The sequence below is a fragment of the Perna viridis genome, chromosome 7, assembly GCF_037379345.1.
Source record: "Perna viridis isolate PV_CMFRI_1.1 ecotype Kerala chromosome 7, ASM3737934v1, whole genome shotgun sequence".
Taxonomy (NCBI): Eukaryota; Metazoa; Mollusca; class Bivalvia; order Mytilida; family Mytilidae; genus Perna; species Perna viridis.
The window spans coordinates 25,113,545-25,360,734 of record NC_142451.1 but is presented as its reverse complement, the minus strand read 5'-3'; the positions used below and the strand labels follow the sequence as shown (position 1 = coordinate 25,360,734).

Genomic DNA, 247,190 nt, shown 5'->3' with positions numbered 1-247,190 from the left:
CCAACACCCGGACACTCTTCGGGAGATGAAGGGAGGTGATGCCTTTGGTTAGCTTCCATAGACACCCGAAAGCTAATTCAAAATCCGTTACTGCTATTTTCTGTATTAAGGGACTTATAATTTATTTGCGGGGTGGGGCTCATCATTTCTGAGGGGGTCATTTTATTCATATTGCTATACAGGAGGATCTTTTTTTTCTGTAGAAAATGAAAAAAGGCGTCCCTTTAAATTCTTTCTGTGTAGTTACAGATACATTGTCAAGGAGTAATCAAGGGAACCAAGGTTATAGGATAATCAAAAGAATGTAATCCAGAGACAAAGACCCGACATTGAAAACAGACATACACAACAAAGAGCATAAAGTAACTAAAATCATACATACAAAGTAACAAGAGCAAATGAGCAACTCGGACTCCACTAAAAACTGGGAGCATGGACCAGGTGCACTGGTAGAGTAAGCGTCCTCTGCTTTTCTAGAAACACCCGCCGAATTGCTCATAAAAAGTCAAGTCCGGGTAGACAAACGAGGAAAGGAAAACTATGACCTGTTGAATAAATCAGTTTTCATGGTGCAGATGGATACACCATGACGATCCACGAGTTCATGATGACGACCATAGAACTTCTGTAGTGATGACTTCAATCTTGTAGCAACATAACCCTTGTTCCAGAAGCCTATTTGTTAGAGTTCTAGTGCGGTACAAAAAGTCTGCGTAGTTTCGGCAAGCTCTGGCATAACGTATGAGTTGTGATATGAACACACCATACGCAGGTGCTGAAGGGATGTTGCCACAGATGAAAGGAAAGTTGACAATTCTGAATGAAAAGTCATCATGTTTGTCGTAAAGTTTGGTCAATAGTTTTCCTTTACCATCAATTTCTAAGCGTAGTTCAAGATAAGAGGCTGATTTCACAGTGTCTGTAGTATCCTTCACCTCAAGTTCTTTTGGGTAGATGCGATGTATCAAATCCACGAAATTAGGATTGTTTAAAGATAATACGTCATCTATATAGCGGAAACTGGGATTGAAGGATCTAGTCAAACGATATTCTTTCTTTCTGATCAGATCAGTTATAAAGTCAGCCACATAAGAGTGAAGGAATAGGTCAGCAAGTAAAGGAGCACAATTTGTTCCCATTGGAATGCCGACCGTTTGTTGAAAAACACATCCACCACACTGGACAAATATGTTGTCGATTAAAAATTCCAGCATTTTGTAAACATCTTCCTCTGTATATTTGGAAGATGATTTTGAATTAGTTCTTACAAAGTATGAGGAATCTCTACCAAGAACTATATATTTGTATCTAGATTTACCATCTTTTTGGGAAAAACAACGATGTATAATGTTTTTAAGTTGGGATTTTAACTGAGTATGGGGAATAGAAGTATACAGTGTTGAAAAATCATAGGTTTTAATGCTATTATATTCAGATAATAGTCTTGAACTAATTGTTTCCAAAAGATCTTTCGATTTTTTCAGGATCCACATTGAATTAATAACAATACGGGAGTAACAAGTGTTGTGGTAGGACTGCAAACCTCTTTGACAGTTGTGAGTATAGAATTTAAAAGTTTTTGAAAGAGGTTTGGTGGTACATTTTGCAGATCCAGCTATGAAACTTGTTTGTATGGATTCTTGTGGAGTTTAGGAATCCAGTACATATATGGTAAATCACAATCATCGTCCTTGGTAGAGAGACCAAAAGAGGATAGCACAGATTTATGGTTTTCCACAATCTCTTCTTTGGAGAGTATGGTAGCAGTATAGGTCTTATCACTGCTATTATTTTCTATGTCTACCTCTTATAATAAACATTGGATGTAAAACGTTTTGCAGACAAAACAATGTTGTTTTGGGCTTTGTCTGCTGGTACGACAACATATTTGTGATGTATAGTAGACAATGTTTTTGCTACATCGGGGTCTTTAAAAACTGATGTAGCCTTGGCACTCATTGACCTACTTAAAACTTTCATTCGTTTTAAAATTAAAGACCTCACGGCCTTTAACCACTCTGACAGAGAATCAATGTCTTCTTATTCTCGTTTTATCCATTTTCTTGCATAGTCCTCGACGGCATCCATAAGAACTTTAAAGTTATAATTCCAATTTATGGAGCGTGGTTCCCGGTACTTGGGACCTGTAGAAAGGATATTACGAAGAGATTCGTTTTCGATGATGGTTAAATCTCCCGTAACGACGTGACCAGAAGGACCATATTTGAATGGAGAGGTTTTGCAAGAACAGTCAGGTGGTTTAGCCTTGAAGTCCTCAATCTCGAGGTTCTGCAATAGCCCTTTATAATTGAAAATTTTGGATGCAATTGGTGAAGTATAGGAATATGAAATAATTGGTATGGATTTGTCTTTGAAATATGGGAGAATTTTGTTGGTAACGTTTTTGTGATGGAGTATGTTAGCCAAATTAATTGCATCTATACCTTTGTTGACAAACGGTAGTGGAAGAAATGATCGTTTTTCTTCATCTTGACTTTTCACACAAACTGGTTTAAAGAGTCTTTGGAAACCAATATCCAAAATGATGGCAACAAGTCTGTATAATGATGAGGTGGGGTCAGAAACAGGAGTGTCATGACCTGTTTTGTAAAGGGAGTGTAGTAGAGTGAGAGGTATAGAATAAAGTTTGGTTCTAATGTGATGAAGTCCAAGAGGTTTTTGTATGAAAAGGAGACCATCTATGGAGACATCATGTAACTTAGGTGACGTATAGTGGCGATGGCCATGACTCCTTTCCCGTCTTGGAGTTTTGTCAAATAAATTCATCACATTTATGCTATTGTTATATTGGCTTGAAAGGTTTCCTATACTTTTGATGTTGTCATTGCATCCGTAAGGTATTGCAGTACCTAGTCTGCGTATCCAGTACTCCTCTCTTTCCCTACGATAGTTTTTACTTAGAACGGGACTGTTCGTAGGATGGTAAATTTTTTCTAAAATACGAACTTTCATGGAGAGGATTGAATGATCTTGTTGATTAAAGTGTTGATAAACTGTCGGGAATTTGGTGGTGTTAATTCCCGAACGATGACCGCACATTCTTTTGTTTAATCGTTCTTGCGTTTCTCCGACATATACTAAACGACATAAGTTGCATTCTAATCCATATATTAAGTTTGTTGATTTGCAACCTAAGTCATCGTGACTTGTTGTATGGAAGGTTTTGTTTGTAAGGGAACTGGAGAAGTAAGGGTCGGTTATAAGAATGTTGCATGTTTTGCAGTTTTTAATACCACATTTTGATATGGTACAATGTGGTTCGTCATCCTCTTGTAGTCAATTTAAAGTGATGGAACATGGTTTGATAATTTTGAAATAGTCAGAATTTTTGTACTGGAATATATGGTCTGCAGACTGAACGTGTGATTGGGTACTTTTAGTTGAATTGGTCGGGGCACTTTCCATATCAGATGTGAGTGTGCTAAGATTGCCTCTGGGGACACCACATACTTACAAGACAACAGAGTGTCCGATCTGCTGTCAGGTTCAGACCTTTTTATACTGGGCGACGTCCGAGCCAGTTTTTCTTTCATTCCTCTTGTTAAAACCATTAATTAAAAAAAATGTATTACTGGGTTGATGATACCCTCGGGGACAAAATCCACCAGCAGAGGTATCGACCCAGTGGTGTGAAAGAGTAATCAAGGGAACCAAGATTATAGCGGTAATCAAAAGAATGTAATCCAGGGACAAAGACCCGACATGGAAAACAGACATACACAACAAAGAACATACAGTAACTAAAATCATACATACAAAGTAACAAAAGCAAATGAGCAACTCGGACTCCACTAAAAACTGGGAGCATGGACCAGATGCACCGGTAGAGTAAGCGTCCTCTGCTTTTCTAGAAACACCCGCCGAGTTGCTCATAAAAAGTCAAGTCCATGTAGACAAACGAGGAAAGGAAAACTATGAAAAGGAAAACTCAAGGTTTGGCCAAAGAGCAGGTACCTGGTGATGGAATTACAGTAAGAATCATGATGGATAAAAAAAATTACAGATGAAAGTGACGAAGAAAATCAGAAATATAAAGACGAAGATGATATTGATGCATAGGCGTTAATTTCCCCCTTTTGACGGGAGTTTACAGATATTTGATGAAAAATTTAAAAGTCTCGCGCTTTCGTGCTCGTGTCAAACTTGGAGATTTAGCCATATCTGTGAACAAAATTTCCGTGTCTACTTAAATTTTCAGTAAAATCATATGAGTTGCTTCAATTCTTGTCAAATCGTAAAGTCACTTCGCAAATGACAATTGTGATGATGAAGATGATGACGAAGATGATGACGAAGAAACCTATGTGACAGATCATTCAGAGAGGAAAACATGGACCTGGAATTGTGTTATTTAAATATATTGCAATAATTAAATATTATTGAATCAAGGAGAGTACATATTTCATGTAATGGATATTTACAACAAAATAGGGGTTTTTCATTTTGTAGAAGGATTAGAGTATTAGAGTAAAGGATTTGTTTTCTTTATCGACTTTAGAGATCGGGATACATATTTTTTCTATAATTGTCAGAGCCCCGTGCTTGTCTGGATGTTAAAAGAATAGACCTGCAGCAGCGCTAAGCTTGTTGTAAAATGCGCGACCAAAAAGTGATCAGAACCAAATAATGCTAGATTGCCCGACCCTACAAACCTCTCCCTATTTCCAGTGGCAATCAAAATTTGTCGACCCCATTATCCTTAATCCTGTCCCATCCCATTTTTCATTTCATCATCAGAATATGTTCATTTTATCATCGATTTCATGTTCATCGCTTGAATATAGCTGAAATATTGCTGCTCGGGCGTTAAACCTAGACAATCAATCAATCAATCCCCCACCTTCCCCACCGCCGGTAAAAATTTGGAAAGTACCTATAAAAAAATCCTCTTTTAAACATTCTTATGAACAGATAATTCAGAGCATTTGAATATTAATTTACATAATCGAAGGTAATTTATTTAATTACGATTGAAAAATAAGGATGTTACCATCTCAGCAGATGGGCATGGCACAATCCAGTCGGAACTACTCGGCCATTTACGCTACACTAAAAAATAACCTCGGATACAAATAGGAGAATTTCTTCTTCAAAAAAAAATGCCGGAAATGTAGTCTAAATACGCGACTCAATGTAGTTCTATTCAACAGATGGCGCTAAAAATTTTGTTAGATATCCCTAGAAATAAAGAACAATAACTCTGTCAAAAATTTTGGTGCGAAGCGAGAAGCTAGGAAAAAAGTAATGGTAAAAATTTCAACCAGTAAAATTATAATTTTAGAATCGGGTCGGTCAAATTCCGAACAAACTCTTTCACCTGGTGCCTCCGAGGGTTTTTTTTATGCAACTAGAAAGTGTTCAGATTTGGCACAATCGGAAAGGCATATGGTAGTTCCGAATGGCTTCCGGTCAATCCAATCACCTAAAAATATATCTGTGATTGCGGGAAAAGATTTTCCGACTGAACGAATACAGACGAAGACTGTCTTGACAGTCAACAAACTTTTTTTTTGTTTTAGAAGCAATAGAATACTAGTGCCGGTCTCATATTAGCTAACAATTGTCTGCATTCCTATGTTATGTGTGTACTTTGTATGTCTGTTTGCTATGTCATGTATGTTCTTTTGGTAACAATCCAACTGTTTGGATTTTATTCCAATTATAATTCTGATTCTGGTTCTGATTCTGATTTTATTAAGATGATACCATGTTGTGTTTTTTTTTTAAATTCAAGTTGGCTATTTACATGCCTTCGACCGGCCCTATATTTCCCATAAAATCCCTATCTTTTTGACAATGCCCTGTAATCCATATGATTTTGTTTGAAATAACCCTTTTCCCTATATTTATCCCTATTGATTAATATTAATTGGTTGAAAATTTCAAAAAAGTTGTGTTTTTTCTCCTTGATTTAATGGTAAAACATGTTTTCTAAATGTATATATGACATGTTATTTACTTCTACAAATTGAAGACAATTATAGTTTTATTTTTTTCTCAGAATCTACTTTCTTTTTATCATTTAATCTAATACACAACACTCAAGTCTTTGTACATGTTACGAAGACAGCTTTGGCAGTTTACAGATCTGTGGTTACATTACTGAAGACTTCAAGATGTTCCAATTTTGCCTTGGGTTCCCAGTAGGCGTAGTACATTCATTTACAAGACATAATTTAAGTATCTCTCCGTCTAAGAATCAGACAAAATGTGTATAAGGTGTGGCACATGAAGAAAAAAAAAGATTTTATTGCATTAACCACTTGTTTATACCCGATAACCTCCAGAAATAACCATCAAAGTGTTTGTAAAATTTGCCTTTTTAAGATATTAATTGGTCGAATTTAGTTGAAATGCACCATGGAAAAATGGCGGGAAAATTTTTCCGCATTTTTTCCTTATATAAGCAGTCAAAAATATCTACGTCACAAATGCTTCAGGATAAATTTAAATAGCTTTTTAATTGCTTTCTAGATGTATTGATAATATTTGTGGCGAAAAAGAAGAAATATGATGTGCCACCCATTGTCTGATTCTTGTGCAGAATAGTACTTGAATGTGCATGCTTGATATGATGTCATTTGGTAAGAATTTTCTGTTATAAATTGTCAAGACCCGTGTGGGTCTGGGTGTCAAAAGAATAGTCCCGCAGCAGCGCTAAGCTTGTTGTAAAAGGCGACTAAATAGTGTTCAGAACCCTGGCCGGGGGCAGGATTGTGTGTCCAAGGTATTGGAGTGGGGTACCCCTGGCATGTTACATGCTGGGGTCGTCAGGCCATAATAAGGTAAACCTGAGCGCAAACCATAGTGGTGAAATGTGTTGGGAGAGACACCACGTTCCTCGCACGTTAAAGATCCCTTCTGTGGTATTCTAGCGGAGTAAGACCATTGCGCTCCACCACAGTAGGCTAGATTTTCCTACCCTACCCACATCTCCCTATTTCCAATGGCAATAAAAAAATTGTCGACCCCATCATCCTTGTGTTCCATTCCCATTTTCCAATTCATCACCAGTTCATGTTCATTTTATCACCCATTTCATATTCATCGCCTGAATATAGCTGAAATATTGCCGCTTGGGCGTTAAACCCCAACAAACAATCGGATTCAGAAATAAGGAGCCCCCCCTTTTTGGCCGGTATAAAATGAAAAGACCCTAATAAATAAAAATCCTCTTTTAAATGATCTTTTGAACAGATAATTCAGAGAATTTTAAATATTAATTTAAATAATCGAAGGTAATTTATTTACGATTGAAAAATAAGGATTTTTCCATCTCAGCTGATAGGCATGCCACAATCGGAAGGGCATATTGTAGTTCCGAATGACTTCCGATCAACTTAGTTCCTTCGTTATCCAATCAAATTACCTAAAAAAGAATTCTGTGTGATTGCGGGAAAAGATTTTCCGACTTAACGAGTACGGAGGAAGATTGTCATGACAGTCAACACACGCACGCTTTCTTTATTTTGGGAGCAATATGTACAGCAGTAGTGCCGGTCTCATATCTGCTAACAATTGTCTTCATTCTTATGTTATGTATGTACTTTATATATCTGTTTGATATGTCTTGTATGCTCTTTAGCAATCGGAACACCTCAGCCTTTCTAGTTACACAAAAGAAAAAAACTTCGGAGGCACTAGGCTGATGGATCTGTCCGCAATTTGACCGATCAGATTCTAATATTATAGTGAGACTGGTTGAATTTTTTACTATTTTTTTCTTAGCTCCTCGCGTCGCTCCAGAATTTTTTGGAAGAGTTGTTGTTCTTTATTTTAAGTGCTATCCAACAAAATATTTTAGCGCCACCTGGTGGAACTACTTTGATTCGCGTATGCCTATAATTTCTGCAAATTTTTTTAGGAGAAATTCTCCTTTCTGCACCCGAGGTTATTTTTTAGTGTAGCGGAAATGGCCGAATAGTTCCGATTGTGTGTGGTTTTTTTTTTGGTAACAATCCAACTGTTTGGATTTTATTCCAATTATAATTCTGATTCTGGTTCTGATTCTGATTTTATTAAGTTGATAGCATGTTGTGTTTTTTTTTAATTCAAATTTGCTATTTACATGCCTTCGACCGCCCCTATATTTCCCATAAAATCCCTATCTTTTTTGGCAATGCCCTGTAATCCATATGATTTTGTTTAAAATAGCCCTTTTCCCTATATTCATCCCTATTAATTGAAATTAATTGGTTGAAAATTTCAAAAAGTTGTGTTTTTTCTCCCCGATTGAATAGATGGTTGATTGATTGTTGGAGTTTAACGCCCGATCAGCAATATTTCAGTTATATTCTGGCGATGAACATGAAAGGAATGATAAAACGAACATGAAATGATGATGAAATGAAAAAAAGGATGGAACACAAGGATAATAGGGTCGACAAATTTTGATATCCACAAGATAAAAGGAAGGGATGGCTAGGGTCGGGCAATTTAGCCTCCTGTGGCGGAGCGCAAAGGTTCCTACTCCTATCGAATACCACAGCAGGGTTCTTAAACGTGCGAGGAACGTGGCATCTTTCCCAACACGGTGCACCACTATGGTTTGCGGTCAGGTTTTCCGTATTATATAGTTTTATTTTTTTCTCAGAATCTAATTTCTCTGTATCATTTCATCTAAAACACAACACTCAAGTCTTTGTACATTTTACCAAGAGAAGTTTGGCAGCTTGTTTACAGATCTGTGGTTACTAAAGACTTCAAGATGTTCCAAATCTGCCTTGGTTTCTCATTTGGTGTAGTACAGTCATTTACAAGACATGATTTAAGTGTGTATGCTTGATATGATGTCATATGGTAAGAATTTCCATTATAATGAGATGAACATGATGAATAGGTATGTATTTCTAGAGTATAAATTTAGTGCAAAATCAGAAAAATCACCCATAATATCCATGTATTTTATCAAATTTGCCCTATAATGCCTTTTTTTGCGAGAAATTTAGTCTTATTATAAAAGCCCTATTTTTTAACCAAATCCTACTTGAAGGCCTGCATTTAGCATTTATGGTGAAAACTCGGTATGTTATATGAGGCGTTAATTTTCTTGACCGGTGTGAAATAACGTCATTTGTTGATTATCACATAAAAACTACTGAGTTAAGTATTTTAACGAATCGATAAATATATGGTTAGTGTTAATAGATATGTAGGAATACAGCTAGTTGTAATTCCATTGTCGCGTAATGTATGCCACATTTGTGTCACTACGTAGAAACACTGTCAAATACGACGCCGGAGCAGAATCATTCGACATTGCTCATAGTTATGGAAAAAATTATCAGGGTTTGCACTTATAAAAACCCTAAAATCGCCTGTTGGTAATTGTGGGCTATACCTAGTTTATAACATTACGTACAAGGCAACAGTAGACATTGTCATTTAAAATGAGTGACTATAACATAAGATGTAACGAAATAACAGACGACAAACGAGGAAAGCCGATTATGCAATTAAACCAAGGTGCACAAAGACAGTGCGGTCAGTTTGAGCACCAAAGACTGCTAGTAGAAGACAGGAGAAGGCATATGGACCAAGAACGTCGACAACAGCCAAGAACGCGTGACAGTCTAGAAGCGGGTTGTGTTTTACAGCCTTTGCCAATGAGAACATATGGAAATATGACCAAATATCCCTGTAGCGTTAGCAGACAGCAGACAGCACACTGTAACGAGACAATGTTCCACGAATTACCAAAGAGAACGTCGGAAGAGAGTCACAGAATTGTCGACGACAAGACTCGACAGACAATGGTTCATAGTTTAGACAGGCTACAACAAGGTCGACATAGGTCTTCATTTGAAACTGGTGAGTATGCAGATGAAAGAATGCAGCACATCATTGCACAACAAGAATGTCAACAGAACAGCTCACAACAAAATTTTCAGAGATTATCACAAAAAGATCAAAGCTTCAGTGAAAGATATGCCGACGAGGATACACGACATCGGTCAGCGTCTCAACACTTACAAGTACCCCAATGCAGACAACAACAGCAAAGATGTCAAAGGTCATCAAAAGAAAACTATAGCATGGAAGCATATGTTAGTGGTAAGGATAAGCATAGAATACAATATCAAGATCATACTCAAAATACAGACAAATTCTTGGAACTCCGGGGCCAAAATACATCTTCTGAAAATCAAGCATTCGGAACTTCCGACAACGACACAGCCTCTGCAAAATCAAGAAGTAAGGAAAGTTCAATAACAAGTCACCAACAGACTGTTCGCTCGGGTTTCTCAGAAGACAGATTTTCTCACCAATATGTTGGAAACTCTCCAATGGGAAAATATTTTTTAGAAGCTTTAGAAAGACAACGCAGATTCGTGGTAAAGACAATGGAAACATCGATGGCTCATATATCAGTGGATCTCAAGGTATTACTGATGTTATTTTTAACTTCAGTGAAAAATGCATGCATTTGTCGATCATCACAATCTTTCGAAAGAACATAGTTATTATAATTATTTATTTTGTGTTTACAACTATTTACAAAACAAAGAATGAACGAAGATATTAATAAATGAATATGGGGCACATATATTACATGAAAAAATACATCGGTTAATTATAATTCTTAACCATGAATCCCCCAGGAAAATAAGCAATATCCAACATAACACAGCACACTACATGTATCAGTGTTCAGTTTCCAAATATTTTCTTGTAGAAATTATCAGATTTTGTTACAAAGAACGATGGTGAGATTCGACGATTAATAGCTTCGTACTCCGAGCTAGATCATCAGTACAGTCAGATAGTATACGAATTAATGATGAGACTTAGTACCTATGATGGAAAAATAGCTGAAGCCAGGAACATCACAAGACAACACAAAGAACTCGCGTCTAAACTGGTTACTGATCAGTGCAACACAAAAACAGCCACCGACGACGAACTGATGAAGAATAACACAGAGGTATATTGGATTCGTTTATGCACACTAAGTACAGGTATTTCTCCGTGTTGAAGGCCTTACGGTCATTCTTTTATTTTCATTGTCAGAATTAAACCGCTATGGTTGTTATTACATGCACATTTTCTCTGCTTTATTATCTGGTATCATGTTATAATGTATGACTAGGTCTAATATATTGGTACAAAAGATTTTTATTTTTGCGTGGACTTTTAATAAATTTAAATTCTATAAAGTTGGGAAAAGTATAGGTCGTCCAAATTTCTTTAAACTTGGATAACCCACTCATCTTTACAATACATAGGGTTTTTTTTATTTCAGTACATCTTGAAGCTCTGTAAATTAAACGATGATATAGAAGCGCTAATAACAAATTTCAAGAAAGAGTTTGCGGCATCAGATGAGAGACGCAGGATCTACATGGAGAGTACACGCTTTAGGATCCACACCTCTTCTACTTACGTCAAGAATGCCATACAAGTCTGGAAAACGTCCACTTTAAAGGCACTAGGAAGAACGAACAAAAAAGTCACCTCCCAACTTTTGGAAGAAAAGGTGGAATGGAAGAAAGATCTTGTAAGTTTACATATAAAACAAAAAAAATAATAAGAGGTGATACAGGTGTATATTTCCAGAGACGAGGCAAATGACAAATGGTGGTTTAACCCAACATCTCAATCGGAAATGCCTGTACCAAGTCAGGACCATTGTGGTGGTTTCCAACTTGATATTGCCATTTGTTATACAGATGTTCCATTTTACCACCTGTATTCCTTTTTATTATTGCTTAGACTTTATCAATAATTCTGTAATTTTGTTATCACCCTATGTCCAAAAAGTCGACAAAAATGAGCAAAGTGTAGCCTGGACGCACCCTTTTTAAATGATTTTCTTGGTCCACTTGAACTTAAGAGTAGTAATTAGTTACACAAACAGAGTAAGAGCCTATTGATTTACAAACTGTCTGCACATTATTCCCGAGACAGCTGGGGCCCCCACAGAATAAGCCAAAATTTGTGCATACTTTCCACAAACGACAACCAGTTAAATAGTGATGGTGCTACGAACTTTAAAAAATGTTTCTCTATCACTTTGTAATCATGTATTTATTTCCACAGTGGTTTACCCCCATTTTACTGCGATTTGTTTTACAAACACGTGCCTTGGTACTTCTTCTTACGCATGGTATACTGAAGTACTAAAACCATTGAGCGTTTTTGTTTCAGGAGTTGCTTAAGCAACACAACAAAGACGAAATGGACAAGATGGAACAGAAAATCAAGATACTGGAAGAAGATACCAAGAAAAAAATCAACAGTATCGCCAAGAGCATGGACGAATTAGAGAGAAGGGTTATATCAGATGCGTCAGGGAGTGAAAACTTCAGGAAGGTGCTAGATATTTCAAAAAGCATTCAATGCCGATATATTAACTCTTTTTTGTATCCATCGCCCTAACTTTATGTTAATCATGCTATCAGATATTTGTACAAAAAAAACGATAAAACTAAACTTTAACTGATAAAAAAGATTTAAAAAATTGAAGTCCGAGTTGCTCATTTACTTTCCTTGTTTTGTACGTATTGTATTGTTTTGGTTATTTTATGTTCTTTGTGTGTGTCTGTTTTTCCTGTCTGGTCTTTGTCCTTGGCTTACATTCTTTTGATTTATGGTTTCACTAACCACTTCTATCGTTTTCATTACTTCACATGTTAAAAAAGTAATTTTCAAAGTTTCACTGTGAATTCCCAAGACAAATGACATTGCATACCAATGCGAAGCTGGGAAAATAAGGCTTTCAAATCATTATGCTAATGGTGCGATGATTGTAGAAATTCTTCACAATATTTACTTGAATAAATAATACTGAAAATCCACATTTTTACCTTTTCTGCAACTGACAGCATGGAGGCAAATTACTCACATATGTAAACACTATTCATACACTTTTGTAGTAAATTTCATATATGGTTTTAAAGTACAAATTCTCAGCTTCATTTTGACTACTTTTAATCAGAATACACACAAATAATGCACTTACAATGCACAGATCTAGGTTCAGTGTGTTTTTGGTACTACATAAGGGGGGCGTGGCCATTTGACCCGGAAGTGGTTAGTGAGACCTCTACTAGAATATTGGTTCCCTTGATCCTCCTTTCATAAGTTCTAAATTTCTCTTTTGTGTATGTGGTGTCTTCTCCGTTGTCTTAATTTTCGAGTTTGAGCAAAAAAATGAAATGTGAAAGGTGCAAACTTTTAAAGGTATCCTTATTTTTTTGGTACAGATAGTTAGAAGCTATACGTCTACCAGTAAAAGTCTAACAGACCAGCTGAGTGGCGAAATAAAGGGTATAGAGTCAGACTTGTACCAACGTTTGAAACAAAGTGATGCCGGGATATGTAAACTCAAACTCGACTTTGAATCCATGTATAATTCTAAGATGGAGGACAAGAAAGTGAAAAATGATATAATTGATAAACAGGTCAAATATTTGTCCCGTCAGGTGAAAATACTTCTGTTTCATGTGAAGAAAAATGCAAAATGAATAATGTTGATATTGTTTGTAACACCAGGCCAGGGGCGGATCCAGGATTTCAGGTTGAGACGTAAATAGAGCTAGAAGCCAAGTAAAGCAAGACCATTTTTATTGGGGGTGGTGTGGGGGTCGACATTGTGAAAAATCAAGATTTCACGCAAAAAATCCAAATTATTAGGAGAGAGGCGAACGCCTGGCATGCCCTTCTTTGGATCCGCATCCTGAAATTGCGAATAATAGAAACGAATTTATATCCCACCATTTAAACACTTTTTAAATCAAATACATTTTAAAATACTTATTTTTTTCTTTCATGTTTAGTATATGGTCGTAACTGGATGAATTTGAATCATTGTACATAAATTTATATTGACAATAAAATACATGTAGTTATATTTTGTTATCAGACTAATAATTAGCCTAATAACTGGTCACATTATGATATCATAATTTAACAAATATAGGTAGGATAAGACTTTGTGAAGGTTGAAAGCTGAGTAAACAAGCAAATTATGATGAAGTGGCCCAAAGATTATAGTTAATTGTTAGTAAAGCTTCCGTTAAAATACCGGATAAAGTGCATACCATTTCACATTCAGGTTATCACTATCCATGGGACCTAAAATCTATAATTCTCCACTATGATCGGGCTTTCTAACCTGCAATTATTCAATTCTATATCGATTTTGTACTTTATTCTCGACAAAATATCTCGACAACCAACATGTAAGTCACTTTTATTCAGCTTTTTAAATTTTGTTTACCGATTGTTTCTTACTTGTATATAGCCACTTCTACTAAACATTTCATTGGAGTCGATGATCATGTAAAATTGACACATTTTTTTTTCTATCTAGGATAATGGTCAAATGAAGTCTTATTTTTTAGCAACGCTTAATTTACTTCAAAACCACTGTAAAGTATTTCCATGAGATGTTGGAACAATTTTATTTTCGGCAAGGATTTTGGATACCGATATATATGTCACCATCTTAGTTTCGGGTTAATAAACTAGTATGAAGATATAGCCAGTAATTCGGCTGTCTAGTAATTCTTAGCATGTAATTCGGTTATCCAGAAATTCTCGGCCAACAAATTATTTGGGGATTCCTTGGACAACCCCATACACTTGTAACAAAGTCCCGATAGGTGTATTGTTTTTTTTTTTAATGAATGCGTACATGGTGTTTTTCTAACGAGAAAAGCCCATAGTTATAAGACTTGATTCTAACAACCTGGCAGAACACCAGAAGCAGACAGAAAGTATATCAAAGACATGTGTACAACAAAACATCGCACAAAGGATATTGTTAAATTGTCTATAATTCCAATACTACAACAGGTATTATATGCACTTTCTATTAATCACTATAGTAATTAGATACATGGTAATGCATTTATTTGTTTGGAAACATATTCATTTGGAACCTATATTGTGAAATTTCGTAAAAATACTTTACATGTAAAAGCATATAACAATAATTATTTCAATATTTGCATGAATCTTAACAAGATATTCAAAGCATTAATCGTGGGTATTCATAGTGTTTTAGTGCTTTAGCGTTTTACTAATGTCTTTTGTTACGTTTGAAAGCAGGGTCTACTTTATAACTAGAGTCACTCTTCAGACGTTGAAAGAGAAATGGCATTCTTGATCCACCAGCCTGTCCCCCTGAGGCTGCTATATTACCAGCTGACCTATTTCCTGGTCCAATCAGTTTATTTTGTATTTTTGAAAGAAGAAGATTAGGGTTAGAAATATTTCCTTCAGCTTGTTTTAAAACGTTCTTTGCTACGTCTTTATGTTGATCGCTTGAATTCTTTTTATCCTCTTCGTGACCAGACTCATTTTTATATTCGTGAGTTAGATCTTGTGATACATCAGAAGGATCATTATCACCTAAATCAGACAATAATTCGTTGGTGCTCGGCAGAAACTGCTCCAAGTTGATCTGTCTTTGGATTTGTTCCGTTTCGACATCAGTTTCCTCATCATCATATCCGCTTGTTTCCTCCCCCTCGTTTAGGATAGCTTCTAGTTCATTTCTTTCTGCATTCGTTAAAGGGATTGAGATGTTCATGTTTTTGTGACATCTGTGAAGCGATTTCCCTCCAAGAAGTAATTCATTATCGCCGCAATCGAACACCAGTAGATCCCGAATATCTGCAGGATCAGCGAGCAGGTTTTCCATATTTTCTGTCTTCTTGATTCTCAAAGAAGCGTCCTCTGAGCTGAGAAGTTGATATCTTTTCTCATGGATGTTGTCAAATTGTCTCCAAAGCGCTTTCCTCTGCAATAACTTGCTACACGTGTTCTGTTGGAGATCCCGAGCTTGTAGTTCTAGTTCAAGAAGCTGCTCCCTTTCGTCTTCAATTTCTTTCTTGATTTCTAGATTCTGAATTGTTATTTCTACTTTTTCACGGTCTTCCTCGGTTAAAACTTGTGGGGCAAAACGCAATATTCCTTTGAATCTAGACATGACTAAATTATCTAATTCCTGAATGTTTTTGGAATACGGCCTTTTTTCTTCTCTGGCACTTCTAATATCATCTTTGAACCCTTCCCATTCTCTGTCGCGCTCCATGATTTTTTCTTCAAGTCTCCTCTCGAGGGAGACAATGTCATCCTTTTTCTTGGCCAAATCTTCTCTGATGAATTCAAGTAACTTTTTTTCGTTTTCAACATCACTGTCTTGTAAATTCTTGCCTTCTTCAGAAAGCTTTCTTTGGACATCTAACGTCTGTAGCTGTGCTCTAACTAGTTTTTCCTCTTCCAACAACTTAATTTTTTCCTGTAGAAGATTAGTGTATTCGTCATCTATTTTATGTCGCTCCTGTTGTACATTGTTTGCTTTCTCCGTGAGTTCCACAAAATTTTGCGACAAAGTGTTAAATTCAGAACCAAGTTTTTCTACCCGCGTTTGTATACGATCGGCACGGTCCTGCTCACCATGAACATCGGTTGAAATCTTTGAACCCTCGTTCTGAAGGAGCTGAAGTTGACATTTGATATCTTGTAATGACTCCTCAATGGCCTCCGGTCTGGTGTGATCAGAGGCCTCGGACGACATACTTCTTGACGATCTTGACGTTGTCGCAGGAACCCGTAGCTATAACGACCAGTTACGTCAATGAACAATAAGATGAAGTTCATAAACCTTCCATGCAAGTCAACGTACATCATACGAACGTCTTGTAAACTAAACATATCTTATAGTATAAATCCCGTCTCGTCCGCAAAATACCATTGTGTCAAATGGTAGATTTACATCGACAAGATTGGCGTCGTCTGCCTGTTATTTTGTCGTATAATGGTATCACTTCGTTGTCGTCTTCGTTGGCATCCCTTAACTTTAACTTCGGTATGTTTACGATAACTTGAGTAAAAGTATCTGAACTTTTTGAAATCTAAACACATTGTTCCTATAAAGGGCCTTTAGTTTTTGGATTGTTTTTTGCCGTACCCGATTATAAAATTAGAGTCTTAAAGAGGGGAAATATGTGTTATCATTAGTATTGATAGAAAAAGTTATGTGTTAATCCGATTTTGATGATTCTGGTGTCAATGTGTTTCTTTGAAAATTCTGTTTTATGAGGTTTTTGCTACCACACTCTCCAAAGAAGAGATAGTGGAAAACCATATATCTGCACTATCTTCTTTTGGTCTCTCTACAAAAGACGATGATTGTGATCTACCGTCTATGTACTGGATTCTTAAACTCAAGAATCCATACATTCAACGCTAGATAGCTGTATCTGCAAAATGTACCACTAAACCTCTTTCAAAACTTTTAACTTCTATACTCACAGCTGTCAAAGAGGAACTCCAGTCCTACCACGACACTTGTTACTCCCATAGTTGTATTGATTCAATGTGGATCCTGAAAAATTTGAAAGACCTTCTGGAAACCCTCAAATCAAGATTATTACATTTGTATGGTGGATGCGGTTTTCAACAAACGGTCGGCATTCCAATGGGAACAAATAGTGCTCCTTTATCTGCTGACATATTTCTTCACTCTTATGAGGCTGGCTTCATAGCTGATCTGATCCACAAGAAGGAAAATCCTTTAATCTCAGCTTCCGCTATATAGATGACGTATTCTCGTTAAACAATCCTAGTTTCAGGAATTTTATACATTGCATCTACCCCCAAAGAACTTGAGATACTACAAACATTGTGAATTCAGCCTCATATCTTGACCTACACTTAGAGATCGATGGTAGAGGAAAACTAATGACCAAACTTAACAACATACACGATGACTTTTCATTCCGTACTGTAAACTTTCCTTTCATCTGTGGCAACATCTCTGCAGTGCCTGAGTATGGAGTTTTCATATCACAACTGATACGTTATGCTAGAGCTTGCCGTAACTACGCAGACTTTTTGTATTGCTAGACTTCTTACAATTAAGCTTCTTGAACAAGGGTTATGTTGCTACAAAATTGAAGTCATCATTACAGAATTTTTATGGTCGTCATCATGAACTCGTGGGTCGTTACGGTGTATCCATTGCACCACGAAAATCGATTTGTTCTTTGTGTAATATACAAGTCAAGCTGCATATTTGATCACTGTGGTCGGACTAGTACAAAGCAGGGTGTGTTCGATTGGTCAATCATTCTCGTCCTGAAATTCTTGATATACATGTATCTGCCATAGAACGTTAAACCATAATCAATCAATCATTCGAAAGGTAAAATCTTCACAGGAAGAAATGTTGTCAAATTTTTTGGGCCCAAATATGGAAGTTTCTGTTTCCATGGCAACCAAAAAAGTTTTTAAGATGATAAATTATCTGACTAGTAAAATGTATCAAATTTTGGCCAAATGTTTGACATGACATTTCCAAAAGTATCTATAAATAGTATATTCTGGGCCGTCTTTGCTTTTATTATGATGTGAGGTATAAGTCTAAACCGTCATTATATAAGGAGGCCCTAAATTATTTATGGACCTCCACAATTCGATTTCAAGACCTCCGCAATTATTTCCTCCATAATTCGATTTCAGGAGCTCCTGAAACATTTCTGGACCTCCACTATTCGATTTTAGAATCTCCAGAATGATTTCAAGACTTCAATAAATAATTATTTTATTTCAGGAGCTCTTCAAATATTTCTGGAAACATTAATGATTCATGTAATTTCTTATGTTTGAACTATATGTATTCATGGTATGTACATCGAAACTTTGTAGTAAGCAAATTTACAATCATAATCAAATTTAATTCATGCCTTGTATCTTTTTTTAACTTTAAGGATACGGGAAAGTCGTACCAGTAAAACCATGTCATCCTTTTTTGCATTTTATACTTTTAACTTAAAAGTTATGTCTTTTTTATTAGTGTCTGATGAAAATCGAACAGATTGGAAAAATTATGAGTGCACTGGAATTGGTTGCGGCGTGAAATTTTCCTTGATCAGTTAATTCTTACTAATTTAAATTGGAAGCCCGGGTTATAATTTTCGTTCCACAAGGTTCTCTCAAATATAAATTTTTGGCTATCATAAGGTTATTAACATATAAGTCATGATATTGACCGGGGAACCAGCTAGATTACTATTCTCTTAAACTCAGTTTTTTGTTGTTTTTTTTCATTAAAAATTATTTGTAAACGGCTTATTTTAAAGAATTCCGGAAAACGGGCATCTCATTGACCGACATGGGTTTGTACTTATTAGCTTCTTCCTCAATATCTCACGTGCGCTTAATGTGAAGTCTGTTTTTCTACGGAATAACTTTGCAATGTATGGGTTGTGGTGGAATATTTAGCTAGTTTTTTAGTTTTTTTCTAGTGATGAACTAACCCTTTTGTGCATTTAACAACATACTGACAACTCCTGTAACACAAAAGTGTGGTGTGGATTTCAATTTAACAAGCATTTTAATCCTCAAACGTTAATAAGATTGAGACTCATTTCCATGACAACTGAAATTTTGTTTACGGTTTAGGAACCGGAAGAAGCAGACAACAAAATCTGCCAAATGTGGTGGATGTAAAAGTGGTCGGCGAAGAAAAAAGATGACACCGGACGGAGAACAAGAGGAGAAAGAAGTAGAAGTTTTGCTTCCAAATACTACAATAGTTACACACTGTGTTTTTAAAAATGACACATCAAGATTGATTCGTTGTTACGAAGATGATGAAGATCCTTACAAAGAAACTGTTGCTGAATTAATAAATCAGAGAGGAGAGGATGGAAAGTCCCCCCTTGATTTAGCTGCCACACTTGGCAGGGTTGATATTTCTAGAGAGCTTGTTCAAAGAGGAGCGGATGTTTTATCTTTGAATTGTCAAGGTAAATATAATACATGTGTATCTCTGACTGAGTCTGGGCTGAAACATTGAAACATTGTTATCAAATGCATCAAAATATATGTCATTCTCAACAGAGGATTTATATATATATGACCAACAAAAGCATGAACACTAAACATGTACATGTGTAAACAACTGCCAAGAAAACATATTTTGAGTATGAAACCAGACCTAAAATTAAAACTAAAGAGATAAGAAACTTATTAATTAGCCAGATATCAATAACATTAACATACGGCAGAGCACGAGATTCCCTGACCTTTCCACTTATTTATTAAAGTACTTTTCCCCCTTTTGATGAAATAAATTGTAGCAGATGCCCAGAAGACATAAAAATGGGAAACTGATGATTTTATTCAATTATCCTTAAACTCCAAAAGCCCCGTGCAGGTCTGGGTGTCGAAAGAATAGGCCTGCAGCAGCACTAAGCTTGTCGTAAAAGGCGACTAAATAGTGCTCAGAACCCTAGCCAAGGGGCTAGGGCACTCTGCCCACAGAACAATTGGGTTGTGTGCCCCAGTTGGTGGAATGGGGTACCCCTGGTGTGTTACATGCTGTTGTTGACAGGCTATGATATGGAAAACTTGACCGCAAGCCACAGTGGTGAACTGTGTTGGGAAAGGTGCCACGTTCCTCGCACGTTAAAGAACCCTACTGTGGTATTCTCCAGGAGTAGCAGCCATAGGGCTCCGCCACAGGAGACTAAATTACCCGACCTACCTAACTCTCCTTATTTCCAGTGGCAATCAAAATTTATCAACCCCATTATCCTTGTGTCCCATCCCATTTTTCATTTTCATCATCATTTCATGTTCATTTTATCATCCATTTCATGTTCATTGTCAGAATATAGCTGAAATACTGCTGCTTGGACATAAAACCCCAACAATCAATCAATCAATCATTAAACACAAAAAGGCTGTGATAGGTTAATGTGAAAATTATGAATTTAATTTTGAATTTTAGTCTTTTACGTAAAAATATGGGGATACATGTAGGTAACTTGTTTTCAATATTTCTTTTTTGTTTGTTTTGGTAGAAAGAAAAATGTGGTACTGTAGAATGGGTGCTGAAGGTTTTATTTCAATATTTGCAATACTTTTTTAGTTCTGATCATTTAAAGTCAAGTTTTCTTTGTTGATAAAGTAAGTGCAAGATCTCATTTCCAGCTGCACGTTAATGTGAGATTTCAGTTAGTTGCAAATCTCTTTAATTACATGTCTGTGATGAAACTCATAATATTTTTGTTCCTATAATGCAGTTTTCAGTGCAAGCTAGCACTGATTTGCTTGAACAAATTGTATGAATTGGAATATTTACCCTTATAATATATACATGTATTTCCATGAAAATATTGGTATCTGAAATTGTAATGATGCAAATAAGAAAAACATGTGTCTGTACAAATATCTTTTATACTGCAATCTTTTATTTGATCAACAAAAATGCATTGACAGTATATTTGTTGATGATACATTTTGTATATGGTCACTTTCAAACTGACAGTATACATTTTGTACATGTATAACACTTTGGCTCTGGTGTTCCACCTACTTTCTTAACCTTGCATGAACCAGATGTTTATCTCATCAGGTTTTACAGAAAAACTTCCATAAATTATTGTCAACTCTTTTTTCTGTTTTTATGAATTCCAATTTTTACATTTTTCAATTTGGGACTTTATTCATGTAAAGAGTTATATTCTGCATTTGACAATAACTTAAAAAATTCTTCTAGCTATTTCTTTGAAATTATGGTGAATATTGTATTTTTATGATCTTTTCAAGTAACATGGACTTTTTTCATAGGAATGTTGTGATTTCCCTACTGGTCTATCAATTACATGTATGCCAGATTGATACAAGCTGTCACAGTGTCATGTTTTTAGATCAATACATGCTCCTTGGAGGAGATTCTGAACTGAGCTGGGAATTCTAAATGCATTATTATGTTTGGAAAGTGAGTGAGGAATTAGACATTTTTGCTCTGAAAATGTTCAGAAAGTTAGGACTTACATGTATATGTAAGGGAGAAGTATAATTCAACTCACAAAGTTACACCTCCACCACCGTGGTTCAACCCTAAAGCCAGCTACAAACCATTTCAGCTAAAGAATTAAGTCAATTAACTGGCTTTTTAAATCTCACTTGCCACGACAACGCAGGTAGGCTGTCCTGCCACTCTTCCCCACCTGAAGAGTCTATGTACCATGAATGACTTTAAAAAACTCACTAGCCACACAAACCCTGTCTTTTTTGTCAGGCATCAAATGTAAAGGGATGATTTTCATTAGGAAATTATACCTTCACTACCAAGGATCGAACCCTAGACTTTTAGGTGACAAGCAACCGACAAACTGATTTGGCTAAAGAATTAATCCTTTAGTCAAGTCAATTAGCTGGCTATTTAAATCTCACTACCTGGTGTACTACAATGCAGGTAGGCCGTCTCGCCACACTTCCCCTACCTGACAGTCATATAATTTTTTTCACTTGGAAAATATTTAGAAAGTTGGATGAAGAATTTTTTCACTCAGAAAATGGTTGGATAATTGTGGGACATGTCTTTTTGTTGGAGATTGTAGTGCAAATGAGCAGTGTTCTAAACCAGCGTCAGTCAATCATAAATTTTCATTTTAAGTTTAAAGACGAGCTAAAATGGGATTGACGTATAATGCATGAGACTATTATTTGTTACACAAACACATCTTGAACATGTACATGTATATTAATACACTACTATCAACACAAATTTTGATTTCTCCACTCTTCACTGTGGAGATATTTTAAATGGAGTCGCAGTTCTCCACTCTCCACAGTGGAGTCACCATTTCAAAAATTGTCTAAAATTTACTTCTCCTGTCTTTATGCAAAGTTATATTTAATGGTTCCAGCAGCTTAATAACATTTCAGTAAAGGACAGAACAAAAAATATTAAAAACTATTGAAATTGAGCAATTTTATTCTGGTTTTTACTTCGGTGGAGTCACGGTGGAGGACATGAGTGACTCCATTGTGAAGAGTGGAGAATTAAAACTGGTTGACAGTAGTATATATTGTTTTCCTATAAAAGGTTACTGTGCAATGCACCATGCTGCTGCATGGGGAAAGGTTGGTGTTCTGAAAGTCCTTGTAGAAGCTCAAGCAGATTTACAACAAAGAAACAAAAATGGAGAAAGACCTAGAGAAACAGCTCTTAGATATGGCCAGTCAGAATGTGTAGACTTCTTGGACTGGGCAGGTTTGTAGGTTTAGCATCAACTTGATGATACATTGACATTGTATGTAAATTAGGCCAAAAAATATTAGTCTTGTTTCCTGCTACCAGGAAGAAAAAAATTGGTAGATACATGTAGGTAGGGTAATTATTTTAAGAAATTTTATATTGTGTTAATGGGGAACAGTTAAGACTTAAACAGTGCTTGAGTCAAATTGGCCATAAGTTGTTTAAGGTAGGTAGGGTAGCAAGAAATATACTTTTTTTTGTAATGTATAATAAATTTACCCTTCTTTTACCTTCATATCAGTCTGTCTGTCCATCTGTCATCGCCAATCTTGTCAACACTATTTGTCTTCAACTTCTTGGTTAATATTTATAAAACTTTCTGCAATAATGGATTGGAAGTACATAACACATATGTGCATTGTTGGTCAGTTCTCAGGAGGGACATTTGAATATGAATAAAATGCTGTTACTAAAAATAGAACAAAGGAGTCAGACAGTAGTTTTTCACATATATTTCCAAAACGGTTAGGTTTAGCAAAATTATTTTGTATAGCTGAAATGACCCTTATTATAAGGCCTTCAAAAGTCTTCAGGAAGCAAAGTTGTCAGGTGACTCCTTGTAAGAGTTACTGCCCTTGAAAGTTGAAGAATGACAGGGTTTTTTTTTACAGTTTTCAGCCAATATCTTGAAAACTATAATAGATAGAAAGAAACTTTGTATCACTGAAATGATCCTTATGATAGTCCTTCCAAAGTCTTCTTGAGTCAAAATTGTTCGACAACTCCTTGTTAAATTTATTGCCGTTGAAAGACAAACTTTAACCAGGTGGGAGATTCAGGCTCCTGGGAGCCTCTTGTGAATTCTTTAGATTAGTTAACTGTTAAGAATAGAATTATATATCACAAGTGCCTATTGATCTTTAAATGTTTAAATGGGTTAGCTCCATCATATTTAGCAGATAAAATAAAATTTGTTTCTGAATTATATCCATACCATTCTAGAAATGCCATAGATAGACACACTTTTGTTTACTCTGGTCCAACTCATTGGAATACCAACCCAAAATGAAATAAGAAGTGCAAAATGAGTAAGTCTTTTCTAAGCAGAAATTAAAAATTCCTAATGAAACAACAGACAAAAAAAAATCAACTTTAGTTGTACATGTACTATAATGTAAAATGATAATTTTGCTTGCATGCATTTATGTATTATTTACTAATACTCATTTTGTGGCATAGAAATTAACCTTGTATCTTTTGTAAGTTTTGTGGCACTAGGGCCTGGACCTTCAACTTTTTATATTGTGGACATGATATTCCTCAGGTGGACCATTGATTAAAAACTTGGAAATGTCCATCACCTTTGCTGCTTGAAAGTGTAACTAATATCCAGCTGAACTAATATCTTTTAGAAGCTAAAGTTGACCTACTGACCACCATTAAAACGGCACAAGAAACATTAGCCGACCCAGAAAAGGTCCAGGGGAGGTTCTCAAAAGATGACAAAGTGAGTATTCAGCTGTTAGAATGGATTGGTAGACATTAAATATTTTACAGAATGACTTTTTCTTTAATGGATTTGTTTTTACAATAGAACTTATTTTTTTACAGGAATATTCAAATAATAATGACACATATTAGATTCCATCCAAGAACCTTTTTTAAAGAATGCTATTAGATATTCACTGAATAATCTTTGGTTTTAAAGATGTAACAAAATAAAATTGTACCTACACAAAATCATAGCCATTGTATTATGTTTTATGTAGATAACATTTAGTATATGAATAATCATGATTCATACATATGATCACACATTTGTTTTCAGTAGCTACTGGTATTAGATTTTGCTAGTTTAAGTCCTTAGGCTTGGGCCAAAATTAATAATTAGTTTGTTTGCCACATCCAAACCAACCTGTCAACCCCGCCCTCCCACCCCAGTCTCTTCAAGACTTGTTTTGATCTGATTGATTGGAGTTACGACATAAACAACAAACACTTATTGAAACTCTTACAGTATTACTGTAATACACATCTTTATATTAATCTTTTGAAAATCAAAGTTTAGACTTGGTATGATTTGGAAAAAGACAAATATATCTGCCTGCATACTGACCCCATTTTTTTTTTTCATTGTACTCTGGCTATGGCAAACATAACTTTTTTTAAAGTCTGTCTTTATAATTGTCATGCCCAATCACTTTTTCAGCAAACTGCAAGTTACAGGGTAGGTGATTCAGTTACTCAAATGGACCAGTTCAGAAATTCAATTTCCATAAAATTATAATTCTTGCAATTTTCAGTGTTCTAAATAATTAATTTTGACCTTATACCAGTAATTTTCATTTTGAATATTAACATTCCCATGGATGCATTTCTAGAAAAGGTTTATTTTATGATTTCATTTAATAAACCTTTTCTTGCTACATTTTATAGCTGCCAGTAGTTAATAAGCATACTTGATATATATACTTCTGTAAGGAAAATTATTTTGTTTGACCCCAAGCCCTGCCTTGCGGAAATATATGTCACACATCCTCATTACCTATGCAGCAGTTAAAAATAAAAGGTCTATAAGGATCCCTCTGCTGTGTTGAAAGTTCATGTTTCTTTGTTAAAAGTTTTGAATAGTTTGTCATGTTTGTTTGTGAATGGGCAAATTATGGGACCACAGTAGTTTTAGAAATATTGATTAGGGTCATTAGATAAATGGTACCATGGCACATAGGGCTATTGGTTTAAACAGTTTTTGTTCCATGAGCATTCTTTACTGAAAATGTATACATATGATCCATACAATTTATTTCTAAAATCTAAATGGTTTTTCATTGTTATTATTTATAATTATCATATGTATCGAAGGTATTAATACTATTTCTTTAAATGCATGTTTATGGGGAATTTTCTTGGAAAAATACCTCAATTCCTTTGGAGTATTAATATTATACCACAAACTTAAAAGTTATTTGATATTACAAGATAAACTATGCAAATTACTTGTTGGTATATGTTTTTATTGCTGCTAAAATATGAAACAGTCAAATTTTTGTTCAGATGAAGAGCATTCTGTAATTGATATTATTTATTCAATGTTTAATATTTTAGTTTGTAAAATTTAGAATATTATCACAAATACCTGTAAAGAGAAGGCAGAGTGGGTTGAAAGAACTACTGATGCTACAACTAAGGATTTCATTATGCAGAAATTGGCTCTAGAGGAAGTTATCAATCCCATTATGCAAAAACTCAATGAACCACGTAAGTTTTTATTCATCAAATGCTGACTACAAAAATGTACTAACCCACTTCAAATGGTATTTGATGGTTTTTGGAAGAATTAAGTAGTGTGTATAGTCCTTTTCACTTTATATGAAAAGTTATTAAGTTTTTCAATTTCACTTTTGGTTGTGGGTTGAATTTATAGCAATAAGTGTGAATACTTTGTCTACATGCAAGTTTGTTTTTTTAAATTAAGATCCCCTTTTTTTTGTAACACTGAATGTACATGTATATATTCTTATCACTGTTCATAACAGTTCAACCTCAATTATCAGATAATTAACACTATTTATACTTTCCATAATTAATCATTTAGTATATTTCATGCATAAACCTGCAGTATACCTCATAAACTTTTTTTTGTTGAGAAATATTCTATTAAGGAGGTAGACTTTTCACCAATTTCACCAAAGCCTGTCAAGTTTTCATTTGAAACAGAATGAAATCAGTCCAAGTTACTTTGATGCTTACATAAGATTGATGTGAAATGCTGAATACAAATGTTCCAATGATTTGTAAGAGTTGTGTCTCTTACCTTTGGTCTACCTTCTTAAGGTCTATGTAATATCAATTTTATAGAACATAGCTTCCTCTCTTGTGGTAAGTTACCTGTTTCAGGAATTAATATTTGTTAAAAAAATTGTTTCCTTTGTTTATGCAAGGATTTTTATAGTTTACCATAAAAATCCTTGGTTTATGGCACATGGTTTATGGTGTATATGGAAAATGTGTACGGTCTTTGATTCTATAGAAATAATTTGAGTTATCCCACTTGAAGAAATATGCAACAAATTAGATTACATAGTCATTCAGGCCTTATATACTGGTTATTAAATAGAATCTTGTTAAGGTTAATTGTTAAAGCTTTAACCAATCTACAGACCAAGTAAAAATGATAAAGTAGTATTGACTTGTACTTTTAAAAGTTCATAGTCAGTAATTTAAGAAACTTAGAATAGTTGATCATTTCAAGTTTTTTTTTTAATCTGATAGTCTAGTCTAGAAAATAGGAATTTCACTGGTCGTGATTTAGTTTAAATTGAGAATTTCATGCAACCAATTTCAGTTAACACATATTTTTTTTCCAGTTTTTGGTGTAGAAACTTTAATTTTATCAGTGATAATAGAGATATCACTTTAAAGGTATTTAATTCCCCCGTTGTACTAAGGGTGACATGTTTTTTCTAGGATAGCATATGGAAACTCAGGCATACATGTATGGTGAAACCTGTCTAAATCAAACTCTGAATAAACCAAAAACCTGTCTAATAAGACTCTTTTTGAAGTCTTTTTTATCAGTTTAAATAAATTTTGAACCAGGATAAACTGTATACCTGTCTGAACCATACAAGAGTAATCAAGAGAACCAAGATGTAAATGGAAGTCAAAAATAATGTAATACAAGGATAAAGACAAACAAACTCATACAGCAAAGAACGTAAAATAACAAAAGTTAATGAGCAACTCTGACTCCATTAAAAATTTGTAGTGTGGACTAGGTGCACCAGTAGGGTAAGCGTCCTCTGTTTTTCTAGAAACACCTGCAGAGTTGCTCATAAAAAGACAAGTCAAGGATAAACAACAAGAGGAAATAATGGAAAGGGTTTGGTTTAGACAGGTACTGTGTATAATGATGTTTTGGGGCCAGCTGCATTCTTCCCTGTGGTATGAGGATTTCCTCATCATTCATTGAAGACCAATGGGTGACCTTAGGCTGATATTTCTATCGTTTAGAAATATGATTTTCTGTTTAATTATTGATCTTTAATATCAATTTAATGTTGCAGTATAACTTTGTTATTTTTTTAAAATTATGTTTATATTTCAATGTAATTTTTTATGGCAGTTGAAGCTGTAAGTAAAGTGTGATTCTGGGTGTGAATACTTCATGTGTGTAAACTTGACTTCACACTGTAACATCTACTGCTTATAAGTGTAAACAGAAGAACTTAAACAAGTCAAATTATTTTAAAAAATGCATTGTGACAATTCTAATATAATGCTTTTCATGTGAAAATGAGGCCAAATGAAAGTAAAAAAAAAAATTATTATATATGTCACTCACTGTGTATTGTTGCTAGCCAAAATTAACATATGATATTCCATACATGCAATATACAGGACTTATTTCCCAATCATAGAGTTATCTCCTCTTATAGCTGGTGTCTTATGGTAAAAGTTTTTGAGGTTTTCTTTTTTTAAATTTCATTTTAATGTTCATCATACAGACATGTGAAGTTATTTTATTTTGTGTCTTTTAAAATATGACAGGTTTTGTAGCTTTACATGTGTATAATTTATATTAACTGCAGTCCATTCACCCACACATGGTACTATAGTACTTTGAGGAATCTCAAAAATTGCTGAGTACAATATATGTCCTAACGAAGGATTTTTTGGGTTTTTTTTCCGTGCCTTTTACATGCAAAGCTCCATCATGCTTAGTTACCCTCTTAGTGTAATTAGCATCTTAAAATGAAGTGTGTGTATACAAACTGGAGATATGCACCTCTAATTTAAAAAAAATTACAAATACTTTCTTACATTTTAGTCATGTTGAACTTTGTCATTTTTGTCACTTTCTTACCATAAAAATCTGAAATTTAAGGTATTACTAATATTATTGAAACTGTTGATATACATATAATATTAAAGATTTACAATTCCTATTATGAGAAAATTTTGTATGAATTTTTTCCTGTTTAAAATTTAGCAGAATGGGAGCATCTACAAAGCAAATATTTCAGTTTTAGTTTTGAACTGGGTTACATTTTATATGACCACCAAAAACATGTTCAGTCATATAATGGTATCACCCTGTCGGTGTTGTCATTGGTGTTGTCATTATGGTCACTGCATCCTTTTACTTGACTTTATTTACTTAAACTTAAGTAGAACTTATTCAATATTTTTGAAATGTTAACACATTGTTGCTAGGAACATGGCAGAGAGCCCTATAGATTTTGGAGGTTTTTGCCACACTCCATTTGGAAATAAGGGGCTAATTAAAGGGAAAAATTGGTGTATTATTAGAATTGAAGGAAAAGCTTATTGAAGTTGATTGGATTTTTATGATTGAGATGTCAATCTATCCTTTTGAAAATCTGTTATGACTGTTTTGGAGTTTAAAGGGTACAAAATTCTGCCGCACCTAAAAAAATGACTTTTTAAGTTTGGTCCGAGTTCTAAATAATTTATTATTGGATTCCTTATGAAAATATCTGCATGTGTTTTTTAGGCAGATTGCAGATATCTCTTCATTTTTGAGTAAAAAGGGGTCAAAGGTACCACACCCAAAGAAATAGAAATAATACTTTTTTTTTGTCTACTTTTGATAATTTTTAATTAATTTTGTGCTATGTTGTGTCCAAATCAGTTGTTGTATCCATAATGAACTATAAGTCCATATGCTTAATTGTGTCAAAAACTAATATTGCGTCCACACTTGCCCCAACTATTCAGTGTTCAACCACTGTGGTTGTATCATGCCGTGCTCCATGAAGCTCTTTAAACAGTGAATTTTCTTCTTTGTGATTAGTGTTTTTGTCATACCACCTCAATACAAGATACCCTAAGTTTCTGCCTAAGGATGAAAGACACACCCTATTAGGGGAGACTACTCTATAATCTGCAACATTGTATTAAGTAGGACAAATTAAAGTACATATGTGGTAAACGCAGTAAAATTTGGACATAGATACTAATAGAATGTTAGGTGAAAATTTTTATTCTTTAACATAATATTTGAAATTAAATTAAAAATATACTATCAAAACTCTGTTAAAGGATATTTTCTGTGAAATGACTTTGTATTGACAGGCCCATTTTTTGGCCCCTGCATGACTGGAAATTAGAAATTTGATATGGAGAACTTGTTTTCTGTTACCAAAATGTATGGCTTAGCATATTCAACCTTATTCATAAGCATATCATCTTTCCATGATTGATAATATGATATCCAAAATTTGGAAATCTGTGATTTCTATCATATATGCCAAATATTTGGCACTTCTTGGTACGCCAAATTGATAGGAGCCAACATGAGTTAAGATATCCCTGGGTTATGTTGGCACAGACCTTTAAAAATAACAAAAGTAGCATTGAAAATAGGTATTTTTCCCCATTTTGATGTTTTGGCAGATTTTTGCTTCCATAAAACTGACATTTGATGTTATTGTGAAAATTTAAAACCATTTTAAAACAATTCAATCATCCTTTAAACAGTGCATATTGCATTTTTTTGTCATTTACTGCTAAAATTTGTTTTTTCTTAAAATAGAGGGGAGGGAGCAAATATGGCCCTTTTCGTACCTTATCCTTTATTAAGGTTACATTCATCCCCAAAAAAGAATAGAAAATTGAGGTGTTCTTTTTTAGATTTGTCTTGAGTGATTGGTCTTTGTAGACTTCTGTTATCTAAGATACTCTTCTCTGTTGTTTTTAGTTGGTTGTTTGTTTTAGTGACTTTTTAAACTGTTTAATCAGATTTGAAGATGACTCGATTTTCAATTTACCTGTTTTCATGCTGTTTGATGTAGCTGTTCTACTTAGTTTTGTGTAGTGTTTCACAAGCACACATCAGTCTTTTATTCAGAGAATGTTGTAGTACACTTTCAATTATAGTTTGGTCATACATTTTAAAATATTAAGAAAAAATGCTAATGTACTGTTTCGTATGATTGTCATAGACAAAGAAATGTACAATATAATCATTATGAAAACCATAAATTGTTCCATTCAGTCACAAATGAACTATTTTCTCATAAACTACATATTACATAGCTGAAGAGAAACGTATATACAATAATGTATAACAATTATATGCATGTGTGACTGCATGTAGGATCTGACAATTTTCCATTCTACTTTCTGTTATGACTTTCTCAGAATCCTCGAGGTTTTTCCTTTGAAGAATGCTTTCAAAATCATGAAAGATGAAATCTGATTGGCTGATGAGAAAGGTCATCAGAACAGAAAGTAATATAAATGGGGTGTTATTAGATCCAATATGCAGTGACTGAATGGAACAATTGATAGGTCTAATTTTAATTAGATTCAGAAATGTATTTTTAAACAAACTGATACAGAAGTTCAAGTATGAATTCATTTAATTTACATTCTTTTCTTATGACTATTGGCAGTAAGAAATGAGTACTTTGAAATATTTTCTTTTTATCTTTTATTTCAGCCTCAGAAAGGGGCGAAAAAAGGTAAATGATGATGTTGGAGGATGCTACAACCACGTGGGTATCATTCAAAGGATGACATTATTATCTGTGATACAACATTTGTACATATAATTTTCTGTTAATAAAAATATTTGTTTATTTTTAATCATAAATATTAGTTATTCAAAGTTTCTGTATCTATGACTAGCTCACCACATTGTATATGTTGGAGAGAATTTCTCATCTAAGATCAGAAGTATGAAATACTTTGGTAGACAGAGACAAATAGGCAATTATAAAAACTGAAAATTTGTCAACACATATATACATATTTGTTTTAATGTAATTGCTTTTTAACTCTCTGCAAATATCATATTGAAAAAAAAAATAAGAACTTGATGCATGCATGAGTAATATTTTGATCAATGAATACTATAATTTCTTAGTGATCAATTGATTTTTGGCAATATTATTAAAATAGTAACAGCAAGTCCAAAGGCCGATTCCTATATATATGTACCACCCAATTCCCGTAAAAATGGTGGACTGTCAATTGTTTTCTTGGACTACTATAATAGTGGATGCTGTTTTTTAATATGATGTTCAGGTGTAAAATTGAAATGGGACCAACATAAAGGAGAAAAGTCAGGTGTTAAAAACTACTATTTAAAATCTAAGTTTTTTTCAAGTTTATGAGTGCATTAGTACTAAGACTATATTGAGCCTTCCTGTTAGCCTAAGTGTATAATCAACTACCAGAAAGATTGACTGATAATTCTGATACATTTCATGTTCCCAGAAAGAACCAATTATCATGATTATTGAAAAATGCTGACCACCTTATCCCACAACAAATTGTATGTGTTTATCTTCAGATAAAATCTCATATGTAAATGGGATTGTTTTTATCTCCTGTTTCAACTTAAAAGCTATTAAATAGCATTACATTCATGTGTTTAGCTACATTTTTCCTTATTTTTTTTTATTTTATTTAAATGAAATACTCAGAACTATTTTAAATCCAGCATGACACAAATCGTTTATATATTATGTAATAGCAGCATGCTCCCCAACGGAGCCTATTTTGTATTCTTGGTCAATTTAGTTCCTAGTGTTACACAAGCTAAGTGGATGGAATGCTGTGTGCAATTCTTTAAAATATACATTGTAAGAAAATCTGTTCTAGATTAGATCACTAGTTTTTGTGTAGCACAGCTGTGGAATGTGCACTCCCGCCCTTCTTTTCCTCCGTACGTTCGGAGGGATCAACCGGAATCCTTAGATCTACTTGAGTTTCCGATTTTTTAAGAACGGAGTGTACACTTGATAGTTACTCAAAACACGTAACTTTGTTTTTTAAAGGTTTTCATTTATTGGTAGTATCAAAGCCCGGAAACAATGTACATAGAGTGCACAGCTAGGGGCTTGATCCCATACTGCAACCCTACTAGTTACTGGTAGGGCTGCGTAGTCGGTAGTAGGGACAAGCCCCTGTGCATAGGGATCAAAGAGATCATGCTTAAGTAATTCAGCAAAAAAAAAGTTTTTCCTAGCCTCCAAAATGAACTGGGACTACCTCTTCAGCTCTGAGTAAGGTTGAATAAAAAAAGACGACAAAAAAACCCAAAAAACAACTACAATCAGAAGACACTCACTGATTACATTTTATTCTTCCATTAACGTGTAAAGCATATTATTGTAACATGAGTAAGTTCTTAAAAGTTAAAAAAAAATACGAAAAACGACAAAAGTATATTCTGCTTACATTCTACCCGTCCGAACTTGTGTTCTCGAAAAAGATTTAAATTCTTCCGAAAAAAATGTACACGTGCTAGAGGCTGAAGAAATTCACATTGAATGTCTACATCAGCATGATTAAGAAATTCAACTCTTGCGGAAAACAGGATAATAATAAAGATGTTTTACTGAAGTAAAGAACACAAGAAAAACGATACTTCACGGTGTCTGCAAAACCGTACGGTGAGGGGTCAAAGTTCGATTAAGCTTTAGCAGACGGTAGTGTTTTATCAGCACTGCTACCTAATTCATGCCTTCCTCTAACTTACTAAAAGTTGCAGAGAGCTACGTCATCAAAAAATTTTAAACGTGTCAAGTAGTCTGCGAGTGAAATCTTTCCGCCATTTTGAAGCACTACTGCTAGCTCGCTCCTGCCCTTAAATCTCAGGAGAAGAGATTGGCTAGTTGCTCGAAAAAGGGACAAGCAGACGGACAAGGGAAAGGAAAAGGTTTAACTGTGTAAAGAGTGCAGGGATAGCGGTTTGCGATGGTTTAAATAGAAGAAAACTCGAATTGTTCGTTCCTGATAACCGTGGGAAAACGGACCGGACTATGCAAATATCTTTCCAGTTCTTTAGTTCATCCGCTTATTCAAATCGTAAGCGTAATTCATTGATATTTTCATCCACCATGGAACTAGTTTTGGTGTCTTTTTTATTTATTATTCCCTCTGTATTTGGAGCCGTGGTGCCATTTCCGTCTGGTAAGTTTAACGTTTTACATTAGCAGAGACCTATATATATATATATGGGGTATGTATTTTCTTTTCTTTTCTCCAAATATGGGGTATGTATTTTGTTTCCTTTTCTCCAAAAAAAAATTATTTTAGCTACCTATGTTCAAAGTCATAAGCTAAAAACTTTAGATTTTCATTTTATTGATGTGGGTAAATAGGTCAAGATCTGGAAGAGCGTTGACCTATTTTATAATAGATTTTTTTGCATGAGCGCTCACGTGCGTTTTGGTGATGTGGCATTTCTGATATTTTTTTCACAGTGGACATGTGTGCTCCGCTTATACTGATTATGTGATTTACTGGTGTGTGTGTGTGGCTTAAATTTTATGTTTCTTTTCTAGTTTAATAAAGCAGACTTTCGTATAGTTTTTTTCCCGCAAAATGAAACGCGTGAATTGTACATTCAAAATCTATTTCTCGTCATTAGGACTGTTAGGTCCGATGAGCTACCTATACCCAGGAATTATTTGAAAATGAAAGTGAAAAATTTTTCAGTCTTGAAGACTTCAACAGGTCCCAACATCTCGTTAACTAAGACTTTCATAGTCCGTGTTCTACGGAAGTGGCCTGCACAGGATCCTTTAAATTTGCATTTTTTTTTTAAATTTTGTGAAAAAAGGAACATTAGGGGACGTAAATTTGATTTGGGGAAAGGCGATTGGAAGAATTTTAAAATATGAATTTTTTTTCTCTACGAATCATTCTGATCCGAGCATAATGCTTTTACATTAAGGAAAAGAAAATGATTCGATGTATGTGGAAAATAAATACTTAAACGTTAATAGGGCGAAGAGAAATATTTGGTCACCCTGAGTGCTCTAATATTTCGGTCTAATTAACGCAGTTAAAAAGACTGATAAATGATCAAGAACGAGACGATCCCATGGTTTGTGACAATCCCATTAATATTATTTGTGTTTCACTGCAACGCTTGTGTAATACATCTTGCTGCGATTATTTTTCAAGTATCTATAAACCTGTCGTGGTTAGTCAAAATGCCACGTTACGTCTACAGTAAATTTAGCGGGTTCTCACGATTCAATACACGTATATCATTGTTAACAAGATACACATGCGGTTCTAAAATTTTTCTAATAACTGCTGAGTCAGCTTTTAGATCTTGGTGTTAGATGTCACCACTGAGTGTGTGGTTATACGTGGAACAAATTTGAAACATCATTTGTGTTAACATTTTTTCTTGGTTCTGATATGACTAAACGATCGGCGATAGCTGTGACGTATCAAGTTCTGAACGATGATATGTAATTGAACACTAATTGATCTGCCTTTGTGAATTACTGTTCGAAACTTTTAATTCTGATGGATTTAAAATTGATCATTTTATAGTAATTCGAATCAGATGAAAAAAAAGTTTCTTCAAATAAATAACGCACCAGAAGAAGTTTTGCGCTGAAATTGTCGAAATATGAAACCATCTTCTTCTTCTTTACAATCCTTAACACCCCCGTTCACGATCAAGCCGGCATATATTACCCAACTTATCTCGATCATTTCTATTTCTTGACAGTGTGATGGAGGTGATTGTTTGAGTATTATGTGACAAAGTTTACTTGTTATGACCGAATTATGAAAACACTCGCGAGAAATTAGGTTTAACTACAAAATACACAGATGAAAAAAAAGGAAAAAGGGACACATGGTATTCTCAGTACGTTGGTAGATTAATTTGCACGCGAGACTTCCAACAAAGTTTTCCTAAGTTGTGTTTTACCACGAAAATAATTGTACCCGATTCTACCCCTTAAAATCAATAAACGGAAACTGGGTACTTCTGTCCTCAAACTTCATCGAAAAATTATATATCATATGCCTCAGTCTGATTAAAATCAACCCCTCCGATTATTACATTATCTGTTTCCCCGAACATAAAAATAAAAAAAACGCAAGGTCGAATTTTAATTAGACTGTTATTTGCCTTAAATGACTTTTGTTGTACAGATGAAATGAATGAAAACTTTTCGACGAACGCTGATTTTTTTTTCAATCGAAAAAAACATACATTACAAACTATGAAAATTACATAAGCTGCAATGAAAAATTGCAATGTTATAAAACAAGGAATATATATATTAGGAATGAGGAGTGAGAGAGTAAAACATAATTTTCTGGCTTCAAGACATTAGTTCGAGTAAAAAAACACGGATCTATATAAATATACTGCACAAAATTTCACGAAACTTATCATTTAGCTAGCTGTAAAAATTACATGGACATTTTTATCCCTCGTATTGTAAGGATTATGCCCCTTTTAACTAAACGTACATCAATGCAGCACTTTCCGAACTACTGAAAAGGACACAATATATAGGAAATAAAGTTTCCTGCAATACACTTTTGAAATATTTTTTTCGGTGAAACTTCTCCCAATTGAAGTCTTCTGAAACTTCTCTCATACAGTAAAAGCTTGAGGAAATTAAATTGTTTAATTTGCATCCGTTTTGAAATTTCCAACCTTAAGAAGGCTTCTTTTCAATCTTGAGGCGTGGGGTATGTGAGAATGCACACTCAGTTTTTCATTCATCATTCCTTCCAGAAGCAAAATAGGGAAAACGCATCTATCTGTCCATGTGTGAAACCTTTTATAAGTTTTATAGCTGGTATAGAGTTAAGTATATTTGACCGCATTTTGGTCAGAACCTTAATATTCTGTGTCAAAATCACAATTATAATTCAAAGCTGTATCACCCTTGTATGCTATGTCCATATTTGACCCAATTGTTCAGTATTCGATCTTTACGCGGGCGTATCAGGCTGTGCCCCACTAAGCATTTCCTTCTGTAGAATTAGATATTAGAATTTCTCACACTTATAAAAAGTTTCTGAAATAGCCCCCACTTGTGGTTCTAATTCAGAGGAAGTTGATCCAGGCCCTTTCCAACTGGAAAATAATTAACGAATAGAATTCAGAGGAAGTTGATCCAGGCCCTTTCCAACTGGAAAATAATTAACGAATAAAATGCACGTTAGGTCCTCTTCTAATTGACTGTTCTAATTTTACAATGAATCGACTCATACTGTGGTTCTTAGTTAATTCTGTGTGAATTCTGGAGGGTTCAACAACTTAGTTCATTTATCTACGTGTAATCAGATAGAAATGTAGCACGTACGATATAAGAATGTAATGAATGACCTGTTATTTAGTTTTGAATTTACATTAAGAAACGTTCAATTTTCATATTTAATCGTAATCAAAATTCAAAGCTGTGTCAAGTTTAAATGTTGTGTCCATACTTGACCCAACTGTTCAGGGTTCGACCTCAAGATGGTCATGCGACGCATTTTATTAAAGCCGAGTTATAGTTTTGAGATATTTAATACATATTGCAAACTACAGAATATTTTGTAAATTCATTAAACACATCATTAATTTGCAATTGCAACTTCAGAGATGCCATGGGATAACTTAACCAAGAAGTGATGTTTAAAATCCCTTTTCATTGTCGACAGTGAAGTTCACTATTTTCGACCGCAAAACACATCGTGTTGTCATCACCGTCGTCGTTGTCGTAAACATTTGTTGTCCAGACAAATAGTAGAGGGAATCTCCATGGAATTATATACCACGAAAGAAAGGATTGGGTCGTTTTTTTTAGTTACAAAGGGGACAGAAATAGGCTTTTTACTAATGTCCGTGCAATAACTTAAGTAAAAGTATGGATACCTTTAGTTTTTGTACCACACGATGCAATAGCATTGTTTTGTTTTCCTTTTGTTTTTCTTTTTTTCTTTTGTTTTTTGTTTTTGTTTTTTTGTATTTGTTTTTGTTTTGTTTTGTTTTTGTTTTTGTTTTTGTTTGTTTGGGTTTTTTTTTGGGGGGGGGTGGGGGTAGGTGGATGGGTGGGTGGGTAAGAGGAAGATATAACAAGCACTCGTCCCGATTTCCAGCGTGATTTGAGATGCATTTAAAGTTAAATCAGCATGATTGTTCTTATGTAATTCGTCACATTTTTAAGTAATTATGTAGTCACTGTTGCCTACTTGAGTCATAATTATTTTTATGAAAAAAAACTTTAATATTAATTTAGTTTTGAAACTGTTTTTATACGCCTGCGGTCGTATTTGGTCATGATATTGTCGTCTTTGGTGTCGTTTTGTTGTTGATTTTTCTTCGTATCCGTGTCAGTTGTAGTGATTCCAATGTCATGAAATTTTAATATGTATAGTACTTGCTGCTAGAGAAAGTTTGCTATTTAAAATGGATCCCTAGCGTTCTGCAAAAAAGGGCCAAAATAGGTTCATTCCCATTTATCCAACTTTTGGACATTTCAGGTACTACAGGTAAAAAATAAAAGCTGGATAAATGAGATCAAAGGTAATTAAGAACAAAGGATTCTTAATTAGAACTTGGGGTAAGATGGCTATTGTAATATGACTACTCTTTAATAAAACCTGGATATTTTTCAGGATATTATTTTCTATAGTTTTTAATACATGAAGCCATTTTTGTTTAATTTTTTTTATTTTGTTTTCTCATTTTTTGGGATACTTTTAATGCATGAAAGTAATAATTTTGTACGATGATATTAAGCTGTTTTTTATTTGTATATTCATTTTATGGTAAAGTTGTATATTTTTCATTTGTTCAGGAACTCCAATACTGTGATCCTGGTAAAGTTCCGTCTCATTTTTTATATTGACCACGTTTTGTATACTGTTTTTTTGCTCTAGGTTATTATACCTTGTTGAATTCGCAATTGATAAATTTTACTTTTCCTGTTTTTTTGTTTTTTTGTTTTTTGGGTTTTTTTTTGTTGGACCGCTGATTGTAACGCATAGGCAACACAATCATCTTGAAAGAGGTGAATGTTTTGGGCTTCAAAAGAACAAAAAAAAAATATTCCTATGTTTATTGTACAATATTAAGCATCATATCACATAATAACAATGACCCCATAAAGCATACTGTATCAATCGGATCTCTGTCAAAGCCTGTCTGTTCTGAAATTTCTTAATTATCAGGTATAAGTTTGGATGAGCTTGGATGAGTGGTTTGTTGACCTTTTTTATACCATCCTTCAAGGTGATTTGTGGTCCCGGGTCTCTCGGTCGAATGGTGGTTCCAACGGTCTGGTTCTCTGTCAAGCCAATGTTCTGTCACGTAGTCGTTGAAGCTGGTCACTTTTGTATCGTCTCTTTGATAGCCGTCTAGTGCATTGAACCATACGTCTTCTACTTGGTCTGATGGTACAAAAGGAAGTGCTGATGCTCGTCGTACATGTTGATAGAGGGTCGGGATATTCTCTTATATTGCTCTGTCAGGCCAAGAGTCTGTACCTTTTTCCATATATGTTGACAGAAGTGGAATTGTGAGGATGAGGTGTCGAAAGTTGTCAAAAGTATCTGTCCATCAACTTGCAAGTTGATGTTCTGTCTGGTGGCGGGTTGCTGTGTTAGTTCGAAATTGCGTTGGGTGGATGGATGTGATTCCTGTGAAAGTTGTCTGGTGTTGAATGTGCCTTGACAGTCTTTTTTGGTACATTTCCAGTAGATGAGTTCAGCGTCTCGTCCCTGTTTTCTGGTATTCACCATGTATCTGTAGCTAGGTATCTAACTGCTAGGTAGTGACCACGAGCATGTAGAATAAGCCTGACTTGCGCGTTTGCCATTTTGACTGATGAAAATTTTGACTGAGGGCCTATATATACCAAAATTGAAGGCTTAGGTATGCTTACTGAACACTGTTCTATAGGATGACACTTTGAGCACTTGAATATATTGGCTTGTATGCTTGGATGGCTGAATACGAAAATTAGGAAGTGTAACGAAAGCTTAGATTTGTTATGTGTGATTAATACACAGAATCATTAAAAATAATTGAAAGTGACAACTTTTCACATAAACTTTACTTTATCTAAAGATAATTAAATATTTAATTTGGCCCAATTCATTATTTTATAATAAATTAGTTATCTGATTTATAATATCAACTAATTCACTTTTTATAAAATATTATATAAATGCTTTACACTTTAATTTTCATCAAATACTTAGTTTTTATTCATTTTTTTCTTCTTTTAAAAATCTCAAAAAGTATGAAATTTTAAGCAATTTTAGCGTATTTTCATATTACATTGTATGTTGGAACAACATTCAGGAACTTATTTCTTGTCATTTTTTTTTTCTGACGACACCTATTAAGTGTTAAATAAACAATACCTTAATTAACCCCAAACTGAAGTTGGATAATTGGGAATAGGCAATTTTCAAAAGTTGGGTAAATGAGAAGACACCCCAAAATAAAGGGGTAAAATAGGTGTTACTATAAATCCTAGATTTACTTCTCTGTCAGTATAAGTTCAAGTTCTCAATCTGTTTTGACCATTTTTTTTAAAATTTGTTTTGTTTTGTTTGTTTTTGTTTTTTTTTTCATTTTTTTTAATGAAATTCTGTTTGAAGAATATTTAATAGAGTTTAATTAGCATTTAGCATTGTCAGTCTTTAGATTCCCAAATTGGGGCTACACTCTAAATAATAAACTTTCAAAATTTTTTTATCATTTCTCTTTCCTGCTTGCGTTTTTCAATCAGATTCCTGATATCACTCAGGTTTTCGAGTTATGAGGGGCCAAAGTGGTCCACGCAAAAAAAAAATGTATTCCTTATTTAAATCCTGCCCTTACCTGAACTTTAAATAAAAAGTATTATCAGCAAATTTCTCTATCATTTTCTATACTGATATAATGAGGTACAAAATGACCCATGAAAGCACCCTGCAGCAGAACTTATTTGTGGTTTTAAAAATTAAATTTCAAGATATTACGCAATGTTGTCCAAAAGAGTCCATAATGAGCTCTAAATTCAATCATGGAATTTTTGAATAAATATTCAGTAATTAGACTTTATGTACACAATATTTTAATTATAAATCTATAGGAGAGTTCTTCCTGATGTCATCACTTACCTGTGATTTGGTTTTGGTTGGCAAAAAATCCATTGAGTGGCATGGGGCATCAACTTTAAATCATCATAACTTTTTCATTTTTTAAGATAATTGAAAAATTCTTTTGGTTCCCATAATTGCAAATAAAATTCTTTTTATCCATGGAATTTTTAAATAAATATTCAGTAATTAGACTTTATGTGCATGATACTTTAATTATAAATTTATATGAAAATAGAGGTTTACAAATAAATATCATTACAAATTTATTTTTCAGGTATAAGATTTATAAATTTACAACAAAATTTATTTTATCTAAATGAAACATTTCACAGAACCAAAATTGGATGTAAAATAACGAAGTTTTGAAATTGGGATTCTAATCATGAATTTTTCAATTGTTTATTCATTTGTTTATTTGCCAACCAATTTGACACTTAATGATATGCAAATTAGTGAATAAGACATCACTAATGAGATTGGCGAACTCTCCTATACGCGAGTGCCTAATTTTTCAATATTCCAGTATAAAGTGCATTGTACATGTACACTGGGATACCCCAATTCCATTGATTAAAATGAAATTCTGCCAATCGAGTAACCGATCTGACCAGACAACGCTGATGTTGGTTAAATAAATAAAATTCGGACATGCTACTTTCCACTTCTGTATATTGAGGGGCCTGATGGGTTATTTTCGTTCTTCGTGATTGGCACATTTTTGCTATTGTGATCCATTTTTTTTCGTGATTGAGACATACAAATGTATATTTCTATCACATGATTTTTTTTCCATAGACCCTTTTGTGGTAAGTTGGTGAGCATGCTCAATATCCACTTCCACGAGGTAGGGCTTGGGTAGAACAAAAGAATTTTCCTTGATTGGGGATACTCTTTTTATATTTTCGTGACCCGTTATCATGGAAATTTATTTTCTGTTAATCGTGATTGACAAAAATCGTGATGAGACCCCCCCCTATATGACTATATAGAATCTATTTTTTAGTCTAAAAGAGAAATATTTATATGTGGAAATTTAAACACTTTTGTTTTTTTAAGGCAAATTATTTCAAAATGATGTTTATTTTATTTCAATTCCTATTCAAATAATTATTTGATTGAAATTGATTAAGAATTGAAATCATATAGAATTTTTTAGGTCACTAATGGAGGTAGACCTAGGTTAGGGGACACAACTCTTAAAAATCATTGGAACGTTTGTATTCAGCATTTACATCAGTCTTAAGTAAGCATCTTATTAACTTGGATTCATTTTATTCTGCTTCAATGAAAGCTTGAGAGGCTTTGGTGAAATTGTATATGATACAAACATATCACTGATTTCATGAGTTATGTCCCTTACCCTAGGTCTACCTCCTTAAAATTGATATACTGTAGGGTGAACTCCATCATTAGATTTTTGAAACTTGCTAATTTTTAATTGATAAATATTAGTATAAAAGTATTTTATATACCATTTTTTGTACAAGTTATTTTTCATTTGAATCAGTTCTAACTTAGAAAATTAAATCATTTATACACTTGAACAACTTTTATAAAATCAACAACAAACAAAACTGTCAAACAAAACTATCCATTATGTACTCCATTAAAGGCAGATTACAAAGCATCAGGGTGATACTGTTTTTTCTTCATTTTTTTTTAGATATCTTTAAATAATTAAATATTCCATATTAGGTTAATTTTGTTCATTGTGAACATTTATCTTTGTTATATTTTTATTTATTTTTTTTTTTCAGGGACCACTGATTTTCTTCAGGTATCTAAAATAGAGACTTTTGTATCGGGGACTGAAGATGGCATGTGTCCTGGCAGAGACAAGGCTTATCGTCTTACTAATACTGAGATGATTGATATGGAACTGAAGGAGACATTTCCAGGTATGTAAAAAAATCAACTATTACTACTCAGTAAAGTTGTATTTACATACTATTTTTTATATACATATAATGTACCAATGTCCACAATGTACATATGTATGAACATAAAGATCCTATTATCTTTAAGAAGAAGCACAAATTTAAGTGGATTTAATGATTTATTCAATGTAAAATATATGAAATGTAATACATATATTTATTTTTATAGAGGGTCTCCCAGAAACCTTTACTTTGATGGCAACATTCAAGCAGAACAAAGTTGATAAACCTGGTGGCAAGAAGAAGCTAAAAATTCCACTGTTGACCATGTATGGTCAGACTCAGAATGCAGATGTTAATGAGATACTTGGTCTTCACATTGGAGCTAGGACTTTATTTCTATTCAGTGATGAAAATGCCAAAAATTCCAAACCACTGAGGTTTAATTTAGAAACAAATGATGATAAGTAAGTAGATTAGTCAAAAATGGAAATATACTATCTGTCTATAGGTGAAAAGTAGTTGTCAGGGTAAGACGTAAACATTTAACCTAGTCCTACCGGGCAAGTTCATGAAAATTCTACTTGCCCAATTTGAAAATTAGATTGTCCTTGTAAATGAATGATAAAAAATACATAAAATTGGTTGTCCCATGGGCAAGTAAGATTTTTAAACTTCTATTTGTCGGAGTGTCATTTTCATTTGTCAATATGATCACCTTAAACATCATACCCTGGTTGTATAAAATTGTATTTGGAAAAAAATATTATACAGAAAAATAGAGCTCGTGTGACAAACTTTCACTAAAATTCCGCATAAATTTACTCTCCAAATTTTGTAGATCTTCTTTATCTAGAATCTAATTGAACAGCATTGCACAAATTCTGCGTGCAGATTGTTGTTGCTGGTTTTTAAATTGCAGAACTCATTTCAGTGTCCATGTCTAACAGAAATTAATTGGAACTGCACCCTGCCCTCAATGACCAGTGCCCCTCTGTCCCTTCTCAGTGGCTCTGTCCTTCTTCATATTAATTCAAAGTGCTCTGAAGAAATTTTGATAGTGTCTCCAAAGCCATCCATACAGGAAATAAACTTCTTTTTTCCTTTAAGTGCCATATACATACTAGGGGAATTAAAATGATTTAACAAATCTTAGGATATATGGTATGTCTAGCATATTTTCCATTATAGTGGCCTCCACCTGTACCCCTTTAATTTTAGATCCTAGCTAGAACACTGCATTTCTTATGACTAGACGATTGTAACTCAATTTCCAACCTAGATATTGATATTTTTCAGATGGCATCGTATAGCTATGGTCGTTAAAGGCAATGAGGTATCAGCTCATCTAGATTGCAATGACCCAACCACAAAAATTTTAAGTACAAACATTCCATCTTTATATGGTAAAGAGGGTTTGGTTCTTCTCGGCAGGGATTTCAATGACAACAAATATGAAGTAAGTAAAAAACACTAGCTCTATACATTAGTATATTGCTTAACAGCATTATATGTATATATAAGTAGTACTAAACATCATCACCAATTATACTACTAAGGAAACTGTCTACTGCTCAGAATTACTACTTTTAAGCTCACCTTGCCAAAGGTCATGTGAGCTATTGTCATCACTTGGCATCCGTAGTCATAGTCATGAAAAATTTTTCAAAACTCTTCTCCTTCGACACTCCTTGATCCAATTGGAACCAAACTTGGTTTGAATGTTCCTTGGGGTATCTTGCATGTGGGAATTTTTGATCTGTCAAAAACATGTTTGCTGTCACTAATAATACATGTAGAACACAGGGATCAGACAGTTTTTCACATATATTTTTAAAATTAGCCAAATTCTGACACAAAATGTAAAGTGTTCAGCATGATGAAATCTATCTGTGGTTAAATTTTCGCTTTAATCTGTGAAGTCATGCTGGAGTTATTGCCCTTTTTCGACATTTTTTTTGCTATTTTTAATGTTATTTCTTTAAATACTTTTCTATGAAAGAGAAGTCCTACCAAAGTTTTCTTGAGTCGAAATTGTTGAACAACTCCTTTTTAAATTTATTGTCCTTGAAAGGCAAAATTTAACCAGGTGAGATTAAGTGTAAACATGTTTTAGTCACTTGAAGAAATATTGTCAGAGTTGTAAACTCAGCAAAAGACTTACACAGGCAAATGTGCCACACATGAGAATCATATGGTTTGTATCATATGATTATCATATAAATCTAGCACCATATGATAATCATATGTTTCGGTATACATATGATTATCGCATGATTATCATATGTTTTTCACAAACATATGATTGTCATATGTTTTTAAGCCAAAATTACCATATGACTATCATATGAATCAAGCACCATATGATTATCATATGTGGCACATTTGGCTGTATAGGGATGACACATTGTTGAAAACTTTATAAAGTTAGAAAATCTTCTCTTTCACTAAAGTTATTGGTTGTATATTGTGTCTTATATGTTTCAGGGACTCATCCAAGACTTAGCCATTTTACCTGGAGATCAAGGTGTGAAAGTTTGTAGTGAATACTGTCCAGGATGTATGTTTGCACCTGGTAATGGAGTCAAGTCTGAACAACCTCCCATGCCTGTGTTCACAGATGATGGACAAGTTGTTATGATTGGTGGTGGAGATAAAGATGGTGGTCACCCACCTGTACTTGTTGACACCAATGGACAGCCCCTTGTTGATGAGTTAGGACAACCATTACCCATAATCAACCAAGGAGGTGCTGGATTAGGTTCTGGACAAGGAGGTGCAGTTCTTGTTGATGGAGGAAAGCAAGGAGGTGCAGTACTTGTTGATGGAGGAAAGCAAGGAGGTGGTGCCTTTGTTGATGGAGGAAAGCAAGGAGGTGGTGTCTTTGTTGATGGAGGAAAGCAAGGAGGTGCTATGTTTGTTGATGGAGGTAAACAAGGAGGTGCTATGTTAGTTGATGGAGATAAAGATGGTGGAGCTTTGGTTGATGGTGGATTACTTGTAGGAGGAGAGAAGAAGACTGGAGGACAGTTTGTTGTGGGTGAAAGAGTACATGACAAGGAGGGATATCTGGTTGGAAAGGATGGCACATTGGTAAATAGTGTTTCTTGCCTGTTATTAAGACATTGTTGGCAAAATAGGTTTTGGTATTTGAGTGTTATGTCTTAGTTACCAAACTGCTCTGTATTTACCCATTCCCTGTTTTAATACGATAAGTATAATGTCATTCCTGTATGTTTGAATCTTTTTTTTTACTAAAACTATAACATAACCCTGTAATTTGATTATTGTACTCAGCTGTACCATTGTTTATGCATTTTCATTGGGTGACTTCATACAAATTCATAAGAAAAATAGCAATGTTTAGCCTTTTTTAGAGTCAATATTTGTATGATATGATAAAATACAAATGTGTCTTATGTAGTTGTTACCCGGTAAGTGTCAGTCCCTGTAAGAACCAGGCAGTCCGTGAAACATGGTATGAAAAAACTTATCATTTTGATGATGTAGTATTTGCACCATCAGAATCAAGGAAAACAGATAAGATTTTCCATTTCATACTGGACCACTGAGTTACAATTTCATTGAAATGCACTGAAAAAGAACATTTCAAGGGCAGATAACTCTGTCAAAAAACTCATTTTACTAAGATTCTATTGAAAAATTTCTGCACAAAGCCACTAATGCAGAGATCAAATAATGGTCTTTTCAAATAGAGAAAGCGTCTATGAGTGATATTACTTTGTCGGTGGGGATTTGGCATGCATGTTTCTGATTTTTTTTCCATTTTGACTGATTCTTACATACACTTACACTTAATGATTATTTTAGTGACATTTCAATATGAGTATCTAATGAATATCTGGTTTTTTTTTAGTTGGTCGAGTATGATGCTGCTGCTGGTCTATCTTATGCCTACAGATATGTGAGTATATATTTTGATTTTAAACCAATTGGATATTGAATTGATTATTAATTGGCAAAAAAAGTGGGAAAAAATCTCCTGAGAAAACCATCCTAACAGTAAAAGGTTATAATGAAACAATAGTTAAAGGGCAAATTTACTATCACTAGTTTCTGGCTTACTTTTTTGCCGACATTTCAACTTATTTTTTACGATAAGAGGTAGTGTTTTAATCCAATAATACAAAGCACAAGCTATGAACAAGAACATCTTTTGTCAGGAGTTGTGATGGTACAAAAGGCTATTTTTGTATACATATCAGAGTTCGACAATTGCACTCTATATTTTCTACTTATAAATGTCTCTTCAAATATGATTTGCAATTTTAACATGATTTGGCTAAATTTTCTGGTTTTGCTTTGTTTTTATCTACAGTTTTATTGCAACATATGCATTAACAGCAATGAATCTTTGTTTTAAGGAAGGCATACTTGTATATACAATTGTTAAATTGTGCAATTTTCAAATTTATTTGAAACACTTAAGTTTTTAGGACTGATTTTGATATTTATATATGCGAAAAACAACTTTGAGGGAGGTTTATTTCAATAATGGGTTTAATTATTACATTTCGTCAGTAGCCAAATATTAAAACGTTATAAATACACATTATGTCCTGTCTTTTTTCATAGCCTAGTACATTTAATAAATTTATTATTAGGGTCCACCAGGTCCCCCAGGACCAAGAGGACCAGCTGGACCACCGGGACCCAAAGGAGAAAAAGTATGTAGCTCAGTATTAAATCGTTACATATAGCATTGCATAATTTGTCTGGTAAAGTGCATTAGATACATTATATACACTGGTAGTATTTTAAAGTATTCAAATCTACCACTATTAATTTTTTGTATATTTCAAAAATATAAACCATGAAATGAATAATTTACTTACAGATAAAGTAATGCTAAATTATGGTTAGGAAAAGAATGAAAACTTAATAATCAAAATATTTTTCTTTATTTATTCTTGAGAAATTTCATATTTCACATTTATGATATTATAGGGATTTTCTGGTAGAGATGGTGTTCCAGGATCAGGAGGTCTTCCAGGTGCTCCAGGACATGTGTTTGTCATACCTGTAAGTATAACATGAAGGTCAGTCATGTAATTCAAAGGGTTACCTTTAGCTTGATTGTATTAGGAATATTAAGAGATTTACATACACTCTATGTGGCCTTGAGTATGGTGATTATGAGTGGTCAGTTTGCTCTACATTCAAGGTCAACTCTACTTTTGTAATGAATATGGGTTAAGTTATCAGATAAAATTATAAGATGACCATCGGTTTGAGGTCAAGGTGCTCCAACTGATATCTGCCTTACTTATCAGTTTATTGATGCATTTGCTAGCTTTTCTTGAAGTAATGATAAGGCTTTAAACTGTTATCTAAGCACTTCTCTTAAGATAAGATAAAAAAGCTACAAATATTTTTTGTATACCTTAAGTTACATGTATATTTTGACTTACAAATTTGTATGTGAAGTAAATTGATTGATTATCATTTAATGTACTTTCTTCTTCTGATGTATTCTGTGAAGTAATGTAAACTCAGTGATACATTCAGGGGGGCAGACAGAATGTTTGCCCCCCCCCACCAAAAAAAAAATATGGGAGAAAATATATAATTTTTGTATGAAACCTATATCTGAAACCATGCCCTCTTTGTTTGATAAGACTAGGTCAATTCTAGCCCATATTAGTTTTGTTATAATCTGAAACAGGTAACAATCACATATTTTTTTCAATGAACTTGAAGTCTATAGTGGTTTCTGATGATGGTGTATACCAAGTATTCCAATTTATCTTCTCAATATTAAAATCACCCATGATTAACACATAGCTATAGATAACTCCTATTATCTCATATAAAAGTTTTAATGAGTTTTCATTATTTTCATCAGTCCCACCACAATTCTATATTCACAACAGATTAATAGGTCATCACCTCCAGGTAATTTTGTACTCATCCCTTCAGACTCGCTAAATTCGGTATTGAAGTCAATTGGGTTAGCCTTGTGTCTTCCTGTGTTATGTTGTAGATTGCAACCAAACATCTCCTAGCCTTCAGTTGCAACCTCAGCATTGTTTAAATTGTATCTAAAACTTTTTGGCTCCAACTCAGTGATTCCAACTTTAGTAGGCTTAAAGTACCTGACTAAAAGCCAAAGTTCATTAATCTTGTTCGTTAAGCATTTGTATGTTTATATTTTCCAATTTGTGCAAGGAACGTTTAAAATTTAACTTGTTTGTGGTTAAAATCATATATATGAGCCTCATTCTGTTTTACTAAGTTGTTGGTGACTTTCTTTATGTGGCAGCTCCATGGAGGGCCTCTTACCCTGTACACAAATTTCCCTGGGGATTCATCCTCTCTTTTCTTAGCTTTTTTTGTTTCTCCTTTTACATCCAATTTAATCTGAAATCTTGGATCTGCCCCTGGAATACATTTATTTACTTTGTTTACAGTTGAACTGGGACCAGAAGAGAGCTCCACAAGCTGAGGCCTTCAGACAAATGTTATCACAACACATGGTAAATATTGTCACCAATTTTCTGTAGGTGATTCATAAGTTACAATAATGTCAACAACAAACTAATTTCGATAAAGAAAATTACATTTTACAATATGTTTTGTATTGTATCTAGAAATACTATTAATAATAAATGCTTAGATCTATAAAAAACAACAGTTTGTATTGTACTTTAAAGTTCAAGGAAAAACTTAAAATTTAACCTTGTGTGAAAATGAAGTAAATGTAACAATTTTAGCGATTGCTAATTTTCGCGGATTCTGTCAAGTGAACATATTTGCAGGTATCAATTTTCGTGGTTGCAAAAAAATATTTGGCATTATGTAGTGTTAAAAATCTAACAGTTTTGCAGGTACTATTTTTTGCGATTTTCTATCCACCGCAAATATAACGAAATTGGTATATTTAAAGTAATCGTTCTATAGTTGATTTTGACCATTCTCCAATATAATGCTTTATTAGAAGTTGCTACATGTAATTAACATTATATATTTTCAGATGTCAATGCATGGCCCACCAGGACCTCAAGGAATGACAGGAAACTCAGGACCAGCTGTACGTTCATAAACTTTACTTTGAAAAACTTTCTATTTTCAAACTACATCATTCTTTTTGACAACATTTTTTTCCCTTGAATATTAATTTATTGATTTTATCAAATCATCTCTGATTTGAATTAATTTTTTTTATTGTTAAGGAAGTTGATTTTCATGTTTCAAATGAATAAATAAGACTTGAAAAAAATATAAACATGACAAAAAATTTCATTCTTACAGTACTGGGTTCCATTAGATAAAAAATCTCAAATCTTCAATTATACCTTTTCCGATTGGCTGAAAATTTAAAATGTGGAATGAAAACTCATTTAATGATATTTTTTTCAAACTGGACCCAGTTCTTCTGATGTGCTAACAATTAGTAAAACAATTATTTGTTTTTGTTAAGTCTAAATGAAATAGATATGAGAATATTTATATTAATGTTTTAATAATTGAACAACTAGATATATGACCTCATTCTTTGTCTGAATTTAAGTGTTGCATAAATATTTTAGAATATCATCTTTGTTTGTAGGGTCCACCTGGTGAATTGGGATTAAAGGGAGATGTAGGACATCCTGGTGAACAGGTAAATATTTATGGACATTTTGTGAAAGATGTAACCTGTAAGAGTAAAAAGTTGAATATATGGATATATTTTAAAAATGTCTTGTCATTATTTTCCCTTCTTAACACATCTTCTTTGTTCATGTCACTTCTTGACACTTCTTGTCGCTAATTAGTTAGACCGGTATGGCTTAGTAGCCAAAGCTAGAAAGTCCTACTCTTATTGCTGACTAGAAATGAAAAAAAGTATCTGAATTTAAATAATTATTGAAGACCAAAAAATAAACGCTTTTTAGTGAAGAAGATACGAAGAATAACGAACTTTGTATTGAAAGCTCTGAAAAACACAACTTCGTATCTGACTGAAATCAGGCTCTCAGTGCTTCCAAGTTGTAACTTAATTTTGCATTAAATACCATTATAAAGACTTCTGCTTCTTTTAGTCATATTATACAGTTTTTTGTCCCCTATGATGCATCGCAAGGGTACATGGGAATGCCAGGCGGCTGTCCATCCGTCGGTCCATGTTTTCCACACTTTTTTTGTAATGCTATTACCAATTGATTTTATCTTTTGTATGTAGTCTTACTATGAGAAGTTACAGATTAAGTTCGACTTTGGTTACAGTTGAATGATTTTTATGGAAATTATTACCCTTCGACTTAGAAAATTTCAGTGAATTTAAAGTTTTCTGCATTTTTTTTTCGCAGGGGACATTGGAACACTGTTCTTTCATTTTGTGATTTTTTTTATTTGAGATGTGTTTTACATTTTTATCTATGTATAAGGAGCAGAAAATAATGCCTTGGTTTCATAAAAAATCTCAAATTGAGAATTTCCTCAAGTCTTGTGTTTTCCTCAGATCTTCAGTTTCAAGTAATATGATTGGTCGAAATTTGAGTTGAGGAAGGATTTGAGGAAAATTTGTAATGTTTTATGAAACCAGACTCTGATATCATTTTTTCATTTTTAGCTCACCTTTCCAAAGGCCAAGTGAGCTTATGCCATCACATGGCGTCCGTCGTTTTCGTCTTCGTCATCATCTTGGACAAATTTTAAAAAATCTTTTCCTCTGAAACTACTCGACTGATGCGTTTTAAACTTGGCATGATTGTTCCTTAGGGTGTTTTACACAAAATGACCATTAGGATTTTTATGTATGAAAAAACATGGCTGCTGCTACTAAAAATAGAACATAGGGGTCAGATTGCAGTTATTTGCATATAACTCCAAAACTGTTGCCTTTAGCAAATTTTTGTCAGGGTAAAATTGTTCAGCATCATGAGATGGACCTATGCCAAAATTTAAAAAACGATAGGTCAACTGATGTAGGAGTTACGGCCCCTGAAACAGTTTTTTTTGCATTTTTTGCATGCGCAACCTTGAAGGTCTTCTCAAAATCCATTGCACAGAATTCAATGAAAGTTGGCATTTATGTTTCTTAGGGTATATCCCACACAAAATGACTGTTTGGATTGTTGATTCATGAAAAAACATTGCTGCTGTTACCAAAAATAGAACATAGGGGTCAGATGGCAGTTTTTTGCAAATAACTCAAAAACCATTGCCTTTACCAAATTTCTGGCATCGGGTAAAATTGTTAAGCATCATGGGAAGGACCTATGCCGAAATTTTCAAAACCATTCATTGACTAATATAGGAGTTACGACCCCTGAAACAGTTTTTTGTTGTTTTTGTTTTTTCACTTGTACAACTTTGAAAATCTTCTTCTCTGAAACCATTTAAGATCATTGAATGAAAATAAGCATATTAGTTCTTTAGTGTATTGCTCAAAATGACTGTTGTGATTTTTAATCCATGAATAGATATGGCTGCCTATACTAAAAATGGAACTTAGGGGTCATAAGACAGGTTTTTGAAAAAAACTCAAAAATTGTTGCCTTTAGCAAAATTCTGGTTCAGGTTATGAAAATGCTATGAAAAGCATTTCCTGCATTTGACAATTTAGTTGATTTTAACTTAGCCTGTCTCATTCCTCAAGTTTTTCAAATAAGAAAATGGTTAACCAGGTGAGTGATTCAGGCTCTTTTGAGCCTCTAGTTATGTGTCAGTGTAAGTCTGCAGTACTCAGATGAACATATTGCTCATTCCTCATTAAGTTAATGATACCGGTTGTTTTATTACAGGGACCTCAAGGAGCCCGTGGTTCCCCAGGACCACAGGGTAACCCAGGAAAGAGGGTAAGTATAAATGTATGAGTACATGTTACATGTTACAATTTGAGGTAGATAGATCTGATATTACAAAGTTATAAACAAAGTCAAACTTTAGGAGTAAATATGCAGTAACAGAGAACAAAAAAAAAATTGAAATTTTTTGGCTAGAATAATATTTTAACAATACCAAAAGGTTTTCAACGGTAAAAAGAAAGATGGCTTTAAATTTTAGCTAATACACAGAAATGAAAAAAAGAGAATTTAATATGATATTCTGTTTCTCAATAGCAAGTTATTATGTTTTTAGCTTTTTTTTATTCCATGCGACCTTTCAAAGTTTGGCAATAATCATTGCTTTAACTTTTTTTTTGAAGATTTGAAATACAAGTGAGTAAATGCTCCTTAGATCCTGTGTTATCAATTTAACTATAATTTTTCATTTTATGTGTAGGGTCGTATTGGACGAGATGGAGAGAGAGGACAAATGGGTCCACCAGGAGATAAGGTATGATGCTTATATTTAGATGTAGGCTTTATCATTGCTTATCTGTCTTAAACAAAATATATGCCCACTAAAACTTTTAGCTGGTATTAAAATGAGTTGTCAGTATCTCAAATAAAATGTCAGTTTGTACATTTTCAATCTTCTTCCAGTCAGTATTCATTTTAAAGTAGATCTTAAGTGAACATTGTTTTTAAGGTTTTTTTCTTGATAAACTTTCTCTTAAAATGTGACCTTGAGCTGACCTTTTTCATTCTGGTGGGGTTGTTTTCTATAACATATTCACCATATCCATTCTCGTTATATTACATATTGAAGTAAGAAAAAGTGAAAAAAAAATATTGGAAAATATTTAATAAATTTATGCCATAGAGAGATATCTAAGAATGTTTGACTTAAATTAATGTGTACAGCAGATAATTACCATTTCCCCCTTGAAATTGATGTTTCTTAATCTGGAAAAGGGGAATACAAAATAGTATGGTACCTTATAGCAGTCTAATTGTGGTTTTATTTGTAGGGAGATTTAGGATACACTGGAATGCCAGGTCTGAATGGAGTTAAAGGTGATAGAGTAAGTATTGTTTGCAGTGATTATACAACAGTATAACTTCCTATGTAGTTTCCTGCAAATAATGCTGCATTCAGATAGGTGTAGCATTCACATGTCAACAAATTAGTGCATTCTGAAAACTTGTTTTTATCCTTTGAACCTATGTGAACATTTTGTTAGAACACAATGGTTATCTGAAATGTTTATTAGTAAAACGTTTTATCCAAAACATATCAGACGACGCATTACATGTGAACACAGCACTAGTTTTAGCTAAGAAAAAATCGGCATAATGCAGAAGATAAACTTTCAAATTATGATTTCCAACTTGACTGTTACAACTTACATTTCATTGTACTCAAAATTATAATCTTTACATTGCTATCTAAATTTTATTCATTCTGTGACTAAGACCAATATCATACTTTATAGGGTTTGCTTGGACCATCAGGAGTAGCTGGACCAGTCGGACCAGAAGGACCACAGGTAAGTCAACTAAAAGTGATGTCATCAGATAATATGTACATATGCCTTTACTTTTACAGATTTTTCGTAGTACACTGTATATACAAACTTTGACCACAAATTATGCTCTATGGATTGTAAATTTCTCCATAGTATTTATGTCAAAATCAGACAAGGTTTAGAATTTGCTGCTCCTATTTCCATGAAATATGACCAAAAAAATGGGTTGTCTTGAAGAAGCATAAACAGGTCTGTCTATATGCTAATGAAATTTCCAGTAAAAAAGAAATAAAGATATTAACATGCTTTCAGCTACCTACATTTCTCAAGGTATGCGTTTTCTCCTCTGTTAAATAATTTGTTAATGGGTTATTGTTAACTTATAGTTTGATAATGGGAAAAAAATGTGTTGAGTATACATGTATCTGAAATTAAAGGGAATTATAGGGATTGGTCTTAGGTTGAGTGTAAATTATAAGGAATGATCTTAGATAAAGTGTAAATCATGGGGATTGATCTTAGGTTTAGTGTAAACTATATGGATTGGTCTTAGGTTTAGTGTAAATTATATGGATTGGTCTTAGGTTTTGTGTAAATTCTTACAACTCAACTGATAGGGACACATTTTTACTGGTACAATTTTCTTGCACTTTTATACCCTTGTAAAACAATAAAAACTTAATATTGTTAAAAAAAAACATAGTAGAAATTTATCTAGAGTACAGACAACTAAATTTTTTATTTGACTACATGCTATTAACATATAAATTGTTTGTAATTACAGGGAGATTCAGGTGAACAAGGACCAATGGGACCACCTGGAGAAATGGTAAATGTCTCCTTTCAAGCACTGAAATAAAACTATGAAGCTGAGGTAGTCGTGGAAAGATCATTTAAATCATATATCTTATTTTGGTCTTAAGTAAATCTTCATTCTGTTGAAAATTTGATTGTTCTATGGAAACAAAAAAAAAATATTGTCACTATGATTTTAAAGTAAGAAGTTATGATTTCCCCATCTGCTGACTGTTGTTGCCTTATTGTGTTTAATCAATTAGTCATCTTTTTTTTCCTTACAAAAATAGGGACCAAGAGGCTTTATGGGACCAAGAGGAAGAGGTGGACCAATGGGACCTCCAGTGAGTGTACTATACAATTTGTTCATTTTACTCACACGATACAGACTTTTGAAATTTCTTGAAAGGTTAACAAAAGTGAAATGTTTATTTGTAATGTTGTTTACAAGAATTATGTGAGGTCCACAAGGGAATATTAGTCAATATCTTAACTGGCAATTAAACCTTTACATATGGACGACTTTGCAAGCATAAAGTGACCATGATTCATCTCATCAAATTAAAGATAGTTATATGAATATAAAGTATTCTAATTTTCTCATCTGCTGTGACATTTTGAATAATATGTAGATAGGTACACTATCCAATTCATACTTAGCTTGAAAGTAAAGAAAATCTTGTTTGGTGACATCAGACATGAAATACATGAAAGTCATAATAAATAGCCAAATACTGTGGGTTCATTATTATTCATGGCCATTGTGGTACCACAAAACTAAGAATTCAACTAACAATTATCTCTGTGGATGGAAAACAATTAGGACAGGAAGAAGTTGGATAAATGTCGGCATCATGTTGGAGAAGAAGTCATATTATACAGTCCATATCCTATCACCCCTCAATTGTTTAATTAAACGACAATCAGTTGTTTATTAGCGCTTTGCCTTTTGGTTACCACAGTTTGTGTAATGTCAGTGTAAACATAAATATATTGTTATTCTCGACTATTTCTATCCCTTCACTGCTAATGGATGTTGTAAAAGTGTCATGGTAACTTCTGATTGTCATTTTTATTCATAAAAAATAAGACTTAACAAAATGGTGCCTGAGTATTCCATTCAAAAGGGATCTGACTTACCAGAACTTTAAATTTACTTTTAAAGAGGGAAATATAAAAGGGAATCATAATTTCCAGATGTGTCATATACATGTATGTAACTTCCATTTTGTTATTAAAATTACTTCATTCTCAACTGCCAGTGTTGTTAAACAGGAAACTGCAAAAAAAAACTAAATGCTAACCAAAATGTTTGGTTATAATATCCAGCAAAAAAAGTTTGCCTTAGGTAATCATTTTACATGAAAATAGTTGATTTAAAAGCAAAATGTTGACCCATAAACCACAAATTCAAGTACCCAATGAAATGTCTTTCTTCTGCAACCCATGAAAATTGATACCCACGAAATTAAATGAAACCATAGTATAAAAATTATACGGATAATAATGTGAAAAAATGTTTTTTATGATCATTAAAGGGTATTCCGGGAGCAGAGGGACCACCAGGACCTAAAGGAAATGAGGTAAGATATTAAGGGAAATAACTCTTATCAGTGTACATGTACAGTTTTTAAATTTATATCTTTTATATAGTCATACAGGAATGTATATAGAGGTCATTTTAATCAAAACTTTCACTTATTTTCTCCAATTTATTTTAAAAAGGAGATTATTAATTTGATAATTTAATTTCAGATGTAACATGCTTTCTGATTGGATAACAAATTTTGTCCATCATCTCATAGATCAAATTTTGTAATGTGACTGTGACATTATCAACCTTTTTTTCAATGATTTACTAATTGAATTTTGATACTAAATTTAAGTTTTAAGGAATGACTGTTATATTTTTTTTTTTAAAAAACCCATGTCCATGGTGCACACTTATAAATAACCTATTAAGCAATTAATTAGTGTGCTCCAAGTAATTTAGGTTATTACTTGATAGACTAATAAAATATAACAGTCATTCCTTAAATAACAGGGATGATTTCCTTCCGTTTTTAGCGATTTTCATTTCTGGATTTTACCATTACGATTCTTTTTTTACTGTATATTTACTTCCGATTTTGCCAGTTTTGTTTGTAGACCTCATAAAATCATCCCTGAAATAGAAAGTACAATTGTTGTACACAACATTAATACCAAATAAAATTAACAACATCTGTATGTTTTTCTTTTAGGGTGTTGTTGGAGCCCCAGGTGCCCCTGGCAATGCAGGTGCCCCAGGACTAATTGTAAGTTGTGTGCAGTTTGTGTCTTAATTTATATTTCTTTGTTGCTTTAAAAGGATTCTGTCATTTAGGGCTATTTCAGTGTCAATATCATAAATTGTTTTCAGAAATGATGATTTAAAACTTTATTTACTTTGAAGGATTTCAGAATATTTTTTTTCAATGGAGCAAAACACTCTATTTTGATAAAATCAGTCTATTTGTGTAACACATTCAGGTGAGGAAAAAGTATATCATTTTGTGGATTACTTGTTATTAGGCAAATTTGAAACTATCTTCACGCAGAAGTACAAATCCAAATTACAGTCACATTTAAAGCAACTTATGGGTAAAAAATCTTTTTGTAAGTTTTACGTACTGAGTAGAGAGTTACCGTATAAATTATGGTAAAGAAAGAACATTTTAAAAGCATTTTCAGACGTTTCATGGAATATAACCATTTTGAATTACCATATCAAAATATTTGCAAAATCATTTTGGATTATCAAATTATTCTACTATTTTGAAACTCAAGTGCAGGGGTTGTGTGTTGGAATCCTGACCAAGTCGAATCAAGAATTGGTAGTCACAGGTTCTCTGCCACGCAAGTGGTATTAAGAAGATTGCATGAAGACTAATTGGCTTAGAATCAGAATAAAGTGTCTGAGTGGGATGGTATGCCTACCTTAAAGCTCACTGTAAGGACTAGTACAAAGCAGGGTCTGCTCAATTTGTCTTTATCCTGAAATGCATAAAATAGTTGTCATGGGATGTTAAACGATAATCAGTCAATCAATATTTTATGTACAGTAAGTATTTTCTGTTTAATCCGAGTATTTATTTAGGAAAATCTGATATTGTTGTTAAATTCTTTTGTTTTTGTTATAGGGTCCACCTGGACCACCTGGACCATTAGGACCCCCAGGACAATCTGGACCAATAGGAAAGCCTGGACTACCTGGTTTACCTGGACCAATTGGACCAACTGTAAGTTAAAGATCATCCAAGTTTTTGAACCACAATAATTTACTTCATATGTTGTTTTTTCTTCAATTAAAAAGCAATTACTGGTATTATATATGTAGGTATGGAATTAAGGCAGTACATGAACTGGTATTTATGGTTTTCATTAATTTTTTGAAAAACTCAAAATTAGAAAAAACCATAATGACATTTCAGTCTTCTTCAGCCTTTGCTATTGACAACATTTTAAACATTGAATAATCACAGATTATTAGAGGAGAAAATTCTAAAGTATGTCTCGTGAATCTTTGTTTGCTTTAAGAGGAACAGCCATAGTATTGCTAACTTACAGTAAAAAAATTCATGATTAACAAGTGTTTAGTACAGTGCATCTCATTTCCCTGTCATTAGCAGTTCAGCCATTGTTTCACTACATTTGCTTATTACCTTTTTTTTGGTGTGACTTGTGTTGCATTGATTAGTGTGATGGCTATACACCTGGTGCTGTAAGCGAAGTAGTTCTTATCAAAAGCACAAAAAATAAATATTCAACATAACCATATTACATGAAATTAATATTAAGTAGCTGTCTTTGTAAGAATCATGCAAAATCTGAAAAATGTGATACACCCCACAAAAGGCTACATATTTTTATTTTAATGTTTAATGTTTAATGGGTCTATACTATAAAATGTGTAATTATTCATTCAAATCTGTCTGCTCTTAGGAGATAATTAACATTGAAAATCTAATGGATTCTATTGTATTTGAGTGTCATTTACAGAGTTATCTCCCTTAATTTTGAAATATCCAGTGCATTCTATATAATTTTTATCTCCTAAGAACATTGGTTACATGAAAAATTGAATGTTTATTTCTGTTTACAATGGCAATTCAAACACAATATCAAAAATAAAAATATGTAGGCTTTAATCCATGAATCACATTTTGCATGATTCTTAGCTGGAGTGCTACTTAAATCATTTGAACTTGCATACATGTGAACCTACCATCAGGTTGGTCATTTCTACCAGAATGAGAACCTTTCTACAGTTCTACCATGGGAACGGAAAATCTACTGCTTTCTGAACATTACAGTGATTGTCAAAATTTCTAGAAAACTCAGTATTCGAACCTCCAAGTTGAATTTAGAAATTTGGTACATTACATGATCATGCCAGAGGACATTTGTTGAGTCTTCCTGAGAACATGAAGAAATAGAGTCCATGAAGGTAGCAGATTTGATTAAGAAATCTTTTGATATTAAAAAGAGGAAAAAGAGAGATATTCTAATTCTAGAAAATTCAATTTGGTTTTCAAGGAAACAAATTTTATGAGGTTGTCCATAACTTCACACATAATTTACTTGTTATGCCACATAATAAAACACAGATAAAAAACCTCCAGTTTTCAAACCAAAACTCCAAATCTCCAGTTTTTAAGCAACCACTTTATCACATATATGAAAAAGATTAATTATTATAAGATAACACAGTGAAGTAATCTGTATTACAGGGATTAATAGGAAGAAATGGAGACCCAGGAATCAAAGGAGACCAGGTATGTTAATATTTTTTTATTAACTGTGTTTCATACCAAGCAGGATATTATTAATTGAATTTGTTCTTTTTCAGCTGAAAAAAAAATAATTGAAAGTGTTTTATTGTTGTTGGCTTACCATTATTGTATCATAAGCAATTGATTTTTAACTCTTTATAATATATGTTTTTGTATAGGCAGAAATAAGTTACATTCCTTTCCAAATACATAGTATATATAATATATTGTTTAAAGTTTGAATTTTTAGTTTTAACTTACATAGTCACTCCAATCAAAGACTTAAAAAAAAACAATTATCTCAGACATTAGTTGTTCCTCAAGTTCTTGGCACAAGGGTGAGTAAAATCTTTGGCACATAATTTTGATGTTATCCTCCCCATGATGATGAAACTTTATGCTATGTGTTTCTTGATTCTATTTATAAAACATTTCACTCCAATTCCAGTCCTCAGTGTCAGGCTTATAAAAATTGTCCAAGAATGAAAATATTAACAATGCATGTATTGTATAATGGTCAATTTTATAATTGTGGTTTGAGTCAGTTTGAAGCTATTTCTTACATTTCTATAAAATGTATTAAATTACATGGATATTCCTTTGACACTTTTAGGGTTCCCAAGGAATGAGAGGAGTTATTGGTTATCCAGGACCTAGAGGACCTAAGGTAATTAGATTTCTCTCTTTAAGTAACAGTCTCTATAAACATCAGACAGGAGGTGATTCATATTTGTCAAAAACCTTTAAAATTTGCTTATATATCTAATTAAGGCAGTTACTGACCACAGATTCAGTTGTTTAATATACTTAGTAGAAATTGACACTTTGGAAGAGTTATGGTTCTTGATTTGGTTGATTTTAGTGGGAGATAAATGCATTCTTCTCACAAAAAGACAGATCAGTATGCAGAAAGGACTATACATGTTGTAAACTAAAAAATGGTGTATGTAGATAACTCTTTGGAAGAGTTATGGTTCTTGATTTGGTTGATTTTTAGTGGGAGATAAATGCATGCTTCTCACAAAAAGACCGATCAGTATGCAGAAAGGACTATACATGTTGTAAGCTAAAAAATGGTGTATGTAGATAACTCTTTGGAAGAGTTATGGTTCTTGATTTGGTTGATTTTAGTGGGAGATAAATGCATGCTTCTCACAAAAAGACAGATCAGTATGCAGAAAGGACTATACATTAAAGGACTATACATAAAAGGTTAAAAATGTGTTCTTGATAGAATACCATTATTATCCAATTCCTTCAAGGAGGGCAATATAACTTAAGGGTTTTACATTTTAACATTTATTTGTAGACAGGGGCAGAGCTTATTAGTTTCAGATCTTATAATCGTGCTACCTTTAAACTTAAGGACTTATTGTCATATGGAAATGATCGCATCCATTATGTAATTTTCATTGTAGGGAGACAATGGCAACACTGGTCAACCAGGTGCAAAAGGAGATCAGGTAAGTTTTCCCCTTATTACACCTCACCATGTGAAGTTGCAAGGTATTATGTGATATCCTCTGAAAAATTGCATGTCTGTTTGTCCGTCCACTGAGAGTTTCCAGATGATAAATTGAGAACAGATCAATGAATTTTTTTTTATTGAAATTTGCAAAGTTGTTCAGTAACATAAAAGGTTAAGTTCATTTATCAACAAAATCCACAATGTAGTTTTTGAGTTAGACCATTTTGAACATCTGCCATCTCCCTTTTTTCACCATTACATTGTGGGATATCACTTAATGTTCCATTGGTGCCTTTTTTATGTAGATGTATACAAAGAAAATATCATTGTAAGAGTTTTGTTTCATCAAAGACTTCTTTCTGAGATGTTGCTTGATGTCTAATAGAATTACATGAGACCGTCATGAAGAGTTTGTTAATGCATATTTATTTAATTACAAAAATACACTATAATACCCCCCCCCCCCAAAAAAAAAAAAAAAAAAAAAAAACAATATATATATACTTGGTAATCTATTGTATTGAATATGACAAATATTTGCCTGTTAATTATAAACCAATCTTGTTTCACATATCACTTTATCAATTCTATTTTGCTACTACTTATTTTTGCCACTAAAACTCTTGATAATTTATTTTCAGACAAATATTTGCCTGTTAATTATAAACCAATCTTGTTTCACATATCACTTTATCAATTCTATTTTGCTACTACTTATTTTTGCCACTAAAACTCTTGATAATTTATTTTCAGATGATCTGATTGGATAACAAATTTTGTCCATCATCTCTTTGACCAAAATTTGTAACGTGACTATGACATCATCAACCCTTTTTGATACTAAAATTGAATTAAAAGGAATGACTGTTATATTTTTTCTATTTGAATTAACCTCATTGCACATGGTGCACACTTAAAAATAAAATGCTACGCAGGTTATTTAGTATGCACCGTGTGATGGAGGTTATTCATAGAGTGAAAAAAATATAATAGTCATTCCTTAATTAAACACCAAGGACTTCTTTGTAGCTGTTTATTTTTGCTAATTTTTCTTGCTCGTGGAATGAGTGAAAATAAATCTGTCCTGAAATTAAGTTGGTTTACAGTATTTAAGGAAAAAGACCTAGGGTAAGGGACATAACTCTTGAAATCAGTGATAATGTTTGTATCATATTCAATTTCACCAAAGTCTATCAAGCTTTCATTTGAAACAGAATGAAATCAATCCAAGTTACTTTGATGCTTACATGAGATTGATGTCAGAAGCTGAATACAAATGTGCAAATGATTTATAAGAGTTGTATCCCCTTCCCTAGGTCTAGCACCTTAACTTGCTAATATGATATACTGAAAGGTTACTTTATACTGATTAATTTTACCAGTGTACTATTTTTCACTATTTTTGATAAAAGTAATTAATTTCCAACACTATGGAATGTAAACATCTTTTGAAATCAGGGAAATTGGTACCCCCAAATATGTTAACTTGACAGAATCCATAAAAATTAATGTTTACAGTATTGGGTTTGACTGCATGCTTAACATGCCATTTTGATTTTTCATAGGGATTATTGGGAATGGACGGACTTAAAGGTGACTACGGATACAAAGGCGAGAAGGGAATTAAAGGAACTCCTGGACCTATGGGTTTGGAGGGTATTGAGGGAACAAAGGTATGTTATCATGGAGAACATTCATACAGTCCATGAGACTTGCAAAGTACAGTCATCAAACAGTTATACACCATAGCAATCCATGTTGAAGACAATCCACAAAGATGCTTTTATTTTTTTAGATATAGTTATTTTAATCACCCTGTTAAATGTAGTAATAAGTTTTAATGCTAGATACATCTACACCTAAAAATTCTAAACTTGTAACTTCTTATGTAGCTGTTGTGATTTGTACTGGGTTAAAACATTAATAAAAAATTACCCAAGCATCAAAATGTAAGGACAATTTAGAAACATCGGATTCCAAAACATGACCAAAATAAGAAAGATGAGACAATCCACGTAAAAATGTAGACGAAAGTATTATATACTATAACATATTAAAAACAGAAAATAAGAAAAGAGATGTGTGCAGACTTCAATATTTTTGTAATATCTGTTTTAATAGGGAGATCCTGGGCCTAGAGGACCATCTGGAGAACAAGGTCCACAGGGAGAAAAGGTAAGCTAAGTTTTAATTTGTTTTCATTTTAAAATTCAAAAAATCAGGTTCAATGATATTTATATGAGAATATAAAAATATTAGACCATCTTAAAAGTTAGCATAAAAATATCTCAAGTTTTGTTTATATTTGTTAATGCTGTCAATTTCATAGCAATTTGTTGGTTATCCCAAGGAAGTCTTTTTAAAAAAAAAACATTATTTTTCAGGGACGTCAAGGAATGCCTGGTTTGCAGGGATACCCTGGAGGACAAGGAATGAAGGTTTGTTTCCATAAAGGCTAAATATATTGCTATATATAAAATATGTTGCTTTTAAGATCATCCTTCCCTCTTTGCAGAGTGCCTCATTACTCACTTTTTAGCTCACCTGGCCAAAGGCCATCTGAGCTATTGCATCACTTGGCGTCCATCATTGTCCGTTGTCGTCGTCGTTAACAATTTTTCAAAACTCTTCTCCTCTGAAACTACTTGACCAATTGGAACTAAACTTGGTATGAATGTTCCTTGGGGTATCATGTATAGAACTGATGTGGGGATTTTTGATCCGTCAGAAAAACATTGCCGCCATTACTAAAAATAGAACATAGGGGTCAGACAGTACTTTTTCGCATATATCTTCAAAACCGTTAGGTTTAGCCAAATTCTTTCAATAGCTGAAACAATCCTTATTCTTAGGACTACAAAAGTCTTCAGGCATAAAAGTTGTCAGACACCTTCTTATAAGAGTTATTGCCCTTGACAGGGGAAAATGACAGTTTGTTTTTTTTTTTACAGTTTTCAGCCAATGCCTCGAAAACTATGATAGATTTAGACTTTCATTTGCTGAAATGATCCTTGTGATAAGTCCTATCAAAGTTTCCTTGAGTCAAAATTTTTGGAAAACTTCTATTTATTGCCCTCGGGAGGCAAAATTCAACCAGGTGAGCGATTCAGTCTCCTGGGAGCCTCTTGTTTGCTCACCTTGCAAAAGGCCAGTTGAGCTAATGCCATCACTTGGCATCCGTCGTCCTTGTCGTTAATATTTGTTTTAAAAACCCTTTTTCTTTGACACTGCATGACCAATTGAAACCAAACTTAGCATGAATGTTCCCTAGGGTTTTGTGTGGAACTGATGTGGGGATTTTTTTATCCATTTAAAAACATGGTCACCGTTACTAAATATAGAATATGGGGGGTCAGTCAGAAGTTTTTCTCATATATCCAAAACCGTTTTCTCATATATCTAAATTCTTTCAATTGCTGAAATGATCCTTATTATAAGGCTTACTAAAGTTACCCAGGTGATCAAATAATTACATGGAAGAGTTTTTGCCCTTGAAATTTAAAAGAGTGATTTTTTTGTTGCGGTTTTCAGCCAATATCTTGAAAACTTTAATAAATAGAAGGAAACTTTCTTTGCTGAAGTGATCTTTAAGATGAGGCCTACAAAAGTTTGCAGAGATCAATGTTGTCAGACCACTCCCTGTTAGAGTTATTGCCCTTGGAAGGGGAAAAATTATGTTTTTAGCAGTTTTCAGCCAATATCTTAAAACTATAATAGATGGAATGAAACTTCCAGTTGATGAAATGATTCTTATGATAAGTCCTACCAAGTCTTCTTTGAGTCAAAACTGTTGATCAACTTCTTGTTAGAGTTATTGCCCTTTAAATGCAAAAAAATTGACCAGGTTAGCAATTCAGGGTCCTTGGAGCCTCTTGTTATTATTTTATCAATAAATAAAAATAAAACAATCACCTCCCTCATTTTGTAAAAAGTACCATCATTACTAATTGGGCAGTTAAATGATGGTATTAAATGCCTTGCTTCCTCATTGTTTTACATTATAAAAGGCTTGAGAACTAACAAATTAAACTATGGGTTTATCAATGTGTAAAATTTGACCAATCACTCATAAAACTAATAAAAGCTCTTCAATTTGTTTTATGAGTGATTGGTCTGATTTCACATATTAATAAATCCTAGAAAAAACAGTGTTTAATCCTTAGAATTCTACTAATTGAATAAATGTAGGCAAATTAGTTAAGTCATGGTAGGCATGTTTGTGTACAATAGCCACAACATATACATGATATTTACACTAGTTCTGTTGCAAAAGTTTTCAGCGTGGTTGCTGGAAAAGATGAACAAAACACATAAAAAGGCTAACAATAAAGACTAATGGAATATGTAAAAAATATTCCTATTATCATCATCCATGCCCCTACTTGTAAATAAGATTTTACAAAATGTTGAATTACATAAAAGAGGTCATCATGTGACTTAGTACACATGACAAGCAAACCACAACTATCAATGAGAGTCATACCATACCAAAATATTATCTTGTTTGTTCTTTTTTTACGTTTTACTTTTAATTTATATCTACCATGTTATAGCTCATTTTGTTTTATTTCATTTATTAGGGACCATCAGGTCGTCATGGACGACGTGGAAGAAGAGGATCTAGAGGAAAAATGGTTAGTCTAATCACCTGGATTTTTTTAATGCATATTTTATATATTGAACTAAACTACTGTCAATAAATAGAAGCCTTGTTCTTTATTTCATTAATATGTTGATAAATTTTTACACTGATTTTGAAAGGTCACAACACCATTTGTATAATACCTTAAAAGGCACAACACACCACAAAATACAGTATTGAACAATATATGTTTATTACTTTTAAGGGTAAACCAGGACCAACAGGAGACAGAGGAGAGACTGGACCAACTGTAAGTTATACACTCAAATACTGAATATTAAGTTTACAAAATCTGGTACATCAATCATTCGGATATTGGTAAAGTTGAGTAATACTATATCATTTGTTATTTTGTGGGGTGGAAAATTTGGGGAATTTGAGGCAGGAGTAAAAAGGTATATGACAAATTTTGGCAGATGCAAAGTGGTGTACTTAGTAATTCTTCTCAGAGTAAGTATTTAGCAGAAACACAAATTGTCAAATGACCTTGAGATGTTGAGCATGAAATATCTTAAACTTTGTGGGAATATATCTTATAATTCTTCTATAAGCAACTATTTCAAACCAGCAATGTTGTCTCATAAAAAATATTCCACAAAATGTTCTTATATAAGTTAGTACATGTATTCTTATTTATAATTATGTTTTCTGTAGGGACCTCCCGGAGAAAGAGGAAACCAAGGACCCCCAGGACCAATGGGACCAAAGGGAGATACTGGTATTCCAGGCCCACCAGGTTTTCAAGGAGAACAAGGTTTCCAGGGACCACAGGGACCTCCAGGATTGTTGGGACCTGTTGGTCCACCTGTAAGTAACATTTGTTATTGGAGTAAACTGTGGTACATTTATCTTTCATTGATTTTGTACATACAATTCACAGTATTGTAAGTTACATGAAATTAAACCTTGTAAGATCACTTCTGTTGCTAAATTTTCTGGAGTAAATGAAAGGAAATCTTTAGTACATTAAGCATATTTAGTAGAAAAAGCAGAAAATACTGTGGATTAAACCCTTGCTTGTACATTTGAATTTATTTGTACAGAACGTGATAGAAATGCTACATTTAAACATCAAATGTTTGTGCTATGCTAAGATATAAGAGAAAAGCCAAGGAGTTTAAAATGGGTAAATTCACTAACAATAGTTTCAGACCTACTGATTTGACCATGTTTCAACTTACTATTTAAAAATTTCTATTTTCCTATTTTAAAGCTAAAATATAAGCTGTTGTTTTATAATTTGGTCATAAGGAGGCCACAAAACTCTACTTTTACACAGTTTTCAAAGAAATTTCACAAAAATGGGGTTGTTTTTTAATCCAAAAATACAGAGTGCAAAATTTTTTTGTCAGATGTTGTGTTGTTACAGAATGCTGAATTCGCATAAACATCAAATACGCTCAAATATTTTCTGCATAAAGATGTTGCATGAAATAAGCTATTTTAACACAATAATCAGCTAAATTCTCTCTAATTTTGATACATGTATTTTCTTCTACAATTTTAGTGCAACACAGACATAAAGTATAAGAATCAGGCAAAATGGAAGAAATCAGAAACATGCATGTCAAAAACCCACAGATCTGACAATATAATTTCACTAATGGATGCTATTGCTACTTGACAGAGTTATCTGCCCTTGGAATGTTCATTTTTAGTGCATTTCAATGAAATTGTGACTCAGTGGACAAACATGATATTGAAAATATTGTCTTTTTCTTGATTCTGATGGTGCAAATAATTAAATCACACTTTCAAAATGATGTTTTTTTTTCATACCATGTTTCAAGTACTGCCTGATTCTTACAGGGACTGACACTTAACAGCAATGAAACTTTGCTTTTACTATAAGCACATATTCAACTTGTGAATAATGCAATTTTGGTGCTGATTTAAATACTTACTTTGCCTACTCCTTAACTTGATTTGTGTTTATCTTATTCTGTAGGGTTTACCAGGAAAAGATGGAATGATGGGATCTCCTGGAGAGAGAGGAGAATCAGTATGTTATATTTACTGATGTAGTTTTCCCAAATCTGTTAATCCTCCCACATTAGTGGGGAGACTCCCATAAAATCAGTGAAAAGTTTAGAATCTCCCACATAAAAATGTCAGATTTGTGGGAGATTTTTTTTGTAAAAATTACTACATTTTTTGTGGAAAATGATAAATAACTGCATAAACAAAAAATTTGCTTTTATGCCATAATCTCAACATGAGGCACTGCCAATGGGGGAGAATCTCCAAAATAAACTGTTTCAAAGGTATGTTTTCTCCTTCATAAGATGCTTTCTAGGTACAGAGGTGTGTAACTTTACAAACTTTCCACAGTTTCTACAATTTTGAGTACAAATTATGTTTTATGAATTGCGAATCTCTACTCAGTACCTACCTGTTTGTTCAAATCACACAGTTCTGGAAGTTACTGATGTTGTTCATAAAAAAGGTCTAAAATACAGGTTGACCTAAAGTGACATAAACATGTGTGTACAGTCGAACCTCGATGTGTCGAACTTGGATTAGTCGAAATCTTGGATAACTCGAACTAATTACAAAGTCCAAGCAAAACTCCCCTTACTCCAATACAATTTTACCTCGGATGACTCAAACTCAGATGAATCGAAACCTCGGATAACTCGAGGTAATCAAAGATTGCTTTATTACAAACCATGATCGAAGTGTGTTTTAACAACAATTAGCGTGGCTTTCAAAATTAATTTATGGTTTGAGTTGTTTATTTAATTAATTTAAATTTGCGCGTTGTTAAAAGACAGGAATTTTATTAATAACACGTGGGAATTTACACTAACAGTGATATCGGATATTTTGATAAATTTTATAAAAAAATACATATGAATTGTAATGGTATTGTGAATCAAACAAAGCAGCATGTTATGAAGTATAACGTTTTTGATATAGAAAAAAATGAAAAGGAAATTTCACTAAAACACTCGGTGTTGTTCAGTATTTCAAACATGATTAACAACATACAAAAAATATCTTCCAATATGAAACGCATGACATTACGAAGTAACCGTGTAAAGTGAAGTACATGTAAATGTACAAGAACAACAAATGATGTAACTACAGAAACAATCATGGACCAAACTACTAGTATTTCCGGTTTATCCTTGACCTTGGATTACTCCAACCTCGGATAACTCAAACATTTTTGCATAGTCCCTTCGACTTCGACTTCGACTTAATGAGGTTCGACTGTAGTTATTTTAATTTATTATGAAAAGTAAATAATATGCAAGTTTGCTATGATAATTTTTTTTTGTATACTGGTAAATAAAATAAGGAGTTTCTGTAAATCTTGTTTATATTACGGACTTTAAGGAATAATGAAGAGGGAACATTGGTTTGTAACAAAGGGTGGTAGAAAACCAAAGTATGTCACAAAGTGATAAAATTTGACTGTCTTGTAAAATTGTTATCTATAAAAATAGGACATGTACAGGCATTCTATATTTATATATACTTTAAGTTGTTTTCATTTACATTAAAGGGGCTACCAGGAACTCCAGGTACCCCAGGACAATCTGGTATGATGGGACCACCGGTAAGTCAATCTTTCTTATAGTTCTTCTGATCAGGCACGATTTCATTGCCCTTCCAAGGAGATAGACCTAGGATAAGGAACAAAACTCTTACAAATCACTGGAACATTTGTAATCAGCATTTTACATCAGTCTCATGTAAGCATCAAAGTAATTCGGACTGATTTCATTCTGTTTCAAATGAAAGTTTGAAAGGCTTTGGTGAAATTGAATAAGATACAAACATTTCACTGATTCCAAGAATTATGTCCCTTACTCTAGGTTTCCCTCCTTAAGTGCAATTTCTCCTTTTCAGTATATAGATTTTACGGTTATTGTTCCTTTTTTACTGTATATTTACTTCTGATTTTTGATAATTTCTGCTCTTTTTTTTTGTTGACCTCATAAAATCATGTCTGTTTGATAAACAGTTTCTTTTTCTCTGTTTTAAGTTGTTGGGGAAAAAAACAGAAATGTGTATTTTTTTTCTTAAGTTGTCAAATTCTAAATAATAAATGCATATTTTAACTGACTTGTTTACTGCAAAATTACTCGCTTCAATCAAAGTTTAACTTTGTAACCAAGGTTTGAATAAGCTTATAGTTTCTTGATTAACTTTTTTGTGGAGAAATTAAATGTAATTGATATTTGTAGGGTCCATCAGGTGAACCAGGAGCACCCGGTGACCGTGGACCACCAGGAAATCCAGTAAGTTCCACTTTTATATTTATATATATACATATTCAAGCTGGATCAGATTTTTACTTCTACTGGGTGCAAAGTTCTCAAAGAAGTAAAAACAAGTGCTATCTTAAAAAAGAAGATAGCCGACACAGTAAAATTTTACTTCTAAGTTTCTGCATTTCTTTCAAGAAAATAACACATGGCACACAATTCAAATTTTCGATACAGTTTTTGAATGCTATTTCAAGTCTTCGATACCGTTTTTTAAATGTCATTAAGTTTTCAGTATTTGGCCAATCGGAAAACAGAATTGCAATCAGGTGACTTGCGCTTAAGAGCGCCCTTAAGGTCAAAGGGTGAAAAGTGAAACTATATCGACTGCATCGGAAGAATAACAAGCAAAACCACAAAAAAAATATGCGGTAAAGGGATTCCTTCTTCTTATACATATTTATGCGAGTTCTATTTTTGGACAGATATACAAGTGCATGTATAATGATCTTCATTACCATCATTATCATTAAACAAAATTTAAACACAGCCGACAAACTAAATGATTAGTTTTTAATTTCTGAAAAGGTTAATATATTGTATATAGGATTTGTAGTGTAATATGGATTGTGGGTGAAGGCTGAGGTTGATAATAATGTTCTGTATAAGTATAAAAGAATCAAGTTATAATCATACATGCATATATTTTAATGATAATGTAATTACCAGTAGGCCAACCATTGAAAATACGGACTTAACACACCATATGTTTCATTGGTGAATAATATACCAATATGACAATCATATCACTCAGCTTCTGATTGTACAATTTTGAAGTGTAAATATTTGTAAGAATCAGGCATGTCAAAAACCCACCGTTATGACAATTTAATTTCACTCAAGGATGCCTTCTCTGTTCTGTATTTTAAAACACCATTATTTTATCTGCATATCAAGATTTGCTCAGGAATTTTTTCTATAGAATGTAGAAAAAATATATTTTTGCATAGTTATCAGTCCTTGAAATGTTCAAAATTATCTAATTTTTTTAAATTTTTTTCCTTGATTTTGTTGGTGTATATAGTCAAATTAAACTTTCAAAATGGTGAGTTTTTTTATACCATGTTTCACTCACTGCCTGATTCTTACTAAGACTGACAATGAAGCACAAAGACAATATAAGAATGCATTTCAATGTAGAAATACATTTTTTTTTAAATTGTGTTATCACTTTCAATTGAATTTGCATGGTCCAACAAGTTTCACTAGGTCTGTGTACCACGTTTATTTTTTTAATCATTAAAATCAGTGTCGTTTTTATAGGGACCACCAGGAGAGACTGGTTTACCAGGAGCCGAAGGAGAAAGAGGTTCACCAGTAAGTGCAATTTAGAGTACAGGATAAGTTACAGGTGTCTGTAATAGAAAGATAATCAGTTTATTGCAATTATTTTTAACAAGGCAGTTTTGAGTTTGTTCTTCAAGAAAAAACAGTCACAGCCTTAATCTCTGTCTAAAAGTTAAACGAGGCACTTAGTGACAAGTAACCACTTTATTACTTATTTCTGTTAAGGGGCAGTGGTAGCATCTTTGTCATTTTTGTCATGGACATCTTTTTAATATTTAAACACATATTGTTCATAGGGACATGGTGGTGAGCTCTATAGTTTTTGGAGATTTTTGCCCCATCTCTTTTAAAAATAAGGGGCTAAAAGAAGGAAAATGGGTGTTATTATTATAATTGATAGCAAAAGTTAATTTTCATTCCATTTTAATGATTCAGAAGTCAATGTGTTTTAAGATTATTCAACTGGAAAGAATTTTGTTTAATTATTTTGGAGCCAAAGGGATACAAAATTGGGTCACACCCTAAAAATCTGCTTTTTTATTTTTGGTCTAAATTTTAAGTTTTTTATTAGATTCCTTATGAAAATCTCTGCCTGTTATTGTGGGGGTATTTTTAGAATGACAGCGTTTACAACTTCATTTTCTTTATAGGGTAACCCAGGAGAACAAGGAGAGATTGGTGTTATGGGTCCACCTGGACCCCCTGGTTTTGCTGGAGACCGAGGATACCCTGGGCCACCAGTAAGTTATTAGATATTCTTGTCTTTTTCACCATTGTGTCAAGTTTGGTAGGCTTGAAATGTTGCATTTTTTTCACAGATGAAGAGTACTGGGAATTCAAAAATTTTTGTAATGCATTTATCATTCCAAAATATGCGTTGTATGATATACGTACATGAATATACTCACATGATAAATTTTTAACTATTGCTGTTTTTTTTAATTTTCAAAATTGCAAAATTTAAAATCACATTTATGACTGAAATGACAAAATTGCAATAATAAATGCACATAATAATTTGTATGTATTCACAATATTATTTTGTTGCTCCAAATCTCCAGTTACTAATCTCTATAATATTGTTATGCAAATGAAGCAAGGAAATTATTATATTGGAATAAATATCTTTGCTTGAGAGGTAAAATATAAGGTTAATTTGTAAGATGTCATGTGGTAATGAACTGATGTGACAAATGACATTTTAGTGAAATGTATTCTCTTTTCCGGACATCCAGACACTAAGCGATCTATGAGTGTAGCGAGGTAACGCTACATAGATGCCTGGGTTAACATACATGGAACCCCAAAAGCTATTTCAAAATCTGTAGCAGCTATCTTATTTATCAATAAAATTCTTCTTTTAAACAATCTTTTAACAGATAATCCAGAGCATTTTAAATATTAATGTTTATATTCGAAGATATTTACGATAGAAAAATTAGGTTTTTACCATCTTTGCAGATGCCGTCAACAACAAAGTACCATATAGGAAAGCACATTTGTATAGAGTTGTGGGTCATTGTTTGAAAAGTTGCTTCTCATGTTTTTTTTATATGCTTTCAGGGTAAAGATGGACTTGCAGGAAATGAGGGACAGAGAGGACCAGTTGGACCACAGGTAAGTCATGTGATGTGATGAAATTTGAATTAAATTAAATGTGAAGTTAACTTTTTCTTTCTAAGGTGTAACTCATGGCATATATATTATATGTGACAATATTTTGATATATGTGTTCCATAGAATGTAGGTGCAGTAAAATAATGGAGATATTGACAAAACAATTCCCAAGTGTCAGCAGTTGGATAATTCAAATACCATCGAAATACCAAAAGCCTGAACATGAAAATGTGAAAGAATGAATTGATTGTATGATAAATCAAGACAGTTCAAGTGAAAACATTATCAGTAAAAATAATCTGAGAACACTTTGAATGAATGTTTTTTTTTTTCACTGCAAAGCAAGTTTCTGACAAAATAAACTTAAGTTTTTTTTGTTTTTTTTATATTTGCTCCATACCCTTTAAATTTGTTTGTTTAGGGGGAGAAAGGATCTATTGGAATGCCTGGACCAGGTGGACCACCAGGACCACCAGTAAGTATTGTATACCGACATGTAGCGATACTAGATCTCCTCTGGTTATCTCTTACTTGTACAAAGTTTCTTTGAATATTTATAAAATAGAAAGAAAATAAGTAAATTGCTAAATGCTACATTGATTTCAGTTCTAAAGTGTTCCTAGGTGAGATATGTGTGATTTCACAACTTATTTAAATGGTAGCAATTACATAATAACCTGCACAGTCTTAACTTTAAGGAGGTAACCTAGGGTAAGGGACATAACTCTTAAAAATCATTGGAATGTTTGTATTCAGCATTTAACATCAATCTTATGTAAGCATCATATTAACTTAGATTCATTTTATTCTGTTTCAAATGAAAGCTTGAGCTTTGGTGAAATTAAATATGATACAAATTTATCACTGATTTCATGAGTTATGTCCCTTACCCTAGGTCTACCTCTTTTAAAGAAATGTAAATGTTATTTCACATAAGAACATGTTAACCAACTTATTTTTGCTTATTCATGAGCAAGAAAAAGTTGGGAAAAAACTTCATGAGTAAGTCCCTTTATAGTGTAATACATGTTTTACAGTGTGCTTGCCACAAATCTGAAAAAGCAAAAAAACTGACATCTGCATTAATAAAGTCCTGTTAAATATCAAGTGTATAGGGTAACAGGGTATTGCATAAATGTTTATTGGCTAATACTTCACACACAAGATATTATCTCTATAATTACAGGGACGACCTGGTGCTGATGGACCGGAAGGACAGATGGGCTCTAAGGGAGATATGGTAGGTTTCTTCTAATACTGTGAAAGTATCATTGTTCATGAAGTAACAATGTTTGTAGATTTTGCATATTATGAATATCCCAAACAAAACAAATTTTACCATTTGTTTGTATAATGGATTAGTCAAATACATGAATTCAAGAATCTACCAACTGACATTTTTTCATAAAACCATAAAAATTTGTATCCACAAATTTAAAATTCCTTCATGATAGCCAATTTATCATACATGTATATAATTTATATAATGTATATATTTATATATTACGTTTATCTACCTTATAAAAATCATCAAGTATACTGTATGTATAGAATTGTGTCAACATCAATTTCTGTAAGTGAAAAATTACATAATGATTTGTGAAAAAGAAGGGTCAATAAATGATATTTTCTTAATATATGAAATAAACTCATCTATTTTTTTATCATCTATGTAGTGGGGCTCGTTTTTGATAACAGCATAGTCTAAATATTATAATGTAATTAAATTCTATTGGTGGTACCCTGTTTTGCTTTGGCATTCTGACATTATTTTCTGGAATAGACCCTATCACTCCTACACCTTTTCATTTTCAATTCTGGAATTAATATGAACTTAAAGACAGCTGAAGCTGGTTGATTGTTTAAACTCTTAGTATGGTGGTTTCATTTTTCAGAGTTGCCAACCCCAAGTTATGAAAAATAGTAAGGCTGGGGTTCTGGCAGTCAGACCCAAAGCGATTTGAGATTTTTTGTGAGGAGCTGACGTTTTTTGTTTTATAAAGCTCCTACACAAGTTTGGAAACCATGAGGTTCATTTCGTTTTGTAAAATACATTATTGGCAAATGCAAAAAAGACCACAAAGCAGATTTTATTAATATTTAAACTGGAAACGGTCATGTCCATGAAAAAATATTTATTTTCCTTTTTTTTTTTTTGGCTAATAAATCAGAAATAACAAGGTATATTTTTATGGTCATGATTGGAAGCCTTACACTAAAATAGTAAAAAAATGGCAGCTCTGATTATTATTTTTGTGCGATATCCCAATTTTTGTACATTCCAACCACAATATCAAGAATCCAATTCACAACGTTTAAATTTGGTATCATTCAAGTGACTAATATATAGAAGATAGATACATTGGACAACATACTATCACCCCATAATTGTTTAATCAAATGGCAAATAAAGTGTTTATTAGCCCTAAATAACTTTGGGGCGAATGTCAGTGTTAACAATAAATAAATCATAAGAGTGAGATTTGACCTCCCCTGCCGTTTCTATCTTTCTTTTGATTTTGGTTCTTGTAAAAGAAAGTTTCGGTAAACTCCAGGATTTACCACTTTCCGTTATATTGCAATTTGCAATTGCTCATGATTTTTTTCATTCACAAGACTTATGACTTATCAGATTTTTTATTATGCCCCCGCAACAATAAGTTGCATATTGTTTTACCCCTGTCCGTCCGTCCGTCCATCCGTCCGTCCGTAATTCCGTCCGTCTGTAATTCCATCCGTAATTCTGTCTGTCCCATAAGTTTTCCACACTTTTTTTGGAAATCCTTGAAGATATTGAACTGATTTTTTGTATGTGAGTCTTTCATGATTAGTTACAGATCGAGTTAAAGTTTCATTCTGCTACGCTGAGTTTTACAAAAATTATGGGCCCTGGACTTAAAAAAATCCATGGAAATAACAGTTTTCTGCACTTTTTTTGTAAACCCTTGAAGTTATTGAACTGATTTTTTTTGTATTTGAGTCTGTCATGATTAGTTACAGAATGAGTTAAAGTTTCGTTCTGCTATGCTGAGTTTTACCAAAAATGTGGGCCCTGGACTTTAAAAATTTCATGGAAATAACAGTTTTCTGCACTTTTTTTGTAAACCCTTGAAGATATTGAACTGTTTTTTGGTATGTGAGTCTGTCATGATTAGTTACAAATCAAGTATAAGTTTCATTCTTCTACACTGAGTTTTACCAAAATAATGGGCCCTGCACAAATTGTATTGAAATAATAGTTTTTCGCTTTTTTTTGTAAATGCTTGAAGATATTTGACTGGTTTTTGGTATGTGAGTCTGTCATGACTAGTTACAGATTGAGCTATGCTGAGTTTTACTCAAAACTACATGCGGGGGCATCATTTGTGTCTCACAGACACAATAACACATCCGACAATGTGCTTTTTACAATTATGAGTTATGATATAGCTGTATGAAGGTTAAATGCAGAGGCATCACTTAATCTAATTCCTAACAAGGGAAATGAGCAGAGTCTTGATTACTTGATGGATGTATCACATATGTAACTTTGATTCCTTATAAGAACTGAAGTGTAAGGGAATCCATCTTACATGTAAATGTCTGTTGTGAAACAGGTTACAATGCATGTAAAAACTAAGTGCTCATACAATTTTAGTTTTAAATCGTTAACTAAAATAGAGTTGACTTAGTGATAATTGAGTCAGAATTGCAGACAAATTTGTCAATTCTTTTATATTTTATTGACTTTACTGACTTAAGTGTCAGGTTTGAGTGATGACTTAGTACAAAGCAGTGATCCTATCCAGAAAAATATTATATTTTACTGCTGCTGTATTCAGTCAGAGTTTCTCCTCCTTATGTTATTTACCTGTATTTTTGTAGGGTAATGAAGGATCACCTGGTTTACCTGGTCCTCCAGGAGGAATTGGACCAAGAGTGAGTAACATCATTTGATTCAACAGAGTTTTAAACAGTTTAGTTCTTACAAGCAGCTAAATGTGTTTGAAATCGGACATTAATAATATCTTGGTTACATACTAAAGTTATGTATGTTCTTAAGCAGCAACAAAAAACAGAAAATCTCTTGATAATTATTTTTAAGTTATTGTTTTCAGAATTATTTATTAGGAAGAATGGTTTGGTTTGTTTATTTTTTTTTTTAAATTTATGCCATGATTTTCTTGTTATCATTTTAATGCTATATTGGAAATCAATACTATTTTTTTTTATTACTATGATATTGTAGGGTTACAGTGGAAGCCCTGGCCCTGTAGGACCACCAGGACAAGATGGAGATAAGGTTTGTGCAGCATTTATGTTATAATGTGTAGATGATTAAGATGACACTTCTATGGACATTTTACATTTTTAAAACTATTTTCTGTTTTTTTTTTATGTATTATGTTTTTCGTTATATGTAAAATAAATATTCTTGAAACAGGACACAAGCATGTCAAAATTCCACTGATCCTGCAGCATATTTGCCTGATGTAGAATTTAAAAATTGGAATCCTTTACCTGAATTGACCACCATTTGAGTTGTACAACACTGCAGAAATTGAGAATTGTAAGAGTTATCTCCACTTGAATGAACAATTTGCAAATTATTGCATTGAAATTTTAATCAAAATTCAATTTGATATGACAAATCCTGTCTTTACTGTATGGTACAAATAGTGAAATTATGCCGACACAATTTTAGGATTTCGTCATTAAGTTTTATAAATTGCTGTAGTTTTGAGAAACTGTTACAGATGTATTTAAATCTATAATTATGATTTTTTTAAGGGAGAACCTGGACCACCAGGACCTAGAGGTCAAAAAGGAGAACACGGAGAAATGGTAAGGTCCTATTTACTTTAGATTTTGAATGATTTATAAGGTTTAAATCAATAAAATGTGTTCATAAACCAAATGAAATGCCATAATTAACTTAAATTCCAAAGACATGTCAATATTGCTACAAATATCACTTCAATTTTTGTCTGAGAATATTCTATCTGAAGATTGACATATGATAATTAGACTTATAAATAATATAATTTTACAACATTTTTTCTAGGGACCACCAGGACCTCAAGGACCACAGGGTATCATGGGACAAATGGGACCACCTGTAAGTTACTATAAATAGGCCATTAAATCAGTTGGACTGATTTTTGTAGAGATACTATAATGGTATTTATGTTTGGTGTACTAATTTTCACTATTTTCATGGTAGACAGAAAGCCGCAGAAAACAGTACACCACAAAAGGCTAATAAATTTTTTATACTCCAAAATTTGATTCCCACAAATATATTCACTATAACAGTAGTAGGTTATGTGATCTACTGATTTTCACAATTTCTAGCTATACATGTAGATAAAAAAAATTACAAAATATATATCGCTACTAAATATTCATTCCGCATACATCTACATGTATATGAAGCACTGTCCAACAGCTCAAAATAATATCAGTAATCGCAAGAAGATAAAAAGCAATTACAGCTCAAACTGCTACTTTAAGTTCTTCAGCTCCTGACAAGTATGATGCACATCTTTTCAACTTGCTACAATCTGTTGGTCTATTCATTTACTGCAATCTTAAATTTCACTGAATAATTTAAGATACAGAGGACTTCAGCCGTAGCAGTGCACATGTAGGCCTTCTTATACTGATTTGAGAATTTTTGTTAATAGGAAAATTAATTGGAAGGAGTGAATAACCAAAATATGACCTGAGTGCTGATGAAAGCCTAGATTTAGGCTTTCTTGGCATGAATAATTATATTTTGGTTATTTGCCATAACTAAGTGATTATTTATATAGATTTTCTTAATGATTTATTGTTATTTTCAACATAAATTTTAAATTTTCTGATCGGAGGATTGATATTCAAGTTGTGATATTTTGGCCAGAGAAAGTAAGAGATTGAAATTACAGAATATATTTCACAGTTTGAATTATCAAACTTTTTTGTACAGTGAATATTTGATAAATCACTGCTACCTGTATAATAAAGAAGACATTTTACTTGTCATCACAAAGATGATCTTCATCACAGGTTGGACTGTACTTTTCAAGAACCTACCTCAACAAGTTTTATTTTACAGGGTCCCATTGGTGAACCAGGAATTCAAGGCATTCAGGGACCTGTTGGACATAAGGTCAGCTAACATCCATATTCTAAGATTACTGTATATGAAAAAAAAATTCTTAAGATGCATATATTTTTTTAGTAGGGTTTATATTCATTCTATTAGACTAATATGAGTGCAATGGTCGTAAATGTAAGATAATTTTGTGCAATTCAATGAAATTTCATTTCTAAGAAAAGTACCTATAATCCCAAATTTGTCGTACCTAGTTTGTTTTCAGGTGGTTGATGTCATGGTAGAACTTGTTTTCATTTTATGCAAAGTTTCAATCCAGATACTAACTCATTAATTTAGTTCTTCACTATCAAAATCTTCCAAATCCTGGATACCTGGTCAATATCATGAGTGAACCTAGAATCGCTAAAAATATAGACTCAGGTCACCAGTGATGGATATGCACAATATTTGAGTAAATTGCCGCTTATGAAATAAAATAAAAACAAAGAAATGGAATAGTGTAAACAAGCGTAAGTGGCTGTCTTTGTAAGAATCATGCAAAATCTGAAAAAAGTGATACACCCCAAAAAAGGCTACATATTTTTATTTTTATAATTAAGTTGTTTTATGGGTCTATACTATGAAATATGTAATAATTCATTCAAATCTGCCTGCTCTTGGGAGATAATCAACATTGAAAATCCAATAGTTTCTATTGTATTTGAGTGTAATTTACAGAGTTATCTCCTTTAATTTTGATCTACAGTGCATTCTATATAATTTTTATCTCCTAAGAACACGAATTATATGAAAAATTGAATGTAAATTTCTGTTTATTATGGTGATTTAAGCAAAATATCAAAAATAAAAATATGTAGGCTTTTCACCCATGAATCACATTTTGCTTGATTCTTAGCTGGAGTGCTACTTAGATATTGTATACTTAGTATTTGTATCGAAGTTGTTTGAAAGAAATATTTAAACACATTTTTTGTAAATTTGAAAAGTAGAATGTTTAAAAATAATAAATAAAATAACATCACATCCACTCAGCCAATCAAAAGACAGAAGGCGTCACTTGTGATTCTGAATTATATTTGAGAGAAACTTATGGAACAAAAATATTACCCAGGCTTCCAGGTTATCCAAATCCTTGAAGTCTTTTTCTATTACTGCATAGAAGCCAGCTTAATTATGAACAAGTGGTCCATATGGCCGAAGGCCATGCGAGCTATTGCCATCACTTGGGGTCTGTCGTCGTTAACAATTTTTCAAAACTCTTCTCCTATGACACCACTTGACCAATTGGAACCAAACTTGGTACGAATGTTTCTTGGGGTATCCTGCATAGAACTGACATGGGGATTGATCTGTTGAAAGACATTGTTGCCCTTACTAAAAATAGAACGTAGGGGTCAGACAGTAGTTTTTCGCATATATCTCCAAACCGTTAGGTTTAGCTAAACTCTGACATGGGCTAAAAGTGTTTAGCATGATATGATCTACCTGTGGTCAAATTTTCATTTTAATCTGTTAAGCCAGGTTGGAGATATTGCCCTTTTTCAATGTTTTTTTGCTATTTTGAATGTTATTTTTATGATCTACCTGTGGTCAAATTTTCATTTTAATCTGTTAAGCCAGGTTGGAGATATTGCCCTTTTTCAATGTTTTTTTGCTATTTTGAATGTTATTTTTGTCAAAACTCTTCTCCTGACACCACTTGACCAATAAGAATCAAACTTGGTATGAAAGTTCCTTGGGGTATCCTGCATAGAACTGATGTGGGGATTTTTGATCCATTGAAAAACATGGCCACTGTTACTAAAAATAGAACATGGGGTCAGAAAGTATTTTTTTGCATATATTTCCAAATTCATTAGGTTTAGCCTAATTAATTCAAGAGCTGAAATGACCCTTATTATAAGGCCTTCAAAAGTCTTCAGGGATCAAAGTTGTCAGGCGACTCCTTTAAGAGTTGTTGCCCTTGAAAGATGAAAAATGCCTTTTTTTTCTAACAGTTTTCAGCCAATAACTTGATAACTATAATAGATAGAAAGAAACTTTCAATCACTGAAATGATCCTTAAGATAGTCCTACTAAAGTCTTGTTGAGTCAAAATTGTTGGACAACTCCTTGTTAAATTTATTGCTCTTGAAAGACAAACTTTAACCAGGTGAGCAAATCAGGTTCCTGGGAGCCTCTAGTTTTTTTTTTATCATTTTTACCAATTTCTTTACCTCAATGTACTCTTAAGTGTTGCTTCCATGAAAATAAACAACTGTCAGTTACAATTAGCTAAAATATCTGCTTAAGATTGAAGTTTGTCTCTATTAAGAATCAGGCAAAATTTGTATAATGTGTTTTGTTTGTTGGGGTTTAATATCCGAGCAGCAATATTTCAGCTATATACAGACAATGTATAATGTGTGGCACATGAAGAAAAAAAAGCATAGATTTTATTGCATTATCTAAGTATTTGTACCCCTTAACCTGTAGAAATAAAAATCAAAGTGTTTTTACACAGAAAGGTACCTAATGACAAGAATAAGTATCAAGGTCAAATGTACTGTAGTAACTTTCTTTACTTTATTGTACAGGGTTCTGAGGGCCCACGCGGAGTTCCAGGACCACCCGGTTTGGAAGGCACACAGGGAATTCCAGGTAATCCAGGATCCAAGGGAGAGAATGGAGATGTTGGTCAGGAAGGTCCTCCAGGACCACCTGGTCCTATTGGAAAAACTGGACCAACTGGCCCCACAGTAAGTCTATTATTTGATCACACTTCATACAATATTTTAAAAGAATTATTAATACCTTTTATTAACCAACTTACTACAATATATATAGAAATTCCCATTCTTAATGAACCGAAAATTTTGACAACTGGACATTACGAACTGGAAATTTCTACAGTCGGTCATTACAAAATCACAGCCATTCATTTCAAAACAGGACATCAATACGGGACCATTATGAACTAAATCCAAATGGTGTACATTTCTTAAAATAAGTGACAACTTTAATGAAGAGTGACTTAATAATTCAATTAATTAGATTAGGATATTTAAAGTTGCTGAAAGATGGTACTGGGACTATAAGTATATTGATTTATTAGATATGTTAAATCTTGAGCTTTAAATTTACAATTTGGAGGGGGGATTATTGGAAAAGGCAACAAAAATGACATCTTGAAGTGGGAGCATATACTTTTCTATACAGAAATGCTTAAGAAAAAAGGCGTCTTTTGTGCTTTAGTGATTTTCAAAGACGAAATGTACAGTCAAATCTCATTGTTTTGCACAAATCCAGATGTTGAAATTAATCTTTAAAGTACATTTCTTTTCTCTTTTTACTCACCTACCTTGTGTGCTCTGTCAAAAATAGTTCCCACAACATATGAAAATAGCTTGATTCCAGATCAAAATGCACTTAAAACACAGTTTTTACGTAAAAAATGTCCAAAGTATTTGTTTGTTTTTTTTTTTTTTTAATTCCTGGGTCACATACTAGTGCGGTTTCTCCAATATGAATTATTAGGTATGTTTAATCTTGTATTTGTCAATAAATATACAATTATTTAGGGGAATTATTGGAAAAGACAACAAAACCTTCATGATTTATTTTTATAAATATTTGATTCATTGAGATATGAACTTATTTTTAATTACAACATGTAATTTGAAATCATATGTATTGATAATAGATTCTGAAATAAAGTTGGTTTATGAAAGTATCAATGCATGGCCTATTCCTTATTGGCCCTTTTAACATGCCCTTGGTATTAATAATGGTCTCGGATGGCTGTAATGGCCTCCGTGTTGCTTCGGTCCATTAGAGTCATCCTTGGCCATTATTAATACCTCAGTCATGTTACAGGGCCAATATGGAAAAGGCCATACGTTAATACTATATTAATACATTTACTTCAAATAAGAACCAAAAACTTGTTTGAGAGACAAGTTTCCCCAATTTACAAGAACTTGATTTGAGAGAGTTTTTTTTTCTGTTAATTTACATAACTTTTCTTGGAATGTAGCTTTATGGTTACAGATAATTACCCCAAAAAAATAATATTATGTTATAAGGTATTAAGAATTTCATTTGAAGTTTGGAAAAGAAGGTAGTATATAGAGACCAGGGCATCAGTGATATCCAATATACAATATGTAAGGGTCTGAAGCAGAAATGGCTTAAATCGATTTGTTGGCAATAACATTTGTATATCAGAAGTGATTGTTTGAACTTTTAATACAGGCTCAGGACTTGTAGGGAGTATCATATTCCTATTATGTGAGGTCTCACATATGAGGAATTCGTCATGCATTTTCATCAATGTCAAGTTTTGAATACAAATAGCTCTTTCCCTGGTAGACGAGGCTTAATATTATATTACACATATTGCATGTACATGTAATACTTTTTTCTAACTTCAGGGTGCCCCTGGTGGAGATGGACCTCCAGGTAATGAAGGTAAACAAGGAGCTAAGGGAGAGCAGGGTACACCAGGAGAACCAGGATACAGAGGAGTTGACGGAATCACGGTTAGATATTGTAAAATGATATGTATTGCATACTGTTAAAGCTATTACTCTCAAGATTTTTAATGTTAAATGTTTTTGGGCTTTTTATTTTGGTAGCTTACTAGTCATTGGTCTGTTTTAAAATAATTCTCACAAAGACTCAATTGTATGTGTTAAGGGGTGATTTATTAAAAAATATTTCTTTTTACTGTACCAACGATATGAATGTTCAAACAAACAAGCAAGGAGAGCAAGTTAGCTTGTTCCTTGAGCTTCTCATTTTGATATCAGTGTATATACCATGAACACATATTTTTCTGTTCGTCAATAATTAAGATATGTAAATATCAGATTCACAGAAATATTTTATTGCTGTTCTATACCATTTTTGTTTTCAGTCAACTTTCTCTTTCTTTAGTACAATGTACCTGTATTGATGCAGTTTAGAATTAGTAGTTTATTTTGATTCTTTGCAGTTTCATACAAGAAATTAAGGAGGTAGACCTAGGGTAAGGGACATTCATCTTGAAATTGGTGATATGTTTGTATTATATTCAATTTCACCAAAGCCTATCAAGCTTTCATTTGAAACAGAATGAAATCAGTTCACGTTACTTTGATGCTTACGTGAGATTGATGTAAAATGCTGAATACAAACTTTCCAGTGATTTGTAAGAGTTGTGTCCCTTACCCTAAGTTTACCCTCTTAACTTGCATTTTTTAATATACTTGAAGATAAGTATTTCCACTATAATCTATAAACCTGTTTCTCACTTCAAAATTGGTTTAGAAGGTGTTCAGTTTAGAAAGGTTTCAAAGTACATTCTAACCGATATAGAGGGACTTTGAATAGTGTCTGGTTTAGACAGTTTTTCAGATAATTCACTGTTTGGTTTAGACAGGTGTTTAGTTTACAAAGGTTTCAAAGTACATTCTAACAGATATAGAGAGACTTTGAATAGTGTCTGGTTTAGACAGTTTTTCAGATAATTCACTGTTGGGTTTAGACAGTTTTTTCAGATAATTCACTGTTTGGTTTAGACAGGTGTTCAGATAATTTACTGTTTGGTTTAGACAGGTTTTTTAAAATCAGAATTCATACCTTTTTTCTTGAAATTAATTGAACAATCTAATTCTGATCTATCCAGTTACAAAGGTAGAATGTTATTACTTTTTCAACTGCATATATTTAACTAGGGACCACAAGGACCTCCAGGAAACAAGGGAGATAGTGGTCGTCAAGGAAACCAAGGACCTGCTGGAGAACGGGGAGAAGTTGGTCCTATTGGTCCTAAAGGACATGCTGTAAGATATTGACATGTTTGGTCTGTGGTTTGTTAAAATGGTTTTTACAGAGACAAATCTGAACTGTTTCTTAACCTTGAAGATTCTATTATTGGAATCATTACATAAACATATTTTTCCCTAAAAACTACATTGTACATATACTTTCAGGTCAATTTCAATCCTGAAAGTAGTTCCAAATTCTCTGAAATACAGTAAATTTTTTCCGCTTGCACAGTTACTTCCTGAAAATAGATCAACATCAGTCACATGGAATTAAGTACCATATATAGCAGTTGTTTTTTGGTTTTTTTTGGCTTTTAAGCAGTTTTCCACTATTTCAAATTCTGATTTTGAAATTACGATTCTTTTTTTTCAATGTACATTTACTTTTGATTTTACCAATTACGACATTATTTGTTGACCTTCTAAAATCATCCCACTTTCTTTGTTGACCTCCTAAAATCATCCTTGATATAGTTTTAACCTAAGAGTATACAATGAAAGTAGTGTTAAACAATCACTTTTAATTATGTCACAAAACAATTAATGACTTTGATATAAGTCCTTATCATGATTCATATGAAGATATGGTATTTGTGATTTCAGGGTATGCCAGGACAGAATGGTCTGCCAGGACCACCGGGTGAAGAAGGTCAAAAGGTCAGTCAGTAATTTGTACAGAAGATATTAAAAAAAGAATAAGCTTACCTTATTGTTTTTTAGACAATATTTTGTGTAAAAGGTAATGGATGTTTATTTTAGTCGTTTTTAATAGAGATAAGTATGTATTTATATTTTTATTCGAATTTTTGTCATTTAGGCAAAATTAGAATAATATTTTCTTATCAATAAAATAAAAAAAAAATCATTGTTTTGTGGCTATGAAAATATGAAAACACCCTTGTCAAATAAAAAAGTAAAGAAATGCTATCAACCCTTATTGTTTTTTCTTTTGGGAAATAGTCAGAGAATCTAGAAATTAACATTGACCATTAAGGTGCATGGAGGTTTGATGCTTTACTTTGGCACCCAAAAATATCGTACATTTTAGGCACATTTTCATTTAGAATGATACTTACATTGTAATTCCCAATTAATATATAAAATCTTTATGTTCTGATTTCAGGGAGAATCTGGAAGAGATGGAGCCGAGGGACCCAAAGGTCCAGCAGGACCTCCTGTATGTATTAAATCATTTCTCAGATCATAAGTGCAAGTAAGGTCTAAATCTTAGGCCTGTAACCAGACATTTTTTAAAGAGGCCTTTGGAGGGGAATTTTTTTTGTTAATGACAAGTTTTAAGCTTGTTTTAACAGTTTTTGTCACCCTTTTACTTTCTGTGACGGGGAGGTGGAGGATACCTGGAACCCCCGAACCCTTCTGGCTACAGACCCGGATCTGTTTAAGGTTTTTTAACTATTTCAGTGTTGCATTTGGCTTAACACAGAGTTAAATTTAAAAAGAAGAAATTTAATTACTAGATTGAGAGTACTTGATATATATGGTTAAAAACATAGCTGCAAACATTTTTTTATTGTTTATAACATTTTATATTTTAGGGACCCATTGGTGCCCCAGGAGATCCAGGATTGCCAGGCAGAAATGGTAAACAGGTAAGTTTCAAAGAATTAGGCCCTGTTGTCTGTTGAATTCAATATTTGATAATGGTGAGACACTGGAGTATCATTCATTTAGTTCGATATATTTTTTTTTTTAATTTTAAAAGAATACTTAAAAAAACCTTATATAAAAAAATTACCTTTATTCTTATGTACTTGTGTTGACAGGGAGAGATGGGTTCCCCAGGTATACCTGGTGCCATTGGTGAGATTGGAATTAAAGGAAGCCAGGGCCTGAAGGGAAATCCAGGACCTCAGGGACAACCAGGAATTAATGTAAGTTATTCTATTTAAATATCAAAATACCAGTCATATATATTTTGTGCATTTTGTTATGCTGTACATGTTTTAAGCAATAAACTCTTATCGGCAACATTAAAACTAAAATGTACATAGGGAAAAAATTGTAATAAGTGAATAGAATATTGTACATTTTACTTACTATTTTTATTTTAGTATTTCTTAGAGCTTACTTTATTATATCACATGACCTTATCAATGTGGGCCTTCATACGCTGTTTACAGGATTGAAATGTTTACCTGTCCATCATATGTAATAAGTCTGTTAAATCTTTTCTGATTTTTTTTCTGTTTATTGTTCAAAAGTGAAGGACTGGGTTTTTGTTAAATGTTCTGTTTTTATTTTGTTTTTGTTTTTGTTTCTGTTTTTTTTTTTTTTTTTGTTGTTGTTGAGTTTTTCCCCTGACACCAAAGTTAAGTAGTTAATAGGTATTAATTTTATTTATTTATAGGGCCCACCAGGACCACAGGGAACATCAGGACCCAGAGGAAATCCAGGACCTGTTGTATGTAGTCAGCTATAATTACTTGAGATCAACAATATTCAAAGCATAACAAGATAATTTTTCTTTCATATATTTTAGATAGTTTTGTGTGGTTTATTTTCAATTTAATAATATAGTCAATTGGCTTGGAGGGTCCACTGTGCAACTCATCAACTTCATCATGATTTTCAGATACCTTTATACCTCCCATTACCAAATCGTAGAATATTCTCTTTTTCAGTATAAGCCTTTATTTGTACCCTCTGAGTCAAAAAGCCAAGATTTTTGTGACTATTGTTCAAGCCTCTAAGTCTTCCTAGAATCTAGAATAGCATGTGTGATGAAACTGAATACATATATGTGTCATCATGTAGCCCAATGTCTCAGCTTTACAATGTTATCGAGAAAGTTACGGTAACACTTAGGTTTTGGAGTAGAATGAAAAGAAAAATGTACCCCAACCCCACCAAAAAAATGCTGAAATTGACATTTTTTTCAACGTCAAAACCCCTAGAGTGTTAAAGCTTCAGTAAAGAATGGATTATTTTGGTACTTTTTTGTTTAATATTATCACAGTTAATACTTGTGGGGTTCTTTTTATGACTTGTGGTGCTTTTTGTAGCCAGAATTTATAAGTAAAAAAAGTACAAAAATTCAGATTTTTTATTTTCCTATTAAAAAAAATGCATAAATTTATATTTTTACAACTCAACAAAAATGTCTTGTATTTGGTATAATCCAATAGATACTTTGAAAGAAAATTTCCAGCTTCTAGTGAAGTGGAAGGAAAATGGAAAGAAAATGAGATTCTGAAAAATCCCCTTTTTCATTAAAATAAAAAAAAAAATTAAAAAAAAACTCATTATACTCAAATTGGAACTGAAAAATATACACCTGAAATGATCAGATACATTGGCTACATTGATAAATAAAACAATAGTATCCATCTTGAAAACATTTTGGCTTATGTTTAGGTATTTTTTGATAGGTAGGGATGGCAATTTGTCACCTAACTTGACTTGGAAAAGTTCAAATATTTATTAATTGGGCTCATTTGAAAGCTAAGACACTATACAAATGTACAGTATCATTCAAAAGCTTGTTTAAACTTAAGTATTTTGGAAGAAATGACAATAAAGGGTGAAATAGAAGAAATGGTAAAAATTCCCCTTTTTTATGATTTTAAAGTAATTGTAAACCCAAAAAGGAAATCTAAGCTCCTGAATTGATTAGATATGTTAGATACATCATTATATTAATTATGAATGTCTAAAATATGAGTATTACATTTTTGGTGTGCTTTGAATGAGAATTCTGTTTGATACTGAGACCTGTTTTCTAGGGGTAGAGGTTATGTTTTTAACATTTTTGAAAATTCTTTCTTGAAAATAAGTTTTTCATGATTAATTTATGTATAAAATAAGATTATCTATCCAATGATACTAAGTTTGAGACTTTTAAGTTGAGTAACTACTTGTGGAGTCAAAATTATGTGACTTTTATGGAAAAATCAAAAATCCATTTTTTTTGCATTTTGTGATAAATTCTGACTACGAAAGTCACCACAAGTCATCAAAAGAACCCCAGAAGTATTAAATGGGATAATACTAAACAGGAAATACCAAAATAAGCCATTTTTACCGAAGCATAAATACACTAGGGGTTTTGACTTTGAAAAATATGTCAATTTAAGTGATTTTTCTAAATGGTATGGGTACATTTTTTTTTATATTACTCCCAAACCATAAGTGTTACCGCAACTTTCTTTATACAGTTGTAAAGCTGAAATATTGGGCTACATGTTGATACCTATATATGTCAATATACTTCATTTTTTGAAAGGAAAAGTGGGAAGAATGAAAAAAAGGGTAAAAATGGATTTTTGCTTCAACAAGGTATAAAAAGTGGCCAAAAATATAAAAATGCTTCAATTTATTTTTTGGTGACAAAAAGATTTGTTAATGGAAGGTTTAAGTGTATTTGAAAGTAGGGGCATTTATCTCGGCCCATGTATTAATAGTACAGAAACATTTGGCCTACAGCCATAATTTTTAGGGAAGGCTATTTTTCATATACAGGTAGGAATAGTGAACTATTGCACACACGCTGTTTAAAAGTAAACAGAAATTAACATGTGCATTTCATATAACCCCTGTTCATACAAGATATACATTGTAAAGAATGTACTATAGAATTCAAAATCAAGGGAGAGCACTCTATAAATGTCACTGAAATACTATAGAAACTATTGAATTTTAAATATGGACTATCTCCTAGGAGCAGATGGATTGGAATGAATAATAATGCATTTAATTACATACACCCACAAAACAACTTAATAACAAAGTGTAGCCTTTTTTTTAGGTGTATCGCATATTACAAAATTTGCATGAATCTTACAAAGACTGCTACATAAAAGTCCTTTTACACAACATGTAATGGTGCACTCCTATTTTTGAATTCTAAATTATGGTACCTATTTTTTGAATTTGATATTCTGTAGAAAGTTTGTATTGTAATGTATGATCATTGATTTTTTTACCAGGGAGAAGCTGGAGCTGTTGGCTCTCCAGGTCAGCCTGGAGAACAGGGACTCATTGTAAGTAATTTTTTTTTCATTTTAAACAAGTGTAGAATGCAATGTTCCCAGATTTTAATAAAAACTAGAGTTTCTAAACTGGAACTTTTAATTTGTTTTCATATTTAAATTGCTTTGAAAAGAGTAAAAGTATAGTTTTTCATTTATCTAGGATTCAGAAATATGAAGCAAAATGTATAACAGGATCTGAAAGTTTAGATAACAAATTTCAAAATGACATTTTAGACATCTTATGTGGCTTGGTTGCTGCCCTTCATTGTGATGCAACAAACTTCTAAATTTGACTCTGACTGGTTTGAAAAACATTTACCAGTCCAATATTGTTGAATATCTGTTTTTAAATGTTACTTTACAGAACAGTAATTATATCTTTATTCTGTTTATAGGGACCTTTAGGACCAGCTGGTGCCAAGGGAGAACGAGGAGAGAAGGGTATTAAGGTATGAAAGTACAAAATTTGAAGTTCAAATATGAAACCTAGGTCAAAGGCAAAGTTTAAATGATAATATTTTTAAGAAATTTCTGGTTAGAATCATATTATTGTAAATTAGCCTGAGCATTTATCATTATGATTTAAACAATATTCAAATTTTTGCAATACATGTGTGTTCAGAAAAAACAATTTTCTTGTAAAAAAAATGTATAATTTTGATCATTGGGATTACAATCCAGTAACATTTTTTACATATGGTAGTTTACTATAGCAGATTATTACATGGACATGATGACAGGGTACGATACATATATTCTATTATTTCAGGAAGTGGTGGTACGATAGAAGTTTTTGGTTTTGCATGATATTTTATTATATTATTACAGGGAAATACTGGCAGGGTAGGTGTTAGTGGTGTTGTTGGTGAGCCCGGACCTAAAGGACCACCAGGACCAAGTGGTTCACCTGGAGAGAAGGGAGATCGTGGACTAATCGTAAGTACTCCAATTTCTTTCTATGAGTTTTGTTTTCAGATATTCTACGGTATGTTTATCTTTGAATAATCTATTCTTTTAAGTATCATTCTGCATAAGAATCAGGCAATGGGTGGGACATAATTTTTCCCAATTAAGTCATTTTGCCTAAAATATATTGAGTACATCTTGAAAACAACCGAAATGGCATTTAAGGAGGTAGACTTTGGGTAAGGGACACAACTGTTACAAATCATTGTAATGTTTGTATTCACAACTTTACATCAATCTTATGTAAGCACCAAAGTAACTTGGACTGATTTCATTCTGTTTCAAAGGAAAGCTTGAAAGTCTTTGGTGAAATTGAATATGATACAAACATATCACTGATTGAAAGAGTTATTTCCCTTACCCTAGGTCTACCTCCTTAAATTTGTCCTAAAGCATCTCTGACATCTTTGACAGATCAATATCTTAAATATCTTGCAAACTTTACAAACACTTTGATGGTTATATTTTGGACATTATGAGGAATAAACATTTGGATACCTCTGCTGGTGGATTTTGGCATCATCAACCCAGTAATACAATTTTTTAAATTAATGGTTTTAACAAGAGGAATGAAAGAAAAACTGGCTCAGACGTCGCCCGGTATAAAAAGGTCTGAACCTGACAGCAGATCGGACACTCTGTTGTCTTGTAAGTATGTGGTGTCCCTAGATGGGAATCTTAGCACACTCACATCTGGTATGGAAAGTGCCCCGACCAATTCAACTAAAAGTACCCAATCACACGTTCAGTCTGCAGACCATCTATTCTAGTACAAAAATTCTGACTATTTTAAAATTATCAAACCATGTTCCATTACTTTAAACGATATATTTGACTACAACGATGACGACCACATTGTACCATATCAAAATGTGGTATTAAAAATTGCAAAACATGCAACATTCTTATAACCGACCCTTACTTCTCCAGTTCCCTTACAAACAAAACCTTCCATACAAGAAGTCATGATGACTTAAGGTGCAAATCAACAAATTTAATATATGGATTAGAATGCAACTTATGTGGTTTAATATATGTCAGAGAAACACAGGAACAATTAAATAAAAGAATGTGCGGTCATTGTTCGGGAATTAACACCACCAAATTCCCGACAATTTATCAACACTTTAATCAACAAGATCATTCAATCCTCTCCATGAAAGTTCGTATTTTAGAAAAAATTTACCATCCTACAAACAGTCCCGTTCTAAGTAAAAACTATCATAGGGAAAGAGAGGAGTACTGGATACGCAGACTAGGTACTGCAATACCTTACAGATGCAATGACAACATCAAAAGTAAAGGAAACCTTTCAAGCCAATATAACAATAACATAAATGTGATGAATTTATTTGACAAAAATCCAAGACGGGAAAGGAGTCATGGCCATCGCCACTATACGTCACCTAAGTTACATGATGTCTCCATAGATGGTCTCCTTCCTTTCATACAAAAACCTCTTGGACTTCATTACATTAGAACCAAACTTTATTCTATACCTCTCACTTTTGGATATTGGTTTCCACAGACTCTTTAAACCAGTTTGTGTGAAAAGTCAGATGAAGAAAAACGATCATTTCTTCCACTACCGTTTGTCAACAAAGGTATAGATGCAATTAATTTGGCTAACATACTCCATCACAAAAACGTTACCAACAAAATTCCCACATATTTCAAAGACAAATCCATTCCAATTATTTCATATTCCTATACTTCACCCATCGCATCCAAAATTTTCAATTATAAAAGGCTATTGCAGAACTTCGAGATTGAGGACTTCAAGGCTAAACCACCTGATTGTTCTTGCAAAACCTCTCCATTCAAATATGGTCCTTCTGGTCACGTCGTTACGGGAGATTTAATAATTATCGAAAAAGAATCTCTGTGTAATATCCTTTCTAAAGGTGCCAAGTACCGTGAACCACACTCCACAAATTGGAATTATAACTTTAAAGTTCTTATGGATGCCGTCTAGGACTATGCAAGAAAATTGATAAAACGAGAACAAGAAGACATTGATTCTCTGTCAGAGTGGTTGAAGGCCGTGAGGTCTTTAATTTTGAAACGAATGAAAGTTTTAAGTAGGTCAATGAGTGCCAAGGCTATATCAGTTTTCAAGACCCCGATGTAGCAAAAACATTGTCTACTATACATGACAAATATGTTGTTGTACCAGCAGACAAAGCCCAAAACAACATTGTTTTTGTCTGCAAAACGTTTTATATCCAATGTTTATTATCAGAGGTTGACGTAGAAAATAATAGCAGTAATAAGACCTACGCTGCTACCACTCTCTCCAAAGAAGAGATTGTGGAAAACCATAAATCTGTGCTTTCCTCTTTTGGTCTCTCTACCAAGGACGAGGATTGTGATTTACCATCTATGTACTGGATTCCTAAACTTCACAAGAATCCATACAAACAACGTTTCATAGCTAGATCTGCAAAATGTACCACCAAACCTCTTTCAAAACTTTTAACTTCTATACTCACAACTGTCAAAGAGGGTCTACAGTCCTACCACAACACTTTTTACTCCCGTAGTGGTATTAATTCAATGTGGATCCTGAAAAATTCGAAAGATCTTTTGGAGACAATCAGTTCAAGACTATTATCTGAATATAATAGCATTAAATAATTCCAAATCATCTTCCAAATATAGGAAGATGTTTACAAAATGCTGGAATTTTTAATTGACAACATATTTGTCCAGTGTGGTGGACGTGTTTTTCAACAAACGGTCGGCATTCCAATGGGAACAAATTGTGCTCCTTTACTTGCTGACTTATTCCTTCACTCGTATGAGGCTGACTTTATAGCTGATCTGATCAGAAAGAAAGAATATCATTTGGCTAGATCCTTCAATCTCAGTTTCCGCTACATAGATGACGTATTATCTTTAAACAATCCTAATTTCGGGGATTTGATACATCGCATCTACCCAAAAGAACTTGAGATAAAGGATACTACAGACACTGTGAAGTCAGCCTCATATCTTGACCTACACTTAAAAATTGATGGTAAAGGAAAACTATTGACCAAACTTTACAACAAACGTGATGACTTTTCATTCAGAATTGTCAGCTTTCCTTTCATCTGTGGCAACATCCCTTCGGCTCCTGCATATGGAGTGTTCATATCACAACTCATACGTTATGCCAGAGCTTGCCGAAACTATGCAGACTTTTTGTATCACGCTAGAACTCTAACAAATAGGCTTCTGGAATAGGGTTATGTTGCTACAAGATTGAAGTCATCACTACAGAAGTTTTATGGTCGTTATCATGAACTCGTGGATCGTTATGGTGCATCCATCAGCACCATGAAAACTGATTTATTCAACAGGTCATAGTTTTCCTTCCCTCGTTTGTCCGGACTTGACTTTTTATGAGCAACTTGGCGGGTGTTTCTAGAAAAACAGAGGACGCTTACCCTACCGGTGCACCTGGTCCATGCTCCCAGTTTTTAGTGGAGTCCGAGTTGCTCATTTACTTTTGTTACTTTGTATGTATGATTTTAGTTACTTTATGTTCTTTGTTGTGTATGTCTGTTTCTCATGTCTGGTCTTTGTCCCTGGATTACATTCTTTTGATTACCGCTATAACCTTGGTTCCCTTGATTACTCTTTGGTTCATGCAATTAAAGTTCAGCATTTTTTTTTTTGTTTCTTCCATATGCCACACCTCACACACAGTGTGCCTGGTTCTCGGACAGAGAAATACTTAAAATGTCATTTGTAAAACTCATGTTTAAACACCATGTAAGAAGATTGCAATTTTATATTACTGTAACCAGTAAATTTTTGTGCAGTCTTTTTTTTTTTTAGCAGAATCAGCAATTAATCTTTTTTCACAGTTTTGAATTCATGATCATTCCTCAAATTGAATTACAATGCTCTACAAAGAAAAATATTCAATACTGTTTAAGTTTTGTGTTATAGATCTTACTGCAAAAAAAGTGAAAATTTACCGTTTATCATATTCTAATGTCTTCAAACCATTTATTTATATTCTATACTGTAAGTAATAGCAAACACTCTCTTTTAGTACAAGGTATCATTGGCTTTTCAGTTTACATTTATTCAACAACCTTGTTCCACAGAAATTGTGTATTAGACAATAACTTCCTGCCTTCTAGTACCAGTGAAGAGGACTATGTTTATTTTATTTAAATATTCCATTCCTATATTTACAGGGTCCAGCTGGACCACCAGGTGTGATTGGTGTCGAGGGATCGGCTGGTCCACCTGTAAGTATAGAGAAAAGTTCTTAGGGTCAAAGGGAAGAAATTAATATGTGGCTTGAAATATTAGTGCCATTACCATAGTGCTAAAGTAAAGTAATTATATTAAATTACTTATAGATAAAGATTCATTCATATTACAGATCAAGTATGAAAAAAATGTTTCCAGTAAATGAAATTATTTAAAATGCCAGCAATGTGTAAAATATGGATTAGATGTCAAATTTGGTGTACCTGATGCTGAAAAAAAAATAGAAATTACAATTTTCAGATGACAAAAAGAGGACAACTCGGCACATTTTGATTTCTGCACAATGCAAGAGGACATAAATCTTTTACAGACATTTAAGCTAGTGTTTCTCATATTTCTATAGATTTTTATACCCCACTCAACTATTGTCAAGAGGGTAACTTTTTTGGAAAATAGGGACTAAATTCTTTCAAAGAGGGCAAATGTGAGCTTGTGGGGTATTGCGAATGTGCTCACTGACAGTCTCGTTGACAGAAAGTAAAATATTTTGGGAGGAAAAAAATGTAAAAAAGGTACACCAATGAAAATATTTAGAAAAATGTTCCAGTTGCTATGGCAACTCTTTGTAGTGTGACAAACATGTTTGATCCTGCAACCAGCAACCAAGCTTTCTACTATACAAATCAAGGGTGTCGAATAATGCAAAGCTTTATTCTTCCACTGTATAACTTCATCTCCTGGTTACCTTTTTTAGATTAGCTTGGGGAAGCCACGCAATCTGACTGTTCCTAAAGCTTGTCAAATAAATTTGATATTTTCTGGCAATATACATGTATTGTATATGTATTACAAACATAAAATCAGAGAAAGTTTTGTACTGACTGTATATTAATGTAACAAAATACATTTGTATCTTACACTGTTTTATTTTAGGGTCAACAAGGACTTATGGGACCTAAAGGAGAACCAGTAAGTTATATATTTAAACTTGAGTCATTAATTGAAAATCTATTTCTTTATATATCATGTAGTATAATGATTGAGCTTGTTTTCTGAATTGTCAATTGATTTGCTTTTTTTTTTTCAAGAAGTAGAAAAAGCCTCAAATCCATATCACCATATTGTTGGATTGTTTTTTTTTTCTTTTGTTTTTTGTCGTTTTTTTAGATTTTTAATGCATATATTTTTTTTTTCAATAGGTCATTTGTTTTGGATTTTGTGCATGTTTAACACCTTTGTTTACTTCTTTCAGGGACTTACTGGTCCAAAGGGAGAAATTGGTCCACCAGTAAGTATTTTTAGAAACCATAGTAAAATTTGTTTTTATAGCAATGATAAATATACATGGGTTTCAAAAATAGATTTTACTTTTTTTGGCAGAAACAATTTTATTACCAAGCAGGCTGTGGGATTTTTCCAAAATAAAGTTTACTTCCAAATTTTGCTGAAAAATATTTCTTTTAGATTTGTGTCATGAAAGTATTTTAAGTGAATATTGCACAAAAAAACTTATGAACATTAAAACATTCTCTGCTTTACTGGGTATGTGATAAAGATCTGTTTCTTTTTTCTGAAAACTATAAAATAATTCTATCAAGCATGCAAATTTAAGCTTCCCCCAAACCTATAATGAAATGGTTGCTACGTGGCTTAGCTACCACATTAAGAGCTAAAAATATTTTATTGTAAAATTTGCATAAAGATAAAAATATTTACTTCATGCGTTTTTTTCAAAATACCCTTGTCATAAATTGTTATTCCATCTGTATTTGACAAAAAAGCCAAACTCTATTGGCCAGTGTTACTGACTACATCATGCTTGTAGGGTCCAGCAGGTCCTATGGGACCACCAGGAGAGGCCCAAGCCTTCCCAGCAGAACTTCTTGGACCATATCTGGCTGCTGGTGACAAAGCCGGAGTTTCTGGAGGACAAGGAGGTGCTGGTCGTAGGAGGAGATCAATCCCAGACTTCCAGAATGAAATGGCACAAGTTGTCCAGACCATTGGAGAAAAGAAGATTGAGCTTGGAGAAGGTGTTACTATGGTTGTTCGTAGACTCTTCAACCAGATTGACTCACTAAGGTCAGAGGTTAAGAAGATTCGCTACCCAACTGGAGAAAAAGACAGTCCCGCTCCTTCATGCAGAGATATCAAAATGCTTTATGATACTGCTGAGGATGGTAATTATCATTTAAAAACAATGTTTGGTTATTTTAAGTACATGTATTGATATAATAACTTGTATATAAATGCTTAATAGGTAGTAAATAAAAAATGTCATTGGGACAACAATGGTCACCACAATAAAAGCCAAAATTGAAACTACAAGAGGGCACAAAGTAGCCTTTAATATTTAATACTACCGTAATCAGCAAGCTATTGATAGCATTTAGTTTGTACCAATCCACCATCAACACATGTAAGTACTAGAAGAATTGATGTATTTTCAGGTTGGTACTGGATTGATCCTAACCTTGGTTCTCCTAGTGATGCCATTAAAGTGGAGTGTAACATGAAGGAAGGAGGCAGAACATGTGTCTATCCTCTGAAGAAAAACAGTGGTGTAAGTTTACTCTCTTAGCAAATGTGTCAATTTACTGAAGAATTCCAGATGTGTAAGTTAACTATCTTGTAGCACATGTGTCTATCCCCTGAAAAAAACAGAGGTGTAAGTTAACTCTCTTAGTAAATGTGTCAATTCACTGAAGAATTCCAGAGGTTTAAGTTAACTATCTTGTAGCACATGTGTCTTTCCGCTGAAAAAAACAGAGGTGTATGTTAATTCTCTTAGCAAGTGTGTCAATTCACTGAAGAATACCAGAGATGCAAGTTTACCATCTTGTAGGACATGTATCGATTCACTGAAGAGAACCAGATGTGTAAGTTAACTCTCTTAGCAAATGTGTCATTTCTCTGAAGAATTCCAGAGGTGTAAGTTAATTATCTTCTAGCACATCTGTCTATCCACTAAAGAAAACCAGAGGTGTAAGTTAAGTATCTCTTAGCACATGTATCTATCCACTGAAGAAAACCACAGGGGCAAGTTAACTCTAGCATATGTGTCAATTCACTGAAGAATACCAGAGATGCAAGTTCACCATCGTGTAGGACATGTTTCTATTCACTGAAGAGAACCAGAGGTTTAAGTTAACTCTTTCACTTTTGAGACAAGGGTATTCCTATTTTTAGCCATGTGAGTTTTCCTTATCCTTCCCACAGTTGAGATATAAAATACAATGTTTGTTATGTCACAAATTGATATTTTATAATGTCTTATATCAGTGTTCTAGGATTTTGCAGAAATTGACGTTTCCTCGTGGAAAAATCCATATAAAATTAACTTTCCCACACTCAATGACTGCTTTCCTAATGAAACAAATCCTTACAGCATATGAAGGTTTCAACTTGCCACAGGAAAGTGTAACTAAGTACCTAACTTTCCCTGACTCAAATTTCACTTGCCCTGGGTAACGGGAAATAGGAATCCTAGAACACTGCTTATATATACAAAGGAATAGCAGTAAACACAGCATTCTGATTAAAAGTAATCAAACACATTAATTTTAAAAGAAAGAAGAAGAATCAAACTCAGCCGGAAAATGCAAGACAAGGAAAGACTCTGTAGACACCTAAGGAAAGATTTCAATGTATTCCCATACTCACCAAATGCTTATCAGGAAACTTGGAATCTTACCCATGGGCCTATGAGATTTCTCCGTCTTGCTTTCATAGCTTTGTTAGATTCTTCATACTTTATAGACAGAAAAACACAATAGTATAATTATAGCTTACCATGGCAGATTTCAGTAAGAAGTTACTGCAGATGTGATTTTTTTTTATTTATCACAATATTTTGTTACTGTGAAAGTACTTTAATTCATAGATACTAATTTTGTGGATAAAGGAAGATATACAAGTTTGTGGATGCATGAATTTGTGGTTTTGATGTTTTCAGTATATACATCAATGGAAATCTCCTTTTTGTTGGGAACCAAACTTTGTGGTTTGGCCTACCCACAAAAACCACGAAAATTGGTATCCCATGAACAATAGTACTTAAACAGTATACTTAATGAATTTGTAGATTGAGAGTTATTGCCTTTACAAAACATATTATATAAATATTATGAACTACATTGTTTAGTTTCATTTAGAATTAATTTTGTGTTTCAGGTTGCCAGAAAATTCTGGAAAAAGGAAACGGATGACATTCCATACTTCAGTGAGTTCAAGGATGGAATTACGGTATGCTTTATATAACTTATTGTGTGACCAGAGTTGGTGTTCACTTAACTCATTGTTCGTCCAAAATTATGATACACTTAACTCATTGTTATTCCAGTGCGGAAGAGATCTCAAACTTACTCTTCTCACATTATTGTCATCGAAGAAACTAATTAAATATGCAAAGTTAAAATACCAGTATTCATATAAAAAGTATTATCTTACAGCGAGTTATATAGTTAACTTCAGGGAATAGAGTTGTCTACCCTTGATTAAATAATAATCACCTGATAAACTTCTGTATTTAACTCACTAAATGGACAATTTTCAAAGAGATGAAAACGTTCTATTAAACTTAGATTAAAATACATATCAAATGATAGAAACTTCAAATCTCCTGGTTAGTTGTCAGGTGATTGTCATTTAATTAAGGGAAGATAACTCTGTTATCTGAAGTTATTTGAATTATCTGCTGTAAAGTGTAATTATAGAGTTGTATCCCTTCGACTTACATTGAAATAATTAAACAGTTACTGTGAACTTGATGATATGCCTTGTCTTTTAGATTGAGTACCCTGATGAGATTCAGATGGCTTTCCTGCGTCTCGGAAGTCTAGAGGCATCTCAGAAGTTCACTTACTATTGTAAGAACTCCCATGCTTGGTTTGACTCCCAGAAAAATAATTATGACCATGCCATTACTTTTGAGGGTTTCAACAAGGAGAAGATTGAGACTTCAGATTTCACTGATGTCACTGATGGCTGTGCCGTAAGTTTTGTTGTTTTATAAAGACCAAATTGAGATATAAATCTGTATACCAAAATTTAAAATGAAGCTTAACCTAGTAAACAAAAAGGTTTGAATTTATTACTTTTTTTTCAAGACAATATTGTCCACACCGTTTTACCACCATTTAAGCCTATTTTATCAAAAGATGTTAAAACGAAATATTAAAGTTGTCAAATCATGTTGCCATTGTTTCAAGGAAAAAACATTCTTTGGGCTGCTGACTAAACTTGATTACTTATTGTTTGAATCTATGGGATTGTAATGTGTATCATCCAACATAAGTTGTGTTAACATGTAATTTTTATTAGATAAGCATTAAATAAAATGCAGTAGTTAATAATTTATAATTTTATCAGTATTCACTCTTGTAGATTCCAACAAATATATGTTACATGTAAGATTTGAATTGCTTTCAATAGACCCTTTCATGCTAAATTTCTGTAAAGGTTCATATGTTACTACTGCAGGGTTGGTGCAACACTTTCCCATAAATATTTGGTTGAAAACTGTATTTTTTTACGGGAAAGTGTATCATTGAACTCATAGAAATACCAACTAAGCCTGCCTGGAAATTTAGCACACAAGGGTCTTTGTTTTTAAATACATGCATATCAATATGTAAATTCAGAATTAATCTAAAAAACAAAACTAATATTTTCTGTTTATTTCAGGATGGTAAGGGTCTTGGTAAAACTATATTTGAGGTATATGCTTCTGATCCTTCCATGCTACCCATTATGGACTTTGCTCCCAAAGATTATGGCGGTGACAACCAAGAGTTTGGATTTGAAGCTGGACCCGTCTGCTTCTATTAGGACAGCTTTATCTAGTCTGCCATGCAGTTCTATGAAATTTTTATATTTTTATAAAATTGATTTCACTGGTGCTCACAAACTGCTTCACAATTCTTACACTGCTGTGCACTTTTTATTTGCTTTTTAAAAAATTTTATTTCATTATTTTTAATTTAGCTGGTAGCAATATCATATATTTTAATTGCTCAATCTTGATGAATACTCAATTTCATTTGATTTTTATATCTGTATTATGACTTTAATGATGATGTTGTGAAAAAAAGCTTTGTTTTCATCGACTGATTTTTTTGTAAGTAATAAAATTAAGTGGATTGAGTCATGTATAACTTGATTTACCTTAGATCCACAGAGGATAGCTGTTATACCAGTCAATGATTACTTGCATTTAAATAAGTCCCTGGAAATAGAAGTTTAGCTCTTAAGGGTAATTTAGTGGTTATACATATAAAATTTTCTAGAAATGTTCATATGGGTTAGATCATGCCAGTAATTTAAAACATTACTCATTTGTGTATGAAAAAAATCAGAATGTTGACCACCTTATTTTGATACTATTATTGACACATTTGGTAATTTTCAAACCATCCAAAAATTTGCTCACAATGAGATACCAGTGATTTTCAGAAGCCTTTGTTTAGAAATAGGAAAGTGCCTTAGGTTAATTTGTATTTGCACTATGTATATAGTAAAATAAATCACCCATTCTGATAGAAGTTATTGCTCAGGGACATCTCCAAAATTTGTCTTGTGTAAAATATAATTATAAGAAATACTTTATTAAAGATTCAGCTACAGAAAAATATTCTTTTTATGCAAAAAGCCTAAGCAGAAGTTTGGTAATGTTTATTTAAGAGATTATTTTCTTATGATTCACCATTTTAGGACAATGTCATTATTAGAACTACATTTGCTAAGGTGCCCTTCATTAACTTCTGTCAGAGACAGCAGGCAGGGGCCAAAGTGAAATATCCATTATATATCTATATACTCAATAACAGAAGCAGTTTCTGTGATTTTGTATTTTTTTTTTTTTTGTAAAAGTTGTATTTTCTCTTTTTGTGAATTATTGTTTACTTTTTATGTTTACAAATGTTCAAATGTTTTTGTTTGTCCAGAAAGATCAAGGCTGCAGCTAAAATCATTTTTTTTTTCTGAAATCAAATAACTAGACAGACAGTTTATCAAATTGTTACTTTCATTGAAGGATATCAAATTGTAACTCATTGAAGTTTATCCAACTTCCACTTTGATTGAAATATGTTCCCCCAGCCTTTTATGCCTTGATCTCTCTGGACAGTATACCTTTATGAGCATGTGTACTTTACATGTAATCCGTCCAATCATACTACAGCATGACAACTAGCTCAATCACTGCCACACGCCAAATAAATAAATGATCAATTTGTTCTGCTGTTCTTTAATTATTCCCCTGTATATAGAAATGGCTTCATTGTAAAATTACTGTTTCTTTTTTAATGAAAATATATGAATTTGATATAAATTCCTTTGCTTATTCTGGTCTCCTTTGGATCTCCCACAGAATGATAGGGATGTAGTGTCAAGAGATGTCCTATATATGCAGGTGCTCCGAAACATGAATGGCTCAAAATTGGTTTGTTGGAAATGATGTATTTCTGACATGACATATCAGTTAGGAAGTGATTGTTTGAACTTTCAACAGATAAACAGCATGTATTATAAGAAGTCTCACATATACCTGTTGGTCGAGACATCATCAGTATAAGACAGCATAGCAATACATTGCCACCAAAGTGAAATATTAAGTACTACTCCAGTGAAGAATCATGCAAAATGTGATTCATGGGTAAAAAGTCTACATATTTTTATTTTTGATATTTTGTTTGAATAGCATAGTAAACAGAAATTTACATTCAGTTCTTCATATAACCCATGTTCTTAGGAGATAAAAATTATATAGAATGCACTGTAGATTTCAAAATTAAGGGAGGTAACTCTGTAAATGACTCTCAAATACAGTAGAATCTATTGAAATTTCATTGTTGATTATCTTCTAAGAGCAGGCAGATTTGAATGAATAATTACACATTTCATAGTATAGACCCATAAAACAACTTAAGTACAAAAATAAAAATATGTAGCCTTTTTGGGGTGTATCACATTTTTCAGATTTTGCATGATTCTTTCAAGACTGTTACTTAATTGACTACATAAAGCTCTGTCCCCTAGGTAAAGCCGAAAATCTTATTATTTGTATGTGTAATATTCACTCAAAATATGTTACCATTGGTATCGATGTAAATGACTTCTCCTGTTTCTAAGTGAATATTTAATGTGGTGGATACAGTATGTAAGTAGAGAACTTGCTTAATTAGCACACTGAGATCTGTAGTTTAATTCCTTGATGGCTTAAATGTTTATATGCAATAGTTGCTTGCTAATTTAGATGGAATTTTTATGAAGAGTTGACTGCCAAATGGACAGTGATGATGCCTGAAAGTTTGTAGATTGCTTGAGCCACAAGCAAGTTCATTATCAATCTTGAAGGAAATATTACTTCCCAAGGGAAGTCACTTTATTGATAGTACCCTCTGTATAAGCAACCTTTTTGCTTATTTCATCCAAGAATCTGTACAGAGCATTACCATGTCCATGTAATAATGCCCTGGCATAATCACATGGTAATGTCCTGTTGACATTTTAACACATATTATTGAATATCACATGACCATGATTGCACCAATTAGAATAGCTGAAGTTCTCTGATATGAAATAATGTAAATTATTAGTAAATTGTATTTGTCTGAAGTAACAAAGTTAGCAAAAAATTGGCATGCCACTGTTATAAAATAGCCAGAATCAATTCAAGACTACATGTTAAAGAGGTTATTAGGTAACTGTTCATAACACAATAACTCACAGGAAAGTAGTAGTTATGTCTTAACCAAACAGGGAGGTAGTCATCCTGTCTGAACCAAACAGGAAAGTAGTGATCCTGTCTTAACCAACAGGGAGGTAGTAATCCTGTCTTAACCAAACAGGAAGACAGTAACCCTGTCTTAACCAAACAGGAAAGCAGTGGTCCTGTTTTAACCAACAGGAAGGCAGAATCCTGTCTTAACCAAACAGGGAGATAGTAATCCTGTCTTAACCAAACAGGAAAGGAGTAATCCTGTCTTTATCAAACAGGAAAGCAATAATCCTGTCTTAACAAAATAGGAAGGCAGTAATCCTATCTTAACCAAACAGGAAATCAGTAATCCTGTCTTAACCAAACAGGAAGGCAGTAATCCTTTCTTAACCAAACAGGGAGGTAGTAATCCTGTCTTAACCAAACAGAAAAGCAGTAAACCCATCTTAACCAAACAGGAGGGCAGAAATCGTCTTGACCAGAGAGGTAGTAATCCTGTCTTAACAAAACAGGAAGGCAGTAATCCTGTTTTAACCAAACAGGGAGGTAGTAATCCTTTCTTAACCAAACAGGGAGGTAGTAATCCTGTCTTAACCAAACAGGAAAGCAGTAATCCTGTCTTAACCAAACAGGAAGGCAGTAATCCAGTCTTAACCAAACAGGAAGGCAATAATCCTGTCTTAACCAGAGAGGTAGTAATCCTGTCTTAACCAAACAGGAAAGCAGTAATCCTGTCTTAACCAAACAGGAAAGCAGTAAACCCATCTTAACCAAACAGGAAGGCAGAAATCGTCTTAACCAGAGAGGTAGTAATCCTGTCTTAACCAAACAGGAAGGCAGTAATCCTGTCTTAACCAGAGAGGTAGTAATCCTGTCTTAACCAAACATGAAGGCAGTAATCCTGTCTTAACCAAACAGAGGTAGTAATCCTGTCTTAACCAAACAGGAAAGCAGTAGTCCTGTCTTTACCAAACAGGAAGGCAGTAATCCTGTCAACTGAACTCGAATAAACTGAAAACCTGTTTATTCCTGACATTTATTTTTCCCCTTAATGTCATTTAAAATGTATTATGAATATTGGAAACAAACTAATTCTACAGTTCAATATTGGTTGTATTATTACAAGTTTCACTGTAGAAGGAAAGCATATTTTAATTTTAGATAATAGTAAGTAAAAACCATGATTAAACAGGTGAAAATCAAGGTTAAATAAGTAAAAACAAGATTTAAATATTAAGAAAAAAAACAGAATGAATTAGCTCTTGTTCTAGTCCATAATGATTATGTTCGAAATTTGTTCAGAACCAGATATTACAAGAGTACTGTGACTTTCTTTGGGCTGGTTTGTACCATAGGTCGTCACCAAATGTTACTGGTCCTTGATTTGGGCTGGTTTATATTAAAGCCATCGCCAAATGTTACCAATCATTTCATTTCATTTCAAACATTTTATTGATAGTAAATCAAAAGGATTAGACAACAGGCAGGGCTTATATAACTACATGTATATCCTCTCATAAGACGTACTAGATGAAACAATTAATTAATTGACAAAATTATACGATATTGACTGCTAACAGTAAGTTCACTTTAATAAATGGGAGAATAAAAAGTATACAATAGAAATATCGAAATAGAGAAAAATCTGCATTGTAAGCTATTAATTTAGAATAAAATAATGTGTATCTTAGTTTTCTAGATTGTCTCTTTTAATCAATTTCGAAAGATTTTCTTTTTGTAGTCCATCAATGTTTTTTTTTTCATTGTGTACAAAATTATATTTAATAGATGGAATGAAATACAAATATAAGGCAAAAATACTAGAAGAAAATAAATAATATAGAAAGTAAAATGATATTCAAAGAGACTTATGTGCAAGAAATGCAACTAAAAAATAAGAGAAAACCATCAATAAATTATGAAAGTATAACTTTACACAATGTATAATCACGGGCACTTGGGTCCAGGATTCTTTTTTTTTATTTTTTTTTCCTCAAAAAAGTCGACAGTTCAACGTTTTTAACAATTATTAGCAAGGTTTGGCGGAAATTTGACCATTTTCCCCAATTTTGACCCGCCCTCCTCCTCCCCCCCCCCCCCCCCCAAAAAAAAAAAAATTCAAATTATATACCATACCATATCAAATTAATGAAAATGTACAAAGACATCAACCGTTGAGTAGTAAACGAACAGAAATATTAAAACACAAAGAAGAGTACAACATGATGTAGCACTATAGAAAATAACAAATATAACACTATGTAAACATATTAGTATTATTAATTTAAGCGAATACTGCGAGTGTAATTTCTGGAGAATAGTGGCTATATTCTAAGACCCTTGGGATAGTTCTAATCTACCTTTTTACTGGTCCTTGTCTACTACCTACGTTCCACCCGAAAAAAAAAAACTAGTCAAGTACCATTCTGTGTATGAATCAGGTAATGAGTGGTACATCATTTCTCTCAGTTTGGTCTTTTTTGCCTCAAACATATTCAAATATATATAGAAAACAACCGAAAAGCTATTTTTTATCCTGAAGCATTGGTGACGTAGATATTTTCGACTGCTTATATAAGGAAAAAGTTAGGTAGAATTTTCCCGCCATTTTACAGACACTGTGAAGTCAGCCTCATATTTTGACCTACACTTAGTAATCAATGGTAAAGGAAAACTATTGACCAAACTTTACCACAAACGTGATGACTTTTCATTCAGAATTGTCAACTTTCCTTTCATGTGTGGCAACAGCACCTGCGTATGGAGTGTTCATATCACAATTCATACGTTATGCCAGAGCTTGCCGAAACTGCGCAGACTTTTTGTATCGCGCTAGAACTCTAACAAATAGGCTTCTGGAACAGGGTTATGTTGCTAAAAGATTGAAGTCATCTCTTTAGAAGTGTTATGGTCGTCATCATGAACTCGTGGATCATTATGGTGTATCCATCTACACCATGAAAATTAACTGATTTATTCAACGGATCATAGTTTTCCTTTCCTCGTTTGTCTACCCCGGACTTGACTTTTTATGAGCAACTCTGCGGGTGTTTCTAGAAAAGCGAAGGACGCTAACCCTACCCGTGCACCTGGTCCATGCTCCCAGTTTTTAGTGGAGTCTGAGTTGCTCATTTGCTTTTGTTATTTTGTATGTATGATTTTAGTTACTTTACGTTCTTTGTTGTGTATGTCTGTTTTCCATGTCGGGTCTTTGTCCCTGGATTACATTCTTTTGATTACCGCTATAACCTTGGTTCCCTTGATTACTCTTCCATAGTGCATTTGAACTAAAGTTGACCTATCAATATCTTTAAAAGGCAAACTTTACATACTCTTTGACAGTAATTTCTTGGGGTTATGAGTTATAAATACTTGGATAATGCAATCAAATCTCTGTGTATTTTTTTGTATATGTGCCACACTTTATACACATTTCGCCTGATTCATAGACGGAGAAGTACTTAATCACTGAAAGAGAATTAGAAGAAATGCATTCTTTGGGATAACCATTTTATATTTAAGAAAGAGCTTAGAAGATTTCTTCTATACAATACTTTCATTTTCACAAAGTGAACGGTTAAAATTATCATTTTTCGCATACATGCTAAATTATTTATTTTCATATATGTAATAGCACAATATTCGAATCTGAGTGATTTTAAAAGGACCAAAATATATGTTTTCCCCTGTGGTTAAGATGAACTGTTTAACTGATAAGATGGAACTTTTAAATGCGTCCAGTTTAGACAGTTTTTTTTGTTTGTTTTCAATGTTTAGTTTAGACAGATTTCAGTGTACTACCAAATCACAGTTACATACAAATATTTCTCAAAATTACAAAATAATTGAAGAAATATTAACTCCAGAAAAAAAAATAAATTGCATCGGTTATCTGTCAATTTACCTTATATGAATTCCTTCTATATGTCCTTAGAAAAGATAAATCTGTATTGTTTATGTTATTCAGGTGTACTTGCAGGGTTTTTACATTATTTACCAAAACATATGTTAATTTGACATATATTAATCCCTGCACACTGTCAAGCGAGAGAAATGACTGTGAACAAATCGATAATACAATTAAAGCAAGTTTTGCAGTTTGACCGTGAACCATTTTTTCCCGCTACTATTTAGCAAATCGGCAACTTTTAAAAACAACTCGAGGGTGTTTGTCAAATACAAAATACTAATCACATATACACAGCCAAATGTGCCACACATGATAATCATATGGTGCTCGATTCATATGATAATCATATGGTAATCATATGAAATCATATGATATTAATCATGTGGTAGTCATATGATTATCATATGATAATATGGGCTTGAAAACATATGATAATCATATGTTTGTGAAAAACATGTGATTATCATATGATAACCAAGCGATTATCATATGTTAACTGAAACATATGATAATCATATGATGCAAACCATATGACTCTCATGTGTGACACATTTGCCTGTGTATTGCAAATATTGAAATGCAGTACACGTGTTTCAGGGAGTTTATCATGAGTATCATTGAACCACTTCTCCGAAAATGCAAAAGGAAATGCAACAATTCGCCCTATTACATTTTCTGAAAAATGGATGCTTCGCCTGAATATAGCTGAAATATTGCTGCTCGGGCGTTAAACCCCAACGATCAATCAATCTGAAAAATGGATTATCTTGAATCAAAATACGCGTTAGTATTACATTTCCTTTGCAAAGTTATAATTTTGACAAACATCTTTGATTTGTTTTAAAAAGTAACAAAATTAAGTTAAAGTTTTATTTACTTATTGAAATTCAATAGCGACATTAAAATTCTTCTGAAAATTGTGTCAACACGGGCACAAACAAGACATGAAAACAACAATTGAATGTGCCAATACCTTAACTCAAACGTAACTTCCAACTACAAAAAGGGCACATTCGGTCAGTCATCACACAGGCTGGAGGAAGGTAATTATTTCTTCGCTTAAATGTCATATTTCAATCTTAGAGTGCGCTCAAATTTTGATGTTCTCAAATGTAAGTTTTAGTGTTTAAAACGTCTCGTATCCCTGAGTCAGTAGCATTATTGTGTCGTGGAATTAAAGACAGACCATTATATTTTAAGAGCGGTGACGAAGTATAGTTAATCAAAACTAGTCCCCACTAAAAAAAAAAAAACAAAACAAAAACAAAAACGGTAATATATTTTAAATACCAAGAACCAAGAAATGAAAGAACATAGAGCATGGACCAAAGGCACGCTAGTGTAAATGACCTCTGCTTTTCTATACACCCAGGCCACCGAGTGGCTCATAAAATGTCATGAATGCAGATGAAAGTGGAAAGAAAAAACTTTGACACGGTGAACAAATCCGTCCTCATGGTGCAGGATGGATACACCATAACGGTACACGAGTTCGTGATGATGACCATAACACTTTTGTAGTGATAATTTTTATCTAGTAGCAACTCAACCTCAGTTGTAAGAAGTCTAGCATGGCACAAAAATCTGCGAAGTTTCGGCAAGCTCAGGCATATGAAAATTCCATAAGGAGATGCTGAAAGGGTGTTGAAGATACGGACCGAGAGGTCATGGCGTCTTTCGTATAGTTTGGTCATGAGTTTTTTCTTAATTTCAATCAATCTTTAAGAGTTTTGGGTTTGGGTTTGACGTCATAGTGTCTGTAGTGTCCATTATTAGATACGATGGGAAAATTCTCCGAATTTGGGATTGTTTAAGGACAAACTGGGAACATCATCTATATTTCAGAAACTTCGCTAAACGATGTTCCTTCTTTTGGATAAGATCAAAAGTCAGCCTAAAAAGAGTTAGGGGATAGGTCAGCGAGTAGCGGGGTACCGTAATTGGTTCGCATTGGAACGCCGACCACGTCCACCAAACTGGACAAGTATGTCGTCGATAAAAAAAAATCCACCGTTTGAAAACATTTACAGGATAGGTTTATTACAATAAAGGGATTTGTAGATTTGACTTTGATTTTCCAAATTGGTTTTTTTTAAGATCGTAGTTCGATATATAAGGGAGTTTAAAAAGGGAAATTTCAGCCTATTAGTAGTCATTTTTTCTCAAATATTGCAAACACACAAAAATAAACCAAAAACATAACAAAGCAAAAACAAAGACAAAGACAAAGACAAAAAAGAAAAAAAAAAGAAAAAAAAAACGTTTTTCTTCAGTTGATCGTACACCGGAGATATATACTTTGCGTAGCCGAAACCAGTTCCATTTTTAGTTTTAAACACAGTTGTCTCCCATGTTTCTGAACAAAAACTGAGATTATTTCAAGATACACAAGACAAGTAAGAGAAGAACGTTTTGGTGTATTTAATTTGAAAAAAATGTACATAGGCTATGAAAATTTTATACGGCACGGGCAAATCCAATAACCACTTGACGGGCACATGTTGGTAAATGACAAGATCAAGATGACAGTAGTAGTACTAGTACTTCTACTATACTATAGTACTAATAGTGATTGACAAAGTTCTTTTTAGTTTTACTTTACTGTACCCATTTTTACAGCCCTGTCATGAGTGACCATTATAAAATTGTTAAATATGTGTATCATATGTGTGACAATTTCATACCATTTATGTCTCGGAGCATGTACATGTAATTTGTAAAGGAAATCAGTGGTGATCTTATATATTGTGTAGGCATTGCCTATATACAATGTACATGTAAGTGAGTGCAGCATTTCTTTTTACCTGTATGTGTCACTCCAGTAATGCTAGAGATTGTCTTGCAAACTATTCTGACTTGGTGCCAGCCATTTCCTTAGCATCTGGCATGTTTGAAGTCACTGAAAAATTGTTGACACTAAACAAGTGTGTATGATATTTTATGTAAAACAGTTACATTTCTTAACTATAATATCAAACTGAACATAACTTTGAATCTTAACTACATGTACACTGTACATACATTTATGTACATATAAAAGATAAGTGGTTTGCATCTATACTAATGATAATACATTTATATAATATATAATAATGCTTTTATAGTTGTTATGTAGTTTTTAAAAATGTAAATGTCTTACATGTACTGTATGTATGATAAATAATAAGGCATTTACAAAACTGTCCACTGAGCTGAATGTATGTTCTTGTCCTTAAAAAAAGTAGGAAAAATCCTGACAGTGGAGTTTAACTAAAATCAATCAATTCATCTTTTTACCATGGCTACTACAACACCATGTGAGGATTCAAAAAGCTGTTTCTACATGTACATGTTCACTACCATCAACCAAAGTTTTTAAATGTAACAACCCGAATAATTGCTCCATTTCAATAGTTTTCTATATTTTTTTCTGCCCTTTACTGAAATGTTATTAACTGCTAGAACCATTAAAAATACTTTGGTATAAAGACAGGAGAAGTTAATTACAGACAATTTTTGAAATGGTGACTCTACTATGGAGAGTGGAGACATTAAAGCGTGTATTGACAGTAGTGTATTTGTATCTAGCAAACATTGTAAGCATACTCAAGTCTACATTTCCCAATAAATTTTAATTTTGATTACTTTCATCAATTCCTCAAACATGTTTAAAAAAATGTGCTGACTTATCATTTTTGTTAGAGTAATTTCAAGGGATAAAAACTAGCAGTCTCCCAGTAGCCCATGGCTACTTGATTTTGAGATGGGCTACCAAACTAATGGGTAAAATTTAGTTAAACTTCTATGAAATATTTAACAAAATTATGGTCAGGACTACCAGCTTCCTGATCTTTACCCCTGATTGCTCTTTTGGACTTATAAAAATTTGATAAGACAGTGTGTTTTAAATTCAGAATTTGAGTAGTGTGGTTTTTATGGAGTAATTGGCTTTTGATCTTTATAGATTTGCAAGAGCTTTCATGTCTTCGCCTACATTTATAATTTATAAGAATTATCACCGACATGGCAAGGGTAGTTATGACACCGTGTTATTATTATTATATCTACATATATATTTAAACCAATCCTTCACTCATAATTTAAGATATTAGTTGAATTTTCAATTCCAGCTATGATGGCCTCTATACAGCAGTCATTAATGTAACGTCCCAAGTATGGCAGAGCCTAATAGAGAAACACCTGATGATGAACTGTCTATTCCTAGGGCAGCTCTTAATAAAATGATCAAAGAACTCATACCTAACATACGTGTGGCTAATGATGCCAGAGAACTTATTCTAAACTGTTGTACAGAGTTTATACACTTAGTGTCTTCAGAAGCCAATGAAATTTGTAATAAACAGCAAAAGAAAACAATATCACCAGATCATGTGTTGCTTGGTAGGTTACATTCATTTTAATATTGAAATCTTAAGATAATTAGATACAGTGAAATATGGTATGAAAAGAAAACAACATCATTTTGATAGTGTAATTTGACTATTTGCACCATCAGAATCAAGGAAAAAAGACAACATTGTCCATATCATGTTGGTGCATTGAGTTTCAATTTCCTTGAAATGCACTGAAAAGTAACATTTCAAGGGCGTATAAATCTGTCAAAAACCTCATTTTTCTAACATTCTATTGAAAAGTTTCTGTCCAAAGCCAGTGATGCAGAGATTAAATAATGGTCTTTTCAAAAAGGGAAAGTATTTTTGAGTAATACATGTATTACATTGTCAGATTGATGGGGTTTTGACATGCATGTTTCTGATTTTTCCCATTTTGTCTGATTCTAACAAACACATACTAAATAATCATATCTATTTTAATACATTTTGAACCTGTAAAACTAACACCTTTCTAAATGGAACAAAGACCCAAAGAGGTGGACAGTTTTCACTGTATTTTTAAGTCCTAAGCACTTTAGAAACTGTTGTCAATTACTTAAGATGTGTCAAATCTTGTAACGGTATAGTTAAAACTAATTTTGGAGCATCCTACTGTAGAAAAAAGGGAGGAATAAATTAGGTATTTTCTGTTTGTGACATGTGGAATCACATGCTCTTTGTAAACATGGAAGCTACACAACCTTGCACAGTTCAGTTGAAGTTTGGAATGTTGAGCAATGAGTGGATCAGATTTAACAATCTCTTGATAAGTATAAAAATGTTGTTAATTTAATGAAGTCAGTCATTTTTATGAATATGAGCAGGTTCCCTCTCTTGTCTGCACCATCTCTATGTTGTCTTCAAACCAGTATAAATTTGATAATCTGATCTCATGGGTCAAAGAACCCCCTGTAACTTCAACATGATTGACTCATTTGATCAATCTTAGAGAGTTTTTTCAATTCTAATTTGGGATTTGACATATTGCCACCTCCAGAATGATCCAAATCATTGCAATATGATTTTCTTATATGAATGCAATTTTTTTGGTCACAAGTACAATGTACATTGGTATGGTACTTTTGTTCTCATCATTGTCTATAGACACTTGGTTTTCATGCAATAACTTGGACAGTAGTAGGTGAACCTTAAAAAAAGGTCATGGCAAGGTTCCTTACCATAAAAGTAAGTTTGTTGCAGTGTATTGATTTTAGGAAAACTCTCCATTCAAATATGGTCCTTCTGGTCACGTCGTTACAGGATATTTAACCATCATCGAAAATGAATCTGCGTAATATCCTTTGTAAAGGTCCCAAGTACGGTGAACCATGCTCCATAAATTGGAATTATAACTTAATTATATTCTTATGGATGTCATCGAGGACTATGCGAGAAAATGCATAAATTGAGAACAAGACATTGATTCTCTGTCAGAGTGGTTAAAGGCCATGAGGTCTTTAATTTTGAAATAAATGAAAGATTTAAGTAGGTTGATGAGTGCCAAGGCTACATCGGTTTTCAAAGACCCTGATGTAGCAAAAACATTGTCTACTATACATGACAAGTATGTTGTCGTACCAGCAGACAAAGCACAAAACAACATTGTTTTTGTCTTCAAAATGTTTTGCATCCAATGTTTATTATCAGAGGTAGACGTAGAAAATAATAGCAGTGATAAGACCTATACTGCTACCACACTCTCCAAAGAAGAAATTGTGGAAAACCATAAATCTGTGCTATTCTCTTTTGGTCTCTCTACCAAGGATGATGATTGTGATTTACCGTCTATGTACTGGATTCCTAAACTCCACAAGAATCCATACAAACAACGTTTCATAGCTGGATCTGCAAAATGTACCACCAAACCTCTTTTGAAACTTTTAACTTCTATACTCACAACTGTCAAAGAGGGTTTACAGTCCTACTACAACACTTGTTACTCCCGTAGTGGTATTAATTCAATGTGGATCCTGAAAAATTCGAAAGATCGTTTGGAGACAATCAGTTCAAGCCTATTATCTGAATATAATAGCATTAAAACCTATGATTTTTCAACACTGTATACTTCTATTCCCCATACTTAGTTAAAGTCTTGACTTAAAAACATTATACATTGTTGTTTTTCCAAAAAAAGATGGTACACCTAGGTACAAATATATAGTTCTTGGTAGAGATTCCTCATACATTATAAGAAATAATTCCAAATCGTCTTCCAAATATACAGAGGAAGATGTTTACAAAATGCTGGAATTTTTAATTGACAACATATTTGTTCAGTGTGGTGGACATGTTTTTCAACAAACGGTCGGCATTCCAATGGGAACAAATTATGCTCCTTTACTTGCTGACCTATTCCTTCACTCTTATGAGGCTGATTTTATAGCTGATCTGATCTGAAAGAAAGAATATCGTTTGGCTAGATCCATTAATCTCAGTTTCCGCTATATAGATGACGTATTATCTTTTAACAATCCTAATTTCGGGGATTTGATACATTGCATCTACCCCAAAGAACTTGAGATCAGGGATACTGTGAAGTCAGCCTCATATCTTGACCTACACTTAGAAATCGATGGTAAAGGAAAACTATTGACCAAACTTTAAGACAAACGTGATGACTTTTCATTCAAAATTGTCAACTTTCCTTTCATCTGTGGCAACATCCCTTCAGCACCTGCGTATGGAGTATTTATATCACAACTGATATGTTATGCCAGAGCTTGCAGAAACTACACAGACTTTTTGTATCGCGCTAGAACTCGAACAAATAGGCTTCTGGAACAGGGTTGCTACAAGATTGAAGTCATCACTACAGAAGTTATATGGTTGTCATCATGAACTCATGGATCGTTATGGTGTATCCATCTGCACCATGCAAATTGATTTATTCAGCGGGTCATAGTTCTCCTTTCCTCGTTTGTCTACCCCGGACTTGACTTTTTATGAGCAACTCTGCGGGTGTTTCTAGAAAAGCAGAGGACGCTTACCCTACCGGTGCACCTGGTCCATGCTCCCAGTCCGAGTTGCTCATTTGCTTTTGTTACTTTGTATGTATGATTTTAGTTACTGTATGTTCTTTGTTGTGTATGTCGGTTTTCCATGTTGGGTCTTTGTCCCTGGATTACATTCTTTTAATTACCGCTATAATCTTGGTTTTCTTGATTACTCTTTCAGGAACCATTGGTCAAAAAGGGATCAAAACATTTTATAAACTTGAACTATATTATTCAAGTATGAATATATTAATCCCTATGATCTTTTACTTCCACAAAAATCGATCTGAGGTTGATTTTTAGGGGGATGTTATAACCTGAATAGTGTCAAAAACATGCAATCTTTTTGTTTTCAAACCAAGGCAGGAGAACTGTGTATGCATCTCAATGACATTGTACAGTATAGATTCATACCACAAAAGGAATTTTTTGTAATTGATTTTAAGGGTTATGACTAGGAATATGGGACCAAAAGGACCAGAAGTAATAGAAATTAGTCTTTTTGAGACTGTTAGGCAATAAGCATATTCATAATGTCTGGAAAAGTGTATGGATCCCACAAGGTGACATATCACTAAAGAAAGGCTAGGGTTATGCTTTTTGAGGTTTTGACATGAGCAGTTTAGGTATTAAGGGCTAAAAAAGAGTCACATCAATTCTGGTGAGATTTCTTATCCTGTGTCAAATATTAACATTCCAATTTCAGAGCTGTATCAAGCCTAAATGGCATGTCCATACTTGTCCCAACTGTTCAGACTTTGACCTCTGTGTTTGTATCAAGCTGTGCTCTGTAAAACATTTTATCTGCATCTATTTTTTACAAATTATAGCACTAGACAGCTTAGGTTTTGGAAATTATAAAGAGGATGCTATGAGTGTAATGCAGGAAGCTAAAGCTGTTGCAGCTAAGAAACGACGAGGGAGTTCACGGTTAGAAAACCTTGGAATTCCTGAAGAAGAATTGTTACGACAACAACAAGAATTGTTTGCCAAGGTAAAACACATTGCATTCTTAAAATTCTTCTCTGAAAGATATATTTATTACATTCTTGAAAATTATGGAACACTGTAGTTGTTAATATACATGTCATACATGTACTTGCTTCTAATCATTTCATTTCCTCTGACCATCATTTATATACAGTGAAACCTGTCTAAACCAAACCAACAATCACACCTTATTTGGAGTACAGGTTTAAAGCATGTGTTCAGTTGACACAGTTTCAAAACACACTGAAACTGATACTAAATGTATGTATGGTTTTCATGAGATATTTAGTTTACAAAGGTATCTGGTTTATCCAGGGTTTGGTTTAGACAGTTTTCACTATATTTCTACCTAGTTTATGGATGTACATTCTGTTGACTCTATGGTAAGGGACGCAACTCTTACAAATCATAGGAACATTCGTATTCAACATTTTACATCAATATAATGTAAGTATCAAAATAACTTGGACTGATTTCATTCTGTTTCAAAGGAAAGCTTGGAAGGCTTTGGTGAAATAGAATATGATACAAACATATCACTGATTTCAAGAGTTATTTCCCTTACCCTAGATCTACTTCCTTAAGTAAAGGCTATTGTTTCAATTTCCTTTTGTGATGAGCAGATGTTTTGCACTGGTTTAATGGTTTTGTAAAGAAATTAAATTTTCTGTTATAATAACTTATAAAACATTGTGACTTTTTCAAATGTTACCATTTCTACTTGTGCATGCATGTTGTCTGTAGCAGTTTTACAAAGTTTTGCTAGTTTTTTGAAGATGTTGTAAACTAGAAAATAATAACCCACCATGTTATGTTATCAAAAAGTTTTGTTTGTAAGGTATCAATATTCATTGTTATACAAGGCTCGTCACACCACAAATTTGAATTTGTAACAAAATATACGTATGAGATTAATTTTAAAAATTGAAAGGAGTTATTTTTATAGAATTTCAATGTTCATCTTCAATGCTGAAGTTGCATAAATATACTTAAGTGTATAAAGGAACTCATTTATTCCCATCATGGTAATGCCACACTTTTCCTTTTCATTTGCAAAGCGTTACTCATTGTGTATATTGAAAAAAAAAAATGTTACAAAGAATGTAGGAAGTTAAGTAGACACAACAAGTGAACTCAAGGGGAATTGAGTCATGATCTGCAGAACTGTGATGGATTTCATCAAAAGTTGTAAGTGTATCATTAATCATTAGTAATGACTTCAAAATAGAATTCAGCATTGTGATGTCATTACTTAGGTCAATTTTACAATTGCATGTGTGACTATTGTGAAATTGAACACTGATCAATAAGATTTTGAAAGTTCTAAAGTTCCCTATTTAAAAATATCCGTATTATTTTTTTAGGGTGGTCTCACCATCTATTTCAGGGAATGCTTAGATATTTGGTATATTGCCTTTACATGATAACTTGCACTGCGTCTCCCTTTTCCAGCTTTGACATAAAATGTTGAGCGTTCCTAGCACAATATGGCATGCAATGGCCCCAACTGTTTAGGGACGCAGGGACCAAAAACATGCCAAAAACTAATTTTTATGTTTACTTGACTTCAGGCACGACAAGAACAGGCACAATTAGAACAACAACAGTGGATTCAAATGCAACAGGCTTTACAACAACAGCAGCAACAACAGATGTCTCAAAATAACGATGATGATGACTACTCATAGCAAAAGTTCTACCGTCTATCAGGAATCATTCTATAGGATAATGTCTATGACCTTTATGCATTCATTGCCTCCTGTCAGAGATCTGATGCTAAAACTCTGAATCCCACTTAATATATGGTGGATTTTAATTCTTCAGGCTCTGCCTGAGGATAAGCTTTATGGCTAAATGAAAAGAAAGAAGAAATGCATGTTATTATTTTTTGTCAAACTAGATGTTAGAAAGATAAACAAAAATGTACATCAAAACTAATGTCAGATTTTGTTTTATTAATCATTGATCCTATAGTCAGTGTCAGTTCAATTCCATTTTTTGATTTAATCATAATTTTCTTCAGCCGTCCTTTTATTGAGACAGAGTTGTCTTTCTTTTCATTTGTTATGGGTTTCTCAGTTTATTATAAACCAAACATCAGTACTTACGATTGATATGCACTATCAAAAAAGAATTTTATAATTCCTTAGATAAAATTCCATTGTAATTCTTCAATTTTTGTTGCGAAGTGCCAATTGTTGACAAAATACTGATAATTGTATTTTTTAATTTCTTTTGTTGACAAAAATGTGATTTCTCACAAATTTGAAAATAAACAATTATTTAGTTGGAACGATTACCTTCAGAAGAATTTTTGAGACAAAATAAGGCAGTAAATATTTGATTTTGTCAGACTACCAACAACCGTAAATTGTCTTAGTAACAAAATCACGGCCAATTTGACATCATGATCTGGATTTAAAATGTCATCAGATTTGAACAATATACATTTTTTGGAGAAGCTGTTTTGTGAAATGAATGAGCAAGCCATTTAACGCATTTTAAATATCAGTAGGTGTCAATAATACTGTACACAAATTTTTAGTTTGAACAATATGCTATGCATATGACGCAGAGTATAGTTAGCCTATTCTATAGATACCATAATTTTTTTTTTACTTTGTCAGGTTTCCTACATATAATGTCTGTTGTTTGTTGATTGCAACTCATTGGAAGAATCTGGCTTGGGAAGTTTGTAAAATCTTGTTAATCATGCATGTCAAATACTCACCAATCTAGCATCTGTTTGCCATTTAAAGTCGTATTCTTTAATCAAAATGAGAAGCATTTGATTTTTACTGTTGATAAGAAGGTATTTGTAATAGCAGTAAGAAAATTGGACTTTTATTAATGTTATTTGTTCTTGAAATATCGTTTTCAGGGCACTTCAATGAAAATAGAATTCTTTTTTTACTCCAAAAATGTATGAAATACTGTCTTTTTAGCTCACCTGGCTAAAGGCCACAGTATTCTAGGATTGCTATTTCCCATTACCCGTGGCAAGTGAAATTTGGGTCAGGGAAAGTTAGGTACTTAGTTACACTTTCCTGTGGCAAGTTGAAAACTTCATATGCTGTAAGGATTTGTTTTGTTAGGAAAGCAGCCATTGACTGTGGGAAAGTTGATTTTATATGGCTTTTCCCAAGGAAACTTCAATTTCTAAAAAATCCTAGAACACTGAGGCCATGTGAACTAATGCCATCACTTGGTGTCCGTCATCGTTGTCGTCCATTGTTAACAATTTTTCAAAACCCTTCTCCTCTGACACTACTTGACAAATTGGAATCTAACTTGATATGAATGTTCCTTGGGGTATCCTGCATAGAAATTTAATGGGAATTTTTGATCCATTGAAAAACATGGCTGCTGTTACTAAAAATAGAACATAGGGGTCAGACAGTAGTTTATGCATATATCTCCAAATTTGTTAGGTTTTGCCAAATTCTGACTGGGTAAAAGTGTTCAACATGATAAGATATATCTAAGGTCTAAGTTTTGTTTTAATCCATTAAGCCATGTTGGAGTTACTGCCCCTTTTTAGCTCACCTGGCCAAAGGCCATGTGAGCTATTGCCATCACTTGGCGTCCGTCGTTGTCGTCCATCGTCTTCCTTAACAATTTTTCAAAACTCTTCTCCTCTTAAACTACTTGACCAATTGGAACCAAATTTGGTATGAATGTTCTTTAGGGTATCCTGTATAGATCTGATGTGGAGATTTTTGATTAGTTGGAAATCATTACTAAAAATAGAACATACAGTGTAGGGGTCAGACAGTAGTTTTTCACATATATCTCCAAAACTGTTAGGCTTAACTAGATTCTTAATTGGGTAAAAGTGTTCAGCAGTTAAACTAAATTCTGACTTGGGTAAAAGTGTTCAGCATCATAACATCTATCTCTGGTCAAATTTTGGTTTTAATCCGTTAAGCCATGTTTGAGTTATTGCCCTTTTTTCAACGATTTTTGCTATTTTTAATGTTATTTGTTTCAAAAATCTTCTCCTTTGACACTACTTGACCAATTGAAACCAAACTTGGTATGAATGTTCCTTGGGGTATCCTGCATAGAATGTTTGTTAGGATTTTTGATCCGTTGAAAAAGATGGCCGCCATTACTAAAAATAGAACATTGGGGTCAGACAGTAGTTTTTCGTATATATCTCCAAAACTATTAGGTTTAGCCAAATTTCGACTTGGTAAAGGTGTTCAGCTTGATAAGATCTGTGGTCAAATTTTCATTTTAATCCATTAAGGATTTAACAGTTTTTCAAAACTCTTCTCCTCTTAAACTACTTGACCAATTGGAACCAAATTTGGTATGAATGTTCTTTAGGGTATCCTGTATAGATCTGATGTGGGGATTGTTGATTCGTTGGAAATCATTACTAAAAATAGAACATACAGTGTAGGGGTCAGACAGTAGTTTTTCACATATATCTCCAAAACTGTTAGGCTTAACTAGATTCTTTATTGGGTAAAAGTGTTCAGCAATTAAACTAAATTCTGACTTAGGTAAAAGTGTTCAGCATCATAACATCTATCTCTGGTCAAATTTTGGTTTTAATCCGTTAAGCCATGTAGGAGTTATTGCCCTTTTTCGACTTTTTTTTGGTTGTTATTTTTAATGATATTTGTTTCAAAAATCTTCTCCTCTGACACTACTTGACCAATGGTACCAAACTTGGTATGAATGGTTCCTTAGGTATCCTGCATAGAATTAATGTGGGGATATATACCGATTGCAACCAAACTTTGTCGAAAAACAGCCGCTGTTACTAAAAATATAACATAGGGATCAGACAGTACTTTCACGCATATATCTCCCAAATGGTTAGGTTTAGCCTAATTATTTTAATTGCTGAAATGATGCTTATTGTAAGGCCTACAGAAGTCTCCAGGGGTAAAAGTTGTTAGACGACTCCTTGTAAGAGTTATTGCCCTTGAAATGGGTAATTGATTTTTTTTTTTAAGTTTTCAGCCAATATCTTGAAAACTATGATAGATAGAAAGAAACTTCCTATTAGTGAAGGGATCCTTATGATAAGTCTTAGCATAGTCTTCTTCAGTATAAATAGAAAGAAACTTCCAATTAGTGAAATGATCCTTTTAATAAGTTCTACCATAGTCTGCTTGAGTAAAAATTTTGGATAACTCGTTGTTAAATTTATTGCCCTTGAAATGCAAAATTCAACAAGGCGAGTGATTTAGGCTCCTAGGAGCCTCTTGTTTCTTTAAAATTTGAAGGAACAAATTTTGAAATCACACCTTCTGAAGAAGCTATTCATGATTATGCTTTGCCCAAATCCTGATTCTTACAGAGACTGATACTAAATTAGAGATCCAAGTACATATCTCATGAAATCAGTAAAACATGCAGTGTTTCGCGTAATCGAAAACCTAACGAAATTTACATAATTGAAAGGAAGTAGAGAGATTTTCACACTAATTGAAAGATGTGGTAGTTTGCATATGTAAATTAGAAAAGTTCGTAGATGGAAATTAGATTATACAGAAGGGAAACGATGTAAGAAGTTCAGGTAACATTTAGTCAGGAGTATACCTAGAACAGAAGAGGAATGTGGATACTGAGGCAAAACAGAAGAGGAAAGAATTGTAGGTTCACAGAAATAAAAATATGATAATATGATTTTTACATCAGAGGAAATATCGAAATATTAAAGGAACGCCGTTTTGGCAAGAAAATACACAAACGCCAAAACAGAAGTACAATTCGGATCAGTGGGACCATGATGGCCAATAAAGTGAAAACAGGAAACCGAGACGAGCTACATACAATTTAGTAAAAAATACAATTACATAAAACAAAACTGAAAATACACACATACACACCACAAAGCAACTTCCAAAAGAAACTAAAAATGATAGTGATATCAAATACTTAGAAGAGTAAACATGGCCTGCTGTGACATCCGTCATATTACAAGTAAGTAAAAAGTTCAGTGGGTTGTCAATCCGGAAAGACCAATCTAACTAAATATCTTGTCTCGTCTAGATCTGCGAGATAGAAACTCAATATCGGTCAATTAAATTTATATTACTATAAATTTCAAGCGCTTTAGGCTATGCAGAGACACGTTACTCCACTAGGTTTTGTGTAAGGGCAAGGAAAAGACTCCGGTTAATGTCCTGTACTGAAATGACGTAAAAATAAAAGCAGAATGAATTAAATAGTTCGCACAACACTGTTACAGATAAAGTAAATTACTCTTACTTAAAATTTGGAGAGGCTCCTTACAACATCAAGAGGCTCCCAGGAGCATGAATCGCTCACCTTGTTCAATTTTTGGCTTTCAAGGACAATAACTCTAGCAATGAGCTGTCTGACAATTTTGATCCCTGCAAACTTTTGTAGGCCTTATAACGATCATTTCAACAATTGAAAGTTTCATTCTATCTGTCATAGTTATAAAGATATTGGCTAAAACCGAAAAAAAACGCCATTTTTCACTTATAACAGAGCAATAACAGGGAGTTGTCAGACAACTTTGATCCTCGAAGACTTTCATAGGCCTCAAAATAAGAATGATTTCAGCAATTGAAAGAATTCGACTAAACCTTACGGTTTTTGGAGATGTATGAGAAAAACTGCCTACTGACCCCTTTGTTCTATTTTTAGTAACGGCCGCCATGTTTTTTCAAGGATCAAAAATCCCTACATCAATTCTATGATCATGCTGAACACTTTCACTTGTGTCAAAATTCAGCTGAATCTAACGGTTTTGGAGATATATGCGAAAAAAACTACTGTCTGGCCCTACGTTCTATTTTTAGTGACGGCGGTCATGTTTTTCGACGGATCAAAAATCCCCAAATCTGTTTTATACAGGATACCCCAAGGAACATTCATGCCATGTTTGCTTTCAATTGGTCAAGTAGTGTCAGAGTGGAAGAGTTTTGAAAAATTGTTACATGTAATGACGACAACGACGACGAACGCCAATTGATGGAAATAGCTCACATGGCCTTCGACCAGGTGAGTTTAAAGGGAATTGCATTTAAAAAAAGCCAACTTCTGTGGTGATGATATACAAAATTTAAAGGCAGTACATATATCCCTGTCTTTGATGCTAATCGCTCTACAAAGAAAGTCAGTGTACGAGGTGTAAATATAAATCGAGAAAGGGGAAATTCCCATTTTTGACTTAGGAAGAAGTTTTAACTGGTTCACAGTTTGAAGAATATAAGCGTTTTCGGCAGAACTGTGTTAAAAAATATATGTTTTAATAGGTTTACATGTTATTAACTAAATCGGACTTACACTGTCTTTTAAGGTGAAAAGTTGACGATTTCCTGATTAAATTGAGAATGTAATCCAGAAGATCCAGAAATCAAAATCGGTTTATTTGAATGAGTTAACAGTCAACAGATTTTTCAAATAAAAAAAAGGTGGGGTCGGATCGAATTCGTGTTGAATTTACTAGTTATTGTATCAAAGACGTTTCCTGCACCAAAAAAAAAAACCCTAAAATGAAGACATACGACAGATAAATCAAATAACAAATTACATCCTGGATAGAATGAGTAATCAAGGGAACCAAGGTTATAGCGGTAATTAAAAGAATGTAATCCAGGGATAAAGACCCAACATGGAAAACAGACATACACAACAAAGAACATACAGTAAACTAAAATCATACATACAAAGTAACGAAAGCAAATGAGCAACTCAGACTCCACTAAAAACTGGGAGCATGGACCAGGTGCACCGGTAGGGTAAGCGTCCTCTGCTTTTCTAGAAACACCCGCCGAGTTGCTCATAAAAAGTCAAGTCCGGGGTAGACAAACGAGGAAAGGAAAACTATGACCCGCTGAATAAATCAATTTGCATGGTGCAGATGGATACACCATAACGATCCACGAATTCATGATGACGACCATAAAACTTCTGTAGTAATGACTTCGATCTTGTAGCAACAAAACCCTGTTCCAGAAGCTATTTGTTAGAGTTCTAGCGCGATACAAAAAGTCTGCATAGTTTCGGCAAGCTCTGGCATAACGTATCAGTTGTGATATGAACACTCCATACGCAGGTGTTGAAGGGATGTTACCACAGATGAAAGGAAAGTTGACAATTTTTATTGAAAAGTCATCACGTTTGTCGTAAAGTTTGGTCAAAAGTTTTCCTTTACCATCGATTTCTAAGCGTAGGTCAAGATATGAGGCCGACGTCACAGTTTCTGTAGTATCCTTTACCTCAAGTTGGGGTAGATGCGATGTATGAAATCCCCGAAATTAGGATTGTTTAAAGATAATACGTCATCTATATAGCGGAAACTGAGATTAAAGGATCTAGCTGAACGATTTCTTTCTTTTCGGATCAGAATATAACACTTTACATTACAATGGTGGGCCCAGATATGTTCCGACATTGGTCCCCCTTTTTGTTTGGAAAATGTTGATTTTGTGCAAATGAGCAAAGGATATAGCCTGGAACCTCTTTCAAAATCTCCAGATTGGCCCGGGAATATTTTTCAGCCAATACAAATCTTGAATGCAACAAATTAATGGATCGCAGGAGCGCATCCCGGATTTGAGTTTAGGGAGGGGCGTTAATTGAATTAAATGTCATGCAAAGAAGGCAAAAAAATATTATGGGGTGAAACTTATGGTAAAAAAATGTTTCTTACTGATTTAGAGGAGGCGTACGCCCGGCACGTCAGTCTTTGGATCCGCGCCTGGATCATCGTGTCAATACATACAACAGAAAAAGAAACGAGTTTTATCTTTTCTTTTGAATTTTATATACTTGTATTATAGTAGTAGCGCGCATTATTACCAGTATCCTTTTTTCACAAAAACACTTTGTAACACTAAAATTAAATGCACTTATGAATATGCCATGCTCGTGGGTGGGGTTGCTTCATTAGAAAAGATAATTCACAGAACGGGCTCTTTCTCCAGTGTTTGGAATATGCCCAACTGCATTAGTTTATAATTACTGTTGCTTTTCCCATGCATGCTTCTCGTAACGTATATATGGTTCATGCACTGTGGGGAACCCCTCTAGCAATGTGGTCCTATCATGACTTTCATTCTTTCGACCGTGTTAAACTAGGCGTGAAATGCTTCCTGAAGAAGGTTAAACAACAACTTATTGACATTGGTCAATGACCTATATTAGCATAATTGATTACTCTAGCATGAAAACCCATTGAAAATTTTTAACCAGGATTAATAACATACGGCACACTACCACCACGATCAACTCTGTTTGTTTTCTTTCTAACTATTGACTGCTTTATTGTTATCACGTGACTTCTAGCTTGTGAAAAGTCGGTTATCACCAATCCACTGCGTAGAGATGGAGGGTACAGTTGGAGGGACTCAGCTACACTATGGCGACTTTATCGTCATTGTTGGATATTTTGCATTTGTATTGTTCGTCGGACTATGGGTAAGCAGAATTTCTACATTGGTTCCAACAGCTCGAGGTTAAAAGCAAAACCTTTTTTATCTCAGAATATTACATGCCTTTATAAATGGCAGTGTCATTTGAATTTATAGAAGAATCAGTGAAATAAATCACTCAAAGATTTGATTTATTTTATAAACTATACGTTGACCAATATCAGGGAATAATGTCAATGTTAAAACATTATCTAGAAATTTCTCTTCTCTTTCTATTGATTTCTGTGTATTTTACAGTCCGGAATCGAGTTTAGTGAAAATTTTTATATATTGGTTTTGATGATGACATTAGTTCGTACAGTCGTATTTTTCAAAACAATAAGCTTAATTTACAAGAATTTTTTTAAACCTTCTTAAAATTTACAATATTGTTTTCTATTGACGTAAAACCATAAATAGATCAAATTTAAAACTTTAAACATTTAAATATGGAACGCCTAAACTGTCTGATGAGATACACATTTGTTTATGTGTTGTCAATTTTATATTACCTGCATGTGGTTTATTTGTATTTACGTTATGTAGGAACATCTTTACATGTGTCGTTTTGTCTTTACGTTCTGCCATTTCGTCTTTACGTTCTGTCATTTCGTCTTTACGTTCTGTAATTTTATCTTTACGTTCTGTCCTTTAATGATTACGTTGTGTCAACATATATTTACGTTATGTCGATCTGTAAATACTTTATGTGCATTTTCTTTTCTTTACGTGCAGTGATTTCTTTTTTACGTGAGGTGGACAAAAAATTCACGATGACGTGTGACCGCGGAACTAGTCGATCGTGTAAACTTCAAATCAGTTCGTAAGAGGCAAAATAGACGTCACAACGCCGATTAGAAAAATATTGAACGAAATACACTTGAGTAGTCTATCCAGTCACCCTACAGTATTTATTCTATAGTAAAAATAGCTTATTTGTTATTTACGTTCAATACTATCACAATTGATACACCTGGGACTCTGTTGATGACTTATGGCGATTTTTGTAGTCAGAATATATTTTTTTAATTCCAAAAACATGGGAATTTCGACTCCCGCGAAAATTTGCATAAATTCGACTACACAAGTCATTACGTGACTAAATTTAATTTTCTACATTAATAAACCACCAAAACTAATTTTCAAGAAAGAATTTCAAAAAAAATGTTAAAAATATTACCCCTACTTCTAGAAAACTAGTCTCAGTATCAAACATAATTTTCATTCGAATCATACCGACACTTTGAAACTCATATTTTAGGCATTCATAATTAAGATAATGATTTACTCAACATATCTGATCAATTCAAAACAAAACTTCTTTGTATTTTTGGCTACTTTTTATACCTCGTTGAGGCAAAAATCATTTTTTTAGCTCACCTGTCCCAAGACCATGTGAACTATTGCCATCACTTGGCGTCCGTCGCCGTCCGTCGTCGTTAACAATTATGCAAGACTCTTCTCCTCTGAAACCACTTCACCAATTAGAACCAAACTTGTTTTGAATGTTTCTTGTGGTATCCTACATACAACTGAAATGGGGATTTTTGTTTCGTCGAAAAACATGGCTGCCGTTACTAATAATAGAACAGAGGGGTCATACCGTATTTTTTCACATAGATCTCCATAACCGTTAGATTTAGCCTCATTTTGACAGGCTAAAAGTATTTTGCATGTTTAGATCTATCTGTGGTAAAATTTTCGTTGTAATCTGTTAAGCCATGATGGAGTTACATGTATTGCCATTTTTCGATGTTTTTTTGCTTTTTTTTAATGTTCAAATTATCTAATTCCACAATTTTCTCCTCTGACACTACTTGACCGATTGCAACCAAACTTTGTTGAAAAACATGACCGCCGTTACTAAAAATAAAACATAGGGGTCAGACAATAGTTTTTTTGCATATATCTCCAAAACCGTTAGATTTTGCCAAATTCCTTTTATTGCTGAAATGATCCTTATTATAAGGCTTACTAAAATCTCCAGGAAGAAAAGTTGTCAGACGTTTCCTTGCAAGAGTTATTGCACTTGAAAGGTGAAAAATGATTATTTTTTTAAAGATTTTAGCCAATATCTTGAAAACTATTATAGATAGAATAAAACTTTAAATTGTTGAAATGATCCTTATGACACGACCTACAAAGGTTGTGGGGATTAAACTTGTGGATGACTCCTTGTTAAATTTTTTGTCCTTGAAAGACAAAAAGATATGTTTTTAGCAGATTTCAGCCAATATTTTGAAAATTATAATAGATAGAATGAAAGTTTCAGTTGATAAAAGAATCCTTCTGATAAGTCCTACCAAAGTGTTCAGTGAGTCAAAATTGTTGGACAGCTCCTTGTTAGAGTTGTTGTCCTTAAAAAAAAGACAAAAAAAAAAATACCTAGATGAGCTATTTAGGGTCCTTGGAGCATCTTGTTTACGTTTTTTTATACTTCCAACTTCTTTTTTTTCTGCAAAACGAAGTAAATTCACATGTGTATGTATCAATATGCCGCCAAATGTCTCAGCTTTACAATACCAAGAAAGTTGCGGTAACACTTGGGTTTTGTACCAAAATGAATACAATGGAACTCTGTCCAATAGAAATCGCTTAAATTGACATGTCTTTCAATGTAAAAACCCCTAGAGTATTTTTTCTTCAGTAAAAAATGGCTTACTAGTATTTGTTATTTATGTTCGGGGATATTCACAACTGATACTTCTTGGATTCTATTGGTGACTTGTGGCCATTTTCGTAGTCAGAATTTATAAAACCCAAACAAAAAATAATAATAAAAATAAAAAATGCAAAAAATGGGAATTTCAATTTTCCCGTAAAAAGTCGCAGAACTTCGACTCTACAAGATATTACTCGACTAAAAAGTCTCAAATTTTGAATCATTCAATAGAAATTAAATTTCTTGAATTAATAAACCACCATTAACTGATTTTCAAGAAAGACTTTTTTAAATGTTTAAAAATTTAACCCCTTCCCCGAGAAAACTGGTCTCAGTATCAAACATTCACAGCATACCGACACTGTGAAACTCATATTTTAGGCATTCATAATTTAAAAGATAATTATTTACCCAAAATATCTGTACAATTCAGGTGTGTGATTGTTTTTATAGGGTTACAATTACTATAAAATCGTAAAAAGTTGAATTTACAGAATTTCTTCTACATCACCCGTTATTATCTTTTTTCAGAATATCGTAGTTTAAACAACTTTTGTGTGATACAGTAGATATGTACAGTGTCTAAGCTTTCAAATCGGCCAGGTAATTAATATTTGAACTTTTCCAAGTAAAGTTGGTGCAAAAATTACCACCCCTGCCCATGAAAAAATACCTCAACATTTTCCAAAAATGTTAATTTTTAACATATAAACGGTGTACACTGGGCATGTTGCGGGTGGTTGCTTTCATTATCGATGCATCCAACATATTTGCTAATTTCAGGAGCGTAGGCGACAATAATGTGTTTTTTTTTCATAAAAATGTTAAATTCCGGAATTTCATTTTTCTTCCATTTCACCCTTAATTGGTTTATTTTTTTTCAAATACAAATTCAAAAGTTTTGAAATACGTAATTCAAAAGAGCTTTTGTATATTAAAATACAACTATATACTGTAGTAGCTTTTTAATGAGCCCAGGATATACAATTACTTGAACTTTTTCAAGTCAAGTTAGTGCAAAAATTGCCCCTACCCATGATAAAAACACCTTAATACGGCCCAATGCCTATGCTTATTAGAAAGCTAAGATGCTAAATAAATATGTTTAGATATGCAAAGGCATGTTTGAAGTACGGTACTTAAAAAAATTGCACATAACAGGTTTTAAAATGAAAGAAAATATAAAATTAAAAAAAAAATCCCCTCTTTACTATGAAAAACACAATATTTTCACATTGAAACTGGAAACAATACGCCCCTGTAATGAGTAGATATTGAATACGTCGATAATTAAAACACTAGTACCCACCATGTCTTTTTAACATCGATTATATGCTAAATATAACACTTTGGTTCATGTTGAGGTATTTTTTCATGGGTAGGGGGTACTCCTTACACTAACTTGACTTGGAAAAGTTCTAATATTTATAACTTGGGCTCACAAGAAAGCTACTAAACTATATAGTAATGTTTATTTACAAAAGCTTTTTTTGAAGTACGGTAAAAAAATACATATGCCAATTAAAAGTGAAATGGAAGAAGAATGAAATTCCGAAAATTCCCCTTTCTACGAAAACACATTATTGTCGCCTTGAAACTAAAATAATACGCTCATGAAATGAGCAGTGATGTTGGATATATCAATGATGAAAACAATAGCACCCAGCATGCCTATTGTACATCGTTAATAAACTTAAAACTAACATTTTGGTTCATGTTGAGGTATTTTTTTTTCATGGGTGGGGGTGGTAATTCCTCACCTTATTTGACTTGGAAAAGTTAAATTATTAATTAATTGGGGTCAGTTGAAAGCTTAGGCACTATATACATCCAATGTATCACACAAACACTTGTTTAAACTTACGGTATTCTGAAGAAAGGTAATAACGGGTGATAAAGAAATTCTGTAAATTCCCCTTTTCTTGATTTATAGTAAATGCTATCCTATAAAGAAATTCAAACGCCTGAATTGATCAGATATTGATTGATTGAGTAAATCATTATCTTAATTATGAATGCCTAAAATATGAGTTTCACAGTGTCGGTATGCTGTGAATGAAAATTATGTTTGATACTGTAATGTTATTAACATGTTTTGAAAATTCTTTCTTGAAAGTTAGTTTTGGTGGTTTATTAATGTAGAAAATTAAATTTAGTCACGTAATAACTTGTATAGTCGAATTTTTGCAAATTTTCGCGGGAGTCGAAATTCCCACGTTTTTGGAATTAAAAAAATATATTCTGACCACGAAAATCGCCACAAGTCATCAACAGAGTCCCAGGTGTATCAATTGTGATAATATTGAACGTAAATAACAAATAAGCTTTTTGTTTTTTTACTATAGAATAAATACTGTAGGGTGACTGGATAGACTACCCAAGTGTATTTCGTTCAGCATTTTTCTAATCGGCGTTGTGACGTCTATTTTGCCTTTTACAGACTGATTTGAAGTTTACACGATCGAACAGTTCTGGGGTCACACGTCAATTTTTGTCTACATCGCGTAAAGAAGAAACCACATCACGTAAAGAAGAAATCACTGCACGTAAAGAAAAGAAAATGCACATAAAGTATTTACAGATCGACATAACGTAAAGATGAAACGACATCACGTTATAAGAAAACTACTGCACGTAAAGATAAATCCACATAACGTAAATATTTGTTGACACAACGTAATCATAAAAGGACAGAACGTAAAGATAAAATGACAGAACGTAAAGACGAAATGGCAGAATGTAAAGACAAAACGACACGTGTAAAGATGTTCCCACATAACGTAAATACAAAATGACCACATGTAATTATAAGACCACAGCAAGTAATATAAAATTGACAACACGTAAACAAATGTGTATTTCATCAGACAGTTTAGGCATTCCATATTTAAACAATAACCCAAAATGGCATCTGTACACTTTTTTGTTTTTGTCTATAGTTATAGTGTATGTCATTATTCAGGCTATGGTTACAAATAATCTGAAATCAGGTCTGTGGGGCTACTAATTCTAGCTGATTATTATTTTTTTAACTAATCTCAAAGCTCTCTTTTTAGCCTCTTACTCTCTAAGATGCCATCCTGAAACCTGTCTCACTTATCTCAAAGCTTCCTTACTGAGCCTCTCTTCTCTTAAAGCTCCATTCCTGGACCACTGACTTTTGCCTACCAGAATTTAACTTTTAACTCACCTCAAAGCCACCTTACTGTATCTCTGACTTTTTTTCTCAAGATCAGTTGATGGTGCTATGACACTTACTGATCTCACAACTATGATTTTCAATTGTCTCAAAACTTCAACCCTCAACCTCTGACTCACGAATCTCATTGTTCCTTTCTTGGACCTCTAACTTTCGCTCTTCTCAAACCTTCTTTAATCAATGAGCCTTTTACTCTCTCTCTCTCACTCTTAACCAAAAAGACTCTTTTCCATAACTTTGACTCTCAGAATTCCTTTCCTGAGCATATGACTTCCACTTTCACTAATCTAATTTGAATTAAATTTAACTAACTTCTGTTTTCTTTGTCTTTACAGCATCATTTTTTGTACTTTTTATTATCTGAGTTCCTTTTTCAAGAGCACCAAAAATGGACATGGCCCTGCTGATTGACACATCTTTCTCAATTTTTTTGGGAAAGTTTGGTTTAAGTTCAAGGGGAGATAACTCAAATAAATTGCTATTTACTCTTTTTTCCAGTCTTCCAGGAAAAACAGAGGGAGTGCTGGTGGTTATTTCTTGGCTGGCAGGAACATGAACTTTATATTGGTAGGTTTCCATATCAACATTGCAGTTCTAGTTCAAGTATCATGAAGTTTGTTGTATTTTTCATAATTGGACATGTCAATATCAGATCTTAATCTGCTAGTCAAAGACTACAATGTACATGTACATGCATATGATTATTTCAACAGTGGAATATATCAGTTTCTCATTTCTGTTTTATACAGGATTTACCATAGAAGATACTGTAGATATCTCTGTTATTTCAATAAACAATGTACAAATATAAGTTGTGGGATGCTGTGTAAAACAAGTAAAGTAAATGGCCAACTGTATATTTTACCTATATCTCAATTCGCCTACAGTGGTCATCTCAACAAAAAGATTTATGATAAAAGAGATGACTTTAGTTTTAAATTTTTAAAGTTTCCTTACCTGTGCAGCAATATACCTTCATCTCATGCATATGGTGCTTATATTTCACAACTGATTTGTATTGAATTGAGCATGTATTTCCTTGAACGCCATAAATATTTGCATGATAGACTCCTGAATCAGGGTTGTGAGGAAAATGCATCTCAAACGGTCTCTTACCAAATTCTTTTCAAGATATCAATCCTTGGTTTAAACATACTCAGTTTCTTTTATAACAATGAGAAATGATTACTTTTTGTAAATTATTCTTTGTGCTGATGTGACCACTGATTTACCAATTATGAAACTGTAGCATGTAGATGCTATTTTATCACCACATGTACATTCACGCCGCAATGGAAGACATGGTTTGACAACTGTAAAATCTAGATTTAATGTACAATTTCATTTTAAATGTCTTTACCAAGTCAGGACTATTGTGGTACAAGCTACTCCAGTTGTGTAATATCTATTTTGTTAGATTTGATTTGGACTCGACTTGATTATGAATCAGATTAGTGTTTGGTAATATTTTTGTTACCCTTATTTAAGAAAAAATTACAAACATAACATGATATCTTTATTGTTGATCATAGTTTTTTATGCCCATTGAAGACAGGTTGTATTTTGGTATACATATATCTGTCCGTCCATCCATCTGTGTATCCATCCATCTGTCTGTTGATGTTAATGTAGTGCACAGTAACTTGGATCAAATTTGTTTTTTCTAATGGTCTAGTGGAGTTTTTTAGTTTCAAAGTTTTGAGAATTTATTTAAAAAAAGGAAATGTTTCAAGATGTTATCCAATACTTAGCATGATAAATAGCATGATGACTGTTTGTTGCAATTGTTTGAAGGTCTGTATACATTTTGGTGAAATTTCTAATATTTTTTTTAAGTCTTTTTCATGGGTTCACTTTTCATATATTACATTGTAACTTGAGAACCCCTTGTTCAATAAACTTCAAATTTCACACAATTGTTTGTTATAATGGTCTTAAGTTCTGTTTACCTTTTTAGAGAAAATTTTTACTATTAGAGTTTGTGGACTTCTTGATACTTTTTGTTCACATGTCACTTGAGAACTTGAAAACTTGATAACCCCTCATATAGTAAACTTCTTACTTTACTCAGTTGTTTTTTTACATGGTGTAATGGTCTGTATACTTTTAGGAAAAAATTCAATTTTCAGTTTCAGAGTTTTGGGACTTTTTAATTAAGGTTTTTATATTATTTTCCATCAATTTTTTCTTCTTCCAACATTTACTTTGACATGGCCCTACTTCGTCATCTTTCAAGATATCATTACCAAATTTGGACAATCAATAGATCTCACACAGGACTTTTACAGGATGACTCTACTAAGGATTTCATCATCTGTTACAGAAGTTATCTCCCTTTTTTAGGCATTTTTTTAACATGGTCCCCCTATTAATTTTTTAAGCATATTATGATCATACTTAATTAACTTTTAGACATCATCATGTTCTATAAACAGATGACCCTGCTAGGAATTTCATCATCTTCTTTATGAGTTATGTTCCTTTGAAGCAATTTTTTTTTTCAATTGTTCATACTTAACTTTTGAAAATTTATATTTTGAGAACCGGAAGTCATATAGACATGGGACCTTAATTTATTATCCTTTGTCCATTTTTCCTCTCATTTGCACCAAATTTCAAAGGTCACAGAGTCTTTTCACTGCAAATTTTAGGCTTTGACATTAAGAAAACCATAAGAGATAAGTGCATACATGCAGTGTGCGAAATGACCCTCTTGATAAGTTCTTCAGGTTACCAAGTGCAAAAAGGAAACTGTTGTGCAGGATGACTTGTTTTTATCAAGCAACAGTTGTAACATATACATTAGGTGGAGAAAACATTCAATGGAAAGACCTTTCAACTGTTTTACAAACAATTAAGCAATTATGCTCATACGGTCCAGATGATCGATCTATTGTCATCACTTTGTGCCTGTTGTCATTTTTCAAAAATCTTTTCCTTTAATATCTTTAACAAACAATAAACAGACTAGTTTTTATATAGTAATTTATGTCACTGTAACTTGAGAAAAGATGTCCCTGTATACTGTATTGCCACTTCAACATTGCATTCATAAGAAGTGTTGCATCATATATGTAATATATTATTGTGGAAATTTAATGCATTTAGCCTTTAAAACTGTTGTTATTTTTTAAGGTCTATCAACATGTACTAAATAGAAGTAGTACAAGCGTATCAACATTTTTGAAGTGCTTGATCATATATACCATGTACGGACTTTCCTTTTAGACTATCCCTTTTGACTACTGCCTAGACTTTATCAATTCAGTAATTTTATTATTACCCTTTATTAGGGGTACTTAAGGAGGGTTTCTGACTCGATGATTCAATGGTTTTAAACTATATTGTAAGCTGAATACACACATAAGAGTGAATTTAATCCTCTTAAGTCATCTGAATATAAAAATACAATAAATATTAGGATGGTTTTGTACATGATGTTTTGTTTCATTTAAGATATGTAGTACATACATGTATTATAAGCACATGTGGTCCTGGTGATCTATTGTCATCATCTGTCATCCTTTGTCATTAAGTTAGTTTATGGTATTAGAGGAGAAGATTTTTAAAAAAGTTAATTTAAATTTTTTTTAAAAAAGGGAATTGTATAAAATGTTTCCTTCCTGAAGAACCTGTAAGTTAGGTTTGTTTTTCCATAAGTTTTAATTCATTTTGAAGTTTTTTTTTACCTCCTGCTTTTGTGGTGCTTGTTTGGTTCTCCTAGTTGTAGTTTTCAAATTAACAAGCTATTATCTAGATTTATGTTTTAAGTGGAGAAAAAAAGGGGGGTAGAAATTTAGAATTGTTATATTTATTCTGATTACACAAGATAAACCTTACCAGTGATAGGTCCAGGGAGGTTTTGTGGTTGGAATTTTCCCCTGTTTTTTTTTTTGTTGTTAAATTTTGGCAAGAATGAGCAAATGTTAGTCTTGAACCCCATATTTTCTGGATCCACTCCATCTAACATTAATTTTCCATTCCTTGAAAGTTTCATTCACTTTTCAGTCTATATAGGATGACTGCACTTAAAATCATGGAAAATTACCATATACCACATTTAACTAGGCATAATTTAACAACTCCAGGGTTATATTCAGGATAACTGGGGCATATCACATCTTTCATTTAATATAATGGTATATATAATAAGTAAAGGGTTAGGATTTCCATCTTAAAGATGTCAATTGTAACAAGATATTTGTCAAGAAGACCTAGAATGTCGCAGGAAAATCAATTGTCCATGGTATATGTAAAGCAATGAACTTATTTATATACATGTACTACTGTATCATTTTTCTAGTGGTTTCCCCATTGTAAATTTGTGGTTGTACTGTATGGTTCTCTGGTAACAGGCACAGATTCATTGGGAGAAGACTTGGCATATAGTCCAGCTAAAACTGGGAATGCATTTTCTTTTTGCATGGAGTCTTGATTATTCCCAATCTTGCCTTGATTTGTGTAGCCTTTAATTCTGTTTACTCACATAACCTGCTATCCTGGATCCATCATTGTCTGGTACCAATGGATTAAAGAATTTGGATTTCAATTAATTTTTTTTCTCTTTTATTATAGGTTGGAGCTTCTCTGTTTGCCAGTAACATAGGCAGTATTCACTTTGTTGGGTTGGCTGGATCCGGGGCTGCATCTGGCATCTCTGTCGGTCTGTATGAAATTAATGTATGTATTTCACAACCTCAGAAATAAAAGTCTGTTTTTTGGCTATAGACAACAGAACATTGATGTAAAAGGCACTATGGACTGGTTGGTTTCACCAAAAACTATACGGATTAAAGCCTAACTAAAGTTCATTGACCTTATTTTGGTGACATTAAATACATGAATCAAAGCATGACTGAGGTCCCTTTGACTTTATTAGAAGCAACCAATCTGCCCTTATACTGCCATTTGACTCTTTATATTTGAGTAACCTCTGTATGAAATTAATGTATGTATTTCACAACCTCAGAAATAAAAGTCTGTTTTTTGGCTATAGACAACAGAACATTGATATAAAAGGCACTATGGACTGGTTGGTTTCACCAAAAACTATACAGATTAAAGCCTGACTAAAGTTCATGGACCTTATTTTGGTGACACTAAATAAATGAATCAAAGCATGACTGAGGTCCCTTTGACTTTATTGGAAGCAACCAATCTGCCCTGATACTGCCATTTGACTGTCTATATTTGAGTAACCTCTCATTTTATCAAATTATTCAACTTTGGCTTATAAGTCCTGAATATCAATTTCTGTTCATCTTGTTATGGGTTAATGGCTTTATGAATTTTTTTTTGTATTATGAATATTATTGAAGTTTTTATTTCATTTCACCCTTTGGTAAATGTGTGTTTTTTAAAGAGTTTTTTTGATATTGAAGTGGTAATGAATTTAATATTAAATAAAAACATTTAGAACTATAAATTTTCTGGTGAGTAAGGGTAGGCAAACTAAAAGAAGGACAGCTCTGTTAAAAAAATTTAAATCCAACTACTGCCTAGACATGTCTCATAAAAAACCCCAAATAATCATCATCACACATACAGATTGCAAGAAACTACTATATGAACTGAAGGCTAGCCTGCCATGCTAAAAAAGTATGATTGCTTATATAAAATATACTGGAAATCACTGGAGCGAACCCCAATTTATGCAATTCAGCTCCCTCACCCCTTTTCAGAATTTCTGGATCACCGCCTTCAAACACTTATTGAATACTGGTAAAAGAAAAATAGGTGAATTTCTCTTGTCACAGGAATACCTTATTCTTTAAACTTCACCAAAACTATCTAACATAGTCCTACTGTAATGTCATCTGCATTTCCCATAGGAACTTTGGTACATATTTAGGAGTAGCCTCTAAATGTCCCCAGAAATGTCTCAGACTGCAGAAATTTACATATCTATGTCAAATTTTATCTTGGAGATACTCCCTTTAGCAAAAACACCTCTGAAATGCTAGAGTGAGTCTTTAACTTTATGGATTATAAGATTGAATCTTGCTTTCATTCTATATGGATCTGTCATTTGACTATTTCCAGGTTATGATTGATATTTTAAAATATAATATCTTTGTAATTACTAAGCTCTTCTATAGGTTCTTTTGATAAGGTAATAAACATATTTGTATTTGTATGTATATCTTAATGATCCTGGGATTTCTATTTCCAGGCTATGTATATCTTAATGACTCTGGGATTTCTATTTCCAGGCTATGCATATCTTAATGATCCTGGAATTTCTATTTCCAGGCTATGTATATCTTAATGACTCTGGGATTTCTATTTCCAGGCTATGTATATCTAAATGACACTTGGATTTCTATTTCCAGGCTATGCATATCCTAATGATTCTGGGATTTTTACTTTCAGGTTATGTATATCTTAATGATCCTGGGATTTCAGTATCCAGGTTATGTATATCTTAATGATCCTGGAATTTTTATTTCCAAGCTATATATATATCTTAATGACCCTGGGATTTCTATTTCCAGGCTATGTATATCTTAATGATCCTGGGATTTCTATTTCCAGGCTATGTATGTCTTAATGACACTTGGATTTCTATTTCCAGGCTATGCATATATTAATGATCCTGAGATTTCTGTTTCTAGGCTATGCATATCTAAATGATCCTGGGGCTTTTATTTCCCAGCTATGTATATCTTAATGATCCTGGGATTTCTACTTTCTGGCTATGTATATCTTAATGATCCTGGGATTTCTATTTCCAGGCTATGTATATCTTAATGACCCTTGGATTTCTATTTCCAGGCTATGTATATCTTAATGATCCTGGGATTTCAATATCCAGGCCATGCATATATTAATGATCCTGGGATTTCTGTTTCTAGGCTATGTATGTCTAAATGATCCTGGGATTTCTATTTCACAGATATGTATATCTTAATGATCATGGGATTTTAACTTTCAGGCTATGTATATCTTAATGATCCTGGGATTTCTATTTCCAGGCTATGTATATCTTAATGATCCTGGGATTTCCCTTTCCAGGATATGTATATCTTAATGATCCTGGGATTTCTACTTTCAGGCTATGTATATCTTAATGATCCTGGGATTTCTATTTTTGCCAGTATATGTATCCTCTGGGGTAAGTAACAAATCAGACAGTTTGATATCTTTTATTGGTATGGTATCTTGCATTTAAAACAATAAAACTCTCACAAATTGCCTTTAATACAGTAAAACCTGTCTAAAAACTGAATCCTGAATAAACTGGTAACCTGTTTAAGCCAGGTACTTCTTCCTTTCCTATCAGTTTATATGTAACAGTCCATTAGGGATTCAATTTAGACTGGTTTCACTGTTCATTTCCTTGATTTTAAAAAACACAGTTATCATTATAAATTTATAGCAAAAGTTAAAAAAAAACTGATACCTTTTAGGCCAAATAAAATCAATTTGTAGATTGTCATTCCCTACCACCTGTAAAAAATTGAACCCCCCCCCTCCCCCCCAAAAAAAAATAACAATAAAAAAAATAATTGGCACGGGAATTTCAAAATCAGGATTTTCTAGTATTGAGTTACTACTAGGCACAAATCTTTCAGTTCTTGGTGACAAAAATGATGTTTCTTCTCTGAAACTAGTGTGGCTATGGATTTAGAACATATCTGTACTTAAAATAGCAAATATTAGGTTAGCAAATATCTTATAAGAAATAAAAAATATAAAATAGAATCCTCTAACAGCCCCATATTTTTTTGTGAAGGTGGGATGAGAATCTACCTTTTAGGTTTACCTGGCCTTACAAGAACTGATTAGGTCAGCTTGCAAAGTAATATAGAAATATATCTTTCCAATTAGAAAGTAATGTTTGGTATGGTGTAAAAACTTTTCTATCAATCTAGTTTAAAGTAATTTGTCACATAAAATCATACCTGATAAAATTACTATCGTGCATTTTTAATGAAATGCTTTTTTATAAGTGGAGATCACTGGTAAAGTACTGTTCTCAGAAGTGTAATGGTTCTTTTGAAAATTACAAGTAATATGTTAAGTGACCCACATTTTTTATTCCTAAAATATGAAAGAATCTCAGATAACTACTTAATACAAATTTTATACATCAGTTTGCAAAATAATGAAAGTGTGAAAATTCCTTTATCAATAAAAATGTTGAAAAAAATCATCTACACTATAGTTTAAACAAAATTATCTTGAAACCAAGTTCTGTGACCTTTTTTAAAAAGAGGATTTAAACTTTCTATCATTTCATGGGTATTTTTTATCTGAGTTTGAGATAATTGTCATTTAACCAATGAAAGAACATCTCTATTCACTGAAGTTATAATTTCACAAAATATCTCTTCTAGATTTATATCAAAATATAAAAGTGGTGACATTGGATAGCCAGGGGTGGTTACAGTGAACATAGCTATTGTGTTTGAAATGCTAAATATATAAATAAGCAGCAAATACAAGGTGTTATCAGGGTCTAATCTAGACAATGATTGATTGATTGATTGATTGATTGATTGTTGGGGTTTAATGCCTGAGCAGCCAGGATGACAAGGAATAGTTTTAGTCAATTCTGTTTATGAAAAATAACAATACTGATTTTTTGTCTCTGTGATAATAGGATAATTACTTGGAAAGATTGAATAACCAAAATATGATCACGAGTGTCAAAGAATGCCTAGATTTAACAAGTGTATGGAACTTGTTTCATGGGCGAGTTAAATCCTCAAGCGTTCATGACATGAATGATCATATTTTGATAACCAATTTATCCTGTTTATTATATATATTTTCTTCATAATTTATCAATACTTTCAACATGAGTTTTAAATTCTATGATTGGCAGATTGATATCACAGCTGTAACGTTTTGGTGGGAGAAAGTTCAAGAGTGAAATTACCAAAATTTATTTCACAGTGTGAATTATCGCAATTTATTACACTGGGAACATTTGGTAAATCACTGCCATCTATATGATTATCTTTTACAAAGACCTCTCCCTGTCAAAGACAAATGGGAGAAGTGAGCACAAACAAGTAGAATTTTTTGTTTTATATTCCTTCTAGGTTAGGCCCTGAATGTGATATTAAAAATATGAAAGATACAAGTATTTACATCACATAGTGTACACTTAATTCTATAGATATTGAGATGTTGAGACTTAATGATAATTTATACAATTTGTAGTCCCATTCAAATGAAATGCTAATGAGTAGAAAAAACTTCCTGATTTTGATATATATTGTTAATTTGGTATACCTTCTGGCATTAAGTGTAATCACTTCAATAGACACATTGGTGTTATCTGTGGGGTAGTCATAGCATGCTTAATACACATTTCTGCAAGGAAATTTTTTTGTTCTACCCCATGCTCTACCTTGTGGAAGTACATGTCTGGTATGCTCATCATCTTACACAACAATTACCACCAATGGGTATAAATTTTTAAGCCATTTTATAAAAAGTGCAGTACACCGAATTTGTTGAAGGTCTTATATTTTCAGGCGTGTTACATAGTGCCTAAATTTAGGAAACATTTATATTGTATCTTTATTGAACTAAGACAGCTCATGGTTGAGTTTGTGATCAATGTATATATTGACTTCCCATATCTTGTGTATTCTGTAAGGTGGTTGGATGTTCTGTCATGAGGAAGCATGTGTATGTTATCTGTTTAATTCAAACTTGATTTTTATCTGTTATCTTGTATATATTTTTATTGTAATTTATTTTTTTTTCAATTTTAGGTATTTACCATGCCAGAATACATGAAAATGAGATTTGGAGGAAAGAGAATACAGATATATTTAGCCATATTATCCCTGTTTGTTTATATATTTACTAAAATATCTGTAAGTATAAGCCATTAAAATGAAGGTCAAATGAACTTAAATTTCAGAAAAGGAAAAATTTGCCTACTAATAAGTGTGGACCTACATGTGTGTTACATATGTCATCTGGTTAGTAGGTTGACCTGTCACACTACATAGGAAAATGGTTATAAACACAGTCGGACAGATGAATGGAAGAGTTCTAGGGGTTTAATCCACCTTTTGTTGGATAATTTGGTTGATTTTGTAGAAAACTTTGGCAAAAATGAACAAATTACAGCATGGAACCCTTCCTTTTTAAATTTTCTGGATCGAACTGCCTCTCCCTTTTTACATGTTTCTGTATCCACCTTTGATACAAATAAAAAAAATTTATTTGAAGAGTAATGTCTTTTGGGGCACTATCATCTCTCTATAACTTTGTAAACATAGTTGAGGTACATGTAACTGATAGAACTTTTGGTCGTCAACAGATATAGCTGTAGTAATGTCATGACCAGAACAATAACAGTAATTATATCTTAGTAAGTAGATGAGGACATGAGAACTTGTAAACCCTCGTCTCGTAAGAACCTTTCATGTTCTTTTTTAGTGTGTGTCTGTTTTTCTCTGTTTAGTCTTTATCCCTGTATTGCATTCTTTTGATTTCCTGTAGAATCTTGGTTCCTTTGATTACTCTTTCTCCACTCCACCCTAGCTCCTTTTTAGCCATGTTGCAATGAAGTTGAACTCAGCTTTTGGTTTGGAAATAATGGGCGGGAGTGTATCAACATTGGTTTCTGGATGAAAACTGGAAAAGTTTATATCCAATTCAAACGAAACATAGAGATATTGTTACATAGTAGGTAAGTGCCAATAAAATCCCAATAGATTTGGGGAAAATTTCATTTAAGGTCAAGGTCGCAGTGGCCAAAAAACTTTATCCGTAAAATTGAGATTTGTGAAGATAACGAAAACTATTTACATCTGATGCAAACCGAACTTCTGGATTTTGTTACATACTAGATAAGTGAGATAACTCTTGATTTGGAAAAGTTTTGGTCAATGTCAAGGTCAAGTATGCCAAAAAAAATTGATTTTTTGCTTAAAATTAGGATTCCAGACGATGAAAGTATACAGGTGCAAATAGTGCAATGAGCTGGCATTTTAGCATTCATAACATTTAGCCAAATATGGTTGAGAACAAGTTACTTTTGAGCTGTGTAAGGCTATTTACTATATGGTCAATTTAAATTTTTTATGGAGGAGTAAATAATAATCACCCTGTCTGTGTGTGTTGAAAACTGTCCATCTTTCTGTTCACATTTCTAATAAATGGAACCTCTTTCAACTGTTGAATGCATTTCAATAAAACTTTTTTTTGAATATTAACCATCATATTATGTACAGAAGTGCATGATTGGAGATAATTTCTGATGGATTACTGTAAATTAAAAAAAAAAAATTGTTCATGCAAAGGCCTAGCAAACCTAACATCTCAAAGAATTTGTTAAAGAAAAATTCAGGTCTCTAAAGGTTCATATCTGATTGAAAAAAGGTCACAATAAATATATTTTTTTCTCTAAAAATAGCTTGCGCACCTTGGTGCATTGTGATTTTATGTTTTGAATTAGAAAAAGATATGGATTTTTTAGCTGGAACTTTTTGCTTCTACTCTTGATTGAAATCTGATGTATTATATGAAGTGAAATTCCTTTTATGCAATTTTAACTTCCTTTTGGCAAATAAATTGTCTCAGTATTAGAAATGCAGACTGGAGAACTTAGGTATTGCGATTATAAGTATAATCTTATTATCTAGCACATAAATATGTGCAGTTGCATCTAATCAATGTGAAAATACATTCTATTTATAATAATTCGGTCATGAGCATGCATTAGATAAGTATGATTATAAAAATTCAAGGTTTAGTTACATTATTTATGTGAGTTTGGAGGAATCAGCCATGTTAGAAGAATTGAGGAAGTGAAACCTTCAGCCTACATTGGATAATTGCAGAATCAAGTAATACAGGCCCAGCAGGTGTCCAATTCTACTTTCAAGAATGGAAGGTCCTGGAAGTTTCAAATGAATGGTGTGCTGGAGCGAAACACTTCATTAAAGTGTCAATTAATGTAGTTTAAAGTCCCAAATGAAATTTCAAAGGTCTTTGGTCAGAAATTCATGGTCCCGGACCTCAGATTACTGCTAATTAAAACCTAAGACCAAATTGTAATGTTCCTGATTTAGGCCTTGGGTCTGTTATATGTTAAAAAAACTTTAATATATATTCTTGTGAATTTTATTCTTTAGATTTATATGCATCAACCATATTCTAAACAGCCCTTTACTTCAGTTTTTTTTTTACTTGTCTAGGCTGATTTATATGCTGGTGCTATATTTATTGAGCAGTCACTGAACTGGAATCTATATGCTGCTATTACACTTCTGTTAGTCATTGCTGCTATTTTTACAATTGCAGGTATGCATTTGTTCTAAAAAATAAATTCCTGAAGGTTAGAATTGGATGTAGTGTTATGTCACATAAAATTCTTTATCATAGAGTTTGTGAATAAATAAACGAAAAAAGGGTAATATTTTTTTTTTTTTTTATATACAAAAGGGAGATAATTCAGCATTTAAAAAATACATCCACTGTACATTAATTTATTATAACATTGTTGTACATTCAGAATATCACAAGATTGTTACACCTGTACAAAATGAAAGCAGTATAAAAATGATTGATGAGTCACAATTGTATAAATTGCTGGTGCTCTTCATAGCTTATTTTTGTTATATTTGTGTAACGGGAGAGCATGCTCTAGACCGCTTGGTGACAAGTTAGCGACAAACCAATTTGGCTAAAAAATTAATCCTTTAGCCAAATTGATTTGTCGCTGGCTTGTCACTGAGCGGGCTAGGGTTCGATCCTCGGTGGCGGAGTATAATTTTGTGAGTCAAATCATGCTCTCCCGTTACATTTGATTTGTGTTATTTTGAGGTATATTAGTGATTCGTGAAACAGGAAGATAAAAAAAAAGTTATGTTGGAAATTATACCCTCACTCACTGCATGTGGCTGTATAGCGAACACCTTGTCCATCCGTCTGTCCGTTACAATTTTTCAGAACAGATTTCTCAACTTCTGCTGAAGGGAATGCTTAGATATTTGGTACACTGCTTTCTCATGATGACTTGTACTGTGTCTTCTCTTTTCGGGTTCATCTCTCATCTACTTCCTGTTTGCTGATTTACTTAGTAATTTTTTAGGTGATGCATAATGGAAATTTTCGTAACATTTCTCAGCTTCCATTACAGGGAATGCTTATTTGGTATATTTCTTCTTATGATGACTTCTATCCTGTCTTCCCTTTCCAGCTTTGACTGAAAATGGTTCAGTAGGGGTAGTCATAGCATCACGTAGTATGCAACATCTTTTTTAAATTTTTACTTTCCTGTTTGGTTTGATCCTTTCCATGTGTATTACTGTTGTTACATTGTATTTAATTATACATGGTTATGATTTGTTCTACCTTGTATTTTCTGGTAGGTGGTTTGACAGCAGTTATATGGACAGACTTTGTACAGGCCATATTGATGATAATAGGAGCTATTGTTTTGATGGTCTTAGGTAATTAGATTATTGTAAGGGTTGATATATTAAGTACCATTCTGTGTAAGAATCAGGCAATGGGTGGCACATCATATTTCTCAATTTGGTCTTTTTTGCCTCAAATACATTCAACACATCTAGAAAACAGCTGAACACTATTTAAATTTATCCTGAAGCATCGGTGATGTAGATATTTTTTGACTGCTTATATAAGGAAAAAGTTCGGAAAAATTTTCCCGCCATTTTTCCATAGTGCATTTCAACTAAATTTGACCTATCAGTGTCTTTAAAAAGGCGACTTTTCAACTACTCAGACTTTTTGTATCGCGCTAGAACTCTAATGAATAGGTTTCTGGAACAGGGTTATGTTGCTACAAGATTGAAGTCATCACTACAGAAGTTTTTATGATCATCATCATGAACTCGTGGACCGTTATGGTGTATCCATCAGCACCATGAAAACTGATTTATTCAACTGTCATAGTTTTTCTTTCCTCATTTGTCTACCCCGGACTTGACTTTTTATAAGCAACTCGGCAGGTGTTTCTAGAAAAGCAGAGGACGCTTACCCTACCAGTGCACCTGGTCCATGCTCCTAGTTTTTAGTGGAGTCCGAGTTGCTCATTTACTTTTGTTACTTTGTATGTATGATTTTAGTTACTTTATGTTCTTTGTTGTGTATGTCTGGTCTTTGTCCCTGGAATACATTCTTTTGATTACCGCTAAAACCTTGGTTCCCTTGATTACTCTTTATAACACTTTGACAGTAATTTCTTGAGGTTATGAGGTATAAATACTTGGATTATGCAATAAAATGTCTGTGTATTTTTTCTTCATGTGCCACACTTTATACACATTTTGCCTGATTCTTAGACGGAGAAGTACTTAAAAGAGTAATCAGAGAACCAAGGTTCTAGGGAAAATCAAAAGAAAGTAATCCAGGGACAAAGACTAAACGTAGAAAACAGACATACACAACAAAGAACATGCAGTAACTGAAATCATACAAAAAAACAAAAGCAAATGAGCAACTTGGACTCCACTAAAAACTGGGAGCATGGACAAGGTGAGGATTGACCTTTTCAATTGCTGGGTCCATATAGTGATTTCTCAGTAAAAATATTCTAATGGGAATTATCACTTTGTAAACAGACTAGAATAGAGATGAAACTTTGTATGAACACTAACCACTATTAGACAGGAATCAAGAAGTTTTCGCATTTCATGCCCTAATCAGCATAAATCCATCAGCTATATCAGGTGTTAAAAGTTGTGTCTACTTTTTGAGTGCATCCTTTCATTCCTCTGTACAATTTAGATATTTCTGGTCCATATTTGAAATCCTAGTTCAAAGTAAAAATTTTAAGTGGGTAATAAAATTTTTTAGTGTTTAATTAGAAACTGTGAGTGCAGAGTGAACATTTCGAGTGTAATTTTACATCACATTTTATTCACAAACTTTTATAAGGAACAGTGTGCCATAGAAAACTATCTAAATTGTCCCCAAGGCAACATGATGTAAGTGTGTACTGTTACCATCATTTTGTATTTAGCTTTTGCCAAGGTTGGTGGATTATCAGGGATGATAGAGAAATATCCTAATGCTATTGCCAACACCACCATACCAAACACAACCTGTGGATACCCGAGGAAAGACTACATGAATTTATGGCGAGACAGTGAGGCTGATATACCATGGGCTGGTGTTATAGGACTATCTATTAACTCTATATGGTACTGGTGTTCAGATCAGGTAGGAAATTATACATGTACATCCACTTGATACGTCAATCTTTCATTTGTTTTAAATTGTAACTTCTCTTAAACCATATTATGGATTGTAATTAAACTTTACACAAAGCATTTACAAAGCATGTTGATAAGTGCATTAATAAAAAAGATAAATAAAGTTCAATCTTAAAATTTTCTGATGGGAAGATATTTGTTTTTTTTTCAAGAAGTGGGAGACTCATGAAATAAACAAACTTTATGGAAATTCATATATCATGCAGTTTTTAGGGGAAAAGCCCTTTGGATTTAGAATTCTCAGGGATTTTTGGTTTGTGAGCATTGCTGATATATGATAGTGGAAAATACATCTCTCAGTTTACTTTATGTATATAGTATTGTCATTTTATTTTTCCATATTGAGAGATTTATCAGTTCACAGTGTTGAATTTTACTATTAATGTTCTCTTTGTTTCAGGTTATTGTACAAAGAGCTCTGGCAGCTAAAAACTTTGACCATGCTAAAGCTGGCACTGTATTCTGTGGATATTTGAAGATTTTACCATTGTTTTTACTCATATTCCCTGGAATGATAGCTAGAATCTTGTACCCAGGTGTGTTTGTAGTATATTCCCTCCTTTCTCTGCTGGGGACTCATCAAGTTATAATTTAAATTCTCAAAAACATAATCATATTGTACCTTCTGGAAAAAAAAATCTTGTTTTGCATGATATAGGAATACGGCATGCAAAAGAAGTTATCATGCAGTTTAGCTTCATTAGTTTGGCAACTTAACAAATTTCAAAACTGTACTACAAAGTATTTGAATTTAATGGCAACGAAGGCAAAGTGTTAAATTTCAATGTTTTATATACATGTATGCTAATTATCAAATGATAAGCTATGAGAAGGTTGTATTCGATTGAGAATCTAAATGATAACTAGCTTAGGACCTGGCAACATTTCCTTTTTCTATCCTTCATGATATCTAGTGCTTCACATATCATAATACAGTACCAGTTTGATTGTCTGTTAGAAGTGGTGGTATTTCATACAATTAATCCTATAAATATTTTTAAAGATTTCAGTGCACTTGCACCTGTGATTAATCAGTAGTATTTTAAATTTAACATTTTTTTTTTATAATCCCACCTAAGAATTTTCCAGTATGATTATACAGTTTATTTAATTGTAGAAAGAATCCATTTGTCTTGTAATGTTGTTAGATTGCTGCTAATTTCTTTTTTCTTGAAAATTTCATGTAAAAAGAAGAAGTCAACAAACTGACAAGTGCATAGAAATAAATGATGAGTGTTATCTTCCCATGTAAAACAGCCAAGAAAGTTCGGAGTCTGAATCTAATGGTAAAGAAAAGTCCCTTTTCTCCAGAAAGATTTTTTGAGAATTTTGAGACTTTGGCAACCCTTGTGAAAACCTGGCTTTCAAAACTATCTTCATTGTTGTCTTTAGTAAGTGTTTTGGATGAGAAATATATTTTGAAATATCAAAATGCTTTTGAAATCTTTCTAAAAAAATCATAGAATTGGGACACATTTTTATTTTCTTGAAACATCTTTTTAAACATTGGTGTCCATAGGAGTAAGTTAATATAGAGTATTTAAGATATTTATGAATTGTTTTTCTTTAACATTTTGGTTTTGGGTGAATAATTTGTTTGAGTTTTAGGTCACTATTTGTAAACACATTTACATAGACCATCACTAAGTTATCAAATTGTAGAAATTCCTACTTCTTCCTTATTTAACAGGTAGAGATACTTTTCCTTTAACCACCATATTGTTAAGCTTATAAGTGTGAAGCAATTCCTTCTTTCTATACTCCTTAGCTGATCAGTGGTGATTCTTTCCTCTGTGAATTGACTTATTTTTCAGTTAACCAGAAGCAAACCATTTTGTCACTAAACCAACATTTTCCTTAGTTAGCCAGGAGTGATTCCTTCCTTCTATAGACCAACATATTCCTTAGTTAGCCAGGAGTGATTCCTTCCTTCTATAGACCAACATATTCCTTAGTTAACCAGGACTGATTCCTTCTTCTATAAATCAACATATTTCTTAGTTAACCAAGAGTGATTCCTTCCTCTCTAAACCAATGTATTACTTAGTTAACCAGTATTGATTCCTTCTTCTATAAACCAACATATTCATTATTCAACCCAAAATGCTTCCTTCTTCTATAGATCAACTGGTTTCATGGTATACCATTTTATTCCATAGTTCACCAGTAGTGATCTCTTCCTCTATATACCAAAATAATCTATAGTTAACCAGTAGTGATCCCTTCCTCTATATACCAAAATAATCTATAGTTAACCAGTAGTGATCTCTTCCTCTATATACCAAAATAATCTATAGTTAACCAGTAGTGATCCCTTCCTCTATATTCCAAAATAATCTATAGTTAACCAGTAGTGATCCCTTCCTCTATATACCAAAATAATCTATAGTTAACCAGTAGTTATCCCTTTCTCTATAGACAACATATTCCTTAGTTAACCTGAAGTAATTCCGTTCTCTATAGACAGTGTTGCTTTTTAAGATATCAGGATAAATATTGCTTTTTAAAAACATTTAAGTCAATGCTTATTTTTACATGTTTTCCATCACTTTGTTTTGGGTGGACTAGTTTGCTACAATCTGTACTACTGCTGTTTGCTTGTACTAAGACAGTAATCCAGTTAGGGAACTACCATTTGATTTTTATTCGGGTTAAGATCAAATTTGAAGTAAAAAGGCAGGATTTATTTTTTTAAGAAATAAAATGCCAATCAGGCCATGAGAAAATAATACTAAGACAGGATCTATTATTGTCCTAATATTTTTTTTTTTATTGAAAAAAAGGCAGGACCTAAATTTTCTCTAATTAAAAAGGCATGATAGAAAATTTGATCCCAACACCCCATAAAAATCAAATGGTTGCTCCCTTACTATTTACAAATTGATTTTGAAATTTGTGAAATGCTTAAGTACCATTCTGTGTAAGAATCAGACAACGGGTGGCACATTATATTTCTCAATTTGGTCTTTTTTGCCTCAAATACATTCAACACATCTAGAAATCAGCGGAACAGCTTTTTAAGTTTATCCTGATGCATCGGTGATGTAGATATTTTTGACTGCTTATATAAGGAAAAAGTTCTGGAAAATTTTCCTGCCATTTTTCCATAGTGCATTTCAATTAAATGTGTCCTTTCAATATCTTAAAAAGGCGAACTTTTCAAACACTTTGACAGTAATTTCTTGAGGTTATGAGATGTAAATACTTGGATTATGCAAGAAAATGCCTGTGTATTTTTTCTTCATGTGCCACACCTTATACACATTTTGCCTGATTCTCAGATGAAGAAGTACTTAAAATATTTATGATCATTTCTACATGCATCAGGTGCAGATTCATTGTGGATTGACCTGGCATACAACCCCCTAAAATAGGAAAAAAATAATTGTTTGCATGAAATCAAGTCTTCACTAATCTAAAAAAAATAAAATCAAAACAAAAAAAAAAAAATTAAAAAAATAAAAGCCTTGCCTCACTTTGCTGAGCCTTTAATTCAACTAATGCCCCCAAATATGAAATCCTGAATCTGCTCCTGAACATCTTGCTGTTTTTCAAGAGAACTTACATTAAAGTTTGTAAGAATCAGGCAAAATGAGAAAAATCAGAAACAAGCATGTCAAAACCCCACCGATCTGACAATGTAATATCACTCAAGGATACTTTTTCTATTTGAAAAGACCATTCTTTTATCTCTGCATCTCAGAAATTTTTCAATAGAATCTTAGAAAATTAGGTGTTTGACAGAGTTATCTGCCTTTGAAATGTTCATTTTCATTGCATTTCAATGAAATTGTAACTCAATGGTCCAGCATCATACGGAAAATCTTATCTGTTTTCCTTGATTCTGATGATGCAGATAGTCAAATCACTCTATCAAAATAATGTTTTTTTCCATACCTTGTTTCACCCACTGTCTGATTCTTTCAGGGACTGACGCTTAATAAAGTATCAAAATTTAATGATCCACAACATTGGTTAGTGCAGAGTGTAGATATTGCACAATTGCATTCTATTCAGATGAACATTATGGTAACAAAGATTTTTTTACATGGAAATCTCTAAGGGACTAGTTTTTCGATTGTTGTAATACATTTGCATGGTTTTATACATAAATAAAATGCACAATTATTTAAAAGAATGGGCAGGGATAATCGTGTTAAGTCCCATTCTAAAATTTTTTACCTGCTGTCATGTCTTACAAATTTTAACTTAGTTAATTATTTCAACAGGTTGAAAATATAAGTGATTAAAGCTCCCAATTTACATTTCTGTGGGCTTCCATTCAAAAAGTTGTCTACTTCTGTCATAGATAATTTTGGATTTGAAAATTTGTTTACAGCAAATGTAAACTGCTGATGTTAGCACAAATCAATGTATGAAAACAACCCACTGATGTGGGAGCCTGCCTTGTCCCACATTTTTAAAGTGGCTTGAAATACATGTAGGAAATTTACATATAAACTGCTATAACCTATTTCTAAACGGGTTTATTAGCATAATGAAATATTGCATTATGAATATGCAATCAGAGCTACAATAATTTTTATACAAAATTTATTTTTCATGGGAAATGGGACTCTTCGAATTTTGTGTTTAAAAAATTGTTGCCGTATTCTTATAAATAGTTGTACCACCATTTTAAATGGTATTGATGTAGATTTTATTATGTTAACAGATACAGTAGGATGTGCTACACCAGAGACCTGTATGGAAGTATGTGGAAGTAGATCTGGTTGTAGTAATATAGCATACCCATCATTAGTTATAGATTTGATGCCTGCCGGTTAGTATTAAGTACCAGTCCATTTAAGATTCAGATCCTGCCTAAGATAGAGGTGATTCATGGTGTATAAAAACCCACCAAACAAATTATTTTTTTTGCCTACATATGCTATATTTGTAGGTAACAATAGTCCTTCCTGTTGTCAGATCTGTATTTTTAAGTAAACTGTACATTCATCTCCCTCTAAAATTGACCAATTAAACAAAGTCAAGAACAGTAACTCCAAATTTATATACCATCTACATAAGTACAACAACTGAATGACAAACTAAGGTCTCACTAACCACTTCCTGGTCAAATGGCCACCCCCCCCCCCTTCCATCATGTAGTACCAAAAACACACTGAACCTAGACCTATGCATTGTAAGTGCATTGTTTGTGTGTATTCTGATTAAAAGTAGTCAAAATAAAGCTGAGACTTTGTACTTTAAAACCATATATGTAATTTACTACAAAAGTGTATGAACAGTGTTTACATGTGTGCGTAATTTGCCTCCATGCTGTCAGTTAGCAGAAAAGGTCAAAATGTTGATTTACAGTATTTTTTATTCAAGTAAATTTTGTGAAGAATTTCTACGGACATCGTATCATTAGAGTAATGATTTTGAAAGCCTTATTTTCCAAGCTTTGTAATGGTATGCAACTTTAAGGTGTCATTTGTCCTGGGAATTCACTGTGAAACATTGAAAATTACTTGTTTAACATGTAAAGTAATGGAAACATTAGAAGTGGTTAGTGAGACCTAAGACTAGTTGTATGGTCTGGAATCTTTTCTAAATAAGAAATAAAAGTGAATTCTGTGGGTTTCAAAATGTATATAAACCTTCTGTCTGATTTTTATGGAGACTGATACTTAATAAAAATGATTAATGCAGGACATAGTATTATTATCTCTGCAACATTTGGTGATTCAATCAGTGTCTGTTTAAAAAATGTAAAAAAGATTTAGTAGCACTCCAGCTAAGAATCATGCAAAATGTGATACATGGTTGGAAAGCCTACATATTTTTATTTTTGATATTTTGTTTAAAATGCTCTAGTAAACAAAAATTTACATTTGGTTTTTCATATAACCTGTGTTCTTAGGAGATAAAAATCATATAGAATGCACTGTAGAATTCAAAATTAAGGGAGATAACTCTCTGAATAACACTCAAATACAATAGAATCTTTTGGATTTTTAATGTTGATTATCTCCTAAAAGCAGGCAGACTTGAATGAATAATTAAAAATTTCATAATATAGACCCATAAAATAACTTGATTACAAAAATAAAAATATGTAGTCTTTTTTGGGGTGTATCACTTTTTTTCAGATTTTGCATGATTCTTACAAAGACAGCTATTTTTGTTGGTTGCTAATTTTCTTAGAATTTTTCAAGTGAACATATAAATTGGTATCAAAATTTGATTTTATCATAATTTTGAAAAACAATGTCCCAGGTAGAGTACAATTGTCCAATGGAAAACATGTGAAAATTAGTATACAGAGAAAATTATAACTTTTTAGCTGTCAGGACTTTGGTTCTTACTATCAAACTACATTTTTTATGATATGAATTGTTAACTTTGCTTGATACATGTATGAGTTTTTTTTATAGTATTAAAAAAAATTTTGGTTGTAACACAATATATGAAAAAAATATAGTTTTAATAATATCCATTTCACTTTTAACTGTTAAGATACATCATTTTCAGGTTTTTCAAAAACATTCACAAAAAGTAGGTTGAGTACTTGAAATAGAAAAAATGAGTAATTCAATTATAGTAGTATTTACAATAATTCAAATTGTAAACTTAAAATTTATCTATTCATTTACTTTTTGAACTGCACAACTAGAGCTTAAGTTATAAAAGCTTGAGATAGGCCAATTCTTTGCATAGATATATGTTGATTGTATTGGAGGACAACCATTTTGTGTTGAGGGGGAGGGAAGTGTTTAAAGAAATTTTTTTAGCAAAATATTTATTTTCACCTTATAAAAAGATTAAAATATTTATTTTTCACATACATCAAATCAAATTATTTATTTTCAAACATGTAAAAGTATAATATTCTGATCAGAGTGATAAAGAATAAAATATTTTTTGCTTCCATCTTTAAAATGTTTATTTTCAAAAAGGTCTGAGTCACAATAATTTATTTTGAAGTTCTTTCAACCCACTGTATAAAAATGTTCATCCCTTTAGTGTTGATGCATTGTGAAAAATGAGTTTAAATATCCCTCGCTGGGTGCTTATTTCAGGAGCTAGGGGTTTAATGTTAGCCGTAATGTTAGCTGCTCTGATGTCATCCCTTACCTCCATATTTAACAGCAGTTGTACAATATTTGCTATGGACATTTGGTTACATATTAGAAAGACAGCCTCTGAACTGGAGGTCATGATAATAGGAAGGTAAAATAAGTTATCCCAATAATAAAATGGAATGTAACAGTGAAAGTAATACTTATGAAGACATTTCATAAATTAAAAGTGATACTTTTTTTTTTAATTCTTGCTTTTAATTACATAACAAGGCTGTAGACTAGGAATTACAAAATGACAAAAACGGAGATACTGCAAATATTGAATGTCAACTGAAATAAAAAACAAAGAAATATTCTTTGTTTTCTATATTTTCAGACAAGCTTTTACAAAATGACTAAGAGGGGAGCTAACTCAAATGTTGAAAAACAAGAAAAATAAAATAAAAAGTGTTAGAAAAATATGGTTTTAGACCCAAATTTTCAAAATGATAAAAAAGAGGAAGAACTCAAATGTTGAACATCAAGAAAAATAAAAAGATGTTTGAATACTCTATTGTTTAGTAGATTTTTGTTTTTGTAGGTTGAAATGAACAAGTTTTAAAATGCTTCATATCTGCTTCTCAGGAAAATATGCAACTGTTTGTTCATAACTTATGTCTAAAGTTTTATTTAAAAATTTCAGAATATTTGTGTTGGTATTGGTAGTTGTTAGTATAATATGGATTCCTGTGTTACGTGCCTCTGAGGGCAGTGAGTTGTTTGTATACATACAGGAAGTATCAAGCTTCATGCAGCCTCCGATATGTTGTGTTTACCTGTTGGCATTACTCTGGGATAGACTCAATGAAGTCGTTAGTTCAGTCGATTTTCCCATCTGAAGAAAAATGTTTTATGGTTAAAATTGTTTCTTGCAACAAAAATTATGGACTATTCTTCATGTAAATTTATTACATAACTTTGCTTCTATCTATCATCAGCTTCATAGATTAGCTACATTTCTAAATTAATTTTACATGGATGCTCAATGAAAACATGGTTATTTTATATAATATTACTTACTTGACTCTGCAATGTTAAAATGGAAAAAAAGTGAATTAAATAAGTTACCTACCTACATATGATATTGTTATGGATAGAATTACTTATAAACTATATACAATATTTTTTAGGGTGCATTCTTTGCCTTATTGGTTGGAATGGCAGTAGGACTAGTTAGATTCATTATTGAGTATTCCTACAAAGTACCAGAGTGTGGAGACCCAACACCTGATCCAAGACCAGCCATCGTTTCTAACTTTCATTATCTATACTTCTCTATCTTTGCCTTCGGTTTGACAGGAGTGACAGCTATTATTATCTCCCTTCTCTCAAAACCTATTGATCAGAGATGTGTAAGTTTACATGTTCAATACAGAATTGTTATACTGTATGTTATTATATATAAAAATACTATTGTTCATGGGTTACCAATTTTCGTGGTTTCGTAGATATACCAAACCACGAAATTTGGTTTCCAACGAATAGGAGATTTCCATAGATGTGTAAACTGATAACGTTAAAACCATGAATTCAAGAATCCACGAATTTGTGTTTCTTCCCTAATTCACAAAAATTGGTATCCACTCATTAAAGTACTTTCACAGTGGCATTAATTATACCTCTTCATAACATTCAAACAACTGCAGTATTGAATAAGCCAAGAAGGGTACGACTTTGATGGATTCTGTGTAGCCTATTAAATGTAGCTTGCCCATGTGTATTACAATTTTGTAGTACTGCTAATGGCTTCCACAATTTTGTATATTACTACTGCTCAAGATTTACTGTCACTAAATTTACAGTACTGTATATTTTAAGTTATTTGATGCATGAACATGTTTCTAGTGGAGTCTGAGTTGCTCATTTACTTTTGTTACTTTGTACGTATTATATTAGTTACTTTATGTTCTTTGTTGTCTTTGTCTGTTTTCCATGTCTGGTCTTTGTCCCTGGATAACATTCTTTTGATTTCCGCAAGAATCTTGGTTCCCTTGATTACTCTATTTTGCAAATAGGTTTCAACCACACCACTATATATTCATTTTGTATTCTATCCAATGGAATGCAAAATTATATTTAGATTTAACCTGATTTAAGGCCTTGCCTATGAGCAAACAGAGCTACATACGTACTTGTACTTAAATGACAACTATGATATTGTTGATTTCTTAACCAACAGGAATATGTGAGACTTCCTAGAACACTAGTTCTATATCAGTGTTAAGTACTTCTCGGTCTAAGAATCGGGCAATATGTATATAAGGTGTGGCACATGAAGGAAAAAAAACGCAGAGATTTTATTGCATTAAATAATTAATTATACCTGATAACCATCAGAAATAACCATCAAAGTGTTTGCAAAATTTGCCTTTTTAAGATATTGATAGGTCAAAGGGGTTGGTTCACTTTTCAAGATATTCGGCCCAACTATTTCTTGAAAATTCAAAATTCCCCAAACAGTAATATTTGTTGCTTATAATAAACTTTCAATGTCGTCTTTCAACAAAATGATATTGTAGAAAAAGTTCTCTGTCACTTCAGTGAAATAAATAGCTATGTCTTATCAATGGTATGATCGTTTGGTGAGTTTTTTCCCCGATTTCCTTACTTCAAACGAAAAATGTAGTATTAGCACAGCTATCAAACATCTTTGTATTTTGTTGAAATGCACACAGAATAATGGCGGGAAAATTTCCCCGCACTTTTTCCCTATCTAAGCAGTCAAAAATATCTATGTCAGAGATGCCTCAGGATAAACTTATATAGCTTTTTGGTTGTTTTCTAGATGTACTGAATACATTTTAGGCAAAAATGACTAAACTGGGAAAAATGATTTGCCACCCATTGCCTGATTCTTACACAGAATGGTACTTAGAGAAAAATTTTGAGATATTTAATGCTCAGACTCCTACATACAGATGTAGCATAATAAACGCATGAAAGGTTACATCTTTAAAATCAACGGTATTGATTATAATGAAGACAAATTAAGTAGCTGTCATTGTAAGAATCATGCAAAATCTGAAAAAATATGATACACCCCAAAAAAGGCTTCATATTTTCATTTTTGTAATTAAGTTGTTTTATGGGTGTATATTATTCATTCCGATCTGTCTGCAACAATGAAAATCCAGTAGATTCTATTGTATTTGAGTGTCATTTAAAGAGTTATCTCCCTTAATTTTGAAATCTACAGTGCATTTTATATAATTTTTTTCTCCTGTGAGCATGGGTTATATGAAAAACCAAATGTTAATTTCTGTTTATGAAAGCATTTTAAACAAAATATCAAAAATAAAAATATGTAGGCTTTCCAACCATGTATCACATTTTGCATGATTCTTAGCTGGAGTGCTACTTAAAACAATTGTTTGCATCAGTTGGTTAAATGATTTTTAGGAATGTTTATATGTCTTGATAAACAAAGAATTTTAAATACTTTTTTATAGCTTCAGCGGCTAACTTGGAAAACACGTCACAGTACACTACCTCGCCTTGACATTGATACAATCAGTTTTGATAAAACAGAGGTGTCATCCATTGAAAAACAGAACACGGAATTGGATGTGTTGGTGGAAAAAGGAAATGAGGGGGAGGGTGATCAGAAAGACGATTCTCTATTAGAAAAGGATGCTTTGAACAGTAGTGAAACTAAATTATCAGTGAAAGATACAGACAGTGAACCAAATGGATTACATGTATCAATTGAAGAAAAAACAAATCTTGAACCTTATACAGGTAACGGTAATATTTGTATGAACAAGGAATTTTTGAAAACTTCTGTAAGCTATAGTAGAAAGTACATTAACAGATTATTTAACTTCACTCTGGTTTCATAATATAAACACAGGTGAAATTTTTTCAGCGAGTAACATACTGTAAAATTTTTTCAACCTGTGAAAATGGGTCTGTCACTCGAAAATAGTAATTTTTGTCCATTTCTGGTCACTATTTGCTACCTGTGGGATTCAACTGGAGCAAATCAGGAACCAAAGCACATTCATCTTACAGTCTGTAGACCGTGAAGGTTACTGAAGCCAAATAAAGTGTGTTACAGTCATGAGTGGGGGGTCAGGAGCCCCCTGAAGGGTCATTCATGTGAAAAAATAAGGATTTTTTTTCCAATTATTGGCCTGTTTGTCCTAAAACCGGAAGTAGCCAATACAATGGGTTGACATTGATATGGTGGTGACAGAAATCATTCTTATTTAGTTTCCAGGCAAAATAGAGTACAACAGATTAATTCTGCTCTGGCAAGGGTCCAAGAAATCAACCCTACCCCCCAAAAAATCTCATTTTTTTTGACAGCGGAAACTCATGACCTCTTCTTTTAGCTTTCAAGTCATTATTTATTAACAAACACTCTATCAGATAGCCTCTTTTAAAGCACAGTCACACTGCTTGCAGATGGACACAAATTGCGCTTTCCTAAACTCAGATTTACACTGCCAGAACCAATAAAGTGGAACATTGTCCAATCCCAAACAGGTCCGGGTGTAGCACGATAAGGGTTAAATTAGTTAACAGGACAGTTGACAAAGATTTAAATACCTATGAAATGATAGAAAGTTTAAAATCTCCTTGAACGTCAACTATGCAGGTAACTACCTAAAAAAGTTCATCAGCTAATAAACACATAATCCATTATTTTTTGTATCTATTGGTATTTTTGTATTTAATCAAAAGAAGAACAAGTCTATTTCTTGAAATTACTCGCTGTAAGTAAAAGGCTGAAAAATATCGACTTTCATTTCTTTAGGTTGTTATGTATAATTAAGTTTAATTTTTATAGGTATGTTACACTGGCATTTTTACTTTCAGAAAATATTGGAATTTGCAGGAGAATTGCTTATTGGCTGTGTGGTATGGATAATGTAAATAGGCAGTCTCTTGCCAGTCATGGTGTAGTACGGGTAGATATGGTATCCATCAGGGAAAAAAGAACATGGAAAATCATTTCTAACACCGGTGCTGTACTTTTGATGGGAGTTGTATTGTTTCACTTCATATACTTCGCCTAATGTTATTGTTATCTGTTATTTTGTATACCAGTACTCAATAACATTGTGTTTCTTCTTGATGAAGTTGTGATTATAGTTAATGGGAAGAACTGTTTTTGTCATTTTAATTTATCATATGATTTGGTTTACAATATGATAAGGAAAGCACTCAGATGTGACCAAAGCTGTGTACATATCACTGGGTGTATCTTAAACCCATGTTATGATCGTCAACTTGATGCATTTAAGAAAAAAGATAACTATTATTGCTATCTTGTAAGAATGTACTGAACTTGTCTGTAAGTGGATGTTAAGAACTTTTCTGTGATATGTCTTTGGTACATGAAATGTGCAGTATTAAGGGAACAATAATCTGTCAAAAGATGCATTATTTCAGTAGATGTTTATGTAGTTAAGAGTAAATGCTAATTACACAAGTGTTACATGTAGCTATAGTATTCATTGTTAAAAGGTCTTCATTTGTTGATGAATGTTTTAATTTGACCATTTGTAATGCTGCTCTCAAATTTTATGCATTCGGGTACATCAGCTCTTATCCGCCATAGGTCATAAGGTTAAAGGGAAAGACCACCTTTGCATTAAGTTGGGCTCTTATGATAAATCATACCACGTAAACAAAAATAAATAACCTTTAATGCAAAATGCGCTTTTATAAAATGCTCAAGGCTATGTCAAGTTCGAAATCCTTGAAATATAAGGGGATAGCCATCTTGCAGGACTCTCTTATCTGAAGGAAGATCATAGCCAGATTTTATTGTTTTTTACCGATAGCTTCTGATTGGCTCGTGACGTCACAAAGTCGGTTTGGTACTGATACAAGTACTGCAAATAATATGTGAACAAAGAATATTCAGTAAATATTTCTACGATCATGTTTATCTAATCACCAAAACACAGTGACTTGTCAAGCTTACAATTGCACGAATGATAAAAGATAAATGTTCTAAAAGTTTTTTTTTTACCAGCAACATGAACATTCTTCGTAAGTAGCCATACGATTTTCCTTACAAATACTAGTCATCTGGCTTCAAATCCCGTTGTTCGTCGATGATGTCTGACATTTGCTTATACATGTTGTGCTTCATTCTCTTCTTCTATTCATTTTGGGTTTAAATTAAAGGGGAAAAGTCTCGAATTTGTGATTTCTTCAGACATCGTAATCAATTACCTATTTACTTTCACTTTACAAATCGACTTTATGACGTCACAGTTCAACCAGTGTTCAACCGGTCATGGTGGTGCCCATAGGCGTGGAAAATTAAAATTTCCTAATTATAAATCTCGATTTATTAATTAAGAAAAGGAAATTAATTTGTTTCAATTTAATTTTTATGAATATTAAACAGATTACTTTCAATATTTGTGATGTTCACAACAACAGGGTCTTTCCCTTTAAGGATGTGGATATTTGATATTTTTAGTTTTAAAGATATCAATTTAACAAACTCCCTTGGATATGAAGAGTTCCCTAATAGTGGTGTAAAGTAGAAAAATTGTTGACTTATAATTTCTTACAGCGAGTAATATAATTAATTTCAGTGAATAGAGGTAGTTTTCCCTTGATTTAATGACCATTACCTGATAAACTTCCTATAAGAACTAGACAGTTGACAAAGAGATTTCAACTTTCTATCAAACTTAGATTAATATATCTATGCCAAGATTAAAAGTTTAAATCTCCGTGTTAATTGGTCAGTTAAATTCTTAGGACACTTTATCAGGTAATGCCCATTCAATCAAGGGAAGACCAACTCTAATGCTTGAAGTTAACTATTTTACTCGCTGTAAGAGAGAGGGATCACAATCAAAAGGTGGGTAGTATTTCACTTTGATATCAAATCCTTTTATCATAATGGACAATCTTTACATTAAATCCATCCTGCATTTAGTAATGTTTAACTCAAATGTAATGACAGTTTTTGTCTTTAATGTTTGCTCAAAACTACCTTTATTTTATATAAATATATGGTGAATGTAATATTTTATATAATGTGTAATCTGAGAAATAACCTTATAAAGAGCACTTATGTTGCATACCACCATAAATATCACTGTAGTACCTTTACAGTTAATTATATAGTTAACTTCAGGAAATAGATTTGTCCTTCCATTGCTAAAATGTCACCAAAATAGCTTATATGACAATAGACCATGAAATTTTAACTTTCCATAAAACTTAGATTACCATAATATACCCATGAAATGATAGAAAGTTTAAATCTTTGTTAATTATCCAGTTAACTACTTAAGACTTTTCTTAGGTAATGTTTATTCAATCAAGGGAAGACAACTCTATTCCCTGATGTGAACTATTGTACTTGATGTAATCTATTATACACTCAATATACAGACTGTATTTTTATTGTATATTTAACTTTAATGTTTAATCAATTATGTTAAAAAGGCAGCTTATATAAAAAGTTCTAAGCAGATTGTTGAATTCTGTAGCCTTACTCAAACTTTATAAATTAAGGACATCTAAAAGAAACCTTTCTTGCAAAAGGTATAATGTTGGTATATTTTTGTGACCAATCTGAAGAAGAGTAAACCTTAAGACAATTTCTCTGTATTTTCTATGAATTATGCTCTACAGATAGTTAAGCTCTCAATAGGACCTATTGCTGAGATTACACAAAATTCAGGATTTTAAGGATGATTTCCATAAAATACATTAAAAAATATGAAATGTCATTAAGTAGCATAAAGAGGTCTGTAAGCATCAGAAAAAAAGAGATACTGATTTATTGCTTCTTTATAAATAACATCCATAATAAGATCACATTTAGTGATTCACAGCCATGAACAATAAGGTATACACCAGTTTAAGGTCAAAGCAAACAAATGCATGTAGTATAAATGCAAGCATATAAGACATAAATTTAACAAAACTTTACTTTTGAGGTAAAACAAAACACAAAAATAAATAGCTTGCTTTTACAGACATAAGAATTTTATATTAAGCTACAGGGTATCAAAAAGCCTGAATTCAAATTATTGTTATGGTATGAATGTAAGGGTAAGACTTGAATAAAAGCAGGCAAACAATCTTATTCAACTTGGTATTTACCTCTATTATAAGGATGAAAACATCATGAAAATGACATATCAATGTCCAGGTCTCCATGGTAACCCTTTCCAGTATAACATACATTTTTCACAAATGAAACAGTGACAATTTGTAATAGGTAGTTTAACAGACCAATCTTAAATTTTACAACCTCTGGGCCCAGTATTGTAAAGACTCTCAAACTGAAATTTTCCTCAAACCCTTCCTCAACTAAAAAATTTCAACCAATCAAATCGCTTTAAATTGAAGATTTGAGGAAAATCTCAATTTGAGATTTTTTTTAATGAAATTTGACTACTGCTGAATCATGAAGATTGTTTTGTGTATGTAAATCAAGAAAATAAATGATTGCAAAGACATATTTAACCCTGATAATCAAAACAATAATGAAAATAACATCCCACAAATAATAGATTTGCAATAGGATGACATTCATGGTATATGTTTAGTTGCAATTGCAAATATTTATTTATACTGCATTCAATTTGTATTAAAATGCTAACCAAAATGCCTTTTCTGGAATATGTAAAATACAATTACTAAATATCAATTATATTTTAAGTGTAAGTCTCCGTAAGAATCTGGCTGTGGGTGAAACATGGCATTAAAACACCCACCATTTTGAAAGTTTAATTTGACTATCTGAACCATCAGAATCAAGGAAAACAGACAAATTTTTTCCATATCATTTTGGTATATTGAGTTATAATTTCACTGAGATGCACTGAAAATGAACATTTCAAGGGCAGATAACTCGGTTGAAAACCTCATTTTCTAATATTTTATTGAAACATTTCTGAACAAATCCATTGATGCTGAGATAACAGAGATGATTTTACAAGGTCAACAAACAAAGTGGAAATAGGCAAAAATCGGAAGTAAATATACAATAAAAAAGAATCATGACAGTAAAATCTGGATTTGAAATAGCGGAAATCCGCTAAAAGACAGAAGAAAATCATCCCTGAGATAAAAAAATGGAGAAAGCATCCTTGAGAAAAATTGTATTGTCAGATTAGTAGGGTTTTGACATGCAAGTTTCTGAATTTTACAAAAACTTACACTTAAATGACAAAAAAATTACAGAATTAATAGGTAGATGGAAATTAAACCAACTGATCTAAACTGGTGTATATAATATCACAACAAATCCAACCATAAAACCCAGGTTTACATATATCACAACATTAATATGGTGGGGGAATGTATTTTGATTTTTGTCCTTTCCCTAACGATGGCTTGATACCAAACCACGACATTCTGTATTCTAATGTCTCCTGTAACAGTTTTTGTTCGTCTACGGAACAGTGTAATAATGTTCCTATTGCTCGCACTAGATGTACAGCCTGTAAAATATAGAATAAGTACATGGTTCATTTGTTTTACAGATAACTCGGTTGAAAACCTCATTTTCTAACATGGTTCATTTGTTTTATGTAAAGAAAAAACAATTTGATTTGACAACACAAACACAAGGAGAGTAACACGAACAGCTCCAGTTTTACACAGAAAATACTGGTAGTGTACTTGTAGCATAGTTTGGAAGCGTTACTTGGAGCATCTGTTGCTTAGAGAGAAATTGTAAGCAAGTAAACTGTGTAGAATATATGGCTAAAATTGTTTCCTTTTGATCAAATATTTAAGGACTTCTTACCCTTATTGGTTTAACACAAATATATGAGATCAGATCCAGGCGAGTGTTTCATTCCTGTTGGACTAGATTATTGACTTAATTGTTTAATAATCATTGTTCTGATTTTTATTTTTTTAATGATTCACCTCTATAATATATTTCTATATATATTTTTAACCATAGAGGGACCTTTTGCTCAAGTTTGGTTGATAATAAAAAACTGGAAATCACTGAAATAGAACTCCATTCGGCCAGTTGGCACCCCCATTTAAGCAATTTTTGATCACTGCTGACAGATAATTTACTTTATATTAATAAAACAACAGTGAATCAGTGTTCTTTGTTTAAATAAGTACTTACCTCTGCTTCTCGACTCAGCATAAATTTTAATACAACATGTTTTAAATATTTAAAGTTCACATCATTTTCCAATTCTTTCCTAGGATCATTAAGAACTTTTGCACCATGTGAATCCTTAGAATGATTTGAAACACTATTGAGTTCTAACTGTCTCATTTCATGTCCAATCATTGCTGGACTTAGTTCTCGCTTAGTCACATGACCCATTGACATGGGACTTAGTTCACGATAATCATTACCATCCCGGAATGGAGAATTACGACTGTCATTGACTTTCCTTTGCATAGGTGGTGTTTGGGCAGCCCCATCAATAACGACAGGTTCGTCACTAGGTAATGGCTGAACTTTTAACTCTCTATGTAAAGTTTTTTGTAGATCTCTCAACCTTTGTTCCTGCTTCTTCAATGCCTAACAAGTATAATCAAAGTAATTAATAACTTAATGAAATTACTTAAATAAATAGTGTCAGACAGAAATAATCAAGATGTTTAATATCTCTTATGGCTTCAGCTGGTACAATTTTTGACTATTTTACTTCATAAAAGAATCATATCTCCTTACATTGTTAATTATGTTGATCATCATCTTTTAAATATCGAAACTGTAAGACAACTATTTTTTTGTGAATTATCAATTAGATTTTTCTACTAATTATTTTTGTGATTAACACTGATTTTTCTACTAATTATTTTAGTGATTAACACTGATTTTTTCTACTAATTATTTTTGTGATTAACACTGTTTCACATGTATTTCATAATGAAGAGATTTGTTAACAGCAATTTATATTCCAGATTTTTCATGCTCTTGAAATTCATAGCAATACTGAAATACTGTGAGCAAGCTCATTAAGAGAATAACCCCAGGTTCAAATTAATTTCAATAAATAACCCTTAAGTTCAAATATCTCCAGGTCATGTCCTCCAACAGTAATCATATTCCTTCATACACATCTACATATGTAGCTCATCTTCCTATAGAATGTTATCGAAATCCCTAGAGCAGTTAAGAAGGATTTGCACTTATGATGTTTTAACACATAAAACCCTTAAGTTGGATTATCTCCCTTTACTTTATCCTATTCCAATAAAATCTCATCAAAATCCTGTCAGTGTGTTAGGGGGTACTGCTTTACAGGAAATGCTGACAGACAGAAAGGATGATTACTATATACCCCCAAACTTTGTATGTGGGGGTATAATAAATAACTCCTTCCCTACCCCCCCCCCCCACAAAAAAAAAAAAAAAAAAAAAAAAAAAAAGTTTGTTTTCAGTACTTGAGGAATATGATGCCAAATTCCTGGTGATGGTATACAAATTTTGAAATTCAGCTATTGATATCTGAGAAATTAGATCATCTAAAAGTGGAATGGTAAGACTATGTTTCCTTTACCTTATTACATGTATCAGTTATAAAGACCATCAATAATGTACATATTGTCAACACTTTCTATGAGATTTTGACATCACAATTAATTTCTACACATCATAACCTAAAGTGACTACAACTTTGAGTACCTTAAGTATATTTTTAAATATCATTAATGTTTCAAGTAGTAGTCAGACTGAAACTAGTATTTTACCTTATTTTTATCAGCTAATTGTTCCTGTAGATCTGTGACAGTTTTCTCTAGTGTAATAACCTGTGTAGATGTTTGTTGGTTTTCTTCCTTTGTATCTTCAAGTTCCTGAATCTACAAGAATCACATTTCAGTATGTTAATATAATCAAGATATGGCTAATATCACATGTACATGTAAAACAAAACAGGGCAACTGACGGGACATTTAATAATACCCACCACATTAAGTTGTCTTCAACCTTCAAAATTCTTTAATATTCATTCAAAATTATTTCACACAAAAAAAAAATTAACTACCGGTACAATTCATCAAACATTTTTGGGGGTAAAAACAACTCAAAATTGCTGTTACTTTTACGTAAAATATACAATCAAATTTTATCTGTATTTTATCATACTCAATAAATATACAAAGTTTGAAAAAGATCTTTGAATATCTTCTAAAGTTATCATTTGGAAACCATTGAGGACAGGCAGACAGACGGATACACAACTTTTCGAAGGGTATCACATATCAAATACCATGTCACTTTGTGTGTGTGTGGGGAGGTGTATAATAAAAACTTTCTGACATTTGAATTACAGCCATCTTGTAAATGATAAACATTCTTGCATTCTGAAGATGTCTTCCAAATTCATATCACAATGTCTTGAAATAAGGAAAAAGATGTAAATTCATTTCACACTTTTTACATTGGTTTTTATATTCATAATTCTCCATACAGTATAAGCCTATCTACCCTCCTTGTTAGCCTAAATACCTGTTGTAAATTTTCTTTTGTACAACTTCTCTAAATTACCAAAAATCCCACTCATTTATTATCTATGTGTATTTTACACAATCTTATACTGTATGTATCATATATGAACCTTAATCACTTATTGTTATGGAGTTAGAGCTAATAAAATTATTTGTATTTGTATTTGATATGATGGAATCCTCCCCTTAATTAAGGAGGTAGACCTAGGGTAAGGGACACAACTCTTGTTTGCATCATATTCAATTTCACCAAAGCATATCGAGCTTTCATTTAAAATGGAATGAAATACATCCAAGTCACTTTGATGCTTACATGAGATTGATGTAAATGCTGAATACAAGCATTCCAATGATTTGTAGGAGTTGTGTCCCTTACCCTAGGTCTACCTCCTTAAACAAACCTTTTTCTGATGAAGATCAATGTCCTGTTGTAATGATGTCTCTGTTTGTTGTAGCTGTTCTATCTGTGTTTCTCTCTCCTCTAATTCTCCCTTTAATTGGTTTATAGCACTATCTGCAGTGCTCTGGGCTGACAAGTTCTTCTGTGATAGCTCAGCATTCCTTAGTAATAATTCATCCTTTTCTGGAATTAAAATCAACACAAACTGTATTACTCAAGCTAAATTTGAGGAGAATTACTTGATTAATCTAAAACCCAAGTATTAAAGCACCCTTTAACAGTAATTCATACACAAACTGTATTACTCAAGCTAAATTTGAGGAGAATTACTTGATTAATCTATAACCCAAGAATTAAAGCACCCTTTAACAGTAATTCATACACAAACTGTATTACTCAAGCTAAATTTGAGGAGAATTACTTGATTAACCTATAACCCAAGTATTAAAGCACCCTTTAACAGTAATTCATACACAAACTGTATTACTCAAGCTAAATTTGAGGAGAATTACTTGATTAATCTATAACTCAAGAATTAAAGCACCCTTTAACAGTAATTCATACTTTTTTTCTTTGTTGAGAAATTATAGGAATATTGAAATTCTACCTGCATTGCTGGCTCTGAGCTCTGAGTCTTTACTCTTTACAACTTTTTCTAAATCTTTACATTGACTAGTTACTTCAGATAATCTTTCTTCTAAATCTGTTATCTATAATGAAACACAAAGTTATAAATAGAACATTAACAAGGGAATTGTCATACGCTAACTTTATAGCCATAATAACTTACGAACAAATGAAGGGCATAAATTAAAAAAAAGAACTATGAACATTTACTGAAAGTAGATCTATCTGACAAGAAACTGTACAGCAGGTAATTTTCGTGGGGTGGTAATTTTGGAGTATTTTAGGAGTCTGTCTAAAAATCGCCTAAATAAATTCTGTAAAATATTAACTATGAGCTTAAACACTTAATGCATCACTTAATGTCTGCCAAAATTAGTATTGGCACATCAATTTAAATACTTTCTAATCAGACAATTTTTCATCTGCCAAAGTAACCTGCCATGGGTAGTTATATTCAAAAACTTGAAAACTGACAGCACCTTTCAAATATGAACTTCCTTAGATATCAATCTGACTTAAGATGTTTCAATATTTGGATCATTTTTTTAACCAGTGATTCAATATATTTCAAGTTATCGTGGACAAGATGGAGATGCCTTCTTCCATGCAAAAACCTGACAGTAGGTGGCACAAGTCAAATTTTCTTTTCAACAAATGTTCATCTATTTCATATCAGAAATGCATCGTTTCTCAAAGTTGAATGTTGGTTTTTGATTAACTGCCACTATTGAAGAGAAATAAATTACATAGAAAGCATTGATATTCATTGAAAAAAGGGAGATAACCCATTAATTTGAGCAAAATTTAGCTGCTAATTTGGGAACTAAAATACCATTGTCCAAGCCATCCATTGCTGATTTAAAAGTAAACTTTATATTATCTGACATACATATGATATATAAATTACAGTGGAACAATAAATTCAGTGGGGTTAAATTCACCCTATGCCACCCAAATCATAGGATCTGCCTTGTTTTTACATGGGCAGTCTCCTAATTGTCAACAAGTTTGCTGTTAATATAACAATAGCAATGTAAACAACAAAAGTATAAATATTAGATTCAATGGTTTAAATAATTTGAACAGAAGAGATTTTTTGGAGAAAAAAAATAAAATATAAACTCACTTTTCCACACATTCTTTGCTCTGCATCTTGTAACAAAGAAAGTTTGTCTTTCATCTTGGACTCATCACTTGACATGTTGTACTTTTCAGTCTGAAACACATAATTTATGAAAACATAGATAACAAGAACCTTTCATATACATACTATAAAAGTACTTTTATTTGTGGGTATAAGTTTTGCAGTTTACCAACATTTTGTTGGTTTGTTGATGTTTGAAATCGTGGATTTAACAGACCATCACATTTTCAATGGAAAGTATACATTTCTTTGGGAATCTGAATTAGTGGTTTGTCCAGACAACAAAAGCCACAAAATTTGTACATGTACTCCATGAAAAGAAGTTCTTCAAAATAGTTTTAAATTCCTATTATATTTTTGTGGTATATATACAGTGAAACCTGTCTTAAAATTAACTTTAACTTGGACTTTAAATTATTTAAATTAAAATTATTTCAGTTTAGACAGGTGTTCACTTTAATACCAAGGTTCAAAATACATTTAAATTATATAAAGGGAATTAAAAAGTGTCAAGTTTAGAAAGTTTCCAGATTATTCTGGGTTTGGTTTAGTCAAGTGACACTGAATTCAGTTTCAGTATGAGATGATAACCATTTATTGTGTATAATTTAGTGACATTTCAATATGAGTCCATTAAGGACTTATTGAGCATAAAACCCCTGTCTATACTGAAAACTGAGTGGAGCTTCCATTTATGGCAAAATGTGTCCAACCAAAGGCAATATCATACCAAATTTCATTAAGTTCAGCAGAATTTTTTTTTTTCAGAAAAAAAGGTCAAAATATGTCATATGGTCATATTTTTTCCTGATGAGATATCTGACCTCTAACTGATCTCTGTTTTTCTCTAGCTCCATAACCTGAGTTTCTAATTGAGATGCCTTTGTTAAGTATTCACTCTCCCTGCTCTCTAGTTGCTCCTGAAAATATATTGATGTTAGACTATAACTTTAATGAACTAATTGAGTGTTACCCCCTGCTTGCAACATGTAATATATTTTTTGATGGATGACTAATCTTTCAAAGCATCCTGAAATATCAATTTTGCTGCTTCATGCCCACCTACATATTATATTATGCTCAACATTTAAATAAATAAAGCTGTCGTAACAAAGTATGTTGTTAATTGTACTGATAGATGGAAAAGGAACTCCTTTATACCCCCTAGTTTGTTTGCATGGAATATAATAATATGGTAGCATATAAAAATGAAATCAGCATAGAACACACAAATTAAGCAAAGACAAATTTGATTTTCAGTTTAATAGATAAGCAATGAACAGATTATACAAAACAAAATAAATATTTTTCATTTATTAAACTAAACTAAAATCTTCTTCAATAGTATAATATAATACATCATGTCTTACTATCTTTTGTTCCAGTAACTCTTTTTCATGTCTTTTTCCCTCTTTTTCTGCCATCAGTTGTGATTCAAGGGAAGTAATCTTTGCAACTAACTGAGTTTCTAAATCCATCTTCTCAAAATGCTCTTTGTTCAGTTCAGTTTCCAAGTCATGTTTCTATAATACCAGAAAAAATTTTCAAAACTGCTCACGACATTTGAGAATTGAAAAATCTCAATATAAACACTACAACAAACACATGAATGCAGGATCCTCCTAAGTATTAAAATACAAACCACATTCCCCCTTCTTTGTGTGAGATTTTCTGATGTACAAAGTGTGATTAAAAATGATTCCTTCCATATCGTAAACTTTCTTCCTAGAAAGGAATCAGATGGAAAAGTGATCAAAGCAAAGGATACTTCAATATTTCATATAGCCGTTACTTCTGCAAAATAAAGAAATATTAAAGCGCTACCTACCTCTTTTTCAAACTGTTTCTCTTTCTTGCTCATTAATGTCAAATTCTCCTCATGTCTGTTTTCTGCATCTTCTAATTTAGCTTGTAACTGAGACACCTGCAAGGAATTTTTATCCAGTTAGATAATTTATTGAATCAATACTTATACACTGTTAAATCTTCTCCTTATCTTATCGCAACAACACTGAAATATTTGACTAAAAGTGAAATCTCATATATAAGGAATTAAGAAGTTAGTTACTTGTTACTCAGGCCTACTCTAGTCTTAGCATGCCCCAAAACAAATCTTATTGCAATTGCCTCCCTTATTAATTGTCTGTCTATAAACAATGTAAAGAGCATCCTAATCACTTCTTTAGGGCAACAAAATGGTTATAAGAAATGCCCACTGCATGTTGGGTTTCATGAAAAACAGCTTGACAACCATGAAATTAAATTTGAATGAATAAGTTTTTACCAGCAATTATTTTTCTTATAAGCAGTTTATTATTTCTATTATTTGTACATTTAATACAACAGTGTTAAGATCATGAACTGACTCGTACTTTTCTTATCTAAAGCAAAGATTAATAGGAAAGAGTGAATAACCAAAAAAAGACCACAAGTGCGGAAGAACACGAAGATTTAATGAGTCAAGTTCCAAACATAAAACATTTTTGACATTAGTTAATATATTTTGGTTCTTCACTATTCCCAAATTGATTATCGTATCTTATAATATAGATTTTCTCAATAATTTATTGCTATTATCAACAATTCTTTTTTAATTTGTGGTTGGCAGATTGATATATATGTTTTTGGCAAGAGAAAGTCAGAGAGTGAAATTACCGAATTTACTTCTCAATGTGAATTATTGAAATTTATCATACATGGAACTTTCTATACATCACTGCTATCTATCTCTATAATATAAATTTGGATATATATAACAATACCTGTTGTTGAAAGGTGTCTCTGAGAGATTCAGCACTCCTCTCACTTTTAGAAAGTTCTTCGCTGTCTTCTACTATTTTGGTATTAAGATGAGATATCTGAATAATAAACAAAATTTTCTGATCATTAAATTTTCTCAAACTATGCTGAAACTGAATAATTATCAATACCTTTCAAAGTTATAAAGAATATACTCAGTAAAATCATTTTCAATGTGATCTACACAGGAAAAATTGCAACATATATTTTTCATATGTTTAGAACCATTATAAAAAACATGTGTTTCTGACTAATGAATCGATACATAAACACATGTTTCTGAGTAATGAATTAATTCATGAAAAACCTATAAATAAATTTCATATGGTATTTATATGTTTTTAAGTACCAGTCCATATAAAATTCAGACACCACCATTGGTAACATGATTCATTGTGTAGAAAAACCCATGGACTAAATGATGCTTTTTTGGTGTACATGTGCTATATTTTTATGTGACAATAGTCCTTTCTGTATTTAGATCTGTACTTTTGAGAAACCACACTTCAAACTCCCACTAAAATCAACCAAATCAAACCAAATCAAGAATGATAACTCTTGCAAAGTGCTAATTTCAAGTATAATCAAAGCAATTTTTATCTCAAAAGCGCAACAACCAAATGAAAAACTAAGACTTGTTATGTGATCAGTAACTGTTTCTGAACAAGAAATAAAATTGAAATCAATAGGTTTTTGACATGCATGAATCACCTCCTGTCTGATTTTTATAAACACTGATACTTTAAAATAACGGGAATTCATATATGAAAAGAGTATGTTTTTCATATAAATTAAAAAAAACCATAAGATTTCATGTGTTTTAAAAGCACAAAAATATATTTTCCCATACTGGTCCTAAACATATGTTGCAATTTTGTCCGTGTAAAACAATGCCTCCTTTATCGAAGACACACATTTGTTCCACAATATATAATTGCCAGAATGAATCAATGAACCTCATGACCAAGGTCTTTGTTTTTGTCAACTTAAGCATTTGTTTTAACACCCTCTTTCAATGTACTATTAATCACTAAATATAATCCAAATTATGGACTTTTATAACATGTTTCAACAGTTGTACATAAGCTAAGTCAAAAGCATAATTGTGAAAAAAAAAACATCAAATAAAATTCCACATTGACGAGAGGTCATATTAATTACATATAACAGAAATCAGCTGACCTGTTCTTCTAGATGGGTAATTTTATCACTCCACGAAGATTTGATCTCTGTCAGTTGTTGTCTAGATTCCTCTAACTTCTGCTCTAAGGTGTGTCTCTGAAAAAATGTAATGAAAAAACTTTCCCTTTGTTAAATCATATAATATTTTTTTCAACATTTCAACTTTAATTTTTCGAGGAATTTTTTGTTGTATATATCTCTGTAAAGTTTTAATTTCAAATAAATATGAATCAATAAATAACTCATGCTGCTGATGGTTGTACAGTATTATACGGAGTAGTTGGTCCATCTCTAAATTATTAACAGAAGTTAAGCAGGTGTCTATTTTTAAACTTTCAACATTTACAAACTGAGCATATAGTTCCATTCTAGAGGTTCCACAGATTATTTTTTAAGTTCTACTTTCAAAGCAATTTTTGCGGTGAAAAGAATACTTGTGGATCTAAAATCAAATCCTAAATTTTTATAATTTCTCACGTTATACGATCTTGATAAATTTATATGATTCAAATCTACAAAGTATACTACTATTACTTATCTATGCTAGGTATGGACAGAGACCATATGATAACAAATCTTAAACCCTGTAACTCCTACCTCTGTTTCTAATGCTGAAACCCTGTCATCTCCAGAGAGACTCTGGTCCTGAAATCTTTGTTCCAACACTTTTATCCTGTCCTTCAATTGATTAATATGTTCATCTTTCTCCTCTATGAGTTTATTAGACTTAGTTTTATGGGAGTCATGGTTATACTGTAAGGTATGTAATTGGTTCTCAATCTCAATCTTCTTCTCTTCCATTGCTGACATGGCTGAAGTTTTCTGTTAAAAATTATCAAGTTATTCAAATTATTCCTTTTAAAGAAAGTAGCGTTTTTATGTTTTAAATAGATGTATTTACCCTTGTGGACACCATTGACGAAAATAATATATTTTCCTGTTGTTTTTGTACTTCATTCTCCTTCAACTCAAAGATTAATGATGTCACAATTTAAAATTACATTGTTTCATTGAAATAAAAAAAAAAGATCAAAAAAGTTATTTGGAGACAAATCTAGGGTCATTCTGAGCAAAATGACAAGTGTGAATTCATGTATTATTGCCGACAAAAATTAAGCAAAAATGTAACTGTTTAAGTAGAGAATAAAGTCTGAAAAATTCACAAATAAATCCAGAAATTTTGAATGCAACCTACATTTTCAATAATTTATGGGTTCATTTATATGACCATCTAAATTTTTGTGTAACATTTTTAATTTTAATGGGGTTTTAATTGATTCAACTATGAAACGAACTCAGGACCTATGAATGAGATTTCTTCCATACTTAAACAGAGACAAATATTAAAACAGACCTCAGAAAGAGTTTTTGTGGCTGTATCAGTTTCTTGTTTTAATTGTTCCTTCTCTTTAGACAAACTACTGATCATCTTTGATAATACTCTATTTTCTTCTGTCAACTTGTCGCTGTAAAATCATAAATATGGCATTAATTTGGATGACTGTTGAAAAACTGCTTTCTAAGACAACAACGAAATTTTCAATTCATATTGCAAGCATTCGATGAGTGGTAATAATGTCAATAGAAATATCTCAATATACACTTGTAAATGTGTCTAATGTATTTTTTTATTGTTGTCTAAAAGATACTTATAGTATACAACAACAATATAATATGTACCAAGGAATTAAAAAGGAATTTATTACTATCAGAACGTGTAAGTTTTTCTGAAGTACTTGTCTTTGTAAAAATCATGCAAATTTTGCAATAAGTCATACACCCCAAAAAAGGGCTACATATTTTTATTTTCGTTATTCAGTTGCTTTATAGGTCTATATGCTGAAGTGTATAATCATTTGTTCCAATCTTTCTGCTATTAGAAGATAATCCACATTGAAAATCCATTAGTTTAATATTGCATTTCAGTGTCATTTACAGAGTTATCTCCCTTAATTTTGAATTCTACAATACATTCTACATAATTTTTACCTCCTATGAAAAAGGGTTATATGAAAATCCACATATTAATTTCTGTTAATTATGGTATTTTACACAAAATATCATAAATGAAAATATGTAGGCTTTCCAACCATAAATCACATTTTGCATGATTCTTAGCTGGATTGCTACTTAACATTTGTTCTTTTCTGTTTGAAATTTGAATTAGTGGATTATCCAAAACATGAAAACCTTGAAAAATTATACTTCATGAAGAATAATTCTTCCACAGTACTGACCTCTGGTTTTTAAATTGGTTTCTTTCAGAATCTGATTCAGAAAGTTGAAGTTCCAACTCTTTGATTGTTTTCTCAGCTACTTCTAATTTTGATAAAGACTCTGTGTGATCCTGCTTTAGTTTAGTCAGTTCTTCTTGTGTATTGAGTAACTAAGAAATAAGAAAAGACCTATATCTAATCAATTTAAATACAGCAAAAACAAGTCACCATATTATACCAGACTTTGAAAGTTTAATTTGCAACTTTTGTTTTGTATTTGGCTATGTAGTTATAATAACAATTATGGAGGTAGACCTAGGGTAAGGGACACAACTCTTACAAATCATTGGAACGATTTATTCACCATTTCACATCAATCTCATGTAAGCATCATAGTAACCTGGAATGATTTCATTCTGCATCAAAGGAAAGCATGAAAGGCTTTTGTGAAATTGAATATGATACAAACATATCACTGATTTCAAGACTTATATCCCTTACCATGGGTCTACCTCCTTAACTAATTGGAAATCAAAGTCTGTTCTATAAATGTCCACATGTGACATTATTGAGATTATTTAAATGATAGTACATGTATTCTCAATGTATGTGATAAATACTGAATATTACATGTCAAAATTTGTGTCGCATGCTGTATCAATCTGTGACTCCTTTATCCCCCTATATATATATATAAATTTCCGTTAACATATGATTATTGCATGGCTATCATATGACAATCATATGTTAACAGAAACATATGGTTATCATAAGGTGCTCGATTCATATGACAATCATATGATGCAAACCATGAGATTCTCATGTGTGTACTGTAAAATGATATTTACAAATAAAAGGTAATTACCAAATGTTTAATTTTTGCCAGTTCCTGGGAGGCTAGACCTTGAAGTTGTTCTGTTTCTTCCTCTCTCTTGTATAGTTTGTCTTTATACTTTTCATACTCATCTATTTTGGCTTGTAATTCTTCCTTTTCCTAAAATATTGTTCAAAATGGAATATTGGAATGAATTCTTTTTCTACATAGATTCCAAATGATCATGTAAATTGTGTACAACATATGTTGATAATGTTTGCAGGTTATTATAAAAATGACAACTTTCTGTGAAAGACACAATTTTATTGGGAAATAGGAATTAAGTGTCTGATAAAAAAGGGAAAGTAAAATCAAGGTATGAAACAGCAGAATTATGTAAAAAAGTGGAATACAACCATGTCTGAAGCAATGAACAAATGGTAAATAACACAATGTCTAACAATTATGAAGCATCATATCATAACAAAACATACCTCAACAAAACAAATCATTACGAAAACTTTCTTTTTTTCAATTTTTGCATACTTTGAACCCAAATTAATCAAAACCATTTTTTAATTAGCAACAAATGTCTATTGGTTCCTAAGAACTTTTTACACAATATAGATGTATATCCAGGAAGACAAACATTTCCTTGCATCACTGAACTGTTTATTAGGAGATAATTTTTGACTGGTTAAGTGTAAAATAGTTTACATATTTTTCAAATATGTTTTCATAGCAGAATTTAACTAAAATCTATCTGTAAATTTCTACTGAACTGAACATTCTTTTATTTGACATTTTGAAGGATTTATAACCAAAATAAGTTTCCATAAAAGGTATAAATGAATAACTGTTTGTCTGTTATTTTATAAATATGATATTTTTGGTAGAAATGAAATCCTAACAATAATATAATTACAAGATAATATCAATGACTATTTAACTCCTTACATAGACAACCATATAATAAAGTTTTATTTGAGGTTGTTAGGCCATTCATATTTGATTTCTTGATTCTCAGGATTTTTTCATGAAAACAATGTTTAATTGCCCACAAAAAGTGATAAGACATCTTCAAATGGATAACAATAGATTGGATGGACATCCCTTACACTATACACCCTCCACTAAAAATGATAATTGTATTGATATAGTAATAACAATGAGTAATTGTGCATCCTCAAAAGAGATAACAGGGGACCTGATAACCAAAAAACCATTTTTACTTGGCCTTAGTGTTGTTTCAAACATACCTCATCCTTCTTCTGTAATGCCAATGTAAATCCCTCAGCTAACTTGGCTCTCTTTATCTGATACTGCTCATTTAATTCTTGTATCTTCTCAGCATGAGCTGTGACATGAGGATGTAAAATTTCATAAAAAACAACATCAAAAATACATGTAATTGTATAGCATCATAATATTGCCCAAGGAAAATTACCTTACATAAGAGTGAAATAAGTTTCCATAAAACACTAATATAACAAAAAAGTGACATCATTTGGAACATCAAATTTGGTTTCCTTTGCATTAAAAGGATAGATTTATGGGGATGGGAAATTTATGTAATGCATACTGCTTTCCTAAGGTTGATCATGTTATATTCACTTGTCAAAACCTACCTGTGTCTTGGTTTTGTAAGGATGTCTCCAGCTTCTCTATGCTTTTGTTTTTCTCCTTGATGATTGCAGCGTATTCTATAAAAATATTCTATGTCAATAATTATTGAAAGTAGCTTTATTTTTAATGACAAAAAAATATGTTTGAAAATGATAATATGAATACGTTAATTCAAGTACATGTAGGTGTTTTGAGAAGGATAAAGGTAAGTTCTACAACTGATATGGCCTAATGACCACATATTTTTCTGAAGAAAAAAAAACCTTTTCACTCTTAATTCTGCTATCAACTAGCCATTATCAATGTATCAAATGTTAGAAAAAAAATATTAGCCACACTATTTTTTTCCAAATAGAATCTTGGGCTTAGTATGTGTTCTTAGTGGTATTTTTATTTTTGGTAACATGTTTCCATATATATTTTTGTCTTTTCTTTTATATTCTTGCCTTGAGTTGGGAAAACCATCACTTCTTTCAAAAAATATTTGATCTCTCAACATTTCAATTTTCATCAATATCAAAACACTGTTATCTTGGATATATTTATACATAATAAAAGACCTGACGAAGTTCTGGTTAACAGAAAAGTGGTGAGTGTTTTAAACATTCACGGCGAGAAATATTGGTTGAAATCAAGACAAAAAAAATCTGATCAACCCTGACAGGATGAGTTGTAACATTCTGTCATGACATTCAAACTGACATTATCCTGTTTATTTGCAATGTCACAATTGACATTATTGTAACTGCAGTGGAAACTGATAATTTTTTTAGCACATGGCAATAGCCTGAGATAGAAAAACTGGTGGTGTAAAAATAATGGAAATGCGTGAAAGTTACAAATAAACAACAGGCATGAATGGAAAACTTAAAATTATTGCCAGTTCATTTTTTTAGCTGCTAATAATTCCCTTTAAGCACATTTTGCTTTAATTTATCTGAATTTTAAAGAAGACATTTCACTCTCAGTGATTTAGCAAGAATTTTAAAACTATTAGTACACCTATATTCATAAGAAATTGGCCAAAAAATGACTAATTTCACTTTGATATTGGCAAAAGCTATTAGTCACTTTTGACAGAAATTGATTAGTAAATGACTAAAGTGACTAGGTCTAGCTATAACACTGACTCTAATTACCAGTATGACCAACACGACATACCACTAATTTTTCCTTCAAACTTTTTACAGTGCTCTGTTCTCTTCAGTAGTAAAGCCAGAACTTCTTCTCTTGATCCACCTGGATCTCGTAACTAGATCATAAAAAATCAACAGATACATTAACAATTACACCTGTTTTCATATACATGCTTAACTGCTTTAACAGTTTGAAAAACATAATGTAAAACATATGCAGCAAAAAATACAAAACAAAAAATTTGAACATAAACAATTTGAAAAGATGCAGAAATTGATATTACAATCATGTGCCCATTTATTTCTCTCTCTTACAAAAGCATTAATCTGCATGAAGTGTGCAAAAATTATACACTCAAGTTCTGCACTTAAATCTCTTTCACACATGTAATTGATATTTGTTATGATGAATAACGACATAGAGGTTACATAATGTGACATTAGTTTAGAATGTATGGATTCTGTATAAAAGTTAAATGAAATGATTAGGCTGCATAACTCTTGACATAAATGATGCAGAAACCTCACAGTAAATTACTGCTACAGAAATCAGCACATACAGTATGACTCATAGACTTAGATAAATGTACCATTGTTGTCAACAGATGTTACAAATTACTGAAGAAATAAAACATTAATGCATAATATTTACATCTTCTTTAGAGGCTCCCATACTTGCAGGGTACTGTAAGGCAGAAGTTGAACTATCTGACTCATACCCCTTATAATCTTTCCCAGAGGGACTCTGTAATCCTGTCAAGGGAAATTCTTAGTTTAATGACGTTACATTAAATAACTGATACTATATACATTGTACTAGCAAATTTAGACACAAATTAAATTTATCATACTTAACATATTTGCTATGATATGGCTGATGTATATATACAGTTATATAAAAAATGCCAGTTTTTAAGTCTAGACAATATGCTGAAATGCACTTTTTTTCTGATTGATTTTGTGAAATGATTTGTACATAAAATTATGGTAAAAAATCCAGGAAGTATCTTCAGCTAGTACCATAAGCCTGAAAGGGCAACATCTTGAAGGGCAAAATATTTCCCTACATATATTTTCAGACACAATGATCTAAGAAAGACATTGTATACATGTAATAATGTGATAAAATTTACCAATAATTAAATAAATTCAGAAGACATTTTTGTCCATTGCAACTAAATTTGTACCTTTGCGAGCAGCAGTGACTTCACGAAAGAGCTGCAACTACAATATATAAGTGATGATTAATTACTGACCTTTGAATGGACTGGCCACCTTATTTCCATCACCACCACCCCCTTGGTCCTGTTCCTCTATCTTCTTCTTTAATTTGGCAAACATTCTAAATAAAAATTCAACAAGTCAAAATTTCTATACAACATTGTCCAAAGGATTTATCGAGTTCACATAAGTCCCATTATGAGCAAAATTGACATCCTATGGTTTTACATCTTACAATATATAACAATAATAATAGAGAGCAGATATTGTGCAATTGTCATTTAAATTTTAAGTAGCACTTCAGCTAAGAATTATGCAAAATGTGATACATGGTTGGAAACCCTACATAAATATATTTAGGATATTTTGTTTAAAATCCTTAAGTAAATAGAAAATATTATGTGGCTTTTCATAGAATCTGTGTTCTTAGGAGATAAAAACTGTATAGAATGCACTGTAGAATTCAAAAGTAAGGGAAATAACTCTGTAAATGGCACTAAAATTCAATAGAATCTGTTGGGTTTTCCATGTGGATTATCTTCTAAGAGCAGACAGATTGGAATGAATAATTATACATTTCATCATGTAGAACTTTAAAGCAATTTAATTACAAATAAAAATGTAGCCTTTTTTAGGGGGGGGGAGTGAATCACATATAACACAATTTGCATGATTCTTACTAAGACTGCTACTTAATTGCTATAAATTTTGAGATCAGCAAGCAGAATAATCATTCCTGGTTCTCATGTTTACACACATGTACATGTACATGAGATCTTGTAAATTATGGTTGGTCTGCATTCCTACAAGTAGTTTGGAAATGTTTTTTCCTTATCATCTTTAGACCTTCTGTAAAATGGTTGGTCAAACAACTAAGGATCACACATGTAGTTCAAGTCCTTAGCATTAAAGATGGCACCATTTTATAAGTTTCTGACTGTTACAATAGACTTTCCCTCACAGCCAATGGATAAAAGCAATATTCATTGTAAAGTACAAGGAAACTAGGTAAACTATAGCCAGGAGAAATATGAAACAGTATTAAATCTAGATACAATAATACTATTGGAAGATATTGATGAATAACATCATAGTTGTGCTACATACAGAATGTACTTTGTTGTTACATAGTATTTAATACATGTAAATTCAGTTGATAACACTATACTGGTCACAATCAATTTATTACATTAACATTAAATTAGCTATCACATTAAATATATTATTCTGTTGCTGATGTTTCTAACTGTTGCATATTGTTTTTTTTTCTGAGATTAAACATCTGAAATAACATAACTGTCTTCGTTGGACATCAACCATATAAATTGAGAATTAATATCTAAGTTAATATCTAAGTCATTAAAATTCTTAAATGTGTTTCTGAAATTTGTAATAAAAGGACTTTTGTTGCTGCTCAATGCAGGACATTTTAACATAAATTGAATCTCATCTTCCACTCCCTGCTTATAAAGATTACATGTACATATGTGCTCATTTAGCTGTAGACCCTGTATCTAACTCGTTCAATTTCTAAATTAGGATTACTAATTCTTAATCTAGTCATCATATTTCTTTGCTGCTTATTCCTAAGTCAAGATCAGATTCAAATGAAATATTTCTTTTGAATTATCTATATGTTTGTTATAAAAAGAGCCTGAGCGGTAGTTCTTTCCATAAACAAAATTATTATCATGAACACAGATAACTATATAAAAAAGATGATTTAGTAAAACTTAAGGTACAAATGAATATAAAATCTGGCACTGTCCAAGTACATCACTTCTTTGCATAAAAGAAAATGTCATTTATGAAATATTGCCAAGTGTTCACCTTAAAATTGTCATCAGTTTCGTTTCTGGTATCCCTTAGGCAAAAGTTTACATCATTCTCTATAAATCTTCGGGTAATATAAAAACATCATATAGGGAATGTTAATATTAGGAAAAGCAGAATCACAAAAATGTTCTTAACTTGTAACCAAACAACTTGTCATCTCTGTTATCGAGTAACTTTGAAATTCAAATTTTGTCAAATTTTGTTTTTAGCTTTTTATATCAAAAAGTGTTTAAAGTTTGATTTTAAAGTCAGTTAATATTTCAAATCAATATCTAAATAATCCAGGGAAGACTTCAATCATAGAGTTAAACCAGCTCAATTAAGTTTACTATACATGTGTATATTGTACTACAATGATTAACACCAAGTATAAAACTTAATTTTTGCTTGCCATCTAAAATCTTAATTTGCCCTAAATCTTGTCTGCACTAATACTTGTTCTCCCTAACTTACATGTACTTGTCCTAGGACCATTCCCACAATATCCACAATCTGAATATACGTGTACAATTAAAAATAAAGTAACCTTTATATTTTGATCATAAATAACCACAATGACAGTTTAAAAATAGGATAATAACTGGTCTTGATTATCAGTTCACAATCACTTATTTTTCTTTCCATGTTAAACATTATAAATCTAAATTATCATTTATAAATCTTCAATTAAAATATCAATACCACTTTTGACAATCTCACCTGTATAAAATAATTCACAGAACATTCATGACTTTCCTGTATTACATGTAAAACGAAATTATACACTTCACCTAACATTTCTATACTATAGCATGAATGGACATATGACTAGCAGAATGTGAAAAGTAATCCTGTGTGTTGCCACTGTTGGAAATGGAAACCCAGTATACTGTATAGTCAGGTTGCAGGCAGGCCATACACTGAGATAAAAAGGTTTGTTTTGTTTGTTGGGGTTTAACGTCCGAGCAGCAATATAGAGAAAGGCAATTCGCATGCAATGAAAGAGCTTGTATATAGAGATGAATTAAAGAAAATGAGTTAAAATCAAAAATAACCTTATAAGTGTAAATCCTCTGAATTATTTGACTGAACCGGATCGCCAGGTTGGCAAATGACAGTTATCTTCCTTGTTTAATTTAACGATCTTTCTCAAAACCAAAAAATAGTTTATTTCAGACAACAAAACGGACGTTTTTGTTTTAGTTTTTTTTTAAGTTATTCTAATTCACACTTTAGCATCCCAAATGATCAGACAGTGTAGAAAATACTTTATGCCATATATTCATAATTTGATACAAACAGAAGTTTGTTTGTAGGTATAGATATTCTTAATTATTTTCCGGAAATACGACCGATGTTGGGAATGTTTTATAATTGCTTGTTTGCAGTTACCTCCCTTTGTAGTTTCATTTTATGTTGATTAACTTCATCTTATGTTTATAACGCTGAATTCTGATATGTTAAGCAAAAACATATGACCATATATAGGTAATTTATAACCCAATATAAATTTTAACTTATAATTCCTGGGATAATTATAAAGAATACTATTAAAAGTCGCTACTTAACTTGGTCTTGCAGTTGCAGACACTGGGGTCCTTTAACATTAATAACAACTCTATTTCGTGTTGCAAATTGTTCCACCTGATTATACCACAATTTACCAGAAACAACAATATATAATTTAATTTGGAGGTTTAGGGCACTATAAAATCATGTTTAACCCACCATTGGCATCCCAATTGGAAATGTTTGTAAGTAAGTAACTAAAGCTGCATTAACTGTCATTTTCGTAAATTTTTGTTTCTGATGAAATATACCTTAACTTTTAATTATTTCTAGTAAATTGTACTTTTCCTGTATAACTTCATTTGATATCCACAAATAAAATGCATTAAATACATGAAATGGGTGTCTGTATATTTATTGTCTTGTAAGACAAAAAATCAACCTAGATAAATTTGTATGCATGTGACTTCTGGTGACCTTAATCCGTGCACATGCTGTAAGGGTCACTTCTTTAATAGTAATAAATCTGGTTGCAAAGCGAAAGTGGTTATTCAATGGTAAGGAAGACCAACAGACTCAAATCGTAAAAGAAAAAAGTTCGAATATAACGCAAGGACCCTTTTTAAATTTACCTATTGTGATATAATGTAGCCCAAATATGGTCATTATTAATTTGAAAACGAATCAAGAAGTAGATGAAATGATTGAAAACAAAACACGTGCTTACCTGTGTATCCCTTATTGATATTTTTCACAAAGGTTAAAGTATTTTTAACCCAGGTGAATGTCCTGTTGGCAATTTTCAGAAGTGATGTCGTAAAATAATTAGATCAGAGCTATCGATCTTCGATGATTAAAAGAAAAACCTTTTCACAATATTCTGTAGGTATTATCGACATTTATTGCTTCAATTGCATTACTACTAACTTATTTCATTGAATCAGCAAATTTCAGTAGAATCAAAACTGAACAAATTTGGCAGCTAATGCAGCTTTAAGTTTAAAGTCAGGTTAAAGAGTACATATTACAAATAACATAAGCTCTCTGGAGCTTTTATACCAACTATATATAGACTATATATAGGCATACAAACATCAAACATGTTTAAAAAACATACATGCATGCAGATATATACAAACATAAAAAAGACATGTATGATACACATGGCATAGAGTGAAACATATAAAGCACTATCATAATACACACATAAGTTATAGGAATTATTCTTAATTGACGAAAGATCTTGTAAAAATATTGGACTTTCAGTATGATTGATCTTAGATATTTCAATGCTTATTGATTTTAAGGGATGGGAGTAGTGATTTTTCAAGCAACTTTTCGTAGGGAGAATTTTTGTCCTAAATACAAATCTAGGAGCTCTTTCTTGAATTTTCTCAATCTTTTTAGTGTTTGCCTCTGAGTAAAAGTGCCAGGTAGAGGGACAAGTTAAATTTGACATAATGAAAGATTTGTAAATAGTTATCTTGCTCAGACGGTTTAAGTGATGACCGATTCAATTGAGAACATTAAGCAATTTGCTTCCATTGCAGTTGTGTCCAACACCCTACATGTACTGTTCATAGGAGCTATGCTCATAGACATAAAGCACATCACCGAAGAGAAGCTTCTTATGATAGGATAACCTTGCTATAAGGTTACTTAAAGCATAAATAAGTAAGAATTAAGGCTTCTGTTCTTGGTTTTGTTGATAAATTTTTCCATTGTGAAATAGTAAGTAAATTTTGTATGCATGAACATAAAGAGGGCGGATCCTGGATTTCAGGTTAGGGACAGTGTAAATATAGTCAAGCGAAGCTAAGCTTAAAGTTTTGAGTGGTATTATTAGTGAAAAATCAAGTTATCATGCAAACAATTTTTTTCCCAATTTTAGAGAGGGATATGACTAGTACACCATTCCTTGGATCTGTTTGTTTAGATCTAGAATTATTGTCAGAAAAAATTCAAAATATGCTGTTAAGATATAAATATGTTTTCATAAAGTTTTAAAAAGATTTTTTTGGAGTTTGCTTTTGTATTTTAATGTTTTTGGAATGTGAAATTGATTGAACTACATTGTACATGTAAAATGTTAATATTTTAGAGATACTGAATAAAAAATTATTTAGGTTTTCATTCATGTACATGTATTTCTCTGTATCTTTTTTTTTTGTTAAGCTTTTGTGGTCCATTTTTTCCACTTTTTTCATAATTTGTAGTTGTTTTCAGTTATGACATGTAGGTGTTTCTTGGCTGATTTGTTTTGATCTTCTTTTCAGATAATGTTTAACCTGGTGCTGAATAACTTCATAGATGAAATGCAGAGATTTTTAAATATACATGCAGTTTTATTTCCTAATTTGTCTTTTACATGTATGTATTTCAGGTCAAAATGTCATCTAAATGGCCTGTCCAGTTTCCAATATTGACATTACCAGTTAACAGGGGAAGAGTTGTTACTACAGTATCCTTAGGGCTGGCAATATTGGGTGTTATTACTGCATATTTTCGTTGGAGAAGACGAGGACAGAAGTCAGCTCGACAGGTACCTGATGGCAGTGAGCACAGTACTAGATTAAATGGTTACTTAAATGGAGGTATAAATAAGTTTTACAGCTAGTTGAGATTGATCAGTTCCAATTTCAATACAAATCTAGGTAGGCTACTGAGTAGTTTAAATAGCTCTCTAGGTAGAAATTAGACTTATATTATACCAATGTATACTACTTAAATACCACTGAACACCTGCACGATCTTTTGGACACTGCCTTTCAAGTTTGAATAGCTGTCAATTATGATGACCTTTTGAAATTGGAACTGGTCTATTTCAACTAGCTGTACTCTGGATAAGTAAGAATTTCCTTTCAAGCCAATCTACAAGTAGCCAGTAATTAAAAACCTGTCTTGCTCTTTAGCTACAGAGTTTGCAAAAAAAAAGTTGGCCCTGTTGACTGTCCAGATTCACCAAATTTTGGCATAATTTGTTAGGAACCGTAATTGTGAACTTTCCGGTAGAGATGTTAGATTGGATTGACAGAATTTTTTAAAGGACCATGTAAGGCATATCAGTTTTCATGAACTTTGGAGCTAGACTGTTTGGTTAGACTTGATGTGTAAGAGTTGATGCATGACATGTTTGAATGAAAAAAAAATCAACTTAGTTTAATTTATTTACAATGCAAATTTCACTCAAAATGTAGATTTTATACAAATGTGTTAGTTAAGTTAGCTAAGATCAGGATTGTGTGTTAAGAAAAAAACTACTTTTCACCAATTTTGTTTAAAACTTTGTGATTTGAGAGTTCTTATTCTTAACAGATAACTAACTAATGTTATTACATGTACTACAAAGTATTCTTAGCATACTTTACCTGTATTTATTAAGAAAAAATAGTTTTATACATTTTTGCCTTACTTTCAAGTTTTTACTGGAAATTTAGTCCAAGGCTTTCTTTACTGAACCAAATGAAGTCATTTCTAGACCAAAGTACTAACCAATGGAAATGAAAAACGCAGTACCACAAATTTTGTATAGACTGTTATATGTATATATAATTTCAGATGTTTCTATGGGAAAAGGGAAGCATGCTGATAGTCCATCAGGCAGTTCTACCTTGTCCAGACATAAGGCTCAGTTTGGATCGATGTCCAGCCTAGCTGCCTCATCTGTATCTACTGTTACTCATACAGCTATAGATACAGCTTCGCTGTCTCCTATACAACTATGCCAGTTAGGTAACTTCTATTGTTACGTAGAAGTCTTTGTAAGAATCATGCAAAATCTGAAAAATGTGATACACCCAAAAAAAAGAGGCTACATATTTTTTTGTAATTAAGTTGTTTTATGGGTTTACATTATGAAATGTGTAATTATTCATTCCAAACTGTCTGCTCTTAGAAGATAATCAACATTGAAAATCCAATAGATTCTATTTTATTTGAATGTCATTTACACAGTTATCTCCCTTAATTTTGAATTGTACAGTACATTCTATATAATTTTTATCTGGGTTATATCAAACACCGAATGTTACTGTTTACTATGGCAATTCAAATAAAATTTAAAAAATAAACATACATGTATGTAGGCTTTTCACCCATGAATCACATTTTGCATGATTCTTAGCTTGAATGCTACTTATTACCTAGTTATTACCTAGTGGTAATTTCCAGATCAAGCAGTACTGTGCCCTTACTCTTGACTCCAAATCCTGATGATATAACTCTGCCTCTGTGTGACTCCCCATGTGACAATGAGTTATATCTGCTTTATAATCATTATGCAAATACATAAAATACATGTCTGCCAAGTGACATGAAAACAATGAAACAAATTTGTGTTAATGAAATATACAGCTTGTTGATTATAAATTGTCATTAATGACATGTTATTTTCAGGGTTTGAAACATTGCAGAATGCAGTCAACTACTGGGAGGATGCTACAATGAAATTATCTTTTACAGAGGACCAAACAAAACCAGCTATACAGGTTAATTACTTTATCACATTTATTTAAGGATTGATTATAATTTTTTACCAGGTTATGCAAAATAACCAACATTGGGACAGAATATGCTTCATGAATGGCAAGGCAACTGTCGACAAAAATATACTGAAGTGTCAATGATAGGTGAAATAGTAACAGGAAACATACGCTATACATACACAATATAGCAAACCGAATAAATACAATCACACATAAAAACTGAAGATAAAAAAAAAACGAGACATCACACAAAACGTAAAGCACTAGCAATATGAAATTCCACAAAAACCAAGAATGACATCAGGTGTTCCGGAAGGGTAAGCATATCCTGTTTTACCAGCCGTACCTGTCACATTACAAGTGAGTAAAATCCAGTTAGAGTATAGTTACAATGATGTAGCTCTCCCAACACACTTTGTCTTGGTGGAGTCACAAAGAGGTTCCATTGATAACTATTTAGCAACTTCAGGTGCGTTTCACACTTGAGCAATACCATTCAATTTGACAAAGTTTCGTGATGTAAATGATATGGAAGTAGTGTAAAGTCACCAGACATGGACAAATCAGATGTAGGAGATAAATATAATCACTTTATACATAGGACAACTCAATAAGTGTGTTAATTAAAATCAGTAGCCTTGATGAGGGGGCATTTTATAGATTAATAAGGCCAACTAAAATATCCACAAATCAAATATGGAATAAATAGTTGTTAACCTTAAGTTTCAATTAAATTCAACATTAGAAATAATATCAGATAGGGAAAACTTTCATTATTATGTAGGACATATACATTTTGCATTCAGTATTTTTTTTTGTGATACATGTACATGTATTTATTTTTTTTAAAATAGTATAAAAAGCTCTGACATTTTTTGTGATTTATTAACTTTTCAGAGTAGAATTTCCAGTAAAACTATCTTACTTGATTTTGGTTTATTTTTACAAATGTCAGGATGCTGAGACTGCTGCACTTCACCACCAGTTAGAAAGGTTGTTGGACTCCGCCTACAGAATGATTGACAGTTATGAACGTCAGTGTGAGAGGCAGGCAGATCAGGTGGCATTTGACTCGGCCATCACAGCCTTTGCTTCAGAGATGGACAGAATGTCAGAGAGAAAGAGTCTTGACACTGGGTCTATTAGTGACCAGGATTCATTTGTATCAGCAACTGATGTAATTTATTACTAATTATAGAATAATTAACTGGAATAAGTACATAAGCAAAACATAATCAGCAGTTAAGTACCATTCTGTGTAAGAATCAGGCAATCTAGGAAACAGTCAAAATGCTATTTAGATGTTTCCTGAAGCATCTGTATTTTTTTATATATTTTTGATTGCTTATATAGGGGAATAGTGCAGGAAAATTTTCCCTTCATTTTTTCAAAGTGCATTTCAACTAAACTTGACAAATCAATATCTCTAGAAGGCAAACTTAACAAACACTTTAATTGTTATTTCTGGGGGTTATGATGTAAAAATACTTGGATAATGCAATAAAATCTCTACGTTTTTGACAACTGGAACCAAACTTGTTATGAATGTTCATTGGGGTATCCTGCATAGAACTGATGTGGGGTCTTTTGATTCTTCAAAAAACATGGCACATTAGGTTTAGCCAAATTCTGACAGGGTAGAAGTATTCAGCATGATGAGATCTGTCCATGGTCAAATTTTCGTGTCAATCTTATAAGCCATGTTGGAGTTATTGCCCTTTTTTGATGTTTTTTTGCTATTTTTTATGTTATTTCTTTGAAACATCTTCTCCTCTGACACTACTTGATCAGCTGGAACCAAACTTGAAATGAATGTTTCTTAGGGTATCCTGCATAGAACTGATGTGGAGTCTTTTGATTCATAAAAAAACATGGCTGCCATTACTAAAAATAGAACATAGGGGTCAGACAGTAGTTTTTTGCATACATCTCCAAAGCTGTTAGCTTTAGCCCAAGCACTGATGAGATCTATCAGTGGTCAAATTTTAATCTGATAAGCCATGTTGGAGTTATTGACCTTCAACATTTTTTTGCTATTTTTAATGTTATTTCTTTAAAAAATTTTCTCTTCTGACACCACTTGACTGACTGGAACCAAACTTGGTATGAATGTTCCTTGGGGTATCTTGCATGCAACTTTTGTCAGGATTTTTGATTTGTCAACAAACATGGCCGTCATTACCAAAAATAGAACATATGGGTCAGACCGTATCTTTTCACATATATCTCCAAAACTGCAAGGTTTAGCCAATTTTTTTCTCATTTTCTGAATTGATCCTCATTATAAGGCCTAGAAATGTCTCCAGGGATCAAAGTTGTCAGACAATTCCTTGTAAGAGATATTGCCTTTGAAAGGTGAAAATAAGATATTTTTTTTAAGTTTTCAGCCAATATCTTAGAAACTATGATAGGTAGAAAGAAACTTTCAATTACTGATATGATCCTTATGATAAGTACTACCTAAATCTTCTTGAATCAAAATTGTTGGACATCTCCTGTTGAATTTATTGCCTTTGAACGGCAAAATTTAACAATGAAAGCAATTCAAGTTCCTGGGAGCCACAGCTTATACACATTTTACCTGATTCTTAGACAGAGGAGTACTTAAATCTCCTAACCTTCTTTGCACAATAATTAATTTTTATGTATTCATGATAATTAATTGATTATCATAATTATTATATAGATTTTCTCAATGATTTATTTCTATTTTCAAATAAGGTTTAAATTTTGTGGTTGGTAGATTGATATTCCTAATCATCAGTCACATAAAATAAAATTGATGTAAGACGAATGTGTTATGATGTTTTGGTACCGAAAGTCTGAGAGTGAAATTTCAGAATTTATTTCACATGTGAATTATCTAAATTTATTACGTGGGGAACATTTGATAGATTACTGCTATCTGTATAATAATTTGTATAAACTTTCATTACTCTGAGGTTATGGTATAAAATAAATGTTTTAATGAAGTAACATCAATTGATAACTATTGAACAGGTCATACTCCTGGTATGTGCAGTAATATATTTAAATATTTATTCATAAGTTATACAGAGTCTAAATTAATCGTAATGTATTTCAAAGGCACAAAATGAGCAGCAAGGATTTAAAAAAATTTAAGTAAAGACATTTTTTAATTTGAATAATAATAAAGCCTGAAACTAACCAAAGACAATTTAAACACCCTAAAAAGTGTGCTTTTTGTCACTATTACTGTATACATTTTGTACATAAATTTTTAGATGGCAAACTTATCAGATTTAGACAACCACAGAGAGATGTTTCAACATCTACCCTTGTATGAAGCTGGTCTGTTAGAACTTAAACATGGCAGTATTACTTGTAGAACACTGAGGTAAGCCTTTTTTTCCTCTTACAAATCGTGGAGGTAGACCTAGGCTAAGGGACACAACTATTACAAATCATTGCAATGTTTGCATTTTCCATCAATCTCATGTAAGCATCTAAGTAACTCGAGTAATATCATTCTGTTTTAAACAAAAGCTTGATATGCTTTGGTGAAATTTAATATAATTCAAACATATCACTGATTTCAAGAGTTATGCCCCTTACCCTAGGTCTACCTCCTTAAATACCGAACTGTTTTGTATTACAAAAAGGAAAATTGTTCTTTTCATTAGAAAAATGTAAGAAACATTTTCAGAGTGCATGTTTTATATAGTTAGGTACCCTTTAACAAACAAACAATATTAAAATAAGTGAGTGAGCTTTTATAAAAGTGTTGATATTGAACGTTAATCAAAACTAACGAAAGTCAGTTGTTGTTCTGCTGTAACCTCTGTAGTAAAGGTCATTGTTAATATTCAGTTAGTAATGCACACCAAGTTTGTCTTTTGCCATAACAATAGCTGATATAACATAAATCCCCTTTCTTGGAGCTGTGAATTCACCTGTTTGTATGATATAGCCATTGCCAATATTTATCCTGACATCGTTAAATTTAATTACATCATTTAGAGCTTTAAGAATGACATTTTTTGTCAGCATTGCATGAAGTACTGGTCCGTTCTCTGTAAGAAAATACCAAAAGTAGTTATTTTTATGAATAAAAAAATCAGTCAATAGTAAATAAAGAGTAATTCAACTTTCATCAGATATACATGTACATGTAGTCATGAAAAATATGGTCAATATAGTGAAATAATTTTTGGTTAAATAAGAAAATTACTGAGATAATGTAGGTTTATTAATCTAAATTAAGATAGTTTTTGCTATGTTAAAAGTCCTTAACTATTTCTGGTATATGATATTCCTGGATTTTTTAAGTTCATCACCATATGGAGAAGATACTGTGTTATGCATGCTGATTTCCCAGAAAGTAGGAGTCTTTGTAAGAATCATGCAAATTCTGTAATACATGTATGTGATACAATTTTGTAATATGTGATACACCCCAAAAAGGCTACACATTTTTATTTTTTTAGTGAGTTGCTTTATAGGTCTGTATTATGAAATGTATAATTATTAGTTCCAACCTGTCATTTACAGAGTTATCTCCCTTAATTTTATATAATTTTCATCTCCTAAGAACACAGGTTATATGAATAGCCACTTGTTAATTTATGTTAACTATAACATTTTAAACAAAATATCAAAAATAAAAATATGTATGCTTTCCAACCATGTATCACATTTTGCATGTTTCTTAGCTGGAGTGTTACTTAAACATTTTCTATTTGATACAATAATAAAATTTTTGATTGTGAAAGATGATTATACATGTTAAAATACCCTTAGAAAAAAACTTTAAAATACAATTTATTACAATAATCTTTCGTGTGACTTTTTATTATTAAAAAGCATGCACTTTTGCAGTGTTTTCATCAGGAACAGGCTGGAGGCCAATTTGCATACTTCAAACACCTGTCTGGCCGGTTCAAGTGGACAAAATTACATATCATTCAATACAAAATTAATAGATTAGACCTGTTCAAATTTTTATTTGACCATTTAGGAGAAAAAATAGTGAAAACACTGCTCTTGCAAGGCTTGTAAGTTGGCTTATGACTATGTAAACTAATACATTTTTATGGTAGATTCATTTTAAGATGCTCTAATGAATGCAATTGGTAAACATCAAACAACCCTTAAGCTAGAAACACCCAGTGCTGGAATATATTTCATGCAAAATCTAAGTTTTTCTACTGAGGCCACAATTCAAAATGTGTTGTTTCCCCTCTCCTAACATTACATCACAGAACAGGGTAGGTAGGTAGGTAGGCTCAAAGCACTTTTTTCATAGGTGCATGGTATATGATCCATGTGGAGAAATGAATTACAAGAAAAAATAATCAAAAGATTAAAAGGCATAAAAACTTTTTGGGTTAGGATCATTTACAGTGGGTAGGTAGAGAGAGGGGAAAGAAATAAGGTTTTTTTGTACTTGGTCTGATTGTTTTTTCTTTACCACCTGGGAATATAAAATCAATTTGATTAGTATTTTCAACAACTGAAATTTTGGATGAAATGTTTCAAACAACAAAATTTGAAAATAAATATTTTACTACTTTAAAATTTACTGTTCCTTCCTATGCAATGTGCTTTTGTCCCTTGCATCTCACCACAGACAAAAACCAGTAGAAGGATCTGGTTCATCATTGATTCAGTTGAGTTGACCTGAACCAAAGTGCCAGTTGTTACTGAATAAAAGAGATAATACTTTGTGAAACCTGATATTAAAATGACTTGTTTGCATGTATAATCAAGTTTCTGGTCATCGAAAAATCATAGACTTTTTTTGCAGATATTTTTTTCAGTACATCCATCGTGATATTATAAATGCACTCGAAAATATATGTAAACATTGGAATTACTTGACAGACTTCATATTATTAAATTTGAGTTGAAATACAACTTTTTTTTAAATTATGTTTTAATTTAAGAGACGGCCACTCAATATGATTTTCTCAGTAATATAAACATTAGAACTTTTTATTTGCAGTTGTCAGAATTCCAGAAAATTCTTACATTAAAAAATATGTGATATATATTGTATGTTGTTTGAATGAAAACTATAAGTACCATTATAATTGTCTGTTTATACTTTGTAGGACTGAAATGACTCATTGTTTATCAGACACTGAATTCCTTGCCAAGTTACATTGCCTGAGACTGGCTATGGAGGTAGATGTTCTTAATATATAATAAATATTGACAAAAAAAACTGAAGTGTCAGCTGTGAGATAATTCATATATGTCAAAATCCTAAAACATGGCCTAAATAATAAAATGTGAAGACATGAAGCAAAGACAATCTACATGTTAAAACTTTGTCAGTGCAATTCCTAAACTAGAGAATGTATACTCCTTATTTCCAGGATTTCATCAATGTAATTTCTATTTGTGATTTGAAACACTGTCTCAAGATTTTTACATTATGAAAATGGGGATTTGTAAGATGTACCAAACCTCTGTATCAAATTTGTCACCCATGGTCACCTCATGGACTTCAATACAAGGGAAACTGAAGTGGTCTGCATCAAGAATTTTTTTTTAAATACTGTTTAGAAATGATTGCCCTTATGTACATGCAATTAGGTTATTTCCCAAAATTGCAATTTTCATGCTCTTTTTCCCAGTTGCACGTTCTCCAGATCCCTTCCCCAAAATAGTAGGAAAAATCATTATGAAACTGTGTCAGCACAACTCTTAAACCACTCAAGGGATTTTCATGAAATTTTACAGGAAGGTTGGGTATCTTATGTAGATGTTCATAAGGAATATAGTCGATGTCAGAGGACTTCAAAGGGAGATAATCTAACTTAAGGGTTTTACATGTTAAAACATGTTCAGCACAACTCTTCCTTAACCACTCTAGGGATTTTGATGAAATTTTACAGGAAGGTTGGACATCTTATGTAGATGTTCATTAGGAATATAGTCGCTGTCAGAGGACTTCAAAGGGAGATAATCTAACTTAAGGGTTTTACATGTTAAAACATGTTCAGCACAACTCTTTCTTAACCACTCAAGGGATTTTGATGAAATTTTATTTGTATGTCAGGCATCATATTCAGATGTGCGTAGAGGAATATTGTTTATGTTAGAAGATTCCGAAGGGAGATGATTTAACTTAAAGGCTATACATTTAACTCAGTCATTTGAAGAGGTATCTGCTTGGTGCACTTGCTCACAGTATTTCAAGTTGTACAAGCAACTTGTTTTTTTTTTTAAATTCTTCTTGTTTTTCAGATTATATTCAAGAACAATACCAATAAAGAATATTTTAAGAAAATGGGAAAACAGATTATAGGGGATATGATGATCAAAGCTGAAAGGGTATACTTGTCATTTCATATTTAGAACTTACTGCTAATTGCTAATTTTGTTTTCAATGTCGGCACTTGACCAATCAGAGTATGTAGTGATCTGCATCTGTTATACTATTGGCTTCCAGATGATGATTGAAAAATCTGCCAATCATATCTTCTCTAACTTAATCACTTTTATAGACTATAAAAAAGGTAAAGTTTACAGTAATTGTGGGGTATTGGTATGTTAGGTTTAAATGTTCAGGAATTAGTGCTCTTTTCATCTCAAAATTTGAAATGCAAGTAAGTCTTCAATCACCAGATCATCGTATTTTTTATTTCATTAAGTTGTGACAAATTGTATGTATGTAATTCAGGATCCAGAGGAGTTCTATCAGGCCTATGATGAGATGATGGATTATGTTCAGAAATCTAGTAATTGGCCACAGATGGAAGAGGAACTAAAGGGAAGAGGAGTAAGTTATTTATCATTCTCTAGCGACCCTTTAAACACTCTAGAACTAACATTCTTCAATGGATTTTTACAAAACTTAGTATGTTGTAAGTTCTATACAAATCAGGTATTCTTTTGTGTTTCAATGTCACTAATCAAGGTTATAGCTGGAACATAAAAATTCCAGGATCACATTTTCACACCTTTAGGGGATTTTACACTTTACCTTGTTCTTGTCTGATTGTATTGGTTATAATTTCTTTGATTTCAGGTGAAATGTTTTACATTTTATGACATTGTATTAGATTTTATACTGATGGATGCATTTGATGACTTGAGCAACCCCCCTACATCAGTGGTTACAGTTGTACAAAACAGATGGTTGTCAAATGGTTTTAAGGAAACCGTAAGTTTATAAACTCAAATTTTGAAGAAAAAAAAAGAAGACATTTAAATTATTAAAGTACTCATTAGTAGTAGAATATTGTTCTTTTTTACTTGAAATGTATGTACTCTATTTGTAGCATTGTTTGAAATTGATTTTAAATACTCCTCCACCTAAGAATCAGGCAAAATGTATATAAGGTGTGGCACATGAAGAAAAAATACACAGATATTTTATTGCATTATCCAAGTATTTATACCTCATAACCTCAACAAATTATTTATAAGTGTTTGTAAAGTGTGCGTTTTTAAGGTATTGATAGGTCAAATTTAGTTGAAATGCACTATGAAAAAATGGCAGGAAATTTTCCCAAAGTTTTTCCTTATATAAGCAGTCAAAAAATATCTACATCACCAATGCTTCAGGAGAAATTTAAATAGCTAAATAGTTGTTTTCTAGATGTATTTGAATATGTTTGAGGCAAAAAAGACCAAATCGAGAATTATGATGTGCCACGCCTTGCCTGATTCTTACACAGAATGGTACTTAAGTCATTAAGTCAGTATGATTTACAGCCACAAAAAGTGTCAGTGGTTTACATTTACTGATACATGCACTCTGTTTTATTGATATCATAAGAATGTTCCAAATTTTTCTGTAAGATGAAAATTAATTTTTACTCATTCCAAAGGGTATGTTGGGTTTATATTAAATTGCACCTGTAATTAAACTTTGTCAAAATTCATAAAGAAATTTGGGGTGTGCTGACTCTGCTATTAAAAACTTTTTTGCAGTTCATGCAACCACCCTCAAACCTATATGTTCAATGTGAGGGTTTATCAAAAATTGCATAAATTTTTTTTTTATGTTATTTTATACATTAATGACATGATCGCTCAATCTGTAATGACTATGTTTTGAAATAGTATTATACCAATAAGTCTTTTTAAGCTGATATGCTAATATTTTTGCTGTGAATTGACAGGGCCAGAATCTTGCATAAGGGAACACTTTCCTATAAAGTGGCACATAGATTTCTGATCAAGTGTAATGTAATTAAAGATCAAATAAATTTAGATACATGTATGTACCATATCTATTGTTTAGGCTTTGTCCACAGCTGTTTGGTCAGTTTTAAAAGCAAAGAGAAGAATGCTAAAAGTAAGTAGGAAGTACTTTTACTCCACATTACTGTAACAGTATTAATTTTCGCAATGTACTAATTTTCGCTATTTTCGTGGTGGACAGAAAAGTGCGAAAAATTGTACCTGCAAAATTGATTTTTAACACTATAGAACACTTGAATAAAGGCTACATATTTTATTTTTGTAATTGAGTGGTTTTATGGGTATACTATGAAATGTGTAATTATTCATTCAAATCTGCCTGCTCTTAGGAGATAATCAACATTGAAAATGTAATAGATTATATTGTATTTGAGTGTCATTTACAGAGTTATCTTCCTCAATTTTGAATTCTACTGTACATTCTATAAGATTTTTATCTCCTAAGAACACAGGTTATATGAAAAACTGAATGTTAATTTCTGTTTACTATGGCAATTCAAACAAAATATCAAAAATAAATATATGTATGCTTTTTACCCATGAATCACATTTTGCATGATTCTTTGTTGGAATGCTATTTAAATTGTGCTCAGTTCGGACAGTGTTTGGTGTACCAAGGTTCACAATACATTTAAATTGATATGGACTTTAAAAAGTGTCTGGTTTACACAGGTTACTCTGGGTTTTGTTTGGACAAGTTTCACTGTATTTTAGACATTCCACCATTAACAGACTCATAATTAAAAAATTACCAATTTTGACTGCACATAATAATAAAGGTTCCATGATTTGAACTGCTTTGATTTGATTATGTAAGTTTTATGGAACATGTTCAAGATTGCAATCATATACATATGAAATATAGAAGTCTATAGAGTATGTTATTGTAAGGGATGTTCCATTAAAACATATTAGGTTCAGGGGAAAGGCACTTTTTACATATGTATATGGGTGGTTGTAAAAAAATTGAAAAATTGATAGAAATATAGACTTAGCTTTGCTTAAATATACTAGCTTAAATTTACCTCTATGGTGAATAAGGCACGGATCATTAATATCCTTAAAGGGGGCCTGGGATTTGAAATTTGTTTTTGTTAAAGCGCAAAGTTTTTATTTGAAAACCTGCCTTGTTAGGTATTGGGTAATATACAGATTATTATTATTTTTTTTTATCAATGGATGAGTAAATTTTTTTTTAAAAAGTTCCAAGGCCCACCATGACTAATAAAATGATCAGTGAGTAAGTGCCTCCCAGAGATACCTTATATGTTTCATTGGAATTGCTTCTGGAACAGGAATCTGTTGCTACAAGATTGAAGTCATCACTACAGAAGTTTTATGGTCGTCATCATGAACTCGTGGATCGTTATGGTGTATCCATCAGCACCATGAAAACTGATTTATTCAATGGGTCATAGTTTTCCTTTCCTCATTTGTCTACCCCGACTTGACTTTTTATGAGCAATTGGCAGGTGTTTCTAGAAAAGCAGAGGACGCTTACCCTACTGGTGCACCTGGTCCATGCTCCCAGTTTTTAGTGGAGTCCGAGTTGCTCATTTACTTTTGTTACTTTGTATGTATAATTTTAGTTACTTTATGTTCTTTGTTGTGTGTGTCTGTTTTCCATGTCTGGTCTTTGTCCCTGGATTACATTCTTTTGATTACCGCTATAACCTTGGTTCCCTTGATTACTCTCTAATTGTTGATTTTAATAAGATTGAGGATATGGATATTTTCTTAAATTACAGCATTGGAATTTATTTTATCTTTTAAGCTCACTTGGCCATAGGACATCTGAGCTGTTGCCATCACTTGGTGTCAGCTGTTGTCATAGTTTACTCTTACAGGTTTTCAAACATCTTCTCTAGAACTACTCGACTGAATTAAGTGAAACTTGGTAGAATTGTGTCTTAGGATATCTTGCACAAAGTTTATGCTTCATGTTTGTTTTTGATCCATAGAAGAACATGACTGATTTTACTAAAAATTGAGAACTGGGTCAAACTGTAGTTTTTTTTGTAAATATCTGCATAACTGTAATGAATAGCTTAATTATTAGGAGAAAAAAAATCTTCAACTCTGAAACTTCAGATCAGAATTCAATGAAACTTGGTAGGATTTTTCCTTGAGGTATCTTGCATTGAGTTAATGCATTGATTTTTTATCCATCTGGAAAAAAATGTCCACTGCTAGAAAAAAAAAAAAGAAAAAGAAAGGGGTCAAAGAGTATGGTGAGGAATTCAGGTTCTTTAGATGTACCATTTTGTTGATAAAGTCTTAAACACCTGCACACAATTGTGTGTCACCTTCCTTATTCCTGTGTTTTGTTTTACAGATACCAGATGGTTTTATAAAGAGGTTTTATAATATATCAGAACACACAAGTCCAGTTTTAGCGTGGGGTTTTCTGGGACCAGAGTCGCCATTAAAGGAAATCTGTCTCTACTTTAAAGTAAGAATTCTGTATCAGTGGCAGTGATTGCAAAAGGCAGTTGCGATGGGCCCATTGAAGCTGAAAATGTCCCATTAAAATCTTCATTATTTGTAAAAGAAAATGATTGAAAATAGACTTTTTAATAAAGAATCTTTCCAGACCCCTGAAAAAAAAAAACAAACAAAAAAAACAAAACACTAGTAAACAAACTTTCATGATTATGAACAAAAATTGTTTCCTTTATGAAGTGTGTTATCATTTCAAGAAAATTATCTTTTATCCAAAAGTAAATTATTTCATCGGTAAAACTTTATCTAGCTACATATAAAACAATAGTTTCTCATATCTACATAAATAGATGAATAAATCTCTTCAAATTCTTAGTAAAATTCTCACTTAAAATATACCAGGTACACAATATTCCTTGTTGTTTAATGAAGCATTGAGTTATATAAAATTAATTTTATTATTTGTTTAAATATCTAACATTAGCTTTGTTTATTTTTTTTTCACAGGATATAGTGTTAGGATTTATCTGTGATATCTTCAGTTTTGACAAGTGTAGATATACAACTCTTGATGATCTTGCTGAAGACATTGTAAAGTTAAGTAAGATTCGATGTGAAGATGCTGCAATAAGACTTGCTAGCTAGAGTTTTTTTATGTTTATATTTCTCAATGTTTGTACTTTTACTTGTTTTGTCTGAATGACATTAAAATATTTAGACTGGTTATATGGTAAGGTAGGATGTAGAATGTAGAACTTTGGAAGTGCTGTTACCGTAATCTTTATGGAAGTTGTATTCAGAATATTAATCTCCCATTGACATATAAAATTTGATCATAAAATCAACTAACTTTAAATGTAAGCATTTAATTTATCATAATAATTATAATTATACGTAATCCAGGAAAGTTTTGCCATACTACAAAAAGGGGGTTTTTGTTGATACAAGTATCCTCACAGTATAACTTTCTGTATATATAGCTGACTTTAGTATTAAATCCTGTATTGTCACCCATTAGCTTAATTTCTGTATGAAATTAAGACACTGCCAATTGTAGAGGTAATTTGTGGTGCAGAAAAAAATCATTGAACAAACAATGCTGTAAGAATTACTTGCCCTATATTTTTAGGTAAGTTTAGTCCTTTGTGCTTACTGATGTGTATTTTGGAGAAAGCCATGTAATAGTCTCCAATTTAATCTCCAATTTCAAGAAGTAAAATGCTTGTAATGTGCCAATTTCATGAACAATCTATATAATTCTCATCTCAGAAGTATAACTATTGAAAACTATTAAGACTGATTATGTGGTCTGTAAATGCTTAAGAAGAAGAAATAATTTTAACAAATAAATTATTTAACATGCATGAATCACCTCCTGTTTGATGTTTATAACGACTGTGACTTAATTTTGTATTAATCTACCTCAAATACAAAGATTTAGGCTCAAAAAAGATTTATTGAAGGGGAATGTCTACTAAGTATGTTTGCGTATTAAGGCAGTCAACCCACTAGATTTGATACTGTCCATAATCTTTCTTACTAATTTATCTACCAATTAGATTTACTGCTTTGTACTGTAATAGGTTGTGTAAGTCTCATCCCATGACTCTGTTGTTTAATTAGAATGGGTCCTCATCTACCATTCAAATGCACGGACATTCGTCGTTAATATTGTGTTGAGTTCAATATTGAAATCAACACGTCTTTTTTGTGTGAAAAATACTGATGATAAATGACAAATATCATATTCTACATGATTAAATATTAAGAAAGGCATAAAATAGAAGATTTTGCATTGTTATGCAGCGTTTCAAGATCCTCGAAGTATACAATGAAATGTAGATTGGATTTCAATACATTCTACGACAGAGATTTCAGAAAGGAAGATGAAACTAGATTGAGACTTACAAACCCTATATCATTTCAGTAATGAAATCTTTGGAAATAAAATTTTTATTTGTATTTTTTTTCTGAGTTTTTTCAGGGTCTGTTCAATTGGTCAGTTGTTCTCATCCTGAATTGCATATGATATCTGCCATAGGACATTAAACTATAATCAATCAGTCAAGATAAAATAAATAAAAATGACAACATCTTTTCTAACAGTAAAAATGGTCATATTTAATTATAAAAAAGACCATTGTGTATTATATTATTAAATACTAACACCCATACTGGAGTCACCTTGTCAACCTTTCTGTCAATCTGTTTATTTTGTTCACACTTTTGTATAATTTTCCATTGAAGCTTAGCATCTACATGACATTTTTTTAATGTTTTTTATGCCATCAGCTGATGACTTGTACTGTGTCTTGCCTTTCTAGCTTTCCACTCTGCTTCCTATTTACCATGCAACTTAGAATTTTTCAAGTTTGCCAACTACTACTGGGAATAACCATGGCAAAATGACAAGTGGAACCTGTTGTTGGTTGTGTTTTTATTGCACAATTTACTAAGCTAAAATGTCATTGATTTTTAGTTAGAATTTTGTAATGTACATGAAATTGAACTTATATACATGTAAATTACTAGAAGGGGATGTAAGTTCATTGTTTTGCAACTTGTCAAGTACTTAATTTTATTTATAAGTACTTAATTTTGTATAAAAAAAACTATTAAGCAGCAGTAAGAATCATGCAGATTCTGTAATATTTGATACACCCTTGTTTTTTAAGTTGCTTTATGGGTATATATGATCAAATGTGTAATTACACGTTCCAATCTGTCGGGTCACAGGAGATGATTCTCATGGAAAATCCAATAGATTCTGTCGTATTTCTGTGTCTTTTACAGAGTCATCTCCCTTAATTTTGAATTCTAGAATACATATCTCCTAAGACCTAGGGTTATATGAAAAGCCACATATTAATTTCTGTTTACTATAACATTATAAACAAAATATCAAAAATAAAAATATGTTGGCTTTCCAACCATGTATCACATTTTGCATGATTCTTAGGTTGAGTGTTACTTAATCATTTTAATTGCTTCCTTATTGCTTGTACAAGGCACTAATACATGTATTCACAATTGTTTATTATGTGCATTTTATCATAAACGATACTGATGTTGACTTTGTACTTAATATCACCAGTATGTTGTTGCTTACATTTGCTCACATTTATGAAGTACAGTTGAGATAATTGAGTTTTAATTGATTTGACACTTCTGTGTTATGTTGGAAAAAGACAAGAAAGTCAGAGAAATATTATCATTACCATGACATAATGTCATATTTTATATTGAGAATACTACAATGGGAGTACTACTGACATTGCTAGTAATAATCCTTTTTTTATGTATAAAAAATAAATATTCCAGGGTGCTTCTTTAAACATAATGGTAATAATATTTACATGTATTATACTTCAGTACTTATTTTACTATACAAAAGTATTACAGTAGTTATGTTGTTTCATTCTTTTAAGTTGTCTAGATAACAATACCCTTCCTGGTGAAATAGTTTTGAATATTTTCCTTCTATGGTAAATTTCACAATCAAATTTCCCAGACTTTTTTTTTGTTTGATTCATTTCATTAGTTTAAATTGAATGATGTCATGAGTAGTTTTTTCAGTATAATAAACACTTATTAACTGGATATGAGGGTAATAGCAGCTTTCTTGTACCCTACGTACTAATTATTGTCCTCGGCATTGCCTCGGAAGATAGTTAGTACCTCAGGGACAATAAAACTGTTATTACCCTCGAACCCAGTCAATAAGTGTATACTCACTATACTGATACTCATTTGTTACATAGAAACAGCAACTTGTCCTTTTTTCTAGTATAGTAATACAGGGTTATTTCATGAATACTCGGGAATATTATCCAGAGTAGAATTATATATTGCACAAGTTTACGAGTTTACAGTAAACATTTTTCTTGTAAACTATTTTCAGTTAGGTAAGTACCTGAACGGTTTAACTAAGTGTTTATGTACTTACTCTGGCTCTAATAAATCAAATAATTTGAATTTGAAGAATTCTGCTGTCCAGTGTTCCAATTTGATAGTAAACCAGTCTCTCAGATTACAAAAAAGTATAAAGTCAAAAATATGAAAAAGGACTATTGTCTAACATCTCTTATTTTGAGATGTAGACATAATAAAAAAATGAAATGAAATTTGTAGATTTATATAGACAGTACATTAATAAATAGTTGTTGATTTTTTGTTTTTATTCTTATACTTGATAATTGTTATTTGTCTTGTACTCCAGTGTAAGTGTTTTTAAAAAATACTCTTGTCAATAAAAATAGAGCTGTTTACTGTTTTTTGTTGATTAACTCCCACAGAAGAAAACTTATGGTGAAATGATGTAAAAAAGGGAACTCTTTTTTACCTTTAAAATGATACAAGTCTTATACTTTTTGATAATGAAGACTGAAGATGAAAAATTGAAATGGCTGGATATATTTGTAAATCTGTGAGCACCCTTAATTTTCTATTAGACTTCATCAGGAAAATAGTTACAGTTCTAGTATATGATGATTTGAAGCACACTGGCTATAGCTTATCAATTGTGAAATAGTTGTGGCTAGTTGAGAAGCACATGTACCTCGACAGATTTCAACAATTATGGGTTAAGTTAGGCTGATCTGACTGACAGTTTTGACCCAGAATGTTGATTAATTGAATTTCAAGCTGAAAACTTACAAACTTGAAGTTTAGTGATCATTCATCTATTTGTTCCATCTAAACCTACAACAACAAAAAAAAATTGTGAATTTTTTTTTGGCAAACTAGTGATATCGAAAATCATGATGTGTGAGTAATTTCTCAATTATATAAATATTCCATTTGGGTTTCTTTTTGGGTAGTTTTTTATACATTTTATTTTACAGTAAGTTATAAAAAAATAACTTTAACTATGTGCCAACCAATTATTTTTACGTTATATATGTATATATTTACGATTTTTCTTTATTTTAAACACTTTTTCACCCGCTCAACGGCTTAACGGGGAATTTCGTCTGCATATGTATGATTGCATTGCAAACTTTCGGCGGAATGTACCGAGTTGATCCGGAAATTAATTATTATCATGAACCGGAAATAGATAGTAGACACTTGCAGAAACCAAAACAATGAAGATATGATAGAAAAAAACTTGCTTTTAACATAATGATGTGAAAAAAGCGGAATCTCTTACTGATGAAGGACTAAAGTGATGTCAGAGGAATGGCCTTGGGACACCAAGAGGGCCAGGTAATTATTTAATGCCGACAGTTTTATTTTCTCAATAACGATCTCTCTCACTTTCAGCATGCATTTTAGTATTTTTACAAGTTGCTGGAGCGATTGAGGTGATGTTGATTTCTCAAGTTTTACTTTCTCCCAGGCTTTGCATAATTCTTGCTGTTATTCAGTACCTTCTGTAATGTCTAGATGACAACATTGACCGGGAAAAATGAAAATATTTGCCGGGCTTAATCATAACATTGATGTCAGATTTTATTTGAAAAATAACAATATTGACATTTTTGTCCATGTACATTTGTAATTACAGACCGTTTTCACAGTCAAATATGAATAGGAAAAGTGAGCACAAACAAGGAGAATTTTTTGTTCATTTGTAACAGCAAGGATGCAGAAACATGCAGATACAGTACACTCGCAGCATAGTCTGATCAATAACATATACATTTTGTACCTGGCTTGCTACTTACGTAGGAATCCTGTGAATTTGATTCTGCTATTTTAAATAATGTACAATTCAACAATTAATTAATTTGGAGTAGGCATTGCCTATATTAGCAAGCACCATACTTGTCAGTGTGAGACTCATTAAAACCCCTTAGGCACAAAAAGGAAGAGGGGCTCATCAGACGAGAATATATTGGACAAGTGCAGTATTTTTAATCATATTTCAACAACAAGCAAAATCAATAATAATATTAAAAAATCTGCTTTGTTAAATAATGGGGGAAATGTAGAAATCGTTTTTAAGTTCTTTTTAATAAATGAGTAAAAATATTGTTTTTCCAAAATTTTGAACATATTTTTTTTCAAAAAAGATCCCAACCACCACCCCCATTGCTCTCAAAATGATTGATGACTTAGAAGCACTTCAACTTAATTTTCCATTTTTTTATGAGCATCTCTAGATTAGTGTGTCTTTTAAATTTGTATAGACACAGGAAATATTACAGTTCTTGAAGGACATTTACAATACTTTACACACGTCTTGGGCTGTAAACAAAATTCAGATGAAACTGACAGTATATATGAAAATCCCAAAAGAATGATTGCTTTTCCTATCTAAGAAAAGCAACATGTATACTGGGATTTAAATAATACAGTCAGAGTATTATTTTTTCTGAAATGGGTTACATGTACATGTATGTTCTTGATAACAGTATAACAGGGGAGATACATGTATGTACATCCATGTTTTTAAAACTTATCATGTTCACTTCTTATGATAAGCAATAAAAACATAAAGACTCAATAACTATCAGAAAAGCTGAAGTTATTTTTACTCGAACATAATCTTAACCTATATGTTTTTATTTGTTTGACTTAAGGAAACAATGAATTTTCTCTGTAAGGACAGTCTTTTTTTGTTATTTTTGACACATGATTTTTTTTTCATCTGTATATTAGGGAACAAATAGTACATATAAATTGTAATAATCATAGAGCTCACAGTCACACTGCTTTGTGGTGCTCGCTAATGAATTCTTATGTCTGGTAAAATTTACTTGTCCACCTTGACAGGACGAGATGATAGTAGAAAAAGTAATATACCTGTCTCGTAAAATATTTACTTTTAATTAGTGCTTGAAAAATATAAGTGTGTGTAAAAAAAAAACAATCTAATTTGTTATGTGACCGCAAAATTGTGAACATATTATGTTATGATGCTGTCATCATTGTAAACTTTTTTGTTTCTGTGCGAGAACTCAAGTTGTAGCGAACCAAGTGTCATGAAATTTAAATACATGTACAAAATGAAAATTGTTACTAGCTGATGGAGGAAGCTTGCTATTTAATTTTAAACTGAAGTCACTTACCCCTACTGTTCTGCAGAAAAGGGGCCAAAAGGGATAGAAACATGTGCCAGTCTAGAATTTCCATTGTCAGACACTGTTTTGGGCTTGCTTTAGCTCACCACATCATAATGTCTATATAGACCCTTTTGTCGTAACTGCTTGGTAGTCTGAGATGGAGCCTTTCCTCTTAACTGCTTGGTAGTTTGATGGTTTTTTTAATTGATTAGTCAATTAAGGCTCTCTCACAAACAACTCTCACTTTTTGAAGACCTTTTGGTGATCCCTGAAAGTACATGTAATTACTTTTTTTCAATTCCATTATACTCTGGTGCATTTAATTGTTGCATTTCACCATATCTGTCATTTTTTTCAGGAATGAGTTCCATTTTTCATATAAAAACATAGGAGAGTTCTTCATGATGTCATCACTTACTGTGCCTGTTTGGCAAAAAATCTATAAATAGCATGGCTCTCAACATAAATCATCATAACTTTTTCATTTTTTGAAAGTAATTGAAAAATACATTTGGCCTAAGAGTAATCAAGGGAACCAAGGTTACAGCGGTAATCAAAAGAATGTAATCTGGGGAAAAAGACGAGACATGGAAAACAGACATACACAACAAAGAACATAAAGTAACTAAAATCATGCATACAAAATAACAAAAGCAAATGAGCAACTCGGACTCCACTAAAAACTAGGAGCATGGACCTGGTGCTAACTTAGAGAAAGAATTGCACAAAAACCTTTTTTGTGCTCACTTCTTCCATTTGTCTTTGACAGGGTTAAGTTTATGTAATAAGTTACATAGACAAAAATGGCAATATTGTTATTTTTCAAACAGGATTTTACTCTAACTTCTCCTTATCATCCTTGTCAGTGCTTTTAAGCATTGTCTTTGACAGGGTTAAGTTTATGTAATAAATTACATAGACAAAAATGGCAATATTGTTATTTTTCAAACAGGATTTTACTCTAACTTCTCCTTATCATCCTTGTCAGTGCTTGGTAGTTTTTGTAGCGTCACTGTGACAGTGTCAACAGCATACCTATGATTTAATTTTTGTTGGCAAGAAATCCATACAGTGGCGTGGGGTATAAATTTTAAAGCAGCATAACTAAACTCTAAATGATTTTGGTTCCTTAAGCTATTTATTAGTGGAATTTTTCAATACATGTATTTATGAAATAAAATTTTGAATTCCAATACAAAAAATAAAGATAAACATTTGAAAGCCACAATTATACAAGATAAGTACAATGTATAAATTTACAGGCATAAGATGAATAATCTAAAACAGAGCCCAACTTGGGTTAAGTAATTAAATCAAAGACTGAAGTCTTCAAAGTCGCTAATCGTCAATTATTCTCTGTCACTGATTTTCGCTCACTTTCAACATCCGAAATGGCATGAATGTGATATGCTCTAAAATCTGGTGTCTTCCGCTAAAATTTTGTTTCCCTTGATATGATTGCATACTCTTATGTAACTGTGACGATCCAAATGTTTTCAATTTCTCGTAACCAGATTAATAAAACAACTGACAATGACTGAGTATAGATATTGGGGTCCTGTTGATATATATATATGACCTTTATACATAGTCAATTGTAATGAGCCCCTGTGTTTGCATTGGAAACTGGGTAATATTACAATAATTCAATGCTAACCAATCAATTTAAGTTTTGAAAATTGAGAGGTTAACTTTGTAATTGGACACTGTTTATTGTGTAGTTTATTTGTCAAGCAAATCAGTGCTTAAATGCAAATTAATGAAAATGATGGAATCCTAGATTAGACTGGAAAATTCTTCTATACTTCTGCAAGGATAGTACATGCCTCCTATCTAGATGTAATGCATTATGGTATACATGTACCGTTGCTGTCAGTCTGTCGTTTACAGCTCACACAAACTCTAAAATGCTGCCACCATTTTTTTTTTTATTAATATGAGCTCTTTTTCAGTTTTAATTTATTTTAGATTTTTTGTTTTTGAGAAATAGGACTTTACTTGTACAAAAATAAGATGATTTTATGTTAAATTCAGACTCTAACTCAAAAACCCTTGTGGCAATGTCTATGAAACTTTGGTTAATTGTTTATTTATACTGATTAAAGCTCCTATTCAAATTTTTCAAGAACATTACATTTTTAGAGTTATGGGACTTAATTCATAAAAAAAACTCAGAATTGTTGCTTTTATTTTCTTAAAACTGTGTTGAATTGATTTACTTGATTGATGTGAACTCTTTTGCAATGAAAATTTTTTTTATGAATTTCTGATTATCGAGCTTTATTTATAACAAGGGGGAGGGGTTTCCCATATTTGTGCAATAAACTAAAAACAGTTCAAGCAATTTTCATGAAACTTTGTTGAATATTTATGTCTGTAAGTGTATACTCCCTTGTGATATTATATATCTTGGATTATTCTTTTTTGAGTAATGGGACTTAACTCTTGCAAGTACATTTGTATATGTTATCTTGGACAATTTCCTGTTCTAGGACTATATATTTTAAATGCTTCCACAAATTGCCATGACATTGTGAATTGTTTATGTCATTTGTTCTAGGCTTTTGATTAATAATATACCCCCATCAATTTTGAAGGGATGTACATTTTTATTATGGTATACATTTGTACCATACACATCTGTCCATCCACAGTCAACACTTCGTACAACTTCAAAAGCTTTATGCCATTTGAATAAAATTTTGGTCAGTAGTTCATAATGATAGAAAAAGCTCCCTTTAATTTTACATGAATTTTGAACATTTAGTTTTTTTAGTTACATGTAAAGGACTTTTTGCATTAAAAAAGGGGGTGATTTTTCTGTTTTCACACTTAATAATAACTGAATAACACAGTCTGTAAGTACTATGGTGTACTACTCAAAGAGTTGGTCAGATGAATGGAGCCCTTAATAATCTGTTATCAATGAAATGATAGGGAAATATGAGACTTACTGTTAGTAACATACAGATTAATTCTCTGGTACACAGGAAATTTGGTTGATTTTTTATTAGGTTTTTGTGTTAGTTCAGTGAAACAATAACTTCCCTTTACTAACATAAATACATGTATAAAATGTAGGACAGTCCAGACTGTCTTCCACCAGCTGATACAAAACAAAAATGATTATATTAGAAAAGCTGTCCCATTTATTTATTCATGTATGATATGAAACATGTTAAAAAATTTAACACATACTCTCCTATAGGAATGTAAAAATATACATGTACACCATCACTTCATGTACTTTATATTGGTTGTAAATAAGATAAAAGGTTGTCTTGACTTTTGAAGTCTTTTCTTCCATAATACTTCTGGACATATTAAGGATAGTAAATTGTTTGATATATACAATTTGGTGAAGAATCCTATTTGTTCATGGCTATTACCCAAAGTGTGAAAATGACTGAAAACAGATGGATATGCATATCTGTACAATTTCCTTTTTTTTTCAGTTTGTTGGTATAGTGATTAGGTGGAAACTTTAATACTTTTCAGTTGGTGTTTTCTTTATTAATAAGAATGAATATGAGGGTTTTCTGAATGGAATCTAGCTGATGTTGTATTACTTACTATCATTTAGTTTACTAACAATGATAGGAAAAACACCTTATCTTCTGAATTAAAAAAAAATCACTGATAAATGAAATACATCAATAAAACATGATAAGTTCACTGAACTTTTTACTACCGAAGAAAGAAGAAGAGTCCACTGAACTTTTTACTACTAAGGGGAGTAGAATCATAAGTGGTCAAAAATGGCCTCTTTACAGGTACACATTCAACTTGCTGTTAATACCAGTATGTGTGCAAATAAATCCATGTAGTATTTATACCTGTTAACCTTTTGAATGCTTAAAGAGGGGGATTTAGCGTGACTTTTTTTTTCAGAAAAAAAAGGAAAATTTTGCCAGAAATCCAAGTACAAGGGTTATAATCAAAATTTGAGTAATTAGTTCAACAAAAGGATTAATTATTTGTTGATTGTATCTCAGTGATAATTATATTACACAAGCATTGTATTTATATCAATTTAATAAGACATTTAGAACATAATTTGTGCTAAGAGGGAGATTTTGGGAGGAGTAATTTGTGAAAGAGGGGGATATGTGTCTCCCACATGGGAAACTTTCTGAAAGAGGGAGACTAACCCAAAAAGAGGGAGTCTTCCTCCACAAGAGGGAGGGTTAACAGGTATGAGTATTTTATGGCAAAATATTTTTTTTTAATCGAGTAATTACAGGAACAATTCAACTAGAATATTGAGTTGTCAGTGTGAAATTACCATATTGGGATAGGGTCCATTTTTTTTTTGGTACATGCATGTATGAAGGAAAAAGTGGACAAGTAGTCTTCATGACCCTTGAAATTTGTGTCTGCTTTATGTGATTATAAAAGTGCAGTTGCACATTGTCAGTCCAATGCACATTTAATTTTAAATCTAAGTCAACTTGATGGTCTTTATATTATTTTAAACAGTGATAGTCTGATTTTTACTTAAATGTAAGTATTTATGAGAATCAGGCAAATGGGAAAAATTAGAAACATGCATGTCAAAACCTTACCAATCTGACAATATAATTTCACTCAAGGATGCTTTCTCTTTTTGAAAAGACATTATTTGATCTCTGCATCATTGGATTTGCTCGTAAATTTTTCAATAGAATGTTAGAAAAATAAAATATTTGACAGTGTAATCTGCCCTTTAAATGTTCAATTACAGTGCATTTCAATGAAATTATATCTCAATGCATCAACATTTTATAGAAAGTTTGTTTTTTCCTTTGATTCTCATCATGCAACTAGTCAAATTAAAAATGATAGGTTTTTTTCATACCATGTTTCACCCACTGCCTGATCCTTACAAAGACAGACATTTAATATTGAATAAATATCAGTAAAGGGCCTCACAAAAATATAAACTGCATGGTATTTAATAGTCAACTTGATGTGAAAGGATTTAAAGTGATTTTTGGCCGTACATAGTAGAATTGTACATGAGTGTACATTATTCTGGAACTTGTACAATATACTGTGTAGATAAGAAAAAATGTGGGTTATGACTGACATAAAGAAAACCCTACTATCAAGGAAGATCAAAGATTCTTCATTTCCTGAAGATTTCAGTAATACTTACTATACTGAAAAGATTCATTCAATCTTTTTATACTAGTAGGTTATCATTGTATTGACAGACAGATGCATTTAGACAGAAACTTTCTGTGAACTCAATAGAAGCTTTTAACGAAGTGGTGAACACAGGGGTTCTGTGAACCCCTTGCAGGGTTTGACACTAACTTTTCAAGCTAGGTAGCCCAAAGGACTTTCTGATCAACAAATTAGGTAGTCCTCAAAATAATTTTGTGGCCCTATCTTTAGGTATAGTAAGAGTGTAAGAATAAATTTAGGTAGCCCAAAGAACTACCCATTAAAATTTGAAGGTAGTCCTCTCTCAAATTAGTGTGGCAGGACTACTGGACTACTGTTAGTGTTGAACCCTGCCTTGCTTTTGTTAGAAAATTTTTTAAATTTCTTGCAAAATTTTGGCAAAAGTTAACAAATAATAGCATTAAATCCCTCTCTACTATTTTGGATCTCTGGATCTGCCCATTTGATTTTGAGTCCAAGTGTTTTTCAGTTTGATGCCAAAACACAGCTCTTGAGGCTTTTCCAAACAAAAAAGATCATTGCACTATAAAATAGCCCAATACTTCTCAGGTAGCACAATATTTGAAGGTACATGTACAACACTGTGCAAAAATATTGCTATTCTAAAGATATTGCTTTGGTTTTTTGTAAATCAAAAATACATGCACAAGAAATACCAGTACATGTATAAGTTTTATTTAGAAATCCTCTGTTGGTTCCTAGACTTGCTACAAGTGTTGGCTCCTGTAATCTTTGATGATGTTGAATGACTGAGTATGTAGTATGTATTCTTGAGAGAACACTTTGAATTTTCAAATTATAAATCGAAAATGCATGCACAAGAATTACCAGTATAAGTTTTATTTGGAAGTCATCAGTGCCTGTTGGCTCATACAACCCGTAATATTATTGAGTGACTGATTGTAGTATGACTACAATATTAATGAGACACTTTCTCATGAAGATGTGAAAAGCTTCTTGTCTGCTATAATGATCTCCTTTACATTGTCGATGTCTGTGGGAGCATCTATCAAAATACTTTAAAGTTAATGGATTAATTCAAGTTACCTGTAGTTAGTTACCTGTTCGTGTAGGAGGGTATTGACAAAAGTGATCTTCATTTAAATAAAGTAGTAATTTTCCCTCTACAAGGCCATTTACCTTATCATTAATTATTATATGATGTAGGTGTGCTATGATGAATTTGGCTGCATTTCTTAAAAACTACCCTCCTAGTTTACCATGTTCTTTGTTCATGCAGATTTAGTCACAGTGTTGTTTAGTACTGTATTTTGTTTTCTGCTGGAGTTTTATTTGTAGAAACATTATGTCTGATTTTTTGTGGATATTTGGATGATAGTAGATTTTGTTATTTGTTTTTGGAAAAGGCTGAGTACAAACAGAAATGCTCGAGATGCTGAAAGTGTTGTTGTCTTGTGTACGACGTCGCTCACCTGATCTTAAGGTAATCTTTGTTTTGACTCTTTTATTGACATACTTGTATAAGTAACTACATGTATTACTAACATTTGATAGATTAAACTGATGCAGCATAGAAATGATATAAGTTTTTGTACATTTATGTTTTCTGAAAAGATCCTTATTTTCCATTCAATTTATTATAGTAAATTAATTTCAATTTGTTTAGAAGTGCTTTGTGGGATACGATTCTTGTTGGAATGATATATGATGAGGTTCATTTGGTAATTTAAATATTTTTCCATCTAAGGTTTTTAAACTAAAACCCTACTTGACTATTATAAACTGTATACTTGTAAAGAAGAAATGAAATAGTGCATGTACATACACATATAAGCAATATTAGGCATGCCAGCAAGAGAGGTGTGAGGGTCTATAATGCATTTCTTTTGAATGCTTTCAATCACAAAGTTACACTCTTTAATTCAATGGATGACTTTAAAACTTGACATTTACCCTTCAACAAAAGCAATCTTCTCCTCTCTAGAAATGTGTCAGAGAGTCTCTTCTAACTAAATATTAGGCTTCATATTTGCTTTATTAATGTTAGTAGAAAAACTTTTTTGGAAAACAGATTTAGATGGTTATCTTGTTACACCTGTAAGGGCAATTATTTTCTCAGTATGTTAGTCTCAAAGTTCTTTAATGACTCCCACATCCAAATACCAGTTAATCTGTTAAAAACCACAAGCATTCATAACATTATGCTAAAAGGCCTGAAATCACCTGCAAGGCATAAAACATACATATTCTGAATACATAAATCTAATCAAGGCTTTCACCACTATATTTCCTAATGATACACAACCCACATTCAGTAGGCATTAGGCATTATAGTTAGCTTCTGTTAGAATTTAGATTGACCTGTGGTACACAAAAGTGAATGGTCAGTGTCCAATCATTGTTGTAGAGTGACTTTCTTGACTTAAACCTTGTTTACTATCCTGTGAAGCATAGGCAACCAACATTTCCTCCCCATCTCACTCTGTCTTTTACTAGTTATTGTATTGTGTTCCAGCTGTGTCCACTTTCATTCATTTTTTTATTTAGCACTCATCTTGGTCATCTGCCTTTTCTTTCTCCTTAAAGTGCCCATTATAGGGCTTGGCAAATGATGTTATTTTTGTCCTTCAGTGAAGTGTATGCCCTAGCCATTTCTATTTCTTCTTTATTTCTTGCCTGTTTGGTATTTTGACTTGTTCTTTCCAAAAGGCATTAATTTCTTATTTTATTTAACCACAATCTCTGAAGGATGATTCTCTGACATGTGTTTATGAAGGTTTGAAGGTTCTTCATTGCTATAGACTATAATGATAGGTGGGTAATAGACGGTCTTAATTTACTAACATTAAAATATTGTTCCCAAAGTCTGTCATTTTAATGTTTTCTAGGAAAATGCTCTCTAGAACCATTTCAGTTTGTTGGACAGTAACTGACTTGTACAATGCACTGATGTTTCCAGACTCAATAAGTAATTTGTTTCTATCAGACCAGGAAGTCTAATTAGTATTCATTGACTTATTGTTATAAGACATGAAACTACATGCATTAGACTATTATTGTTTGACATCCCATGGATTGATGTTGTGGTAAGAATAATGATACACTCACAGAGTATTACAGTATTATTGTGTAAGGTTTCCATATTGGCCTAGTTATTGGTCCAAGGCTAGCCATATTGGACTGAGGGTAGCCAACAGACATCAGTTAAGTTCTTAATTGATGACTGTTACCAGGACCACTTTTATTCCAGATTGCAACATTTTCTGAATCAATCACTATAACTTTGCTAAATTATTTTATAGTGAATGGGCACTCCCCTTAGAGTTAAATATGTATTTAGTCAGTGTATTCATATTTGCATGCATGTATGTCTCAAGGGCAGATCCAGAAATTTATTTTAAAAGTAAGGGGGTTTCCAGGCAATAATTTGCTCATTTCCCCCCAAGTTGACAAATCATGCAAAATTTTACAACAAAAAGGGAGTTCCCAACCCTGCAACTATCCCCAGATCTGACACTTGTGTTCATAACTGACTACTGTTTTGTTGCTAATCAGTCTTAGTCAAATTAATTATAGTAGTCATGACATTACTTTCACCCGTTCTGTATTGCCAGTCCAGCTTTACTAAGCAACATATCCCGACAAGGCTGGTTCAGTCTTCTTCAACCAGTTGCTTGCATTGTCCAAAAAAGTCAATTTTCAACTTGTAGGACATATCATTTGACTGTTAGACTTTGCAAGGTGGCCTGTTTTTGGTATAATACATGCTAAGCTCTTTCCGTCATTAATTATATATTAAAGATAATGTGCTTGTTCTGATTTTTTTTTATTAAGTTAATGAATGGCAGTACCCATCTTTTCTTAGCTGACCAGGACTAGAGGTCCATGAGGTGAGCTTCACTGGTATAAAATGTATGTAATCACTTGGCATCCATTATCATTGTCTGTCATCCTTGTAAACATTTTGAGAATTTCTCCTCTGAAACAACTGGATGGATTGTAAAATTAGGCACATGTGTTTTTTTTTTTTTTTAAGTTCTCTTCTTATTACATTTATGTCAGATTTCTGATGTAAACAATTGCCATTGCTATTTTAAGAACACCAGGGTAAAGTTTCTGATTTCTGCTTCTCTAAGAGATACAAACAACAGTCAAGACATTCCTTCTATGGCTTCAAGTATTGAAGTCTTTATTGGATGGAAGTTGTAACACTCCTGATTAATTTTTTTTTGCTTTGAAAGGTAAAAAATGATATTATTGCAGTTTTTGGCTTCCATCTAATAAACCATAATAGTCAGTAATAAACTTTCCATTGATGAAATGGTCCTTATAACAGAGCAAATGAAACCCTCCCTTGTATGGAAACTGCAAAGCAGTCTTTTTACAGTTATTTTCTTTAAAAGCCAACAATGAAATGGCTTCAATCTTGAAAACCATAATTGATTGATAAAATTGATGAAGGGCTCTCATGACAGACCTAATAAAACTTTTAATTACTTTATCAAAAAATAAATAACTGATGTAAATATGTATTCATCATAACAAATAATTTATCCTGTTATCTAGATAAGTATTACAAGCTCTCAAGAGCCTCTAGATTTACATTTTGTATATATATCTATATATATATATAACCAAGAACATGTGTATTATTTTAACCTGGAATAGTATTGGATTTTGAAAAATGATTATGAAAAATTATTTTATTTCGAAAAATTGTTTTACTTTGTCTCACTCCTTCTATTTTAAGGGGTTAGCCAGGCATGAATGACTATGGCTGATTTATTAGGTTGGCTTGCTTTGGATAATTATTTCTCCTTCCAACTTTAGTGGGGAAACATATTGTTTTTGTTCAGTCCATCACACTTTTGTAATTAGAACTTCTTAGAGACTACTGTATCAGATATCATGAACCTTTGTATGTACATGTATTGAGTATCCGATATGTACATGTAGTTGTGCACTTTATATGGAATTCTGGATCCACTGAATTTTGTTGGGAGTTATACTCCTTTGAACTTTTATGGAGGGGGAGATAAGTTTTCAAATGCAAAACAATACTTTAATTTATTGACCTATACCCATAGCCATGCACGGCTCATCTCCTACATGTAAGTAAAGTTTGGACTAAACAATTTTTCTTACTCATTTACTTAAATTTGATAATTTATTTGATGAACTTTCCTGATCAGTCAAAATTTTCCTATTTGCACCAACTGACTGTTTTGAGACATGTTTATAAGGGGGAGATCCAGACATTTTTAAAAGGAGGGGTGCCAGCTTGGATGCCTCTGAAAAAAGGGGGTGCTAGGACATTATTTACCATTTTTTTGTCAATTTTATACATTTAAATGACAAATTCCCAATAAAATGGGGGAGGTGCCAACCCCCTGCACTTTCCCTCTAGATCCACCACTCTTTATAGTCTATGAAAATGTTTTTTTATTAATGAACTGAATCTTATGGTAAAGGGATAAGCTTACTGATAATACCCTCACTTAATATGACAGTGGGTTACCCCTAATTATAAACAATGTACCACCCCCCTCATAATTAAATGGAGTAGTAAGGATTTAGTTTATCTTCAATATAAACATTTTGTACCATGTACACAGAGGGTCAGTTAATCGGCTGCATAGAATGCAGATAAAACTAATCAGTGTTAGTATGTATAGGCTAGTCAGTCAGTTGTTGTATGCATGGGGTACAATATATTACTCACTGACCAGGTTTAAAGTTTGTGATTGATCAGTACTAGTATTGAAACCGCAAAAAAATGGAATAACCTTAGTGTCTAGTTACATAATTACTACAGCATTGAAGCTAACATCCCTTATCAGTGGAATTTTATAGAGCTTATAAACTCTTTTTTTTTCTCAGTCTTGTGAATGGATGTTTTGATGCATACAATGTAATAATAAGTAAAGGTCACTTGAGGCCTGATCTTAAAGTATCTAGCTGTCCTTCATATTACATGTGAAAGTTGACAAGATAAAAGACAAAAGTGGCTCTTAATGGACCACTTCCTCAAAGTTGTTAGTGACCTATAAGGTGGATCTACTTGGTGTTAGGGTGGATAATGAAGTATTTTAAATAGACTGAATGTATCTTGATTAAGGAATTTTAAGTACTTGCATACTCACATAACCTTCTTGTGCATAAAAGGTCACAGAGGACTTTGGTATAAAATATATACATATTGGATGTATTGGTTATCTACAAAGTGCACATTCTGACCAATTGATAGTGAAAAACACAGCTGAAATATACAGGAAAATATTATTCTTCCTTTTTAAAAATTGAACTGATACTACAGTCTGAACAGGTGTAAGTGGAAGACATGATTGAAATACATATACAGGAGAATATTTTTCTTCATTTGAAAAATTAACTTTAGTCAATAGATTGAAAAAATTTAGTTTAATAGATATACCTATAACTTGAGTGTTTGCGTGGGTGATTGGATGCAGACCTGTGTTTCTACTCTTCATATCTCTGAACGCGGCAAAAATCACCCTGAGACTTACGTCAAAAGCTATTGGAGATCTGTGATTAACAGATAATTGCCTGAATAGACAAAAAAGCTACATCAGTGACCTGTAGGATTTTACTCTGTGATAAAGAGACATAAACAACTTAGTTGGTCAGGATCAAGGATAATAACATTGAGACTCTTCATAACGTAAAAAAAAAAAACAGGGAAAAAAAACACTCAAAAAGTCATTTTGATTATTTGAAAAAGTGAAATTATAGCATCAGTGAATTGTATACTTTTTGTGGAAAACCAGCTTTTTGAAAGACTTCGTAAATTCACAGATTTTCTAACTAGGAAGTATGTATTAATAAGACTTGGATTGTACTGATTTTCAAGTGTGCAGGTTCATTGTCATGTCAAATAATTGAAGATTAGTTTCAGTACTATTTATATAAAACTTCCTGTAAACAAAAGAGGGGCAGCCTTAGTGGATAGATTTATCAAAATCACCGAAGGGAAATTTGCTGACTATTTATAGAATATAGTGGACACTTTACAATAACATGATGTTGGTAAGCTGCTTTTATCTTTACTATTATAAAGATATTTTATTTTATAATTTAACCTGATACTTCTGAGACTACTGATAGGCTTTCTTTTTCAGAGCAGGGTTGATTGTTTCCATGTAAGCCCAAACTTGATAACCCTCCCACATAAGGGACTGGGGGGAGACTCCTACAAAAATTACTAAAAATTACTTGGTTAATATTACTTTACATTCTGTAAAAAATACTTAATAATTTACTTTTTACATTAAAAATTTGCTTTTATGTAAAAATATTCACATGATAATCTCCCACATAAACTGCTCTAAAGCTTGACAGGTATGTAAATTATCTTGGTAAATATATAAGTAATAGAGTATGTTTTCAAGAAATAATACAATGTTGTCAATTTCACAAAAAAATAAATTGTTTGTGTAGGTGATATTAGACCACAACCAAGATAGTGCTGAAGGGATTCATTTAATCATTTACAAAAGTCTCTCAAATTGTACATTACATGTTTGTTCTAACAAACATTGTCAAATTCCACTTTTACAAGATAACAAATAATTCAAATAAAAACATTGTTACAAAATGAGAAAATAACATTCAAATTAGCCCCCCCCCCCCCAATGTATAAATAAATAATAAAAAATAAAATAAACCACTTCAATCAGTTTTGAAAATTTTCATTGACTAGTAAATTGCATTTTGTCAAGTCAAGGTTCAAATTTTTTTTGCTGTCAATATTACACTTAGTTATATACTATGCCTATTAATACTTGTGGTTTAATTACTACTTAAATTCAGACGTTAAAATAGGAAAATTTTTATTACACAGGATATTTTTACCATACATGTACAATGAATACTTGTATTATCACAAGTTAATGAGTTGTCACAGTACTTGTTCGAAAATTTACAAAAAATTAGGTTTTTTTTTTAAATTCCCATTTTCCCTTGCATATAAGCAAGTGTTTTTTTTAATTAAAAGTATTATTTGAAGTGAACATTACTTATACATGTATCATATTTTTTAGTATAAAGAGTTTTAAACATATTAGAATGAAATTTGGAGTAGGTATAGGTTGGTGTCTTGCATGAGTAGAACTTCTCTCCCTTTCAGTTTTTTTTTGGGGTTCTAACTTTGTGTGATTTTTATATCTATTTTTTGTGTGTTGTAATTTTTGTGTTCCAGAAGTTGTCTTGACAAAAGAAATCCCTTCATTTGAATATTCTGTATTACTACTTTTTCCTTTTAGTTATGTTGAAATATTTTGCTGTCCCCCAAGCCAAAGTGGCGCAAATATGTTAAATTGACAAAATCTGAAAATTTGCAACTACTAAAATTGCTATATTAACAGTATGACTCTATTTTATGTTGATTTTTTTTCCTGATATGAAATGACCTGGAGTTTACATGAGAAAGAAAAGAACTCCCATGTAGTTTTAAGAAAACAACTTTATTCTATTTGTTTAAACCCTGGACAGTGTTGACTGTTAAACTCCAAAATACAACTGACTGATGTAGAGCCACCCTTTAAGTTATAGCATTGTGGTTCCATAACTAGTCCTTATTTTGTATGGTAGCAGTCTGTGATTTTGGTACCTTCCTTTTTATGTCTTGGGGAGAAAATATAGTTATTGATATCAAAATTAAAGAGGTAAATGTCTTAGTTACACAAATACTCCACCAACACTTTGTCTGTCCATCTGTTCTCTCAGTCTGTTCACCTTACAAACTTATGTGGCAGATTTCTCTGCTTCTACTGGACCATATATTTTCTGCCCCTCACAAACAAAAATTGGGGCATCTCGGAATCACCCTGACTGTCTATCTTTCTTTTTCTCTGTCTGTATGTCATATGAACTGTAATATGTATGCATTTTGCTTTTACATAGGAACTTACTGGTAAACTGCGCAACCTCGAGGGTAGATTTGTATTATTTGAGTACATATGAAACAACCTGAAGCCTTCTGTACAGTAAATATATTGAGGTCAATGGCAGATGGTTGCATCCAGTGTATTGGTGTGGTCCAATAAACAATCATTTCTAATCTAAAACTTCAAAAAACTAATACTATAAAGATTATTCATAAAGCAAGATAATGGAAAAAATGAAATTAAATCCTTGAACCATTTGATTCATAAAACCAATTACATTTTGCACCTGTTTTCTGTGTTAAGTGCACACCTACACATAAGCTTACCGAGCTGTTATTATATAATCTTTAATAATAATCTCATTTTTGAAGACATATTTACTCAATTGTTCAACTTATATTACAGAAATTAAAGATGTTATCTTGGTTGTTTTATGTTACAGTGTGGGATTTAGTTGTATTCTACTTAGTACAGCATTATAACTAAGAAACACCCAGTGTAACGACTATGTTGAATATTTTTGACATTATGAAACTCACAATTTCGTAAAAATTTCTCAAGTTTGTTGGGTGTGAAAAAAATGTTTAATCGTTAAAGAATGAGTATGCAGGAATTCATCAAGTACAAGTTTTGATTAATGTTTCGGTTTTACTTGGTTTTGAGTACATCTTATATATATATATACTTTATTTTTTGGATCTTGAACTTCCTAAGTATTTGGTTGTAATGCTGCTTATGACGTTACTCATTGGGAAACGCCGTGCAGCATATTGAAATTTGCAATATTTTTATGGTTGATTCTTTTTTATTTTAAATGTGTTGTTATATTGCTGGCCTCTTATTCTAAAAATGTTTTATGAGTTTGTGTTTTTACCAATATTTTCCTCATTGAGCAAAGAATGTCATGTTTTTACCTGCCTATTTGCGTGAAACATATGATGCCCAGTAGTAAAAATTTATGAAGGGTATCCTCATTTTATATACCTATGTTTTATTGACTGACCAAAGATCATCAGTATTAGAACCAAATGCGTAGCAAGATCTGTGTTAAAGATAGAGGATATCTTTCTTATTTACTTACTTATCCTCCTCATTCATGTATGAGGTGTAATGTCACCTTAACAAAAGGTCAAATTTCCTTTCAAGATTGAAATGACCTTGACTTTTTTTGCATCCTGCATGACCTGTTCACCAGAAGTGAAAGATCCTCAATAAGAGTAAATGTCAAGTTTGGTAGATCTGGGATCTAGATAAATGAAATTTCAATGGTCCTGTATCAGTAATTTATGGTCCCTGACCTCGAACCAGTGGTAATTTGAACCCCTGTCTAAAACTGTTCAATTCAACTTCGTTCTTAGACATTGCCTTTGTACTTGCTTAATTCATTCCTCAGTATCATTGAGAATCTTAGGATTTTTTATTGTCCCCATTTTAAAAAATGTTTGTCCTTATTTCAGGATGACATCACAAGATTTTGGCGAGAAGAGCGAGAAGAGGGTGCTGTGTATAACTGTTATCTTAAGAAGGTTACTTACCATTCATTTTCGGAGGTAAATACTATGTTTAAGGTTTTGTAGATCAAGGCTTGAAGAAAAGGATAGATTTTGCTATTATTCTATTATTTAGATAAAAGGAATAATAGAAAATTCAAATTCTTTTCTGTTTTCACACACAAAAGAGAATCTCATGAGTATAACTGCAATATGCCATCCAGTCTTTGACTGGGAGTCAAATTATTGTGTGTTATTTCCTTTTGCCTATATACATGTACTTATTGGTAGAATTCCAATTTTTTATCAATTTATAGGACCTTGTTAGCCCCAAGAAAAGCAAATTTTCACATGTCACAACTTTGTCTTTACACTGTTAGGAAATTTTTTTTTTTTAAATTCCTAGATTCTCATTCCCTCCCTGACCCAATTTGTTCACCCTCCCTGAACAATTTTATTTTGATTTTTTTTCCAAACTTATGTCAATTTCTTTCAAATTGACAGCATTTTCCACTTAAAGTGATAAAAATAACAAACGAAATTTGCCTGCCGGCCGCTAGTTACATAAGAGTCTAGGAATTTTTTTTTATGATGGCCTTACCACCTCAATTCTTGCCACAATGTATTTGGTTAGCACTTCTTCTTCATTACCATGTTTATTTTTACCCTCAGTATCTTTCCAGTTCATTTGTGTTGTTCATTTTAACAGAGAATCTATGTTAAAGTTAGGTACATAAAAGTCAGTAGCATGCACCAACAACCATCAATATTAACCTTGAACTATAAATGTCTGGTTTCAAAATTAAATTTGAGTTTTACCAGTGTAGCTTTCTAAAATTAAATGGTTATCTTGGCATCTTTATGGAGATGTTTCTGAGTTATATAATGGAACCAGTACTAAGGTTATTGCATAGTGGTATAAATTATAAAAAATTGAGTGTTCTCTGTTTCCTGTGATTACCATGGCGATGATAAACTGTTTTATTTAAGTAATACAGATAAAATAATAGGAGATAACAATTGACTCTGGATCTTCCTTTCTCTTTGAGGGTGCTGAACTCAAGTTTTAATTTTAGAATATCACTGATAAATTGTAATCTATAGGTTTTGTATTTAGATGTTGAGAGCTTCCTTATTTCTGTGTAAGTGCTTCATGTCATGTACACCAGTTGTCTCCCCTGGGAGGTATTAGCTGTGAGCTTCGTCTGACAAATTTCAGATTATTTAATGTACAATATATCTCAGCTAGTTATCTTTGATCTTCTCAGGTTTCTGATGCATGGAAAATGTACTTACAAGTTAATTCACCATGTATTAGTATTTGAGTTGTACTTTTATTATTCCCTATGTTAGTTTTAATGGGTGCTATAACTTTAGTTGTCAAATCCATTGCTGTATACTGACTGGACATAAAACTGATGTATGGATGAAGCTTAGAAATGCAGGTAATTGCTAGGCTCTGCCAAGCATTTTCATCAGTTTGAACCGAATTTGTACATCAAAGTTTTTGTAAAGTCAGTGCACTGTTGTTGTCATTCATACTGCAACAATTTTTTAAAAGAAAAATGACATTTTATGCATGAAAAACTTAAGTTTTTAATTTGAAGCAGGTGGTATCCTGGCAACTTCAAACCCTTGTAATATTTGTTGCAGCCTAATAGAAAGTTATATCTAGTCACTGACTCTATATCACTTGTAAATACCAGTATATGGTCAATGATAGTGGTGTAGCTGGCATTTTGAAACCATTAGTTTTAGTCTTTTTGGGCCAAATTGACTAGTCACTTGACAATTTGATTAGTCAATGACTAAAGTGACTAGCTTTAGCTAAATCACTGAATGCATTTTGACTGCTCAAATAGAACAGTTGCAGTATAAAAGACAATTTTATGTTCCAATGGGAAAGTTCTTGGTCCAGTTTCATAAAGAAGCTCAAATTGCGATTTCATCAAATCCATCCTAAGTCAACTTTCAACCAGTCAATCAACCAACCTTATTCTTGAAAGTGAAGACTTTTTGAAACACAGTTAGATTTTAAACAAAAAATAAAACTCAGTTCTGATATTTCTGTCTAAATGGTTTTCTGTCTTTCAACCTGTTCATTTTGTATTTATATACAAAATTGCTTAAAATTTTGCCAGTGTATAAAGGTATTGTGCTTATGTCATTTGTGACACTTGGTTTTTATGCTTTAAAATGAGCTGGTGGATCTTGATAAAAAAAAATTACAGCAAGGACCTAAATAACAGCAGGAAGGTTGGTATTGATTTGTGGGATGAAGGCCCCAACTGTTTTGGCAGAAGTGGCAAAAAAAGTGCCAAGAACAAGAATGAAATAAAATTTAATGATATAACCCCGATGGATTAATGTCATTGAAGTTGATTTACGATGGTCTAACTGGGATTGATTTGGTGGCAATGACCTTAACCATTTAGGAATGAAGGGTCAAGCGATGGTCACAAATATGCATTTTTCTAGCTTTAAGACCTCTGCAGTTGTATTAGACTGCACCCTGCAAAACATTTAATTTGACTTGGAACAGATTTTTAGTACCAAAAAAATCAGGATCTGTTACCGGTAGTTGGTTTGGAGAAAAGTTTTATTCTTGGTACACGATGACTGTAATTTTAAAATGATATACAAGGATCTGGTGGTTAAAAAACTCTTCCATGCTAAAGGACTTTCACGAAGTAGAGAATTTTGAAAATGGTGTTCCAGCTTTTAAATAAACCATTCAATATATGAGTGAAAATAGGCTGCTATTCAATGTTCAAGGTTGTTTCTTTTGCTTTTATAATGTGCTGTAAGATAAAAAACAATCCTTTCTTTGTTGAGTTCTGGAAGTGTTCCTATTATCAGTTCAAATTAACCCACAAAAACTCTTCATTAGGAACTAATTGCACCAAACTCCTATAACTTGCACATTCAGTGTTAGATTCCTCAAATCCTTAAGTCACGTAAATTACACTATAATGAGACCAAGCAGCATCAAATCCACCTTTAAATCTCTGTAAATCACTGTAAATTGACAACAGCATGATACATCAGACATCAAAGAGATTCATATAAAATATCTCAGTACAGATCTTATCATCAACCAATATATATGTACATGTATGATTTTATGGTTTATTAGAGTGAAGCTTTACTATTATACTACTGGTACCTGTGAAAGTCACATGGTAAAAGTATTGCTTTGTGATTTAAATGCGCTGGTAGAATAAATTACTCATTTCCTCACAATATAACAAGAAAGTTGATTTAAATGTGTTAACCAATTCTTTCACTTTTTGCACTCAGTTGAAATCAGTAAAATGCAGGGCTAAAGATTGAACAATTTCTGAACTTTTTATTTTCAGTTGGAAAATGAGAAGGGAAAGGAATTTTCTCACTTGATGTGGGAAACCCAGAAAATCAGAGTTATAAAATCAGGTACACTAGAGAAACTGGTGGAAAGTTTGGTCACAGTGAAGGGGGAACTGGACTCAACCTATGTCAATGTATTTCTAGCTACTTACAGAACATTTGCAACACCCAAACAGGTTCTAGAGTTACTGATTGATAGGTGAGTACTTTGGAAAGACTTTACACATCATACATTTGTATGTCAGTGAATCTAGCTCATTGCTCACAGGAAGTGTTGAGTTAGACGTACTGACACTGCATTTGTGCCTAGTTCATTGCTCAGATATTAGAGTTGAGTAAGATTGATCCTTTCAGTGTACCTGGATAATTGCTCACAGATTAGAGTTGAATAAGGCTGACCCTGACATATACATGTACCGATACATGGCTAATTCCTTATAAATAAGAATGGAGTTGGACTGAGTATACCTGTTTACCAGTTTACCTTTTTCATTGCTCTTTAATTAGGATTGAGTAAGACTGACCCAGCCAGTGTATCTAGCTCATTGCTCTCAAATAAGATTTGAGTTAGACTCACCCTGATAGTGAAGGTTTGGTCAAAGTTATTGGTTGGGTTGATTAATAGGCTTCTCAAGATTTCCCCCACCTTATATACTTATGTGTTTACTTGTAGCTGCTATGTATGATCCTTTATAGAATTTGTCCAAGTCATTAAAAAGAGATTTTGATTATAGATAGAACCTTAAAATTAAACTACAAAATCCACTAAAGAGGATACCATTTATAGCTTTCTGGCAGAGAACAAAATTGCCTTTCAATGGCATACTCTTCAAGGCTCTCTGTTTGGCACTATTGAAAAGAAAACCAAATTGTACAAAAGCTTTAAAGATCCTAATGTACCATCAAATGATATGTCCTTTGAAGATCTTGCTTTTCTGAAGTGTATAGATGAAAGTGGGTAGAATTTTTTTCTGATGGAAACACTGTTATCCATGGTAACTGACATACAAAACATGACTGAAAACAAGGAAGGATGAATCGGAGGTTAGATGTTAACTACCATGTTATGGTTCTGTTTACCTCATCATATCATTACATAATACAAAGGTGTGAAGAAATTTAGGTAACACTACAGAACTTTGGAGAGTTTATTAAATCATCAGCAGACATGGAGTGTTCTTGGCAGTATATCTGTTTATATGACACTAATGGTTACTGCCAGCAGATGGAACAAACATGATAACCACAGAATCAAACATGTATACTGATAACAATTTATGGATCTGACTAGCATCTGTTTATATACTGATTCATGGAGTGGTGTATTGGAATGGATTGGAGTTGTTATTCTCTGTGGTTGTTCTGTTAAATGGGGTGGTATTTTGGAATGGATGGGAAATTCAATAGCTTATGTCTTCCGAGAAACTTATAAACATGTGGATAGACTTTAAGAAAGCCTATGACCAGTTGATTTTAATGATAGTGACTATGTGATGATAATTGGCCACTATTCATCGACTGTTTTTCTGTCATTCTCTGCACCAACTTTATCTTGAAAATTGTAAGATGGTTAAGATAAAAAAATGTAAATGTGTACTGAAGACACTGCTTATTCTACATCTTGAAATTTGAGGGACCAAGATCTTCGCTAAAAACTTATTTTAATTTTATTTGAAATTTTTATTTTCTGGAAAGAAGTTAGTATGTTCAATGTTAATTTCAGGTTCAAATGGTTGAAAAAAACAGGAACAGAGAGCAAAGAGAAAAAAGAATTACATGATGTACAACAAAGGTATATGTATTGTAAAGTTCAGGTAGAAAATCCCAGTGTGACTACCAAATCATATTTATGGCAATTTGGGCATAAATTCAGTTGTGTTTTCTGCAGCTTTTTAATATAGGCAATGTAATCAAGGTAAAAAAATGGTATACTAGTACATTTAAGGTAAATGTGATGACACATTACACAATCATAAACATCTTATAGAGAAAGTTGACAATAAAGGGCAGGGTTCTAAAACGGCTGGGCAACAGCTTCCACCCATAACAGTCAGTAGGGAACACTATTCAGAAACATAACAATTTCCTCCATAGACCTGTAAACTTTTCTTAGTTTACTAAGTAACCTTTCACTAGCTGTGTGTCTGTTTTCCATGTCTGGTCTTTGTCCCTCGATTACATTGTTTTGATTTCTGCTACAATCTTGGTTCCCTTGATTACTCCTTTATATGCTCTGCCACCCAGGATGTGAAAAAAATCACATGGAAGTTGTTTATTGTGTACTTTACTAATTTGCATAAAGAGGCTGGATTTAGTACTGGGTGTGGCTTGGTTGTTAAAGCTTTGAAATAGCAGATATACCCTTTGTATAGGAAATTGGGATTACTGTGAAAGTACTTTTATTCGTGGATATCAATTTTTGTTTTAAGGGGAAAAACATCAATTTCTAGATTCTTGAATTCATTAACTTGACATCTTCATCATACAAACTAATGGTGAATTTCCTTTTCATTAGCAACCACAAAAATTGGTATCCCATGAACAATATTACTTCTACAGTATTACTTGCTGTCCATCACTGGTGAACATTAAGGCAACATGTTTCAGACTTTGCACCTTTGTGAGCAGTTAGAATGATAATATTTACTTCACACTCAAAAGTGCCTTAGAGTACTATAGTAATATTAATCAACAAAAATAAACTTGTTTTACCTAAAATAAACATGTTAGCTGACAAAAGAACATCTGATTAATTACATATAACAATTTCATCAATGATTCAGTGTCTAAGTTAAACAGAAGCTGAGGATGTGGTTACTTAATCAATGATTAATTCTCTGAATTTTTGACTGGTTTCCAAACAGCTATTTATTTTTTTTTATTCTTGTTCTGGTAAATGTAAAAATCTAAGGTATTTCTAGATTTTCTTTGTGTGCATTCTTTAATACCCAATCTTTTGATTTGGTTTTCATTTGAAGTTGTTCTGTATTTTCTATTACTAGTATACTTCAAAATGAGAATTAATTTGACTTGTAAATAAGTTATAAATGGTGTTAAGTGAGGAGTAAAATAGGTATCTCTTTTCTTGTAACAAGTTGTTGGTCTGTCTGTCTGTTGTTATTTCAATATTTCAAATCTTCTTCAAAAGATAATGGTGGCAGGGATTGAGAATGGGTCTTTCTTATCTTAATAATTTTCAGAATTTCATAGACCATTATTTAAAATACATAGTAAATATTTATGATACATGTATTAATGAAAACATTTTTGGTTCAGATGTTATTAATGATACATGATCCCCATGTTATCCCTATCATTGCCTGTAGTTTTCACTACAGACAGATTTGGTGCCCTGTCTTTCATTCTGTCAAATTTCTCTGAATAAATGTTAATTCTTGTATCATGCACTATGAATTTTGCTTATAATGTGTTAAAGTGTCCTTTTTGACCTTGATGACCCTGACCTTTTCAAAAGCTGTACAGAACACTACTGGATTATTGGTAGATAGATGTTGGTAACTTATGTTTGTTGATCACCTTTGATAATCAGCTGATGATTGTTTGTACAGGTGATTGTATAGGTGTGTTACTACATACTGGTCTAGATATGAAAATTTTGTTCTGATATGTCTTATGACCATATTCTGCCTCTGCCAGTGTATATAATAGGGTATGTAAGTCTCATTATGTGACTCCATGATTTCATGAGATTGACACCTTGTCTGCCATTCAAATGAATGGAGATTTGTCATTGACGTATCAATGGGTTGCAATATTAGAATATCTTTTTTTGTGTAAAATACTGATAAGAAATGACAAATATCTAGTTCTACAGGATAAAAATGTTAAGAAAAGCATAGAATAGAAGACTCTTCATTGTGATGCAGTGTTTCAATTTCCAAGAAGTAAACAATAAAATGCAGATTGGTCTTCAGATTTCAATATGTTTTACATTGTAGATTCCGGCATTGAAACTGAAACTAAAATGAGACTTACAAACCCTATATATGTACTTATAAATATAATAAAAATAAATATCTGTACTCCTACAGTGACTACAATATAACATGGCACCAAGAATAGCTTGTCAGACAACCTGCTGCAGTACAAAAATATCTACAAAAAAAAGTTCATTCGCACAAAATTAAATTTTTAATTTGCTGCCTATATTTGAAAGTTTCTTGTTATGTTCTTAGCTTTTACTCTTATAAAACTTCAGAGTGCATGAATGTATAAAAAAAAATGACATTTGAATGAAAACATATTGTTTTATTTTGATTCGATATTTGTTTTAAAACCTTTTCCCCTATACTTCCAGAACAATAAGATCTGTGATATCTGTATGGTTAGACACATATCCTGAAGATTTCCGGGAAGAACCAGACTTTCCCTGTCTTAACTCACTCATTAAATTCTCAGAAAGGCATATACCCGATAGTGACCTATCTTCCCGAGCAAAACACAAACTTGAAAAATTCCAGAAAGAAGCTTCCAGCAGATCTGGTAGGTTTAAATGTAGAAGTTCACTGAAAAAGGGAGATAATCCTGATTAACTTTGATACCCAATCACATAAAGTAGCGAGATATTATGTGAAAAATGTTTTGGTGGTCTGTCCACCTGTCCGTCCCCTAATGGTTTTCAGATGATAACTTGAGAACTTTACACTGTTGTTTATTACCATAAAATACAGGTTAAGTTCAATTTTCAGCAAAATCCAAAATGTGGTTTTTGGGTTTTTGATCCTTCAAGAATACCTTATGTCACCGGTCTATCACTAGAACTTACCTTCTATTTCTGAACTCTACACAAAAATATAGCCCAAATGTAATTCATTTTATATCATTCAATTCCTCTTTTATAACAAGTAAATATGTTCCTTGCAATGTATCTGCTCAATAATATTCTATTATTTATACAAATAAAATTAAGATCTAGTCTTCATATCAACTCAAGATGTGGGGGATTCCTTTATGGCCTTGTAAGATTTACATTTAGGAAATTTATTCTTGCTGTAATATGTGTCTGGAAAGAAAAAAAATGTGTTTTAATATTTTCATTTTAACACACTTATAAGTCAAATTATCCATCCTATCATTAATATTTTATCATTTAGAAACAAGAAGTGAAAAGTAGTGATTTTAACCAAGTAAAATTGGTGGGAAAATTCAAATTGATAAAATGTCTAGATTTTGAAAATATTGTGTTGAGGAAATTATTTACGCTGATGTTTAAGTATAATTTTATGTAGGATAAGTACTCTGTTAATATAGCTTTGGAATGTAAATGCACATTAACTTTTGGATAGACTTAAAATTGGGGAAAAAGGTGAAATGGATCAAAAATTTGTAAATGTGTGTGAAAAGTTGGATCAGTAGTATAGATTGCCTTTCAGTTTATACATATTAAAAAAAGACAGTTCTTAATAGTATTTTAAATTCAATGTAGGATCACAATTTTATTTAACGTCATATAATCTGTGTAAATTTGTTTACGCTACAATTTTCACAAGAATCAAAAATCACCAGTGCTATCAGCACTTTGATTGAATTGTTTGCCTTCCCTTTTTTTCAACACTATGTGGCAAGTATCACTTGATGTTTCATTAATGCCCAATTTTTTTATTTTAGCTTTGTAGTAAAAACATTAACTACGCTTTATTATTTCATTATAGAACTGTTATTGTAAAAATGCATGGGCTTTTCATAACTCTTGTTAACATGTGGATAATCTCTACCAAAATAATATAAGTTATCTATGTGAACATAACTTAATATAATGTTAATAACACCCTTCACTACCCTGTACATACTTCAGGTTTGCCTCAGGGCGTACTTGGTTACTTCAGGGAGTTAAAATCTCCATATCTACGGGAATTAACATGGATAATAATTTTATCCCCTGGTCTTTGCCCAAATAGCATCATTTATGGACAAATGGACACAAGTGTGTAATGTTGAAGTCAAGTTTTTCTTACTCTTAGTAAAAATAAGTATGAAAAATAGAAAATTTAGATATTATTTTGCAAAATGTAGGGTACTACCTTTGCTAGAACCCTACACCTACCAAAATATTCAATATTTATCTTTCATAATACAAGAAATCAGCCTACCTTAATTGGGTGAAGAACGTCACACGCTGCAACATCACAATTGTGTGATGTCGACGTGGGTCATTATGCATAGTTAGGTCAAGAATTTCATTCATGAAGATGTCATGATATTTTCATCAAAGCACAGGGTTTCATGGAATAAAATCAGGAATATATGATGAAGTTTAAGAACAGACATATAAGTGCTTCTACAAAATTCAATTCTCATTGAAAACAAACAGCAAATGGAGTAGAAATCACCCGCACGACTTTTCCCGGGGTAATAGCTAGCAACGACCAGGTTCATGTAGATGGGTTAGCAACACTCGGGTATATGGGTTTTTTAAACATGTGCTATCAACCAATGGAAATCCTAGATTTTTACAGAGCTGGGGATAATAATAAATATTTGTTGTTGAATTAAGCACTGTATAACAAGTGTAACAGGTGAGCATGATTTATCCTACAAAATCACCAAATTACACCTTCTATAGAGCAGGTAGACCATCCTACCACACTTGTATTATGATATTTATTTTATTTGATCAGTGGTATTTACAAAATCTATATCGCCTTGTTCCTGGTCTGATCTTGGACTCTAGAATTTCATATATGATCTTAAAACCTTTTTCATGTTGTAAATTCCAAATAATTCTTATATCCTTTATAGATGTTGGTATAGAATTCCACTTTTCTCTATGTGATGAAGTAGACCATATGATAGACACAGAATACATTAAACCTGTCGAGTTCCTGGATCTGTCTAATCAGAGAATAGCAGAACAACTTACTTACAAAGATGCTGTAAGTATTCATGGCTTGTTTTCCATTTACTGGTATGGACCAACCACTTGGTAAGAACCAATAATGGAACACAAATCTGTAGTTCAAGTGGAACAAACAGTATAATGGAAAACACACTTGGTTTTTGTCACTATTCTGAGTTATTTAATCTAAAGGCTAGAGATTGGAATTATTCATCTGTTATTTATTGTCAGTTATTCTTAGCCTTACAGCTAGAAAAATAAACAATAATAAACAACTATAAAGTTTGTATTACTGATATTCTTTCATTGTGTCTAAAATTGTAATGCACTTACGTTTTAATTATTTTGTAGCAATTATTCAAAATGGTTGTACCTCATCACTGTCTTGGTGCTGTTTGGGCTCGTAGAGACAGGAAACAGGGTAGGGGAGGTAATGTGGCCTCAAGTGTCCTCGCTACAATAGAACAATTCAATAGGGTTTCATTACGGGTCATAGCTACAATATTAAAAAATCCAGAACTTCGGTCATCACAAAGAGCGAGGATTCTACAGAAGTGGATTGATGTTGCTCAAGTACGTAGAATAGAGGGAAAGGAGTTATTTTATAATTTATAATTTTATATTGCATGAGATTGCAAGTGTAATATATATTTAAATTGTGATGGGGCAATATTTCCTATTTTTGACTAATGTTCAAATATTAGTCTAAATATGATCAAAACTGCCAATACAATACAAAATATGAAAGTGCACAGATACAGGATTTAGCTGTCCAATATGACTTTTTCCCGTCCAATACATCATATTGGCCTGGTTAAAATTAATATTGGCCTAGGTCAATATGACATATTGGACTATTTAGTCAATAAAGGTATAATTGTGTAAGGTTTTCCATATTTAGTGAGTTATTAGTCCTTGGCTAGCCATATTGGACTGAAGTGTAGTCAAAGTCCAATATAACTAGCCAAGGACCATTAACTAGGCCAATATGGAAAACCTTACGCAATAATACTACAATATTCATGCAGTACGCCTATTATTGTTTAGCTGTTGCTATAAACTTATTTAAAATGTGTTTTTGTATTTTAAAATTATTATAAATTTTAATATGATATGCTTCAAAGCTCTTTAGACCACAGCCATGGGAAAAAAATGATTAACACAAGACCAACATTCCGTGCAACACATAGGCTGTGTCTATTCAAAAATATAAAGAAACTAGTCATACTAGAATCAAAATTAATCAGGGAACCTCCAGTTTATGACTGTTTTACAACGGGATGGCCATTTATGTCAATATTTAAGCCACTAAACTCCTTGATCTTTTCAAATAAGTATGAAATGATTTTAATACTAACAGTTTTGGTCAGTTACCTGTCGCTAGTAATCAGTTTTGCACAGCAATTAAAAAAAATTTATTAAAGATATGGGGCAAAAAATGCTTTACAACATAATAAACGTTACTTTTTCATTTTCCAGGAGCTGCGTAATTTGAAGAATTTTTCGTCATTGAAGGCCATTATCTCAGGTCTACAGGCTCATTCTGTGTATAGGTTAAGGAGATCCTGGTCATCTTTACCAAAGTAAGTTTGACATTGTATAAAGCATGTCATGTTGTTTTATTTTAAAATCAATTAATTCACACAGTTTTATGAATTTAAATTGAAAAGATTTTATTTTTCTGAAGGATACTGTAAAACCTGTTCAACAATTTTTTATCTAAATTGAAAACTGTCTAAGCCAAAAACCTTTTTGAACTTGGTTTAGACTGGTGTTTGGTTTACCAAGGTTAAAAAATACATTTAAATTTGTAAAAAGGGGCTTTAAATAGTTTCCGGTTTAAACAGGTTTTCGGATTATTCAGGGTTTGGTTTAGACAGGTTTCACTGTTAATGTAAAGTAATGTTGTAAAGCAGTCAAAAGCAGATCTATCATATTTTATACATAAGTACATGTATGTAGATTTCAAATCAATATTTCCAATCCAGTATTGTAATTCTGTTCATTTTTTGTGGTTGCTGATTATCACAGATTCTTTAGAATAACTTACTTGCAGGCACATCAAGGGCTAATTATTTTTGTGGTTGTGAAAATATGGTTAATGTTTCAGTTTATGAAACATTATTTTCAAAGAAATTGTTGGGTTGTTTTTTTTCACAATTACTGTGAAGTCCAAAAGAGTTTTAGTTAAGGCAGGTTCCATTTTACATGTATTACTCTACCACTAAAAATTAATACACAGTAATAATAACTGTTCATACAGTTAGTAAAATCCTACTAAGTAAAAAATAATTTCCTTTTTTTTCAGAGAAAGTATAGAATTATTCCAAGACCTGGCTGAAATATTTTCCAATGAAAATAATCAAATAGCTTCCAGAGAATTGTTGATGAAGGTAGCATCTGTTATTCCATTGTGCCTAGGGAAAATATTATAATTGGTCTGTCTGTCTGTTTGTACAATACTTATATTATTAGGAATTACTATAAAATATGTGTACCAAACCTTTCTCATGAAACTGTCCATTGAGTGATCACACTTTCTTTGACTACAAATAATTTTAATTTTTTATCATATAGGAAGCTACTGCTAAATTTCCTGATGTAGATTCCAGTAGTAAATCGGCTAGAAGAAGAAATATGCAAAAACGTCAGTCATGGATTGATAATGTAAGTATAGATATACAGAATTTTATCCTAGGTAAATGTATATCTGTGATAAGTTGATGTCAGTATTTGTCAGTCATGTACATGTATTGACAATGTAAGTTTTTGTCAGTCTAGTTTTGACAATGTAAGTAACTTAATACATGTCAGGGATCAATGTAAGTTTATGTCAGTCATGATTTAACAAAGTAGCACACCTTGAGTCAGTTTGATTGCCAATGAGACAGTCATCCACTCAAATGCCAAGTAACGAACAATTTAACTTCTACAGGTCACCACACAATCTTTAATGATTGGCAAAACCTATACCATAAAGCAGGCTGTAAAGGCCCCAAAATAAATGATGTGAAACAATTCATAAAAGATGAAAATCAATCTAATCTATAGAAAAAAACAGAAAACGAATAACAATGAACCTAAAAAACAATGAAAAGCACTTGACTACAGGTTCCGTGCATGGGACAGACACATAAAGTATGTAGCCGGGTTAAACATGACAATGTACTTCAGTGGGAGAGAGGTATTGTTTTTGCCCTGTCGGTCACACTTTTGGAAGCACAACTCCTCAGAAACTACTGCATCAAATTTCATGAAACTTCATAGATACTGTAGTTAGAACATGATATGTAGTTGTGCACTTTACCAGGAGTTTATGATCCATTGAGTTATACCTTTTTGACCTTTCAAACAGGGGCGACATACATTTTTGTTGGCAAAAACTAACTTTATTACATACCTTTCAGTGGTCAATTTAAGTTGATATGCCTTTCATGATCATTGTAAGTTAATTTCAATTGAAAAATTTATAGTCAAAAATAAAATTGAGTGCAGAATCATGTAGAATGTCAGTAAACCTGTCTGCATATGAGACAATTTTTTACATTTTACATTGACACATTTATTGACATTGTTGAAAAACAAGATAGAGTGATCAAGTTCTTTTAGGATAAAAGAAACCACTACAGATCTTTGATCAGTGATGTATGGGATTTTTTATGGTTTTCACTAATATTTTTAAAAATGTGGTCTTTTTCATTTTCAGGGTATTGTTCAAGGAACTGTGCCATATTTAGGAACATTTTTAACTGATTTGACAATGATAGATAGTGCTATTCCAGATCGTAATGATGATGGATTAATTAACTTTGATAAGCGGCGCAAGGAATTTGAAGTGCTTGCCCAAATAAAACTTTTACAGTCTGCTGCCCAGATTTATAATTTCACAGAGGATAAGCAATTTTGGATCTGGTTTGATGCTGTTAGGGTTTATGATGAAAGTGAAAGGTAAGATAATTTTGTAAAATTTTTGTTGTTTAGATTGCATACTTTGCCTTTGTTATGTCTTTAAAAAGATTTTAATAAGACTTAAGTATTTATTTGCTTCTCTTAAAACAGGATTTCACTGAATTGCCATACCCATTAACTTTGAAACAGTTCTTGTGGGAGATTTTTATGCAAAAGTTAATATTTTATGTAAAACTTCAGCTATTTAGTATTTTTATTTTTTTCCATAAAAATAGAGTTATTTATATGAGCAAGATTCTAAATTTATTTGGTAGGAGTCTTCCCTCTCAGACAGGAAGGTTAACAAGTAAAATTGTTGTTGAAAAATAAATCACTAAGAGTAATTTTACCCTGACATGGAAGGCTTTGTAATTGTTATTTCAAAAGGGAAGATTATGTTATTTAGCTTATTATAAAATCATAATATATGAAATATATCCTCTATTACAGCCATGATTTATCCATTTCTGTGGAGCCACCGAAAGATGGAATGGCTAAGGTAAAGAAGAAATCCTCAAGTCTAAGCAACAAACCTCCTAAGCTAGATGGATCTAAGTTAGCCATGTTATCTTGTGGTTTAGATGATAGATCTAGTCTCTGTAGCTCTTTAGACTCACCTGTCTCACCAACTCCTGGGGTAAGTGTCTATCCCTCCCTTTACCCTCTTCTTTCTTTCATATCCTTTTCCTCCCTTAACCATTCCTATCCCTCCTGTGTCTCCTCTTTTTCAGCTTTTGAATGCTGAGTTTTAGATTAGCCTCATTGTTCATTTATTAGTGCAATTTGTCAATTTTGAAGATAAAGGGAATATAGTATTTGTTATATTTAGATTGAGCCTGCTTTATTTATGTAAAAATTTCATGATCCAAATATAAATCACTGAAACAACAACATTTGTATGTACATTTTTGCAATAACATTTTCACATGGATCCTACATGAAGTGACTGAATGGAACAATGGTTAGGTCTAATTTTATTGAAATTGAGGCTTATTGCTGGAGTTTGACTTATTTTGGTATTGTAATGATAAGAGTAATTATTCATTGGTGTCTGAATGATGCTTGTGAATGCAAACACTTTTAGCCCTACTCCTAAAATGTAAATGGTTGGAATCTATTCCTTTAAATAGGATGGCACCAAGTCCAGACAACCTCTAGCATTGTTAGCCAAAGAACTGTTATTAAGGTATCCAAGTTCTAAAATATAGACAAAACACAAATAATTATGACCAAAGGATTTTATATTGTTGACTTAAAAATTAATTTTTAGTAATAATAAAAGTAATTATTTCATTATAGATGTCTCATTCGTCATCGACTTCATCATTAGTATCTTACGACAGTGATCCACCAACTCCATTTAAATCATCTGATTCCTACGTAATAAGGGTCAGTATGGAAGCTGGCACCTCTACCAATACTCATGTATATAAAAGTATTATGGTAAGTTTAATGTAATTTATGGAAGGATTGTAATATTTTTTTCAGTCTGTGAAGAAATAGCCTCAATCATGTCGTTTACAGTAAATGGCTTGCATAGCAAGTTACTGTAAACATGTTGATTGGAAATAATAAAATGTTTCATTTTCAGAGTGTACAGGTTAGCGAGAAAAACTGTACCTGCAAAATTTATTTTTTACACTTTGAAATGCTTATCATTCTTTAATACCATGAAAATTGATACCTGTGAACATGCTTACTTGACAGAATCCTAAAAAATTAGCAACCACAGAAATTGATCAATTATCAGTATTTCAAGTGTGAAAATTAATAAAATGTATTATGCATAATTCTGTATATTGTACAGCTGATGTTTTGACCAAAAAAAAAATAAAGAATTAATATGCTCAATTTCAATTTTTTAAGAACATGTGTTGTTTTTTTTATTCTTCAGTTAAGAAATACTGACCATACCAATACTGTGATAGATAAAGTTTTAGATAAATATGGCATAATCCATGGTCGCCATGACGACTATTGCTTACTACAACAAATGTCGGATGGAGGTTAGTATGTTAAAAGAAGGAATACTGAAGTGTCATACCAAGGGAATTCCCCAAATGACAAACACAAAGCCTTAAACACCAAAAAGACAAATGGAAAAGGACAAGTAACATAAAACACAAAGAAATTAAACTGTAAACATGAAAATATGCAGCAAAAACCCTTTTAAAATTATTGGTGAACTCAGATACAGTAGTTTATATTGATAGTACGTCATCTGTATACCCCATGAAAGGAGCTTCAGGAGTTTTCTGTTTTTTACCTGTCAATCCGTCTATCTGTCTACAGTATTTGTCATGTTTTTGTCTACATGGCACCTCCATATTTTGAGCCATTTTCTTCAAACTATGGTGAATGTTGAGTAGCAGTAAAAACTTAGACGTGATTGATTTTTACTGAAATTGGTCAAGGGGGGTCACTTTTTGGGGATTGGGACTTATTTAAAAATAATTGATCAGATAACACCTCAATATTTTAATGGATTTTCTTTAAACTTTGGTGAATGTTTAGTAGCAGTAAAAGTTTGGATGAGAACACAGATATTGCTCAAAGGATACCACTTTTTGGGGTGTAGGCATTGGATCTTTTGAAAGAGTGCAAATGAAGGCATATTCTTTGTTTAAGCAAACCTTTCTTGGATTGAGGGTTTGGTATGGTTTGGTTAGTTACTGTGAAAGTACTTTTATTGGGTACCAACTTAAGTGGTTTAGCAAAAAAATGTCAGTTCTTAGACTCTTGAATTCATTGATTTGACCACTGTACCATAAAAAAGGATTGGAAATTTCACTTTCTTTGAGAACCAAATTGTGGATTTCCAAATGAATTACCATGAAGACCATAGAAATTGGTATCCCACAAACAATAATACTTTCACAGTGTTTAGTTTGTTCAGGCTTAAAGTTTATAGAAACTGATTTATACAGTGGGTCTTGACACGGTTTATTCTAGATTGGTCTTACTATAGTTATGTAAGTCTATTTTCCATACCTTAATACAAGGTTACCAATGTGATTGATTTATCCCAAATTTTCAATTTGATCTTCAGGTTTAGTACCTTAGATAGTGTTACTAGAAAATCCTCCTGTTTATCTGCATTTCCATCAATCTGCTGTTCTTTATTCTAATATCATTCCACAAGAGAATTTTGAGCATGAAAGCAAATGTTACTTTACTGAAATACAATATTTTCCCAACATCAGAAACCACTTAACTTCATTTTTATAATAATGCCACAGTAATTGTAGGAGTCATTCCATACTGCTGATTGTCTGAACATCAAACATATATTAATATTATTTGTTGCGATAATGGACCAGTTCAGAATTCAACTTCCTTCCTGGTACACAATGTTGCACCATATTAGCATACACATAAAGAATGCCCAATCAGCAACTTCATGAGCAGTAGAAATCCTAGAATGCCATACAGTTTCTGAATTGATCCAGAAAGTAACGAACAAATTTTATAATTTTCTTTTCTTCACCTTTTTTTTTACCTTGAATTGATTTTTTTTTTTTCAGAACTATTAATTCCTGAAAAAGCAAATGTATTTTATGCAATGAACAATGCAGAAAGTGAACTTAAATTTATTTGTCGGACTAAAGAGGATCAACAGACTAGGTCTTTAAATAGGAAACGTGGAAGACGGAAATTCAGACTTTCTTGAAAGTTGTAATATTCAATGGAACAGTGAATTAAGGACTAGGGACCAGTCCAAGGGAACAGTCCTGTATGTCCAGTATAGCAGTTTTCAGTTAAATGGTGTCAAACTCTAAAAGAGTCCTAATCAGTACTCCTTTTATCGCAGCATTAACAGGCTTTAAGCTTCCTCATTTAAGATAGGAATTTCTACATAATGAAACGGCATATCTGATTTATAAGAAAAAGCTAGCTATACATTGGAAGCGATAGTGTATTTTAGGAAAGTAATCATAATCTATATGTCCTGGTTTAATCATAGAGTTATGTCAAAATTTTGGTACAAATACAATGTAACACTGATACAATTATATATGTACCTTCCAGACATACAGGAAGTATAATTAGTGCCTGTATTGGATTATGGCAAGCATGAAGAACTTGTTCATCTAGTTTCATGATATCCAGCAAGCATTGTTGAATGTGTTAGCAGATGTTTAGTGCGATCTTGTGTATTTGTTGTAAAAGGGTATACAGTAGCTGTACACATAGACAATATGTCTGTAATGTTAGTAGTTCCTTTGTCTGTATCAATTTTTAAGTAAATTGTCGTTTTTTACATTTATGGATTGTAAGCCTTTCAGCAAGTTTTTCAAAGGGACGTAATTCACCAACATCTGACAACCTGGTTGGCAGTCTCATTGCCGAAAGAAAGAATGGTAAACATTTTTCTTTGAAACTTAAACAATTTACACTTCTGTATGTAGCTAAATGATTTGAAATTAATTATTCAAAAGTAACCAAGTAGTGCAGCTACAATAAGTCAAATATTTGAATTTGAGGTCTACTGCTATCCATTGCTCCAATCAGACAGTAAACCAGTCTGTCAGGTTGGAAGGTTACTTCCCTTTGTTCAAAATTTTAAAAAAACAGTCATAGTCAGAAATATGAAAAAGGTATACTTTTCCTGATTTTTAACACTATCAATGGCAGATTACTTAATACTTTTGATACTAATTGAACATTTGATGGCATTCATTTTATTATTTATTTATAGAATTAGTGCAATATTTGTATTTGGTGCTGTATGTTACTAGGTTACCATGTTACTATGGTTACCATAAGGTTACCATGTTTATTTATGTTACAAATGTGATATTTTTTTGTCTTATTACAGGGTGATATTTTATACAAGTATTTGTTTTTTTAGTGTTTTTTTTTAATATTTTGGTATTTTAGTGTTGCCAATGGTCAAATCTTCCCACCATTCAATTATCATTTTCAGTTTTAAAGCAAATTGTTAATATTCTTATTATTAAATTTGATATTACTTAAAGGGCATACATTCATATGCAGAGTTTCAGTTTCCCTGTGAAAAATATCTTAAACTTATTCTTCTTTTGAATGTTAAGTTTTTCATTGGGATAGGATTTTTAACAGGTTTCAAAATTATTTGATTTTATCATCAAAACTTTATTGAGATGGACTAAATAGCATTTTAAACATATTTTATTTAAATAGGAATGATGATTTGTCACTAGTATGTACATTTTATGCTTATCAAAATGACACCTGTTCATTGATTTATAAGAGTATTACAGCCAATAATATTGTAAGTTTAAATTTCCTTGTTTGTTGTCCAGATAAGTACCTAAGATATTTCATCAGATAAAGGTCATTCAATCAAGAGGAGACTAACTCCCTGAACTGAACTATGTTACTCGCTGTAATTACTAGGCACAGTCCAATTTGTCTTCAGTGATCTTCCAAGGGGGAGCAAAATCACGGTCAAATAAAACAGGTGGTCATTGTATACAGGTTCATTTTACTCTGGATGCACCACAGAGGAATATTTTAATCAAAGTCTTTTAAAACAGGTTATTGCTGATTAAAGTTATGACTGTAAAACAAGCAAATCCTTGCATAGCGAACAACATGTTAATCATTACCTTCTGTCTCCTTATAGTCAATCAGAACTACTCTGCCATTTCTGCTTGACTAAATAATAATCTTGGATGTAGAAAGTAGAATTTCTTCGTGAATGATTTGCTTTTATTGTAGTGATACATGGATCAAAGTAGTTCCATCAAGTAGGTGGTGCTAAAAAATTAGTTGAATATCACCACAAGTAAACGGTAACTCTTTTAAGAATTTTTGTGCAAAGGAGATAAGTAGAAAAGTAATGGTGACAAATTCAACTATAATATTAGCATTGGATTGGTCAAATTCTGGATTCAGATCCTTTTGCCATCCAAGGTGTTTCTTCTGTGTAACAAGAAAGGCTTGAGTAGTTTTGATTGTCCATATAGTATGAAAGCATTCATTCTGTCCATATGATTACGTCTGGTTGTGATTAGTTTTTTTGAATTGTTTTTTCAAGAATATTACTCCTGACAACTTTTTATGTTCATTTTAAGTTGTTTTTCAAGTAAACGATTTATGAACTCTCCTCTCTCCTTTTAAAAAATTATAATATTTGTTGTTCTAGTCATGTACAGTTTTCTCGAGTTTTTAAGTGAACTATATATCATGTAATGTCAATCGTCCATGTGTTTACAAACACAGAAAACCGTAGTCACACAGCTGGCTTCTGCTGTTCCACTTACGATTATAAAAAAAACAAAAAAAAAATTTACAAGCTGTTAGTAGACCTCGTTGTTAAGGTACTACGTATGCAACTTTATAATTTTTTTTTTTACAGATGGTAAACTAGGTCCACACACACAATACAATCCCAATAGTTTATTATATAAAAATTGTAAGACTCAATTAGCTTCAAACATCTTCAGACTTTATTGTACTCTGTTGGCAAGTAAGTAAAGTAAGATACACTTGAAAAGTTCTACATAATGCAGTTTCTGCAAGTACAAAATGTAGTGAGATTTAAGTTAAAGATTTTATAAAATGCCATCTTGGTGCTGCTTTTTGTTTTTAGAGGCAATTTCATTTTTTTCATTATTTATGTTTACTTAAACATTTCCTTTAACAAGGATACAAGTAGCGGTATGTGTTTTGAATTTGAATTACTCTTCGTTCCTCAGTGTTTAGCATGTTTATATGATAATCATTAATTTTCATTGATAATTGATAAGTGCAATGCATTGTACATTGTATGGGTTTTAATTGTTTTTCCATATCAATTCCTGATTTGTTGGACTTGAATGTATTGATAGACAAAATTGTGGTCACAAAAATCTCTGCTGCCATTGAACGGATTAATTTGAAATGTTGTATGTGGATATATATATATATAGATGGGGCTTATGTTGTAACTGATTTTGGTTACTGTCCAGTGATAACTGCCTGTCTTGTAAGAGAAAAATTCCATTGAGAAGTACATATATGCTGTAAAAATGGTGGTATACCTACTGGTAACATGACGACACTTGCAATTTCTTGTTCATTTTGCTTTAAATTTGATACACAATAAGGTAGCAGTTGTTTCATGCAATGATTGAGCCAGTATAATTTTTTTTAGCATCCTGGATTTTTAAACCATTAATTCACATCCTGCCTTTTTCTACATTTGGCCCTAGCATCTCATCTTTGAAATCAAATAGTTGCTCCCTTGGTAGAGTAGTGTATTGAAGATTGAACTCAAACAGGGTGCTGTATATCTAAAGTATGGTAGGCCATTATTGTATTTGTTAAATTAAGTAACTCTTCTGTTATGTTTTATCATGCAGCCCTTATAGGGTGTAGTGTATTGTGTCTTTGTGATGTTACATGTTTTAAAATGTCAAAATGAATTAAATTTAAAAACCTACTCTTGTTGTTTTTTTGTCTGTATATTTTGCAGGGCAAAAGCCTGAAGTCCTAGTCTTGAAGACATTATGTTGTATCTTCGGCCAGGCAAAATGCCCCAAGTCCTAGTCTTGAAGACATTATGTTGTATCTTTGGCTGGGCAAAAGCCCTAAGTCCTGGTCTAGAAGACATTAATGTTGTGAGATGGTGTCAAGCAATGCATTCATTTAATGACCAGCAAGCCTTGAATTAAAAAAAACATGTATCATATTTGTTAGTTGATGTATGAATTTGGATACAAATGTGCTTTCATCCTAAATAATTGTCTTGGTAATCATTGCTGAGCAATGGCTGTACATCTTGGATGGATTCAGAAATTTTGAATTATGTTGTTATTTGCTCATTTTTGTCCAAATTTTGCATAAAATTGAAACTTTCCAACAACTAGAGGCTTCCAAGAGCCTGAATCGCTCACCTGATTAAATTTGGTCTTTAATGGCAATAAATTACAAGGAGTTGTCCAACAATTTTGACTCAAGAAGACTTTGGTAGGACTTATCATAAGGATCATTTCAGCAATTGAATGTTTCTTACTATCTATTATAGTTTTCAAGATATTTACTGAAAACTGTAAAAAAAAAAACAACAAAAAAAAACTGTCATTTTTCATCTTTCAAGGGCAATAAGTCTTACAAAGAGTTGTCTGACAACTTCGATCCATTGGAGACTTTTGTAGGCTGTATAATAAGGATAATTTCAGCAATTGAATGAATTTGAAAAAAAAAATGTACAAAATTAAATTATTTATCAAATGATACCAAATTTGAGACGTTTTAGTTGCGCAATAATTTGTACACTCGAATTTATGTGACTTTTTTACGGAAAAATCAAAAATCCCATTTTTCGCTTTCTTGGATAAATTCTGACTACGACAATCGCCAAAATTCATCAAAAGAACCCCTGAAGTATTAATTGTAGTAATATAAAACAGAAAATACCAAATAAACCATTTTTTCCGAAGCATAAATACTGTAGGTGTTTTGGAATGGAAAAATGTGTAAATTTAAGCGATTTTTCCGGTGGGTTTAGGGGTGCATTTTTTTTTATTTTACCCCAAAACCCTAAATTTTACTGCATTTTTCTTGGTACCATTGTAAGGTTAAGACTTTAGTCAACATGGTGATGCATATATATGTCAGTTTACTTCGTTTTGTAGAAAGGAGAAGTTTGAAAAATAAAAAAAAAACGTAAACAAATTATTTTTGCCTCAACAAGGTATGAAAAGTGACAAAAAAATACAAAAATGCTTTTTTTTGTGGCAACAAAAAGATTTGTAAACGGGAGGTATGAGAGTACCTAAAAAATCATATTTTGGTTGATGAGTGGGGGTAGTGCGCAGGGGGGGGGGGGGCGGTATCTCAGTCCATGTACTATTAAATTATGAGTGTTAGGACAAAAATCTCAGCACTTGCTGCTCGATCCTTTAAAAGTTTAACAGTATCAACATAAGATGGTCTATAACCTTCAACACGACAGGTTCTGAAAAAAAATCTAATTTTGAAAAGATATTTGTTTTTGCTTTTTGGCATTGAATGCATTGGTCTTTATTTCTTTATATCAGTTGTTTTAGATTGTTTTATTTTATACATATTTTGACTTAGAATGGGAAATCCATAATTATAGGTCTTTTGAGGTCTCATTATCCTAGTGTAAAAATTTGCAATATCTCTCTGTGTCAAAATAGCAGTACAGTGCTTTACCTGGTATTTAACTTTCAAAAGAACCTCTAGACAACTACTTTTAAGTCATCAAGGGTGTCAAAAGCAAGTTAGAGCAGGGTGTCGTCACAATTTTCGAATTTAGCCGAAGTCAAGGACACTCATCGGTTCAAAGTGTAAATTAAAAAAATATTCAACCATTTTAACAACCACTACCGATTCCTGCCACATATGGTGTTGGTACTTTTGCATGCAAACAACAACTCTGTGATGATTTACCGAGGATTTCTATAGTAGACTTCAAAAATCCTTGCTTCTATAGAACTATTTTATTCCGAACCATAAAAAAGTTTGTAATTCTTGTTCCTAAATATGGGTCCCCTAGAGTACATCTCAGTGTCTTTTTGGTCAGAAGGATATGTTGGCCTCATATGTCTACTTTCTTAAAATTACTGCTCCTACCACAGGGGCTGGCTCCCACTATCAAATATGCAGCCCCGCTAGGATATAATTTCATGGTTATATACTAGTAGGGGCTGCATATTTGATAGTGGGAGCAAGCTCCTGTGCTCTTAAGAACAGTTACATTTTCTTATGTTGATTTATCATCAAACAACTAAGTAATTATTACACATAGTCGGTGCACACGACCAACTTACAAAGCATTGCTCGGAAAATGACACCACCGCATATTATATACAGTAATTTTTTTTTAAATCAAAAGTGATTTTAAAAGTGATTTTGTTTTTTTTAACTATGTACATGTCTTTGCTGTTTAGAAACTTTGTGAAAGAGCAGATGTGGTAATCTCTCTTTAAAATTGTTTACTGTAGTACAGAGAACTGCAGATGTCGGTATCATGTTCCACCGTATATTGGTGTATGGATAATATGAAAAGTTATGTGTCTTTCTTTGTCTGAATTTGTTTATTATGGTAGGGGTGTTTATTTCTGGTTCTATTGTCATATAGTACAAGTAGATTTGTCGGGTATGTTGCCAGTTGATCGTGAATGATCTTACAAAATACTACTAGTCTTCTGAATACGCCTAAACTGTAACGTTGGCCATTGCAGATGTTCTAGCATGTCTGAAACAGAACTGGTGTTACGATATCTGTTACAAATGAAACGAGCTGCTCTGCGTTGGAACATCTCTGGTTGATTTATATTTTTTATGTGGGTCCCAAAGGCAGGCACTTTACGTATTTAAGCTTTGGTCGTATTAGTGACATGTATGCTCTTTTACTGTTTTTGATGGTACTTTGAGGTTGCGTCCTAAGAAGTCCAATTATCTGCTTGCATTTGATTTTATGCTGTCTGTATGTTTATTCCATTTTTGGTCTGATTGTATAATTTAGTAGACGTCTCTGTGTTCAGTGTATGCAAATGAAGGATATACTCAATGTCAACTTGTTTCTTTTCTTTTATGACATTCTGATAATTGAGCATTTATCACGGTCGATATTAACCAGTCTTTTTCCCATTTTGCTGCAGCGTTTAGATCTAGTTGAAGCTTACATGTATCTTCTGCATTCTTGATGTTTTTTGTAGATGACGCTATCGTCTGCAAAGAGTCTTAATGTATTGTGTGGTAAGTATTTTGGTGAGTCATTCATTCATATGATAAATAGTGTAGAGCCAAGCACAGTGCCCCGCGGTACTTCTGATGTTGCTGCATTTTTTTCTGATTGTTCACTGTCAAGCATAACTGTTTGTGTAGGAAATAACCGATCCATTTTAAAATACTGTCTTCTATGTCATAATGTTTTAGTTAATATAATAGTATTTTGTGAGGGACTTTGTCGAATGCTTTGGCAAAGTCCATCACAATGATATCAGTCTGTATGTTTTGGTCATTATCTCTTGCTAGATCTTGTAAGAATGATATTAATTGAGTTTCGCAAGCGCGTTTGGATCGAAAACCATGTTGTATATCATATTGCATATTGTTCGTTTCAAGATTCTCCATTACGTGATTAGCTATGATATGTTCCATTACTTTACAGAGTATACTTGTAAGGGATATTGGGCGGTAGTTAATAGCACCGTGTTTATCTCATTTTTTTAACGCTGGGCATACGTTTGCATGTTTCCAGTCTGTAGGTATAGTGTCAGTGTCTATTGATTTTTTTTAAAATAAGATTGATAGGTGAACATATATACTCTTTTGTCTCTTTCAGTATTCTGCCACATATCTACTCAGGTCCAGTGGCCTTGTTTGGATTGATGTTGTGTAGTAGTTTCTTTACACCTTGTTCTGATATTTTCATGCTTTTCATTTCTGGATGATATGATGTTTTTAACTGTTATTGTATCAGCAGTTGAGTCGGTTGTGAATGCTTTCTGTAACTGCTCGTTAAGGATGTTCGCTTTTTCTTTAGTGTTTAATGTGAGCATGCCATATTTTTTTTCTGTGCTACAACCCATAAGTTATCATTTCTCATGCTTTTTATATAAGAAAAGTGGTTTTGGGGTATTTGTTTTTGTTTGTATTGTCAGGTTCATCAACAGGTAAGTCTAAAATCATCTGTTCAATATACTTCCAATATGTGCTCACATGTCTGACTGCAGTGATTTTTTTCATCTACTTGTATCTGTTTTTCAATTTTGAATTTCGACTTCCTATGTCAACATTTTGTTTTATTTAAGAATTGGCAATAATAAAAATATTGTCTATTGAAAAATAACATAAATTTTCCATGTGCATATTGTTTATTGCACGAAGTGCAGTAAACAAGATATGCACATGGAAAATTTATGTTATTTTTCAATAGTCGAAATTTTTTATCATAGCCGATTCTTTTAAATTAATTTTAA

General features: G+C 32.4%; 9 protein-coding genes across 19 annotated transcripts; 7 read left to right on the top strand and 2 right to left on the bottom strand.

The window, feature by feature from the left end:
* Nucleotides 1-9,298: 9,298 nt before the first annotated feature.
* Nucleotides 9,299-13,601, top strand: LOC148611969 (uncharacterized). Its single transcript, XM_088593020.1, has 5 exons — nucleotides 9,299-10,403; nucleotides 10,697-10,945; nucleotides 11,264-11,518; nucleotides 12,169-12,333; nucleotides 13,227-13,601. The coding sequence occupies exons 1-5, from the start codon at nucleotides 9,411-9,413 to the stop codon at nucleotides 13,485-13,487; spliced, it is 1,923 nt and encodes a 640-aa protein (XP_088449146.1). The 5' UTR covers nucleotides 9,299-9,410; the 3' UTR covers nucleotides 13,488-13,601.
* A 584-nt stretch (nucleotides 13,602-14,185) lies between these two features.
* LOC148611967 (ankyrin repeat domain-containing protein 45-like) lies at nucleotides 14,186-31,649 on the top strand. 6 transcript variants are annotated; one of them, XM_088593023.1, is made up of 8 exons: nucleotides 14,186-14,204; nucleotides 19,438-19,784; nucleotides 22,877-23,044; nucleotides 24,442-24,536; nucleotides 25,239-25,256; nucleotides 26,149-26,287; nucleotides 26,888-26,908; nucleotides 31,497-31,649. In XM_088593023.1, coding segments are annotated over exons 1-8 (816 nt in total). In that variant the 5' UTR covers nucleotides 14,186-14,202; the 3' UTR covers nucleotides 31,523-31,649. The 6 variants fall into 6 exon arrangements, with proteins under 6 accessions (XP_088449149.1, XP_088449148.1, XP_088449151.1 ...); XM_088593022.1 differs by lacking the exon at nucleotides 14,186-14,204 and adding an exon at nucleotides 19,204-19,232; XM_088593025.1 differs by lacking the exons at nucleotides 14,186-14,204; nucleotides 26,888-26,908 and adding an exon at nucleotides 19,210-19,232.
* Nucleotides 14,856-16,601, bottom strand: LOC148611968 (uncharacterized). The gene has a single exon (XM_088593021.1). It carries the CDS (start codon nucleotides 16,547-16,549, stop codon nucleotides 15,047-15,049), a length of 1,503 nt encoding a protein of 500 aa, XP_088449147.1. The 5' UTR covers nucleotides 16,550-16,601; the 3' UTR covers nucleotides 14,856-15,046.
* A 1,845-nt stretch (nucleotides 31,650-33,494) lies between the features above and the next one.
* LOC148611966 (uncharacterized) lies at nucleotides 33,495-102,242 on the top strand. Its single transcript, XM_088593019.1, has 61 exons — nucleotides 33,495-33,976; nucleotides 42,670-42,810; nucleotides 43,019-43,256; nucleotides 44,089-44,248; nucleotides 45,277-45,882; nucleotides 46,667-46,714; nucleotides 47,415-47,477; nucleotides 47,758-47,832; nucleotides 49,221-49,286; nucleotides 49,784-49,840; nucleotides 50,360-50,413; nucleotides 52,539-52,592; nucleotides 53,020-53,073; nucleotides 53,591-53,644; nucleotides 54,056-54,109; nucleotides 54,873-54,917; nucleotides 55,174-55,227; nucleotides 56,422-56,466; nucleotides 57,127-57,180; nucleotides 58,045-58,143; nucleotides 59,635-59,679; nucleotides 60,290-60,343; nucleotides 61,095-61,139; nucleotides 62,710-62,817; nucleotides 63,266-63,319; nucleotides 63,529-63,582; nucleotides 65,725-65,778; nucleotides 65,992-66,036; nucleotides 66,441-66,593; nucleotides 67,735-67,788; nucleotides 69,298-69,351; nucleotides 69,983-70,036; nucleotides 71,327-71,380; nucleotides 72,001-72,090; nucleotides 72,914-72,967; nucleotides 73,389-73,442; nucleotides 74,154-74,207; nucleotides 76,832-76,885; nucleotides 77,196-77,249; nucleotides 77,738-77,791; nucleotides 78,012-78,065; nucleotides 79,047-79,100; nucleotides 81,626-81,787; nucleotides 83,462-83,569; nucleotides 84,746-84,853; nucleotides 85,442-85,495; nucleotides 85,962-86,015; nucleotides 86,395-86,448; nucleotides 86,623-86,730; nucleotides 87,207-87,260; nucleotides 89,785-89,838; nucleotides 90,225-90,278; nucleotides 90,658-90,765; nucleotides 94,989-95,042; nucleotides 95,941-95,976; nucleotides 96,260-96,295; nucleotides 96,833-97,187; nucleotides 97,458-97,570; nucleotides 99,181-99,252; nucleotides 99,797-100,000; nucleotides 100,693-102,242. The coding sequence occupies exons 1-61, from the start codon at nucleotides 33,826-33,828 to the stop codon at nucleotides 100,834-100,836; spliced, it is 5,454 nt and encodes a 1,817-aa protein (XP_088449145.1). The 5' UTR covers nucleotides 33,495-33,825; the 3' UTR covers nucleotides 100,837-102,242.
* Nucleotides 102,243-109,958: 7,716 nt separating this feature from the next.
* On the top strand, nucleotides 109,959-118,530 carry LOC148611965 (protein Dr1-like). The gene is made up of 4 exons (XM_088593018.1): nucleotides 109,959-110,032; nucleotides 111,746-112,016; nucleotides 115,833-115,996; nucleotides 117,564-118,530. Exons 2-4 carry the CDS (start codon nucleotides 111,791-111,793, stop codon nucleotides 117,678-117,680), a joined length of 507 nt encoding a protein of 168 aa, XP_088449144.1. The 5' UTR covers nucleotides 109,959-110,032; nucleotides 111,746-111,790; the 3' UTR covers nucleotides 117,681-118,530.
* A 6,599-nt stretch (nucleotides 118,531-125,129) lies between these two features.
* LOC148611964 (sodium/glucose cotransporter 4-like) lies at nucleotides 125,130-160,998 on the top strand. The gene is made up of 15 exons (XM_088593016.1): nucleotides 125,130-125,406; nucleotides 131,759-131,827; nucleotides 135,836-135,940; nucleotides 138,315-138,374; nucleotides 140,992-141,096; nucleotides 143,431-143,536; nucleotides 144,607-144,687; nucleotides 146,223-146,422; nucleotides 146,876-147,011; nucleotides 151,151-151,258; nucleotides 153,504-153,654; nucleotides 154,189-154,357; nucleotides 154,676-154,897; nucleotides 156,995-157,283; nucleotides 158,367-160,998. The coding sequence occupies exons 1-15, from the start codon at nucleotides 125,314-125,316 to the stop codon at nucleotides 158,564-158,566; spliced, it is 2,094 nt and encodes a 697-aa protein (XP_088449142.1). The 5' UTR covers nucleotides 125,130-125,313; the 3' UTR covers nucleotides 158,567-160,998.
* Nucleotides 160,999-161,292: 294 nt separating this feature from the next.
* LOC148611963 (golgin subfamily A member 1-like) lies at nucleotides 161,293-182,099 on the bottom strand. 2 transcript variants are annotated; one of them, XM_088593014.1, is made up of 21 exons: nucleotides 182,004-182,099; nucleotides 179,169-179,254; nucleotides 178,565-178,665; nucleotides 177,938-178,028; nucleotides 176,779-176,853; nucleotides 176,410-176,507; nucleotides 175,202-175,330; nucleotides 174,358-174,506; nucleotides 173,475-173,586; nucleotides 172,718-172,942; nucleotides 172,121-172,216; nucleotides 170,902-170,997; nucleotides 169,968-170,063; nucleotides 169,510-169,662; nucleotides 168,964-169,059; nucleotides 168,122-168,211; nucleotides 166,976-167,078; nucleotides 166,370-166,551; nucleotides 165,210-165,320; nucleotides 163,627-164,034; nucleotides 161,293-162,979 (listed from the first exon to the last, which is right to left on the bottom strand). In XM_088593014.1, exons 2-21 carry the CDS (start codon nucleotides 179,251-179,253, stop codon nucleotides 162,821-162,823), a joined length of 2,655 nt encoding a protein of 884 aa, XP_088449140.1. In that variant the 5' UTR covers nucleotide 179,254; nucleotides 182,004-182,099; the 3' UTR covers nucleotides 161,293-162,820. The 2 variants fall into 2 exon arrangements, with proteins under 2 accessions (XP_088449140.1, XP_088449141.1); XM_088593015.1 differs by having other exon boundaries at nucleotides 179,169-179,258; nucleotides 182,004-182,095.
* A 235-nt stretch (nucleotides 182,100-182,334) lies between these two features.
* LOC148611962 (mitoguardin 2-like) lies at nucleotides 182,335-202,829 on the top strand. Of its 2 annotated transcripts, none has more exons than XM_088593012.1 (13): nucleotides 182,335-182,436; nucleotides 184,841-185,051; nucleotides 186,016-186,189; nucleotides 186,853-186,944; nucleotides 187,897-188,118; nucleotides 190,187-190,299; nucleotides 193,016-193,088; nucleotides 194,157-194,243; nucleotides 194,593-194,691; nucleotides 194,941-195,075; nucleotides 196,162-196,215; nucleotides 198,457-198,573; nucleotides 199,071-202,829. In XM_088593012.1, exons 2-13 carry the CDS (start codon nucleotides 184,847-184,849, stop codon nucleotides 199,206-199,208), a joined length of 1,509 nt encoding a protein of 502 aa, XP_088449138.1. In that variant the 5' UTR covers nucleotides 182,335-182,436; nucleotides 184,841-184,846; the 3' UTR covers nucleotides 199,209-202,829. The 2 variants fall into 2 exon arrangements, with proteins under 2 accessions (XP_088449138.1, XP_088449139.1); XM_088593013.1 differs by lacking the exon at nucleotides 182,335-182,436 and adding an exon at nucleotides 184,020-184,131.
* Nucleotides 202,830-203,605: 776 nt separating this feature from the next.
* LOC148611961 (ral guanine nucleotide dissociation stimulator-like 1) lies at nucleotides 203,606-242,677 on the top strand. 4 transcript variants are annotated; one of them, XM_088593007.1, is made up of 16 exons: nucleotides 203,610-203,771; nucleotides 212,110-212,186; nucleotides 221,067-221,159; nucleotides 224,459-224,664; nucleotides 226,189-226,257; nucleotides 228,784-228,968; nucleotides 231,225-231,358; nucleotides 231,673-231,894; nucleotides 232,801-232,904; nucleotides 233,630-233,714; nucleotides 233,899-233,988; nucleotides 235,028-235,269; nucleotides 235,720-235,906; nucleotides 236,569-236,712; nucleotides 237,164-237,275; nucleotides 238,794-242,677. In XM_088593007.1, exons 2-16 carry the CDS (start codon nucleotides 212,127-212,129, stop codon nucleotides 238,937-238,939), a joined length of 2,079 nt encoding a protein of 692 aa, XP_088449133.1. In that variant the 5' UTR covers nucleotides 203,610-203,771; nucleotides 212,110-212,126; the 3' UTR covers nucleotides 238,940-242,677. The 4 variants fall into 4 exon arrangements, with proteins under 4 accessions (XP_088449135.1, XP_088449133.1, XP_088449137.1 ...); XM_088593009.1 differs by lacking the exon at nucleotides 212,110-212,186 and having other exon boundaries at nucleotides 203,606-203,771; XM_088593011.1 differs by lacking the exon at nucleotides 203,610-203,771 and having other exon boundaries at nucleotides 211,907-212,186; nucleotides 235,720-235,768.
* The last annotated feature ends 4,513 nt before the right edge of the window (nucleotides 242,678-247,190 follow it).

Excerpts from the sequence above, each read along its gene's own strand:
- LOC148611964 (XM_088593016.1), top strand. The coding sequence starts at position 125,314 with ATGGAGGGTACAGTTGGAGGGACTCAGCTACACTATGGCGACTTTATC. Across the intron at positions 131,828-135,835 it reads GGAACATGAACTTTATATTG|GTTGGAGCTTCTCTGTTTGC; the intron begins GTAGGTTTCCAT and ends CTTTTATTATAG. Across the intron at positions 143,537-144,606 it reads TGCTATTTTTACAATTGCAG|GTGGTTTGACAGCAGTTATA; the intron begins GTATGCATTTGT and ends ATTTTCTGGTAG.
- LOC148611961 (XM_088593007.1), top strand. The coding sequence starts at position 212,127 with ATGCTCGAGATGCTGAAAGTGTTGTTGTCTTGTGTACGACGTCGCTCA. Across the intron at positions 228,969-231,224 it reads AGAAGCTTCCAGCAGATCTG|ATGTTGGTATAGAATTCCAC; the intron begins GTAGGTTTAAAT and ends TATCCTTTATAG. Across the intron at positions 235,270-235,719 it reads GTTTATGATGAAAGTGAAAG|CCATGATTTATCCATTTCTG; the intron begins GTAAGATAATTT and ends CCTCTATTACAG.
- LOC148611965 (XM_088593018.1), top strand. The coding sequence starts at position 111,791 with ATGGCAGAGCCTAATAGAGAAACACCTGATGATGAACTGTCTATTCCT. Across the intron at positions 112,017-115,832 it reads ACCAGATCATGTGTTGCTTG|CACTAGACAGCTTAGGTTTT; the intron begins GTAGGTTACATT and ends TACAAATTATAG. Across the intron at positions 115,997-117,563 it reads AACAAGAATTGTTTGCCAAG|GCACGACAAGAACAGGCACA; the intron begins GTAAAACACATT and ends ACTTGACTTCAG.
- LOC148611963 (XM_088593014.1), bottom strand. The coding sequence starts at position 179,253 with ATGTTTGCCAAATTAAAGAAGAAGATAGAGGAACAGGACCAAGGGGGT. Across the intron at positions 174,507-175,201 it reads TGGCAAAAATTAAACATTTG|TTACTCAATACACAAGAAGA; the intron begins GTAATTACCTTT and ends CTTATTTCTTAG. Across the intron at positions 162,980-163,626 it reads TGCTGAGTCGAGAAGCAGAG|GCTGTACATCTAGTGCGAGC; the intron begins GTAAGTACTTAT and ends TATATTTTACAG.
- LOC148611967 (XM_088593023.1), top strand. Across the intron at positions 23,045-24,441 it reads AGACTTCTTGGACTGGGCAG|AAGCTAAAGTTGACCTACTG; the intron begins GTTTGTAGGTTT and ends AATATCTTTTAG. Across the intron at positions 26,909-31,496 it reads ACATAGCTTCCTCTCTTGTG|CCTCAGAAAGGGGCGAAAAA; the intron begins GTAAGTTACCTG and ends CTTTTATTTCAG.
- LOC148611969 (XM_088593020.1), top strand. The coding sequence starts at position 9,411 with ATGAGTGACTATAACATAAGATGTAACGAAATAACAGACGACAAACGA. Across the intron at positions 10,404-10,696 it reads ATATATCAGTGGATCTCAAG|AAATTATCAGATTTTGTTAC; the intron begins GTATTACTGATG and ends ATTTTCTTGTAG. Across the intron at positions 10,946-11,263 it reads TGATGAAGAATAACACAGAG|TACATCTTGAAGCTCTGTAA; the intron begins GTATATTGGATT and ends TTTTTATTTCAG.
- LOC148611968 (XM_088593021.1), bottom strand. The coding sequence starts at position 16,549 with ATGTCGTCCGAGGCCTCTGATCACACCAGACCGGAGGCCATTGAGGAG.
- LOC148611966 (XM_088593019.1), top strand. The coding sequence starts at position 33,826 with ATGCAAATATCTTTCCAGTTCTTTAGTTCATCCGCTTATTCAAATCGT. Across the intron at positions 42,811-43,018 it reads ACTGAAGGAGACATTTCCAG|AGGGTCTCCCAGAAACCTTT; the intron begins GTATGTAAAAAA and ends TTATTTTTATAG. Across the intron at positions 77,792-78,011 it reads AAGGAGAACACGGAGAAATG|GGACCACCAGGACCTCAAGG; the intron begins GTAAGGTCCTAT and ends CATTTTTTCTAG.
- LOC148611962 (XM_088593012.1), top strand. The coding sequence starts at position 184,847 with ATGTCATCTAAATGGCCTGTCCAGTTTCCAATATTGACATTACCAGTT. Across the intron at positions 193,089-194,156 it reads GCCTGAGACTGGCTATGGAG|ATTATATTCAAGAACAATAC; the intron begins GTAGATGTTCTT and ends CTTGTTTTTCAG. Across the intron at positions 198,574-199,070 it reads AAATCTGTCTCTACTTTAAA|GATATAGTGTTAGGATTTAT; the intron begins GTAAGAATTCTG and ends TTTTTTTCACAG.